This window comes from Aulonocara stuartgranti (assembly GCF_965226115.1).
Source record: "Aulonocara stuartgranti genome assembly, chromosome: 1".
NCBI lineage: Eukaryota > Metazoa > Chordata > Actinopteri > Cichliformes > Cichlidae > Aulonocara > Aulonocara stuartgranti.
The window spans coordinates 27394005-27681135 of NC_138939.1; the positions used below are offsets into that span (position 1 = coordinate 27394005).

At 40.7% G+C, this 287131-nt stretch overlaps 18 protein-coding genes and 1 long non-coding RNA gene across 34 annotated transcripts; 5 read left to right on the plus strand and 14 right to left on the minus strand.

Moving 5' to 3' along the window:
* Window positions 1-232: 232 nt before the first annotated feature.
* Window positions 233-19525, minus strand: LOC309709345 (uncharacterized protein). Its single transcript, XM_082537920.1, has 24 exons — window positions 19026-19525; window positions 17859-18114; window positions 16937-17120; window positions 16711-16855; window positions 16544-16606; window positions 16324-16447; window positions 15761-15903; window positions 15518-15580; window positions 15299-15422; window positions 15045-15187; window positions 14811-14873; window positions 14593-14716; window positions 14344-14486; window positions 14077-14208; window positions 8059-8166; window positions 5596-5836; window positions 3251-3434; window positions 2992-3136; window positions 2848-2910; window positions 2631-2751; window positions 2372-2514; window positions 2055-2198; window positions 1784-1936; window positions 233-1685 (listed from the first exon to the last, which is right to left on the minus strand). The coding sequence occupies exons 1-24, from the start codon at window positions 19066-19068 to the stop codon at window positions 1327-1329; spliced, it is 3411 nt and encodes a 1136-aa protein (XP_082394046.1). The 5' UTR covers window positions 19069-19525; the 3' UTR covers window positions 233-1326.
* A 13230-nt stretch (window positions 19526-32755) lies between these two features.
* LOC309711967 (interleukin-1 receptor accessory protein-like) lies at window positions 32756-42919 on the minus strand. The gene is made up of 10 exons (XM_082542545.1): window positions 41520-42919; window positions 38936-39191; window positions 37005-37188; window positions 36746-36890; window positions 36602-36664; window positions 36382-36505; window positions 36123-36265; window positions 35879-36025; window positions 35607-35759; window positions 32756-35496 (listed from the first exon to the last, which is right to left on the minus strand). Exons 1-10 carry the CDS (start codon window positions 41575-41577, stop codon window positions 35177-35179), a joined length of 1593 nt encoding a protein of 530 aa, XP_082398671.1. The 5' UTR covers window positions 41578-42919; the 3' UTR covers window positions 32756-35176.
* Window positions 42920-57844: 14925 nt separating this feature from the next.
* LOC309711973 (coiled-coil domain-containing protein 81-like) lies at window positions 57845-79813 on the plus strand (the record flags this gene model as incomplete). Its single annotated transcript, XM_082542561.1, has 14 exons — window positions 57845-57905; window positions 60737-60809; window positions 60895-60969; window positions 61051-61222; window positions 61939-62056; window positions 62663-62765; window positions 68397-68543; window positions 75587-75664; window positions 75906-76075; window positions 76165-76243; window positions 77535-77645; window positions 77785-77891; window positions 78002-78127; window positions 79675-79813. The coding sequence occupies exons 3-14, from the start codon at window positions 60901-60903 to the stop codon at window positions 79811-79813; spliced, it is 1419 nt and encodes a 472-aa protein (XP_082398687.1). The 5' UTR covers window positions 57845-57905; window positions 60737-60809; window positions 60895-60900.
* On the minus strand, window positions 59701-60721 carry LOC309709414 (uncharacterized protein; the record flags this gene model as incomplete). Its single annotated transcript, XM_082538032.1, has 2 exons — window positions 60408-60721; window positions 59701-60092 (listed from the first exon to the last, which is right to left on the minus strand). The coding sequence occupies exons 1-2, from the start codon at window positions 60661-60663 to the stop codon at window positions 59701-59703; spliced, it is 648 nt and encodes a 215-aa protein (XP_082394158.1). The 5' UTR covers window positions 60664-60721.
* A 2551-nt stretch (window positions 79814-82364) lies between the features above and the next one.
* LOC309707667 (uncharacterized protein) lies at window positions 82365-86416 on the minus strand. The gene is made up of 3 exons (XM_082535121.1): window positions 84971-86416; window positions 84544-84826; window positions 82365-84416 (listed from the first exon to the last, which is right to left on the minus strand). The coding sequence occupies exons 1-3, from the start codon at window positions 85570-85572 to the stop codon at window positions 83745-83747; spliced, it is 1557 nt and encodes a 518-aa protein (XP_082391247.1). The 5' UTR covers window positions 85573-86416; the 3' UTR covers window positions 82365-83744.
* Window positions 86417-109674: 23258 nt separating this feature from the next.
* On the plus strand, window positions 109675-112914 carry LOC309707299 (serine protease 23-like). Its single transcript, XM_082534569.1, has 2 exons — window positions 109675-110248; window positions 110952-112914. The coding sequence occupies exons 1-2, from the start codon at window positions 110220-110222 to the stop codon at window positions 112147-112149; spliced, it is 1227 nt and encodes a 408-aa protein (XP_082390695.1). The 5' UTR covers window positions 109675-110219; the 3' UTR covers window positions 112150-112914.
* Window positions 112915-113249: 335 nt separating this feature from the next.
* Window positions 113250-129435, minus strand: tmem39a (transmembrane protein 39A). Its single transcript, XM_082534548.1, has 9 exons — window positions 129131-129435; window positions 123648-123861; window positions 121675-121897; window positions 121356-121439; window positions 121073-121227; window positions 120059-120416; window positions 119769-119956; window positions 119550-119670; window positions 113250-115996 (listed from the first exon to the last, which is right to left on the minus strand). Exons 2-9 carry the CDS (start codon window positions 123758-123760, stop codon window positions 115757-115759), a joined length of 1482 nt encoding a protein of 493 aa, XP_082390674.1. The 5' UTR covers window positions 123761-123861; window positions 129131-129435; the 3' UTR covers window positions 113250-115756.
* Window positions 129436-131388: 1953 nt separating this feature from the next.
* On the minus strand, window positions 131389-137797 carry ildr1a (immunoglobulin-like domain containing receptor 1a). Its single transcript, XM_082542648.1, has 9 exons — window positions 137554-137797; window positions 136754-136924; window positions 136141-136290; window positions 135656-135775; window positions 135358-135504; window positions 134898-135020; window positions 134603-134784; window positions 133082-133708; window positions 131389-132937 (listed from the first exon to the last, which is right to left on the minus strand). Exons 1-9 carry the CDS (start codon window positions 137597-137599, stop codon window positions 132899-132901), a joined length of 1605 nt encoding a protein of 534 aa, XP_082398774.1. The 5' UTR covers window positions 137600-137797; the 3' UTR covers window positions 131389-132898.
* A 1782-nt stretch (window positions 137798-139579) lies between these two features.
* LOC309714970 (cilia- and flagella-associated protein 73-like) lies at window positions 139580-143386 on the minus strand (the record flags this gene model as incomplete). The annotated part of the gene is made up of 7 exons (XM_082547740.1): window positions 142743-143386; window positions 142531-142636; window positions 140916-141008; window positions 140647-140838; window positions 140057-140278; window positions 139796-139954; window positions 139580-139699 (listed from the first exon to the last, which is right to left on the minus strand). The coding sequence occupies exons 1-7, from the start codon at window positions 142778-142780 to the stop codon at window positions 139580-139582; spliced, it is 930 nt and encodes a 309-aa protein (XP_082403866.1). The 5' UTR covers window positions 142781-143386.
* Window positions 143387-144533: 1147 nt separating this feature from the next.
* LOC309712043 (uncharacterized protein) lies at window positions 144534-165719 on the minus strand. Of its 3 annotated transcripts, XM_082542626.1 has the most exons (10): window positions 165522-165719; window positions 162032-162418; window positions 157319-157438; window positions 152794-152850; window positions 150724-150870; window positions 150442-150609; window positions 150085-150213; window positions 149382-149727; window positions 148581-149304; window positions 144534-147209 (listed from the first exon to the last, which is right to left on the minus strand). In XM_082542626.1, the coding sequence occupies exons 1-10, from the start codon at window positions 165565-165567 to the stop codon at window positions 147174-147176; spliced, it is 2160 nt and encodes a 719-aa protein (XP_082398752.1). In that variant the 5' UTR covers window positions 165568-165719; the 3' UTR covers window positions 144534-147173. The 3 variants fall into 3 exon arrangements, with proteins under 3 accessions (XP_082398752.1, XP_082398754.1, XP_082398753.1); XM_082542628.1 differs by lacking the exon at window positions 150085-150213; XM_082542627.1 differs by lacking the exon at window positions 152794-152850 and having other exon boundaries at window positions 165522-165718.
* A 4798-nt stretch (window positions 165720-170517) lies between these two features.
* LOC309709511 (cell surface A33 antigen-like) lies at window positions 170518-171955 on the minus strand (the record flags this gene model as incomplete). The annotated part of the gene is made up of 5 exons (XM_082538131.1): window positions 170518-170624; window positions 170721-170837; window positions 171103-171267; window positions 171461-171677; window positions 171776-171955. 5 exons carry the CDS (start codon window positions 171953-171955, stop codon window positions 170518-170520), a joined length of 786 nt encoding a protein of 261 aa, XP_082394257.1.
* A 4288-nt stretch (window positions 171956-176243) lies between these two features.
* LOC309711909 (cell surface A33 antigen-like) lies at window positions 176244-182479 on the minus strand. Its single transcript, XM_082542459.1, has 7 exons — window positions 182341-182479; window positions 181697-181869; window positions 181382-181598; window positions 181025-181189; window positions 178037-178153; window positions 177754-177886; window positions 176244-177279 (listed from the first exon to the last, which is right to left on the minus strand). Exons 1-7 carry the CDS (start codon window positions 182378-182380, stop codon window positions 176883-176885), a joined length of 1242 nt encoding a protein of 413 aa, XP_082398585.1. The 5' UTR covers window positions 182381-182479; the 3' UTR covers window positions 176244-176882.
* Window positions 182480-209092: 26613 nt separating this feature from the next.
* On the plus strand, window positions 209093-212491 carry grpr (gastrin-releasing peptide receptor; the record flags this gene model as incomplete). Its single annotated transcript, XM_082541299.1, has 4 exons — window positions 209093-209463; window positions 210453-210804; window positions 211118-211231; window positions 211942-212491. The coding sequence occupies 4 exons, from the start codon at window positions 209093-209095 to the stop codon at window positions 212209-212211; spliced, it is 1107 nt and encodes a 368-aa protein (XP_082397425.1). The 3' UTR covers window positions 212212-212491.
* Window positions 212492-225167: 12676 nt separating this feature from the next.
* On the minus strand, window positions 225168-233322 carry vegfd (vascular endothelial growth factor D). The gene is made up of 8 exons (XM_082538898.1): window positions 232366-233322; window positions 229243-229447; window positions 229043-229163; window positions 227653-227722; window positions 227393-227520; window positions 227192-227304; window positions 226166-226331; window positions 225168-225437 (listed from the first exon to the last, which is right to left on the minus strand). Exons 1-8 carry the CDS (start codon window positions 232477-232479, stop codon window positions 225419-225421), a joined length of 936 nt encoding a protein of 311 aa, XP_082395024.1. The 5' UTR covers window positions 232480-233322; the 3' UTR covers window positions 225168-225418.
* Window positions 233323-233769: 447 nt separating this feature from the next.
* pir (pirin) lies at window positions 233770-248655 on the minus strand. 7 transcript variants are annotated; one of them, XM_082528144.1, is made up of 11 exons: window positions 248369-248655; window positions 247218-247336; window positions 247042-247134; window positions 245480-245560; window positions 239847-240053; window positions 238288-238372; window positions 237511-237555; window positions 236051-236133; window positions 235544-235610; window positions 235260-235410; window positions 233770-235110 (listed from the first exon to the last, which is right to left on the minus strand). In XM_082528144.1, the coding sequence occupies exons 1-10, from the start codon at window positions 248487-248489 to the stop codon at window positions 235292-235294; spliced, it is 1020 nt and encodes a 339-aa protein (XP_082384270.1). In that variant the 5' UTR covers window positions 248490-248655; the 3' UTR covers window positions 233770-235110; window positions 235260-235291. The 7 variants fall into 7 exon arrangements, with proteins under 7 accessions (XP_082384270.1, XP_082384274.1, XP_082384275.1 ...); XM_082528148.1 differs by having other exon boundaries at window positions 247218-247314; window positions 248369-248456; XM_082528149.1 differs by lacking the exon at window positions 248369-248655 and adding an exon at window positions 248258-248345 and having other exon boundaries at window positions 247218-247314.
* Window positions 248656-250127: 1472 nt separating this feature from the next.
* LOC309710424 (uncharacterized protein) lies at window positions 250128-255464 on the minus strand. Its single transcript, XM_082539858.1, has 10 exons — window positions 255398-255464; window positions 254854-255064; window positions 254048-254232; window positions 253749-253964; window positions 252180-252594; window positions 251815-251936; window positions 251480-251719; window positions 251083-251244; window positions 250805-250894; window positions 250128-250716 (listed from the first exon to the last, which is right to left on the minus strand). Exons 1-10 carry the CDS (start codon window positions 255413-255415, stop codon window positions 250546-250548), a joined length of 1830 nt encoding a protein of 609 aa, XP_082395984.1. The 5' UTR covers window positions 255416-255464; the 3' UTR covers window positions 250128-250545.
* Window positions 255465-259586: 4122 nt separating this feature from the next.
* LOC309711751 (uncharacterized protein) lies at window positions 259587-265209 on the plus strand. Its single transcript, XM_082542210.1, has 7 exons — window positions 259587-259675; window positions 259806-259924; window positions 260872-260968; window positions 261230-261572; window positions 262053-262178; window positions 262346-262485; window positions 264110-265209. The coding sequence occupies exons 1-7, from the start codon at window positions 259664-259666 to the stop codon at window positions 264326-264328; spliced, it is 1056 nt and encodes a 351-aa protein (XP_082398336.1). The 5' UTR covers window positions 259587-259663; the 3' UTR covers window positions 264329-265209.
* Window positions 265210-265547: 338 nt separating this feature from the next.
* On the minus strand, window positions 265548-276833 carry ace2 (angiotensin I converting enzyme 2). The gene is made up of 18 exons (XM_082542323.1): window positions 276528-276833; window positions 276290-276448; window positions 276069-276162; window positions 275295-275438; window positions 274834-274949; window positions 274567-274672; window positions 273710-273807; window positions 273373-273545; window positions 270988-271214; window positions 270153-270297; window positions 268926-269024; window positions 268566-268688; window positions 268243-268415; window positions 267600-267658; window positions 267386-267483; window positions 267188-267304; window positions 266494-266688; window positions 265548-266035 (listed from the first exon to the last, which is right to left on the minus strand). Exons 1-18 carry the CDS (start codon window positions 276714-276716, stop codon window positions 265939-265941), a joined length of 2412 nt encoding a protein of 803 aa, XP_082398449.1. The 5' UTR covers window positions 276717-276833; the 3' UTR covers window positions 265548-265938.
* A 4064-nt stretch (window positions 276834-280897) lies between these two features.
* LOC309700357 lies at window positions 280898-286093 on the plus strand. Of its 8 annotated transcripts, none has more exons than XR_014274653.1 (7): window positions 280898-281396; window positions 281638-281806; window positions 282410-282591; window positions 282690-284834; window positions 285087-285195; window positions 285301-285422; window positions 285565-286093. It is a non-coding gene; the product is annotated as an uncharacterized lncRNA (long non-coding RNA). The 8 variants fall into 8 exon arrangements; XR_014274654.1 differs by having other exon boundaries at window positions 282718-284834; XR_014274655.1 differs by having other exon boundaries at window positions 283069-284834.
* Window positions 286094-287131: the final 1038 nt, after the last annotated feature.

Here is a 287131-nt window from a genome sequence, read left to right on the forward strand (position 1 = left end):
AGTGTGGTTAGCTCGTTAACGCATTAGTGCCATGCAGCCCCACGCACGGGGTGAGCCGTGCTAACTCGCTAACGGAAAATTGCTGCATTAATGCAGTTATGGCGTTAACCTCATTTTAACAAGATTAACGCTGACAGCACTATTGGAATTATACTGACTATACATACATTGTTATGTGACAGCTGTGTGCAGGCAGGAGAAGGACCCAAAGTGCAGACTCCGGAGACAGAAAGTAACTCAAAACAGCTTTAATGCTGAACTCAAAAAGGTAACAAAAACTAAGAATACAAAATACACCAACACAGCAAGATGACGGTAGATCGCAACAATGACAAACTGAAACACAGGGCTTAAATACATAGAGGGAGCAATCAGGGAATGGACAACAGGAGGGAAACACAGCTGCGGCAAATCAGAACTGACGAGACAAGGAAGCGTAAACTGAACTCACTGAGATAAGACAGAGACCTTCAAAGTAAAACAGGAAACACATAACACAGACTGAACAAAAGACACAGACTCACATGCAGGCACTACAACAGAGGGAACAGAGACGTGGGACCAGGGCAGACACAGACACTGACTGGACACGGGGATATAGCGGACAGGGGAGACAGCAACTAAGGTTTACACAGGGACAAACCATAAGACATAACTCTAACAAAAACCCAAAGACTAGAAATTATAAATAATATAATAAACTCAAAAACCCTGGGTCAACGACCCAGGCATCCTAACATACATAAGGTAGGATAAAAATACATTTATTTTAATTGTATTAATATATAAGATGAAATGTGCTTTGAACATATTTGGCCAAAAGGCACTATGTTTCAGTAAGTGCAAGCAGTATGTACAAGCGAGGAAGATAAAAACTGGACAAAGAGTAGGATGATATGGCATTGGTAATAATAAATGAGAAAAGTTCAAGTATGGTATGATGAAAACTAGGAGTTACATTCACTGAAACATTATGAAAACAGTACTTGGACTGAACTCATCAGGAGGAACAGCCTAAAGGCTGATTTAAAGATGCCTAATAACACAACAAGATGAAGCAATTTTACACATAAACTTCATACATTTAAATTCTCTGTAGCTTACTAAAACAGTTGCTGGTATTGTCATACTGTACAGAAGAAATGTTTGCAAAAACAGGAATAAAATTGATTAAATAGAATAAAATAACAATGCCGAATTAAAAAAAAACCCATAAATATTAATTTGTCTTAAACTCAAAATATAAGCTCTTGGTGACGTGTGTAAACTTACTCATATGTTAAGACCAGATAGAAGTTATTAATTCTGACTTGGCTAAACATTTTATCATGAAGTAATATCCTGGATTGTGTGTGGTAAAAGCTTTACTGTTGGCGCCTGCTGTGGTGCAGGAAGGTAATATCGTAGCTGCTTCCAGAAGGAGGAGGAAGTCAGCATGGAGCTTATGCCCTTCCAGGTGACGCAGTTCCCAGCCTTACTAAGAAGCTGTAAAGCCTCTGGAAAGGAATCCGATTTTGAAGCCATTGATGTCTCAGTGGTGATGAAAACCAAGCGAGTCTGCCGCTCCACTAGGGCTTCGTGGATCGCACTCAGCAGGCCAGATTCTGGATCAGGGTCTGGAGAGACGGGAACCAAAACTACCGCCCGGCTCTGCTCTACGCAGTCTAGCACAGCGTCTGCGATTGCTGCAAACAACCAGATTTCAGAATGCAAATCAATTCATGAATTTCTATCTTTATTTATGTAAGTAAATGTTCTGCAGAGGATCCTTCTCAATCCATACCTTTCCCTGGTAAGATGTCACGATCATAAAGACAGAGACTGTAACCAAATTTATCTTCCAAAACACTCTCCAGCCATCTTTTGTCGCTAGGATTTAATCCTCCAGCCGTGTCGCATTTGTAACACATTAAAAAGGCATCATAGCATTTTCCATCTGAGCAAAGGACAATAAACTCCGTCACTGTTGTTGCTTTGTCTGCAGCCCACACAAAAAGCACAAATGCTTAAACATGTGTTGTCAGGTAAAAAGAAACAAAAAGCATTTCTCTCACCTGAAATGCCACCAGACCACTTAAGAGTGTCTCTTAGGAAAAGAGTGATGTCAATCTTAAACTTCACATAGATAACTACAGTCACAAATGTCACCACAACAATGATGACAAAGCAGACACCAAGAGACGTGTACGAACGGGAAGCTGCAGGGAAATAATGGGGAGGTTAAAATGATCAAATATCAGCTACTTAACTCTTATTTAATTGTAATAACGTGAAAGATGCCTTTTCAATCTGTCCTAATCATGCTTATATATAATATAACTTATATTTTAAATTGTTTAAAAAAAATACTCAAATGTTCAGCTGGCCATACCTTTTTGTTTTAGAGTGATAGTGACTAAGCTTGTTTGGTATTGAGATTGCAGTTTACAGGTATAATTTTTTGACAGATCGTCCTCTGACACTTTTCTGAAGATTAGAGATGTTCTCATTCTGATTTCCTCTGTGCTGATGACCCTGAGAAGAGAAGGAAATGACTGAGGCAGATCTAAAAACAGAATTCATATCTGAGCTGATGTGACTACATATAACATCAGTGTGACCCACAGAGGACCTGTGTGTGAAATATTTACCGTGTATCATTATAGAAAACTGGTAGACTAGTGTCTGTATCCACAAATGAACTTCCACTTAACCAAAACAAGTCATCCATTTTTGACATAACTGCTTTACAATCAATCACCACTGTTGAACCTAGAAAAAGCAGAGTTAACACAGGTTGTTATAAACGATTAACATTTAAGCTTTAGCCAAGAGTGTGAAGGTGTATGAATATAGACAATAACTCACCTAAATCTACCTCAAATACCTGCTTGTCCTCTGGTGAAATTATCACTGCTTTCTTAGTTATTTCTGTGGAAATAAAAAAAACCTTTTGAAAAGCACGTATTAAAATCATTCAAAATAAATATCTGCAAAATGTGTTTTTCTTACTGCTTGGTTGGACATCAAGTTTCACCGTAGAGGTCATGTTATATATTTGACCATCATACAGGTAAGACCGGGTGCAGGTATAGTTGCCACTGTCCTCTTTTTTCACACTTGGGAAGTTACCGTCTTTTGGTGATGACCCGCCCTCCTACAACATATAAGCTCGATTTTTAAGTAGTCAGCTGTCAAATTTGGAAAAACATTAAAACCCTGTAACAGTACTTTACAGTTTGATCTCATTCACATAATCTGCTCTGTTTACCTTGTGCCATGTGATGCCGCTTCTGGTGATATTCAGGGTGTTAAAGGGAAAAAAAATTTCAGGGCAATACAACTTGCAGAGCTCCTCTGTGTAACATTCTTTAGAGATCTGGTTCATTTGCTCAGAGTCTCTGGACTGTGCTGTGTAAACTTTGAGGCTTATCCAGGACTGTTTGCTGGAATTCCTACCAAGGAAAGAAAACTGTAACATGAAGTTTTAACTTTCATTCTGAGCAACAAGCAAAACAAACAAACAAACAAAAAACAATTAATTTGAAAGTAAGAAAAGATTTAAAGGATAATTTTAAAAATGATGTTCATCTACTAAGTGTGGTATTTGTCCATCAGGATTTATTATTAGCTGAGAAAGTTTTGTGCTGCAAACAGTGAAATGAAACTAACATATCTGGCATTCTGTATAAAAATCCCTCTCAGCTTCGCCTTCAGTAATCCATTCCTTTAACGCTGGATTACTGAGAGGCTCTTCTCTGACCCACAGAAACCCGATGACCTGTGATACACTCGTGATTTTATGTATCTTTGTCTTATTTTATTTGATTTTATTTTACCTTATTTATTTTACTCACAACAAAACTCAGAAAACACAACCAATATTTTGAGTGAGAGCTACCATTTCAGGAAAATTGAATTTGATGACATGTCTCAACAAAATTGAGAGAGCCGATAAAAGGCTGAAAATGAATTGTTTCTAGTGTTACATCTGCAATTTTCAGAAGAATGTCCCTCCTAAAAATGCAGAGACGTATCATCGTCTACATAATATCATCAAACATTTCTAAGAATGTGAAGGAATCTCTGTGTGCCAGGGACAAGGACGAAAATCAAGATTGAAAATGAATTAACCATGGAACCGACTACATGGGCTCCACTAATGCAGGTTAAAGCAACACCGTGCAGAGAAGAACATAATCGAGAGCCGCCACAATCTTCTTTCACTCAAAGCTCTTTTTCAATGCACTGGGACAAAGTGAAAAACTGTTATTTGGTCAGATGAAACAAAAGTTGAAAGTGTTTTTGGCAGAATATGATTGCAACATCCTACCACCATTTCAGTTTTAACAAATGAATAAATGTTTTCTATGTTCTACTTTGAATAAAATATAGCTTTATCCCAGCTTTTTTGGAAATCCGGTTGTGCATTTTTCTGAGCTTTCTGAATTGGATCGTCACAGCTCTGGGGAAGAAGTTGTCTCTCAATCTGGTGGTGCATTTTATTATGCTGGTGTAGCTGCAGGACGAAAGACTGGTGCTGCTCCTCCAGGGGAGATGTACAGTCTCTTTGCTGCTGGATGAGTCAAAGCATGCAAAGAGACTGTTCAAGGTGTCGGGGAGAGCTGGATGATGACTGGCCTGTTGGTTACTGTGTTTACAGCCTGTTATGCTCCTGATGCATCTGCACATATATTGTGGGTTGCTATTTTTTTAAGATCTCTTCAATACGCTGTTTGTACCATAACTTTGCTTGCTGGATTTGTTTTTTTCAGTTCCTTCCCATCCCTGTTATAAGCCAGCCTGTTACCTGACCTGTAGGTAGCATCTCGAGCTTTGCAGATCAGAGGTTTTTAGGTTGGGATCAGCTGCACAGAGATTTGGTCTGACCTGCCTAAGTGTGGAACTGCCACTGCCTTGTATGCACCTGAGATGTTACAGTAAACCTGGAATACTATTGTCTCTTGTTTGGAAGTTTATCAATTTGGAAGTTTGGAAACACTGCTTTTAGTTCCACATAGTTGAAATCACGAGCCACAATCACAGCCGCCTTCGGAGTTGCATTCATGTGCCTGTTGATCAGGCAGTACAGATCCTCCAGTGCTAATTTAGCATTAGCCCACCATTGAATATAGGCAGCTACGATCAGGATGGAGCAGAACTCCCTAACCTATTTGAATGGTCTGCATCTTACTGCCAGATGTTCTAGGTCAGGATAGCAGCATGTACCAAACAACCCACCTTCCATTTTCATGCTCTCTGGGTCTGCTCAGTGTGTATTTTGAGGCTAATCTACTTGCTGGAATTCCTGTCAGTGTTATCACAGAGATATTCAGAACCTAAAGCTAATTCCATCCTTTAAATACAGTCTGCACTTTGTAATTTCACATCCATGAACTTGCTGACACACAGCAGTAACAGAGGAAACACAGTTTCCTGAAATACTGCTACTGCTTTAAAAACTGTGAATGAGATATCTGCTGCAAACAAATCACTGCCGGAATGACTCATAGATTAAAAATGCACGTGCTTAAGAAAATACACTGAAATATGAAAGTTTAACATATGATAAGTAAGGTCAGTTATGTTATTACTGTAGGAGTGCTTGTATCTTACTTGAGAGAGCATGAGTAGTTTCCCTCATTTTTCTCAGAGGCACTGAGAATCACAAGGATTCCCTGTTGAACCATCACCCCCATCTGCCTGTGCTCAGCTGCAGGCGTGTTGTTGTGTAGATGCATCCCCTGCTTGGTGAAACTTCTCCAGAGTGTTTCATTATGATCACACTCCTTGAAGAACTCTGCCACAATTTCCCCTTCCTTGACACGTATTTCTTTGGGACTCTGGGGACAGACACCTGCAAAGTGAAATAATTTCAGCGTGTCATTGATTAAAATTATAACATGAACTAGCTCAAGGGCTGCTTGAACAAAATGTTTGAGTATATCAGACAGAAATCTGGCTGATTTAAAACTTTTTTTTAAAGTCCCGGGGAACATGTGCTTCCTGCCTATCGATAAAGCTTGCACGTAAACTCATTGCTCTGTCTCACTATCAGCCAACATATCAACAGACATTATGAACAAAATGAACAACATGATTTAGAGATTTAGTTTTGCTGTGCAGTTTATTGGCTATGCTTTAGTGAATCGTTTACAGTCTAGGTCAGGGGTCCCCCAACCTGTCCTGCAGGTTTTAGATCTCACTCTGGGTCTACACACCTGAATCAAATGATTAGTTCATTACCAGGCCTCTAGAGAACTGCAAGACATGTTGAGGAGATCATTTAGCCATTTGAATCAGCTGTGTTGGATCACGTACACATCTAAAACTGAAGGGCACCGGCCCTCGAGGGGCATCTGGTCTAGGTGTTGATCCTAGTCCTCTGCAGAGCCTGAACGATTGATGACATTTTTTACTCTGAGCAAAAACTGAGTAAATATTACTTTGAATGAGCCCAGTGTTCACACTCTAACATGTTCTACTAGAAAACATGTTTCAACGTGTTTTTTGTCATTATATAGCTTAACAGATTTTGTTGTAACTGTAATTGCAGCGATACCATAGAGAAGCATCAGTCACTCATATATATTAGTAAATGTTATCACTTTCATTTATAAAATGATATTAGTCACAAAGGCAAACCTTGACTTAAACCGCTGTTTTATGTATGTACGTGCATGCTCTTTTTTAGTGGTTACAGGGCACTACAACATAATCATGCTTGCTATGAGTCTGAAATTTGAAGATGAAAGTTGATCTATGCCAGATAAGAACCCTCCAACCATAACTGGCAGTGTCACGGAGAATGCAATGACACGTGCAATAAAATAGTCAAACATCTTGCAGCTGACGGAACTGAGCATGGAGCAAGAAAATAAAGTAATTAGCAAGCCAGTGATGCAAAACACATTCAAATGCTTATTTCTTAGATAGGGTGTGATACTGGTGTACTATACTCTGCTTCTTCTATCTGTTATATCGATATTAAGATTATTATTATTTAGATAAAATATATTTTGCATTTTCCCCTCTATGTCTATTTTTCTAAGCACAGTAATTAGGTTACTACTTAATGCTTAATAATGAAAACAACAGCTAAATGAAGAATAATGTGTTGTCACAGGGAAACATTGGAGTTTGTGGCTTAAGAAATACTTACATTTGCTTCTAAATCTTCCAGCTGCAAAGATAAACTGTCACACATTAAATTATCACAAATCAATGAATCAGTTATTCTAAAACCGATTATTTTGTAACATTTGAAAATATGCTTTTCCATAGGTATAGTTTTTGTTTTTTTTGGTTTTTTTGCACACAAATAACTAAGAAAGCAGTGATAATTTCACCAAAGAACAACCAGTTATTTGAGGTAGATTTAGGTGGGTTATTGTCTATATTCGTACACCTAAAGCTTAAATTTTAATGGGTATTCAGATCGGTGTAAACATTGCTTTTTAAGCTCAACAGTGGTGATTGATTGTGAAGCAGCTATGCTGTCAGACTTTGATCACTTTTTCTAGTTAAGAGGAAATTAATTTGTGGAGACAGATACCAGTCTGCCAGTTGTTTTTATAATGATACATAGTAAATATTTCACACACAGGTCCTCTTTGGGACTTTGGTCAAACTGATGTTATATGTGGCCACAATCAGCACAGGTCTGCTTCTAGATCTGTCTCAGTCCTTTCCTTCTCTTGTCAGGGACAGCACTGCAGAGGATCAAATTCAAGGACAACAACATCTCTAATCTTCAGAAGGTGTCAGAGGACGATCTGTCAAAAAGTTATATCTGTAAACTGTAATCTGACCTATAAACGAGTTTTGTAAATAAAACTAACCTTATTGGCTCATTATTTATGACTTTGTAATTAAAACTGTCGCAAGTTTATCAGGATTAGGTCAGACTGATATGAAAGCCATCTGTTAGTTTATTACAGTTAAGTAAGAGTAAGGCGCTGATATTTGATCGTTTTAGTTTCTCTGCTGTGTTACACGTAATTTCTATCTCATTACATAATTAGCATATTATATCCTTGTGTCCCGAGGGAATGACAATTAGCGATATTGGTCTCTTACCTGATAAAAATGTGATGAAGATCAACGACAGGATCATCGCGGTATCCTTCGGCAGAGCACTCCAAGCCCTCATTATCTGCGTCGAAAACAGCGGATGATGCAATTCTGCTGTACTCCAGATGTGAATTAACCAAACCAAAAATGCGCAATGATGAAAAGAAGGGAGGGAGGTAAAAAGAAACTGAAGGAAAAGCCCCAAGTTGCGGGTGCAACAGCCCCGCGAGCTTCACTGCTTTTATGATGTATGATATCTTTTCACCACAAGTGTTGCTGCGTCCCCTAAAGCCGTTTACACCAAACTACAAGAAACTGCAAGAACGCAAGTCTACCATGTGCCTTTTCCCATAGCCTTTATGTCATTGCGAAAGCTAGGACGATGTTTTTTTCACACCATTTCAGGTAGGTGGTAACCGCTGTGACATGAATCTCATGGTGTGAACCCCCCAACTGTTTCTTTCAACTAGCAGTTATGTGTTTATGTACTGTTCTCACACACGCACACTGGAAAAATAGCATAACTCTTTTCATCAGCACCGTGGACAACAATTGCAGTCACAGGTCAGTGGAGTGGACACATCTAAGCTTATGCTCTAACCGCACATCATCGTTTTCAACTAATCTGCCAAAGGCCCCAAAACACATTTAGTGACACAAAGAAAACTGTGATCTTTACAAGGAAAGAACAAAAGAGGAAAACCCGTTAACCACAGCTCCTCACAGACTGACTGTATGGGGTCACATTTACAAACAAGCATACTCATTTATTCAACGATCATTTCCAGTGTATTAGTTTCTAATGACACACATAGCATTTCCGTATGAGCGCATATTTTCAGCGCATTATTTAGCATTAGTCATGTTTAAATCCTTCGCAAAAACACAGAAAACTACTCACCTGCAACAGTTTCATCTTTCAGTCCTTGCGCTCAGCAAAGTCAACGACAGCACCACTCAGATCCAAAGCCCCGGTGGGTTCTTCTTCCCCATGTTAGCGCCACTTTATTGATTTTCTTCGCGATATATAATTTAAAACGATACACATGCCTAACAACACCCCCCAAAACAAAACAAAACAAAACAAAACAAAACAAAACAAAACAAAACAAAACAAAACAAAACAATTATTGCACAGTTTGCGGGCATGTTGCATAGATGGCAGGGAACAAGGTCAGGAAGTATATGCAATTTATTTCCCAGCATACCCCTCTGCAATCAAAAGTTTCACAACAGGTTCCTGTTATAACCAGTGGAGTTAAAATAACAGCTAAAAGTTTATAAAAAGGATTAGAATTTGGTTTATGACTTAGAACTATGACTTACACATATAATGGAGCTTTTATGTGTCCAATTATGAATATAACAATCCAATAGAGGAAGAGCCTCTTTGACAGTTTTTTGAGTGGGCCTCTCCCATTTCTTGCCCACTGGGTATTGCCCCAGATGTTCCATGTGATGTTACACCTTTCCATTTGGGGACATTTTAACAGAGCTGACTAAGTTCACTTAGACAAGGCACACTTGATGCAACAGTTTTACCAGACTTGCAGGTACACCCCATGAGGAATTTCCTTGATCGGCTCAAATTTCCAATGGTTACCCAGAGTTTTCTTTTATTTGAAATTCTGATTCTGAATAGTGCTGTAGAAAAAATCCTGTCATTGCAACTACATTACTCAGTGTATTTATACTTACAGGCTGGTGTGATTTGCTCTCAGGCAGAGGGAGAAGCAGAGAGCTGTTGGGAACTAGTCCATCCTGTTTAGCCTAGTGTACATCATCTGAACATGAGTTTGACTGTATTGTTTAATTACTCAGTTTTTTCACACTTTTAGTTTACTTACTAATTAGTCTAATTACCTGTAGAATTACCTGATAGTTTCCTCCCCTTATTAAAGGGTTTAGTAATCAACTTCAGTGTTTAATGTGACTTTTGTTTAATGCACTGTGTTGTGTGCCAGTGTTAAGTGGAGATGGAACAATATTCCTGATCTACAGAGACAAGATGAAGATCTGACTACCGACCGGCTGCCCAGGTAGAGATACTGTCATTCTTTGTGTTGGAGTACCATCTTAATGCTTGTTTAAAATATATATTTGCATTTTTTTGTACAGCAAAATGTGGATAATTCACCTTCTTAATGGGATTGTAATGTGTCTGAATCCAGTTACCTTGACCTTTAGTCCTTATTTTTATTGTAATGGGTCCCCCCCCCCCCCCCCCTTTTTTTTTTAGAAACCCCTGCCATAGCTAACCTTCATGTACCATAACACCGAATATAAAATAAAAATCCTTTCTTGCAACTCGGACTCCTGGATGTCAATGGTGCAATCCTGGGTTAAAATGGCTTATTGGTGTGTGGAGGGCAGATGGCTAGAATCCTTCAAGCTTATAGGAAGGCAACAACGGCTCAAATTACCTCCTGTTAACCAAGTTATGCAGAAGAGCATCTCTGTATCCACAACATGTTGAACCACACCAACTCCCACTTCTGAAGCATTTGAGTTTCCTTTTTTACTCTTACAGAGTATGTTTAACGGCACTGTTTTGTACTGTGTCTTTAATCGGTTGCAGGGAAGGTTGGAAATGACAGCATTTTTCTTGATGTTGTACATGAGACTAAATGCGATAATCAGCATATCTGAGAGGGTTTGTGTGGAAGAAATTAATGCCCATGAGCTTGAACAATTATAGCTATAAACAGATAAACAATCATTAGATTAATTTAAACACTGTCAATGTGAAGTCATCATTACACAAGAACAGCATTCTGCCCTTTATATGATCTTCTAAGGTTTATTTGCATTCATCCAGTGACTTAATGCCACCTTGTGGTCCCATTTGACTATTAAAAAAACGGGACGTTAGTGTGGTAAGTTTTGCAGATGATTTGCAAAAGTTGCATTGTTTGCGAAACAGAGTTCATTTCAATATAAATGCCCATTCTGCTAAGAGCCATGCAGTATGAAGCAAGGTTGCAGAATAAGAGATGATATTCTGCTGCGTGTAACTCACCAACAGAACAAGCGCACTATGCTAGTTGTAATCAGAAAATCACATACACATAGACAGGAATAAATAAATGATTGTTTATTTATTTTTAAATAAATAAATAGACCATACGTCAAAAACATTAAACGTAGGCCTGCAGTTGCAGTCTGGAAGAGAGAATCGTTATAAATGGAAACACACTTCAGCAACGACAGCAAACCATGCAACAATAATTTATCGTGTTCTGCAGCATTCTTACACACTTACATCCCTTACAGCCCCCTTACAGTTATTGTTTTCACTTTTGCTTTTGAACTTTGTGTTTTGCTTTATTGGAATTACCGCTTTCAGCCAAATAACAGTTTTCAGTTCCATTCAGCCCCGTATGTCTGCATTTTTGTCCTCCACACACATTCTGCAGCCTCATGACTTGTGGAGATTATGTTATGGTATGTTACCTGGTGCCATTGTCAGTGGAACCAGGTAACTAGTCTTTACTGATGATGTGACTGCTGATACAAAGTAGCAGGATGAGCTGTCCAGTGTGCATGTTTATACTCTCTGCACAGATTCATCCAAATCCTGAAAAATTACGGCCATTTGTTTTTCTTTTGATTCTCATATTAAAAGTGGTCTTTGATGCTCTCTAAATTTTGCATGTATAATAAGAAATGTTTAGATACTGTAAGTTGCTGGCAAGTAGTAAAATGTATTGATTGGCCAATATGTATGACACCTCCCCCCCCCAGATTACTGAATGTGTGTTTCATGCAGTGCAGTTGATACCAAGTAGTTGATGAAAGACAACACTGCAAGTGGGATTGAGTTTAGTAACAGAGCTGTCCCAGTTTACTGGTGGAAGTATTGGTATTTTTGGTATAATGGTATGGTGTTGCACACTGTTGTGGCAAATCCACTTAGCCCGAAAAATGGATCGGACATCAGTTATAGAAACGATAGTCTTTATATAGGACTTCAAAAAAAGGGTGTACAACACATAAAGTAACTGACATCAGAGCAACATATAATGGCTTCCTGAAAACTTTTCTTTTCCTAGCTAAACATGAGTAACTTCCATCTCTATGAAGTATCTAATGAAAATACGTATTAAATGCTCTTTTTGACAGAAAATTTAATCTATAATTAACAGCTCTCACTAAACATGTGGCTAGCAATTAAATCATTTACAAAATAATCAAAATGCTGTTATGAAACAATAAACTGCAATAAAGTTACAACACACACCCAGTCCCTCTCCGCAAGTCTTAGTTTGTCTCACCTGAAGTGAGCAGAGCAGGAGAGAGTCCAGATATCAACATCAATGAGATATGTTACATTGTACATGTTACATTGGCAGATGGTGAAGGGCATAAAGTTTGGTCACAGAGTTTATCATCTTTAATAACAAAAATGTATAAATACAAAGAAACACGAACATGAAATTAGACATCCAGTAAGATGCCACACAGAGATTATTTTTGGGGGGTTCCACATACAGAGGAGAGACATTTACTGTGACAATAATAAATGGATAAACAAATTGGCTGGGAATCAACACATCTTTATTCTCTACAAAATCTGATTTTATTGATTAATTTGTTACTCCTACTGCAGTTGTGCTCATCAGTAAAAACACACTAGGTAGGTCAGTGTATAGGTAAATCTTTCCATTATTAAAGAGTCACACCAGGACTTGTATAATGAACTCCATAAACCCAAGAACGAATATCAATGGATATTAGTGTTGCTGTAAAACCACCACTATTTTTTTCCCTTTTCTACAATTGCTTCTCCTGATGTATGTTGTATTTTGAGTCTTAAGGCACAGTGGTTGATGTCATCAGAGCCTGAAGACAACCATCACAGTTTTATGTTTTATAAAAAAGAAAATAATAAAAATACACCTACACAAATATAATAAGCTAAAGAAACATTTATATCATTCCTAAGACTCGATGATTGCTTTTTTTGCTTGTTTGTTTTACTTCTCCTTTAAATAACGATGTACCCGTAATAACATTCACTACAAAATAAAATAAAATAAAAAATCGATTATGATAAAAATCTTCGTTTCAAGCTTAATCCTTACTCTTAGATAAGGAAATTAATCATACCAGTGTCATAACCTAAGGAGTAGAAAGGCTAATAAAGTAAAATATGATATCAACTATTAAAAAATTACAAATGACTGCACATAAAGTAAGCTGAGTCAATATGTTTGATAAGCCGCCATAACATGAACATTATTAACAGTTGCAAAACTGACCAGTTATTTACCTCCAGGAGCGTTCGTGCATAATAATGCATGAAAATGACTTCAGAGCAACACAAGCTTCAACCTTTTTGCTCTTTACGATGCAATAAATTAAAGCAAGTAAGTCATGTTAAATACATGACAGAATTAGAGTTGAGCAACTTCCAGGGTTAATATACCACATTAAACATTTTCTGGAAACATTGTGACATTTTCCTTAGTAAAGGGAAATGCAGCTTTGAGGCTGTCACATGAGTGGATGTCTGCAGATGCATTGCACACATACTCACGCAATGTGTGAGTATGTGTGCTGTCCATAAACATTATATGAGCTGGTACAGGCCCATATATCACAAAGAGAGACATATGTTTAATTTTTTTTTGTTGCTAGGCGGATGCCTGGCACCTGGCAATGTTCAGGTGTCTAAAATAAACTCTGAATGTACCTCTACCTGTATACTCATATTAAATCTCTGGGTGCTCTCTGTGGGACGGGCAGGTAATGACGAAGCTTCTTTCAGAAGGAGGAGGAGTGCAACATGGAGCCATTTCAGGTGACACAACCTCGCAGAGCTGTAAGTCCCTGGTGATGAACCTGTACTCAAGGCCTCCTGCTGTTTCTGTTTAGAAGCGAGTCTTCAAACGATGCAGTTTCCCTGTCTTAGCATGACAAAGAAAAACAAACAATCACACTGAAGTTCACTTCAGTAAAATGCTATTGTTAAAATGACAAAAAAATATGAATCTGTAACACATGTTTAAAATAGTATCCCACCTGGGGCTCTGTGGTAGAAGCCAAGATTTTTTTGCAGCCAAAGAATGATGTTAAACATAGTATAAATAGCTACTGGTAATACCACCAACACAGCGAGAAAAATGCATAAACCCATGGCGAGATGTGAAACAGCTGTAGGGAGTAATGGAGAGTAATCAGAACATTAACAACACACTAAGACACTTTTATTTGGTCAGAATGACGGTGACACCCTTTATTGAAAAACAAACAAAAAATACCGATTATTCTGAGTTTACTGATTCATACCTTTTTGCTTTAGGGTGATGGTGACAAAGCTTGTTTGGTAGTCAGATTGCAGTTTACAGGTATAATTGTTTGACAGATCCTCCTCTGACACTTGTCTGAAGACTAGAGATGCTGTCATGTTGATTTCCTCTGTGCTGTTGACCCTGAAAATGAGATGAACATCATCGAGGCAGCTCTAAAAGCAGAATTCAAAGCTGTGACAGATACAAAACATATCAGTTATATAGAAACTGTGTGTGAAATATTTACCATGTATAATTATAGAAAACGGGCAGAGTGCTATTTGTCTCCACAAATGAATCGCCGCTTAACCAGAACAAGTCATCAATGTCTGAAGACGTGACTGCTTTACAATCAATCACCACTGTAGAGTCTAGAAAAGCAGAGTTTACACAGATTTTATAACTGATTAACATTAAAGCTTTAGCCAAGAGTGTGAAAGTATGTGGATGTAGACAATAACTCACCTAAATCTACCTCAAATTCTTGTTTGTTCTTTGGTAAAATGATCACTGGCGGTATAAACGGTTCTATTAAAGAAGAACAAACATTAAAAAAAATCTAAAACCTTTCAGAAAGAACAAATAAAGTGTTTGAAAATAAAATGTTACAAAATTTGTTTTTATTACCACTTGGCTGTACATCAAGTTTCATCTACATATTTATTCATAAAAAGACTCAAAGTGTTCAACTGGCCATACCGTTTTGCTTTAGGGTGATGGTGACAAAGCTTGTTTCATAGTCAGATTGCAGTTTACAGGTATAATTGTTTGACAGATCCTCCTCTGACACTTGTCTGAAGACTAGAGATGCTGTCATGCTGATTTCCTCTGTGCTGTTGACCCTGAAACGGAGATGAACAAGATGATTGAGGCAGCTCTAAAAGCAGAATTCATAGTTGTGACGGATACATAAAGCATACCAGTTACATATAATCTGTGTGTGAAATATTTACCATGTATAATTATAGAAAACGGGCAGAGTGCTATTTGTCTCCACAAATGAATCGCCGCTTAACCAGAACAAGTCATCAGTGTCCGAAGACGTTACTGCTTTACAATCAATCACCACTGTTGAATCTAGAAAAAGCAGAGTTAACACAGATTTTATTAATGATTAACATTAAAGCTTTAGACAAGAGTGTGAAGGTGTATGACTATAGACAATAACTCACCTAAATCTACATCAAATTCTTGGTTTTTCTTTGGTGAAATGATCATTGGTGGTATAAAAGTTTCTATTAAAAAAGAAACAAAAAAAAAAAAACCCGCCAAAATCTAAAACCTTTTGAAAAGCACACGTTAAAGTTTTTGAAAATAAAATGTCACTAAACTTGTTTTATTACCACTTGGCTAGACATAAAGTTTCATCGACATATTTATTTATAAAATGACTCAAAGTGTTCAACTGGCCATACCGTTTTGTTTTAGGGTGATGGTGACAAAGCTTGTTTCATAGTCAGATTGCAGTTTACAGGTATAATTTTTTGACAGATCCTCCTCTGACACTTGTCTGAAGACTAGAGATGCTGTCATGCTGATTTCCTCTGTGCTGTTGACCCTGAAACGGAGATGAACAACATGATTGAGGCAGCTCTAAAAGCAGAATTGATAGCTGTGACGTTTGTGTAAAGCATATCAGTTAATAATAATGGATTGGATTTATATAGCACTTTTCAAGGCACCCAAAGCGCTTTACAATACCACTATTCATTCACTCTCACATTCATACACTGGTGGAGGTAAGCTACAGTTGTAGCCACAGCTGCCCTGGGTCAGACTGACAGAAGCGAGGCTGCCATATCGCGCCATCGGTCCCTCTGGCCAACACCAGTAGGCGGTAGGGTAAAGTGTCTTGCCCAAGGACACAACGACCAGGACAGAGAGCCCGGGGATCGAACCGGCGACCTTCCGGTTACAGATGTGATTCCCAACCCACAGTCGCCCCTACAGTTACATAATATGTGTGTGAGATATTTACCATGTATAATTATAGAAAACGGGCAGAGTGCTATTTGTCTCCACAAATGAATCGCCGCTTAACCAGAACAAGTCATCAGTGTCCGAAGACGTTACTGCTTTACAATCAATCACCACTGTTGAATCTAGAAAAAGCAGAGTTAACACAGATTTTTATTAATGATTAACATTAAAGCTTTAGACAAGAGTGTGAAGGTGTATGACTATAGACAATAACTCACCTAAATCTACATCAAATTCTTGGCTGTTCTCTGGTGAAATTATCACTGCTTTCTTAGTTATTTCTGCACAAATTTTTAAAAAAAAAGAAAAGAAAAAAGGCTGATATTTTGAAAAACACATATTAAAGTCTTTGAAAATAAAAATTTACAGAATGTGTTTTGCTTACCGCTTGGTTGGACATCAAGTTTCACCATAGAGGTCATGTTATATATTTGACCATCATACAGGTAAGACCAGGTGCAGGTATAGATGCCACTGTCCTCTTTTTTCACACTCGAGAAGTAGCCGTCTTTTGGAGATGGCTCGCCCTCCTACAACATAGCACATATGTTGTATATGGAAAAACAGTAAAACACTGCTTTGATCTCATTCACATAATCTGCTCTGTTTACCTTGTGACATGTAGTGCTGTTTCTGGTGATATTCCAGGTATCAAAGAGAATATTTTCATCATGGCAATATAAAGTGCAGGACTTATCTGTGTAACATGTTTTAGAGTCCTGGATCATTTTTCCAGACTCTTTGGACTCCACTGTGTATACTCTGAGGTTGATCCAGGAACGCCTGCTGGAATTACTGTCGAGAAAATAAAAAATATATAAAGTGTTTCATTTCTTTCTCTTTTTGAATCCATCAGTTCAATGTTGGATTTGTGCGATTCTTTAGTAATCCTCGCCATGCTGGTCATGTCCAGTGAAAACATACACATCTTTGACTCTCCACCTGCTCTATTGTTGCCAGCTCCACAGTCTCCAAAGCAAGCATCATAGCAGGCCTCACTCCTATCTTGTAAAACCTTCCCCTTCACTCTTGCTGTTCTCCTTCTGTCACACATCACCTGACACTAGTCTCCACCCGCTCCACCCTTCCTGTGCTCTCTCCTTTCCCTCTCTTGTGCATTGTCTATAGCTCTGAATTGTTAACTCCAGTTATTTAAACTCATCCAAGTTCATGACCTCAACTCCCTGCATCTTTGCTTTGCAGATGTTAGCATTTACGACGACAACCTAGCATCCTCAGGTGTGCTTTTGGATTCTTCTAACCTCAGATGATTGTCACATAGATGTTTCACACCATAATGCAACCTGGTTCAGGACAAAGATAAAAATCGCTTTTCTGGTGCCGAAGGATGTTCAATAACAAGCTTTCAAAAATAACCACAAGATAAAAGTTGCTCTGGTATCCTGTAGTGTAGGAAATAGTACTTTATATCAGTGTGGGCACGACATCTATTCATAAATGAGGCCTGTGGCTTTGGTTGATGTCAGTCTTAGATAATTAAACCGTTAATGTGGGAATTGTATTAAATTTTACCGAAAAGAGCAGGAGTAATTCCCCTGATGGTTTACTGAAGCTCTGAGAATGACAAGGATTCTTCCATGAACCAGCACACCCATCTGCCTCTGCTCAGCTGATGTTGACATGTTGAAGAGTTTCATTTCATCCACGGTGTGACTGGTCCAGAACACCTCAGCATCTCCATCACTGTACCCTCTGTAAGAAGGGCACTGCAGTACCGCCATCTCACCTGACTTGACATGTACTTTCTGGAAACTCAGTGGGCACACACCTGTCAATGACATTAGTAATGACATGAAAAAAAGCACCGTTGTAGACTAAAAGGATCAAATTTGTCCGATTAATTTAACTCCAGCTTCGCAGTGCAGTCACTACCAGTATTCTACCTTTAGCATGAGCTGATGTCACAGATATCTTTAAATGCCACATAACCACAGAGTGCAGGCAGCACAGCTAACAAACACATCATAAAGCAGTTGCAGACTCATCCTTGTGAATGTACAACTAACCGTTATCCTGTGCACTTTTCTGTTTCACTGTTCTTCTTTTCATTTTTTTTGTTCATCACCAGAGGGATAAGCCCCTTTTGATGTCATATGAGCATCACTGTGATTTGGTGGAGAAACATAAGGAAGGTTCTTACTAGCAGGTAGACACAGGCTACAGCTTCATTGCAGCTTAGTTTTACATGGTAGAGCTTAGCTAGCCACAAACGAAGCCAAGTCATTTTATGCTAGATATATTTGAACTCGTCTCCCTCTAGTGGAAGCAGGAACATATTCATTATAGGTTTTGAAGGAATAAAGAAAGTCATTTTAATATCTGCCCTGTTTTTCTTTTTATTTAATTCTTTTTTGTGTTCAGTGAGTGTTATGTCTACTGCATTTTAGAGATATCTGTTGAACCAATCAGTTTAATCTTCAGTTCAGTATGTTGGTGTACAGTTCTGTACCACTGTCTTCCAAATGATTCCAGTGCTTATATTCAGGCAAAATTATTAATTGTCCTTTTAAAGCTAGGTGGTAAAGTACACAGTAAACTTTACCTGAGCTATTAAACCATCAAGTATGTGACCTCCTGTGCTGGAATTCTAGCTATATGACTGGCCTATTAAAGGAACAGATTTATATACCCTTTGCTTAAGTTCACTTCACCTATAAAATGTGAAGGTCTAAATCTTACCTGGCCAGAATAACAAAAGGACCAGAAGTATTTTTCCCTTCATATCGTCAGTCTGAGGAACACCTATGAAGACACATAGAGAAAGTGAAACTTTTCACTTCCCCAAGAAAGAAATAGTGACAAACATATCCACCCGAGGAAAAAAAAAACCATAATCACGAGTGAAAATGAGATCCTCGAGGGTAAAACTCAGGGGCGTGCACAAATAAGAGATCGCAGGCGCGAGAGTGCCTACTGTGAGCTTGGCACTGTCAGGTGTCTGCCTGGGAGCAGAATGCTTCGCGCGAATCAACTGAGCCGTGTGGAGGGCGAGGCCTAAAGGAAGAGGTCCTAATGTGGTTGGTCACTTTGGTGGCCATTTCAGGTCAGTTCCTTTAATCCTGTCACACCCCGGCTGCAACAAAAACCTGTTTTAAACCGTATTTGTGCACCTTTTATGAAAATACAATTTGCAGAATTCATTATCAACAGTTATTATTTGCGGTGTAGCAGTGGATATACCGACAATTGTCCCTATGGTGAATGATTTGTGTGTCTGTGCGCGTGCACGCGCGCGCGCGTGTGTGTTTTGTTCGAAACGTTAGACAGAGATATGATTCCACCCACATATCTCTTTGTTTGTAAGCACAGCTTGCCCGGATTGTGTGTTGTTTGTGTGTGTGTGTGTGTGTGTGTGTGTGTGTGTGTGTGAGAGAGAGAGAGAGTGAGAGAGAGAGTGAGAGAGAGAGAGAGAGAGAGAGCTTTACTTGGGACAAAGTGGCCATAAAGGGCTTTAGAACATGTGCAGCACCTAATATGTGTGAAGTGCAGAGTCCTGTAGGTAATTCTTTTTCTTTCTTTTTCTTTCTTTTTTTTTTTTGCAGTGTTTGTGATTTGATAAGCTTTAGAACTAAGACATCAGCTTTCATATCCTTTTACTTTCAGGATGTGAAAGTGACCTCTGCAGTAACATCCCTGCTTCTGCCAACTGGTTTTTGGTGGTTTTTTCCTTCGAAAACCAAAAGAATATGAAAATACCATCACAAGTAAGAGCAATAAATTCAGATAAGGATGCCTTTCAAATCATCTGTGATTAACAAATCACTAAAGATACAAAAAAAAAATTATGCTTAGATGGGAACACTTAGAAATAAGCTGGGTGGGAGATTGGGACAATAAGCAAACAAAAGCTACATCTCAGGGCTCAGTTACCTTGTGAAATATTAAAGTTCACGATAGCACAGTTAGAAAAGGACTGACTTGTTTGGCAGGCTTGCAAAGAGAAAGCCTGTTCTCTCTAAGAAGAGCATGGCAACATGGCTTAGATTTAGAAAAACTGCATCTGAACAAACCACAAGATGTCTGGAGCAATGTCCCTTGCACAGGCAGGACCATAGTAGAGATGCTTGGCGTAACCAAATGCAGCATATCAGGATAAACCTGGAATAGTTCTTTCATAGCTGAGCACTCAAAGAGCTTTATACAGCATTCCCCATTCACCTATTCTCAAAGAAGCACCTTTTCTGATACATATATATATATATATATATATATATATATATATATATATATATATATATATATATATATATACATATCTGTCGATCGATCGATCGATGGATATATAAAAATAAAACCACAAACACACACACATTTTTATGTAAAGTAGATAAAGGTGTTATATATATATATATATATATATATATATATATATATATATATATATATATATATATATATATATATATTATTAAACTCGGTAAAATGAATAAGTATTTGTCAGTCCAGGCAGGGTTAAACCGACAGTTTTCATTGTCAATTTTGCGCTTTTGGAGTGAGAAAGACATGCTGTTGTCGCATCATATATTACGATGATTGTTTAATATGTTTACATCACGGTGCATTGTGGGTTAAATATTGCTAGGCTACTAGGAGTGTTGCATTCACAGTCTACACTACGCTGTAGGAATTTTTAATTAAAAAAAAAAAATTAATTAATGAATTAATTTTTTGCGTTTTCTCTGTGTTTCTGCCAGGACCACAGGCAGGGCCAGTTGCTTCTGGGCCGCATTTGGCCCGCGGGCCGCCATTTGAATAGGCTTGCTGTACAGCATACACTATGCTGTTAAGTTTCTGTTTAGGAAAACTCATAAATCACATGACAGGGTGGGGCTAAGTTTCACAATGAGTTCACCCGAAACCTTGGCTTATTGTGACCTACACTCGTTCTCACATCTTGGCTTGTGTGATTAGGTAGAGGTTCATTAGGTGGACCTTTGTCCCTCTTGGTGGGTTACTCCCACAGAGCTTAAATCTGGGACTCTCCACCATTTCACTTTAGAACTGAAGAAGCTTCTCAGATGAGAGGTGAAAAGTCTTTAAACAACTTAAAGAAGTCCAGACGCTTTTCTTTCCAAGCTCCTTATACCATGTTTGTATATATTTTTGCATGCTTTTATTTTGAAAGGTTTTTTATGTCCTACCCCATCTTAATCAAAGAAATCATCACATGTGCTCACTCTTTGTAAAAGATGGGAGGTGATGGCAACATGTGCAGAAGTGGCACAAGAATGAAGACAGCAGAGCTTCAACAGGAGCAACAGGATTGACAGGTCAGACCAGATGGATGGGGACTTGTCCTGGAATTGTATGTGGAACTGGTGTCAGATGTGGTGGAGGACTTGGACCCAGTGGCTCGTGCTATGCTCACACTCCTGGCTCCACAAAATTACCAACACAGCTTAAAATGAGAGCACTTGATTTTTCCGAGCTGACTCCAATAATTACTTCTTCCAAACCATCAACATGTCTATTAAACCCCATCCCTACAAGACTGCTCAAAGAAGTCATAGCATTAATTAATGGTATAACTCTTTTTAAAAATTTGATCAATTTATCTCTGTTAACAGGCTCCTTACTACAGGCATTTAACCCTTTTAAGCCCAACATAGAACCACCAGACCTCATCTTTAGATTTTTACATGCTGTAGTGCCATTTTTTTTTTGAGTATTTCAAGATTCTATGCATCATTACAACTGTTATATCCTAAATCTTAATAATATGTATGCATTAAGTCCATAGTAACTAAATAAATTGCTAAAGAGTGCAATAAACTACAAAGAAATTGAAAATTGTTTTTAATTTTACACATTCTTCTACTCAAAATTGCAAATGCAAAAAAATGCACAGTGTCTTTAAATTTCATTTTTAAGATGCACTAATTTTTATTAACTGCACCAAAACATGAAAATGGATATTATTGTGCACAATTTGCAAAAACAGCATGTGCATCAAAATAAACTATTTCCAACAGTGCAATCAAACCTAAGCATCCCGGGAACAATACAGAAAGAGGCACAAAGTCAAACATGACTTTCATTAGCAAATGAAATGAAAGTCAAACATGACTTTCATTTCCTGGAGAGGAAAAAAAGACAAACAACAAAAAAAATACCTTTCCCATGAAAATGATGTCACTTCCTTTTTTCGCAGGTAATGACAGACATGTGATTGTTTGTGCTGACAACGTGATGTTGTTTATTCCAATGTAGGAAGTGCTATGAACAGCCCGATCAGATTGACAGAGCATGTGTCTGGATCATAATGTTTTTATTGTTGCATGTGCTTTTTATGTGATTTTGTCAAAGCCATTAGTAGTTGGAAACTGCAGCTTGGGACAGGTTGAATTCATGATACAGTGGCTTGCAAAAGTATTCGGCCCCCTTGAACCTTCCCACATTTTGTCACATTACAGCCACAAACATGAATCAATTTTATTGGAATTTTATGTGAAAGACCAATACAGAGTGGTGTACACGTGAGAAGTGGAACGAACTAACTATCCATCCATCCATCTTCATCCGCTTTGTCCGGGGCCGGGTCGCGGGGGCAGCAGCCTAAGCAAAGAGGCCCAGACCTCCCTCTCCCCAGCCACCTCCTCCAGCTTATCCGGGGGAATACCAAGGCGTTCCCAGGCCAGCCGAGAGATATAATCTCTCCAGCGTGTCCTGGGTCTGCCCCGGGGCCTCCTCCCGGTGGGACATGCCTGGAACACCTCACCCAGGAGGCGCCCAGGGGGCATCCTTGTCAGATGCCCGAACCACCTCAGCTGGCTCCTTTCGATGTGGAGCAGCAGCTGCTCTACTCTGAGCCCCTCCCGGATGGCCGAACTTCTCACCCTATCTCTAAGGGAGAGGCCAGCCACCCTTCGGAGGAAGCTCATTTCTGCTGCTTGTATCCGCGATCTCGTTCTTTCGGTCACTACCCACAGCTCGTGGCCATAGGTGAGGGTAGGGACGTAGATCGACCGGTAAATTGAGAGCTTCGCTTTTACACTCAGCTCCCTCTTCATCACGACGGACCGGTGCAGCGTCCGCATTACTGCAGCTGCAGCCCCAATCCGTCTGTCGATCTCCGGCTCCCTTCTCCCATCACTCGCGAACAAGACCCCGAGATACTTGAACTCCTCCACTTGGGGCAGGAACTCATCCCCGACCCGGAGTGGGCACTCCACCCTTTTCCGGCTGAGAACCATGGCCTCAGATTTGGAGGTGCTGATCCTCATTCCCGCTGCTTCACACTCGGCTGCGAACCGTTCCAGTGCGAGCTGGAGGCCCTCACCCGATGAAGCCAACAGAACCACATCATCTGCAAAAATCAGAGATGAGATTCTGAGGCCACCAAAGCGAAAGCCCTCCGCCACTTGGCTGCGCCTAGAAATCCTGTCCATAAAAATTATGAACAGAACCGGAGACAAAGGGCAGCCCTGGCGGAGCCCATCACCCACCGGGAACGAGTCCGACTTATTGCCGGCAATGCGAACCAAGCTCTTGCAACGGTTGTATAGGGATCGAATGGCCCGTAGCAATGGGCCAGACACCCCATATTCCCGCAACACCTCCCACAGGACACCCCGAGGGACACGGTCGAATGCCTTCTCCAAGTCCACAAAACACATGTAGACTGGTTGGGCAAACTCCCATGCACCCTCAAGTATCCTGGAGAGGATAAAGAGCTGGTCCAGTGTTCCGCGACCAGGACGAAAACCGCATTGTTCCTCCTGTATCCGAGGTTCGACTAACGGACGAACTCTCCTTTCCAGCACCCTGGCATAGACTTTCCCAGGGAGGCTGAGGAGTGTGATCCCCCTGTAGTTGGAACACACCCTCCGGTCCCCTTTCTTAAAGATGGGGACCACCACCCCGGTCTGCCAGTCCACAGGTACTGCCCCTGATCTCCACGCAACATTGCAGAGGCGTGTCAACCAGGACAGCCCTACAACGTCCAGAGCCTTCAGGAACTCGGGGCAGACCTCATCAACACCAGGGGCTCTGCCACCAAGGAGTTGTTTAACTGCCTCAGTGACCTCGCCCCCGGAAATTGGCGGGTCATTCCCCTCATCCCCAGACTCTGCTTCCTCCTCGGAAGACGTGTCAGTGGGATTAAGGAGGTCCTCGAAGTATTCCTTCCACCGCCTGACAATTTTCTCAGTCGACGTCAGCAGCGCTCCGCCAGCACTATACACAGTGCAGGTAGAGCACCGCTTTCCCCTCCTGAGACGTCTGACGGTTTGCCAGAATCTCTTCGAGGCAGTCCGAAAGTCTTTTTCCATGGCCTCTCCGAACTCCTCCCACACCCGAGTTTTTGCTTCAGCCACTGCCCGAGCCACATTCTGCTTGGCCTGTCGATACCTGTCGGCTGCCTCCGGAGTCCCACAGGCTAACCAAGCCCGATAGGACTCCTTCTTCAGCCTGGTGGCTCCCTTCACCTCTGGTGTCCACCATTTGGTTCGGGGATTACCACCACGGCAGGCACCAACCACCTTGCGGCCGCAGCTCAATGCAGCAGCTTCGGCAATGGAGACGCTGAACATGGTCCATTCGGACTCAATGTCCCCAGTCTCCCTCGGAATGCTGTTGAAGCTCTGCCGGAGGTGTGCGTTGAAGATCTCGCGGACTGGGGCCTCTGCTAGACGTTCCCAGCACACCCTCACTACGTGTTTAGGTGCACCAGGTCTGTCCAGCGTCTTCCCCCGCCACCTGATCCAACTCACCACCAGGTGGTGATCAGTTGACAGCTCAGCCCCTCTCTTTACCCGAGTGTCCAGAACATATGGTCGCAGGTCTGCTGATACGATTACAAAATCGATCATCGACCTACGGCCTAGAGCGTCCTGGTGCCACGTGCACTTATGGACACTCTTATGTTCGAACAGGGTGTTCGTTATGGCCAAACTGTGATTAGCACAGAAGTCCAATAACAGAGCACCGCTCGGGTTCAGATCAGGGAGGCCGTTCCTCCCAATCATGCCCCTCCAGGTCTCGCTGTCGTTACCCACGTGAGCATTGAAGTCTCCCAGCAGGACAACAGAGTCTCCAGGTGGAGCACCCTCCAGCACCCCCCCCCCCCCCCCCCCCCCAGGGACTCTAAGAAGGCTGGGTACTCTGAACTGCCACTCGGCGCATAAGCGCAGATGACAGTCAGGACCCGTTCCCCGACCCTAAGGCGCAGGGAACAAACCCTCTCGTCCACCGGGAAAAACCCCAACGTACCGGCAGCAAGCCGAGGGGATATTAGGATACCCACCCCAGCCCGCCGCCTCTCACCAGGGGCAACTCCAGACTGAGACAGAGTCCAGCCCCTCTCCAGGAGACTGGTTCCAGAGCCCAAGCCATGCGTAGAGGTGAGCCCGACTATATCTAGCCGGTACCTCTCAACCTCACGCACTAACTCAGGCTCCTTCCCCACCAGAGAGGTGACATTCCATGTCCCTATTGCCAGTCTTGGCAGCCGGGGGTCAGTCCGCCAGGGCCTCCGCTCCTGGCCGCCACCCGGCACACAATGCACCCGACCCCTATGGCGCCTCCTGCGGGTGGTGGGCCTGCGGGAGGATGGGCCCATGTCTCCTCTTCGGGCTGTGCCCGGCCGGGCCCCATGGACTAAGGCCCGGCCACCAGACGCTCGCCCTCGGGCACCCTCCCCGGGCCTGGCTCCAGGGCGGGGCCCCGGTAACCCTATCCCGGGCAGGGTAAACTGTTCCCTCGGTGTCCTTTTCATAAGGGTCTTATGAATCGCTCTTTGTCTGGTCCCCGAACTAACTAACTATTTTTAAAGGCAGTTTATAAGGAGGTATCATAAGAAGGAACTGAGCGTGATTTACTAATATATAGAGTTCAATTCAAAGCTATTTGGTGATTGGACTCATATGGCTCAGCACAGTGAGACTGAATCCCAGCAGTGACAGGAATTAGGGCAGGAGACCCTGGAATCTAGATGCTGGTGGTGGTCAAGATAAAGATGGAGGCTTGGATGGAGCTCTGAGATCCTTGTATGAGATGGAGTTTGGGTAAAGGTGGGTTGCACAAAGAATGGAGGCTGACTGGCTAGAAGAAGGCTGTCAGAAAGAAGACCCAGGAAAGCAGACAGATGAGAGCTTCCTTAGTGAACTTACGAATTAGGTTGATTTTCATGTGCAGGTGAAGCCTGTTACCTCTTTATTCCACGGTGAATCAAGCAGATAAAAGATTTGGAGTTCAACTTTCATTTGTTTACTTTACCCTGGAATTCTGAGCATGAAGTCCAAAGATGTGTTAATGCTGGATACACTAGAATTGTGCATGAGACCACAAGAAATCAGTACATGAGCATGTGTTTTATGAGATAATAGTGGGATGTTCTTGCTTGTTTTGTTTTTGTCTTGGTTTGTTTTAGTTGGTTTTTTTTAGCAAAATGTGTGAGCATGCTTCTGAATTCATCGCGCTTCATTTTACTTCCACGGGCATATCAACTGTATGACAGGTCCCAGTGAAGATATTTTGGGGCTCATATTGTTCTGGAGCAAACACAGCAGTAGCATAATAAATAAAATCAATAGTATAATTTCAGCTTTTGATCAGCATCATGGACAACAACTGCAGTCAGAGGTGAGCAGAGAGGGGCAGTAATGCGTTACTGTAATCTGATTACTTTTTTCTGGTAACGAGTAAAGGGATTACTATTGCAAAAACGGTAATTAGATTACCGTTACTTTCCCGTAGGAACGCTGCGTTACTGCATTACTAAAACCATGATTTTTTTTGCGAGAATGTCTCATGACAGCGACATAAGACGTTGGTGACAACAGCTCTCTGCAGATCAACGGTGGATCATATATCGAGTGCGGGAGAGCGTATGAGCGTGCAGCGTTTAAAGCGTGGAAGTACTGACCTTATTTTGAGTTTGATTCCATAAAAAGTGACAAAAACATTAGTGTCCGTTGTGCGTGGGAAGAAAACTTCTTTTTACAGCGAACCCCCCCCCCCCCCCCCCCCCAAACTTCCAAGCGAGCACCAAGTGTGCTACAACGTAATGGGAAACTCAGAGAAACTTGCGGATTCTTCCACTGACCGATGCGGCACACCTGCACCAGGGTAAACCTCCGCCTACCCCACTCCTGCTTTACAGGTGAAAATAGAGCAAAAGGACCGCTAGTCTTTGACTTTATTTATTTTCTGCTGTGTTTTACTTGCATCTATTTGAAAGACTGAGTGTAAACACAAAAAATATTTATGTGCTAGAATGTGCAGAAAATAATTTTAAATGTTAAACAAATATCTTCCAGTCAGAGAATGTTGCATATAATTAAATTTTTGCTTGATGCATAAAGTTAAAAGATTAAAACTAATAAAACAAGTTAAAAAAAAGAGACTTTTCCATTTGATTACATTTTGTATGATGGATTATGTAGAAAAAGTAGAATTGGGCTGAAAGATCTATCGCTTTATCACCTCTTCAGGTTGTAAATCGTGTTTTTAAAAAGTAACTAAGTAACTAAGTAATTAATTACTTTTGAAAATAAGTAATCAGTAAAGTAACGGGATTACATTTTTGGAGACGTTATCAGTAATTAGTTACTGATTACTTTTTTCAAGTAACTTGACCAACACTGGAGGTGAGGTGAGTGGACACACATATCTAAGCTTATGCTCTAATCCCACATCATATTTTTTAACTAAACTACCAAAATACCCCAAAGAGATTTAGCTTTGCTGAAGTAACACAAAGACAACTGTGATCTCTACAAGCACAGAAAAAAAGAGAGAACAACAGGTCTTCGCAGACTGGATGAGGTCATCATGACAAATAATCACACTCATTTAAAGAATTGCTCGCTCAATGAGCTTTTCCAGTGGACCAGCTTCTAGATGTAGCACGCACTCACACATGTATTGCAACATATTATTTTTAACATAAATTGGTAGCAATGTTTCAGTCCTTCACATAGACACAAAGGCAAACAACTCACCCATCAGAACTTCGTCTTTCAAGCCTTGCTCACAGCAAAGTCAATGACAGCATTGCTCAGATCCAAAGTCCTGACAGCAAACTCATCCTCTCTCTGCTCTCCTTCCTCTTCTGAGAACCACTTTCATGATTTACTTTCTAACAATAAGACAACAAAACATGCCTAGTTGATGTTAACAGGTTTGCGGGATTTTTCTTAAATGAGAGAGAGACAATGGTCATGAAGGACAGATTCCAGACCTACAACATGGTTTCCACATCCAGATTTTTCCAAACAGGTGCTTGTTTAAATTCATTTCATTAGGGAAAAACTGATGGAACCTTGAATTAAACATAGTGTATCTTATGCTATTTATATTATCAAATATCCACTTTACAAAAGTAATGTGAATAAAATTCTCCAATGTTGTATGAAGCAGTGTTCCTTTGACTTCTTTTGTGTGAGTCAGCTCCTCTGTCTTCTGATGCAGACGCATTGCCTATGCTCACCCGGTTCCACATTACTAAGACCCATATTTTGTTGGGTGGTGAATTTGTAGATACATTGAGCCTCCACAGCCTCTAGGTGGCCCTCAAGCTCAGCCTCAGTATCTTTGGGGAGAATTAAAATGACTGGCGGCGCGCACGGGTGCAGTGGCTCTTAGCTCTCCAGTTTGGTGCTCGTTTTTACTTTTAATGTGGATATTTTTGAATGTTTGCAACGCCGCCATCTCTTACAGTCGCCAGAACCCAATTGACCTAGGTTTTAAATATAGTTTGTCTGTTTCTGGCGACTATCAGCGAACACACAACATCCTGGTGGAGATAGCGAGACCGCCAGGGTCACCGTGGATGGTCTGCCCGCCCAGCAAGCGTAGAAGGCGACGGAGGGAAAGAAAGCAGGAGAGGGGATGCCGGTCGGGCTCAGACGCTAGGCTACGCAAACATCCACACCGGCCAGCACTTCCGAGCCTTTTCCTATCGAACGCCAGATCCATCACCCACAAACTTGACGAATTGGAGCTACAGATAGCCAACACAAGCTTTGCACGTAACTGCAGCATTATTCTTATTACGGAGACGTGGCTTCACCCGCTGATTCCCGAAGCTGCAGTCGAGTTAGCAGGCCGCACGCTACACCGGCATGACAGAAACAGCAACTCAGGTAAAAGCAGAGGAGGGGGGCTATGTGTTTACGTGCATAACGAGTGGTGTTGTAACAGCAGGATCATTCACACACACTGTTCTCCTGATTTGGAGGTTCTGGCAGTCTCGTGCAGACCTTTTTACATCCCGAGGGAGTTTACAGTAGTTATTGTGATAGCTGTTTATATACCGCCGGATGCTAACGTTAGCACGGCTCTCAGCCTCTTGCTCAACACCATAAACAAACAACAGCTTGCCCACCCCGATGGGGTTTTTATTGTCGCCGGCGACTTTAACAAAGCGTGCCTAAAGACTGTGCTTCCTAAATTTATCCAGTTTGTGGACTTTGCTACGAGAGGAGAACACACTTTGGACCATGTCTATTCAAACATCAGGCATGCTTTCAGAGTGACACCCCTCCCCCACCTGGCTGGATCTGACCACCTCTGCATGTCCCTCACCCCCACCTACACCCCCCTGCTGAGAAAAACAAAGCCCCAGACAAAGACAATAAAAACCTGGCCTGAAGGAGCCCTTTCTCAACTGCAGGACTGCTTCTCAACAACTGTATGGGATTTATTCTCCAGCCACAACCTCCAGGAGTACACGGACACTGTACTCTCGTACATCAGGAACTGTGTTGACAATGTCACCGTCAACAAAAGGGTCAGGGTGTTTCCAAATCAAAAACCCTGGATGAATAGCGAAGTGCAATCCCTCCTAAAAAGCCGCAACACTGCCTTCAAGACAGGGGACAGGGCTGCGTATAGGGCGGCCAGGGCAGACCTGAGTAGAGGCATCAGGAAAGCTAAGGCTGCCTATAGGAGGAGGATTGAAGATCACTTTGCTGACAACGACCCCAGAAAAATGTGGCAGGGGATCAATCACATTACCAACTACAGAAGCAATAACCAGGCAACATCTAGGACTGATGCCTCACTGGCTGAGGATCTAAACCGTTTCTTCGCCCGCTTTGAGACGACCAAGCCCTCAGCTGCCACACCACTTCCACCCGCCCCCAGCACTGGCACACTAACACTTAGGGAGCACCAAGTGAGGTGTGTTCTAAGGTCAGTGAATCCCAGGAAGGCGGCAGGTCCTGATGGAATACATGGAAAGGTTCTCAGAGCATGTGCTGACGAACTGACCGGAGTCTTCACTAAAATCTTCAACCTTTCCTTGTCATCAAACACCGTCCCGCCCTGCCTCAAAACCTCCACCATCATCCCCATCGCCAAGAAGACAGCTGTGGCCAGCCCAAATGACTACAGGCCTGTTGCACTTACGCCTGTAGTGATGAAGTGCTTTGAGAGACTGGTCTGTCAGCACATCAGGGCCGGTCTGCCTCCCACTCTGGACCCCCACCAATTTGCCTACAGGACAAATCGTTCCACCGAGGACGCTATCACCATAGCACTCCACACTGCGCTGAGTCACCTGGAGCACCGAGGAAGCTATGTGAGAATGCTCTTTCTGGACTTCAGCTCAGCATTCAATCATATCATCCCGGAGATCCTGGTCCAGAAACTGTCTCACCTGGGACTCTCCACCCCCATCTGCCTCTGGATCAAGGACTTCCTGACAAATAGACCACAGTCTGTCAGACTCGGCCCCCACCGGTCCAGCACCATCACACTCAGCACCGGGTCTCCACAAGGATGTGTTTTGAGTCCCCTCCTGTTTACGCTCTACACATCCGACTGCTCCCCTACCCATCTCTCAAACACCATCATAAAGTTCGCGGATGACACCACAGTGGTTGGACTCATCTCAAGGGGGGATGAGTCGGACTACAGAGATGAGGTCAACAGACTGACTGAGTGGTGTTCAGTTAACAACCTCCAACTGAACACCACGAAAACTAAAGAACTTATCTTGGACTTCAGGAAGGGCAGAGCAGACCCGGCCCCACTTTACATTCACGGGAGCTGTGTGGAGAGGGTACACTCCATGAGGTTTCTGGGCGTGCAGATATCTGATGACCTCTCCTGGACTGCAAATACTACAGCGGTGGTTAAAAAGGCCCAGCAGCGTCTCCACTTTCTGAGAGTGCTCAGGAGGAACAACCTGGAGGAGAGGCTGCTGGTGACATTTTACAGAGCCACCATAGAGAGCATCCTAACGTACGGCATAACAACATGGTATGCAGGGTGCTCAGCTGCAGACAGGAAAGTACTGCAGAGGGTCATCAACACAGCCCAGAAGATCACTGGCTGCTCTCTGCCCAGCCTGGAGGTCACAGCAAACTCTCGGTACCTCAGCAGAGCTGGCAATATCATCAAGGACCACTCTCACCCCAGCAACCAACTGTTTGAACTATTACCGTCAGGCCGACGGTACAGGTCACATAAAACCAGGACAAACAGATTCAGGGATAGCTTCTTTCCCAGAGCTATCACCGTAGTAAATAAGCACAAAAACAATTGAACCTATTCCATACCGTCACTGTCATTATAGTAATGCTGCTATCCTGTATATATTGTACATACTATTGTTTGAGTACTTACGATTGTTTTTTTTGTACTTTTTATATTTTACATTTATATTTATTATTGAAACTTGCACCAAGGGAGTGGCACTCCAATTTCGTTGTACTCTGTACAATGACAATAAAGGCTATTCTATTCTACATTTAATTTAAGAATTAAATGAAGAACATGATCAATGATAAGTTGCAGCGACAGAAAAGCTGTGGCTTGTGTTTGTGGAGTAATCAATTCAAAATCGTGATCGAGGAGTGATGTCTACCGACAGGTAAAGTGGGATCATTGACAGGGTGACATCATGTCAGGAGGCAAATAATGGTAGCCCAAGCCACAGCCTGCCTTGAAGACATCAAAAAGGGCTTATCCATCTCAACCCTCAAGAAAGATGTGCACATCCTAAAATTATCAGCCACTAAAGTACAAGCTCTGCGATGTTTTTGACAGCAGGGTAGGTGAACCAACCATGGATAGGGTGTCACAGATAATGTCACACTCTCTAAGCCCTATATGTACCAAGAGGAGATGACCCTCTAGATTACTGGACCAACATGCCACCATATTCCCTCATCTATTCCAGCTAGCCAATCTTTCCACTTCAACCACATCAGTCTCCCAAGAGAGAATATCATTCAAAGCAGGAGATTTTGTGCAAAAGACAAAATTGTCTCAGTACTGTTGAACACGTTTTTCTTAATAAAAATAATTAAACATGCATAAAAACACACCCTATAAATATTGATTGATGTCTTTATGTGCAGAAGTACAACCTACAATTACTGACTGATTCAAACAAAATATCCTTCCATAAAAATAATACTATAAACCAACAGAAAAGGTGACAGACAAAAAGAAAAAGACACATGAAAACATTCACATTTATTCAGTGCAATAATTTAAAATCACATTTATTTGGCCACCAGATGTCGCTGTAGTAATGTGTTCCAAATTCTCCAAAAGATCAAATCTTTTTCCAAAACAGCTGTTCCAAATGATTTGATCTCTCAAACGCTTCATTTCTGCCATCGCAAACGCAAAGGTTTAATATGAAATACTGGGTCAAGTTACAAAGTCCAGAAAACCAGAGAATATGTAAATGAAAGCCTGGGAATCCCGTGTCTCCAGAAATCATTAAACATATGGATACAGAACCAGAAGGCTTAGAGAGACAACAACAAAGTACAAGCGGAGAATATGGAGTCCAATCAGTGAGGTCATTCATTATTCAGAAGAACAGCGTGCTTTAATCAAAACGTTGATTGGATAGGGGGAAACATATCAAGAAGTGCAGAAAATCATGGGCTGCTCAGCTAAAATGATCTCCAATGCTTTAAAATGGAAAGCCAAACCAGAGAGACTACCATTCGAATGGATTGAACAATAGCCAGCATGGCAAAGACTCAGCCAATAATCACATCCAGGGAGATCAGAGGCAGTCTGAAGTTACCTGTGAGTACTGTGACAATTAGAAGATGCTTGTGTGAGGCTAATCTATCAGGAAGAAGCCCCCGCAAATTCACGCTACTAAAAAAAAAAAAGACATGTGCTAAAGACGATACAATTTGTCAAAGAACATATCGACTGGCCTAAAGAGAAATGGAGAAACATTTTGTGGACTGATGAAAGTAAGATTGTTCTTTTTGGGTCCAAGGACCGCAGACAGTTTGTTAGATGACCTCCAAACACTGAATTCAAGCCACAGTACACTCTCAAGACGGTGAAGCATGGTAGTTCAAGCATCATGATATGGGGATGTTTCTCTTACTGTGGTGTCGGAACTATTTATCGCACACCAGGGATCATGGATCAATTTGCTTATATCAAAATAATTGATAAGGTCATGCTGCCAACAAAATGAAGCTTATGGAGTGGCCAGCCCAATCCCCACACCTTAATCTAATAGAAAACTTGTTGGGTGACATCAAAAATGCTGTTTCTGAGGCAAAACCAAGAAATTCAGAGGAATTGTGAAAGGTTGTCAAATCATCCTGGCTGGCATACGTGTTTATGATGATTTTGAGCTTTACTCACATTTTAAAACACACTGCTATTATTTTGAACATAACTGTATAATCAAACTAAAAACTTGAGGCACAAATAAGGAAAAAAAAGAACCAATACCAGATATCAGAAGATAACACAATAAACAAACCCATCAGCATAAGGAAATACAAAATAACACTATTAACAGAAAAGTACAATATTATACAGAACATGACAAAAAATATATATAAATAAATATATCAGTAGCAATAAAAGTGTCTGTATATAATGATACATTTGTGTGATAGTTATAAATAAATATTTCCTCTAATAGTTAAAATGTTATGCTTTTATCCAGACTAAATGAAGATCTGGATTAGTGAGATGCTGCTTCCTCTCCAGCTTGCAGTCTAAGGAGCTTGGAAAGAAAAGCGTCTGGACTTCTTAAAGTTGCTTGAAGACTTTTCACCTCTCAACCGAAAAGCTTCTTCAGTTCTAGGGTCAAATGATGGAGAGTCCCAGATTTAAGCTCTATGGGAGTAACCCACCAAGAGGGACATGGGCCCCCTATTGATCCTCTACCTAATCACATGAGCCAAGGTGTGAAAACGGGTGTGGGTAGCAATCATGCATGGTTTCGGGTGTACTCATAGTGAAACCTAGCCCTAACCCTATCATGCGATTTCCTGAGGTCAAAAGGCCCAGGATGTGAGTGGTCGTTAAGGCGTCTGGGAAGGGATCTCAAAACTGGGTTATAGATGGCAGACAGTTGGTGTTGTAAGCCACCGCCTCTGTTCATAGATTGTCATTGACAGTGGACATAGACGGCTTCCTTCACTCCTCTTTCAAACCATCTGTGCTCTCTGTCCTAAATGTGAACATTGGTGTCCTCGAAGGAGTGTCTTTGTCCTAGATGCAGATGGACTGCTGAGTCTTGTCCTGTGGAGGTGGCTCTTCTATGTTGTGCCATGCGTTTATGAAGTGGGTGTTTGGTCTCTCCAATGTAGGGGTCTGGGCATTCCTCGCTACACTGTACAGCATACACCACATTGTTAAGTTTGTGTTTAGGAGTTCTGTCTTTCGGATGAACCAGTTTTTGTGTGGCTGGGTCTGAAGTACACTGGGATGTTGTGTTAGTCTTTCTGATCCTCCCTAGTTTCTGTCTGATCGTCTTCTCTGTGCCTCTTTGCTGACTTGATGAAAGACCAAATAGGATAACCACATGTTTTAAGAGCTTCCTTTACATGTGTGTGTGTTCAGTGGAGGAAATACAGTCTTACATCCTAAATACTGTATAGTCATATTAAAGCTCTGGGTGCTCTCTGCGGGGCAGGTAGGTAATAACGTAGCAGCTTCCAGAAGGCAGAAGAGGGCAGCATCGAGCTTTTTCCCTTCCAGGTGACACAGTCTGCAGCTTTGCAGAGTTGTAAGGCCTCTAAAGATGAACTTGTGCTCAAGACTCCGGCTGTCTCAGTTTTAATCAAAACCACGTGAGTCTGCAACTTCTTGAGGGATGCTTGGATACTTTTCAGCAGGTCGACTCCTGAACCAGAATCTTCTGAGCAGGGGACCAGAACCACTGTCTGACTCTGCTTTATGCAGTCTAACACAGCCTCTCCTACAGGAGCAGACAAGCACAGATCAGAGTGTGTTGTTTTCCCCTTGATTGAATTTGTAAGGACAAAATTTAGAATAACAATTTTGTAAAAATATGAAAAATGTAAGCACCTCTCTCTGGTACAACATCAGGACTGTAGCGACAGAGACTATAACCAAGTCTGTACTTCATTTCACTCTCCAGCCTTTTTCTGTCATCTTCATTTAGTCCTGGATCTGTGCTACTCTTGTAATACATCAAGCAGGCGTTGTAGCTTTTTCCATCTAAATGGAAAAAAATAAAAATGTTGTTTTAAAAGTGGATAGAAAAAAGCAGATTTTGCCGCTCTGACAAAAATGTGAACACAGACAATGTTTGAATTAGCAAAATGTATGAAAACTACCTGGGATGGTTCGATGGCAGCCAAGAATTCGACGAAGGAAAAGCGTGATGTCGACTTTAAACTTTGCATAAATAATTGCTGTTAGTACCATCACCATCAGCACAAAGCCCACAATCCATAAAGCCACAAAGTAAGAGGAAGGAGCAGCTGTAGGGAGTGATGGGGATTTTCTAAATTAGCTCATCTAATAAATAAACACATTAAAGAGTATTATTAAGTACTCAAAATGTTCAGCTGGCCATACCTTTTTGTTTTAGAGTGATAGTGACTAAGCTTGTTTGGTAGGCAGATTGCAGTTTACAGGTATAATTTTTTGACAGATCGTCCTCTGACACTTTTCTGAAGATTAGAGATGTTCTCATTCTGATTTCCTCTGTGCTGATGACCCTGAGAAGAGAAGGAAATGACTGAGGCAGATCTAAAAACAGAATTCATATCTGAGCTGATGTGACTACATATAACATCAGTGTGACCCACAGAGGACCTGTGTGTGAAATATTTACCGTGTATCATTATAGAAAACTGGTAGACTAGTGTCTGTATCCACAAATGAACTTCCACTTAACCAAAACAAGTCATCCATTTTTGACATCATAACTGCTTTACAATCAATCACCACTGTTGAACCTAGAAAAAGCAGAGTTAACACAGGTTGTTATAAACGATTAACATTTAAGCTTTAGCCAAGAGTGTGAAGGTGTATGAATATAGACAATAACTCACCTAAATCTACCTCAAATACCTGCTTGTCCTCTGGTGAAATTATCACTGCTTTCTTAGTTATTTCTGTGGAAATAAAAAAAACCTTTTGAAAAGCACATATTAAAATCATTCAAAATAAATATCTGCAAAATGTGTTTTTCTTACTGCTTGGCTGGACATCAAGTTTCACCGTAGAGGTCATGTTATATATTTGACCATCATACAGGTAAGACCGGGTGCAGGTATAGTTGCCACTGTCCTCTTTTTTCACACTTGGGAAGTAACCGTCTTTTGGTGATGACCCGCCCTCCTACAACATATAAGCTCGATTTTTAAGTAGTCAGCTGTCAAATTTGGAAAAACATTAAAACCCTGTAACAGTACTTTACAGTTTGATCTCATTCACATAATCTGCTCTGTTTACCTTGTGCCATGTGACGCCGCTTCTGGTGATATTCAGGGTGTTAAAGGGAAAAAAAATTTCAGGGCAATACAACTTGCAGTACTCCTCTGTGTAACATTCTTTAGAGATCTGGTTCATTTGTTCAGAGTCTCTGGACTGAGCTGTGTTTACTTTGAGGCTTACCCAGGACTGTCTGCTGGAATTCCTACCAAGGAAAGAAAACAGTAACATGAAGTTTTAACTTTCATTCTGAGCAACAAGCAAAATGAAACAAAAAAATGGGAAAGTAAGAGAAGACTTAAAGGATTAGTTTTAAAATGGTGTTCATCTACTTAGCGGGCTATTTGTCCATCAGGATTTATTATTAGCTGAGAAAGTTTTGTGCTGCAAACAGTGAAATGAAACTAACATATCTGGCATTCTGTATAAAAATCCCTCTCAGCTTCGCCTTCAGTAATCCATTCCTTTAACGCTGGATTACTGAGAGGCTCTTCTCTGACCCACAGAAGATGAAACCTAATAACCTGTGATACACTCATGCTTCTTGTGTGCCTTTGTCTGATTTTATTTTACCTGATTTATTTATTTTACTCACAACAGAACTCAGAAAACAAATGTTTTGACTGAGACGTACCATTTCAGGAAAACACTCATTTTGAATTTGATGACATGTCTCAACAAAATTCAACAAAACACTTTTCAACCAATAAAAGGTTGAGAAGGAAGTGTTTGTGTTACACATGAAAATCATGATTTTAACTTTAGGCCTGCAGGCAGCACTGGTTTAAATTTAATTTATCATGAAAATCACAGCATGGGCTCAGGGACACTTGTGCCATCCACTAATGTAGGCTAATGCACCACCATGCAAAGAACAACGTAATCATCTTCTATGATTCACTGAGGCAAAGCGAAAAACTGTCCTGAGGTCAGGCGAAACAAAACTTGAAAGATTATTTGGCAACGTGTTACACAGCTTGTAATAATGGATGCTGAAAGGTATATACATGTTTTAAAGCCACATATACTCTATGACTATGTCTTTCGGAGAAGGCCTTGCATATTTCAGCAAGACAATGCTAAACTGCATACTGCTGTCATTACAACAGCATGGCTTTGAAGTAGAAGAGTCTGGGTGCTGAATTGGCCTGCCTGGTGTTTAGACCTTTCACCAATCAAAACACTGGACAAAAAAAATAGGGCAATGAAGAGTGACTGTTGAGAATGGGACAACATTCCTTTCCCAAATATCCAGCAGCTGCTCTACCCAGTTCCCCGATGTTCACAGACTGTTGTTCAAAGAAGAGGTGATGCTACACAGTGTTAAACATGGCCCTGTCCCACCTTTTAAAGCACTGTAAAGCACTTTGAATCACCTTGTTGTTGAATTGTGCTATACAAATAAACTTGCCTTGCCTTGCCTTTTGAGACATGCGGCTGCGGTCAAATTCAAAATTATTAATTGAAAATTATTAAGAATGATTACAATGATTGTTTTCTTAAAATTTAGTTAAAATGGTACATTAGTTGTTAAACCATCTAAGTTTATAAAAAATGAATGTTTTCTATGTTCTAGTTTGAATAAAATATGGCTTTGTTCCAGTTTTTCTGTACCTTAACAACAACCCGCCGTCCTCAGTTGTGTTTCAGGATTTGCTAACTTCAGATGGCGGGTTGTTATTTGCAAACACAGGATCCTCACATATATGTTACCAGCATTTAGGGAAACTGTCATACCATAATGCCAACAAGCAACCTGGTTTAGTACAAATATAAAAAGTGCTTTTCTGGTGCCGTGATGTTCAATAACAACCTTAAAATGTTATAATAAAATATAATACAAGTTAAACTTGCTCTGCTATCCTGTCGTATAGGAAATAGTACTTTATGTCAGTGTGTGGGCACGACTTTTGTTTGATGTCAGTCTTAGACAAGGAAACCATTCATTTTACCGAAAAGAGCAGGAGTAATTCCCCTGATGGTTTACTGAAGCTCTGAGAATAACAAGGATTCTTCCATGAACCAGCACACCCATCTGCCTCTGCTCAGCTGACGTTGACATGTTGAAGAGTTTCATTTCATCCACGGTGTGACTGGTCCAGAACACCTCAGCATCTCCATCACGGTACTCTCTGTAAGAAGGGCACTGCAGTACCGCCATCTCACCTGCCTCGACATTTACTTCCTGGAAACTCAGTGGGCACACACCTGTCAATGACATTCATAATGACATGTGAAAAAAAGCATTGCTTTAGTCTAAAATGATCATATTTGTCTGGTTAATGAAACTCGGGCTTCACAGTGCAGTCACTAGCAGTATTCTACTTTTACCCTGAACTAATGTCACCGATATCTTTAAATGCCACAGCATTACCACAAAGGGAGGGCAGTACAGCCCTGGTGCCCCTTAGCAGGCTTCCAGAAACTGGGTAATAAGAAAATTGGGGGGGGGGGGGGGGGGGGTTGGTGCAGGGGCTATAATAACTTGTTGCAGACAGAGGAATTAATGAGGGGCTCCCTAAAGAATCAGAATTAGAGAAATAAGTATGACGTTTAATGTAAAAATGTTGTAGATTCCCCTAATAATGTAAAAGATAATGTAAAGGGTTATTGTGTGTTGTCGTATTTTGAAGGTTCTGCTCTGTGAATTCTCTCCACGCTTCTTCCAGTTGGCGCCTGCTCTTGCTACCTAAAAGGAATTTGATGAATACTGCGCTCCTTCAGGCTGCCATTCTGGGGTTTTAAAAGGCTTATGAGGCGCATAACTGTCATAATCTGTGTGCAGGCAGACAGGAAAGGACCGAAATGCAGACTCAGACACGGAAATGAAACAAACTCAAAAGGGCAGCTTTATTGCTGGACACCAGAAAGAACTAAACTGGAATACAAAACAAAACAAATGTACACATGTACACTGATGGACACATATACAAGAACCATGAATGCTTTAGGCAGCTGTAGACTTACACTGTAAAAAAAAAAAAATTCCGTAGAAAAACGGAAAATGTCCTGGTAAATTTTTGCCAGTACATCGGCATCACGGGCATCGGCAAAATAAAATAAAAAATTGCTCGTACTCATGCTGCCCCGACATCAGCCAGCGCATATTGGGAATGGTACAGGCACCGATCGGTTTTCTATCACCCATTTCCTGGGAGTAAGGGCGCCCTCCGTATGCGAGGTGCACCTGCTGCTTGCGGCACAGGGAGGAGAGGGCGGGGCGGCGGGGGATTCACTGGTGGCTGGAGCGGCATCTAATAACCAACTCGCAAAATAAAACAAAACAACAAACACGAAAACACCAGACATTATAATACAGACTTATAATCTGCACCAATGCTTTATCGAAATTCTATACGCGAAAAGTGTGCGCCTGCTCGCTGCTGAAGTCAAAGTAAACTTTATTGTCATCTCTCTATATACATTCCAGTATATAGAGAGACGAGACGACGAGGCTCCTTTTACAGCAGTGCAAGTAAACAAACAATATATATAAGAGTAAGAAAATAAATATACACTTTAGGACTAGGGGTAAAGGGATCAATAACAACCAAACAACCAAACAGACCTGACCCAGCAACACTGCTGCTGGGTCAGGTCGTGATGTCACTGATAACATTGTTAAACACGGTGTTAGGAAGCAGAATTAATAAATAACAGACTAAACTTACTGGAAGTCAGATACGCATTTGAATAATAATGAAACCATAACACAAAGAGCAGTGCTTGGATAAAGTGGGGGCACTGCAGGGGCAATGTTTTGTAAGGGGAGGGTAAAGGGACTAAAATAATTTAATGACACATAATGAAAGAAATGAGAGGAACAAAGTAAAAACGAAACTGAGGATGAAAATGCCTTACATTGCCTGTATTTAGCTTTCTTTAAACTGCCTTAAAATAAAATCTCTGCACACCTGAAGAAACAACAGGTGCCTATGAGGGAAAAACACAACTTCCCCGAACTGTCTTGCTTGTCACCATTTTATTGAATCACATTTCATTCCAACAGACTTTCATCAGTTTTGTAAACTGTTTTGTTTGTAATTGATAAAAGTCAGTTGGAAGGAGATGTTCTGATTGAATTAATTTTTTTATAGATGTTAGCTTTGGAATGTCAGTCACTTATCTTCCACCAGTATTGCTTAAAAATAACTTTTTAATGTAATAATCTCATCACTTGTCAGCATCACATTTATATTACTCACAAGGCTCTAAGGAACCAGGCGAATGAGTATTGACACAAGCTCATGTGCCTAATATTGTGCGTGTATTTTTAGCAGCTTGGTATACTTTAACAACACTGCAAATTCATTTTTTGAATAAACATATTTTGGTCTTTTTGGGGTTTTTTTTTTTGTTTTTATTGTTCACGCTCAAAACACCGTTAACCACTCAGTTTAAACTCGACATTTCCAACAGTGTTTAATAATAAGTTTCACTGTAAATGTAAAAGAGCAATGTTTTTTTAGATTATGAACTGTAGATTTATGTTCTAAATAAAATAAAAATCACCCATAAAACATGAAGAGGTCTTACCTGGTGTCGATGTAAGGAAGACGAGAAAAAGAAGGAGAAGGCTTATTTTTCCGTTCATATCGTCTCACGTCAAAACTCAACACGAATCTTCTTAGGAGCTAAAGTGAAGAGAACTGAACTGGAATGTCTGACTGGTCGCTTATAATTTCAAATAAAGTTCGAAAAAAAAAAGCTTACCAACGTGTACGTAATAAGCTAATACTCCTGGGTGCTATACACTACAGTGTACGCTGTACACCTACTTACTGGTTTTGTCGCATCAGTCTGTGTCTCTGAGTTAACTTGTGCTTCTCCTACAGCTCCGGACCGCTAAAAATGCGCGTGCTCTTTGTGAGCTCGTTCCCGGCTCGTAACCAGCGCGTTCTGCCGTCAAGGGCGATCATTGGTTAAATGTGATCATGTGACTGATGCAAGCCAGATCCTTTTATTTAGCAAAACTGTGATTAATAGTTAAATATTATTGTTGAGGGGCACAGACAGGACTCCGCACGCACACACACATTAAAAAATAATAATAATAATTTGTTTTTTAAAAAGTTGCCTCAACAAGAGGGCACTTTGGGAACCCATCAGGAAAGGGGCGGGTGCTCAAGCCCCTCTAGCCCCCCCCCCCTGCACGTGCCTGTTTCCAGGTGCTGTACACAGTCAGTTCAGCATAACAGGAGTGTTCCAGTTATCTGGGGGGCAAATGAAGTTCAAAACTGCCAAGCTTTCTTTGGATTAACTTGCTAAACAAAACCTAAAATCCCAGTTCGTAGGCGTCTTATCAAGCTTATCCTTTAAGCTTGGCTCCCTGCTTTAGAGTGTGTAGGTGGCCTTAAGTTAAGTAAATATTTGCGGATCACAAAATTCATGAAACGTGAAACATGAACATGAAACGATCCGTGTGAGTTTCCGTCAAAGGCTGATGATGATAAAATGGTGATTAATCCCCCCTCCACACATACACACACAATCCCATAATAATAATAATAATAATAATAATAATAATAATAATGATGATAATAATATGCAACAGTCCTGCAAAAAATTGGAATAAATCGCACTGAACAGTAAGATGGTATTTATTGGTAATTATTTTTTTCTCAGTGGGTAAACTGAAAAATAAAACAACAAAAAAATGACATAAAATATTCCTTATCAGATTATAACAACTAATAACAACATTTACCTTAATTATACTATATCAAATATTTTCGAACCCAAAATTACTCACTATTGCCAAAACAAAAATAAAAAATAAAAAAATAAAAAGGGCAGGCCAAATTATAAAGAAAGTCAATTTACCAAGTCTTGAAAAATAAAACTGAACAAAATTGTACACGCACTGTACACTAGTGTGTGTACAGTTTCTTGTCAATTTTAAATACCATGTCCAGACATGGTTCTTTATTATTAGTGTTGTAAAGACTCACCTTTCAGCACAATCACTTCACCAGATGCATCTTGCTTCCATTAACTGAAGATTTAAGATGTTCTGGTCGTGAACGGCAACCCCCTGCCTACCTACAACAGTATGAAGTTCAGTATCCTGGAGCTAGAAGTGCTAGATGTGAGACAGGGTGTCAAACTGAACGCCAGCATATTGACACAGACACACATGGCCTGCAGGATCCTGACGGACAGGCAGATATCCAGACAGAGACTGTTACGGATTCAAATATTGGGGATGGATACAAGAGGAAAAACCAAAATAACAACACTGGTCCGGCAGGGTTGAGTCAAACGATGATTTTAATGATCACACGCGTGGGAGATGGACACCGTACGCAGACAGCATCAGATCTCAAAATGGTGGAGCATTGATCAAACTCTTATAGCCTCTAGTGGCCCCCACTTAGTCATAAAAGCCTAAACATTCACATTCTTTCTCTCACACAGCGCCCAAGCTACGACCTTGGCTCCCTGTTTATCTGCTCCTGCTGAGATAGGGCAGAAAACCTCTCCAGTATGTTCTGTTCTCTTCCAATCAGACAAATAAGGCAATGACTTTCTGCGAACAGCATTTCTTATAACTCAGCAGTATAATGCGTCATAAAACAATATCATTCATTCACAATAAATCAGGGCCCTGTTTCAGGAAGCCGGTTTAGAAAACTCAGAGTGAAAAACGATACGCAGGGTTGAGTAACCCCGAACTGTCCAACTCGGAATATTCGGTTTCAGAAAGGCTGATAACAATTAGTTCAATCAACGCGGAGTTGCGTCAACCCCAAGTGAAGCACGCGGACGAGGATACATAAAGCCCTGATAAGCGGAGCACAGATTAAGCGAGTCACCATGGAGACGGAGGGAAAGAAGGCACGGTCAATGTATTTCACAGCGCTTGAGGCCGAAATTCTGATGGCAGCATATGCCGATAACATGCAAATTCCGCGGAAAAAAGTAACACAGCCACAGCTGCAAAAGAAAGGGAGCATGCATGGCAAAACATAGCCGACAGAGTCAATGCGTGAGTGTTAATTTAAACATTGATCTAGGGATTTCCACCCATTTAACACGTTATTTTATCATATGTTATTTTATTTGTTATTTTATACATTTTATTTTGTGATGTGATGTGAGCGCAGGTGCAACCCAACAGGCCCCAAACGTGCCTGGCAGCAAGTAAAAATGAAATATAAAAATATAGTCCAAACAGGTAAGGTGTAATTGTATTATGAGCCATAGTGCTTGGTCTGTTTGTCCGATGTAAATCAATTGCAGTTAGAGGCTACATTAATTTTCTTTCTGTAAGCACTTACTCTGTATGCTCAAATGTGACCCCGTTATAGCCAACAGAAAAAAAGCGGAGGCCCGAAAAACAGGTGGGGGTCCTCCACCACCACCACTCACAGAGGCTGAGCAGTTGGCCCTCAGCCAAAACAGTGGGCGCCCTGTGGCCGAAGGCATCTCTGTGGGGACATCCTCTGAGTCAATAACCCCGCAAGACACAAGTGCCTACATAGGGGGTAAATTCAAAATAATACATGATGTGCATACATCCTTTCTTCACAGTCACCTTTGCAGTGCTGCTCATTCATTTGATAAACTCTTCACCATAATGAATTTGTTTGTAGTGAAGTTATTTTCCTACTGATTTTGCCTTCCCTCAGTCTTGGTTGTCTTTGAGAGCATAATGACAATGAAGTGTAAGCTGAGTGCTATATGTTTGTTAATTGCCATTTGGTCCCTTGTAAGTTATAAGTGACCTGTGTAAACCTCATATTCTATCAGTTGATGGTGATGGTGTACTGCATCTGGTGCAGCCTCCTGTTGAGCCAGACCAACATGCAGTTGTGAGTAATACTCCACAGATTATATGAGTTTACAGTAGAACAGCAATGTTGTTTATTTCTTTACTACAGGAAAATAATGAAGAAACATTGACAGCTGTTACAGAGGAGGAAGCAACAGAGACACTTTATGAGGTTTACATCTTTCAATACTTTGTGTACAGGAAATACAGGCGACCAATAAAGCCAGTTGAACAGAAAATCTGTTTATTCGTCTTTCAACATGTTGAGGTGATGGGTCAAAAGAAATGATTGTGACATATGGTGTCTCTGACTGCGCTTCCATCTTGTATGTCCGTGGGAGGGTCAGGATGTTCATGGTTTGGATCACTGCTGATGTTTGGTTCAGAAGGACAGTGTTCTCCTCTAATTGTGGCAATGTTGTGAAGAATCACACATGCCACAATAATGTCACATGCCCTTTCTGGGGTGACCCTGAGTCTTTGCAGGCACTGGAACCGGGCCTTAAGCATTCCGATAGTCATTTCAATTCTGGCTCTTGTCCTGCAATGAGCCAGATTATATCGCTGCTGTGGGCCCGGTTCAGGGTCAGGGTAAGGGGTAAGCAAATAGGGTAAACATGGATACCCCCTATCACCAAGCAAGTAGCCAGTGAACTCTCCTAAGACAGAAGGATACACTTCAGTTCAAATGTCCCTGTAGCAATTGGTCTTTATATATTTTAAAGTATTTTCAACTCACCATGTCCAAATTTGCTCAGTGTACATTCACGGAATATTTGTGAGTCATGGACAGAGCCTGGCCACTTGGCTTCCACATTTGTGATAATGTTGGCAGCATCACATATGATCTTCACAGTGCAGAGAACACAAATTAGCATCCATTACTATAATGAATAATTTGTTAGTTTGAAATGCTACAGGGAACTATGTACCTGTACATTAATGCTGTGGAAAGACTTCCTGTTCACATAGTCTCCTTCATTTACTGAAGGAGCAATGATTGGAATGTGAGTGCCATCTATACAGCCAATCACGCCTGGGAACCGTGAGAATAAATGTAAAATTTAAGTAGTAGTTCAAGTATCACCACATCATATATTAAGTTTTGGTCATCCTGATACCTGCAATTTTGTGGCATCCCTCTTTGATAAATCTTGTGGGTCTATGACCGGGGAACACCACAAACGAGTGCAGGAGACGTTTCAGTGCAACTGTAACATTCCTGACTGCCCAACAGACGGTAGCCTTGGAAACGTGCTCAGCGTCACCAATATTATACAGAAAGCTCCCGTTTGCAAAAAACCGAAGTGCAATACAAATAATATGTACAGAACTGAGAGGATGTCCACGATGTGTCACATGCGTAATATATGGCCTGAGAATGTTATCCAAATAACTTATAGATTGTGCTGAAGAACGGTAACGTTCACACAGAAAATCATCAGGAAATGATAAAATGTCCAAACGCGCTCTGATCACTCTCTCCCGGCGGAGAGCTCTGCGGAGAATTTGGGCTTCACGATCTACTGGCTCTTCAAGGACGGGGCACGCCATGTCCGACACTTCCTACTGTCAGGTTTCTGACAAAGGGGCGGAGACAGTCAGGGTTAGTTGTAGTAAACCTGCTAGGGGGCAGGTTAGCTTCACGGAGTGTGTCGTCATAGTGACTCACTGAGGCTTCATCTGAACTCGCTTTGTGAAACCGAAAACCCAGAGTTTTCGTTAACTCAGGGTATACTTACTCAGTTTTTCCACTAAACCGGCTTCCTGAAACAGGGCCCAGCAGTCTAATGTAATGCAAATCCGTTTAACAAATGTAATAGTTATCACCTTCTTCTATGTCATGATCCTGGGTCCTTTTGACCCAGCGTTTTGTGTTTTCTCTTCTTGTGATTTTGGTTCTGTTCTTCCTCTGTTTAGTGTTTATTCTGTTCTGCCCGTGTGTTCCTGTATCTAGTCCGCGTTTCTTAGTTGTGTCCTTTCATGTGTAAGTTCCTGTTTTATTGTGAAGGTCTGCGTCTTATGTGAGTGTTTTCACTTGCCTCCCTAGTCTCGTCACGTTAATCACTCCCAGCTGTGTTCCCCACCTGTGTATAATCTCCCTGTGTTCTCTGAGTGTATTTAAGTTGTGTCTTCTGTCATAGTAGTGGCTGGTTCGTCTGTGTTGTTTCCCCTCGTCTCCCCGTATGTATTTCCTCGGACCTCCCTGTATCTTCGTTTCTGGTTTGTGTTGTTAGTTTCCCCAGTTTAGGTTTCCGGTTTCATGTTCACCCACCATTGCTGTTTGTACCCACTCCTGTAAATAAATACTCACCTGCACCAGAGCTGCCGCCTTTTGGGTCCTTTCTCCAACTCCACACGGCTTGCCCCGGCAAACCGTGACATTCTAATTCAGGAGAATAATGCAAACTAAAACTACATAATAATTCACAATCTTTAATTAGGGGTCTAACATGGCATAAAATAATATTATAATCCCACAAGACACACCCTGCTCCTTTACCCACCAATCAAGATGAGGTGATGAGGAACTCCTGATTACGATGAGGAAGATTAGGCAATTCATGATTCATTTATCTCCTCCCCGTTCTTGCAGTTCCTCCAGATCTTTAATTTGCACTGTCTCATCTGATGAAATCAAATCCTCCATTCCTCAAACGCATCTGCAACATGAGCAGTTCCCAGTGATTGATTCAGCAACCTGTAAATCACCCTCTCAGCTCCCACAGATCAGTCGTCATTCTGGTACAGTTCCTGCTGCCAGCCCTCCTTCATAGAATTCATCAATATTAGATGCTGCAGTTCCTTCAAGTGGTTTGCCTAGACCAGTTTTTCCTACACAAGATGACACTCCCTTTAACTTCCCAGCCACACCGCTGCAGGATCCTTACCAGATCCCCTGTGTTCAACCTGCTGTTCCATTAGATGAACCTTTCATTTGCATTCCAGAATAAAAGCAGCACCCGCCTTTAAAGCAGCAACCAGCTACATCTATGGTTTGCATGCACAGAAACCTTCAGTACCCATTACTGCTAGTTCTAGTCACCCTGTTACTACCAGAACACATGTATATAAGCTTGAGGGTCCTTCTTTCCCAGACCTTACCAGAGAAGATGAAATGCAATACAGTATGTTACGGATGGCTCTTACCAACCTTCTTGACCCTCACGAGACAGAGCACTTCAAATATCATGTCCTTCTCGATCATCTGAAAGTACACCAAGCTAAACGATTAGCTCTTGCCTTTTCCTATGCTCCTGACCCATATACTCAAGCCATCAAAGCCCTCGATGAGCATTACGGGCAACCCAGACAATTAGCATTGAAAGAACTACGGAATACACTAGAGCTTCCTCCTATCAGAGCAGGCGATGGTCGGACTCTGGATAACTTCGCTCTTCGTGTACAAGCTCTAGTTGGTTTGCTTAGCACCATGGGTGATCAAGGACAGAACTACATTGTGGGTCCCATGTTGATCGCCTGCTTGAAAAGCTGCCTGCAGAGCATTCTAGTCGCTTTAAACGGCATGTTTATAGGAAACAAGGAGAAATGACATATACCTTACCTTTGTTCTCATCCTGGTTGCAAATGGAGTGCAGGTGTCAACCAAGAAAGGACCGTGCTGTTTCATCCTTCAACCAGCCATGTGCCCGTAAGTATTCATCTCCACTCACAACAATTCTACATCAAATACATCTGATGATCCGGTACAGCCAGCACAGCCCATCATAACGACTAAGGCAACATGCGCATATTGCTGCTCACCTGAACACCACATCAGCAAGTATCCTGAGTTTATTCACAAAACAAAGGACGAGAGAATAAACTGGATAAAGAGGAACAAATGGTGTTGGGGTTGTGCTAGGACTCATCAGGCTGCAAAGTGTGATCTGAGAAAAGACTTTGCCACCTGCATGGGACGACATCTACAGAGCCTGTGTGACGTAAATCAGAGACCTAGAACTGAAGTTAATCCTGTAGTGAGGACATTGTCAATGTACCATGCTTCTGACATCAGCTGCGCAGCATCTCCACCTAACTGGGAAAGCTGAAAACATATCACTCAGAACTGTCTGTCAAGAAGTTGAAAGCATTCAAGGTTCTTTAAGTTTCAAGATCTCGCCCATTTCACACCCAGAGAAAACTTTCACAATTAATAATGCCTTCGCTAAAAGTCAGTTAGCACTTTCAGACCACACCTACCCTATATTCTCGCTCCAAAGGAAATACAAGCAGTCCAAGGTATCCCATTACCATCTGTTAATAAAGTAGCTCCACTACTGCTTATAGGCTCTGATCATACTCACCTTATCATTTCTACTACTCCAGTGAGACATGGTCCATATGGATCTCCTGCAGCGGTCAAAACCCACTCAGGATGGACACTCCAAGGTCTGATCACAGACTTCCATCCCCAGAGTAGTTACGCGCATGTCCAGTGTGTGTTCACATCTTTCAGTTTCAGTTCAGGTTCAGGAAAACCGCTCCAGCACATCCTCATGTCCGCTGATGGCTCTAGTGAGTTTGTTCAGCCACCTCCTACTTTACCATCACCAGTTCCACCGCCTGTGGCTGCCATGCCACCAGACGTCAGGGCACCACCTGGTCCTGCCTCACCTGGTCCTGTCTCTGCCAAACCCAGTGCCTGCATGTACTAACCATATGGTAAATGGCCTGCATTTATATAGCGCCTTTCTAGTCCCTAAGGACCCCAAAGCGCTTCACACTACATTCAGTCATTCACCCATTCACACACACATTCACACACTGGCGATGGCAAGCTACATTGTAGCCACAGCTGCCCTGGGGCGCACTGACAGAGGCGAGGCTGCCGGACACTGGCACCACCGGGCCCTCTGACCACCACCAGAATATCAGAATATCACTTGTGCTTATTTAAAAAAGTCCTTCTATGCAAAACTGAGTTATAGTCGTCACTTTGTAAGAGACGGTCTGACCTGACCACTATTCAACATGAAAAAAAACATAGCATCCAGTTTTAAATGGGGAGATGACGCATGGGGATTTCAGTCTTGTTTTCTGCAGAAGTACTACTTGCGTGTGGGGAAAAAATGACTTGTGATTCCATGTGTTACACACATTCATTATTCACTAGTCAACACTGAAATTAATCTGGATTGGCCATCAAAAACATTATTCAAATACAGCTTGTGGTTCATTTTGAATAGCATGTCCAGACATGGTTCTTTATTATTAGCCTATTATAAGCTGAAATTTTAAAGTTAGTAGATTATTAAGATAGTTTACTAGCTTAGTTCAAATAAATACCTGACTCTGTAGTGGCTGCACCACCTGACTATTGCCTGCTTTTTAAACTGTGTTCAACAGCTTTATCTTCTGCACATTCATGAAGCTCGACCTGATGCTCAAGTTTCGGACATTTGGAAACCTGACTCGAGCATCCTTGCAGGGGTGCTTTGCTGGAGGCCAGGACATGCTTGTCTTGATCTGTTGGAGTTGCAGTCAGGCAGGAACAATTTGGCAAACTTCACCTTCTGAGTGTCTTTCCCAGAAATGACTGACTCATCTGGCGGTAGTTTATGTTAATACTACAAAGTGACCAATTCATCTTAACCTAATGTTTGTGCTTGTATTTAGAAATGGACTACATTTGGGCAAAAGTATCCTCCTACATTCAACACCAGATGACTTTAAGGAAGTTAAATCCATCTGTCTGTCTCTCTGTGTGTCTGTCTGTTTGTTCAGTTGATTGATCTGTTGTAAAAGGGGTCCAGCTGGTAGAACTGTGGACCTTTAGCATCTCTCAGTAGAACTTGGATTTGGGAAACAAATTCAAAGTGATCCAATGTGATCCCAACGTCCTTCTGGCTGGGAAACTGCTCCAGTCTTGGGGTTTAAAAGAGACCACACCTCTGGCTGCAGGTAAGCCCAACGAGAAAAAACTTTGCAGTTAAATTTTAAAGAAGTGGTTACATCTCTTAAATCATCATTTACTGACTTTGGGTTGCCAGATTGTGGATTATCTTATTGAACAGGGCTGCAGTGCATCTGGACTAAAAAATAATGTGCAAACTTGGCACATAACCTGTTATTATGATACCATCATCGATCAGTGTATAGACAGAGTGAACTTGCACTTTATATGGGTGCATAGACTGGCATAATCCATTATTTAGATATATATTCATATATTTTACATAACTCAAACTTGAACCTCTCTTTATACTGTTGATCATGTATCTTGCATTGTTATCACAGCACACTGTAAGTGTTCTTTTATTTCTTTTTTTCACAAATATGTACTATGCTTGGTTTGTATTTGAAGCTATTAGCAGTGCTCCAGTGAGCTTTGCTTAGGACAGTGATTTAAAACAGACAAAGGAGGATTACGCATCCGCAGCTTTTAATGTGACAGATTAATATAATATGTTTCCTCTGCTCTTTCTGCTAATCCCTCCTATATCTTTTGGTGCTCATAACGGCTATCCTTTTTGAGATATTAAGCTTTTTATGCCATTTTTTGGCCCATTTTGATGTATGAACCACATTACAAATGTGATCACTCAGTGAGATGAACAATCATTCTCAGAGCGTGAGGCCCAGGTTCGAATCTCGCCCATGACAACATGTTTTCCGCAAATACTTCAAGCTGACGGAACCTCAGGTTGTGCAGCCTGGTCAATATTTCTGCCAATTTATTAAAATTCTGCAATGTTTAATTATTTTAGCAAATTTTCTAATATCCATTTCAGCTTTTTCATCTGTTTTCAGCAGAAAGTTCAGCCTTTTCACCTCTTTCCAGCACAAACTGAACATTTATTCTCTCATCATATCTCTCTTTGGGATGAGAGCTAGTTTGGCTCAGTGAGATGAGCAGCCGCCGTGAGACACGGTGGTGCAGGTTTGAATCCTACCTGTGGCTGTCACACATCTTCTCCATTTGCTCTCACTGTGCTTTATTGACACTGTTCAGTGTACCTTTTCAAATGCAGCAGTTTTCAGCAAACACTACGTTTTTTCAGAAGATATTTCTCCTTCTGCTGTTTTCAGATTCCAATACACGGCATTCACACTGCATTTTCACAGGAAATGCAACTTTTTCTAGTTCTTGTTGCTTCCGTACGTTTTTTGGCCCTTAACTGGCCCCACAGTTTTTATGCGATTTTTGCCATTCAAACTTTAAAAAAATCTGCCCTTTCTGCTTATGCTGGCTATATCTCTTGGTGCTCATAACTTCTATACTTTTTGAGATATTACATTTTTTATGCAATTTCTTTTGCCCATTGAAATGAATTGAGCACATTATCAGTGTGGCCACTGATTTTGCGTGTCAGGGTTAGTTGTGTTTTAACTCAGTGAGATGAGCAGCTGCTCTCATAGAAAGCTGTAGTCTGCGTCTGTGAATACCCGTGTGTACACCTGTGTGCATACCTGTGTGGATCAGCATGCTTGCATTCCAAAGGTTTCTCCATGTAACGATCTGCTAGGGAGTGTGGGGAGCCACAGCCCCGTCCTCCAGGGTATGAAGCAGGTATGGAGGAGATCAAAACTCCAGACATCCAGAGGCCCCCAGAACACAAGAGACCAAGGAAGACCAACAGAGGGGCAGCCGCGCCACTGTCCCAGTAAGAGCTGAGGAGAGTCCCAGATGAGGGCTCACTCAGCAGCAGATGTTTGCAGATGACACTACAGTGCTCGGACTTATATCCAACAATGATGAGACAAACTATAGGACAGAGGTGCAACAACTAGAGTCATGGTGCCACGACAATAACTTGGTCTTAAACACCAAAAAGACCAAGGAGATCATTGTAGATTTCCGGAAGAGGGGTCATAACAACCATCTGCCTCTCTTCATTGGCAGTGAGGCGGTGGAGAGGGTGAGCAGTTTTAAATTCTTGGGGGTAACTGTGACCGAGGACCTGTCCTGGGGCAACCATATCACCTCAGTTGTACGGAAGGCCCAACAGCGCCTCTACTACCTGAGGAGACTGCGGAGCACACACATTCCCAGATCTCTGATGTTGAACTTCTACAACTGTGCCATCAGCAGCGTTCTGACGTATGGATTTCTAGTGTGGTTCCCCAGCTGCACCAAGGCCGATCAGCAAGCACTCCAGCGGGTGGTGAAAGAAGCTGGCAGAATTATTGGAACAAGTCTGCCAGAGATCAGTAATATCTTCCCCACTCGCTGTCTGAGGAGGGTGCACAGTATCCTGCGGGACCAACATCACCCTGCGCGCCACCTTTTCCATCTGCTGCCCTCAGGGAGAAGGTACAGGTCTATACAGGCCAGAACATCCAGACTGGCCAACAGCCTGTATCCACAGGCTGTGAGGCTCCTGAACTCTCTGCCCCCCTCTCACGGACAATAACCATATCCAACTTCTTAATAGCAATGAACTGGTCTGCATTGGTGCATCATATCTTTATTCTCTTCCCCCTCCTGCCCCCCCCCCTCTTTCTTAAATAGATAACTATCATATCTGATATCATATCTCACAGTACAATAATATTGAATGGGTTGCATTGTTGTATTTTGTCATGTTTCTCAGGTCTTTGTCTGAATTTCTACGAACATTATTGCTAAGGATTGTCTTATTGCATTGAAGTCACACTGGGTTAAATATGTACACTTGGGTTTTAAGGGGTATTTATTATTTTCTTCTTTTTTTTTGGGTTGTATGGAAGCCCCAAACGCAATTTCATTGTTCTTGACAATAACAATAAATAAATAAATACTAAATAAATACTAAAATAAATACAGCCGCGGAGCAGAAGCCAGGGGGAGTTGCAGTGACGCGCCCGTGAGCTCCGCCGGCAGCCAGCTGTGCCTGAGTGACCGAGCCCCAGGCCGAGAGGCCGGGGGCACCCCACCTCCGAAGTGGCCCGAGCGAGCCCCAGGCTCCAGGCCCCGATAAGCGGCCGCCAAGGAGTGAGCCGGTGTGTACCCGGACGCCCACCCCCAGACACAAAGAACCACCAACGCACCGACACCTGAGGGAGTCTGCCACTGGCAGGGGAAGTGGTGGTGGGTGGAGATAGGCCTCCAAACCTTGGAGGGCCTGAGATGTCCCCAGAGAGGTGGCGTCTGATACCCAACCTGACATATAGACACAGACATACAGGCACACACAGACACAAACATCCATTCCCACCCTCATGCTCTCATATGCACTTACTCCACACTCAACCAACGTGGAGACAGACATAAAGAGACGCTGTACACCCGATCACACTCCCCAAGCGTACTCTACAAACCGGGTCTAGGTACCCTTGCCCCTGGAGGGGGTATCTGCACCCAGACCCAGGTGATGTTACCCTTTTCCCTGCGGTGGGGAGAGGCAGACCGCCCCGACTCCGCAGCAGCAGGGAGGCCCCACACTCCAGACCGCAGTCGGACGGCCAACTCCTCCTCCCAGCCCCCCCGCTCCAGCAGGCCGCAGAGAACGGGGGTGAGAGAAGACTCCAGACCTCCCTCCACCCGCTCATTGTAGTGTTGATGCATGTGTGTTCTAAGGTGCAATTAAAACCCAGGAGGGCATGGAGCTACCTGCCAGAGAGCAGCAGGTAAGCGCATAGTCCCTCCTGCTAGCCCTCAATGTCTACGTGTATTCAAAATTGAGAGGTGGGCAACGACGTCAGGGGTGAGGTGTACACCCTGATGGTAATTTGGACTCCGTGTATCGTGCCCACCCCCAAGATCCTATATGTATGTGTAATGAGAGTGTGAGTAATGTGAATGTCTAAGTTGTGGGATAAAATTGAGGCAGAGGCAGCCAGAAGGGGACAGAGGGGGGGGTAGCCTCCTCTGCACCCTGGTGACCTACCCCTACTCCAAGGCCCTGCATGTGTGGGTGGTTGTGGTGGAGCGGGAGGAGGGAGGCAGCTGGAGATGGGGAGGGAAGGAAGGGAGGGCCAAGTGACCCCTCCCTGGGGCCAGCTCCCCCGCTGACCCCAGTAGGCACTCCCATACTCCGCGACCCACCAGGGAAAGGGGGCCCAGGCCCATCCAGACCGGGGCCCAGCGCAGCAGCGCCCCCCGGCCCCACAGAGCCCGGGACAGTCCACCCAACCCCACCACAGAGAAAACTGCACCCACCCCACCATCCACTCATCTTCCAGACTACATGAGACAATAGACGCCCAGGCTGAGATCTTCCTCCACCTCTCCTGTATCTCCCCCTCCTGCAGAGAGTTCCTGGGGAGAGGAAAGCTCCTGCTAGGTGTGACAATCTCCCCCACCAGTTGAAGAGCCCCCCAGGTGGCTCGACGCACCGGCGGCACCCTGCGCCAGGGATGGGCCCCCATGCACCCACCCGCCCACAACCCCAGCAACACACAAACCAGGACCCAAGGCCCCGAGGCCCAGCCAGGGCCCCAGCCCAGAGACGGAGCGCCCCCAGAACCTCACGCCCATCCCGGACCCACCCAGGGGCAGACAGGCTACCAGGTCAGTAACCCACGTCCGTCAGCACAGACCCTCCCCTAGCCCCGCTGCACGCAGCCACGAGGAAACAGTCACCCGAGAGCCAAAAGAGCCCCCAACCGGACATGACCGCTACCCCGGGTTGAGCTCCCCAAGGAAGATGCCTCCGGGGAACCCCCCGACGCCCTAAGCCTGTCCCTACCCCCACACCAATCACAACAGTGAAGGCGGGACCAAACTATGACCCCCCACCCCCACTAGGTGATGGAGCTGATCAAAGGAGCCCAGAGCAATTGATCTGATGTGGTGGCAGAGGCTGTATCAAGACTAATGTAATCTAATAGATAATTTCTATATTGGTTAGAATTAAGATTGTTTTTATTTTTCCAGTTCATGAGGACAGTTTTCTTGGCTATGCATAGGGCAGTGAAAACCATATGGGCTATATTCTTTTCTGAAGTGACATTATCTAAGCTGCCCAACAAACACACTAAGGGGGAAGTTGGAATGTTACATTTCAGACACTTTGATAAGTCTTCACATATCTCGCGCCAAAACTTTTGCACTGGTGGACAGAACCAAAGAGCGTGAATGTAATTGTCTGGTGTATTGCCTTGACAGTGTGAGCAGTTGTTGGAAGATGTAAAGCCCATCTTGAACATCCGATGACCTGTATAGTGCACTCTATGTAGTATTTTGTATTGTATTAATTGCAGACTGGGATTTTTAATCAATTTAAAGGTTTTTAAGCATACCTGAGACCAGAAGTTTTGGTCTAAACTGACTGATAAATCTGCTTCCCACTTTGCAATAGGAAGGGATATTGATTCATCTAATTTAGAAAGTGTTCTGTATATTTTAGATAATAATTTGGGTGATTTAAGAGTAAGGAAATGTGCCGCACTTGGTGGTGTTTGTAATTCAACTTGACTGAGGTTACATTTCTTTTTTACTAAGGATTTAATTTGTTGATATTCTAAAAATCTTTTCTTGTTGATCCCATATTGTGCAACTAGTCTGTCAAATGGAATAAATTCTGTTCCCTCTAATATATGTTCTAAGTATTTAATTCCTTTACAACTCCATTCTGGGAAATTAATCATATTATTGTTTTGTAATATGTCAGGGTTATTCCAGATAGGTGTACGTTTGCATGGGATTAATGAACACTCCGTTATTTTTAGAAACTCCCACCATGCTGTCAGAGAAAAGCTGATGTTGATACTTTTAAAGCATTCATGTCTTTTGATGTTTGAGCTAATAAATGGTAGGTCTGAAATCTCTAGATCCTTGCATAGTGCCTGTTCAACATCTAGCCAGGGCTCATCTAAGAAGGTATGTTTTGACCATTCTGAGATGAACTGAAGCCTGTTGGCTAAGAAGTATTGGTGAAAATTAGGCAGATCTAATCCTCCTCTATCCTTGGTTCTTTGTAGCGTTTTTAAGCTGATACGCGGGGGTTTATCTTTCCAAAGGAATTTGGAAATATATGAATCCAGAGATCTGAACCAATCTTGTGATGGTTTGTTAGGGATCATCAAAAATAAGTAATTTATTTTTGGCAAGATCATCATTTTTATAGTGGCGACCCTTCCCATGAGTGATATGGGTAAAGATTTCCATCTAGTCAGATCGCCTTCTACTTTCTTTAGAAGTGGGATATGGTTTAATTTAGTTAAGTCTGAAAGCTTAGGAGAAACATTAATACCTAAATATTTAATATTTCCGGATTGCAGTGGGGCAGAGGAAGAATTATGGAAGGAGCAGTTAATGGGGAGAACTGTAGATTTTGGCCAGTTAATTGAATAATCTGAAACTCTTGAAAACCAGTTTATTAGAGTAATTACCTCAGAGAGGTTGGTTTGTGTGTTTTGCAGAATAAGCAACACATCATCCGCATAGAGACTGATTTTATGTTCTATGTTCTTACATTTTATGCCCTTAATTGTTGTAGCCTGTCTAAATGCTGCTGCTAGAGGTTCGATAAAAATTGCAAAAAGTGAAGGGGAGAGTGGGCATCCCTGTCTGGTGCCCCTCAGGAGACAGAAGCTGGAGGATGTCTGGTCATTTGTTCTGATACGAGCTGTTGGGGAATTGTATAATATTCTTATCCAGTTTATGAAAGAGTTTCCAAAACCAAATTTGTGTAAAGTTGCGAATAAAAATTTCCAGTTAACTCTGTCAAATGCTTTTTCTGCATCTAGAGATAATGTTATGGTTTCGATGTTTTTATTGTATGAGTAGTCTATTAAATTAAGTAATCTACGAGTGTTTGTTGAGGAGTGCCGACCTTTTATGAAACCAGTTTGGTCAGGATGAATTAAGAGGGGGGTTATTTTCTCCAATCTCTTTGAGAGAGCTTTGCAGATTATTTTAAGGTCCACATTTAAAAGAGAAATTGGACGATAGCTTGAGGGAAATAAAGGGTCTTTGCCTGGTTTTAGCAGGAGACTAATGTTGGCAGAATTCATATTTGGTGGTAGTCTGCCATTTTCCTCGATTTCCTGCAACATGCCGTGGAATACTGGTGCCAGAATTGTCCAGAATTCTTTGTAGAATTCTGCAGGGAAGCCGTCTGGACCTGGAGCCTTATTATTGGGCATGCTTATCAGGGCTTCCTGGAGTTCACTTGGCGTCAGTGGCGAATCCAGTTCCATTGCTTGACTGTCTAGTAATTTTGGAAGAGTTACGTTGTCAAGAAACAGATCAATTTCATTTTTAGATGGGTTTATTTGTGGTGAGTATAAAGTTTCATAGAAATCCCTAAAAATGTTGTTTATTCTTCCAGGGTCATATATTGTGTTCCCCGATAAATCTTTAGCAGCACATATAGTTGGTTTTTCTTTATTTATTTTTAACTGGTTGGCTAGAAATCGACCTGATTTGTTACTGTGTTCAAAATTCTGCAAGCGTAGTCTTTGTATAAGGAATTGTGTTTTTTTATTAATAGTTTCATTTAATTCTAGTTTTGTCTTGCGTATTTTGTTCAATGTTTCCTGATCTTGGTCGCACGCGTAGGCTTCTTCTAGTGATTTGATGGTTTTTTCTAATTCCTGAATATTTTTGTTTTCTTCTTTCTTTTTGTGTGATGAGAAAGAAATTATTTTACCTCTCATCACAGCTTTCCCTGCTTCCCATAGAACAGAAGCAGATATTCCGGGAGTGTCATTAAAGTCTAAATATGAAGTCCATTCCTTTTTAAAATATTTAATAAAGTCTTCATCTTTAAGCAATGATATATTAGATCTCCAGTTTTTACTTGGCGTAGTATTATTCTTGTGCATTAGTGTTAAAGATACAGGAGCATGATCGCTGACAGCTATAGGATGAATCTCAGTGTCTGAAATGTCACTCAGCAGTGAGCTGCTGACCAGAAAATAATCCAGATGAGAGTAAGAGTGATGAACATGCGAGAAAAAAGTATATTCCTTACTGTTGGGGTGAAGGGAGCGCCATGCATCGCGAAGGCCAAAGTCGCTCATATACTGTTTGATTATATTTGTGGATTGCCAATTGCGCTGAGTTCCTGTTGTGTTGAGCCTATCCATTTTTCCATTTAGTCCATGGTTGAGGTCACCGCCAAGAATGAGTGTGCAATCGAGGTGTTCAGAGAGTGCACTAAAAAAACCGTGGAAGAATGAGGGTTCTTCCATATATACTTACAATACATAGTTTTTTGTTCAATATTGATAGTTTAATAATTAGAAATCTACCCTCTGGATCTATAACTGTATCGAGTACTGTAAAATTAACATTTTTATGTATTAAAATTGCTACTCCCCGTTGTCTAGAATTATAACAGGCTGCAAACACGTTAGGAAACTCAGGTGTTTTAAGTTCGTTTAAACCTGTGACAGGTCTGTGAGTTTCTTGTAATAAAACAACATCTGCCTGTAGTTTTTTAAGCTGGTTAAATATCTTTAACCTCTTTCCTCTGGTGCCAGCTCCATTTACATTCCATGTGACAAACCTCAGCATGCCCATAATTGTGTGTGTATGTCTAATGATGTACGCTGGGTGTTTCCTTTAGACAGGTGGAGAGAATGTGGAAACATCCCTTGTTTGTAAATAGAAAGAGAGAGAGAAAAAAAAAAAGTGTGGTGAGAGGCTCCATAAGTCTGACTATGTGTGTGAATATTCACTAATATGAACAAGCGTGGCTTGTGTTATGTGTCCTGCAAGTCTGTGCGTGCTGTGAGGCTGTTGTGAATGTGCTGCCGTTGAGCGGATGTGTTTGCGTGATCGTGGTGTGAAAATATGGAGAAATAGAGGGTGTTGTTTGTAGGTGAGTGGGGAAGTAGGTGATCACAGCAGTGAAAGACAAGAGAAAGAAAGAAACCACATGAACTGTGAGCAACAACAAAAAAAAAGAAAGAAACGAAACGGAAACATTCCAATTAAAGTAATGACGGAGGGTGACGGCGTTATATCTGCTATGACATCATATTGATATTACTAGGTTAAACCCATGTTAAAGGAGAAAGTGTGAATGAATAAGAAAAGAGTGTAGCGGGTTCTTATCTGGAGTGCAGTCAATATAACCACGGTGTGGTGCCGAGGTCGCGGTAGAGCTGTCCGTCCACGTATAGCCGGTCTACGGCGATGACAGCACGGGAGCCTTTCTGGATGAAGCTACGTCGAACTGGGAACAGGACCTTGCGTCGTTCCAGGATCTCTTTGGGGAACTGGTCGTTCACGCTGAAGTCCGTTCCTTTCAGCTCTCTGCCGCGACTCTTCACCTGTTCCTTCTGTTTGAATTGACCGAATTTGGCCACAATAGGCCGTGGTCTCCCGGTCCGCGACCTCACGCCCCCCAAGCGATGTACTCTATCGAAGTCGATATTCTTTACGGTGTCCTCCGGCAGCTTCACGTGGGTTTTGATGAAGCTTTTCACCGTTGCCTCCGCGTCCTCTCCGGCAGATTCTGGAATACCAGAAAACACAAGATTATCTCTCATGCTACGGGCTTGTAGATCGATAACGGACTCTTTTATTTTTTTATTTTCAATGTTTAGCTGGGTCACGTTATCGGTGAGAGATTTGACCGACTCCCGTAGCGTGGTATTTTCAGCGGCAAGCGTTTCCACCTGCTGCTGGCTGAATTCCAGGGATTCTCTCAGAGATTTAAATTCCCGGTGTAAAATCTCCACCAGGGACAGCTTCGCATCGAAACTGGACAATCGCTTGTCGATTGACTCCAGGATGTCTGCGATGTCTTTGCCGGCAGGCAATGTTGTACCGGGGGAGTCTGCCGGGCGACATCTCTTCGATGACGGCGTCTCAATTTTGGCCGGGGAGGATGCACTCTGGGCCTTCTTCATTACTAAATCTTGAAAACAGCGGTCGATGTAATCTTGGAGAGCGTCTAAACTCTCCCCGTTGTCCTCCAGGGTGTTAGAGATGATAAAACAGATGTTGTTAGTTATATGACAATTGATTAGTATATTTGGTAATACTGAAGCTTGAAAAACCTTTGTTAAACTCTCTGCTACCATTTGCTTTTTTTCCGCCAATTCTCCGGCGTCTGACGTCACCTACAACATGGGTCGCTTACCTTACTCCATTCAGTTGAGAACCGTCTGAGGGATGCGTTAGGGAGACTCTGCTGCTGCTCTTCAAAGGTTCCTTTAAGAACAACAAGGTGGTTGTTCATAGTATTTCTTATTATGTGAAATCATTACAACTTTTTTTTCTTGAAAATTAACTAATCTCTCATCAATTTAAAGGTCCAGATGAAATTTAATAGAGCTTTTATTAATGCCATGGATGGAACCGGTATGTTGCCTTTAGCCATTAACAAGGTAAGCTAAAATGTTTGTTTTTCAGTTTTACAGTGTAAAATGAATGCATTATACATGTACTCTGGTATTTCTTCCCCGCAGAGACCTGGGAGCACTACTTCTTTACAGCCCAGTGAACTATCCAGGTTTGAAAACCATCATACTGCAAACCCTGTCACCCTGCAAGCTGTCCGCTGTCTTCAGCCAGGCAACAAAGCCAGAGATGAAAATGGATGGCGCTTGTCATCAGCTCCAGACCCAAGGAACGGAGGAGGTGCATGAGCCTTTTGCACAAGCCTAACAATTCTGTGCTGAGCTGGGATTTGACAGTGCACTGAATCAAATACAGGTTGTTCTAAACGGCTTAACAACAGAGAAAAAACAAAATTCTTTTCCCACAGTCAGGATGAGCTGGAGCTGCAGTAACTATAGAAGCAGAAATAGATTAAATGGTATTAAAAATAAATGGCATTGAGCATGCATATGATTGCTTTAGCTTTAGATGGAAAAATCCAAAATACTATCGGTAGCAAAATGTAGTGTCTTGTTTGTTAAATCTGTCAAACTGCCTGCAGGATTGTGATTTTATGGTGATATTATGCAGGAAAACAGGAAAAGATTATTACTTCTATATGTACCTATGTGTTTTATGACAGTTTGGTATTGAAAAATAAAAGAAAGAAGATATTATGCAGGAAAACTATTAGTCTGTGGTTATACTGACTTGTTTTCTTCTTTTCCAGTTTTAGAACAAGCTGAACTGAAGTGAAAGGGAAATTTATTTTGTTGGCTGATTTTCTTTAAGAACGCCAATGAGCATATTGTATATGTTACACTTGAAGATAAAGTGGTTGCACCCACAGCTTTTTCTGACACTATATAGAGCGACCTAAAATTTTCTACCAATGAACACGTCTTTGATAACAAGGAATAGATAGGTAACTGAACCCATGGCACTGAACCTGCTCACAGTGTTGTGTGTCTCTACAGAAATTCCCCAGTTTAGAGAACCTGATTCCCATCAGACATTGCATCCTGCAAAGGTGAAAACTGTCATTCTGAAGACTGAGAAACTACATCCAAAACCCCCTGTGGAGGGTAGAGACAGGTACCCTGTACACAGTGATGCAAAAACACAGACAGGCCCAGACACGCACACACTCTCTCTCTCTATCTCTTCACGGTGCGTGTCAGTTTACAGGTTGATGAGTACATGAGAGCTGAGCACTCAGTGTTGGTGTATGTTGGCACATATTGTCTCTGCCCTGGGGATGTATACTTGTCTATTAATGATGCACAGCTACCTTCCACGCACAAACCTGTAATCTGGCTAAATTGTAAAGGTGAAAGATTTATCATGATATACGATCCTAAATCCACCGGAAGGCAACTTTAAAACCTGTAATTTATAAATTGTAGATATGGTTAATTATGTGTCATTTTAAATGCACCACTGCTGTTTATTTTGATGTTATTTTATTTTTTTTACTTTTCCATCATCAAGTACTTCAATAATGTGCCTTGGCAGTAATGTGGATTGCAAACATATTAACCAGGATGAAAGCTTTCATAAAAAAGTTTACTATTTTAATTAGAAATTCCTTTTAACAAGGAACCCACAGTGGTTAATATCAAATGACAAAACCACATACTTACAAAGAATTCATTGTCGTCTGTGTGCAGTACACAGTAAAGTATATGGTTCTACTTTCAGGTCCGCCACCACCAAGTCACCCCATGAAGCCCTGCCTAAACTAAAAGAGCACTCTGTGAACTGCTCTAGGCAGGCAAGTATGTGCATGTGTAGCTGCTTTCATGTAAACATACACTTCAGCACTGTCTCAACTTGACAACACTAGTGCACTGTATAATTTTATCTTTCTGCTTCAGATGTTTTTCTTATCTTGGTAAGCCAATGGATATTATTCATCCTCTTTTCAGGCAGCATGCCCCTGGTAAATGTTGACTTAAAGTTACTTTTATTAAAGGGTTTGTTTGTTTTTTACTGGAAATGACACAGGCATCTCCCAAAAGATAATAAGACGATGTACAAGAGGCATCATTGTGAAAAAATATTTCTCAGCTTTTATTTACATTTGAGCAAAAAGTGTCATGTCCAGAATTATTCATTCCCTTCTCAATAATCAATAGAAATGCCTTTATTGGCTATTACATCAATCAAAGGCTTGGTCTGCACACTGAAATTTGGAAGCAAGACCACAAAGTTGTGAAAGTAAAGAAAACAAGAAAGAAGAATCAGAATCAGAATCAGAATGGGTTTATTGCCAGATGTTGAGGTTTACAACATTAGGAAATTGCTGCGGTGCTTCAGTGCAGACAATAAGAATTAAAGTGCTATGTAGAAAGAAAGATATGTGCATGAGATATACATGAGATATATACATGAGAATAAGAATTAAGAGTGCTACGTAGAAAGATATATATACATGAGTGCAGGTGGTGATCAGTGCCAAACATGGAATGATGCAGTGACACAGCGTAGGGTCATGTGTTAGTGGCGGGGACAATCATGTGGTTATTGTTCATGTGTCCAACAGCAGAGGGGAAGAAACTGTTCTTATGGCGAGAGGTTCTGGTGCGAATGGACCGGAGCCTCCTGCCTGAGGGGAGCAGGTCAAACAGACTGTGTCCAGGGTGAGAAGGGTCAGCTGAGATCCGGGCTGCACGCCGCAGTGTCCTGGAGGTGTACAGGTCCTGCAGAGATGGGAGTCTGCAGCCAATCACCTTCTCAGCAGAGCGCACAACACGCTGCAGTCTCTGTTTGTCCCTGATAGTGGCTCCAGCGTACCACACGGTGATGGAGGAGGTGAGGATGGACTCGATGATTGCAGTGTAGAATTGCATCATCGTCCGTGTTGGCAGGTTGAATTTCTTCAGCTGCCTCAGGAAGTACATCCTCTGCTGGGCTTTCTTGATGACGGAGGTGATGGTGGGCTCCCACTTCAGGTCCTGGGTGATGGTGGTACCCAGGAAGCGGAATGAGTCCACAGAGGTGATGGGGGTGTCAGTCAGGATGATGGGGGGGAGTGGGGCTGTGTGCTTCCTGAAGTCCACAATAATCTCCACTGTCTTCTGGGCATTCAGCACCAGGTTGTTGTGGCTGCACCAAGACACCAGACGTTCAACCTCCCTCCTGTAGGCAGACTCGTCCCCGTCCGAGATGAGCCCAATGACGGTGGTGTCGTCTGCGAACTTGATTAGCTTGACAGACTGGTGGGTGGAGGTGCAGCAGTTGGTGTACAGGGAGAAGAGCAGAGGAGAAAGAACACAGCCCTGAGGGGAGCCGGTGCTGATGGTCCGGGAGTCCGAGACATTCTTTCCCAGCCTCACATGCTGCTTCCTGTCCGTCAGGAAGTCAGTGATCCACCGGCAGATGGGATCAGGCACATTCATCTGGGAAAGCTTGCCTCGGAGATGGTCTGGAAGGATGGTGTTGAAGGCAGAGCTGAAGTCCACAAACAGGATCCTGGCGTAGGTTCCTGGGGAGTCCAGATGCTGCAGGATGAAGTGTAGGGCCATGTTGATGGCGGCGTCTACAGACCTGTTGGCTCTATATGCAAACTGCAGGGGGTCCAGGAGGGGGGCCGTGAGGGTCTTGAGATGGGAGAGAACTAGGCGCTCAAAAGACTTCATGACCACAGATGTCAGAGCCACGGGTCTGTAGTCATTTAGTCCAGTGATCCTAGGTTTCTTGGGGACAGGGATTATGGTAGAGGACTTGAAGCAGGCAGGCACATGACATGCCTGCAGTGAGGAGTTGAAGATGCCAGAAAACACTGGGGCCAGCTCGTTTGCACAGTGTCTGAGGGTGGCAGGAGACACACCGTCTGGGCCGGGAGCTTTCCGAGCATTCAGACTCCTAAACTGCTTCCTCACATCTGCTTCATGAATATGAAGAGTTGTGGTCGGAGGAGGTGGTGTGAAATCCTCTTTTGTGTGGGGTGAGGGGGCGGGTGTTGCAGGTGAACAGTTTGAAGGTGGTGATGGCTCTATGGAGGGGGGAGAGGTGGGGGAATTAGTGTCCAAAGTGCCTCTATTGTTGGGGTCGTTGAAGGTGTGAAGGCTGCTTGATGGCTCGTCAAAACGGCAGTAAAAGTCGTTAAGGGTGTTGGCTAAGAGCAAGTCATCAGTGGAGTGGGGGGTTTTAGGCTTGTAGTTTGTTATATTCCTAAAACCTTTCCACACAGAGGCCGAGTCATTCTCTGAGATCTGCTGCTGCATCTTCTCAGAGTGCTGATGTTTGGCAATGTCCACTTCTTTAGTGAACCTGTACTTGGCCTCTCTGTAGCAGTCCCTGTCTCCGCTTCTGAACGCCTTACTCTTTTCCAGCCACAGCTTTTTGAGTTTAGGAGTAAACCAGGGTTTGTCATTGTTATAACTCACCCTGGTGCGTGATGGCACAATGCTGTCCTCACAGAAGTGGATATAGGAGGTGACAGTGTCCGTAAACTCGTCCAAGCTGTTAGAAGCAGCCTTCATTGTGTCCCAGTCTGTAGACTCCAAACACGTGCGAAGCTCCTCCACAGCCTCGTTGCTCCACAGTTTTTTGGTCCTCACGACAGGTTTGGAGAGCTTCAGCCTCTGTCTGTACGCGGGGATTAGGTGGATCATGACGTGGTCAGAAAGTCCGAGTGAAGCGCGGGGCACCGCGCGATAGGCCCCGCTGATCGTACTGTAACAGTGGTCTAATGTTCTCTCCTCTCTGGTCGGGCATTTAATATGCTGCTTATATTTTGGAAGCTCATGGCTCAGATTGGCTTTGTTAAAGTCCCCAAGAGCAATGATGAGAGAGTCCGGGAATGTCCGCTCCGTGTGGAGAATCTGCTCCGCGAGTGCGCACTGAGCTGCCTGCGCATCTGCGTCTGGCGGGATGTAAACAGCGGCCAGGATGAATGAAGCAAACTCCCGCGGAGAATAAAACGGTTTGCAGTGAATAAAAAGATATTCCAGAGAGGGAGAGCAGTGCTGAGCAATCACTGTTACATCTGTGCACCAGCCACTATTGATGTAGAAGCAGACACCTCCACCTTTGGTTTTACCGGAGAGAGCGGCCTGCCGGTCCGCGCGCAGCAGATGAAAGCCCTCCAGCTTGAGCGCGCAGTCCGGGATGTCCTCACTGAGCCACGACTCCGTAAAACATAAGACACAGGAGGAGGCAAAGTCTTTGTTCATGCTTCTCATCAGGGCCAGTTCGTCTATCTTATTCCAGAGTGAGCGAACATTAGAAAGGAAGATCCCAGGAAGGGCCGTTCTCAGTCCGCGTTTCCTCAAACGCACGAGTACGCCGGCTCGCTTACCTCTCTTTCGACGTCTCACAGAACAGACGATGTAGGAACACTATGTACACGATGTAGACCTCATAATAAAATATTGTTAATAATAAATAAGGGTGGAAGGGCTATGGAGATTAAGGGATGGAGACTGCACATCTCTTGGTGTTTCCCTGGATAAGCTAGAGGAGGTGGCTGGGGAGAGGGAGATCTGGGCTGCTCTGCTAAGGCTGCTGCCTCTGTGACCCGGCCCCGGATAAAGCGGAAGAAGATGGATGGATTGCACATCTGCCGAAATATTGCACAGGAGGAGCAGAATATTGTACGGAAACAAAAGGAAACTCACAAATGCACACACACACACAAATAGTAATAATAATAAATAGCAAGTAGCATCAACAGAATAATTGTAAGAAACTCTCAGTTTGTATTTATGTTCCGGGAAGAAGCTGTTCTTTAGTCTGTTGGTTTTGCAACTAATGGATCTGAACCTTTTTCCAGAGGGCAGGGTGTTGAGTAGATGGTGGTTAGGATGGAGGCAGTCTTTTATGATTGCCCTTGCTATTGAGGAATATCTAGTGCTGGCATTGGAGTCCAGGGTGCAGTTTTTATCTTGCTGAAGTCCATGACCACTTCCTTGGTTTTCCTGGTGTTGAGAGTTAGGTTATTGTAGTCACACCACTCATTGGGTATGTGGTCATTTACTGTGATTAGGTCACCTGGTCCATTGGCTGAAAAATGACCCCCATTAGGTTCCCACCACCATGTTCGACAGTGGGGATGGTGTTCTTTGGGTTGAAGGCTTCTCTTTTTTATTTTTTACCCCAAATGAAGGAAACATCATCGTGACCAAACAATTCCGTTTTCGTTTCATCTGACCAGAAGTCTTCTTCTTTATCCAGATGAGCATTTGCAAAGGCCAAGCAAGTTTTTGTGTGCCTTATCTGGAGAAGTGGTGTCCTCCTTGGTCTGCATCCATGAAACCCAGCAGTGTGCAGTATCTGTTGGACTGTCTGCCTTGAGGAATTGCCACCAGCAGAGCCCAGATTCACCAGGATGGCCTTGGTGGTTATCCTTGGATTCTTTTTCACCTCTCTCACTATCCTCCTGGCCAGCACAGGTGTTACTTTTGGCTTCTGACCACATCCTCTAAGATTTTCCACAGTGCGGAACATCTTGTATTTTTTAATAATACTTTCCACTGTAACCACTGGAACTTGAAAACATGGCCTTGTAGCTCTTTCCTGACTTGTAAACAGCCACAATGTGCAGCCAGAGGTCATCACTGAGCTCCTTTCTCCTAGCCACGACTTTCCACCAGTGTTGGTCAAGTTACTTGAAAAAAGTAATCAGTAACTAATTACTGATTACTTCCCCCAAAAGGTAATCCTGTTACTTTGCTGATTACTTATTTTAAAGAGTAATTAATTACTTAGTTACTTTTTAAAAACACGATTTACAACCTGAATAGGTGATAAAGCGATAGATCTTTCAGTCCAATTCTACTTTTTCTGCATAATCCGTCATATAATATGTAATCAAATGGAAAAGTCTCTTTTTAAAACTTGTTTTATTAGTTTTAATCTTTTAACTTTAGGCATCAAGCAAAAATTAAATTATATGCAACATTCTCTGACTGGAAGATATTTGTTTAACATTTAAACCTATTTTCTGCACATTCCAGCACATAAAATAAAATATTTTATTGTGTTTACACTCAGTCTTTCAAATAAATGCAAGTGAAACACAGCGGAAAATAGATAAAATCAAAGACTCAACGGTTCTGTTGCTCTATTTTCACCTGTATAGCAGGAGCAGGGTAGGCGGAGGTTTACCCTGGTGCAGGTGATTTAGCTTCTTCACTTGTATTTCGAAATACTCGAAGGCGGGTATTTCGAAGTCGCAAAAGAATGACGTCACAAGAAGGTGATTGGTCACTTGCAATGTTGAACCTGGAACAACATTAATTATGATGATGTGGGAACAATGCTGACACGAGGAAATCAGATCGTCCTTACATGGTTACATTAGACTAGTCTTTCAAACAAGGCTCCAGTGTTTCCCTGGTTTCTGCTGGATGTGTAAATAAGGGTTTGCTAGCAAGCTTAGTGTACACTGTGCAGTATCAGTCACTTGCTTGATTCCTTATGACTATAGGAGCTGTGCTACCAGTGTATGCAGTGGACCCAAAGAAATGTCCCAGTGTATCTGAGGAGACAGCAGCAGGCAGATGAGAGAGCACTGGAGAAACTCCTATTTCTTAAACAACAAGAGAGGGATGAGCAGTACATGGAGGAAGAACAGGTGGGAGCACGTGTACACTTCAACTGCCATAAAGCAACATTTACATCCATTAACTTGATCTTTTCCCAGAGGTAAAACTTGACCAAAGACACTAGTGATCATCCTCTGAGAAACATTTAATTTCTCAGCAACACATGCAACGGTTCAGTAAGACAATATAATCTGCACTGAAGCGTCACCCAAATAATGGACGTAGCATCATCACGATGACTGAAAACATGGCGTTGGTTCGGTCAGGCCACAAAGTCTCAAGTCACAAAGCTCAGTCACACTGTCAATCATATGAGCACATAACCAGACTCGGCAGTACTGTCTTTATTCTGCTACACATACAATTAACAACACATGGGATCTAACTAATGCAAAACCAATACACTACCAGTACTGAATACAGCACTTATAGACATACATGAGTTGATCAGTGCAGTCCTTTATTTTAAGAGTGTCCCAGGTCATTTAAAGTTTTTAATATGCTTAAAGAAATAGATATTCTCTTTTCTATATTGTGACTTTTTTTTAAAGTTGTAGTTCACTTGAGAGTATCTTAGGAACCATTGTTTGTGGTCAAAAACAAAACCATGTCTCCATTCAAAAAATGGGATGTGAGAGCTGAAACTTGTCATGTTATGCCGCTGTTACATGTCACAACAAGTTAAAACGTCAGTCGTACCTTTGGAAAAAATTCACCAGAATTCTCTAACCACTTCTCATTCCTTTATATTTTGATAGGAAAATGGAAAATAGCTACAGTGGGGCAAAAAAGTATTTAGTCAGCCACCGATTGTGCAAGTTCCCCCACCTAAAATGATGACAGAGGTCAGTAATTTGCACCAGAGGTACACTTCAACTGTGAGAGACAGAATGTGAAAAAAAAAATCCATGAATCCACATGGTAGGATTTGTAAAGAATTTATTCATAAATCAGGGTGGAAAATAAGTATTTGGTCAATAACAAAAATACAACTCAATACTTTGTAACATAACCTTTGTTGGCAATAACAGAGGTCAAACGTTTACTATAGGTCTTTACCAGGTTTGCACACACAGTAGCTGGTATTTTGGCCCATTCCTCCATGGAGATCTTCTCGAGAGCAGTGATGTTTTGGGGCTGTCGCCGAGCAACACGGACTTTCAACTTCCGCCACAGATTTTCTATGGGGTTGAGGTCTGGAGACTGGCTAGGCCACTCCAGGACTTTCAAATGCTTCTTTTTATTTTTATTTTTTTTACTTTGATTTTTATTAGGTTATTTTATCATTGTGGACATACAGTAAAGAAAATAACAAACAGACATACATATAAACAAACATAGAGTCTGGAGTTTACATATCTTTCTCCATTTATCACATTGCAGAAAAAAAAAGAAAACCTATTATGTTATTTCATTTGTGTCACTTCTGAATGTTTTCCACTTCCTCCATAGTCTGTCGTATTTACCTCCCATCAGTCTAATGTTGAGTGTTATTTTTTCCATCTCTGAGATATCCTCTACAATACTGATCCAATCCCGCTGGGTGGGAGGATCTGGATGTAACCACTTCTTTGTAATTGCTTTTTTTGTTGCGGCCAGAATTATTTTGACTAAATACACGTCCTCTTTTTGTATGTATTCTTTTATGTTTCCTAGATACATCACTTGGCAAGTATTTGGGAATGTATAACTCAAAATATTATCCATATTCATTTTTAAGTCTTCCCAATACTTTTTAATTTTAATGCATTTCCAGAATACATGAGAATGATCCGCTTCCATTTCTCCACACAATCTCCAACAATTTTGTAAACTTGAGGTCAGTTTGCTTTTTATTTTGGGTGTAATGAAAAAACGTGTCAAATTTTTCCAACAAAATTCCCTCCACAACGGCGAATTAGTTGTACTGTGTTGCAATTCACACATATTGAGCCATTCTTTCTCTGTTATTTTTATGGTCAGTTCAACTTCCCATTTCTTTTTAATATAGAGTGTTGAATCTTGTCTATTTTCTTCTAATGACCTATAGAAGGTGGAAATAGTTTTAAATTGTTTATGTTCATAGCAATCTTTTACTTTTCCGACAACCCCCAGTGGTTTCCCAAGCCAGTCAGATTTTATTTGTTTTGCGTAGTAGTCCCTAACTTGCAAATATCTAAAGAAATCTCTATTTTCCAATTTGTATTTGTTTTTTAGTTGTTGGAAACTCATTAGTCCTCCGTTTTTCATAAGGGTACAAACTGCTGTAATCCCTTTTAGTTCCCACTGTTTGAATGTTTGGTCCAATTGTCCTGCCTTGAAATTTTTATCATGTCTAAACCATCTGAGTATAAATAATTGTTCTTTTAACTGACATTTTTCTATTACTGTGTGCCATATGTCTAATGTAAATTTCACAATTTGATTCATTCCACTTTTATTCTTTGTCATTAAATGTTTGTCAGAGATAAAAATCTGAATGTTGTTTCCCTCGATTTCTTTCTCAATTTCCTTCCATCTTGCCTCATATTCTGGTCTACACCAACCAGCAAGTGGTCTGAGTTGGGCTGCATAGAAGTATTCCCTTAGGTTCGGCAAGGCCATCCCTCCCTTGCGCTTCGGGAGTTGCAGTGTTGTTAGTCTTATTCTGGGCTTCTTCCCACCCCAAATAAACCTTGATATCATCTTGTCCCATATTTTGAATTTTTTTTGAGCTATAGGAAGTGGGAGTGACTGAAACATGTATAACAGTCTTGGGAGAACATTCATCTTTATTATTTGGATTCTTGAGTAGAAGTTTGTAGGTGTTGCCGACCACCGTTCTAGATCTTTTCTAATGTTGCCCTCCACCTGATTATAGTTTATGTCCGCCATATCTGATAATGATTTTGTCAAGGTTACGCCCAAATATTTCATGTTGTTCGAGTGCCAATTTAATTTGTATTCGTCTCTGATCTTTTGGGAGGGTATATAATTGAATGATAGAATTTGTGTTTTGGATACATTAATTTTATAGCCTGATAAGTATTCAAAGGTATGGAATAGTTGCATCAAAATTGGGAAGCACTTGTCAGGGTTTCGTAGAAAAATAATAACGTCATCAGCAAACAATCCAATAAGGTGTTTTTGTCCAGCAAGGGATACCCCCTCCAACTTTGAATGTTGTCGCACTGCTTGTGCTAGTGGCTCAACATATAAAGCAAAAAGAATTGGTGACAAGACACAGCCCTGTTTTGTACCTCTATATAGCCGAATTCTATCTGTCAGACTGCCATTCACCTTGATTCTAGCTGTAGGTTGATTATAGATTGTCCTTATACATTGTATTGAGCTGTCCTTAAACCCGAATTTTTCCAATACTCCAAATAGGAAGAGCCAGCTTACGCTATCAAATGCCTTTTCTTGATCTAAGCTAATTAACACAGTACTGATATTCGTTTTTTCTGCATTGTCAATAATGTGAAGGACTCTCCTTATATTGTCCTGTGCCTGACGTCCCTTGATGAATCCAGTTTGATCCACTTCTATCAGATCTGGTACAAATTTTTGGAGTCTTTTGCTAATGATCGAAGCGTACAATTTATAGTCGTTATTTAGGAGGGAAATGGGTCTATAATTCTTGCAGTATTCTTTGTTTTTTCCTTCTTTGGGTAAGATTGTTATAATAGCTTCTCCCCATGATGGTGGAGCTATTCCCTGATTCAGAGTCCAGTTGAAGCAAGATAGAAGAAGTGGCTTGAGTTCTTCTTTGAAAACTTTGTAAAATTCAGCCTGAAAGCCATCGCTTCCTGGGGCTTTATTTGTTTTTTGTTCGGCAATAACTGTATCTAGTTCCTTATCTGAAATCTGTGAAATCAGTAACTTGTTTTGGGTATCTCCTATGGAGGGCAGATCCAGCGGGTCAAGAAAATTTTTTATTGTCTCAAGGTCTGCGGCTGCCGGTTGTGAATACAGTCTCGTGTAATATTTTTTAAATTCATTTTCTATCTCATTAGGCATATAGTATAATTTGTTACTATCCAAATTTCTTACTTTATCAATAATCCTTGATCTCTGCTTTTTACGCAGTCTACTGGCAAGTATTTTAGTTGCTTTGGGCCCTGATTCGTAATAGGTTTGTTGCATATACCTAGCCTTTTTTTCTACTTCTTCTTTTAGTAATTCATCAATTTGGTTTCTGATGTCTGATATTTCTTCTAGAATTTCAGGATTTTTAAGTAGTTTATGTTCCCTCTCCAGATGTTTAAGTTTTTCTATCAAATTTTTATATAGGGCCAGTCGCGCTTTTTTTGTGTGCTGCTGTTAGGGCTATGAGTTTTCCCCTTAAGACTGCCTTTAATGCATCCCAAAGTATAGTTGGGCTCACATCTCCGGTATCATTGTCTTCTATATACATTTTTATATCTTCTTTAATTTTCTTAACATGTTCATCCCTATTTAAAATACCCAAATTAAGTCTCCATGCTGTATGTATTTTCCTATTATCGAGACTGATTTCTAGACTAATCAAACTATTTGAAAACTAGTTTGATTAGTTTTCAAATGCTTCTTACGGAGCCACTCCTTTGTTGCCCGGGCGGTGTGTTTGGGATCATTGTCATGTTGGAAGACCCAGCCTCGTTTCATCTTCAAAGTTCTCACTGATGGAAGGAGGTTTTGACTCAAAATCTCACGATACATGGCCCCATTCATTCTGTCCTTAACACGGATCAGTCGTCCTGTCCCCTTGGCAGAAAAACAGCCCCATAGCATGATGTTTCCACCCCCATGCTTCACAGTAGGTATGGTGTTCTTGGGATGCAACTCAGTATTCTTCTTCCTCCAAACACGACGAGTTGAGTTTATACCAAAAAGTTCTACTTTGGTTTCATCTGACCACATGACATTCTCCCAATCCTCTGCTGTATCATCCATGTGCTCTCTGGCAAACTTCAGACGGGCCTGGACATGCACTGGCTTCAGCAGCGGAACACGTCTGGCACTGCGGGATTTGATTCCCTGCCGTTGAAGTGTGTTACTGATGGTGACCTTTGTTACTTTGGTCCCAGCTCTCTGCAGGTCATTCACCAGGTCCCCCCGTGTGGTTCTGGGATCTTTGCTCACCGTTCTCATGATCATTTTGACCCCACGGGATGAGATCTTGCGTGGAGCCCCAGATCGAGGGAGATTATCAGTGGTCTTGTATGTCTTCCATTTTCTGATGATTGCTCCCACAGTTGATTTTTTCACACCAAGCTGCTTGCCTATTGTAGATTCACTCTTCCCAGTCTGGTGCAGGTCTACAATACTTTTCCTGGTGTCCTTCGAAAGCTCTTTGGTCTTGGCCATGGCGGAGTTTGGAGTCTGACTGTTTGAGGCTGTGGACAGGTGTCTTTTATACAGATGATGAGTTCAAACAGGTGCCATTCATACAGGTAACGAGTGGGGGACAGAAAAGCTTCTTACAGAAGACGTTACAGGTCTGTGAGAGCCAGAGATTTTCCTTGTTTGAGTTGACCAAATACTTATTTTCCACCCTGATTTACGAATAAATTCTTTACAAATCCTACCATGTGGATTCATGGATTTTTTTTTTCACATTCTGTCTCTCACAGTTGAAGTGTACCTCTGGTGCAAATTACTGACCTCTGTCATCATTTTAAGTGGGGGAACTTGCACAATCGGTGGCTGACTAAATACTTTTTTGCCCCACTGTACATTATGCAAGTATGTGCACATGACACTGCATTTGTGTAATCATGAACTTTAGCACTATCTCACCTTGACTGTTCTAGATACACTTCTGCTTCTGCTTTGGTGTTTTTTCCTGTTAGTAACCTTATTGTTTTCATCCACTTTCACTACTCACATGACATCGTTTTCAGGCAGTAGATTTTATTATTTTAAAAATACTACCTGTTTAGACAGAGACAATTAATTTGTAATAATAATAACACATAGTTGGATATTATCATTTCTAAGAGGATATTCCCTCAAAAGTTACCAAGAATAAACAGAGTGAAAAGAGAGCTGCACTGGACCAGTTTATCACTATGCAACTCTGGTTCTGTTTGATGTGTAAATAATGGATTGTTACTATGCCTGATTCATTGACACATGCACAAACAAACATGAAAATACAGTACATAAGGCAAAAACAGAGTTTATACAAATCTAACAAGCTTAAAAGTCAATATTTGATCAATTGACCACATTTATTCTCTATTCCCCACAGCTTGAACTCTCGTAAACAAGCTTTGTTGTCATTTCTGTAAGAAGTCTCTAGTCTTCCTGAAGAACACTCAACATTCTCCTTTGGATCTTGGCTGGCTTTTGTTCTCGTCTCTGTCAAGATGATCCCACACTGTTTCTGATCAATGACAGCCATACTGAGATGAAATGTTGAGGACATGTTGAACCGTCAGTAACTGCAGCTGTTTTTGCTGCTGTTAGCTGTTGCTTACTGGTGTTAATGAAACCTTCTTTGAAGTGAACGTAACTTTATTGAACTGTGACACATGACGTAAACTGTTATGCAAGAATTTAGTTATACTGTTTATGAGAGGGAACTCTTGATATATGACTGACAGCGGTTGCTTGTCTCTATGTGTGTTGGTGTGATCCCCATGAAGGACTAGCCAGCTGTGCAGCTAGCATACTGTTAGCTTATAACCAGCCTTTTCATTGCCCAAGCACTATTTTATGCCTGTTTTCTTTGGTATTTTCATAGATTAATGCTTGAACGATTCAAAGGTCAGTGATAAGGGACTCAGCAAATGACAAAACATTGCTCTGATAATGGTTAGGCACAAGGGCTGACTAAAAATGAGTGAAAAAGCAGACAATTACATACTCAGAAATAATGGAGAACTGTTGTTTAAGAACAACAAATAAGAAAAATTAAGAAGAATCACACACACACACACACACACACACACACAACATATCACAATGTTGCTAACGATATATTTAGGAATCCAAAAAGTCATCTTAAGTTAATTTGGTGAGTTTGATATGCTTTGCTTATAATGTTTTTATTATTATTCTGTTTTGTTGTTTTTCTTTTCATTATGGACTTTCTGATAAGGCTTTTTTGTTTTGCTTTTTCTGGAAGGTGAAACTGAAAGAACAGGTGGCTTCATTCAACCTGCAAATGTCAGAGAAGGAGCTGACTCAGCTTCCTGTGAATTCTGTAAGATAAATGAAAACTGTGATTATTCCCACACTCCCATAACCATTTACATCACAGTTTTGGTGATTCGCAGTTACTGTTCAAGTTTCATGTGAAATGACTCAGTGAACAGTGACTAGCGATTTTAACCAGATGACGTCATGACTCATTTATAAAATGTAATTTATTTCGATCATGTAAGCAATATCCATCAAGCAAAGCACAGTATTAAAATTTAGACCACACTCTGGGTTTTCTGTAGAATTCCTTCATCTTCCTGGCTCGGCCACTCACGCCTCCCAGGATTATCCAGCAGCATCGTTACATGAACGAGCTTCAGATTCAAATAGACAGACGACAGAAATTCAAGGCTCAAGAAGAACAGGAACGTCGTGTCACGGAGTGTTTAGACCAGCTACATCTGATTAAGGGGTGTGTAAAGGTGCCACAAGCCAGATGTTTCAAATAATCATATGTTGTGATCACAAATACATCATGTAATGTTTACCTGTGTGATTTAGAGTAGCTTTGCAGCAAGCCCAGCAACTCCAACGTAAACGGGAAAAGGCTAAGCAATACAAGAGTGCTCTGGACACCCAGGCAAGTCAAAGTTACTTTCAAACTTGACACAAAGGCACAAATTCTTGCTAAGAATTGTGTTCAGTCGCCAGTGTTGGGAAGGTTACTTTTAAAATGTATTCCATTACAGATTACAGAATACATGCCCCAAAATGTATTCTGTAACATATTCCGTTACGTTACTCGATGAGAGTAACGTATTCTGAATACTTTGAATTACTTAATATATGCTGTTTACAACTACGTGAATGTACTATTGCTGTGATTTATTACTGTTACTGACGGTCCGCGGCTCCGAACTGTAGTAAAGGGACCTCTGGCTAATACGTCGGGTTCGTGTCGGGCTTGTAGCTGAAAACTAGCTTTACTTTGTTGTCTGGGTCAACTTTGTTAGCCAGAGACAGAGAGAGGCGTTGAAAGGCTGCTCCAACGGAACTTATTGTTTCGGAGGAAAACACGAACACGGTGTACAGTCGAGTCTTAACAGCTTACTTACAGCTGGGCTCGTCAGACACTCTTCTTGGCTGAAGTGGTTATTATTATATTTACATGCTTCCAGCTCCCGTTTCTGCTCAATGACAGCTCGTACTTTTCCTTTTTCTCCCTCCCTCGCTCACAAACACATAACGGGTATGGCAGTCCATTCTCCCTGCAGCACGGACTACACTGCCCATGAGGCTACGTTCTTTAGAGCTATACCTGTAGCATTCTCCCTATTAGCTTAGCACAACAACAACAAGGTGCTCTCTCACCCAGGAAACACGCAGAGAGAGCGTCACCCTGTAACCATGGCAACCGTAACGCTGCCGCCTGGAACAACAGAACAGCTGTCAAACAAAACCCAAACAGTCCTGACCCGCAACAATATGAAACAGGAAAGTACCGCCGTGTAATCCATTTATTTCAACAAAGTAACTGTATTCTAAATACCACCTTTTTAAACGGTAACTGTAACGGAATACAGTTACTCATATTTTGTATTTTAAATACGTAACGGCGGTACATGTATTCCGTTACTCCCCAATACTGTCAGTCGCATAGTCTTGGTAGCGAATTTGGAATGAATTCAGCGCAAGCAATTATCGGTATGAAACTAATGTACCATATTAAAAAAATTTTCCATAGTCCATAAACGGTTACAAAAAAAAGTTACAAAAACTCACGGGTGAGGCTTTGGACCTCTAAACACAGCACGCAAAACTTATAGGGAGAATGTAGGGAAACTGTCCAGAAAAGTAGTTTTCACGTTTTTGTCATGTGACCATCTGCATTCAGTCTAAAATCTAAAATCAAACTGTTAATTTGCCCTTAGATGTCTGAAAAGAAGCGCGCAGAACCTCCAGATTACCACCCTGACAGCTCCACGTTCAGCCGCCGTGAGACAGCAGCGTGCAAAGCAGAAAGCCGCGAAAGGGCGCAGAAGGTCACCATCCCTCCATAACAGTTTAACATTTCACTGTTAGCCTTATCATACTGCAACAACATTAGTCATACTTGCTCTGTGCGTATTCGGTCCATTGTTGTATTAAAACTGCGATGTGTGATGCGTTTCACACTGACAGATCTTCCAGGTAAATTTTAGTGCTGCCACCAAGAGAACGAAAGAACTGCACAACCAACAGGCACAGCTGGAGAAGGAAAAGGAGATGTTGAGACGCAATAAAATGGAGTAAGTAAAGGCAAATAAAAGAAATGGACCAAAAAGAACATGTAAGGAAAAAGAAGACATAATAACTGTGAAACGTACTTTCTTCTTCTCGTGGTTTCGTTTCTGTCCAGGCTAATGCACGATCGTATCAAACGCTTTGAGAAGATGCAGGACATCAGCAAGTCACTAGAGCAAGACTGGAGTCGCAGTGTGAAGCACAAATACCAGCAAGAGGAAGACGAGAGGCGCTTTCGGAGGTGTGCGGGGGCAGGATCACACTAACTTTTATAGTTAGTAAAATACAGCATCTCTTTGATCCATGATGTAATTACTGACACTGATCTTCTAAGAGCCTCTGGACCTCTAATGAATCAGAGTCCAAAATTTACTCTTTTTTTAGCCCTATTTTTGAGTCTTACTGCCTCCTGGGGGACATATTTGCCTCTTTAGCTGCTTGATGCTCCTCTTTGTTTGCCAGATAGTCATTAAATCTATGTCTGTTGTCTATTTCTTCCAGTCTTTTATATCTTTTTCACTAAATACACAAATATATTAAAGTTGATGTCTGATGCATGATACACATATGAGAAAGAAAGTGCACCTTCTTTCAATTCTAAGGTTTTATGTATCAGCACATAATACATTTGGTCCTGCAGGTTATGAAATTACTTCAGTATATTCAGATGAACAGCACATATCCTCCTAAAACCAAGAAATTCATTCTCGGGTGACAGAAGCCTGAGACCTCTATACGTGATGGCACCCAGAGTCGATTATGGCTCCCTGCTCCCCTGCCATTGATTTAAATAAATAATATTTATGCTGGTGGCCAAAATATTTCATAAAACTGTTATTAGGCAATCAGGTTTTTGGAAATGTTAGAGCTCAAAAACTGCAGGAAGGTTCGTATCTGAAGGCAGGTTAAAATCTGAAAGCTTTCCTCAATGTATCTGTGTACATGGCATGACTCAGATACCCTAGTATCCAGACATACTGGGTCATTTTCATAGCAAGTTCAATAAATTAAGCTTCTTCAAGATTAGGCAATCGGTCAAAGTAACAAATGATGGAAAATATTAATCACTTTGTGAATCTTCAGAATTTGTGAAGTGGAGTCAAATATATTCTGGTAAGGGATGAGGCAGAGAATTACATTATAGCACGAATCGAGTAAAAGTTAGGATTTTTTGTATTGAGGGGGAACTGTGGAGTTGGGTGCTACTCCTCTGTTATTTACTACAAGCACAAACTTTCACATCAGTTCTGAAAGATCGTACGGTTACGGTGTAACCTTGGTTCTCTTAGTGAGAGACTATCTCTCCACCGTGAGGCCACTCGGAGACGCGTTCCGATCAAACAATCACCGGTGTCACGTCTGCACAGCTGTTTTATACGTATGCTGTGGGGCGTAGCCGGGCGTGCCGGAGTGTCTTAAAGAAATATCCACGCGCCACGACCAAGGGGGGTCGTACCCTGTACATATGGAATACGTAAGGTGTGGAGAGATAGTCTCGACATGCTAGAGAACTCTAAATCAAATAATCATTCCACATGCAAATCACAAATCTCTACAATAGAAAAAAATAGATGTCACATATTCTCCTTTACATTTCTTTTCACACTTTGAGCTTTAACTGTTTCTCCTTTAATTATGTTGCACCCAGACTGGAAAATAAATTCTGGAAAATGGTAGCGAATGGACACATGCACTAGTTTCTCTGATCTTTTTTCCCTCACAGTCTCAACTTGAACATGTCCATCATTCAAAATACAGCTCATAATAATTCTGTCTCCCTGTGGTTAGGTCTGCTGGTCTCCTCCTGGTTGATAAGCTTGCAGAGTACAGGCGATGTAGCCAGTGTAAGAGGAGAACCACCAACTATGGAGAGACCAACATCTGGAAAGACTCTCATTACCTGTCTGGTACACAGTTCATGATCTGAGGACATGAATGTGAATAAACAACCAAACCTCAACTTATTGTGTGATGATTACCTAAACAAAAATTACAAGGTTATGTACATTGGTGTGAAAAAGTGATCGCCCCTTCCTGATTTCCTATTTTTGTATGTTTGTCACACTTAAATGTTTCAGATCATCAAAGAGATTTAAATATTAGACAAACATAACACAAGTAAACACAAAAGGTGATTTGACTAGGCCACTCCAACATCTTTATTTAGTTTTTCCTAAGAAATTCAGAGATGGACTTGCTGGTGTGTTTGGGATCATTGTCCTGCTGCACAACCCAAGTGTGCTTCAGCTTGAGGTTACGAAGAGATGGTCAGACATTTTGGTAGAAAGCCAGAATTCCTGCTTCCATTTGCCACAGCAGGTCTTCCAGGTCCTGAGGCAGCAGATCAACCCCAGACAACCAAACTGCCACCACCATATTTTACCAGATCATTTCATTTTTATCATCCATCCATCTTCTTCCGCTTATCCGGGGCTGGGTTTTGGGGGCAGCAGCCCAAGCAGAGAAGCCCAGACCTCCATCTCCCCAGCCACCTCCTCCAGCTTGTCTGGGGAAACATCAAGGCGTTCCCAGGCCAGCCGAGAGATATTATCTCTCCAGTGTGTCCTGGCTCTGCTCCGGTGCCTCCTCCCAGCATGTCCCTGGCATATTTTATCAGATCATTTTATTTTTATCACGTCATCATATTTATACGTTGTTCCTTTTCTAAAATGCTGTGTTAGTTTTATGCCAGATGTAACAGGACTCCAACCTTCCTTTTCATGATCTGAAACATGTAAGAGGGACAAATACGAAAAACACTAGGAAATCAGGAAGAGGGCAAACACTTTTTTTAAACCACTGCATATATGATACTTTAATGGTGTGATGTTCAGGGTGCTGTTGTTTTTCTAAATTATTTTTGCTACCCATTTTTGCATGTTAGAAAACTCTCCTCTAACCATAATCTCTTCATTTCTCTGATATGTTACACATGATGACTGTCCTGTACCACTGTTTCTTGAATAGACACAGATAAATGCAGCTACATGTCTCTCTCTTCTTTGCTGGCTGGTAGATTTTTATGAAAATAGTCTGTGTTTGGGCAATAATCGTCTTATGAAGAAGGCACAAGCAGTTAGGTCCATAAGTGGACAATGACAGCATTTAAAATCCACCACACTGGACTTTAAATCCATGAATCCATGAATCAGGATGTGATAGAAGTGCAGACTTTCTGCTTTAATTTAAGGGGTTTAACAAAACTTTTGCATTAGTAGGAATTATTATTATTCCCTCATTTTCATAGGCTCAAACATAACTCAACAACCTACCATAACTACACAAACTAACTACAGTACAAGGACTGTTTTAATACTGGAATGTAAATCCTTTGTTTTCAGTAACTCCCTGAAGTCACTGACTGCAAATAAAAATTACCTGTTTGTACCACATTCTAAAGCTGTGGGACAGGATGTTCATTTTTATTCTCCCTCATGTGCTTCGATACTTCCATGTAATAAACACAAGTATTCCATAAAAAGTGCTTGTGGTAAACTTGATTGTTGCTTTTTTTGTATTCTTAAAAGATTTATGATCACATGGAAAGCATTTTATACTGGGTTAGTCACTTTTACTTCAAATGGAACTTATATTCCTGATATTCTGTTTATTTCTGTTAACATTGCTGTTTTTTTGTTGCTGTTTTTTTTATATGAGCATTGGGCCTGAGTTGACAGTAGCAGCGATTCAGACTGAAAACAGCAGGAAAAGAAAGAAAGGAAAAGAAAAAAAACGTGGGACATTTCAGGTGTTTGTTTTAAGCTTCACCAGACCCAAGACATCGCACGGAAGTTTGCATTACTCACAGACAAGATTTTACAACTTAAAGGTCAAGCTGTCAACTATTATCTTTAGCGACATCAATCACAAGGTTTAAGAAAAGAAAATGATACACGTTATCCTGCTTTGTTTGTGCCAGAGCGGAAAATCCCAACTGAATTTACAGCTGCTTTGTTTTTGTTTTTTTATTTGACCTTAACTGTGACCGTTATTCACTGCTGAGGGTGAGCTGCTTGTACATGTACTGAACATGTCTAGTGTTTGCATGCATGCAGCCAGTTTCCTTTTTAAATGTTAGATCATTTTGAATACAGCTGAAATGCAGCGACACCTACCGAATTTTCCTACAATACCTTATAACCACGGACAACTGCTCGGGACTCCAGGCCAGTGGAGGGCCTCCAAGAGCCGACAAACTTCAAGGTGCAGCAGTAAAAAGGTGCAGTTTGCAGCGACAGCAGGAGAGACCTGGCCTGCCCCACCTCACTTGTTTCACTCACTTTAAAAGTGAAAGGCATGATTTTGTTCAGCTCTACTTTCAATGGCACGCAGTCTTTGCATATGGAGGTCATAATAGAAACACTTCCTCAGTATTTTCAGAGTAAGAAAATGTTTACATTTCATATTTGGTTTGTTCATGTTAAAATATTTATAACGTGACTTCTGTTACAGCTCACAGGCTTGAGCAGACGATTCAATTCAATTCAATTCAATTTTATTTATATAGCGCCAAATCACAACAAAAGTCGCCTCAAGGCGCTTCATAGATACAGAGAAAAACCCAAACAATCATATGACCCCCTATGAGCAAGCACTTTGGCAACAGTGGGAAGGAAAAACTCCCTTTTAACAGGAAGAAACCTCCGGCAGAACCAGGTTCGGGGGGGGGGGGGGCATCTGCTGCGACCGGTTGGGGTGAGAGAAGGAAGACAGGATAAAAGACATGCTGTGGAAGAGAGACAGAGGTTAATAACAGATATGATTCAATGCAGAGAGGTCTATTAACACATAGTGAGTGAGAAAGGTGGCTGGAAAGGAAAAACTCAATGCATCATGGGAATCCCCCGGCAGCCTACGTCTATTGCAGCATAACTAAGGGAGGATTCAGGGTCACGTGGTCCAGCCCTAACTATATGCTTTAGCAAAAAGGAAAGTTTTAAGCTTAATCTTAAAAGTAGAGATAGTGTCTGTCTCCTGAATCCAAACTGGAAGCTGGTTCCACAGAAGAGGGGCCTGAAAACTGAAGGCTCTCCCTCCCATTCTACTTTTAAATACTCTAGGAACAACAAGTAGGCCTGCAGAGCGAGAGCGAAGTGCTCTAATAGGGTGATATGGTACTACAAGGTCATTAAGATAAGATGGGGCCTGATTATTTAAGACCTTGTATGTGAGGAGCAGGACTTTGAATTCAATTCTGGATTTAACAGGAAGCCAATGAAGGGAAGCCAAAACAGGAGAAATATGCTCTCTCTTTCTAGTCCCTGTCAGGACTCTTGCTGCAGCATTTTGGATTAGCTGAAGGCTTTTCAGTGAGTTTTTTGGACATCCTGATAATAATGAATTACAGTAGTCCAGCCTGGAAGTAATAAATGCATGAACTAGTTTTTCAGCGTCACTCTGAGACAGGATATTTCTAATTTTAGAGATGTTGCGCAAACGGAAGAACACAGTCTTACATATTTGTTTACAGTTTTTCTCGATTGCTAAAACACATTTCTTGAAACTACGCCTCATATCCTCACAACAGTAAACACAAATCCATAACCTCTCACTCAATTCCCCAAACATCCTATTTCCAGGTCAAAATGAAGCTCTACACCCAAAACTATTCACTCCTGCTGAAAAACCAAACTTTGCCCTCAGACATCAAACACAAGCCCTCAAAAACACACACACTACAACAGAGTTTTGCACACTGGTACAATTAATTCAAAACAATAGTTCCAAAACAATTAGGTTGCTTATGGTTCTCCCCTTCAAAACCCTTGTCACATGATAAACACAAAAGACGCAACCAATGTATGTACAGTGGCACATTGTCATTCATGTACTATACAGTACAACACACACCAGAAACATTATCCCACCTCAGCATCTTGTCTTTGGTCTGGGTCAGGCCAGAGAATCTCATCCACATCACAGGCTATATTGGCCCCAGCCAGGCAGCGGGGGTAAAATCCTCTTGCATGCCTGATCCACCCCTGGCATGCATCTACTGATATGTCTAGGCAGGCCTCTTCCATGGCCTGAAGGAGGTGAACACGGACATAAGGTTCTCGGTCATACACTTTCCACCGCCATGCCGAAAATAACTCCTCTATCGGGTTTAGAAAGGGAGAGTTTGCAGGCAGAAAGATAATAGAAAACCTTGGGTTATTGGTAAACCAGTCACGAACCAGAGCAGCGCGATGGAAGCTGACGTTATCCCACACAACAACGTAGTGAGGCTGCTCTGGCTGTGCTGGTTCCCTGTAGTCCAGCTGGAACATATGTTGTCTTAAACCATCAAGAAAAGCAAGGAGAAGCATAGTGTTATAGGGTCCCAGTACGGCATGGCGGTGGAGTACCCCTCGTTGGCTGATGGCTGCGCACATAGTGACATTCCCCCCACGCTGACCAGGGACATTTACAATAGCCTGATGGCCAATTATGTTCCTCCCCCTTTTCCTTCTTTTGGTCAGGTTAAAACCTGCCTCATCCACAAAGATTATTTCATGGGGAACAGGCCGTCCTTCAATCTCAAAGATTCTCTGCAAAACACATAACACAGTAGAGTCAATCAGTACCCTGAACCACAGTTCAAGAGTGCTGAAATGGCAGCATAAACTGCCATGCTGTGATGGTACACAATACTTTATACAGTATCAAAACTCATACCTGAACATATTCCACACGTTGGTTCTTCACTCTGTCAGAGTTTCGTTCGAAAGGGACTCGGTATGCCTGTTTCATCCGGAATTGATTCTTTCGGAGGATGCGGTCAATTGTGGAGAGGCTGATGGCATTTATGCCTCGAAAAAGATGATCATCCTCAATCACTCTCCTTTGAATCTCTTGCAGGCGGATTACATTATTTGCAATTACCATGTTTACAAGTTCCCTCTCTTGCTCCTCCGACAAAAGCCTTAACCTGCCTCCACCAGGTGGTCGTCTCTGTGTCCTACAAAAATAGAAGCACTCATTACTGTAACTGTCACACATTCATTTTACAGGAAAATAATGGAAACATACTGAAACTCAAGACACATAAGTTCAGTAACTTACAAGTTACTGTACAAAGCAGTCTTACTGCAAGTACACCTACCTGTTTTCCTCCCTGAAGGTTCTGATGATGGAGGCAACAGTGAAGCGACTCAAATTTGGTTGTACTCGTTGCCCAGCCTCCCTCATAGTCATCCCATGGACAAGGACATGGTCAACTAAAGTGGCTCGAATTTCATCCGAGACTGACTGTCTTCGTGCCCTTGCTCTTCCCCTTCCTTGTCGCCGTCGTTCTCCACCTCCACCTCCTTCACCACGTCCTCCTCCTCCTCCACCTCTCCCTCCTCCTCCACCACCTTCCTGTTGTCCTAGACCACCTCCTCCTCCTCTTCCACCACGTCCTCCTCTTTCACCATGTCCTCTTCCTCCACCACGTCCTCCTCCTTCACCACGTCCTCCTCTTTCACCATGTCCTCTTCCTCCACCACGTCCTCCTCCTTCACCACCTTCCTGTTGTCCTAGACCACCTCCTCCTCCTCTTCCACCACGTCCTCCTCTTTCACCATGTCCTCTTCCTCCACCATGTCCTCCTCCTTCACCACGTCCTCCTCTTTCACCATGTCCTCTTCCTCCACCACGTCCTCCTCCTTCACCACGTCCTCTTTCTCCACCACGTCCTCTTCCTTTGCATCTCTTTGGATCCATTGTTTCAAACCTGAATGAGCTGACTTTGGCCCTTTTATCTATCCATCGCAGGTTCTGATTGGTGTGTGCTAAATTTTGACTCCTAGTGTTTCCACCTGGTTAATTGTGTGCTAATTGAGCTCAAGCTATGCTGACTTAAGTTAACATTATTGCATGCTAGTGCTTTCTAAATGACTACATGGTGTAAGCACTGTAAAATGTAGGGATTTGTGTGTAGAGTTTTGCAGTAACAGTTCACCAAATTTGAGTCATGTGTCAAAGCAGGGAATAGTGTTTATAGTTCAGGGAAATGGGTGTGCTTTTTGACCAATAGCATTACGGTTTTGAAATTTTAGTTTAGAGGCCTGGTTATAGTGTTTAGGCAATCGAGAAAAACTGTAATAACAAGTATGATTCAGTGCAGAGAAGTCTGTTAACACGTATTGAGTGAGAAGGGTGACTGAAGAAATACTCAGTGCATCATGGGAGTCCTCTAGCAGCCTACGCTTATTACAGAATAACTAAGGGAGGATTCAGGGTCACTTGATCCACCCCTAAATATATGCTTCACGTGCATCACTCTGAGACATGACATTTCTAATTTTAGAGACATTGTGCAAATGGAAGATGAGCACTCCTACATATTTGATTAATATGTGCACTGAAGTCATAAATGACTCAAGGAACCCTCACAGTGTTACTGGAGGACAATGCAATGCTATCCAGTATGTGGTTAGATACCAAATTTCTAGGATTTTTAGGGCCAAGTACAATAACCTGAGTTTTATCTGAATTTAGAAGCAGAAAATTAGAGATCATCCAGGTCTTTATGTCTTTAGACCTGGATGACCTCTAATTTTCTGGGTCAAAGTGTTATCTGGGTTTAGCAGGTGCACACATCCTGAAGGGTTCCTGTAAGCTTGCAGCATAGGAAAAAAAAAAAGTAAAGCCCAATATAATCCTATTTTGAAAAACATGTTTACAATGTTCATGAGGGCTTCTGGAACTACAAACAAGTAAATTACTACTCCTATTATGGTGTATTATTAATGTTCAAATCATGGCTGTATCTTTGTAAAACATTTAAAATGTGTTTGTTTGTTTGTTTTTTATTTGTGTGAAATATGAGATACTGATCCACCACACAGAGGAAAATAAAATGTCTTCTCAGATTCCCCAAAACAGCAAGCAGGAACAGGAAATCTTTCTTTTGAAACCAGTGGAACTATTTACTCATCTGCACTGCTGACCTGGGTGACAGCGTAGCAACCTTCCCCTCATTTGATAAACGGTCATTCTCAAAGAGAAAAAGAAAGCCTGTGATTCCACAACAGTTCTTTCCATGATCCCGATTTCAACCCGGACTTGTGTGCTGGACTTGTGCGCTGGACTTTTCCATATGGAAATCTTTCATTGCCGTCTTTTGTGGAGGGCACTGCCTCATGGGACATTTTTCCTCCCCTTTGTCAGAACACAGCAGGAGAGCAAGTGACGACATACTTAATGCACTTTTCCTCCCACCATCGTCACAATTGATGGCGGGTGGAAGGGGTTATGTGAGGCTGAGCAGTTTTGTTCTGCACAAGCACAAATATGTAAGCAACATAACTGGTTCAAATGTGATCACAGTGCCTGTGGAACAAATCTGTGAAATGTCTGAAATTATAGAAACACAAAACATATGAAGACCCTCTACTCTCTGTTCTCCCAGCTGTGTTTCTGTGCATGCGTGCGCATGTGTTTGTGTATTTTGCCATTTCCAGATTCCAAGGGATAGTAGATCAAATGGCTAATGGACAGTCATTATAGTTTTACTGGCATGCATGTAGTAGTTGGGTTTCTGACAGCAAGTGTCCAGCTCCACTTCATATCCAGAAGTTCCCACCCTGCCTGCAAACCACATTTATCACAAGTACAATTTCCACAAAGCAAGCAAATCGTGAGTGGAGGGAACTGCTGTGTCACTGAGTGACAGCCCGAGCAATAATGGATAGAATCAGTGTTTGCAGGGGGAAACCGTGTGAAACATTGTTATTAAACACTACAAATTGTCTCAAGATCATTTGTGACGAGATTTTTGTCAGCATTGTTGATGTCCGGTGTTCACAAATTGAGTTTAGCATTTACCTCAGTAAAGACTGATGCTCTGTGCTTGCTATGTGGATAAATACTCAAAAGATCTAACATTCATTTCAAATGTTATCAAGCAATTTGTCATGTTAATCTGACAGTAGAGCTTTTATCTGTATAGTCCAGAATGTGCACAATTAGTGTTGTTATTGATGAGGCTGACCCAGATATAAAGTATAACTCATCTAAGATTCATCTGGCCCACTCGAGTGGGTAATATAAGATGATGGGAGAAGAAAACTGTAATCAGCATCAAAAGTGAGCTCTGTTATTAATTAGAGTCGTTTGCAGGACATCTGAGAACCAAAAACTGGAGTCCAGAAAAACCACACCTGCTCCCTCAGCCTCTGAACAGCACGTCCTACATGTTAACATGTGAGAATGCTCACACTCAAAGGCGCACGCAGTCTCCATCTTCATATCTCACGCAAACAATGAACTCACAAAGTCTCACACACACACACAGTGAGGGCATCACATGTCACACGCTCTGCACCGCAAGAAATGGTGTTTCCTGAGAAAAATAGAATGTGCTGTTCTGATGAAGCCTCCTCCTTTCCTGTTCCCCTCGTAACTGTAACACACACCCTAATGTTTCACACTTAACCTCAGTCTTGTTGCCTAAGAGCTGCTGTGGCAAAACTTGGGACAAAAACAACCTCAAATTTTGGGCTTTCAGTTTTCATTCCCTTCCTCACTTCCTTTGCTTCCAACCTCAGAGTTCCCCAAATTTATCTGCATTTCGCTGCTTCTCTGACCAGCTAAGAGTGCAGGCGCCTTGAGGTTTTTCTCCTCCTCTTGTTTCCTTTTTTCTCCTTTTCTTCCTTTGCTTTTAAACTTTGATTAATGATCTCTTCTGAGACTTCAATTCGCCAACCAGCACTTCACCTTCCCTTCATGAATGTCCTCATGTTGGCCTGTGTATTACCTGAGGTTCCCTAACCCCAACCCTAACACACCATAATACAACACACGTTTTATGTTTTAAGCACAAAGACAGTGAGGAGCAAAGAGAGGAGGGGACAAACGAGGAGCCCATCTTGGCAACAAACCAGGATCAGCATGGATGTGCCAAAGCATGTGTGCATGTTGTGGTTTGTGGTACAAAGTGCCCTGAGAACTAATTTCTCAAGCTAACAGTTGTTTTACAGCGTTCAAAAGCTTGGGCAGAAAGCTCCACTTAGACTAATAATTTGTCATCAGAGGATGAATTAGCTGCAAGGCTTTGCAGAGGCTTTGCAGACAGCATGTTGTGCTGCGTTTTTACTCACTGAAAGACGCACTTCAAACTCTATTAAGTGTGACCTTGCATTCTCACACATCCATGTTAAATCTGCTTGTTGCTCAGAATTCAGCTGTTCCTCATGCCTGTTTATGGTCAAGCTATGCTAAGAGGGTCGCTCAAAACACAGCCAGAGGGCATGGGAACAAGTAGAGAGAGTAACTGAGTGTGCAGACACAGAAAGAGGGAGGAACAGAGGATACTTGATTTACATATGTATAAAATTAAATAAGAAGCCCCCCCACCCCCTTACTAACAAATTTGACAGTAATTTTGTGTTCTGACATAAGTTCAGAACACAGGCCAAGCTTCGGCCGCTCGCTCTCCCCATAGCTGGACTGGCCATCAGGCATACCGGGCATTTGCCCGGTGGGCCGCTGGCGATTTTTTGTTTTTATGGGCCGATGGATTTTTATTTTATTTTTTTTTTAGGAAGGGTATATATAATGAAAGGTGTTGGATTGGCCAATTGGTCATGATCGACTCTGGGCTGGACCAATTACAGCCGAGGAGGCTGGATGCACCCTCCCCCTTGTTTAACAATCACGTGATTTTCGCGCATTGCATGCCGGGAACTCGTGGCAAAACAATCCAAGTACCGCATCAAATGCAAACATTTGCAGCACCGCAAAACGTTCATTCTCCGGTTCCAATACCTTCTTTTTTTTTCTTTGCCGCACAAAAAAGGAATGTACAAAACAAAAGGAGAACAATGCCGGTCCGTACAAAGACAGACTCGACGAAAAGACAAAGAAAAGATACGAGGAAAAAATCAAAGGAGTGAAAGAGTGGACAAAAGACGTCAGCGTGCTGCCCAACTTTCACCACGCTCAGATTTATAATTATACGCTTCTTGGAGTGAGTGCACACACTCATGAAGTTTAGTAACTTCAGGTCACTGCAACAAGCCCAGGTACAGTTTACCGACGGATGGGTACAGGACCTTGAAATGCACCGTGTAGAACGAAAGACTATTGTACATATCATAAGTTTACCAGTCTCACAAATCATCTTCATAAATACACATTCATTAACAGTTTATTAATATAACCTTTGAGCTCAACGGTAATTAATTAGTAGTGGAAATAATTTCTGGTAGTGTAACAGTGTTTATGTGGTATTATTCCACTTGTCACAAATATCAGTGTAATGGGGAAACAGCGCCCCCCCCCTCTCGGTGTGGCTGGCTGCAGTAATCGCTGCCAGTCTGCCGTAGCCATACGAGAGGTGAGTTGTATTGTTCCGCACACAATATAGCTAAGTAGTACAGACACATAAAACATGTTTGATTATCTGACGAGCACCGAGTGTAATAAGTGCTTAGTGGACACATGTCCAACACCAGTTTTATGTACTTTTCATTTGTTTATTAATGTGTGAAACTGTATGCTAAAGCGGAATGCTAATGAGATGTTCTGCCGTAGTGTGCTGTGCGGAGTGGTGTGTGGCGAGCCTGTGCACTGATAATACACTGTTGTTTCCATTCAGGAAATAAAGTGGCAACGATCGATCAGAGACTCCTTGTCTTTTTAAAAACACTACACAACGCAGAGTCGAGGAGTCTGTTTGGGCCGAACTGTTGCAGCGGGATGAAGCAGAAACCGGTTACAGTAGCATTACAGAAATGTAGCAGTGACAATAATATTGTATGTTGTAATCGCCAGTGTTGGGAAGGTTAATTTTAAAATGTATTCCGTTACAGAATACAGAATACATGCCCCAAAATGTATTCTGTAACGTATTCCGTTACGTTACTCAATGAGAGTAACGTATTCTGAATACTTTGGATTACTTAATATATTATCGTGCTTTTTACAACAACGTGAATGTACTATTGCTGTGTGATTTATTACTATTACTGAAGGTCCGCGACTCCGAACTGTAGTAAAGGGACCTCTGACTAATACGGCGGGGTCCCTGTCGGCTCGTAGCCGAAAAATAGCTTTACTTTGTTGTGTGGGTCAATTTTTCTTGCGAGAGACAGAGAGAGGCGTTGAAAGACTGCTCCAACGGAACTTATTGTTTTCGGAGGAAAACACGAACACGGTGTACAGTCGAGTCTTAATAGCTTACTTACAACTGGGCTCGTCAGGCACTCTTCTTGGCTGCAGTGGTTATTATTATATTTACATGTTTCCAGCTCCCGTTTTTCCTCGACGACAACTCGTACCTTTCCACTCGCCTTTTTCTCCCTCCTCGCGCTCACAGACACATAACGTGTATGGCAGTGCATTCTCCCTGCAACACGGACTATACTGCCCATGAGGCTACATTCTTTAGAGCTATGCTTGTAGCATTATGCCTGTTAGCTTAGCACAACAACAACAACGAAAAGGCGCTCTCTCACCCAGGAAACACACAGTCGCAGAGAGAGAGAGAGAGAGCGTCGCCCTGTAACCATGGCAACCATAACGCTGCCGCCTGGAACAACAGCACGTAGCTGTCAAACAAAACCCAAACAGTCCTGACCCGCGACAAAATGAAACAGGAAAGTACCGCAGTGTAATCCATTTATTTCAACAAAGTAACTGTATTCTGAATACCACCTTTTTAAACGGTAACTGTAACGGAATACAGTTACTCATATTTTGTATTCTAAATACGTAACGGCGGTACATGTATTCCGTTACTCCCCAACACTGGTAATCGCAATGGACAATTAGTGATACAAAACAACTGTTTTATCCTGTGAATAAAAGTGTATGTTTTTGTCAATGTACCATGGTTATAACAGAAGCGAAACGCAATATTGTGTCAGGACAATTCACTATTTATGCACAATAAACAAAGGAGCATAGCGCGACAATTTCTGTTCAGCGCCAGACTTGCTTGTAACCTATATCACCAATTATGTTAAGAAAAATGACGTATTAACTACTACAAAACTCTGACCTTTGTGGGAATGCTTGGAGCAGACTAACATGTGAGCTGGAGTGTTCTGAGATGTTATATTTGGTATATCCAGACCATCCGTCGGCTCTTACTTCGGAAACATGGCTTAAAAAATTTCACTTCAACGACGTAATCCGATAAAAAAAAAAACGATCTCTTTACCCGTCGGCTTCCCGTGGCTGTCATGCGACCGGTTATTGCAGTTAATAATACAACAGCTTCTTGCCATTTTTTTGGGTTTCTTTTTATCGCTGTGTAACTGAGTTCAATTGAAAGCCTGCGTGCGCTAGTACCTCTTGCCACAAGTTCCCAGAATCCTTTGCGGTTTTATCCCTGAATGACGTCACATTTTCAATCTTTATCCTGGTGGGCCGGTCTCTAGTCAAAATGCCCGGGCCGATTTTTTGTCCCAGTCCAGCCTTGGCTCTCCCGCCGCTCCGCTCCTCGCTCGCCCGCCAGCCGTTTTACTCACCGGACCTTCAACCTCGCCATGGCACAGCGGCTCCGCCTACCACCTCGGCTCAATGGAGGCTCCCGTGCCAGAGGCTCGGCTGTGTACCCCGCCTGCTGCCTCTTCCCGGAGAAAGCGGCGCACACGGCGAGCGAGAGGGGAACACGAAGGCGAGGGCGAGAGAGAACATGAAAGAGCAGGAGAGAGAAGCATAACAGGCTGGGGGAACATGGGCAAACATGACAGACAGGGGAGGCATGGAATAAATGCGAGGAGAGGAACATTCCTAAATGGGGAAAACCCCACGTAAATAAACAGAGACACACAGAGAGGAACACAGAGGGCAAAGACACAAGGGGAGCCTAAATTTACAAGAAACCAACATAGAATAAACTCAGGACTAGTAAATGAACCTTAAATAATAAACCATAATACAAAATGACATCAAAATACCAGAAACTCAGACGGCTGCGTAAAAATAACCCATAACCATGACAGATACATTACTTTGATAAATGTAAGCACATTCACACCTTGTGTTAAGTGACCTGGCACATCGCTGAGCACATGAAGACAAAATGAATATCAACCCATCATAAAAAAAAAAACCCTATAAGTGAAGAAATTGGGTAGTCCACTAAAAAATGTGATTCTTTTCTACTGGGATGACTGGTTGCAATGTGACAGAATTTTCCAGTAGCTATTCCTCACATGTTTCCTGAAAAAAGGGACTCTGTAATATTAGATCTGATAAATAATGTCCTAACCCCTCCTTCTTGCATACACAAACACTTCATGGTACTGCATGCGGGTACTGCATGTCATCACCTGTTAATCTGCTGCAGTTCGTGTCCTCATGTCTCTCTGCACTTGCTCTGTATTCTTCAATAACCAGGCGTCTCCTGACATTTAGATGTAAACGCTCCCAGTGAGCTGCAGTTACAGGCAGTGTCTGACACAATAATCCTTAATGCATCACTTCAGCAGAAAAGAAGCCTTCAGAGAATTCAGTGTAATTCTCTATGTGTGGTTGTTTTAAAATAATGTGTGCCTCATTATCTAAGATACAGAGATATAGTACTGGAAGAGTACTTATCCTTCCTCCATTACACCGCAAGAGGGAGCATCTCCTAAAATGAGCAGCTGTAGTGGGAGTAAACCTGCCAGGCCACTCACTCTAGCAGTGTGCCTAGCAAAAGCCTAGTGACTGTGTACAAGTGTGTAATGGTTACTATGTCTATATATTTGCAGGTAAGCAGATAAAAAATAGTAAATAAGTTGACTTTGCCCTAAGGATAGTCCACAGGTTTGCAGACAATGTGGGAAAGTTGGCTGTTAATCCTCGTTGTGTATGTTTATTGTGTATTTAGCGGTTAGCGGTGTAGATTAGCCTTGAAGCTAGCAATTAGCAGCTAGAGCTAATTGACTAGGCTGCTTGCAGACCTCATGAGGCTGTATTTATACACGTACCTGTCTGTAGTTACTGTCAATTAAGACTGAGAATCACAGTATCTTTATGTTTATGTTCTATGTCATTTATGCAACTGTAAGGAGTATTGGTTGTTTTGTATTGTAAAGAGGCCAGGCCTCTCACCATAATGCAGTTAGCCTGGCAAAAGCCTAGAGACTATGTACAAACGTGTAACAATGTACTATGTTTATATATTTGCAGTATATACAGTAAAAGTGGACTCACAGAAAATTAAAACAAAAACTACAGAATTTGAACAACTAACAAAAATAAAATAAAATAGAAGAAATAGTCATAGTTGCCTCTCCAAGGTGAGCGTTTATTTACAAAGTGGAAAACAGGAAATGAGGCACAAGAAACCACTAAAAACCTAAACTGGGAACAGTAATGAGGAGACCTGAAATAATAAAAAAGCGGAATGTAGAGCAGAGAGATGCAGGATGAATGAAGAGTACATCATGAAACGCAGACGAACCGACAAGGAGCAGGGGTAGACGCACACTATAAATACACACACACACAAGGCAATCAGGAAATAACACGCAGGAGGAAAACACAGCTGAAACTAATGAGCAAGACGAGACACAGACATTCAATGTAAAATAGGAAATTCACAGACTGTTTTACCAGCACAGAGACACGAACAGAGCACTGGAGGAGGATATAGGTAGGAATAACAGAACATTAAACACAAAACGTCATGTCGTTAGACCCAGGACCATGACAATCGGATCTTTCAAATACATGGTTTTGTGTGATGAAGGAGTAAGCATACACTAGCAGTTTACAATAATGACAGTGGATGAAGTAAGACACTTATTGTAATAAGCTGCAACAGCTTCCTCCACTGTGGACTCATTGGCCTCCTATCATATCAGAGACATTGTTTCACTGCCAGCTCAGAAATGAAACAGACTGAGTAATATTGACTTTACTGTGAAATTTCACTCTGTGTGTGCGTGTGTCCAGTGTTACAACACTTGAACTACAGCTTGATAGATTACAGTGAAAAACAAGAGAACTGCAATCAGTTTCATAAATATTACAGGAAGGGATCCCAGGAGGAGCTGCTGGAGGTCACGTAAATTCTACTGAGACAAACTGAAACACGTCCATCCATCTTAATCAAAAACGTCTTGTTCAGATCCTCTGTTTAAAACTGGATTAGTTTTACAAGCTAGTTATTTTTACGAAGTTCTTTTTTAACAGAATGAAGATGTCAAAATACAGATGACATGACAGGTAACGATCGCGTGAATAAGTAAAGTTAGGACCATAAAATAGGGCTGCAGTCACCCATTTCCTAATAACTCTGGGAAAATTACACTTAGTTCGTTCTGACTCATTTTGATATGCGGAAATATTTCACAGCTATCGCACACAATGGACGGAATAAAATGGGCCGGATGGAGTGAACCGGCTGTAGGAACTAACAGAGTAACACTGGAACAATATTCCCATTGTCATAAAAACAAGGAAAACCCCTTTGTTGGCGGAATGACGCAGAGGACTCCCTCCTGCTGTGAGTGCACGGAAGCTCTCATTAACCCAAAATGCACCGCTCTTCCTGCTGGTTAGCAATTGTGACCTGGGTAACAGCTCACTATGGAAACTCTTCTTATTTTTGCGGAGACAAATGAGCGAGGTTTAATGATGGCTGCAGAAACAAAGACTGAAGTGCAGTGAGGTAACTGACCTGTTCCTCTAACAAATTCTAAAAAAAGCTGCAGTAAAAAAAAGAAAATCTGTAAAAACAGACATAATGTGCCTACTTGTAATGCGCAGGAACATAACAGGAAGCTTTCTGCTGGACAAAAATGAGTGTACTGATGGGTATAGCAGGTTTCTGCAACACAGTAGAAAACAGCTGTCGTTAAAAACGCATCGCACTTCTGCTGTTTACCAAGTACAAAGCATGAAATATAAGAATTTAAGCTCATCATGGACTACACTTATATAACCGTTTCTACTCTTAAGGACCAGACACTTCATGTAGCATGCATCCAGTATTTCTTTTTCCTGTTTTGTTGTTGTTGTTTTTATTTTTTTTTTTATTTGCTCTTTAAGTGGTTTATTTACAATAAAACATTTTTAAAAATAAATGAATAACAAAACAGTCAAATGATGCTTATTACAACTCAACAAACCCTGTAAGAGAAGGCTTTCTTTCCACACTCTTGTAAGAGGCTGTAGAGTGTTTGTGGGAGTGGTGGTAGTTTTCTAGCCCTCAGGCCCAATATTGTTCTGGGGCCTCTCGCACTAAACTTGCACGCCTGCTTTTGGGTCACTCCAGGGAAACAGTGACTCAATGATGACCTCAGACCCTCAGAGTCAGTTATTTTTTATACATTAGCTTAACGTATTTATTACTTGACCATCATGGGTCCAAGTTAAAGGCCCTAAAAGTACAGTTAATACATTTAACTCACACTCAAGTGTCATTAAAACCACATTTTTTTCTGTAACAGTGTTTGAGCATCAGTGTTGTCAGGTGTGCTAGGTTTTAATGCCAAAGCTTACCTATATTTTTATACGAGGATCATAACCTTGCAAGTGGAGAAACTAGATTAGTGTTTAGTCTAAGGAGCCTGGAAAGAAAAGCGTCTGGACTTCTTTAAGTTGCTTGAGATTAGTGTTTACGTGCTTCATATAATAGTTTGGACACATCACATCAATTAACAACTTTAGGCACTAAATATATTTTTTTTAAATCTGCCATCTAAGCATGCAGAAGGGGCCTGAATTACAGAGGGTCTCAGGACAAATCAGTTTGCAATTTGTTGCTTCATTGCTTGTTCAGCTTGTGACAATTTTCTTTTGGCAAAAATGTAAACTTTTAAGGGATCTGTTTGTTGATTTTGGCCCATGTCCTTGGTTAACTAGCTTTCATAGCATAAAGCCAAAATATTGCACTCCTTCAAATATACTAAAGCTGTTGTAAAAAGTAATAATAATCTGCTCATTCTGAGGAGGTCAGATGGGAGCTCTTCTCAGATTTGATTGATTTCATAAAGAATGAGCTTTGTGAGGCTGCAGGGAGAAGAAAATTCAACTAATAATTTGGACCAGAGTTTAACAACTCCATCATTTGCTTATAAAAAATCACCTGTGAGATTTTCAACAAAAGACTTGCACCCAGAGAACTGCCACCTACTGAAAAGCAGCAGTTGAATTACACCACCTTGGTTGAGGTACTAACCTTAAAGCACTCAGCTGTAAGGCCTTTTAGAGCTGGTAATATGACAGCTGACTGCCTTTCTTCTAACTTCAGTTTTTTCGGGAAAACAAAGGTCAAGAGAAAGCAGCAATAATTCAATTCAGTTTTATTTATATAGCGACAAATGACAATAATAGTCACATCAAGGTAAAGCAAGCATTCAGGGTCACCTGCTCAGCTCTAACTGTACGCTTTGCGTCAAGTCTAAAAGCCCACTTAAACATGAACACATCCTTGTACACAGTCAGTTTACCAAAAGAGCAGAAGAGTTTACAGGTCAAGGATCTGGAACTGACTGAGAAGTCACTAACCCCATCATCAGCATTCCTAAGGCCTCCCACATGGAAGCACAGAGAGGACAACTGGGTCTGGAGCAGAGAAATAGAGATTATTTCATCATCAAAAGTGCAAAAGGAGCCGATCGCAGTCTCCTGAATGTTTTCTATGGTCAGCAGTGACTTTACTTGGGAGGCTGACTGAAATAATAACTTGTGTTATGTGCTCACATTATGTCTCATGGCTGGAGGAGTTTACCCTCTGACCTTCAGCACTCATTTAATCAGAAATAAAGAGTAGTGACCTGAGGGAAACAAGGTTTTAGAATAACAGGAAAGCTAATGCTGAAAATGTTATTGTTCTGATGGTATTTGGGTTATCTGAGTCACACTGTAAAAGGTTTATGTGACTTACATGAACGGTTCCTGCAGCTCTGCAGGGATTAACAGCACCTCCTGCACAGCAGATCCTCATTTTGCATTGTACCTCATTCTCTACCACTTGTTGCTCTTTAAAAAGGTCCACGTGCTCACACATGTGCAGATTTAGGTGCTCTGAGAATGAGACACTTTCTGGTTAAAAGCCTTGGAAAGTATTTTGAGTTCCAAGAAGGATTTGATTCACAGGCATTCCTGATATGCGGGGGTCCATATGGTTTACATGCTGCCACTTTTCCTCAGTATGGGATTTCTCTCTCAGGGATGGGTGGATACTCAGTGTGACTCAGAAGATCTGATCACCACTAAATAATATTTTGTGCCAGAGAGCCAACAAAAAACATAAATACATTTTAAAGCGATGAACAGTCACATTAAGGTTGGCCAGTTGTCCACTTGCTATTAGGAAGTGGAAGTGGAAGGGGTGTCAATAGCCTGACGCTCCAGCATCTCAGCAGTGTACTCACTTCCATCTGGACCTCTACTCCACCACAGAATGGGGTATTATATGTGGTGCACCACTGCACTCATCCATCCAACCATTTTTTAACTGCTTTTCAAAATGAAGCATGATGCATAAATTCAGTGAGGAAGATCTGTAGTCGCACATCTGTTTGCTTCCAATGTGTTTGTGGCAAATCTAAGCTTTACAAATCCTGCTCAAATCGCTGTCACCGCTGGGTTCTCTTTTCCTGTGCTGGGCCATCAGAGTCTAACTGCCAGAGTTTTGGTTCCTGTATTGGCTTCTTGCTTACTCTGGTTATTAGTTTTAGTTCCCTATAATGGGGAAGGGGCCCCACCAGGGGTTTTAATCATCCTACTCTGAGGTACCCCTGAGCAAGGTACCATCCCTACACACTGCTCCCCAGGCGCCCAAAGGCTGCCCACTGCTTCACTGAGAGAATGGGTTAAATGGAGAGAGGAATTTCCCCACGGGAATCAATAAAGTATACATTATTATTGATATTACATGTTTTCTGTTTCTGCTGTGGTGGTATTTTTATATTTTCTCTTGCTTCTAGTGTTTTTCTAGTTACTTCTTCAGTTTTGTGTCAGTGTTGATGATGTGTCGCTCCCCAAGAGCAGACTCCTCTTGGGGAGAGTCGAATCTTCAGCCACTCTTGCTCAGCCCTGCAGAAACGTTCTGCTGCATTCCAGATACCTCTGAACTCGGAAGTGACGTCACTACAGAGTTAGCATGAGATCCTAGTCAGACTCGGATCCATACCATGGATAATCTCAAACATGGCAATGTGTTCATTGTACTCAAATGACCTCCACAGTCACCAGATCTTATTCCAATACAGCAGCTGTGGGATGTGGTGGAACAGAGGATTTGCATTAGGCTCCATTTTATCTTAAAGATCTCAAAGTACCATATCAACCAAGTGGAGCACTTTGCTCTTAAGCTGCTGGCTTGCTTGTGGTTTGGGAGACAGAGATGCTCTCTGGTTTTAATATTAGGCTTAAAACTTTCCTTTATGATAAAACTTATAGGGCTGAATCAGGAGACCCTGAATCCTCCTTTAGTTGTGCTGCAATAAGCCTAGGCTACTTTAGGCTTTCCACAATGAAGTGTTTCTTGTTTACTCACCTTTTTCACTCAGTTAATCCAGGTTGTATTTGACTGAACCTTGATTAATACTGACAGGTATATGACTGAGTCACGATGAAAAATCTTTTCATATGAGTTTTTCTAAACACATCTGTAACCTCGCACCGCAGCTCCTTAGGTGTCCTCCTAAAACTGCATCCTTCATGATTTAGTTGGAATCAAGTATATTGCATAAAACATGACGGTATGAAATAATTAACTTGGAAATGAACTAGTCCAAAGCGGGAAACTATCGCAACAAAATCCAACTTTTGCCCTCACATTTGTATTTCCTAGAAAGCTTACAGAGATTTTACAGATAGCAAGATGACAAGGCTGGAAAGGAGAAAGAGCATGAAACCTCAGCAAAGAAGGGAGATCAAAGCAATCTCAGGAGAGGGCAATATATTTAGAAAAATAAAACATTGAGCGGCTCCTTCTCGTGATTCCTTCGGCATCTGTGCTGTCAGATGACGAGTGATTAAACTGCACCCATGACCAGCGTTCCTGTTTCCGAAGGGTAAATACCACCGATCTTTTGCATTATGTGGATATAATGGATGTTTTGATCAAGTTACCCTGTGATCTGATTACAAGCATTGGCCTTGTGAGCGAAAATGACTTCAGAGGAAAGGAGAGTTCAACATAGACTTTACCTACCACATGAACCAAATTAAGTTTGCAAGGACATCAAATCATATCAAACACAAAACTGAAGAACCAGAAACAAAACCACAACTCCTGAAGGATGTCATACATGGTTTGAAATACCTATCACAAGGATATGAGTCATTTTCCTAAAGCTAGAATATCACATGCCTTGCTAGATAACTGTGCTCATCCATAGTGACGGTGCAAAACTGAATGTGTCCCTTTAAAAGCTGTTATTGGGGGAAAAAAAAGAATCCCTTGCATCACATTTCTGGCACGTCACATTTCCCAGTTAGTATTCTGTTTAGCTTATAGGCTGAAAGCACGGTGAGGTGAGCCACACTCAAAATCCTGTGGAGGATGATCACTGCCCTCTATGGTCAAATCTCAAGAAACAACGAGTTTGCTGTGTTCAGAAATGTCCTCTGTTGCATTGAATGTGGAAACAGGGCATGACCCACTCCCATAAAATCTCAAATTCTGCATTCTTAAATTCTGACTTGCAATTTTTATTATATGTATTATTTACAACAAAGTAACTCAAAGAGAAATTTTTAAAAGCTTATCAAAAAAAGATATAAATTACAGTTTTCACATTATTTAAAGGAGTACTGTGGAGTACTAAAGGAGTACTGCGTACTGTGCTGTAGAGAAGTCGGCTGAAGTAAGCATGCTATCTGTAGACAGACCCTTGAGAGAACATGAGAAAATGAAGACACGCCCATGTTGCAGTAATACACAGCTGTACTTCAGAACTGCGCAGTGTTAAGGTGTGGTTACAGGTACAAATATCTGTAGGAGAGGCAGTAAGCACTGATTTTCAGCCCGGTGTTAAGAAACTCTTTAAAAAGTTTAGTGTGAAAATAAAGGTTTACATTTTGACTGCTAACAGCTGTTTGGAAGCACAGCTTTGATGGGAGGATACCTGAGAGAGATGACACAAAGGAAGCCAGGCTTTCTGTGTGTTAGTTGCCTCTATGAAACTGAAAAAAACAGTCAGTTTTAACAGGTATGACATCGGTGTCACACCGGCTCTGCTTTAGGTTCTATGTGTGCTCACATAAAAAGTTGTCTATGCAGATCATCAGTCATCCAGGTTATAGTAGTCTAAGAAAGAAAGCCACTGGACTGCTCTAAGTTTCATAAAGACTCATCCATGAGGCTTCTTCAGTTCTAAACTAAAGAAGCCTCATGGATGAGACGGGGAACTTCACTAAAATTAAAAAAGTCCAGCTCTGATTCATGACTTTTGCACAAAGTGATGCCATTATGAGTGCCTCTTCTCCAATCGGAGACTTATCTGATGATGATGATAAAAAGTTGACAAAAATCTATAAGTAAAAAGAAGTAAAATGCAACATGGCTGCAAATGAGATGATTAATGCTGCAGAGAATCATAGCTCTTGGAATTTAATGTACAGAGCACTAAAATAAATCTTTATAAAAATTAGTTAATCGTTTTATTGCTGTGCTGCTGTTCATTTCTAAGGTGAACAGAAGACATTTAAATATAAAATGCTACTATGTGCCACAGCCTGATAAAAGAGATGGAGAAATCACTTCAGCTTGTAATAATGAATTTGACTGATTAAACAGCTATTCGTGTATGCTCTGTGTTCTAGTAGCTGCAGTTCCAGCAGTGTAAAAGAAAACAACATTCACATAGAAAATGTATCCCCCAACAGACACGCTATGTGGATTACACTTAAAACATGCTTCAATTAAAAAAAAGTGAAATCTTTCCATTTCCAGATGATTATAAATGAAAACTGTGATTATAACTGGCTCCTGACCAGAGGGGTGCGCTGTGAAGTCAGACTGATGAGTTTGCAAGCTTAAAGTCAGAGTTTTCTGTGTCATGCAAATGGCTTTTTCTTACCTGGTTAAATCATTGTGGTAATGATAACCTGTGTTCAGTATAAGTTACTGATATAAGAACCTGTTTCTGGTCACGATCAAAATATTTTCCTAGTTTTAGTTTAAAATCATGTGGAAGCACCACATTTTCACTGATTATTTAATTCACAGCATGCTTAAAATGCAATATAGATTCTATAGTGGTGGAATACGTTCTAGGCTTCATGGACAATTTGTTAAGGCATAGCTGAATAAACCACTGCATTGTCACTGGCATACCTGTTCAGTCAATCATTTATAATCCATTCCACTTTAATCTGATCCAAAGAAAAACCCAAAACAATTTCATGTCTCCTGTTTTTTGCCACATGGAGCAAAAATGTTTCATGTTTAAAATGTAGCCAGTTTAAAGTTTCAGAGCTCTGATGTGCAGCTGCATCTTCGAAATAAACATGAGCACAGAGAGTGTCCTCAGCAATCAAATTAATTTGAATTAACTGAAACTACTCTGTGCCATGTTAATGTTCATTTCTGCTGCACCGATCACTTGTCTTATCTGTAAAAATTATAGATTTTGCAGCTATATTTTTTATTGTCTGATAACATCTCTGGCTGGAGTTGGTGGCGCTCATAGGAATCATTTTATGTGGAAGAAGAGTCACATGATCCATAAAATACCCATATTCTTGTGAGCACACAGAGATCCTGAAAACCTAGTTTAACAGAGAAAGATACCCGTTAGCCACACTTGAGGTTTTAGGTTTTCTTGAGCCAGCTTGTCCAAAGAAAGCCTGAGTGTGTTGAACTTCGTTTCTTATTTTACCCCTCAGGCTATGTATTCAGTATAAGTCACAGTGATTCAGCCAGGTAAAAAGGGAGCCATTAATTTCACTTTGTAGCACATCTCTCCAGATTATTTGTAGTTTGTGCTCTGCATTCTGCACAATTATTTGTTATGTTGTTGGTGGAAGTTATGCACCAACTCACTCTTTTTTTAAATGTATGCACCTATAGCACTTTATAAATGTATCCTTTTCTTGATTTCACAATAATAACATCTCATCTATCTTCACAAAATCTGAATTATGCATAATGTACTATTACAGCATGATTGTGTTGTCTAGCAATCAACTAGCAGTAGATTCAAATTCCCATTTTTTGCACTAAAAAACATCTTTTTATTGTTTTCAGTGTGATTAAATCTTTTTGCCGAAGCAAAAATAGACCAAACAATACACCCACATGGTCACTAGTTATATTTACTATATATGTTTTGAAGTGAGAAATAATAGCACCAGCACTTTTCCACTATAGTATCACTTCATCACCGTGTTTTATGAACAAATTTAATTTTTAACTTAACCTATTATGTTCATCCTTACTTTTTCTCATATATGTCCTGTTACAGTGGTGGATGCATCATGATTATATACAGGGAGTGCGGAATTATTAGGCAAATGAGTATTTTGTCCACATCATCCTCTTCATGCATGTTGTCTTACTCCAAGCTGTATAGGCTCGAAAGCCTACTACCAATTAAGCATATTAGGTGATGTGCATCTCTGTAATGAGAAGGGGTGTGGTCTAATGACATCAACACCCTATATCAGGTGTGCATAATTATTAGGCAACTTCCTTTCCTTTGGCAAAATGGGTCAAAAGAAGGACTTGACAGGCTCAGAAAAGTCAAAAATAGTGAGATATCTTGCAGAGGGATGCAGCAGTCTCAAAATTGCAAAGCTTCTGAAGCGTGATCATCGAACAATCAAGCGTTTCATTCAAAATAGTCAACAGGGTCACAAGAAGCGTGTGGAAAAACCAAGGCACAAAATAACTGCCCATGAACTGAGAAAAGTCAAGCGTGCAGCTGCCAAGATGCCACTTGCCACCAGTTTGGCCATATTTCAGAGCTGCAACATCACTGGAGTGCCCAAAAGCACAAGGTGTGCAATACTCAGAGACATGGCCAAGGTAAGAAAGGCTGAAAGACGACCACCACTGAACAAGACACACAAGCTGAAACGTCAAGACTGGGCCAAGAAATATCTCAAGACTGATTTTTCTAAGGTTTTATGGACTGATGAAATGAGAGTGAGTCTTGATGGGCCAGATGGATGGGCCCGTGGCTGGATTGGTAAAGGGCAGAGAGCTCCAGTCCGACTCAGACGCCAGCAAGGTGGAGGTGGAGTACTGGTTTGGGCTGGTATCATCAAAGATGAGCTTGTGGGGCCTTTTCGGGTTGAGGATGGAGTCAAGCTCAACTCCCAGTCCTACTGCCAGTTTCTGGAAGACACCTTCTTCAAGCAGTGGTACAGGAAGAAGTCTGCATCCTTCAAGAAAAACATGATTTTCATGCAGGACAATGCTCCATCACACGCGTCCAAGTACTCCACAGCGTGGCTGGCAAGAAAGGGTATAAAAGAAGAAAAACTAATGACATGGCCTCCTTGTTCACCTGATCTGAACCCCATTGAGAACCTGTGGTCCATCATCAAATGTGAGATTTACAAGGAGGGAAAACAGTACACCTCTCTGAACAGTGTCTGGGAGGCTGTGGTTGCTGCTGCACGCAATGTTGATGGTGAACAGATCAAAACACTGACAGGATCCATGGATGGCAGGCTTTTGAGTGTCCTTGCAAAGAAAGGTGGCTATATTGGTCGCTGATTTGTTTTTGTTTTGTTTTTGAATGTCAGAAATGTATATTTGTGAATGTGGAGATGTTATATTGGTTTCACTGGTAAAAATAAATAATTGAAATGGGTATATATTTGTTTTTTGTTAAGTTGCCTAATAATTATGCACAGTAATAGTCACCTGCAGACACAGATATCCCCCTAAAATAGCTAAAACTAAAAACAAACTAAAAACTACTTCCAAAAACATTCAGCTTTGATATTAATGAGTTTTTTGGGTTCATTGAGAACATGGTTGTTGTTCAATAATAAAATTATTCCTCAAAAATACAACTTGCCTAATAATTCTGCACTCCCTGTATGAACCAGTGATCACGATGAGCAATACTTTCAAACTGCTTTTTTTCCTATTATTGGCTCTATGTGATGTCACTGAGAGCAGATATCCTTAATTTTGTCACCTTAGGAACACAGCAGCTCCACACTCTGTACTGTGGAAAGCTTTTGTTTGTGAGGGGTAACCAATCAGAAGAAAGCTGGCTTAAAGAGAGTGGGACAGGAACTGGAATGGATGAACTGGGGAGCTGCACTAAAGCTCAGTATACAGCAAGTAAGACTGTGACTGGGAAACATATAAAACTATTATTGCAATGTCCAAGAAAAGGGGATATAGGGCCCCTTTAAATTACTTACAGGCAGGATCCCATCAACCCAGCTGTTTCTACACAGTTGATTTCCCAGTGTCGACATTAAAGTGCATGAGAGCGAGTTCACTAGTTTATATAGTTTGCTTTCAGTATGTGGAATGTTCACCATGATTTCAGGGCCAGCAGGCTGCGACCACTTTAGGAATAAAGTTGCTCTATTGGCACTGCTTTTCAAACACAATAATTGTGGTTTTTCTGAAAGCAAAGACTCCAAACAGGAAATCAGAAGTCTTCATCAGAAAATAACTGGAATGCACTTGGTGTGAACAGTGGAGATGTCTATTAGCTGCAGCTGAGCAAGCCAGTTTTTATCATCTTTTATAAGAAGGAATTATAAATTATGTTTCATGCCAACAGTCACATTATCTCCTTTTTGGCTTTGCCTTGAGTTTTATATGTGTCTTAAACTCACCCCCAAGATTTCACAGCGAATAATTTCTCAAAGAACCTCTGTGGTTATCTCACTTTGCCAAACAGCTGTTCCATGGCCACGAGGGATGAGTGAGAGAAGAGGTCCAGGAAGGGAGAGATTATTCAAACTCGAGAGGCTCGGAGTGGGAAAATACAAAGAGCGTACAGAGCAAACAGAAAGAGACACGAGGACATGAAGGGACAGAATTCAGACTTGCGAGTCTGTCCACACTTGCTTGATTGTGTCTGTCAGAAGCGAGAGGACAGTGGGAGGAATAAAACAATTAATATGAACAGTACTCTGGGGAATGTTCGTTTCCTTGACAACAGCAGGCACAGCCAAACAAACGGGCCCTTTCATAACCATTCAAAACAAACAGAAACTTTATTAGCAACCTTGCATTAGTTTTTTTTTTTTTTAAAAAGAGGCGTCCCTTTCTGTCATCCTGGAGACGGAATTCATACATTTTGCCAAATTGAATTCAGCTCCCGTGCTCCTCATTTCAAGTCATTTAATGTGGATTTGCACAGTTTTGAAAATGTAGTCTTGAAAGTGTGAGAAACAAGCCGAGCCTAGAAAGGCTATGGAGCTGATTAGAGGTAAGTGGGAGGAGGATGAGATCCCGCTGTTCCAGACAGTGTTCCACAGAGAGACGGAGAGAGGGAGGGAGACCTACAGCAGGGTGAGAAACCAAAATGAAAAACCTGAACCCTTGATCCATACAGTGAGGGGATTCTGTGTGTCCGTAATGCATTTCCCTGACTTGGCCTGGATCTGGTCTGGAGTGATAGCCTTTTCTGTCTTAATGAGAAGAATCCGCATCCATAGTGCACTATGGGTCAAGTATGATAATGTGATTCTATGCCACAGTCACCAGATCTCAGACCACTGAAACTCCTACAGGGGAGGTTTGCACTGGTGTGTTAGACCGTGCTTTCATCACCAAAGGAGGAATGCTGTTTTTAGAGTTTCAGAGAGTTGGAAGATCGATGCCAACACTCTCTGAAGCTGGTCTAATACCACATAGTTGCCCAACAGCCTTTCTAAGACCCCCTTTTGGATTTTTTTTCCCCCTTGAACTTGTTGCCTCGTTTGTATGTGTGTGCCTTTTCTTTGCATATTTGTGTTGTTGGATGGGCGCGGTTATTGTTACTCAGAGAAGTTTTATGATGAGCCAGCCAGTACGCCCTGTTTCTTGGCAAAGGTGATGCGCTTTAATCAGCTGCAGGATATCTTCAACAATGGCTCAGCATTTTCTTTCCTTTCTTGCATTGGGTAAGAAGTGAACACAAACTGCAAAGCAAACACACAACTACAGTCAACAGCTGAACATATGGTAGCACGTGGTATAAGGTAAACCCTCAAAGTATAACCTGCTTTATTCTCACTTTTTAAAAACTCATTCAGACACAGTTTGCAAATCAAAGACATTCTGTATTCAATAAGCCCTGAAACTGTCGAGTTGAAACATAAACTCAAGGGAAAAGTATTTATTGAGGTCATAGATCAAGTGAGCAGCTTTTTTTTTTTTTTTACCACAGGCTTCAATACAATCTGCCTTCTTTACTTTTCATTATAAACCTCCTAATTCAGACCAAGAGGAAGAAGAAAAAGAGGATGAGTTTATATGGAAAATAAAAGGTGAGGTTCTGAGGTCTTTTTTTGTTGTTCACATTTTTTTTTTGCCCCTGTGGCTCCAGAAACAGAAACTAACCTCACTCTCATGACTAACACAAATGAGTTCTGACTGATTTTAATTACAAAGTTTATCTGTGAAGGCTCTGCACAACAGACAGGGATGGGTGGAGGTTGGTTAGAGAAGCACTAATCCCACCATTTACCCTCTAGTTATGTTCTTTCTTTCTCCAAGTCTTTCTGGTGGCTCTCACTCCAAATGAAGTCATAACATGTACTAACAGCTTGCACATTCAGCATGGGTGGTTTAAATGTCAAGCAGGCTTCCAACATTTGCATCAGGAGCAGTTTCTTCCCACTAGATTCATTCCTCTGAGTCATCAGTGACAATGGAAGGAGGCTTATAAACATACAGTAAATGTAAGCTTTTCACGGAGAAAAAAAAGAATAAAAAAATCACAGCTGCAAGATGTGAAACGTGACTTTTATTGTGAAATAAACACCTTTCCCCGAAGCTGGCTGTTGCCAAAAGTCACGAGATTGATCGCCGCAGTTCAACATGTCGGAGAGTTTGTTTAGGCAAAACACTGATGTATGCGTGTTACATAGTTATCTAATGAGGCTTTTGACAAGTGTTTGTGGATGTACTTGAGTTTGATACAGGAAAGAAGAGAGGAGAAGGAATCTGGTCGTGTTGTCCTAGCTAAACAATGGATGTGGGTCAGTGTTTGTGTGAGTCTGTTGAGGTATGCGCAGTATCTCAGTTTTTTCTCTCAAACACCAACAAACATACACTCTTCAGTTTCCTCTGTCATAGTCCTCTCTGCAAGTTTTCCATCTCTCTGTCTCTTTATGACATGCGACTTGGTTCAGGTGGGCCAAGTTTAATGTTTTCATTAGTAGTATTTGATGAGTATTAGCACAAATATAAGTTCTACTTCTTCTACAAAGTGGATAAGTTTGCATAATTGCTTAATTGGGGGGGGGGGGGGGGGGTTGCCCCTGTACATCACCCAGATTGCTTTTAAACCAAACAATCAATGTGTTTTTATTGAAAGTGCAGGCTTTCAGTTTTGATTTTAAGAGATTTCACAAATCTTTTGCATTGAGTGTTTAAAAATTAAAGCCATTTTTATACATTTATACTTTTTTAGAGGTTCAATTAATGAGCTAATGTAACATCATTTAAAATGTGGGATTTTTTGATAGTTGGATGAAAGTAATTTTCAGTCAATAAGAGAAGAATATCATTTCTTCCCCTTAAGAAACTCTTGGGTTGCTTTTGTGGTATATATTTGGTTCATTATCCATTTTCACTGTGATCAGGTTTTCATCATGTGGCTGAATCAGAGCAGAGATTAAACAACTGCATCACACAATTCAATCTGCTGGTTGAAGCAGCGGCCACATCATCATTAACCACTGACTCACGTCCACTGGCAGCTGTGAAATTACCTCCACATGTTTGACAGGTAATGTGATAGTTTCATCTTGGTTTCATCTGTGGGGAAGTTTATTTTTCTTTTCCAGAACTGCACTGGCTCTTTTAGACGCTTTCTGGTAAACTCTAAATGGTTTTGCACATTTCCACTCATAAAGGCATCTCTTCACCTTCACAATCACACCTTCCTCCCACAGAGTGCTCTTGGCTTTGTTAGATGTTTTGAAGTTGCTTTTCTTAGCCAAGGAAGTAATTCTATCATGATGCACTTCAGATGTCTTCTGTGTCTTTTCAGGCATTTTTGGTGTTGCTGAGCTGGTCAGTGCATTCCTTCTTTTTAACAATGCACCAGATTGTTGATCCAGCCACTCCTAAAGTTTCTGCTATCTTACAGATTTATTTTGGCCTCACTCATCACTTTGGAGCTCAAATTTAAAATGACAGCGAAAAGCTCTAAATTCAGTACTTTGAATCAACGTCTGCATCAAAACAAAAAAAAAGAAACGGTGTCTTTGTTCAGCAAATTATAAACCTAAGTGTAGTGAGTTTGCCTGTGGCCAGATTTTACCGACGTGATAGAATTGCAACCATGCACATGACTTTACATTTAGATATCAGACATTACTCTGTAGGCACCACGATAGATGTTGCACGACAGATGGTCTCAACACCAAAAGCAAAAAAATATAAGTGAATGAGGGGAATAGATAGATTCATTTTTAATAAAATGTGTAATAAAGTGTAATAAAAAAATCTTTAGTGTGATTAAAGTTCAAACTCTTGAGGTGATCTCAACTGCACACCTGCTGAAGTAGGCAAAACTCTACAGTCTCTTTAGCAGACCATCTTCAGCAGCAGTTTGCATTTTGAGATCTTTATCATTTCAACAGCATTGCACTTATTTGCCAGATAGTTTTCCTCATAAGCAGTTATTGATCAGAAACATTTTAATTGCTAATTCTTTGCATCTTGTTTTAAAGGGTCCACGATTTTCTCTTTCGGAGCACGTGCGTGTTTCATGTTGGTGGGTTTCTTTCTGAAAATGTCATTGTGTCACAGACTGTCTGTCTTTTTCTCTGTTTGATCATCGCTGCCAGAAATTCTACAGAATAAAATCGAACTATTGATTATATTGAATCCAGATGCAGAAACGGCGTGTGATACAAAAATACAGCACACACGCTTTTTTGGATTTGATTATACGCGCAGCAGAAAGTTCGTAACGGTAACCAGCACCTGTGATAGAAAAAGTCACGTGACCGGGTGGTTACACTCCATCCGCATCGGATGTGACTGCTTGACTCCAGACAGGCAGGCAGGAGACCTGCCCCTCCTCCTATAGCATCAGCAGCAGCGATGATTCAACGCGTCCGCTGTCGACTCCTTTTTGGATTCACGGCTCAGCAGCTGAGGTCTGCAGTCCCTGAGTGAAGAGCTGAGAGAAGAGCTGGTTTGCTTTCGCAGCAGGAGTTCTTCACCGCTTCACAGCTTCCATCGAGGGCGCAGTCTGCTCTAGTTTGAGGCGTTTTGCCCCTCTGTCGGTGTTCAGCCAACAGCTCACCTGCAGAGACTCCTGACAATGCCTCGCTCCCGGGCGGAGCTCCCCCGGTAAGCAACCTCTATGGCAGGTTTCACCCAGTTTATAGGAGGGTAGGGGGGCTGGGTGTGAACCGTGAAAAATCTCCTTAGGGCGAGGTTGTAAAATAACGAAATAAACCTGTAAAGAAGAATTACCGCCGGCAATTAGAAAACCAGTGCTGAAAATAGATATTTAGCCTTCTGATTTTATGAGTTAAAAAAATAAGATTTTTTTTAATCCAAGAGTCAGATATGGAATTTTTTTTTCTATTACCGTTCCTGACAGCAGTGTATCAAGTAGTTGATCTGACGGGGGGCAGAGAAAAGTCTGAGCGTGTTTAAAATACAAAATTAAGGCTTTTGTCACCCTAACCTATTTACAAGTAACAGAGCTTGTATTTAGTGCAGTAACACTGTTATTGTTATTCCACCACTCTGGCAGGCTTAAGCCAATCCCTCAGGCCACTTTGGGAATTTTCCATCCGAGCATAGTACGCCTGATCTTTGCCCTTGTTCGTGGTATCGGCTGCATTTTTTAAAGTGGAAGATTGTGGCTGCCAGATTTCAGTGAAGTTAAAAATTCTTCAAGTTGAAAAAAAAGAAACTCTCCCGGCTGTAGTGAAATGCATTCTAGATGTTGTTTTTTAGTTATGTTTGCTGAGGGGTCCGAACGTCCGGTCACTGATCTTTTCAGTGCTGCTGTTCACTCACCTCTCCTGCCTCTTCTCCGCAGGTTGACCGGCCTCCTCGTTCTCCTTTTTCTTCTACCTGTTTTCCCGTTTTCCTCATCATCCTCCTCCTCCTCCTCTCACCCTCAGTGGGTCCTCCAGCGTATCCCTGTGGTCATCCCCCAGCACACGGAGGCTCGGCCGGCCCCTCATTTTCTGTCTCAGGCCCGCTTGGACGTCACCTCAACCTGTGACCCCGAATGCCACAAGAAGGCCCCTCATCCAAGCTACTGGGACCTGCGGAGTCTCCTGGCATATGAGACTCTCCACTCTAATGGTCGGCTCACTGAGACTGCCATTAGGATCTATGGCTACAACCCCAACTCTAACACGACCCCAGCCTACTTAACTGGGTCCTCAGGCAAGGCTGAGAGGTCACATGTCAGAAGAAAGCGCCAGATCTTTGGCCACGATGGGCGATTTAGCATTGCTGGGCAGGACTTCTTGCTTAAATATCCATTCTCAGTGGCTGTCAAACTGTCCACTGGGTGTTCTGGTACACTGGTGGGAGACCGTCATGTTCTCACAGCTGCTCATTGTGTTCACGATGGTAAAAACTATGTGAAAGGAGCTCAGAGGCTCCGGGTTGGCTTTTTAAAACCTAAGCAACGAGACACACAACAGTCTTCCTTCCACCTTCTCTCCAACTTCACCAACCATGTTGAAGGAGGTCCGAGTCCCTACGCACCACCTACCAGTGACATAATGAAGTTCCAGTGGATCAGAGCCAAGCGCACCCATGTTCCCAAAGGCTGGATAAAAGGGAATGCTAATGACATAGGAATGGACTATGACTATGCTTTGCTTGAACTCAAGAAACCCCACAAACGGCGCCACATGAAGCTGGGAGTCAGCCCCCCCGCTCAGGGACTGCCTGGTCGCCGAGTCCACTTCTCAGGATTCGATAACGACCGGCCAGGACAGCTGGTGTATCGGTTCTGTCGTGCCGGCGAGGAGACTTCAGACCTGTTGTACCAGCACTGCGACGCTCAACCCGGGGCTAGCGGCTCGGGAGTCTACGCGCGGATGTGGGCTGGTCGACGCTGGGAGCGGAAGGTGATAGGTGTGTTTTCCGGGCATCAGTGGGTGGAGCGACAAGGTGCGTCCCAGGAATTTAATGTAGCAGTGAGAATCACGCCTCTGAAATATGCTCAGATCTGCTACTGGATAAAAGGAAACTTCATGGACTGTAGGGAGGGGTGAAAACAAAAACATGAGGACCACACAAGGGGTGTAAAACCACAGCCACAAATCCCTTTGGCATAACAGGAGCCACACTTTTCAACCCCACTGCCCACAGCACTGATATGTTAACATAAATATGCCAATATCTACACGCAGACGAGACTCAGATCCAGTAATGACATGACAAATGGGCCACTTTAATTTGTGCCTTTGCTTAGTTTTTGATATCAAGAAAGTATTTTTCTCCCTTTTAGAACATTTATCAGGATAACCAAGTTTTATTTGGACTCATTTAATCTGAAACATGGACTGATGGGGTGGGACCAGAGAAACTGTTTATCTAGACACTGCAGCATTTTAACTGAGCTAATACTAAAGATTGCACTGTTTTCTCTACTGAAATTTATATTTGTGAATGAATGTACAAGTCAGCTACCAAAGTTGCCAACTGTTTCCTTCCAAACCTCTCAGTGGAAACAGTAGTTATCTACAAGCATAGCATGCTTTATTTACAGTGGGAGGCGGGGTGGAAGCGTTTTGCAGGTGTTGATATTTCAGGACTTTTGCAAGTCTGCAGATTACTTGGTAAATGAAGCAGTTTGTGGAGTGTTGTTTATTGCCAAGCGCCATCTGCTGGCCACATAAGAACACTGCAGGTGTCCACATGAACATGATGGCATCCCAAGTTAGTTTAGGCCTACATAAGCACTTTTTACTTATTTGTGACGTTTCTGAAGAAACCAGAAATCTGTCAGATTTAATGAAATATATGCTTTGAAATAAGGCAAGTGTCTTCTATTTTTTTCCCAGTCTGCTCACAAGACAAATTAAAACAAACACAACGTTGGTTCGACAAGTTTTTATTTCCAATTTCAAAAAAAAAAAAAAAAAAAAAATCAGAAATGCTGTGGGGAACCTGAACACTGTAAAAAGCCGAAATATGAGGACCAGCTCCTTTGACTTCTCCAGCACTGACATACTCAACGGGTTCATCACTGACTCTGAATGTGGAAACGTGGATATGTCATGTTTTTTTAAAACCATTTGAAGTAAATGAGCAACAAGTTGACTAAAATCGAGAGGGTAGAGCAGTAATAAATTTAGAATCTATTCATATCTCAATTCTTCAGCTTTTATTCAAAGCAGACTCTCCACAGAAGCGGGAGTTAGAGTTAAATTGTGTCATTTCAGAATTGCCCTGGGCAAATTAAAAGATGAGAGCCATTCAAAACTCATTTCAGCAATGGCGCTCAACTGAAGGCAACAGCACGGAGAAAGAAAGAAAAAAAATAAAAAAATACCGATTCACATCAACAGCACAATTCAGCTGCAAGACTTTGCTACATTCAAGTGTAAAGTGACCACAAAGTATAAGCACCAAAGAAAGGAGAGACGTTTGCAGACAAACTAGAACATGTATGACATGTGAATTAGAGGATCTGTCAAACCTGTGTGCTCCACATGTACACTGGTTCATCTCAAAGGTAGCAATGTGGGGAAAAAAAATCCACTTTGTCAAACTAAAGTTTAATACTGCCTGAAGTTACGCACTGGCTGCAGACGGACGCTGGTGATGGAGAGGTGGAGGAACATAAAGGCAAAACTACTGACGGGTAAGGTGATGATCGCAAAGTGTAGCTACACAGAAAGGCAACAACAATGCAACAAGGCAACCTGTTTGTAACACCATTCCGGTAACTGAGAATACATGAAGTGGCTGTCTTTCCACACCCTGCGATTACGCATTCAGTCCCCACTGAAGTGTCACTATTAAACACCCTCTGCGTTCAAACCTAAATGAGAGCATGGTGACAGTGACTTATTTGCAGTGGGTCAAGGGTGAGGATGAAGGATGTTCCAGTCCACAACAGACACAGACCTGATGTGATACAGTCCTATATCCCATCATACTTGAAACATTCAAGTGACTGGGTGAACATTAAGTAACATGGTGTATTGTAGCCAGATTTCAGTGTGTGAAAGTGTGCTCAGGCATCACCCTCTCACAGCAGCAGCCTTTCTCACTTTAAATACTGTACTTGGACTTTCATGAGTGCGCAGTGAGTTTAACGATGCCAGACAAAAGATTTTGTCTGACGCTTGTGAGGTTGTTGCGAGACTGGTGCTGTTACTCCACCCTCCAGTTAGCCAGTGATACGAAGCAAGCAGATACTAACTGTGAAAACGTGGTTAGAAGCTGAATGAGAAGAACACGGCATTGTCTGCGGAGGCCGCGGATTGGAGTACCAACTGTGTTTTTCTTCCAGACTGCTCTCGAGTCAGTTTGCATGAACAGTTTATTGGACTTTGAGTAAAAAAATAACAGACTGAGACTTTGCTTAAAGGAATACTTACTCTTAGGAAATGTTCTCATCCTTTTACATTTAGATAATAAGATTCATATCACACTCTTGCCTCGATAGTAGCTTCAGCTGACTTTTTAGCGTAGGTTTAAGTATTTATACAGTGGAACAGCCAATCCTGCACAAACCAAAAATCACTAAAATTACCTACAATGACCCCCTAAAGTTCATTAATATGAACATGTTTCACATGTACCGACTGGACAGATTTATTTTTACCCTTTGACTTTTGTTTCAATTAAATAAATAAATATAAAAAAAATAAAAAAAAGGTTTCACACACAGGGAATCAGATTCTGCCATTATGTTAAAGCCATCTCAGAGATATAAACAAAAAGAGTCCTTTAGGGTCACTACAGAGGTTGCAGCAGTGGAAACAGTGATATATCTAACACGGACGCCTGTACAGGAGCCCTTGGTGTTTAAATTTAAACACACTAGGAACCTTTAAGTGTTGCTTTTCTTTAGAGAGCTAACTTTGCAAAGGGACATTTAACCCAAATCATGAAAAATGGCCAATCCCCAAGTAAATAAAAACAAAAGGGGGAGGACAAAACACAAGCAGTCTACTAATGTGCATCTTTGTGATGGCAGAGACTTGTAGCAGAACAGCAGGATTTGACTCCCAGGTATGAAAAGGTACGGTAAACATTTGTCAGACTAGCCATTTTTCTTGCATTTGCTAATGTTAACAGATTGAGTGTCTAACTTTGATCAAAAGACAATAAGCACATTTCCCAAAAATCCCAAATTATTCCTTTTAGAGACAAAGAGCTGCACCAATACTGAAATGAAGGAATCGTGCTGATGCCCCCAGAAACGACTGGTTCCAGATTTAAGACTGAAGCAGAATAAAGGACAATCAGGACCCAAGCATGAAACCTCCCTCTGCTCTGAATCGAACGCCTGTTTTAACAGACTGTCAAAGGCAAAGTCTGCGCCGTCATTGGCCGCCTGCACTTAAAATATCTTTGGTGAAAAGTCACTTCCTGGCATTCCCTGACTTCCCTGTCACCTAGCAACAACATAACACAACATGCTAATGACATGAGCGTGGTAATGCCCGGTGTAACTCGAAATAGTATACAAAATAAAAATATTCTTTTAAATAGGTCTATATATAAACACTGCATTAAAAATTGAACCGTATCAAAACACAATTATGAGTCCCTTAATCTCCAAGCGCCTTCCACTTCCATCAGGCCTCCATCTGTCTCGCCTCCGCGTCCAGAGTTTGTAGGAGAGGTCTCGCCGTGTAGTCTTTACTGTGACTTGAGCCCCAAACTGTTGGAGGACAGAGGGTAGGAATAGGCTTTGCCCAGCACGATGCGGTCTCGGAGTAGTTTGAAGAGGACATAGTAGTTGCAGAAGAGAATAAGGCCCAGAGACAATGTGTGGTTCCAGCGCTCAGAGCGCAGCAGAGAGTATAACTGGTACAAAACCACGCTGGACTCGATCCAGATCAGCAGGTTCAAGATCCGCAGCGGCTTGTGGAACAGGAACTGGAAGCCAAACAGACACAAAGAACGGGGGGAAAAAATGACAGAGTGTCATAGATTAAAAAAATAAAATAAAATAAAAAATTCAATATGTGCAGTGGTTAGCGCTGCTGCCTCACAGCAAGAAAGTTCTGGAAACCTGCTGATGGACTGGAGCCTTTCTGGTTGGAGTTCCCCTGTTAACACCGTGCCTGCACAGGTTTCCTCCCACACTCCAAAGACAGGAAGGTTAACTGTTAAATTTAAACTGGCTGCTTATGTGAATGTGAGAGAGTGTGGGTTTCTGTCAAAGTGCCCAGGATTGGCTATAGCTTTGTGGGGTGGGAAAGCAAAAACAAAACAAAACAAAAAAAGACTGAATAGAGTACACATGTATGGACACTTAGCAGGTTAGTGTGGCAGACAACTTGACCTGCTGTGGACTGTGGGAGACAGCCAGGACACTCAGAGGGGGCGGCGGTAAATAAATACACAGAAATGTTGGGCACAACCAGCCGCCGAGCAGCTTCCTAATCACTTCACCGATGTGTGAATCCAGCTGTTTCAGGGAATCCCATTAAAGATCACATCTTACTGCATGTTTTTCTTCTCCAATATCTGTTTAAAGACAATATCTGTGGTTGAGCAGCCACACAAATTTTGCCGCTGTGCTTGACCACAGGCTGATGATTTTTTGAAGCTCGGCTTCAGAGTCAGCGAGAAGTAAAGATGCTAGCTCAACTCTATCACTGAGTGAGAAGTGCCAGACATCAGCGCTTCTGTACCGGCAGTCTGAACACAGTGCATTAGCCTCTGAGGAAACTCGTACTTTACTCACTTTATTCACTTGTTGCAGTAGTTTGTGTTTAGACATGGGCCACGTGGAGCTCTGTTCTAAACATCTGGGGTGCAGACTCAGTGAAGAGCTACATGATGGACGCAGCAGTGATGTCAAATCTTGTTTTTGCTGACAGGTAAGAGCCCAAACCATCATTAGTGTTACTGTGGACCCTTCTGTCTGAACCATTCAAACAGCTTGATTTTCAAACCCCAGCCCAAACATTCATACCAGGGCTCGGTAACCTGCGGCTCTTTAGTCCTTATACTGCGGCTCCGCGTGGTTTGGGAAAATAAATTAGAAGTATTTAGCTGAAGTGTATTTTATTTATGTTAGTTCTTTTTTAACTTAAGTTCTAAATTCGAAGATTATTGTGATATTGAAATAAAATAATAAAATTACATTCTATTATTTTTTCATCGCTCAAAATAAGCGTCACACTCGCGGAAGCCGGTGTACCCGCCAAAACGGCATGCATTTTTCGAGACTTTCAACCCCAGGTAGGCCAATTATGGATCTTCGGATCCACATTATGTCAGCAGCTGTTCTCCACCGTGGACTATGTTAAAAACAAACACCGCTCGCGCCTCACAGATGACAGCTTACAGTCCTGCGTAAAGATGAAAGCCCCGATTTGCAGACACTGTGCACAGAGGTTCGGGACCAGAAGTCAGGGCACACCCGACGATGTTTGCATGAACATGCTTTTCAGCATCTCTTTATTGACCACTTTTCACACACGGTTGCTGACGCTTACAGCCGGCTGTAGCTTTTCAGCTCACAGCCCGACACACACCAACACAACAGCACAGATGTAAAGACGGCGAGGCATGATTGCGGGTGCCACTCCGGTGCTTCCGCCTCCCCTGCAGCGGCGCTGCAGACCACGCCCTGCTACACACATTAACCAGGTAAAATACATATTTAATCAGAATTTTGCAAATATCTATTTTTCATTTTTTTAGCAGCATGGTGCATTTTTTGCCAATTATTTTTTAAAAGTCAGGTCAAGCCTCGAAAAGCCCAAAGACGATATATCTGTTGTGAGCCACCACCCTTATATATAAGGGTGGTGGCTCACAACAGATATATCGTCTTTGCTGGATCATTTTAGTTCAGTTTTCCTTTTGTTATATTTCTGTAAAAGTTCAAAATGTGTTAATTACATAAATAGGATGTAATTTTCTCTGAAGCACTTCATGGATTTCATAAGCAACACACTTTAGTTGTTCACACAAAGCATAAAGGTAAAAAAACAATATATACGGTGTTATCTTCATTTTAGATGTCAAAAAGTATTTGCGGCTCCCAGTGTTTTCTTTTGCGTGGAAACCGGGTCCAAATGGCTCTTTGGGTGTTAAAGGTTGCTGACCCCTGATTCATACCATGATCCCAACACGCTATATGGGCCTCTTATATAACATCTTATGATTTTCTCCAAAGCAGTGATTTGTATTTTCTGGAACAGTGGGACGACTTCAAAGAGGAGAGATTGCTGCTTTCCGGTTTTCCCGTCCTGTTTTGTCCTTGAATCCAGTATTTTGTGTTAATGATCTTTTTTTTTTTTCCAACTAAGTGCAAAAGTCTGTTAAAACCCCCAAAAATAAAAATACATGTAATACCGTCTCTATTGTTTGTTTTATGCAACTTAAAATGTGGCACAAGTCATTTCTACCTGATGGATTGACTAAAAGAGTTTGTCATTATAATTTATTCAGGTCTACTGTATTAAACAAACAGTTTTTAGAATATCGCTCTTAAATTCAGGACAATTGTGAGAACACGGCATCTCCTCAGGAGAAATTGTTGGTTTCAACAGCAAAAACAAACACAATTCTAATTTCGTCCACTCGGCAGAAACAAGTAGTAAAAATCTCATTTTAATTGGTAAAGCTCTAATGTCCCGTTTCAATAAAGGCAGCATGAGGTTGTGCTTAGTTTATGAGTACTCTTATTTCCAAACACATCATCACTGCCCACACAAAAACACAAAGCCCAATCAGCTGATCAGAATTAAGGTCCGTTCACGCTCACACAAATACACAGAAAATAGCTCCAACACGGTAATTTACCTTGGCAACGTGTAAATAAAGTGCTTGAATTCACTGGAGCTGAAAACGTTATACATACCAGTTTCTCCTAAAAGACATTGACCGAGTTAACACTAGACTAACCTGCTGAATGTTGATCATAATCACAGATCAAACAGAAGACTGCAAAAATTAATCACCAAGCAAACAATAACTGAAAAATTAGAGTTGAACCAATTTCAGATCTTCTCTTTGATCTATAACATGAAGTTTTGTACAAGAAATCAACACAAGTCAAAGTTTTTGTGAGGAAAGCGCCACCTCTTGGTGACACTCTGCAACTGAATTTTCATAATCAAACGTAAACACGCCTGAGTTGGAGGGAGGAGGTTTCCCAGGAATCATGAATAGGCTTGGGTGTGTCTGTACCTAAACCTGCCTTCAGTGGCGATAAGCTAGTACTCTTCTAATGCTTGCAAGTAATCAAATACTGCTGCAAGAGGGACACTGCTGAACAGCACAGAGCAGTGACTACATAATAAGGAAGGCAGTTCCACCACAGCTGATGTTTTTTGTTTGTTTTTTCCTCATTTCTGAACACATTTGAAAAACATTTTATTAGAGATCAGAAGGGAATAAGGACCAAAACTATAAACTGAAAAATGGTGAACATCAGTGTAGTTAATATGGGAAATTCACAGGTACTCACATAAAATCTTGCATGGGAAACATCAGAGGGGAGAGCCACATTATAGGGACCGACCGCCTTATACAGACTTCGACTATGTCGTACTAACACCCCCTGAGGCCAAATGGTGCTTTCTGACCACCTGCAAAACATTAACACCACAGTTATACATAACCTATTAAATAGACATTTCTAAACTTGTCTAAGTACACCAGAGTGTGCGCACACTGGGCCACTCACATGTGTTGAGGTGCGTTACTGTATGAGCCGTGCTCCAGCTTCTGCCAGCGGCCGAGGTGAGCCGCCGAGCGATGAAGCAGGTCGCAGTAACTGGGGGGCAGCAGCTGGCTCATCAGCATCACGAATGCATTGATCCACACCATGATGAGATGCTCACATGACCACCGCATGTCATAGTACTGGGTGCTCTGTAGGAGTAAGAAGAACGAGTAAGAAACCAGAAGCAACCCTACGCAACGCGAAAGGTCGGGAATTTATGACAGAGAAAGAGACGCAAGTGAAACACCCACCTCAACGAAGCAGAGGGGCAGAAAGGCTACGTAGTAAGCGCTGAAGAGCGAGTTGAAAAGCACTTCCTTGATTCGCCGGTTGAAGTCGCTCTTCAGCTCCTCCACCTCTGCTCGAATCAGCTCTGGTGTGTGAGAGTGTGTGGGTGGCGGGCAGGTGTGTGTGGGCGTGTGTGGGGGGCTGGAAAACTGCTCTCTGAGGTTCTCTCGTAATAGGAAGAGGAAGTCGCGTGGTCGGAAGAAGGGGGTTTCTGTTAGGTCGGTCTGCTGGTGGTCAGCTGTGTAATCACAATCGGCTGGTGCCACCTGGCTTTTCCCTCCCTCTTGATGGAAACAGCAGAGTGGGACATAAACACCGAATCTGGGGATGAAAAATAAATAAATGACACAAAAGCATTTTTTTTACCTTCAGATGAGGATGAGATGGTAAATACAATGTCTACATAAACTTACAGCTATCTGAACCACTTCCTTTAAAAATATCTGGTTAATGGCTAGAAAATGTATAGTAGCCAAATTATTCCTTTTCCAATGCTTTTAAGTTTAGGATTTTTTCCCACTGCTGCAGCCATAAACCGTGTATGCGAGCAAGGTTTTTACTTTTACACAGTCCAATCAGAAAAATGTCTTTTAGAATTTGATGCCAAAGCAAGCAGGAAAAAAAGACAATTTAAGTCCTGCTGACAGAGGTTCATTTGACAGTTGTGGCAACCATTTGTGGGAAGCACTTCAGATAAAGCGCTTATCAGATCACCACACAACCTGTGCACATTTTTTACAATACTTCATTCAGGAGCTGCACAGCCCAGTTTCTGTTATTTCTTATAAAGCTACTGACTCTTATTCCAAATATAAAAATTATCCCCATTTTTTACAATTTGCATGCATTGCGCCTCTGATAGCAGACTTTGACTGCTTCACTCCAGATAATTCAAAACACTTAGAAATACTTTGCTTTGAGACAAATTATTCAGTGGTAGACTGGCCTTTAGAGAGTGAAGTGGACCAAACACTCACGGATATCCCAGGAAGAGGAGGTTAAGAACAGAGTTTTCCTTGTAGAGGTTGACCAGCGTCCAGCACAGCACCCAGCCGCACAGGGTCAGCAGGCTGAGTCGAGCTGCGATTAGAAGCACGTAGCGCAGCAGAGACCCCCCGCTGCACTGAGACACCTGGGCGAGACAGAAGCAGAACAACACGCCGTTATGAGAGAGAGCACGGCAGCCACACTGACATCATGAGGGATCAGGTCCCTACAGTGTGCTTGCTGACTGCTTACAGAGATCGAATCTGTGTTTACCTCAGAAACAATTGTCCAAACGAGCCTCCTGGCCAGCATTACTGTGATGAAGATAGCCAGGTGGTAGTCCATTAAATGAAAGTTCTGTTGTGGGAAGATAAAAAGATAGGGGTTTGTTTCTCCACAGAGAAATTGTTGCTTATTAAATTAAACCTCTTAATAAGAAAGTCGCATGTTATGAGTTGGGGAAAGACAGCAACATATTGATGCAGTTTTACTTACAGTTTTAAAACTGTGATAACAGAAAACTGAAATGATGACCTATTTTTTAGGACTACTGAGGGAACTGGTGGGAAAAGAGTGTGTTATGTGTTCTTACGAGTGAGGTAGAGGCAGCAGGGTGGCTGTATGGGTACCACCACACTGTCCTGTAGATGTTTATGTACTGGACAAACAAGGCCACCAGCAAATAGAGAAAAAGCAGGAACTCAAACAGCAGACTGCTGTCCAATGGCAGCTCGGGGATCCTCGAGTGACGCACTGGCTCCGGAGTAATGAGGGCTGAGATGGGTGGAGCAGATAGACCCAGCGTGTTACTGCTCCTGGAGGGAAAAAGAGAAAAAAGAAAGCACGCAACACAAGGAGAGAGAGAGAAATATAAATACTCAAACACATCTGGGTGTGTGATTAAAAATGTGACACCTACTGCAAGGTGTGTATGCAAACAAAGTGGGATGTGGAGACTAGTCTACAACACCCTGGCAACAAGTGGTTGTTTTTTTTGGCTGCAGCCAGGTGAACTCATTCCTTGTAACCTCCTTGTGATCACCAACTAGTCGGGGGTAGGGATGGGTATCGAAAACCGGTTCTTGTTGAGAACCGGTTCCCACTGTTTCAATTCCTTGGAATTGTTTGCCATTTTTGCAAACGATTCCCTTATCGATTCCAGTCGCCCCGAATGACGTCACCCGTTGCGGAGCGTCATTTACCTGGCAGGAAACACGGCGCCTAAGCGGCTCAAACGCTCAAAAGTTTGGTTATACTTTACGAGAACGGGTGACAACAGGACAACTTGCAATACTTCAAAAGTAGAGATTTCATTTAAGGGAGGAAACACGACGAATATGCAAAAGCATTTGCTCACAAAACACACGACAACTTTAAATGAATGTCGTGTTTTTAATTCCGCTCCGGACTCGTGAATCTCAACCCAGCAGCAGCGGTAACGTTTGCACGTCCTCTCCCGTTAATGCGGCAGGTAAATAATCAACTAACAGTGCATATTATGTTAGCGCGATCTGCCTTATTACAAAACCTGCCATTACTGTGCATTTAGGTGACCATGATGAGAGACACAGACAGAGTCTGGCTGGCTCAGATGCTGGCAGTTGTCGCTGCAGTCTACCGGTAGCGTCTCCTTTCAGGCCAGGATAGATGAATGTCACCGAGCAGTGACTAAGTTTGTGATAAAACGCTTGCACCCATTTGCCACAGTAGATGCCCCGATTTTTGGTAAGTGAATGTGTTTAATCGTAGGCAGGGACATTACTGGATATTCTTGTATAATTGCTACAAATAATTTATGTTATACTTTGTTATTGCTACAGAAGAATATTTATTTTATTATTTTACATTTACAATTTTTTTTCCTGGGGACCCTGTGACACCCCATTGAAGAGCAGTAGGCTGTGGATCTCTTAAGATCTCACTGTTGGGTTTGTAAGGCCATGTTACTCCTAATTTTCTATCTTGTTCAAAGATACAAAGTTCTAGGCTAATCGACCTTAGTGTTCTCCTTTTTAAAAAGAATCGATAAAGAATCGAATCGTTAAACAGAATCATAAATGGAATCGGAATCGTGAAAATCTTATCAATACCCATCCCTAGTCGGGGGGCAACAATCCAAGATCCTATAAGTTGATCGTTGGTTTGTCTACATTACAACAAATGTTTTGCTCAAAGCACAATAATAGCAAACATACAAAAATAACAGTTGCAGTGAATTTCTGAATCGAAATTTGACCTTCAAAATTATTCTTTAGTGGTCTTGTAAAGAAGCTGTCAGTGGCCAATGTTCATGTGCATCACAGGTTAAAAGAGTGTGATGATTCATAGTAAATGTCTCATTTAGATGAAAATGATTCAGAAATCTTGATGACACATGAATCATGTATCATCAAGATTTCTGACTTTCACCTCACACAGAAAGTTGACATAATACAAGAAAAAAGAAGTTCTATATTGTGGCTCAGAATTTCTCAATCAGTCCATTCCTGCTTTAAATGCATTAATGAATCAAAACCTCTTTATTACTGCATCTTGACAGCACTGAGAGGCTCTCTGTGTACATACCTGTTCCTGAGGCCTGTACCATTCCCGACGTTTCCTCCGACCAGAGTCTGCAGGGACGGCAGAGCGGAGCGACTTAGCTGCTGTCTGCTGGGACCCCTGCGACCCCCTGGCATGGTCGCCTATTACTGTGGCAACCAAGGGCAGAGCCCACCAACCAAAAGCCACTGGGACTTCCCCCTTCCTCCTCAGTGAGCCACCATGTACTGCCAGGCCACTGTGAACCAAACCAGAAAAGAAGACAACGTTTCATAAGACAAGACAGATTATGAAAAACCCGCAGCACACCATTCAAACTGAACTGACAAAAACCCAAAGCCCTCTACTCAGCGAGAACGGAGCTTTGTCATTTTTTTTGTTAAATCGTTTTAATTGTATGTAACTGTTTTCAGAATGAAAGGCAACTTCAACAAGAGTTTACAAGCTTGTCAAAGCTGCTGTGTTTGATACAACTAGCACACTACTATGTAATGTCAATCACATTTGAACTATACTTGAAATAATCTGTTAAAACCTAAGAGGGATAATAAACAAGGTTGTCTTCATTCACATATAAAACACTTACAGGTCCTCTGAGCCATCTTATCTACAATAAGCAGAATTTCGTTGGAATGTTGTGAGGACAGTTTCTAGCTGCTCTTTTAACTCACAACCTTATTTCAATGACAGAAATGGAACAGACAAATTATCTGACACACTTTCGATTACAACACAGTGAAAGTTCCACCACAAACTATAGCCACTCAAATGAGCTCACAATTTTTTTATTGAATGATAAAAAAAACCCCAAAAAAACCCAAACAGTAAAACAGAGGTTAAGACTTACAGGGAGTGCAGAATTATTAGGCAAGTTGTATTTTTGAGGAATAATGTTATTATTGAACAACAACCATGTTCTCAATGAACCCAAAAAACTCATTAACAGCAAAGCTGAATGTTTTTGGAAGTATTTTTTAGTTTGTTTTTAGTTTTAGCTATTTTAGGGGGATATCTGTGTGTGCAGGTGACTATTACTGTGCATAATTATTAGGCAACTTAACAAAAAACAAATATATACCCATTTCAATTATTTATTTTTACCAGTGAAACCAATATAACATCTCCACATTCACAAATATACATCTCTGACATTCAAAAACAAAACAAAAACAAATCAGCGACCAATATAGCCACCTTTCTTTGCAAGGACACTCAAAAGCCTGCCATCCATGGATTCTGTCAGTGTTTTGATCTGTTCACCATCAACATTGCGTGCAGCAGCAACCACAGCCTCCCAGACACTGTTCAGAGAGGTGTACTGTTTTCCCTCCTTGTAAATCTCACATTTGATGATGGACCACAGGTTCTCAATGGGGTTCAGATCAGGTGAACAAGGTGGCCATGTCATTAGTTTTTCTTCTTTTATACCCTTTCTTGCCAGCCACGCTGTGGAGTACTTGGACGCGTGTGATGGAGCATTGTCCTGCATGAAAATCATGTTTTTCTTGAAGGATGCAGACTTCTTCCTGTACCACTGCTTGAAGAAGGTGTCTTCCAGAAACTGGCAGTAGGACTGGGAGTTGAGCTTGACTCCATCCTCAACCCGAAAAGGCCCCACAAGCTCATCTTTGATGATACTAGCCCAAACCAGTACTCCACCTCCACCTTGCTGGCGTCTGAGTCGGACTGGAGCTCTCTGCCCTTTACCAATCCAGCCACGGGCCCATCCATCTGGCCCATCAAGACTCACTCTCATTTCATCAGTCCATAAAACCTTAGAAAAACCAGTCTTGAGATATTTCTTGGCCCAGTCTTGACGTTTCAGCTTGTGTGTCTTGTTCAGTGGTGGTCGTCTTTCAGCCTTTCTTACCTTGGCCATGTCTCTGAGTATTGCACACCTTGTGCTTTTGGGCACTCCAGTGATGTTGCAGCTCTGAAATATGGCCAAACTGGTGGCAAGTGGCATCTTGGCAGCTGCACGCTTGACTTTTCTCAGTTCATGGGCAGTTTCTCGATTCGAATTTTGAGATGCTGCCCATTTCATCTCCAGTCTATGTAAAAGCGGCTATAGAAATAGACACAGAGATCCCCTTTATCTTTTCAGAGGCTACACTCTCCTGTCAAACTCCCTGTTAAGCAAGGCAAAAAGACCCGTCATTGCTCTCTGACTGCACAGACAAGAAAACCTGAACGTAAGCAGTTGGGCATGCTTACGCTGATTTTGGGAAACAAATGCCCAGAGGCGTTTACAGAGGGATTTTTAAGTGTCTTCATGCCAAAGAATTCAAATGCTAACACACCTCTGAGGGTGTGTGCAAATGTGTTTAGTGAGACTGATATACACAGAAAATGACAACCTGCCAGACAAAACCTGCTCTCTGCTCCTTTAGAGAACACAAACAAATGTCCCCGTGCTTACTCATATCTGGCCTAATTCACAGACTGTTACTGATTACACCTGAGCTTTTTCTATCAAGGTGCCCAATGAGCTGTGGTAATAGGTCAGCTAGCTGATGCTCTGCAGCACACATTTATAAAACAGAAGTCCACAGATACACAGCTTATTTTAAATTTAAAGTTTAAACGGTTCCATATTTAAAGGATTAAAATCTGAAGTGGGAGCACGCAAGAGTCACTTTTTGTTTTGTTTGTCTGTTTTGGGTTTTTTTAAAGTGCATGTGTGCGCGAGTGTGTGTGTTTTAAAAACAATTTCGCAACCGTTTTCCACAAATCTCCAAGATCTCTGAAGTCATGTCAACCAAAGAGTTGTAGCCTTACAGATATTCAGTTTATGGCACATTTAAAACAGTAAACAGGTCACATACAAAAAGTTGTAACTGGTTCATTTTTATAAATATTAAATAAATATTTGAATTATGTTCCACATAAACCTTTCACAATAAAGCTCAAGATCCTGTTGAGACTTTTCAAAATAAACTGAATCACGTGAAAGAGCAGATTATTTACAGATGAGAATTAAAAAAGAGCCGCCAGGTGCTAAAAAATAAACCTTAGACTCAAACGTTAGAACAGGCTTTTCCCCGCAGCACGCCGTGTAATAAATACAAAGAAAACGGTGGCCGTTACAACTTATGTCTAAAAATGTATAGTTTCATGCATCGGTTAAAACACTCGACTCCGGGTAAAGGACGCGCAGCTGGAAACACTTCACGCAAGTCGAGCTGCCCGAGATTCACAGAATTTACAGAAAATGTTACATTTTTGTGATTTTTATTGTTATCGGGACGATAGAATTCTTATATCGGGATATGAGATTTCGGTCATATCGCATATCATACTTTTCAGACTCACCTATTCTTAATGGAGACGTTCACACTAACCAACAGTAGCAATTTATATGTAGTAAAGTGCAATAACATCACGTATATTCTATAAAAGAAAAGGGGAATTCAATGTAAGACACTTTTAACAGCTTAATAATTTAAATAATTTGTAGTCAGTTCCAGATTTTTAAGAATTTGCTGCCGTTTTATCTCGTGATTACTAGTCACTTTATTAGGTACACCTTACTAGCACTGGGTTGGACACTCCTTTGCCTTCACAACTGACATAATTCTTCATGGCACAGATTGAACAAGGTGCATGAGAGATTCAGATTTTGATCCATACTGACATGCCAGCATCACATAGCTGCTGCAGATTTGTCTGCTGAACATCCATAACGCAAATCTTCCTTTCTACTACGTTCCAAAGATGCTCAACTGGACTGAGATTTGGAGACTGTGGAGATCATTTGTGCACAGTGAACTCAATGTGATCAGAAGATGGCCAAACTGTGATCATAAAGGCATACACAAGTTCAGCAACAATACTCAGCTGGTTCTAAAAGGCCCGAAGTACAGCAAGCAAATACCCTACACACCATTACACATCAGTTTCCTGTTTTCAGTTGACAGAAACAGCACCTAGTGTGGTATTCTGCCACCATAGCCCATCTGCTTCAAAGTTGGAGGTGTTCAGAGATGCTCTTCTGCACATCTTGGTTGGAGCAAGCTATTTTTTTTAAGTTACTGTTGCCTTCCTATAAGCTCAGAGCAGTTTGGCCATTCTCCACTCTTGGCATCTTTCACAAGAAAACTGCCACTCACTAGAAAGTTTCTATTCTTCTGACCATTTTCTGTAAACCATAGAGATGGTTATGAGGGAAAATCCCAGTAGATTAGCAGTTTCTCCATTGCTCAGACCAAACTGTCTGGCACAACCATGCTACTTTCATCATCATCTTTGTTCCTCATTCTGATGGTTTGAACTTCAGCAGGTCGTCTCGATCATATCTACACAACTAAATGCAGAGTTACCACCCTGTGATGGACTGCTTAGATTTTTTGATTAAATATCTGAGCGATTAGATATTTCTGTCGACAAGGAGTTGAACAGGTGTTCCTAATGAAGCGGCCAGTGAGAGCATTCATATGATTCTGAGGGTTTCAGCGTTTTGTTTTTCCTTCTTCTGTCAAAGGTATGGTGGCATTTATGAGTAGAAAACAGGCTGGGTATATGTGTGAGCCTGTTCACTCATCATTATAGATATACCGTAAAACATGAAACGCATACTAAAAACTAAAATAATGATAACCTACAATAAAAAGAGACACTTGAGACTTTCCCCCCATTATTTTCTTGTTTGCTTGTTGCAGGGCTGCAAACAACAGAACATACAAACCTCCAGGAAGTGTAGCTACAACTCAAATCCTTGTCACTCTCATTATATAGATTCTTATGATTACCCAGTGACTTAAAACACACACACACACACACACACACACACACACACACACACACACACACACACACACCAAGAACGTAGTTTCTCATCAACCAGTGACAGACTTCTAAACGAAAATTAAACCAGAGCCAGATAAGCAGCAGCCTCTATGTATACCAACATTTCCTTTATGCTGATGGAGCTTGTGAAACATGATGGAAAAGATAAAACAGCTTGCTCACAGGCCACTGTGCGGCATCAATATCGAGCACTGGAGCTGACTGTACAAACAGGAAACCGACGTTAACTCACGCACACGCGACTCAAACAGAGCGCAGGGACGCAAGATGACAACTCGAAAAAAAAGAAGCCAAAAGTGAAAACGGGAACTGAGGCGTACAGAAATGAACTACAATGAAGGGATTGCAGGATGGTGTTTAGCAATTTTGTGGAAGTGCAACGTGTTTCTTACTTTAAGCGCGACTCCTTATAATTGTGAAATGCTTTTGTTGCACTCTGCACAACATTTTGTGAGACGGTGTTTTGGGTTTTTATTTTTTTGTTCTTCTTGGGGGGTGGGGGGGGGTGTTAGACTTGCTAAGACGTGCACTGAAAGCTGCTCGTCTGGATCATGACATCAGGCGGCGTTGTCATTTTTTAAGACTGCGGAAACTTGGGAGCGCACTTTAAAAAGAGCGCTAAAACGGACACAGGCAATAGCTTTTAGCTCGGTGGCAAACGTGGACAGTTTAAAAGCTGTGTAAAAGCCGTCGTTACTCACAAAACATCGACAACATGCGGGCGGCTGAGCTGGACGAGGATGCATCAGTCAGTTGTGCGGCGAGTCCGGGCAGTACCGAGCATTTCTCCGCCTTTCAGCTTCAATTCCCTGGACTGAGCTGCTGTGGCGACGGGCTACAGCGGCGAGGGCGACACCGGGGGGGTCGCCTTTTCTCAGGGTGAGAGCACTAAACGCCACAAAAAGTTAGCCCTGGGCTGGAAGAGCAACAGTGTAAATGCGTTGCACAGAGACCGACGTGGCAAACCCGCACCGCCTCTGCGCGTGTCGTCATCAGCGCGCGACTAAAGCAAGCTGCACAGTCGCAGTTTGATTAAAAAAAAAAAAACTTACCAAAAAAGCTGATCTGGAGTCAGTGCATCGTTTTTTCATCTTTTATTCTTAGTGATCATCTCAATGCTGCACTTCACTCATGTACTGTACTATCAGAACATTTTGCATGCACACGATTTTACTGCCCATACTGTTGTTTGTAGTGACAAACTATTCAGCTGTCTCTCCTACTGCCCTACAATGGTAAAATACATAAATAACAATCATAATAAATTATGGAATTGCGATTGAAGATAAAATTTCAAAAGAGAAAAAGAAAGAAAAAAAAATCGAGATTAAATATATCTTTCTAAGAATGTAATTCATATTCACCATAATGAAAGTAATTTAAGTGACTTTGAACAATACGTCTTTTTGCTGGCACCACATTAATTATGCAAAAAACATTAAAAAGTATGTGTGTGCAATTTCTTTAGCGCAGTATTTCAGAAACTGTTTATCTACTGGGATTTGCCCACACAAACATCTCAAGGGTTTACAGAGAGTGGTTTCAAAAAAGAGAAAATATCCAGTGACCAGCAGTTCTCTGGGTGAAAATGCCTTGTTGATGTCAGAGGAGAATGGCCAGACTGCTTTGAGGAGACAACAATGGTTGAAAGAGCCAGTTGTTCCAACCAAGGTATGCAGAAGAGCATCTCTGCATCACCAGGTGTGGTCTTCTGCCTGTACACAGCAGTAGAAGATCACACCTGGTACCACCCCTGTCAGCTAAGAACAGGTAATTGAGGCTACAGTTCACTAAGGCTCACCAAAACTGGACAAGAGAAGATTGTAAAATTGTTGCCTGGTCTGAAGTTTTTGTTTTGTTTTGAATTTCTGCAGAGACAACTAAATGTTAGGAGAATTTAGCATAAACAACATGAAACATAAATCCATTCTGCTTTGCATCAGTGCTTCAGGCTAATAATGGTCTAGTGGTGTAGGATATTTTCTTGGCACACTTTGGACCTCTTGGACTCAGCATTGTTTAAATACTACAGCTTGCCTGAGTATTGTTTGTGACCATGTTCGTTCTTTTATGACCCCACAATGCCAATCTTCTAATGGCTGTTTGCAGCAGGACAACGTGTCATGTCACAAAGTTCAAATCATCTGAAATTAGTTTACTGAACATGAAAATGAGTTATCTGTACTCCTTCACAGTCAAAAGATCTCAATCCAGTAGAGCACCTGTTGGAGGGGGTAGAACAAAAGAGTCTCATCTTAGATGAGCAGCTAACAAAGCTGCAGCAACTGTGTGATCCTGTCATGTCAGTATGGAGCAAACTCTCAGAGGAATGTTTCTAGCTCCTTTCTGAATATATGCTATGAAGATTTAAGTCAGCTCTGAAGTCACAAGGGGATTCAACCCATTACTAGCCAGACGTAACTGGTAAATTGGCTGGTAAGTGTACAACAAGAGCATCAAGTGATAAACAGTATTTGAGAAACCACTGTGTGGCTGCATTAGGGCATGCTGCTGAAACAGTGATAATGATAGTGCATTCAGAAGTGCTGTTTGTGTTTGCCTCATTAACAGAAGCAGGTATAATTAGCGTCTGGTTTCTCAGTTCAGCTCCATCATGTGCACTTTCAACAAAGACAGTGTAAACCGGAAGAAGAAAAAAAACAAAACAAAACCTCATGCACTTTTAAATCTGAGAAAAATACATATTATTTTACATTTAACTTTGCTACTGTCCTTTTTGCCAAATAACCTAATTAGCTGTTCTTCCAGTTGTTTCTTTTTAGTGCGAGTTACTTTCAGTTTTTTGTTGCCCCTGTCCCAGCACTTCTGAGATGAACTGCTGCCATCAAATTGACAATGAGCTCATGTTTTCCATGAAATGGTGAAGTGTCCTAGTTTAAACATTTCACATTTTCTGTGTTCTGTTTTGAATAAAATAAAAACTTTTGAGATTTCCAAATTCTTACATTCTCATTTTTATTTACATTTTACACAGGTTCCCAATTTTTGGGAAGTAGGTTTGTACAATGACTTTACAGAAAACAGTTTCATTTAAAAAAAAATTAAAAAAATAAAAGCACCATAACAGAAAAAGAAAAAAAACCCAGCTGAAAATGACATTAAGACAAAAAAAAAAAAATCTACATTAAAGCGCAAAAACAACTGACTTGCTTTGCCAGTATGTGAAAAGCCACCAAACAAAAACAAAACAAACAACAACAAAAAAACCCCACCCCAAAACTATAATTCTCCTGCAACACCTTGACCTTTACATAAACTGTCCTGCCATCAGCTTTAATTTGCATCATATTTAGGCTTTATTTTACAGTTCTACTGTGAATCGTTTTGGGGTTTGGGGTGTATAGTCGATGTCTGATAATTTATAGTTTTTGGATACATACTTTGATATTGCTTTTGCATTTTAGGCTATATTTAGATATGCAAATAGTTCAGAATATTAAAAACTATGGCTGTCAAGAAAACAGTGGCAGTGTGATAAGATATGGCAACCTACTTTGATGATTTCTCTCTACATGTGGAATATCGCAAAGATTATCGACACAACATGTGCGACTATCAAGTTGCTCAAAGGTCAAACAGGAAGAAGAGCAACTCACAGGTACGTTGTACCCCAGATGTCAAAGACTTATTGAAGTACTATGACAAAGTAACTGTACAGTTTTTTAAAAAGAGAAAAAAATAGCTTGTAATAACAGTGAATGAATCAAAAAGGTCCGTCACTCCACTGAGTGTATGACTAATTTACTCCTAGTATCAACGAGATACAAGTTATGTACACATGCATTTTCTAACCATAGCCAAGTAATGTATGCATTTTCTTTTAAAATATAGCAAATACAAAAGACACTAAAGACATTATGGAGATGTGAAAGCAATATTTTGTGATTTAACAAAAGCATAAAATGTAATCATATTGATGTGGTTTAAACTATAAATTATAATGTAACAAAAACAAAAATGCTTACTCACCCTGAGAGACTTTTCTTTTGCACCTTGTAGCGTTTGTTTCATGACTTTATCCCTTATAAGAATTAACTACCAAATAAATAGAGCTTCAGCACAAAAAAACAAAAAACGCAACAAGCTTTTAGTCCAAATTTCCTTCTGAATAATTTCTTTAGACTAACAAACCAGCCGAGGGGAGTATTACCACAATTTCTTCAGAGTTACAATCATCATTTGATTTAATTTAATTTAAAAGGTTTCCCTTCTCTCATGAGCCATTTGACCTCTATCCACCTGTATGAGGGGAAAACATGACGAATATCTGGATTTTTCAATCTCAGAGTTTATGTCCTTCATCAGATGTACAAAGAGTTAGTCGTTTCACAGATTAAAAAATATATATATATATGGGCATATAAAGGGTTTACCCAGAGCCAGACAACAGGCTAATGAGTTGGCTTGCTCTCTGAAACAGAGGTCAGTGTGTTTCGCAGATGGAGGGCTCAGATGACGATGCTGTTGCCACTGCGAGACGCCTTGTCCTGAGAGAGACATACTAACTTTAGATTCACTGCACTAGCAAACAGAGGTTTTATTTATAATAGTGACTGCATGTTTGAGAAATGTGTGATACAAGTGCATTGGTGTACTTGCAAGTTTGCAAACTAAAGCAAAGTATTCCTTACAGAGTAATAATCATTTCTTCGTGCTCCTGGTTTCTGTCCCGGCTCGTACTCTGTGTAACTGGGAGGTTTATCGGACCAGCCTCCACCTCCTCTCCTTGCACCTCCCACCGCCCCTCTTCTGCTGCTTCCCTCATCTGAGCTCCAGGACCCTCTCCTCGAGTGTCGTGCTGCTGGGGGAGAGTAATTCCCTCTGGACCTGCTGTCAAACAAGTCATCCCTGGAACGGGATCGAGGGCGGTCCATGCCTTCTCGTGCCCGGCTGCGACCCCGCCCATCCAGTGACTCCTCGCTGTAGCTCCGGGGAATACCTCTAGATCTGGTAGGTGACGGGTAACGTCTGCCCGCTCCCCCTTGCTCGTCGCGACGAGTGTAGCCACTGCGGCTGCTCTCGCTGGAACTCGGTGGCCGGGTCTTGGGCGCAGGAGGTGGAACTCTACCTAACTGCGACTCCCTTATTGGCGGAAGCGTAATGACACGACGCTCTGCTGGGCCATCGTTGAGGGCAGAGATCATGCTGGGGGGGCCTGGTGAAAATGGGACATTGACGGGCATGTGGCGGGAAGGAGGCGCATAGTGCTGGGCAGGAGGTGCATAGTGCTGGGTGTGAGGTGGGGGGGGTGGCTGAGACTGAAAGAAGAGAGAGATAAGAAGAAATAAATATAACTAAAACTTAAAAACAAAACGAAAACTGTGCCCAGGTTCAATGCTACAAATAGAGTATATACTGTTATGGTAATTGCATCATTAAAATAAATTAAAAAAATATATATCAGACACTTATCGTCAATATGATAAGCCTCAGAAATGAAGTGAACCACTACAGGGAACTTCAGGTTTAGAAAAGCAGAAAATGTTTGCTTCCTGAGGAAACTAAAATTGCGAGGCTGAAGACACCAAGTCAGTTGTGACCTTCTAAAGTGTAATATTTAATTTTCTAACACAATGCTGTGATTAACGTGTTTGTGTCAAGTCTGGATGTCTCTAACTATATGCATTCTTGACATAAAAAGTGAAAGACGTGTTTAAAACTAAGCAAAAAGCTCTCTCTTCACTGTGGGTTTGATGAGCCCGTCTGAAACGGTCACACTTTAATTCTCTGATGACATCAGTCAGACATAAGTCATAAAAAGTCGTCGCAACTGACTTGTGTTAGCTAAAAAAAAAAAAACGATACAGAAAGCAAAAGTATTCAAACAAGTGCAACGCCCATGACGTAGTAGGCCATGAAGCATAGGAGCCATTACAATTCACAGATTGTTGCCTGTAAACCAGGGGTGGGCAATTCCAGGCCCCGAGGGCCGGTGTCCTGCAGGTTTTAGATCTCACCTTGGGTCAACACACCTGAATCACATGATTAGTTTGTTACCAGGCCTCCGGAGAACTGCAGGAGCTAGTTTAGCCATTTAAATCAGCTGTGTTGGTTCAAGGACAACTCCAGGCCCTCGAGGGCCTGGAGTTGTCCACCCCTGCTGTAAACCAACAAATGTGTTTTTGTTTACATTAAAAGTCGTGGGAACATACCTGTAGAAGAGGACTGGTCATTTCCAACCCCCTCACTTGGTTCTCCAGGTAGTCGAGCATGTGATTGTTATTGGCTGGCGTGCGGTTACCTTGGACACTGGGAGGGGGCATGCTGTAAGCTGAAGACTGAGGAGGAGGGAGAGGCATAGTCTTTAAAGGGATGCTGCTTCCTGCAACAGACCCTGAAGACAAAAAAGAAAAGAAAAAAAAGCATTTAGAAAATTTAAGGAAACAGCAAATTATAACCTATTTAAGTCTGACACTTTAATATGTGCAGATTAATGTGTGCATGTACCAGCGTAGAGCATTGGGTTCATCTGGCTGGGGGCGGAGCTCAGTGGTGCATATATTGGTTGTCCTCCTAACCAAGGATTCATGGCCTTCTGAGCCTGCTTCACCATACGATGCTGCATCACAGCTAAAACGTGAGAACAACAATTTCTAGTATGTACAGATTCAGTGAGGCTATCTCAAAGTATATGGGCTTTTTATTTGCAGCATGATAAGGTCACATGTTTGATTTCACTAAGGCTATTAGCAATAGGTACTTTCAAACACAAATGAAGGCCTGCAGAAAGGATCTGTTAATGACCAAACTGAGTGGAGCAATGGAAACAGCAATCAAACATTCACTAGATATACAGGCAATGAAATATTCTTCCTTCCTTCATGCTTGGTTTTTTTCCTCCTCAACTCCCAAACTGCCTTATTCCTTGACTTCTGTTGTTGAAGCGCCCTTAAATGAAAGCTTTTACCTTTCTCAGGACAGCAGCACCTTTGTGGGCAGCAGGGACAGCGGACATAGCAGCAGCATATCTGAGGGCAGCACTGGCAGCAGCAGATGCATAAGAGCAGGATGAGAAGGAGGGCACCGATGATGATGAGCAACGCAGTCAACCAGTCTGTAGGAAGACGAAGAAAAAGGGAGACGCTCTGTGTTCTGTGTCTTAAGAAGCAGACTAGGTTTTTGCGTATGTTACAGCATTAATAACATTAACAGAAGCTGCAGCTTCTGCTGTGTTTAATCTTATGCATTCATATTTTCTTTCTTACTGTAGACAATGAGTTTGACTTCTTTGGAAGTGATCCCACTGGTGTCTCCAGGAGCATTAACATTGCAGATATACACCCCGTTGTCCCACCACATCACCTCATTGATCACCAGATCTGCCTCTGTCCAGACAATGCAAACATACATGATTAAATTCAACTTCCTCTGTTGTGCCCTAATTTCAGAAGCTCAAAGAACTGGACAGCATTCGTCAATTCACTTCCATCTCTACAAATTAAAAGGCCATCAGGATAACATACTATTAATCCTTTATTTCTGCAAAAATGATCACATAATGAAAATGAAGGAAGAACAACCAAAAAAAAAAGTTCAGTTATTTGAACAAAACTACCAATTCATATTGTACCAAGCATCTATTTAAAAGATTTATACAGGTGCTTCAGCTTAAAAAACAAAAAACAAAACCCCCAAAAAAACAAAAAAAACAAAACAAATCACATTTAGGCTCATCTTGGGGTGAACTCACGGTTTTGGACGGAAATCTTCCGTTCCTGGTACTCTGTTCCCAGTATAGGCTGGTTGCTTCCTGTTTTCTGGACCACAGTGCGTATTGTCCGGTCACGGTCTGGACAGTCATTTGATGGATCTTGTCCTAACTGTAGTTGAGCCTGGTATGCTGCAAAACCAGATGTAAAAGCTTGATAGTGCAAAGACTGACAACTGGCCAAAACATGTTACTGGCTGTTTGGGATAAAACTGGTGGTTCACAAAAGACAAGATCATCAGGTACAACCCACAAATGATCATAGATGAAATTATTATTCTTATTGAAATTGTTCATTGCAGCCTTGGGAATAGCAAAAACGAAATGTGTGCAGTAGGAAGCACCACACCAAGTGAGGTGAGAGTAAAAAAAATAAAATAAAGAACTGATTGAAAAAAAACAAACAAACAAAAAAACCCCCCCAAGAATTAGATCAAATTAATGCAGAGGGCAGAAATGCACAGAAATGTATATGCATTTAAATCTACATCTACATAGATTTCCATCTTTGTCACCGTTGCCGAAAGTTTTTTGGCACTTTAATCCCACTCTGTGGCGGCACCCCCCACCCCTCAGGTGACAGTTGCTTTTGTACCTGTGGAGTAATACTGCAGTACAGGGTCCATGCAGAAAGACTTGAAAGTCCATGTGAGAATAACGTTTTGGGGGTTTGCAGAGGTGGAGTAGTCGCAGCGGAGGACCACTTTGGCAAACATAAGCGTGCTGTACTGCGTGTAGGGAACGATCACCTGAACGCATACTGACACTGCAGAAAGACAACAGACAGAGAGTTAACCACATATAGTATTATACAATGATCCATTAGGTTACATTATTTATCAGCAAAAGTCCAGGAAGAAGAATAGAGGAAAGGAGACAATGAGTGAGAGCTACTATGAGCCAAGGAGTTAATGTCAAAGTAGCAGGACCAGAAAAACAGGTGGCACAGACAAAGACACAGGAAGTGGCCTACTGTGAAACTACCAAACAAACACTGAAAAGGTGGAATGAAACCCGATGAGTTCATCTAAGTGTGCGCATAGCGCAGTGACTCTTTCCAGAGTGGAAATAAAGAAAATCGTTGGCTTAACTTTAAAGAGTGACTCAATGGTCAGGGTCCCAAGTATCTCTAAAGTGACCCAAATATTAATAATCTCCGACAGACAAATGTTTAAATCGGTTATAAAGACGAGTAACACATAATTTGCTTAACCAACTATGAAACAAGACGGTCATGTTTGATTGCTTCATGTAAACACCTGTGTCATGTGACCGATACTTAACTGATGTTCATTTTTGTAAGTGTTTTTTTTTTTAACATTTTCTTGATAAACTGGTTTAGTACACTTGTTTTTACACAAACATGAAGCTAACATGTAAAAAAAAAAAAATTACCTTTCAGAAGCGACAGCAGTATGACAGCGACAGGAAGTCTCTCCATGATTACCAAAGGGTACAAACCCCCTCACCCCAAAACCTTCGGCTCCAAATACAAACAGAGGCAACACTCCCAAGATTAAAAAAAATAAAAAAAATAACCACAAAAAACTCCACAAAACACGAGTTTCTAGCTTCACTTTGGCCTAACCAAAACTGCTCATTGTTTCCGCCTACGAGTGCCACTGAAGATTAGCCAATGTTTGTAGCTGATCCCTGAGACTGAGCTCATCTATGGCTCCACCCCGAAACAGGTGAGCTTTCCTGTGGCGTAGGCAGGTATAAAGCAGGAAAATGCCACGATCATTTGCAAGCGCATAAACAGATACTACCTGTAACATCTCACTGGTCTTATCTGATTTTCTCTGGCTGTAGGAGTATTTTGTTTGTATGACACTGTGACAAATGTGTTCTGAACTCTAGATTCAATCTTTTGACTGGGCTGGAGAGAAACCATCCCTGGATTAGGAAAAAATATGTTCAGCTTATTCCTGTTAAGCAAATATTTGCTCTTCCAGGTGTTAGGAAATGTTTTTCGAAATCCCTTCAAAACAGCTGTGTGACTCATGAATGAATAATACAGGGGAGGGAAAAACTGAAGCTGGGCTTTGCTCTTCATGCCTTTGTTTCCTAGACTAATCAAAGTCTTCTAGTCTTTCATAAAAACCTCAACAATAATAATCTGTGTTTTAGTGAAAACAAATTACACTCATATAACCACACACAGATCCAACCTCTTTGGTAAGTTCATATTCAAGTATACTTACCAACTGCGCTTGTGTAAAACTATTGTAGCTTAACTGTTCTGAATGATCAGCATCATAATTTCTTCTATTCCAACTTCCAAGTGGAAACAGGTCTAATTAACCAAGTAAGTGAAACTGGAACAATTCACTGGGTTCATGAGTTGTGCACTGACATGTTTATTAGTAGGTGTCAGGGATTAAACAAGTGTCATTATTTCCAAGTTACAAGTTAACTAATGATTTGCACTGGCTCCCTGTCAAATACCATGTTGAATTTAAAATGTTGCTGCTTACCTTTAAAATCATAAACAATATAGCGCCTAGCTATCTCATTGAACTCGGTAGACCCTAAGATCATCAGCCCAATTACTCTTGGTACAGCCTAGATCTCGGCTTAAGACCAGAGGTGACCGTGCATTTGCCCTGGTTGCTTCTAATTTGTGGAACAACCTTCCCATTGCTATTTGTGCGTCCGACTCCATCCAAACATTTAAATCATGACTAAAAACTCCCTTATTTAACCTTGCTTTTCCAGTTAGTTAATACTCCTATACCATCTTCATTTATGTGCTTACCATTATATATATCTCTTCACTTGATATCCATGTGTGTCTATTGATTATGATGTGATATTTACTCTTTATTTAACTTTTATTCTTGCCCAATTAGTGCCATTGACCCGCTAGCATACTCGGTACATTGCTAATGGTCTTTAATTATTCATGTTTTAATCTGCTGTACTATTGTGAAGCACTTTGGTGTACCCTTGGTCTTTAAGTGTGCTATATAAATAAAGTTGTTGTTATTAATTTATTGGATTAAGATCACATAAGAAGCTAAATGACTGTCGTACTGACCAATTAACTCATTATGTGTGTAGCCTACTACAAGTGTTTGTTGTGCGTTTGTAGTTAGATGGAAAGTTGCTCAGTTCTGGCACAGGCCTGCTAGTTTTATGTGCCCCCTTATTACTTTAATCCTGACAGTACATAAATATACAGTAAACACAAAGCAGCTGCTGATTGCAGTTCATGTTCGTCAGTGTTTGCTGAATTCATTTCTGAAGTTGAGTCAGCGAATTACATTTTAAAGCCGTAAGCACTTACACATTACAGTACTTATTTCAACTTCAGTTAATTCATTCAAATCATAAACACACAAATAGACTTTAGATAAAAAATAGTAATAACAATATTTAAACAGATCCAGTGTACAAATAATTTCATAAGACAGTCTGTTCATATTTCTTTATTTGTGGGTTTTTTGCTTTTCTGTTTTCCCTGATCATTGTTACGCCTTTGTGAGTGAGGCTGATATTGTTGCACTATGTCCGTCTGGTCCTCGAAGAACTGCTTGACCTAAGGAAAAGACAGTGGGGGGGGTGTGTGTTACAATCTTCATTTTAATGTTTCACTGTCAGCTGCTCACCGTCTCTGCTCTGTGAAGGTACACACCTGCTCCAGCTGTTTCTCAGTGTCATTCACATCCACACCTTCCTCTCCTCCTACCTGGCCACCAGTCATTTCATACAGATTTAAAATTGCCATCTTAATCTGTCCCAGCTTCAGTGTTTTCCTGGCAGCCGTTTCCTGTATGTTATTCCATTTCTTCTCCTGCATGAACACAGGACAACCAGAGTTCATTCAGAAGACGCCAACATCTAAGGCCGTCTTAGCACTGAAGCTGGGATTTTGATCCAGGATTATGTGTCATACCCATATTAGACCTTCAGAGTGAGTTTTCTCCAGCTTGGTCTGGAGCTGAGACAGCTGGTTGTTCCTCTGCAGCAACAGCAGGTTGTGCTGTTGCTCCAGTGTCAGCAGTGCTTTTCTCTGCTCGTCAGCCTGCTCCTGTGCCTTACTCTCCCTCTCAGAGAGCTGGCATCTGAAGTGGAGGAGACTCTCTAAATGATCCGTGAGCGCCGCCACACCTTTAAACTGCAACACAATTACTCTCTCATTAAGGATGTAGCCCGAAAAGCAAATTACCATCTATTTCAAACGTGCCAGAGTTTGCCTGCGATCTGAAACAAATCCACTGCTATCATCAGCAATCGTTACCCCAAATCCCAAAAAAGATGGGACGGACTGTAAAATGCAAATACAAACTGAATGCCGTGATTTGCAAATCCCATAAATCCATATCCATCACATTCAAATTGAGCTGATATTTTTTATGAGACAGTCAAATATCTCACTTTATCCATATATGTTAAAAACAGGCATTAAAGCATCAGATGATGTATTGAATTGAGAATAATATTTGTCACATTTATTGTAATACTTGTATTCAAAAGCTACAGTACCTTAGTTATTTTGAGCAGCTGCTCCAAGAGATCTCTGTACACAGAGTGTCTCTTCACCTGATGCTCGAGCTCCTGTTTCTCCTCAGTCAGTTTGGCCAACTGCTCCTTCAGCCTCTCTATCTCCGCCTCTTTTTGAAGCACCCTTTGTCTCTCCTGCTCTGCTTTCTCGATTGCTCGATTAGCTTCTTCATCCTAGAAGCAGATTGAGGGCCTTACTTTTTTGTTCCTCCCATAACATTTATAGCATGTAACGTGATCTCCTGTCATACCTTGTGATACATGTCAAAGCTTAAATGCAGGTCTTGCATTTCCTTTATCTTCTTGTGCAACTCCTCTTCACGCTGTTGCAAACTCTCCAACACCTACATAAACCCACATAATAGGGTTAAAAAAAAAAATTATGCCAAAATTTGTATGAGACTTTTGCTACAAGAAGACAAGTATGTCGCAGTTCTGGGCTGTAATGAAAGTACAGTTTAGAGATACTTATATTTTACTTGCAAATCTGAATTCTTATGCTGTCCTACTCTTCTTCTTCCCTCTGAAATTATGAGCATGGGTAGCAAAATTAAGATATTTGTATACAAAACATATCAAGTGCTTATAAAATTAGTTACTGTACATTAAGTTGCACTGTTTAAAACAATTAAGATAAACATTTGATCATTACAGTAAAACATAAACTTAACGATCTCCATCTGTCCAGTTAGGAAGCATAAACCAATGTGAATCAATTTCACCTGCTTTAGCCCAAATGAAAGTGACAACAGGTACACTGGAGAGGCACAAATAAGACATGTCTCCAAAAAGGGAATGGTTTTGCAGGTGGTGACCACAGACCTCTGTTCTTGTCAGGAAACACCAAAACTGGCACTGATTCACACTGAGCATATTTTACACACGTTAAAGAGTCTGGAGACACTATGGCAAATATTATGCTGCCTGCAACATCAACCAGCATGACTGGTTTGGCAGTGGGTGCATGATAGTGTGAAGATGCATTCATACTATTTGTGAATTTCAATCCAGTTGGTCCCCCTAAACGAGGTGGGTCCCTCATGCCTCCCTCATGGAGTCTGATTCTGATAGTTTGTTCAGAAACATGCACAAGTAGCATACTGGAGGTCATTTTGAAGGGCTTTAGCAGTGCTCCTCCTGTTCCTACTTAAAAGTGCAGATGCTGGTGCCCAGCTGGGTTGATGCCCTTCTACAGCCCTCTGGCATAGCCAATCTCCTATTATCTCTACTACTAAGACTGTGCTGGGAGGCAATAGGCTTCTTTTTTTCTTTGGGGGGGGGGGGGGGGGGGGCACATACAGCTCCTCCAGTGGGCTGAAGAAGGAACCATCTCATGCAACCACTACTGACAAGGACACTAGCAAAAACTAAATGTACAGAAAAATCTCTCAGGAATAAAGAGAGAGCAATGGCCTGTGACCACCACCTGCAAGCTGCATAGACGTTTAAATTCATTAGTGTTGTACTGCAATGAATGATCCCTTAATTCTTTTAAAGATTATGGCATTTATATGAATAGTTCCTGATATATCATATAACATAGTCATACACTTTTACAGCAAATAGATTTTATTTATTATTTAGATTTTATTGTTAACAACACTGAATGATGGGACAGCCCTGCCACTGCCTTTAAGTGGCAGATAACTGGCTGTTTAGATAATTGTTTAGGAATTAATAGATGCTCCCAATAAAGTGCTCTTAATTCTTTGATGAAACTTAAATACATTTGTTCGTTTTTAAGATTAGAAATACTTAAACATTCAGTAGTTACAGTGCGTTGGTAAAGTTCACGCTACCCTTCAGACTGATCGTTCAGCTATCGCGAGAAGTGACTGCCTCGCGTCTCGAGAAATAATTCCGCACCTGTTTGCTTTCCTCGTACTTAGCTTTGAGCTCTTCCTGCTCTCGCTGTAATACTTGTAGCTCTACGAGGACATAGCTACTGTCGCGTCCCGCTGCTGTCCACATCCTGTTCACACACAAGCAGCGGCAGAAAGTTAGCAGCACTGACCGCTCAGATTGATGTTGGCTGGGCTTCACTCGCTCGGACGGGAAGAAGCAGCACACAAACTCACCGTGAAGCCGACTCCTCAGGCGTTAGCTGCGAGAACATGACTTTATGTGTTGTCTTTTCAAATTTCAGCCAGAGTAAACCGTACGGTCTCCAAGTTTTACTCTCCTTCCTGCAGAAGACTCACGACTCTGTAGCGTTTCTATGGTAACAGTTCTGGGAACCTGTAAAGGCGCAGGTCTCCGCGGCAGCGGCTAAAGTTGGTGCTGCAGCCGAGACCCGTAGAAAACTGCACCATTTTTGTGCATTTCATTTTATATCATACAAATGGAAACCTGCAATCATTTACATTGAATACTTAAACATTTGTAATTAAATTGTTGACTAAATAACAGAAATGCTATTGATTAAACAGGTAGATTTCTAGGTGTTTACCACTTGTTTAACCTACATCTGCAGTTTAATCAGAATTAACTGACAGTAACCAAACAGTCCACTGATTGCCATAAGATTTTTGACCAGAAACAGTTGGTAGCTAATTACTTCCATCCACACCAAACCTTTAAGATCCATCTATGGCGTATGTTGATGTCATATTCCTTTGCAGCCATGCTTCATTACAGATGAGAGTTGCTCAACAGCATTCCTGACATTTCACAGGCTGTGAGTGGTCACTGAACCCTCCCATCACAAGCATGCAGTGAAGGAGCTCACATAAACTCACAGAATAATAGCTCAAAAAGTGAATTATTTCCTTCCTATTAATATCTTAAGTAATTACAAATTGTATCCAAATCTTTCACTTGGGTAAAAGTGCAACAGTAATGTAAACGTGCTACACGGCCACTTTTAAGTAAGTCTTTTTCTTTTTAAGTCTTTATCAGAAAGAATTAGACATGAAGGGGAACATTTCATTCTTTGGCCCAGAGTAGTTCTACTGTTCAGTTCTTATTTATTTATTTGTACTGAACCTTTATGCAGCAATCACAGTGTTATGGGAACATTATGGTTCAGTGGTGGCAGTCTGTGGGCAGAAAGTCAAACTGCATCAAAAATATGTGGTACAACCAGTCAGTGGGCTAATCTTGCTTGTGCTGTTGTTGGTCCATCAGCCACCCATGGTGAAGAATGAAGTTATACAACAAGTGAAAAGTGTCTACAGCAGCCGCTGCTTGTACCCTTCATGTTCTATTTTTTTGGTCTTTGATGGTCTTTTTGTGCTTCATCTAGATTGAGCGATGTGCAGCTGGGATTTTGGAGGCCTCAACAGGAACATATCTGCAGTGGTTGAAAGCCCCTCTCTGTAGGCAAATACTAATGAAAACGGACACAAGTGTAATAGTGCAAACTAAGCATAATTCTACCTGTCTTGGATCTCCAAGGCTGCCCCTCCTTAAAAGCCACCTTTGTTTTGACTGGCTGCTCCTCACCTGCTAAACCTTCCCTTTGGAGGTGTGGCCAGATAACAGAAATCGCAACACACTGACGTCGGCTTGGCACGCAAACAAAAATAAACCCAAAAAAAGAAAGAAAAAGCTTCCAATTAAAGTATTTCTTATGCAGGATTATAGATTTGATGATGTGTTGATTAGTATGGAAACAAATAAATGGCTATTATTGGTTTGTTTACACAGACATGTTTTTAGATGGACAACATTTTATAATCTCAACGTTCTGGTTAAGGTTTAAAATATTTATCCACAAAAGTAAGTAGAAACTACAATTACACAGTAAAGGCAGTAAGGTCTGCATACCGACGCAACAGAAATACTAAGCAGCATGATAGAGAAACACCCTCATTCCACTGATGTCTCTGCAGTTTAAAACAAATAATCTGAACTTTCAATAAACCCTGGAGTTTTATTTCTGCGGACTTTATTTTGCTGCGTAGTCAAACACTGCTGGCCTTAATGTTTGCCACCCTGCAACTAGGCACTTTAGCAACCTATTGTCTGCAATTATAACAAATGTGGTATGTCGGCGACAAACAGGGACAATATCTGCGGCTTAGCTGGAAGACCCGATATGTGAGCGTCGAGCCAGCTGTGTAGTCAAGACTACAAGTCTGTGATTAAAACAATGAACAAAGATATGAGTCATACGCAATCACACATTGTCTCCTTAACAGAAAAATAAAGAGTCATCTCTCTCGCTCCTGCTAACTCCCGCACACAGAGTTGTCTGTACCAAACACAAGAGAAAACAAAGGGAGAATTTTTCCACCAACCATTAAAAAAACAATTACACAGATGTCACCAACATGGGAGCCATGAATTACTGGACAGTGTAATATTAGAACAAAATATTTGATATGACCGTTCCATAAAGCACGCTTAGTGTGTGGCTGCTGATAACACTGAGTTGGTTTAAGTGCTCACTCAACATTGATAAGCAATGGCTGAATTATGGTGAAATACAAACTTCATCTTATGTACGCACTTGAGTGCTTACACACACAAGATCATTTACAAATTTTAAACACAAACACACCACGTGCACAAAGAGTTCCATACAAAAGTGTAGTACAAAAATCGTTCAAAGGCAAATTGCAGTTCAATACCTTTAAATGTTTACAGACAATACAAAATGTAACTTTTAGTTATAAATTGTAACATGTTTTTATTAGAGGAGGGAAAGCTCCACAAAGTAATGTTACTGTCGCATAATAATCTTGACCTATGATTAAATCTCTAAAACTAATATGGGGGGAATTTCCAATGGGATTCATATAGTGGAAAAAAAAGTTGTTGTCGTTTTTCTTTGCGAGGGGAGGGGATCATTAACGATTCCCTAATTTTTCACTAATTTCATACAGTTTCAGTTTGTCATGTACTGTTGTATATTAAAATATTTTGATGGGAATCATGTTTTAGCATGTATCATGTAAATATATACCCGTCATTAGTGATAATGTTACAAAACTGCACTGGGGTTAACTGCATCACCGCTGCTAATGCTACAGCAAATGTGGGTCATATTTGGGTCAGAGGTCAGTATAGGTTAGTCCACACCTTCATCACTTTAGTGTTGCGTCAGTGCAGCTTTATCAGTTATGACTGATTTTCAAAACCATTTCTTATTTCTCACCGTCAAAATATACTTTTGCTGTTTGGGAACAGATTATTAGGCCTCTTCTGGTGCTTCTACTTCTTTTCAGGGTGTTTCGTTCACACAGTGATGAAAAATCATTGTCTTTTTAATACAGTTTTTTTATCCAGACTTAACAGGTATTTTAAAATGTTTAAAATGCATAGATTTCTGTCATATTAGGTCATTTACAGATTATATGCAGACAGCTTAATGCTCACATTTGTAACCATCTACAAGAGGCCCATTCTGAGGTATCCTGTTGCTATAAACTTTTAATAATAGACATACGAAACTAAATCAATTCAGACGTTTCTAGCTGATACATGTTGCTACGTGGAATTAAACCTTATATTACAAACCTCATTTGTATAAGTGACTATATCAGTCGAAGTTACCACAAGTTACCATTCATTTGGAATTTATGTCAGATATTCTTCTCGTGTAGCTCTGCTTTGTTCCTCTCTAACTTCTGAGAACCTCCACTATGTCCACCATCTAATCACTAACTGTGCCTCTAAGTGATTTGGTGCTGAACAGTGTGTTTATCTCAGCTCTGATGAGAGGGAAGCTAAAGCGTTTAAAGAATTTGTTAGTCAGCATCACTTCTGCATTCGATCTACTACGGGGCAACTTGTTGACAGTCTTTAATTGTTTGTGTTGTTTCAGATTGCTGCTGCACATTGTCAGCACTGTCTTATTTCTCCTATTTTCATCCTTATTTTAAGTAGAAAAAGCTTTACCTCCTTTGGTCATTTTAGTTGTATTCAGATGATGGATCCACAATAGCTGTTGAGCTCTGACACATAAACACTGTCGTTTCATTAATGTCCACTGTCCCATAAAATAAATAAGCGTAAACATTTGGTAATACTGATTACTGCTGCAGAAGCTTTCTGACTAAGGTGCCTTAGTCCCTGAATATACTACAGAATGACACAGCGGTCCTTTACAACAACCGTGCTGTCATACCGTTGTCATGCTACAGCAGTTCTTTTTCATTCACGTAACTCATCAGATGGAAATGAATGCATGCATTGTGCTGAAAGTGTAACGTAAATCTCTCTGCTTCAGAGCCTTTTCTGACAGGAACAAGGGGAGACCAACAGCACACTGCTCGCAGGAACGGTCCAGGTCATACTCCCTGCACGCATTAGCTCAGTCTTAGTCCACATAACACACAGCCAGTGACTTCACCATGACATCACAAGCAGCTGAGTAACAATCTCGGGTGCCTCTGCTGTCCTTGTCTTCACTCATCAGTACTGATTCAGCTCTCCCACAGTCTGCTGTCCTTGACGTTATCTTTATGAATCCAAGTTTGTCATCTTTTATCAGCTGACAAGCAGTTCCTGTAGTGCATCAAGGCTGCACAACGCTTTCAGTCTGTACTGAAGACTGAAGTCCATCAGACGATAAGGGAGTCTCGGCTGAGGAGAGTGCTCTGATGAGGACAAAAAAAAAGTGTAAATGATCAAAGCAACAACATAGCATATCTTATTGAACAATGTGAGGCAGTAAAGAGAGAGTGGACATTAGCCAAACGTGGTTATTATGGTGAAGTGGAACCTGGGACAAAGTGCCTTCAACTCTTTTGTGAGATCACTTGAAGATTCGTTTCAAGACCTTACTTGAGGTCAAAACACTGACTCTTCTTAATCGATGTGTTTTGTAGAAGACGTCTTTGACACAATATAACATTTTGACCCAGGTTTGTGAGTAAGGAGACAACCAGTTATTATTGTTATAGTGGAGTTGGAGATAGAACAGAATCTTCTACCTAGTTTTCATTCTGGTAGCATCTGAACCTGACCTGCCAAAGGTACAACAACAACACTTACTACAGGCCTACAAACCTTTTTTCAACTCTTTCCCAGCCAGTTCCCTGAAGAAGACATTTTAATATGAGGTATTTTCAATTATAAAATACATTAGCTTTTGTGTATAATTCAACTAGAGCTTTCTTCAAGTTCAGGTCGCACGGAAACTTTGAGGCCTAAAAAGTTGCAAGTCCACATTAGCAATTTCTGCATATTTTAGATACTGTTGGCTTTATTTGAGGTGCAGAAATCGACCAGCCAGGGACCGGAGTCAGACAGTGTGTCTCATTTCAAGACTTTCTGCAAATGCAACAGGCGCACAGCAGGGTGAACAAATAGTTGGTAGCATACTCCCAGCCATATGCTATGAGCAGCCAAACTTTGCTAGCATGGGGTTGTGGCTATTAGCGAGTTCTTCATTGTGAGCAAAGACACAAAGTTTCCCAAAGTAAACCGTGGGGACAACCACCACGAAAACGTTTGTAACAACAAACCGAATGAGACACCCTCACTTTTACCAAGCTGAAAATGTTAAAGATGCTAACCAAAGATAAGCAGCTAAAGCTATAGCTATAGAATGAAGCTCTGCTTAGCTCTGCCCACTTTTTCTAGAAACTGAAAAGAACTTTAACCTAATCCGTAAAACCAGAATGATCAATTATTTCTTTATTTATAGAATGAAGTGGCTGCTGTGTTCGACTGCCCTTGTTAACGTGACACTTTGTCCTCAAACTATTGTACAGGATCTCTAAGCTCATGAGTTCCTCAACAGTTTTATGGGCTCCTAGCCAAGTGCACGTTATTGGAAACACCCTCAAACAATGGGGAAATACAGCACTGGGTGTTTAGTGATTTGAAGCTAGCCTAGTGTTATCATTTTTCTAGTCTGTATTCATTAATTACACACCAGTACCAAGAAAATATATTGAATATATACTCTATACTTTAAATCCTTAAATTTGCATACAATCCCAGTAATTCACGATGTTACTCACCACTTTCCTGGACTTGTTTCTGGGATCTTCTCTGTGACTCGCTAAGGAATGAACGGACGGCTGAGGGGAGTGAGTGTTTCCTGGTGACGACCTGTCAGTTCTTACTCGCTCTGTCTCCGTGTGAGGAGGCAGCAAATCTGCGTCGGGCCTGTTACTAGGTGAGCGACTGCAGTGCCGACTGGATTCCCCGCTGCTCTTTTTCAGGCTGCTCTTCGAGGGTGTGTCTGAATCTTCATCACCCCGGGCCCCAGTCCTCCCCTGGGTAACCCCTCGTAACTTAGCTTTACGCTCCAGCAGGCTGTTGAGGAAGGTAGCATCATAGTCCTTCTCTTGAGAAGAAGTTGAAGGTGGACCTGCTGTGGGAGGAGGTGGGACAGTGCGCTCCCTATCTGACGTGTCCCTCCTCTTTTTGGGTGAAGGTAGTGGGCTGATGTCATGTCTGTTTTTCTTGATCCGCCTGGGTTGCTCTTCGCGGTCGCTGATGTCCTCAACCTCATTTTCATTACTGTGATAATGCTGAGGTGGGGCAACTCGGTGAGAAGGGTATCGGCTGTACTCCAGATGCTCCATCTCATACTCTCGCTGTTCTTCGTCCCTCCTCTCTGCCCCTCTGCCTCCTCTCTGCTTGTAACAAGCAGCAAACTCCTCCAGCTCGTCCAGTGAGCCGGTTCGCCCTGCAGTTCGGTATGTTTTTCTTTGAAGATGTTCAGAGCGAGGGTTCCACCTGTAAAATACGACATGAGTTAAGTGTACGCCTGTATCTCTGCATAAGGCATTCTGTGTATTCAGACAGTCCTCCACCTGTTGTGGTTTTCCTCATTGTTGTGGTTTTGTTGCCGCTGATTCCGTCCGGGCCTGCGCGACTGAGACGAAGATGGAGGGTCATCGCTGTATCGGCGCGGAGGAAGAGGCTCGTCCCGTACGTGGCGAGGCTCTGGGTCAGGGTCATCATGATAATGGTGGGGAGATGGGGGATTATCGCGGTAACTCTGTGGCTCCGGACTGCGGTTTTCACGGTAGCGCTGAGGTTCAGGCTGAGTGTCGTGATCGGGGATGGCTGGCAGAGCGTTCTTCTGGATGTTGCGATATGTTTGGCGGAAGCCACTTTCTCCCTCATGGAGGGAGCTCAGTTCAGACAGGGCACAGGCTAGATAGAACAAAATTAATGAATTAATCAAATAAGTAACACCTGCCAAAAAATGAATTAAAAGCGCCCTTCTCCCAGAACAAGACCCTGCAGATGAAGAACATCAAGGTTTTAAAGAAGCTGCCTTAAGTGTGAAGTGAGAGTCATTAAAAAAAATACACTTTCAGGGAAGTAGGCATGCAAAACGGCAACTAGATAACATCCAGACTAGAGGAAATTCAGAAGGCAGATTTGCTGAGTGCAGGGAGTCATGCCAAGAGAAGACAAAAACAAATAAAAGACACTACCAAAGCTGCAGACAGCATCAGAACACTTTAGTAGTACAGTAAAGCCACAGAGCAGGTTTATGAGGCTTACACTGGTGGCTGGTGGACCTGGCAGGGTTGAAGTGAGCCAGCTGCTTCTCTACATACTGCAGCACCCTGAGAGAATCCTGATCCTGAGGTGAAGGCACGCGGTAGGGAACCCCTACAGCGTGCACGGGCACTGCAGATACACACTCGAGTCATCAGAAAGGGAACTTGGATGTGTGTTTTATTAGTTTGAGGACCATACTGGTGTTTTTCTACTTTACCATAAACTGAACAAATAACAAATAGTTTATCACAGGGACATTCGGGCTGACTACATTTCTTTTAACCTTTTTTTTCTAGCTCAAATGACAAAAAATATAGTTAACACATGGCAATCAGGTAATCACGAGTAAGTCCCCACCTGCTGTGAGTAGGGTCCCATCTGAGCCGGGGACTGAAGATATCTTGTCCACCAGAGAGGGAGGAGCAATTGGGACCATGGTCGGGACACCAGAGACGAAATACGGTGGGTAGGGAGGTGTCTGAGGTGAGGAGGTGGTTGTCTTTATACCTTTTCCTGCCTCATACACTTAAAGAAAAAAAGAAGAAGAAGGGAAAAAAAAGCAAAATATAATCTTGTTCAGACATGCGTCAGTTCTCCGAGCACAAACCTGTGCATTTCTGAGTGTGTGTTCATACTCACAGTGTCTGGGGCAGCAGCACGTGTCGGGGCAGCACCAGCAGCTGACGTAGCAGCAGCAGGAGTGAGGGCAACACTGACACCAACAAACTCCAATCAAGAGCAGGAATAACACACTGCCAAGTGCCACTGCCACCACAAACACCCACTCTGCAAGCACACACAGCACAAAATCCTGCACATAAATAAATACGTATGTCCTACTCAGCACACTGATACAGGATCAGGTTCATTTGATCATTCTGGAGCCATACTGTATTCTGAGAATGCCACGTGAAAAATAATGAGTAAAAACAAAACACAAAAAACCTTTAAAAATGAAAAAGTAGTGTAAAACAGTTCAAGCAGCCTGCTCATAAACACAATGGCCGTAAAATGTAACGCTGAGAGAAACTGAAGGCTAAAAATGTTATTATCAGCAGCAACCTTTATTCTTCATCCGTGTTTATATAATCTCTAAAGCAGGGGTGTCAAAAAAGGTAGGGACTAAAATTGGCTCAGCACAGGCTCCAATCCAGCCCCAGTGCATGGCTTTGGTAAATGTGAAAGAGAGCATACATATTGGACTTTCAACTGTTTTCTTAGCTCAGCTTTGGCTACATTCATACTTCACCAAAGTAACTAAGTAACAGAAAAACAATTAAATGACAGAAAGGGTTTTGTTTTTTTAGTATCTACTTACTTTGTATCTAGAAATGGCAGGGGAGGTTTGTTCGGTAAGACAAAAACATTTGTTGTGAATTAACAGAACTCTGTTTTATAATTACAGGACAGTCTGACCAGTGAGCTACCAGAAGATTCAGAACTTTTATTTTATTTAACACTTTTATTCATCACAACTGCAGGCCAAGGAGTCATGCTAACAGATTTATTTTAATCACTAAAGCAGCATTTCTCTATAAGGTAAAACACTGACATCTATGACTTTGTGTGTAGCCTGATTTAATTCTACCATTTTTTAATGTGATGTATTTCCTGTCAAAGCAGGAAAAAGGAAAAGTGAACTGGAGCGCACTGGGACATCACAAAGGAACAAAAGGCTGGAAAGCTGCAAGTTTATGTCCCCTCGTAGATTTCGTAGATTTTCTTGCACTTATTAACCTTGTCGGGTTGTTTTTGGATAGGAAAATGGGAACAAATGACATCTTAGTTGGAATATGAGTTACAGGAAAAAGGAATGATTGTACAAACTGTTATTAAATACCACAGCTTTGGAGAGAAGGATAAAGTGAGTACAAGAGATAACCTACATGTATCTGTCTGGGGGGAAGGCAAAGGAAAGGGAAGGCGAGCGCAGATAAGGAAGTCTTTAACAATATAAAACTAAAGATGTTTTCTCTCATACAAACAAACTAAAGGACACCAGAAGAAAACACACACTCATGTGCAGGAAACCTGTTTTTGCTACAGGAAGGAAAAGGACAGTTTACTGAACGCTTGGCTGCTACCACCAAATTGCTTGTTATGTGATATCGTTTGGAACCGTAATGACTCCTTAACACACGCACAGATACACACACGCACACTGTGGGAGTCATCGTGGACAGCAAGTCATGCTGGGAGTTGCTTCCATACAATCTGCACATTTATACATTTATACAAAAGAATCCGATGCATCATAAAGCCCTCCTCTCCTTTAGATTACTGTGTTTTTGACTGGATATTATCCGAATGGTGTGGGAATACTTGCTGACCACAACCACAAATAACTTTAATGACCATAATAGCTGTTTTCCAGAGCAGCTCATCTTAGTGGGAGCAACGACCAGCTCATTACTTGATGGGTGTGGATGAGTCTCTGAGTTAAAAGAAGGTGAATCACCAGCACTTGCTGCATTATTAGATGTTGTGGGTGAAGAACAGGTTAGACCATTGACTGTAGAAAACAGTCACTGGGTTAGACAGTGTTACAGGCAATATTAGCACAGGAACCACTGAACATGGTGTAAAAAGTGATCTTTTTTTATTCTTAAACTCATCTACATAGTTCCTATATTCATAGTCTGAGCAGTCAGCAGTGTTAGTATGAATGAAAGAAAGCAGGTGCAGGGGGGGAATGCACTAAGCCCCTACCTGGCATTATCTTCAAATCAAAGTCTGGCAGGAGGTCTTCAGGAACACCTGAGAAACCTGGAGAGAGAGCACAGTGGACGAGAGGAGATTGGGAAAGAGAGAGGAGAAGCAATGGAGTTGATATAAACTGAAATGACTGATTCAAAGAAAGTTATTGCAGTAGCGGCATGCATGCATTAAAAGTGATTTAAGAGAAAGACAGAGCAAAATACGAAGAAGGAATGAAAATAGACAGATAAACAGCATGCATGAGAGGACATTGTGGTTTTTCACTGGAACAGGGGTGTCAAACATAAGGCCTAGGGGTCTGAATTGGTCTGGCAGAGACAACAATCCAGTCCACAAGACAACTTTCGAAAATAGGAAGGAAGATCCAAATCTTTTACTTTAAACTGTATTTTTAATGTTTTACAGCCTCTATTAGTGATATAAACTTTCCCCACGGCTTTTCATATCACACCAAAGTAGCAAAGATAAACAATTAAATGACAGAAAAGAGCTACCAGAGCTTTAACTTTGTTACACATCACCAGCATTTATTGTTACGGTGAAAAGCTGAGATTTACTATTAAAATGACATGTCTTTTTCTTAGATCTCAGGGATTAAATATGTAGTTAAACATCTTTACACTGACAGAAATGGAAGTTTTACTGATCTGACACACTTAAGATCAAAGTGGGCTGTATGTGGCCCTCGGCGTACAGTTTATGGTCCCTGCTCTAGAAACATTTCAAATCAACTGATTAGAAGATTGATTGTCTGACTGCTGAAAAAAAACGAAAACAGACTGGAGTTTGAACGAGTCTCATCACTATAGCTGCCAAGTCAATGAGACTTTGTTTTTATAGAAGCCGACAAAAGTTACTAGAGAAAGGTCAAGTGTATCACGTAGCTTTTAGCTTCAAGAACTATAAATATCTTCATTCATAGTGTTGAAAGATGCACCTGAAATATTGAAGTATTTCCTGAAATGCCAAACTACTCCAACTATTCAGGTCAACCAAATGGTGAAGATTGGCTGTTGAGGTCGCTGCTACAGCAAAAAACACTAAAAATGTCATCTAAAATCTGAACTCCAGATGGCTCTTCTTTTACTGATTCCTATTTATACAGTTACTTTTCTTATGCTGTGTTTGTAACATTTTGGAAACAATTTACCTATTAAGCAAAAGTTTTCTTCCAAGAACTTAATAATTACATTAATCCCAGGCCAGCTTTATTAGCACTGTTTATTGGGGTGAAATAAAGACATACGTTAGATGCCTAACTGCACAATTTTACTCTTTATTTAATTTAATGTTTTCCACTAAAATGGCAGTGTGCTTGGTGATGCATGTTAAGGCTGATGTGTTGTCGATAATATTACATATAGAGTTTGTGCCTTTTGTCTTCCTCCCCTCACCCCCAACCAGTCACAGCAGATGGCTGCCTACCCTGAGCCTGGTCCCACTGGCGTTTTCTTCCTGTTAAAAGGGTTTTTTTTCTTCCCACTGTCGCCAAGTACTTGCTCATAAGGGGTCATTTGAGGTGGGTTTCTCTTCAATTTATTGTAGGGATCTTACAATGTAAAGCACCTTGACATGTCTATTGCTGTGATTTGGTGCTATACAAATAAAATTGAATTGCACTGAATCGATTTTAGATCATTTTAATCTGTCTAACCCTAAGTTTAGGGTTAGACAGATTAAAGTAAATGGTAAATGGCCTGCATTTGTATAGCGCTTTAGTCAGTCCCTAAGGACCCCAAAGCGCTTTACACTACATTCAGTCACTCAAAGTCATATCAAGATAAAAAATAAATACTAGTTTACTAGTTGTTTTTTAAATTTCTCAAATGTTCCTTAACACATTTTTAAAGAAGAAGTCAAACAAATGTCTGAATACAACATGTTACATGAGAGGAACTGTGTCACGAGCTGGTGCAGAAATGTGTGTGAATGTGTTTGGTTTGGGTGCGCAAGTGAAAAAGCCAGCATATGAGTGTGTGATACAAACAAGCACTGGTATTTTGCTGCTGAGTGTGTCATTCTGGCAAAGAGAGGAAAGGAGTGGTAAGTATAAAAAGACAGTTTGGAAAGGGTGCAAGCTGGACTACTTTGGCCTGATTCTAGCTGACAGTGCACATACCTTATTTAATATCTTTCTAGTAGGCTATACATGTTCTTTGCTGGATTTGAAAACAGAAAAAACCTATTAAGGTTATTGCATTTAAAAACGATGTCGACATTTATATCGCTTTACTTCAGACCGCTGCAATTTTTGTTTTTATCTGCTGCTGTCTTCTGTGATTCTCATGCTGTTGAAGCATAGCACTTGTCCAGCTTCTACTAAATCCTGAATTTGCCCGAAGACTGGTGATAAACCAAGGTTTTCTTTCAGATATGCAGGGATTGCATACTTGACCCTACATGCGATCCTGATAGGTGCCGTTTAACAAAGCCATATATACATCTCCTTCAGAGATTAAATGTATGGGGAAAATGAGACTATATGTTGGGGCTGTTTTCACACACTAAAACCAGACAATATTGAGCCCTTCCTTCCTGTAGGCTTATAGTCAGGGTTAAATCAAACTTGTCTGAACAGTTTCAAGAGATCAGTCTATCACACTAACCATGTATCTAGAATTTTCCATTAATATGTATAAACTAGATACAATAAAATAATTCAAATCTTTGCATTTTAGGCCATTAAATATGTATCAATAAGTATTAGGCCCAGATTAAGAAAAATAAATATATTACTGATCATCTTTTCAATGTCCTCATACTGATCATCACACTGTGTTTATGAGGTAAAAGAGAAATTCTTTCCTTCCTTTTACTGAAACCAATTCTGAAGTACGATTTCACTAACTCAGCGGGTATAGCAACCGCAGCAGTTTGTCTTGAAACAACAACTGTAATCTTCACATCTCGACTTTTTTCTCAAAGTAGATTTTCCTTCTTTTTTTTTTCTAATGTGACCTAATACTCCATCGTAAATGTGCACTGTGAATTTCTTAGATGCTATTTTTGTAAATATCCAAATAGACTGTATATCTACCTTTCCTAACCCTCTCAGTTGCCTTTTATAGTCTATGGACTGATTTCTTTTTTAAGGATGGAGGCCGGACTTTGTGCAAAAATCCAACCATGTGACACTTATACTTTATACCGAGTGTCTCACCTCGTTCCTTCTCTGCTGCTCTTAAGCTGATAGCAGTTTTAAAATAGAGTTCACTAATCAGTGAAGTGGTTGATTCAAAGTACAACACAAATTCTTTAGAAAAAATGACAAAAGTAGTACTGGCATGGCTTTAGATAGTGGATTGCCAGCAACAACGTTAGTGAGCAAGCCGGCTGCGGGTATCAGAGAATTTATCTGTGTTAGCGGGTAAGCCAACACTAGTCAGAAAAGCCTGTATTATCCAATGAAACTTGTCTGGTCAAAATTTATCTGAAGGGGGAAAACTACAAATATCAACACAATATGTTACTTCAGATGTTAGCTAATGTTAGCTAACACGTCCTTGCCCAGTGATAACACCTGGAACTGAAAAATGAAACCAATATCAAAGTCCCAAAAGAGACCACATGAGAAACGTGGACTAGCAGAGCTTGACCAAAAGAGGGAAGTCTAGCTGACCCAGAAAAGCAGCAGAAAATTGTTGAATTATTTTCTCTCTGTGCATTTTGTATCAGAACCATATTGTTTCTGACTGTAAATTTAAAACCAGACTGTTCGGCTACAGGATTGAGCTCTCAAAGGCCCACATTAGCATCACCCTCATCTATTGTCTATCACTGTGCTCTGCCGACCCTCCTCCACATCATTAAATCTTCCCTGTCTTCTTTGCTGTGAACCCATTTGCTCAAAAGACAAAAGATGCCTTCAGCCATTCACTGTGGCCTCAACTGTTGTTATGGAGACACAAGAAGCGCTTCACATGCCATATTAGCTACACTAAAACCAGAAAATATAGCATTTAAGCACCATGGTGGATTTAGGGTCTATCACATCAGGGTGAAAACTCACAGTTATGGAACCTGTAACACAACTATGGAGTGGAATTCACTCTATTAAGAGGAAACTGTAAAAGCTTACTGCTGATTACCTCTGTGTATGTGTGAGTGTGTGTGAGAGAGACTGTGTCCTTTTGTGCATACACATAAGTCTTTGAGTGGCAGCCTAACAAAAGTTCAGCCTGAGTGTTTTAAGGCACCAAGAGCTACATAGCCTCTCAACAGTTTCTCTGGTAACATGTAAGTGAACAAAGACAAGTACACTGTTACTGTAACACAACACCTTACTGATACATTCAAAATACACACGTGTGCAGACACACAGTGACGCTGAAGGACTTAGTTTAAGTCTAACATTGTACAAATTTCTGTGAAATCAATGACTTTTAACACAGTGTTTCAGTTGATTTACAAGCTACATATATTTGCAGGTTACATCAATAATTATGACACTTCTTAGTTTTGACTGCAAGTTCTTATCTTTCATTTAAAAATTCCATGTAAATTACAAGCAACTCACCAAGAACCAAAAGCTCCACAGACGCTTCGTTCTGTCCCTCCAGATCATCAGATATGACCACTTTGCAGATGTATACTCCACTGTCTCCCCACTGGACCTCTCCTATCCTCAGGTCAGCCTCTGAATTGGGGGAGTTGAAAGAAAAACGAGTGTCTTACAATTTTTGGCACTCTGGAATCAAAAATAATAATAATAATAATAATTAAAAAAAAGCATGACTTTCAAAAGCACGTGAATGATGCATGGTTGGAATTATTACCCTGAATAAATCTTCCCTGTTTGTTTGCATTTCTACAAAGTTCAAAGACTCAGATACAAAGTACTACACACATTACACTGCCAAACATCTCATTGAATACCACAAGCATTAATTAGGCTAACTGCCATTGTGGAAAAGCTTTCAATAAGATCTCAGAGCCTGGCAGCAGGTTTGTTTCTATTCAGCCACTTAATGGTCTCTTAGTGAAGTGGCCACTGATGTTGGGCAATAAGGCCGGTCTCACAGTCTGCGTAGCAAAGTAGTTCAGGGATATGTGTAGGCTAGTTAGGTTTTTCAGTATATTGTCTGTGAGCTCAGGATAATGTATGAAGTTATTTGTTTTTATGTTTCCATGACTGTGAAAGGATTCAGAAAAATGTCATTTAGCATATTTGAAAATCCCTGACACATTAAAAGAGCAAAATACAGTTAGGATTTAAAGGTCCAAGCTAATCGTCTACACTCACTAGCCACGTTATTTTGTAGAACTGTTAAACTTCTTGTTACAAAACTAAGAAATCAGCCAATAACACGGCAGCAGCTCAGTGCATTTAGGTATGAAGACAACTCAGTGGGAAAGAAAGGTGATTTAATGTTTCGATGCATGTTCAATCATCCAGGTAAGGAAATCCCAAAAAGTGGATTCTGTTCATTTGGACGTAGCGTATTCAGTTGAACGGTAAGATTGGAAAAAGATTGCTTATTGTCAATTTCTCTACCACATTCAGATGGTAGCAATCACAATTTGGCATAAACAACACTGCTGCATGGCTGCATCCTGCATTGCATCAACAGTAGAATAGAATAGAATAGAATTCAACTTTATTGTCATTGTACATGTCACAGGTGCAAGGCAACGAAATGCAGTTTGCATCCATCCAGAAGCTTTAGCCATACTATAGATATATCACAAATATATATTAGCAATAATATAGGTATACAGATATCTATAATACTGTATATATAGATATATTACAGTACAGGTTGGTGGTAATGGTATAATGATATGGGGATGTTTTCTTGGCACACTTTGGGCCCCTCAGTACCACCCAAGCATTATTTAAACCCCACAGCCAACATGAGTATTGCTGCTGACCATTTATGACTACAATGTACCCATCTTCTGATGGCTGTTTCCCACAGGATGATGTACCTGTACCAGGATGTCAACAAGCTCAAATATATAATAAGTGGTTTCTTAAACATGACAATGGCCTCCACAGTCACCAGATCTCAATTCAGTGGAATGGGAGATGTTTCTAGAAACCTGCTGAATCTATGCCACAAAGAATTAAGGCAAAGTGGGTCCAACCCAGCACAGCAAGGTGTACCTAATAAAAAAAACAGTGATTGTATGTTACATATAGAAATCTAGTGATAAAAGGAACATGTCATTGTCCATTGTCACAGTTGAGGAAGCTTAGCTAGAACACCAAATAAGAGGGTGGGTTTGGTGTAAGATGTAATATGATGGTGATATGATGTAAAGAGGGAGAGCCATGTGCATAAACATGACTAGCTTGCAGACTTTGCTCCATTTGGCTCAGGAGTCAAAATAAAAGACAATGTTGGTCCAATGATTCTATTGTGAGGAGGTTGACATATAAATACAGACAGGAAATGGGTTGTATAATTCACTTCCTTTTCCTGCTAACTGAGGAAGGGGAGGAGAGACAAGCTGCCACCAGTCTGGAATACAATCTACTTTTACTACTTAATACTACTTTTTTTCATTTAAAACTACATCTCCTTTTCTTTTCTTTTAATTCTTGCTGTCTTCAGAGTATGTTATAATTTCCTTTAGACTGTGTGCGCCAAATGTACACAGAGCCAAATGTACGCCATTTAGTTAGCAGAACACCCCCTACCCAGTCCATGCTGGCACAGACTCCAACCTCCCTGGGACCCTGAATAGGATTACATGGGAATGGATGACTGGGCGTCTCCAAAGGCAACAAGGTTGAAATTTTTCACTTTTTTTGCCCATTTACAACACTGACCTGTTTCGTTATAGGAGGTGGAGTGGGGACAGAAAGAGGCAAGAAGAGAAGAAGAGAACTCAAAGAGCCTTACACTGAGAGAAGTGACTGTTGGTAGGGTGGGATGTCCAGTGATCAAGAGAGTGAAACTAAAAGCGGGACATTGAGGTACATCAGAGGGAGGAGTCAGAGGTCAGAGTGAATAAGTGAACAGCGTGAAAACCATTTCTTTTGTCTGTAGCCCTGGCTCGTGAAGAGAAGGCCAGTTCTTCAAGAAGCTTCATAAATCTGAGGCTGGCACACAAGACTACCTCTCTGTATTCAACAAGAACACACACATACAGGCACACACAACTACACACAATCCTGTATACACGGCGTTCAGATATTTATATATGTATTTTACATCTCTGCTGATCTCTGAAAAGATGGTTTTGAAAAAGTATTCACACTCAGAACAACTGAAAGTGTTAAAAAGTATGCCGATTTTAGCAACAGGTTAATAGACTCCACATGTTGCAGCATCTGACTTGTTCCTTTTGGATATTTAGGTATTAAGGAATCTGGGAGAAAGGTGAGCCTGTGCCCAAGCTGTGGGTTTTATGAACCTTGCCAGGCTTGGCAAAACAAGAAAGAAGAACATAAGACTGAATCAATGCACTGAGGGAAATCTGTGATGCTGAAAATATCGTTCTGACATTATTTTACCTTTGCAGCCCTTGCCAATTCCAAGCAAGCGTGCTGTAATTCCTTTTATAATGCTGGTGAGCTCAATTTCAGCCTGTTATGCCACAAAAAAGTGCTGCTGTATGACCTGAATGTACAGTGGGGCAAAAAAGTATTTAGTCAGCCACCGATTGTGCAAGTTCCCCCACTTAAAATGATGACAGAGGTCAGTAATTTGCACCAGAGGTACACTTCAACTGTGAGAGACAGAATGTGAAAAAAAAATCCATGAATTCACATGGTAGGATTTGTAAAGAATTTATTCGTAAATTAGGGTGGAAAATAAGTATTTGGTCACCTCAAACAAGGAAAATCTCTGGCTCTCACAGACCTGTAACGTCTTTTGTAAGAAGCTTTTCTGTCCCCCACTCGTTACCTGTATGAATGGCACCTGTTTGAACTCATCATCTGTATAAAAGACACCTGTCCACAGCCTCAAACAGTCAGACTCCAAACTCTGCCATGGCCAAGACCAAAGAGCTTTCGAAGGACACCAGGAAAAGTATTGTAGACCTGCACCAGACTGGGAAGAGTGAATCTACAATAGGCAAGCAGCTTGGTGTGAAAAAATCAACTGTGGGAGCAATCATCAGAAAATGGAAGACATACAAGACCACTGATAATCTCCCTCGATCTGGGGCTCCACGCAAGATCTCATCCCGTGGGGTCAAAATGATCATGAGAACGGTGAGCAAAGATCCCAGGACCACACGGGGGGACCTGGTGAATGACCTGCAGAGAGCTGGGACCAAAGTAACAAAGGTCACCATCAGTAACACACTACAACGGCAGGGAATCAAATCCCGCAGTGCCAGACGTGTTCCGCTGCTGAAGCCAGTGCATGTCCAGGCCCGTCTGAAGTTTGCCAGAGAGCACATGGATGATACAGCAGAGGATTGGGAGAATGTCATGTGGTCAGATGAAACCAAAGTAGAACTTTTTGGTATAAACTCAACTCGTCGTGTTTGGAGGACGAAGAATACTGAGTTGCATCCCAAGAACACCATACCTACTGTGAAGCATGGGGGTGGAAACATCATGCTATGGGGCTGTTTTTCTGCCAAGGGGACAGGACGACTGATCCGTGTTAAGGACAGAATGAATGGGGCCATGTATCGTGAGATTTTGAGCCAAAACCTCCTTCCATCAGTGAGAACTTTGAAGATGAAACGAGGCTGGGTCTTCCAACATGACAATGATCCAAAACACACCGCCCGGGCAACAAAGGAGTGGCTCCGTAAGAAGCATTTGAAAGTCCTGGAGTGGCCTAGCCAGCCTCCAGACCTCAACCCCATAGAAAATCTGTGGCGGGAGTTGAAAGTCCGTGCTCCTCGGCGACAGCCCCAAAACATCACTGCTCTCGAGAGGATCTGCATGGAGGAATGGGCCAAAATACCAGCTACTGTGTGTGCAAACCTGGTAAAGACCTATAGTAAACGTTTGACCTCTGTTATTGCCAACAAAGGTTATGTTACAAAGTATTGAGTTGTATTTTTGTTATTGACCAAATACTTATTTTCCACCCTGATTTACAAATAAATTCTTTACAAATCCTACCATGTGGATTCATGGATTTGTTTTTCACATTCTGTCTCTCACAGTTGAAGTGTTCCTCTGGTGCAAATTACTGACCTCTGTCATCATTTTAGGTGGGGGAACTTGCACAATCGGTGGCTGACTAAATACTTTTTTGCCCCACTGTATCTTAGAAAATAAAACACAACCATAGGTAGTGCCACAGACGCTTACTGTTAATGATGGAGATGTCTCTGTTCTTGTAGTACTCTGACAATGTGACTGAGGAACCAGAGATGGAAGCCACAGTTCGGACGGTCCGACTGTTGTCAGAGCAGTCGAGGTAGCTGGCTGTCATCCCCTTCTCGTACCCTCTGCTGATTCCTCCCGTTCCGCTTGTCAGCCCTCCTCCACCCAGACCTCCGCCCAAGTTGTCGGGAAAGTTAAATGAATCCCTGGTGCGGTCGCGACAGTACGACTTGTAGACCCACTGCACCACGGCGGTTTGGTAGGACACGGTGGTGTACTGGCACGGCAGAACCACTGACTGGAACAGCACAGCATACTTCTTCTCGTCTCTCACAAACACTTGGACGCCGGAGCTGGATGGAGGGAAGACACCTGTGGGAGAAGATGATGAAGGCTTAGTAAAGTGTGAGAGATGTTCTTCAAAACAATCCATTGACAGCTCTCTGCAGAGCAGCTCCCGGTTTGGATTCAGAAGGAAGACGCTCCCTCTGCTTTTAAGATTAGACTGAAACCTTTCCTTTGTGGTTAAGCTTACAGTTAGGCTGTAATGCGGGAATTCACGTGAGACCACTAAGCACTTCTTCTTCACTCACCTCGTTTCACTCCCCCAGTGTGCTACTACAATGTTGTTACATTTTGTCCAATTTACTCTGTCAGCCATGGCAAATGGAACCCTGAGCCTGGGTCTGCTAGAGGATTCTTCTGTTAAAAGATAGTTTTTCCTCCTCACTATTTTAGGAATACCACTGCAGACAGCAACACAATGATTCAGATACTGAATAGAGCCCTGAAGAGACACCTGCTCCTGTTTGCAGAGTTTAAAAATATCTGAAAAACATGCTACCAGAGGATGGTGAATGACGTCATCTAGATATACCAGCAGACTTAAAAGAATTCCCAAGAATTCTTTCCTCCTTTAGCTGTAATGAAATGAAGCAGCGTGTGTGTTGGTTTGAGTTGCTTCAGCTCAGTGAAATCTGACTCTGAGCTGGCCTGATGTTGCTGTGGGGCATCTGAAGCTGTGCTACTCAGGGTCACATGATGAAGGTGGGCCTGGGATCGACAGTCCACTAACAACATTACACAGGAGAGGTAGTCATGTGAAATAAAACACACACACACGCCCAAGAACATATGTGCGCATTTGTGTATATGTGTCAAGCCAAGCTGTGGGAGGACTGGAACAGCGAAGAAGGGCAGAGGTAGGAATGAAGAGGGAGGGGACTTGGCTTAATCAAGACCCGGCCCTTTTATTTTCATTCTGTTACTGAGAATGAAGCACGCCCACTCCTGAGGGAGAGAGCTGAGTGAATTTATCCAAAATGCAACAAGCTACAGCAAGGGCAAGCACGGTGTTGTGTTTACTAGCAGTGTAACAACTGCAACAGAAACACTACACAAATGTTCATATTATACCAGAGTTCCAACATACCCACATATATCTTTTGAAGCTCAATTAAAGCATACCACCCTTGTGAAAGCTGTTGTGTGTAAAGATCGCTCAGTTTGGAAGAGAATACAACAGAATAATCTATTAGTACTGCGCAAAGTTTTAGGCAGGTGTGAAAAAATGCTGTAAACAAAGAATGCTTTCAGAAATATACATTTTTGTTCATTGGCCCCAAATGTATTCTGCAGCAGGACAACGACCTCAAACATTCAGCCAAAGTCATTAAGAACTATCTTCAGCGTCAAGAAGAACAAGAAGTGCTGGAAATGATGGTATGGCCCCTTCAGAGCCCTGATCTCAACACCATTGAGTGTGTCTGGGATTACATGAAGAGACAGAAGGATGTCTCTTCGTGTATCTGCATCCACAGAAGATCTGTGGTTAGTCCAAAATGTTTGGAGCAACCTACCAGCCAAGTTCCTTCAAAAACTGTGTGCAAGTGTACGTAGAACTGATGCTGTTTTATAGGCAAAGGGAGGTCACACCAAATATTGATTTGATTTATCTACTGTGGTTTTGGAGAACTTTGAGATTTCTAATGTTAAACAATGGCTTAGTACAATTTATTTACATTATTTTCATTACTTTACATTATTTAGTACAACAGGAACAATTAGTCAGCTGACTGATATGGACTTTTTTGGATTCAGAAGTTCAGCATGCTGCAAAATGCTTGGGGACCACTTGGTTAGCTGATCAACCAAAAATCAAATGACACATTATTTACATGTATTTACCATTAATTCAATTATGCGAAAGATATTCTGGTTTATCAGATTTAAAATGATTATTTTCTTTGTTTTAAATACCTGTACACTGAATATTTGAAGTTGTCCTCTAATTTATTTTTATTATTAGTATCATCAGCTCATATTTTCAGGTAAAAGTCTTAGGTTTTTAAATAAATGAAGCAATGAATTGACTCAAACTAAAGTCTGCTGAAACATAAATTCCTCAGGTGGGAACCTCACTCTGATTTCTAACAACTGGAGCCCAAAAACAAACAAACCCACAAGTCAGCTCTTTCCGGGATCACAGACTGTGGGGTCATCCTGGCTTTATTAAGTTTTCAGAGCCTTTCTTGTTCCAGATGAGAAAATAAAAGTCAGAGGAGGGGCTCTGTGTTTTGGATATTAGTACTGAGGAGATGGGAGTGGCTAGCAAATGTTTTGTCCTGCTGTCGGTCAAACGTGTTGCCTTCATGTGAAAAGAATAGGATGAAAACATGTGGCACTTAAAAATCTGTAAATCTGCTTCTTAAATGATTTGCCATTACTCTTTCAGAGCTGTTCTCCAGTCATAGTCAATAATGTTGGTACCCCTAATTAATATAATTAATATATATGTCGGTTTGATTAAAGATAGCACTTTAAAAAAACAACTTTAAAGCACATAACATGTACTTATAGCTGGCAGCTCCAGTGTGTCTATATAGCACTATAAATTTCATAAACATGTTACATAAACTGTAACAAAGAATGTAGGTGTTTTATGGAATATTCCACACACTCCTGATTACAGTCACTTTGCATGGATCAGGACATAAATAAAAATGATGAACTGCAGTTTTCTAGTTTTACTTGTCATTTGTAAACATTTTTACTTGTTGTTTGTTTTTTTAAGTATTGTAGGGATTTCTCTGTCTCTAATTTAGACCCAGTAAACGTGTCTGATGTTAGACCTCCTAATCCACAGCCTCCTTTAAAGCTTCTGGTCGGATCATTCACACATGACTGAAGCCCACAAACAGTCGACTGCAGCTCAGCTAGCTCAGCGGACCTACAAGCATTAAAACCCAAGTTAAAGGTTAACTGATGTGACTATTAACGTGAGGGGAAATGTTTGCATCTAAATGCTTAATTCTCCCCCCACTACATAGAGTCATTATCCCACAAAGTAGGCAGGGCACCTTACTTATCCACAAAGACTACGTTACCGTTACTCCAATCTCAGTTAAACAGCCTGTTGCAGCGCTGTACACGCACGGGAATCACATTGGAATTTTTTAATGCTCCTCTTTCTTACCTGCCAGAAAAACAGTAACAATCCAGCACTCATGGGAGGACAACATATTCCAAATCTTGGAGTTGAATTTCGTAACTGTTTTCTGACCAGTGCCGTCTTCTCTTCGCCTCCTTCTTGCCCCTGATCCGTATCCAGGCTCCAGTTAACTGGCACTTAACGGGACGGCGTCTCCACAAAAGCGGAACCTCCGGCAAGTTTATCAAAATAAGACGACTTCCGGAAACTGCTTTCGAAAAATAAAAACCCAGTTAAGCCAACATTTTTCGGTAGTGTATTTATTTTAGTTTACTCAGGGTGTCATGGAGAGCATTCTATATGACTATATAAATACAAATTTACATTACATTAAATAAATGATAACTTTAGACAAGATTTTCAGTTCATTATACATTTATTCACCGACTGCAGACGAAGTTCCAAACTCCACTCAGTATTTAGGTTATGTAAAAATAATAATAAATATTCAAAATATTCAGTAGTAACCACCTTTTTCAAAATATATTATTCTGGTGTTGTATTGTAATCACTCAATATTTTTCATATCTAATATCCTGTAACAGTTTTATATTGTGACATTTTGAAGTAAAACGTGTTGAGATAAAAAAAAAAAAAAAAAGCAGATCACCTCCATGGCTTCTCAGATGTTACTGAGGGAAGATTTTCACCACTGACCGATTGTAATTTTATTCTGAAGTTCAAATGTTGCCATATTCACTATCAGCTGTGCAGCTTTACACAGGCTCCCAGTTCCTTCCAGCGTCTGCAACAATGGATGGCGGCAGTGAAGTCTTAACCACGGTGAGTAAAATAAAATTAAAGTTGCTGTTGAAAATATGTCACCCTTTCCCACCCTTAGTTAAAAGCTCAGTAATCACTTTAATGATAACAACGGAAGTGCAGGTTATTTTGGTTATCAGCTGATGAACACAGCTTTTTGGGAGGTTCTACGTTGCCATCTAGTGTTTAGAAATCAAAGGTATTGTTTTATTCATTAATGTATTCATTCTACTACAGCGCTCCATGTGTGTTTCTCTCGGCCATGATTCCTTAATCAACCCCCTTTCACCCTTCAAACTCCCCAACTTTGTTATCGCTGATATATTTTAATTATTGTTAGCACTACATAGGGAGATAAACTACTTAGCTGGTTTATATTGTACTTTTAAATCCCTTAATTAATTAACAGATTAATTAAAATGAATTAAAAACAAGAAATTCATTAACGCCTCCCTTGGTACAGGTGTGTCCTGTCATGTTTTAAGTAGGCTGTATTTCTCTTCTTAAAAACACAGCCTGGACCCAACTGTTCTGGCTAATTACAGGCCAGTTTCGAAACCCCCCTTTCTCTCAAAAGTTCTGGAGAAAGTGATCGATTTACAGTTGCAGGCACCTTGATCTTAATCAAGATTGATTAATCACCTTCTTGCATCTTCAAAAAATAAAAATAAAATAACTGAGCCTTACAATGGAGTATGGTTGCAACTTGTTTACTGAACCGTCTTGTCAGTACATGTTCAGAACATCAGTGTCCATTTTTACTGCCTCCTACACGCTCTTCTCCCACTTTCTTACAACATAAATGTAACACAGAACTTCTACTGCCTCTCCTGGCATTACCATTGTAACGACACACTCTTTCTCTCTGTTTCTTTCAGATGAATAACAGGAACTTAGGATGTAGGTATCTATGAATAATAACTATTATGCATACTCATATATTTATATAACCAACTAATTTCTTGCGATACCACACACCTTGATCTCTGAAAAGCTTCAGTCTGGTTTTAAATCACTACACAGCACTGAGACAGCACTTTTAAGGGTTTTCAATTATTTTCTCTTAACTCTGGATTCTGGCAGCTCTGCTGCCCTCTTGTTGTTGGACCTGACAGCAGCCTCTGTCATGGTCGACCATGATATGCTGCTATCATGGCTGGAGTATGCTAGGCTAAAAGGGTCTGCTCTCCAGGGGTTTCGGCCCTACTTATCTGGAAGGACTTTTTATGACAGCATGGGCCTCCACAGCTCCAAAATAACCCCTCTTAATCATGGTCCTGCCCTGTTTGCACTGTATATGTTGCCTCTGGGCTCTATTTTTTTATGGTACAACCTTTCATTTCACTGTTTTGCAGATGACTTGCAGATCTATCTGACTTTAAAAGCAGGGACAGACCCACTTTAGCTGTCATTACGTTGCCTTGATGACTTTAAACATTGGATGGCTTTACATTTTTTTAAATGAATTAAAAACAAAACAGAAGTTGTCATTTTTGGCAACATTGTTAATAAACACAGTGACAGTGCCCTGGGCCCCTTATCTTCCTACTGTAAGTCAAATGTAAAAAACCTCAGTGCGTACCTCGAAGGTTCCTTTAAACTGTGTAGGCAGCTGAACGTAGTAATCCAATCCAGCTTTTTTCATGTGAGATAGCTAGCCAAGGTTAAGCCATACCTTCCAGCAAATGTCTTTGAACATGTTATTCATCTTTTTATTACTTGCAGACTGGACTACTGCAATTCTCTATATTTTTGGTTTGAACCAGGCTTCTATCTATCGTCTCCAGTTGGTCCAAAATGCAACTGTTTATCTGCTAGCTGGTACAAAACAGAAGGAGCATATTATCCCAGTTTTGGCCTGTCTACACTGGCTGCCTGTTTCTTACGGGATCCTATTTAAAAATTTTCATTTTGTTTTTAAATCACTAAACAGTCTGAGCTCCTTTTTATTTACGCTCCAGATAGAACCACGAGGTTCTGGTTAAAACTAACCTTATCTATTCCACAGACTAAACTTAAATCTCGTGGCGACAGAGCCTTCTCTGTGGCAAGTCCCAGATTCTGGAATAGTCTGCCTCTTAATATTAGATCTGCACAAATGCTCGAACATTTTAAATTGTTACTAAAGACACATTTTTATGGTGTGCCTTTTAGCACACATCAACCTAAATATTTCGGTATTAACAACCTTAGTTTTTGTTGCTGTTTTAATACTTGTTTCTTGACTTGTTGTATTTTTTCTTTTATATTTTACTACAACATTGTTGTGCATTTTATTTGTTAAGCACATCACTCCATGTGCTCACAGTGGGACGTCTTCATGTCAAACACAGGATCACCAGCAGATTGTGCTACAAGTGCACCAGGCATAGGTCACTGCTCTGTCACCAAGGGAAAGTTAGCTTACTGTATTTATAAGTGATCAGTAGATGCTGAAGTGCATGCTTATCTTTTATGAGTCCGTATATAGTTTTATATAAGATACAGCCATGTGTTTGTATTCATGTGTGATTAGAAATGTATTTCAGTTCAGTTTCACTTTTATTTGTCATATGCAAGTTAGGGTCAACACTGCAATGAAGACAGTCACTCAGCAGTATAGTGCAGTAAAAAGAAAAGTAAAAGAGCAAAATATTTATAAAATATAGTACAACCCCCCCCCCCCAAAAAAAACTAAACTAAAAAACATACAGTAACAGTAACATACAGATTAAGCATAACTGCAAAACAGGATTTTGATGCCTTAGTGCTGACCATAATCAGATTCTTAAATCAATGCGATTGCACAAATTTACATGGACTTACAGATAATGTGCAAATGTGTGTTAGAAAAGCATAATTAGAAACCCAGGAGCTCTGGACAGACAGGAGGAAAAAGAGGAGACACTATCAGGGACTTCAATAGCCATTGGCTGCTGCAACATGTCTATCCAGCAGTTACACAGCTGCAGATGTGAAGACCTGCATATAGAAGGTGGGTACCGCTAACAGTCACTTCTTACAGTGCAAAGTACTATAACAAGAGTGTGATACTCCAGAGTAAAAATGTCACACAGGAGATCTCAATCACTTGATTTTACATTTTAAAGCCATATTAGTCCCACACTGTGGTATTAAAGCAGTAAACAAGTAAGTAAAAGAATAAATGTAAATAAAAAAGCTAGTTCAGCATCAGCAAGTAGACCAGCTTCTCATCAGCATGCAAACACACCGATTTGAAATGCATAAGTCTAGGTGAGGTCCATCTGTCAATCGATCCATCTTCCTTTTGAACAGCCACCCTCACACTTTCCAATTCTTTAAATTTATTTCATAAAAAACGAAAACCACACAGATGTTGCAAACACTTCACTGGAAAGCATAATGCAATTGCAGTCAGACAGTTGTTTTACTACTATACACTGCTTCCCCAACTTGTGCATAAATAATTCAGGGGATAAATTGTTAGTGAGAGTACTTTGGCTGACAGTAATAACCATTTTGTGTATCTGGTCACTCTCCTGATGCTCTTGGGATTAAGTAATCGGAAAACGAAATCCATGCAGTTAGCAGCAGCTAACCGCGACTGAGTCCTGAAATTCATACAGTCAAAGAAAAGTGGAAGTTCTAATTTTTGTTTCCCTAATACTGTGGTTTTTAAAAAATACAGAAACAGAAAGCACTTGATAGAAAACTGAAGGTAGTCAACGTTTCTGCCTTTACGCAATCGAGCAATGACTCACATCAGAATGTGACCAACCCAGAGTGAACGGCAGCGAAGTCACAGTTGTACACAGTTCACAAATAAACCTAATGCATGTACAGAAAGATCACACAGAAAGAATTAAATAGGCTAGTGGTAAAATTGTGTGATAGTAATAAATTCCTTAATTACAAGAAAAGAACAAACCTCATATATAGAGAAATGACACAGTGTTGGTCGCATTGTCCTCTTTCTGTACAGCTTGGAAAAGAAATATTCATCAAATATGTGTGTAGACTCTGGTCTGGTTGCAGTAAAGGCATCATAAGACAAATACGTGACTTTTTAAAAAATATATATATTTTTTGGGGGTGGGGGTAAGAAAGAACAGGGGGGAGAAATGCACCGAATGTCCCTGCTCCTCTGAAAAGGATCCTGAAGTGTCTTCTTTCTCCCAGTCATCTCATAAAAAATGATTTAATAAATGCTTGAATCTTCCAGAACGAGGAACATTACCCGACGGTGTAATTCTCATTGCTATTTATTTTGGCAAAAGAAGAAGATGATGATGATGATAATGAGAAAGATCAGGTAAGCAAGAACTCTGCCTATTATTCCTCCAGTGGTAATAGCATTCACGGATGCTGCAAGACAGACAAGTTAACAGGGGGAACAACAGGGGTATGTATCATAATAATTTTCTGTAGAATTTTCTCTATGAAAAAAAATGTTTCTCTTACGTGGCATGAGCGAGAGGGTGAGGTTGCAGGTAGCAGCGCGGAGCTGGTTCTGTGAGGTGCAGATGTAGAATCCTGATGTATCTTTGGAGATATTGTACAGTGACAGGATGCCATCCTCTGAAACACAAAAAATGTGGTTTGATATACAACAAATTTGATACAATAAATTAATACAGGCTGTGATAGAGAAGAGTGACATTGCACATCTGACTGCTCACTTTCTTTCACTTTCATCATGTTTAATATGTTTTGATATTAAATACCAAACAGTGGCTGTGAAACAAAAGTAAAGCTCACTTTTACACCAAGCGTAGCGTCGCTCTGATCATGTCCACATTTGTTCTTGTTAGCAAAGATTTTAAAGGATCAAAGTGTCACTTACTGTCAGTGATTTGGGGGTCTTGAGGAACAGGCTGATTATGCTCACAATAACGTTTCCAGCTATAAGTGGGCATTGGAGATCCTCCTGCAGATGCACAGGTTAAGGTGATATCCTGGCCGTACTGTGCTGTTCTCTGGATCTTACAGACGGGCGTAGAGGGAGCCACTAAAAAAAAGAGAAATATAAATATAGTGTGATTTCTCTTTGACTGAATTGCTATAAAACTCCTAAGTAGTAATGGATAAAAAGGCAAGTCACACCCTGCGCAGGGCTGACATGTAGCAGATAGACTTTCCAGTTAACTTAACAGTCATATCTCTGAACAGTAGGGGGAAGCCCACAACATGTGATATATTACCTAGAACCACCAAGCGTGCGGAGGCAGCTTGGTTGCCGTCTTCGTCATCTGGGATCTGCACATGACACTCAAACTCTTTGTTGTCAGCTAGTGAGATGGAGGAAAGCTTTAGGTTAGCCTTTCCATTCAGGACATCCACGTCCAGGGACACCCGACCTTTATAGGGGGGTGTGATGCTAGTTTTCTTTATAGGATAGTAGTAAGTGATGATCGGGGTCTGTTAGAAAATTACAGGATTAGAAGAGTAATAAAAACACAAAGACATGTTCTTATGATTTTTGATCACAAATACAAAGATTAAAGGTAGATACCAACATCTTTGACATTTGCTTCCAGAGCCAAAGCCGTCCATGTGATGACAACTGCTTCGGCAGTGTTTATGTTAATTGCAGATTTAAAGGAGCAGGGCAGTGTGATGTTGTCACCTCTGGCAAACTCATACTGACTTTGGGGCATGGTAACGTCAATGGCACCGACACCTGTCAGCACTGTCATGGACATAAAAACAAAATCAAAGAGATCAGTATTATTCATGAATAAAATAAAATAAAAATTCAGAATGACTTCTGAAGTCTTGATTCTGAAGTCTTGATTCAGCTCAAGACGCTGTAGATTCCCGTCAGTAACACTTTCGGTCCGCTAGTAAAACGTAGTTCTATTAATCTGCGCTTGAACCGGAACCGGATGTAAGTTCCAAAAAACTGAATTTTGGAACTGAAATTGAATGGTGAGAAGTGAAACTGAAATTATTCGAGAGCTGAATTTTTAAAGGATAAAATGCAGTTTCAAAGCAAATCAATTCATTTTCATAATATAAAATTCAATTTCAATTTAGTGATGATCATTTTCAAACCATAAATTCAATTTCAAATTAGACTAATTCAAATTCAGTTTTCAAAAGCATTTATTCAAGTTACAATTCAGATTCAATCTGAGCAATTCAAATTCAAATTGAACTTATTCAAATTCAGTTTCTGGTGGCACAGATTTCTGCCCATAAATACCAAACACCTTAACTATTTTGACCAACAGGCTGACACTGGTGTTAATCTACAGCCTGATGTGGCAGTTAAAGAAGTTAGAACTACAGGGGAGGTGATGTCAACTAATGTAGAAGAAACACCCACAACATCTGAAAAGGTCAAATACTGTAAGAGCACTTTGGATATGGTAAATGGCCTGTATTTATATAGCGCTTTTCCTAGTCCCTAAGGACCCCAAAGCGCTTTACATATCCAGTCATCCACCCATTCACACACACATTCACACACTGGTGATGGCAAGCTACATTGTGTACATATGTGTGCCTCTGCTGTTGCACAGCTCAGGGCAGCTGGATTACGCCAATCTACTGTGAACAGTTTTGTCTCCTCAATGGAGGAAGTGTTTTTTGAGATTCATCCTCAGGCTAAAGATGCAGCCTTAAAGAGCGTACCTTTACAGGACACCACAAGTAAAAATAAATATAAATATAATAGTAATAAAATAAAGCATTGGGAGTACTTTAGCCTTGAAAGATTAGCTTTAGGACCAGGAAAGATGGTGACACTTGGAGAGCTGGAAGAAGGTCCAGAAATTGCTTGGAGCTGTGTTGTCTACCAGTTTGTTTTCAGCTAAGTGGATAATAACACATGGTGCAGAGTACCGCCCTGACTTTATCATCTGTACAGATGTAGTGTCTGAGATTCCGTTTTTTTGTAAGATCAAAAGTATTGTTGTGAAAGATGGCATTGTATTGCTCTGTGGAAAACTGATGGAAACCCTGTGTTTTCATGACCATCATCATACATTTAGGAACAGACTGCATCCCAATATGGTGCTGAAGGTGTTGAAGATAAATGAGCTGTGTTGCTTCTTCAAATCAAGTATGGCATTTCAGATTCCTCCCTGTATGTCGTTCCATATTGCCGTTTTATGCCAAACTAAATTCATTGTTTTAAAGTGTTTTATACACTGCATGAGATGTTTTTATATTTTGAGCCTGACATGAAAATAAAGCTGTTAAATGTATTATCTAGTTGTGGTTTTTGCTTACTTGTTTTATATGTAAAAGCATTATTAAAAACCAGGTTTTCGTGCTGCAAAACAGTGAATTGTGTGTAAAGTAGACTTGTAGTCAAGACCGCCTAATCCAAGACCAAGACAAGACCAAGACCAGAGGGTATCGAGACCAAGACAAGACCAAGACCAAGTTGAGACGAGACCAAGACCGAGACAAAAAAAAGTCTTTAAACTGCAGCCAGATGCTATTCTATATACATATGCAGGACACCTTAAACTAGTTTTTTAATTAAGCAGCAAGGCAGAACAAAGTCGGGCCTGTATCAAGACACAGAAACATATTTTTAACTTTAAGAGTAAAGAGAGAAACTATCTGTATTTCTTAATTGCAAATGGCACCAAATTGTATTCAAAATTGAGCCACACTTATGGAGCTCGACAATTCTTTTCCTGGTGTTTTGGTTGACATCTCTTGATTTTTCCCATGTCAAAGAAACAGGCTCTGTGTTTTGCCTTATATGCATCCACAGCTGTGCCACCAATTTACTCACATGGACTCTACTAACCTATCAGAAGCTTCTTCAGCTCAGAATGGAATCGTCTGTAGTTTTCTTATTAATTAACAATAAACTTAGTGTATATGTAGTCCTAAATTTGATGAAAGTGATTAAAATAGACAGCTCCCTCTTTTTATTCTGACATTTAACTAATTCAAAAGATATTTCAACATTTATTTATCTAAAACAAAAGTTTACTCTAAATTCATGTTTAACGGTAAAAAAAAGTTTTTATGTTTTCTCCATAAAGTGTATGTAAATATCTGGTTTCAACTGTGAATATACTGCTGTGTATTGAAATTTCTCGTTTTGCATAGATATACTGAACAACATCCAAAGCATAATATATAAAATAACATCTACCTGAGTTTTTTCTTTGAAAGAAGCTCCTTATGTCCATTGTTGTGTTCATCGGTACACAACTGAAACCGATTTAGAGAGTTTGTTTAGCCGTGGAGGGTAACAACTGAAAATATGAAATGTAAGCTAAGACTCTCTAAAAAATCAGCATTGCTGTTCGGCTTTTTATTTATCCATTTGTTGATTCACTCGAAGAGCAAGTAACGCAACCAAGTGATCAGTTTGATATCAATCATATTTACATTATTAGTTCAGTACGAATGATTTGCTTTGGTACCTGGTCAAACTTAAGCTCTCCTCTGTCTGCAGCAAACTCGCAGGCAGCAGCTTCTCCCCCCTCGCTCACATGGGTGCTGCGCTCAGTCGCCTAGTGCCTGAGCTCGGATCATACCAAAATTAGGGGGAATTTACGACGGTGCGCTCTGTGCTTCGTGTGTTGTTTTTGTTTTATACAGTTGTCAGTCAGGCCTCTAACTAACAAATTACACTCCAAAAGACCCCATGCTTCTGAAAAGATGACCCGGGCTTAAGCCCAGTAAGCCACCCCCCGCTCCGCTGATGGTTGACTCCAAATCTCCCGAACACTATGTCGATTTGAGAACGCAGGACCGAAACAGCGAGACCAAGACCGAGACCAAGACAAGACCAAGACCACGTAAAAGTGGTCTCGAGACATCCAACTCTAGTGTAAAGGTAACACTACAGGAAGAGTTTTAGTAACACTACTTGGTGTAAAATTAATTACAAATTTTACTCTATGAGAGCTAATTTTTCACTAGAGATTAGTGTATGAATAACACAGTATAGAGTAACATCAACTCCCATCAGAGTTCTTTGAACCCCCAGTGTTAATTTCAAATAACTCAATTCAGTGTTAAAAATCAGTGGGATTTTACTCAAAGAGTTAATTTATCACTATGATAGAGTAAATAATATGACACTACCACTACTAGTAGTGTTAAGTTGATTTAACACTATGCGGTGTTACTCAGTGTTAAATATTTACTCTATTTAGAGTTAAATTTACTCTAAAGTTTTAACACTCTAGAAAGAGTTGATTTAACACCAATTCCGAATGGGACCAAATAGACTCGGAAGCAGTGTTAAATTTAACTCTTTAAGTGTTAGTTTGACACTGCAAATTTTACTGTGTACTTCAAGCGTGCAGACCCTGAATTGGGACACAGCCATAGACTGCCACTCAGCCATACTTGTTTTACACCGCTGCCTTATGAATACTCCACCTTTTATGTTTCTGTGTCCTGCTTTCTAAGTTATCATCTTATGTTTTCTCCCAATCCTTGCCACTGTATTTGATCCGGGCTGTGACACTGTCTTAACTATGTGTTGAAAAGCACCATTTATATATGCTATTAAAAGAGTCATCAAACAATCAAAAACTATAAACTTCTGTAAAATGTAACGCACTAAAAATTCAACCTACAAAAGCAATGTGGCCACGTCATTGGAAAACCTGCTCAGCAATGCAGTTTCCTAATCAACTGATTATGTAATGACCACACAGACATATTAAGAGGTTTAGTTGTTGAGAGCAAATATGGAACTGAACATAAAGCAACAGAGCTCTGGTGTCACATGCCGAAAACTAAGCCCAGTCAACTTCATCTTTTTTAAGAGCATTTTTCACACAACAGGTTTAAAAAGATTTTGATGATTCTCATTTATAGTCATAACATTGCCAATGCAAAATATGTACCAAACAGCATGTAATTATACAGCATAACAAAAAGAATGTTTGAATTTGATAAAAAGTAGAAGTTCCACATTTTGTGATTTTATTTTATTTTTTTAAAGATACAGAAACTGAAAGCACTCAATAGAAAATTAAAAGTAAATGTTTGGAGTCTCTACAACTGTATACAAAAACATTTGAGTAATTGCTAATAACTCTTTGGGTTGGAAAAAGAAAACTACCCCCAGCGATGCTAATAAAGAAGTTACATTAAATTGTATTGTGAACAGCAAGAGAGACAAAATGTATTTGATTAACTGAAAACTTAAGCAACAATAACACTTTTGACAGCATGTTTTGCCTGTGTTTGTGTGTCAAGCCATGACACATCAGTATATTACCAGACCATTCAAACTCCCACAATTCACAGGAAACATGACGCATGCACGGAAATATTACAGACAAAAACTTAAAACATGTCACACAGTAGAAATAAATTCTTTATTTACACATAAAACTGGCAGTACACAGAGAGACAAGCGTTTCACTGTTCCCTGACTGTACGACACACAAAAAGTAACATAGGACAAATATATCAGATATATAAAATCTGAAAAATTACTTTAAAAGACCTAAAAATCTAAGACATAAAACTATTCCTCCCAAACAAATTATTACATATTATTCTTTCAGCTCTAATTTTGCAGTTTCCTGGCGATCCATTATGTAACAGCTAGGCCACCATTTGATAATCTGGTTGTATGTAAGAAAAAAACAACGACAACAGAAACTGGTTTACAGGTTGGAGGCTTTAGTCATGGTAGTCCCTCCTTGTGGGCTTACTGTTGGGCACCGGTGGTCTATCACGGTCCCGATCATCGTAGCGGTTGTCATCACGACGACGGTCTTGGTAGCGGCGATCATCATCGTAGCGCTCACGACGGTCGTCGTAGTCGCTGCGGCGGTCGTCGTAGTCGCGGCGGCGGTCATCGTAGTCGCTGCGGCGGTCGTCGTAGTCGCGGCGGCGGTCGTCGTAGTCGCGGCGGCGACCGTCGTAGTCGCGGCGATCCGGATCACTTCTTTCCTCATTGCGTTCAGTCCTCTTTACACTGGAGTCCTCATAACTGTCCTTCCCCTGGACTTCAACACGTCGACCCTCACCGTTTCTATCCGGCTCCTTGTCGTGGTACTCCTCCCCCTCATGAACTCTAGAAAGTGGAAACAACACCCGCACACAATCAGTGCAGTCAAAAGCATCCAATGAACAGATAATACTCACTCACAGAAAAAATAGAATAAAAATCACAAAAGTTCTGTGAATGTGCTTGCCTAACGAACGGAAGTTGTTTTTTTCTGACGCTCAGATGAAGAAATCATATGGACGTTGAATTCAAAATTCATATGGCACAGTGCAAAAAAAAAATCATCATTAATTTACTATGAAGTTAATTTAAAAACACAACGGGAGTTTTTTGTCCCTTGCATGCTCAGGAATAATGGCAACTTCCTTTGATTACAGCCATACGAATAGGTCCCTTTACACCACAGACATGGTATGTGCAAATTTTGTTTTTTATTCATGAAAAAAGATTGTATTCTTAAAATCCCACAAAATATTCAGTTCTGTCAGCATGAGTGCCTCTGTGTTGATTGCTTGTATTAATAAGAGGATGGAACCTTACCCCATTTCATATTCCTCATCTTTGTTCTTCTTCCTGCAACAGCAGCAACAGATGATGATGATGAGGATGAGTAGAACCAAGCCACCGACAACTCCACCAATTAGTGCTGGAGTGGAAGCAATGTTCATGGATGCTGCAGGGTTGAAGACAGACATGTTAGGAGGGGGAACAACACCAAGGTGTGCGTCATAATTTGAGTAAAGATTTATTTACTTAAAAAAGACAAATAACAAGAACAACAACAAAAAAGAAAAGCCTTTTCTCTATTAAATGTTTCTCTTACGTGGCATGACCGCAAGGGTGAGGTTGCAGGTAGCAAAGCGGATCTTGTTCCGTGAAGTGCAGATGTAGTATCCTGATGTATCTTTGGAGATATTATAGAGAGAAAGGATGCCGTCCTCTGAAACACAAAGAATTAGTCACATATACTGAAGGTACATATAACCGCTCCATGCTTCTTCTTTTTTTTTTTAAATTTCATATGCAGAAAAAATTAAATCCTGAGTTTTCTGAATAGTATGTTCAACTAGAAAGCGAAAATTTCTGAAGAAATTTTAAGTGTGCCTATGCCGCCGCTAATCGGTGTAGTTTGCCATTCAAACGGCTACAGAGAGCAAAACTCAGCAGAGCAGCCATTCTCCACCATGAACTATGGTTAAACCAAACACCGCTCGCGCCTCACAGATGACAGCTTACAGTTTTGTGTAAAGATGGGGTGACTTCTTACAGCCCCGATTTGCAGACGCTGTGCGCAGAGGTTCATAAGCAGACCCGACAATGTTTGCATGAACACGCTTTGAAGCATTACGTTATGGACCACTTTTCACACATAGTTGCTGTACCCACACAGCCGGCTGTAGCTTTTCATCTTACAGCCCGACACATACCCAAAAAAACAAAAACAAAACAAACAAAAAAAACGGAAGAGAGAGCACAGACTTTACGCCTGAGAGGCGTGATTGCAGATGCCGCTGAGGTGGGTCCACCTCCCCTGCAGCTGCACTGCAGACCACGCCCTGCCACACACATCAAACACGTAAAATAAATATTTATGCACTTTTGCATTCACTTTTTGTTTTTTGTTATTTTTACACAGCGTTCTGAATAAATCCAGCTTTGTGTCTTCTTCCATTCTACCTGAAGTACGGGACAAACTGCGTTCCTTTTCAGCTCAATACGAAACGTGTAATATTTTCTCTGAATGCGGGACGATTCCGTTTGCACGGGGCGGTTGGCAACCCAATAACTAACCTTATGAATACAATAAAGTTCACCATCAGTAACACAGCACCCACCCAGCTGTACGACTTATTGGTCATGTCCAAATTCATGGGCTGCATCCTCCTGAGGCCACATTTGTAGACCGATTACGTCACAGCAACGCGCCGAAGGCTGTTCAAATTCGTAGACTGCTCCGAATGCAGCCGACAAATGCGTCCTCCTTTTCCCCGAATTTGAAGGATGGGTCGGGTGTGTCCTTCGTGGCCCACCATATCCCAGAACTCATAGCGCGGCCCAGCCAAATCAGAATCAGAAAGGGTTTTATTGCCAAATGTTGGGCAGGTTTACAACATAAGGAAATTGCTGCGGTGCTTCAGTGCAGACATACTGTCATAAATTATGCTTAAATAGACATGAAAATAAGAATAAGAATTAAAAGTTAAAAATTAAAAGTGCTAAATAGATAGGTATATACATGATATATACACATGAGTGCAGGTGGTGATCAGTGCCAAACATGGAATGATGCAGTCAACACAGCGTAGGGTCATGTGTTAGGGGTGGGAACAGTCATAAGGTTATTGTTCATGTGTCCAACAGCAGAGGGGAAGAAACTGTTCTTATGGCGAGAGGTTCTGGTGCAAATGGACCGGAGCCTCCTGCCTCCAGTTTCAAACTCCAGTTTCCAGCAATGGCGGCCGCTACTAAGTTTTAAAATTACTCTTACTAATATTTCTGGGTCACAAAATAAACTTTTAACATATTTTCAGGCGAGAAAGTAGCTGTGTAAACATCAAATATCTGCTCGGTTTATCAAGATATCGCATATTTGCCAAAGTGCTTCGATGTTTTCGGAGACGTCTGCTACCAACCAGCTCGACAGCTAGCCGGGAGCTCGAGGGTTACTGATGCGGCCGAGAACGGCACAACTCCCGGCACATCATTTTCAGATCATCGCGGACTTTCGCTACTCAGGTTAAATGTAATATATAATTCACTTAGACAACCTACAAATGTTATTGTTGGGCTTTTTTCAGTGTTTTGTTTGTTCGTGAGTAAATCGGTTTGGCTGAGATTAAAGCTATTAGATTAGATAAAATAAAACTTTATTAATCCCCCTCCTCCTTGGTTTTTACACAGCTGACTAAACGTCAAACAGAACGCGCAACCTTAAGAATTCCAATGGTTCCTGAAAGCACCGACGCTGTGCGCGCCGTTGATATTGTCATCATTATGGTAATCCAAATACAGGGACATACCAGAGTGAGCCAACACACCACAAATTAAGTTTCACTTACATTTGAAGTTAAGTTTCACTTTGCTTCCCATTCATTTCAATGGGCAAAAACTTGCATTAAAATATTCATATTTAAAAAACTATAGAAGTAATAAACACCAAAAGTCATAGCAACTCATTCCAGCTCAAAACTGTGGGGCGAGTTACGGTCCAAAAATTTCAGGTGGAAAAAGGAAAATAATAATAATAATAATAATAATAATAATAAATCCGAGCAATAGTAATAAGTGTGCCTTTTGGCATAGGCACACTTAATAATCAATAATTGCAGGGTGTGACATCAGATGTGCAGTTTGTCTGCTAGTATCATTGTGTAACTGCCTTTCCTCTCTGTCACTTCCTAAAAACAAAAATAGTCCCTAGCAAGTCTTGCTTTATAAATGAGACCAGACTGCGGCAGAGAGTAAATATTTATGAAACAATTCTGAAACTGTGGTGGCTTGTGCTGCTATTGCAAAAAGAAAGAAAGAAAACTTAAAAAGTTACAATGAATGAAAATATTCAAATGTTCTACTATGAAACACAGCTGCCACTGTTGTTGTAGTTCAAGTAAAAGTCCTGATTTGGGAGCATCAAACAGCACCATGTGGTTCAATATTAAACCCCTAGCAGTGGCTATGTGACACAAGGTAAGGCCACTTGCACCGTTAAGTGTGGAGCATCACTATGATAGCCACAGTGGTTCTTGCAATGATTAGTAAAACTTTATGTACTCATGTGACATTAATTTTCCAGGATCAATGTGTCGCTTACTGTCAGTGGTTTTGGGGGGTTGAGGAACAGGCTGATTTTGCACGTTACGACGTTCCCAGCTATAGGTAGGTGGTGGAGATCCTTCTGCTGACAAACAGCTTAGGGTGATATCCTGGCCGTACTGTGCTGTTCCCTGGATCTTACAGACGGGCGTAGAGGGAGCCACTAAAAAAAGAGAAATATAAATATAGTGTGATTTCTCTTTGACTGAATTGCTATAAAACTCCTAAGTAGTAATGGATAAAAAGGCAAGTCACACCCTGCGCAGGGCTGACATGTAGCAGATAGACTTTCCAGTTAATTTAACAGTCATATCTCTGAACAGTAGGGGGAAGCCCACAACATGTGATATATTACCTAGAACCACCAAGCGTGCGGAGGCAGCTTGGTTGCCGTCTTCGTCATCTGGGATCTGCACATGACACTCAAAATCTTTGTTGTCAGCTAGTGAGATGGAGGAAAGCTTTAGGTTAGCCTTTCCATTCAGGACATCCACGTCCAGGGACACCCGACCTTTATAGGGGGGTGTGATGCCAGTTTTCTTTATAGGATAGTAGTAAGTGAGGATCGTAGCCTGTTAGAAAATTACAGGATTAGAAGAGTAATAAAAACACAAAGACATGTTCTTATGATTTTTGATCACAAATACAAAGATTAAAGGTAGATACCAACATCTTTGACATTTGGTTCCAGAGCCAAAGCCGTCCATGTGATGACAACTGCTTCGGCAGTGTTTATGTTAATTGCAGATTTAAAGGAGCAGGGCAGTGTGATGTTGTCACCTCTGGCAAACTCATACTGACTTTGGGGCATGGTAACGTCAATGGCACCGACACCTGTCAGCACTGTCATGGACATAAAAACAAAATCAAAGAGATCAGTATTATTCACTTGCAGTTATAAACACAGTAAGTTCTGATATTTAACCATTTGTATTCTTTGGGTCCAACCCACTCCCCTGCTGACTGTAGGAAATTGTCTTGAGCATTTGTGTTTAAAAAAAAAAAACATAGGATATGTTACAACTACTTCCTGAGTGTCAGCTCAACTTTGGAGCCAGTTTCATATGCAAATGAGAAACGAAAAAGACAGAGAAAGAGATATATTCTGTGTGGTTTCCGAATCCCATTTCTACTTTATTTGCTCGCACTGAAATATAGTACTTTAAAAAACATTCAGCAATAATAATGGTGACTCCGGGCTTCTTGGGCCCGCTCCTCTTTTTTAATACGCGACCCTGACGGTGCACAAACAGGTGTGGCAGGTCGGTGAGGCCCAGAGGAAAGAAATGTTTATTAAAAGAAAAACATACTCACCCATACACAGAATCGTCCAGTACAAAATCCTCTTCTCCATGGCAAACACTTAGTGTTCAAACTAACCCCCACCGACGGCTCAGTATCTACTTATTTCCTTTATAAGAAAAATGAGAAACCAACACACACGCATCGAAACCCGACAGCCCTGTAAAGAATGATCCGCCAGCTGCCCAACCTTGACTGGTAGCGCTCCCTGCCAATCGCGTCGCCTTTGGAGGTTCAGGTGACGTTTCTGTTCCGCCCACCTAACGAGTTTTAGCTTGTCCTTTGCTCCAGCATACCTGCCTTTTCGGGGATACTTCATTAATTAGATTCGGCTTTTCAGGATTTGAGTTTATTCCCACCACAGGTCTCATTTTAAAATTAAACATGCCAAATTTTGACATTTGGACCTCGAAATCTTTAGTTCATCTTGTGGAGAGCACAAAAAATGAAAAGAATCACATTTTACTTAAGTATTTAAGTATCGCTTTTATTTATCTTGGTTTCTTTTGGAACATTCGGTTTTATTTTATAAGAATGAGAAGAACGAGGTACGTTTAAAACGACAGAGAATAGCAAACACAAGACAGTCTGACTAGGCGGGGTGGGTGTGTGTTCCCAAGGAAAAAGCCACCATCAACACCACCAGTGGTTGTTTCCTTGTCAGACTGGTTTGACGAGGTACTATCACCTAAACACACACGCAAAGGCGCAACGCAGAAACTGAAGCAAAGGGTGTTGTCATCTTAAAATGTCCAATTTTGAGATATTAATGCCCATACGGTAAAAAAAAACAAAAAAAACAAAACATTTTTCCTGGCCAAAATATATTTCAAATATATGGTAAATATATGTTGTATTTGTGATGGTCAAAAAAATATTTTTGAATTTGAAAATATATATTTTTCAAACCAAAATGCATTTCAAAAGATATTTCAGAGTGAAGAAAATACATTTCCAACCTTACAGAAGAATGTATATCAAAGTATCCTTTATTTAAAATGTATTTAGTGCAATAATGATAATAATAATAATAATAATAAAAGTAACAACATGTTTTATGTACATCTGCAAAAAACAGTTGGATTCAAACAAAACAGAGTCAAAGGTTTAGCAAAAATTAAGCTGTTTATTCATTTGCTTACAGTATTTCATATTACACCATAATGTAGCGTTCATTGACTTTGAAATTATCTGTCAGTGATACAGTAAACAAGATACAACAACTGCTATGTACACTTTAGTTTTTGACAATATATACAATATAGTACTTAAAGGAACACACTCCATTTTTTTTGAAATAGGCTCATTCTCCATCTCCCTCAGAGTTAAAAATGCAACGTCTTCTTTCTAGATCTGTACGATAATAAGGCTCTGGAGCGTGATCTTACTGGATGGGGTGTAGCCATGATTTTTCATTGAGGCGCCATATTAGCAGGCCAAACAAATGCTTGCTGTGTGGTCGGTTGTAATGTTAGATTGCACTACCGGCAAAGGAATAAGATTGAAAATGGGCTCTCTTTTCATCGTTTCCTCACCTGGAAGCATCATGAGGGAGCTTATGGATGTTACCAAAAGAAGCCTGGGTAGCAGCTGTGAGACGAGCTGATATTCAGTTCTCTACCATCCACAGATATCTGTTGGTGTGCTGCTGTTTCCTAAGGAGGTATAGCCATTGGTGGCACCTCCTGAGAATCTCCTCCGTGTTGGCAGAGAATTTCAGGAGGTTGTCAAAGATAGTTCCCAGGTATTTGTACTCCTCACTGGATTCCTGTGGATGGTGGTGATGACTGAAGCAGCCAGATCCCTCTGCCTACTGGAGAAGGTCACCACCATCTCTTTGGTTTTGCTCATGTTCAGTTGGAGCTGTCACACCACTCTACAAACTCCTGAAGAGTGGGCCCGTGGTGTTGTGAGGGGCCTGACAGCAGTGACAGGAGAACTCTGTCGTCAGCATATTTCACCAGGTGACAGTTGGGCTGTGTGGATCTGCAGTCATCCATGTAGAGGATGAAGAGCAGGGGGGAGAGCACACAGCCCTGGGGGGAGCCAGTGGAGGTGGAACGGAGACCGGAAAGAGAGTTGTTGACCAAAACTTTCTGAGTCCTGTTGGTCAAAAAGTCCAATATCCACAGGATTAGCTGATCATCCAGGTGAAATCAGGTGGAAAGTTTAGTGGCCAGGATATGAGGCTGCAGAGTGTTGAACGCTGATGAGAAATTAGCAAACAGAAGTCTGGCAGAGGAGTCAGGGAGTTGGATGACTTTTTGTCAGCCTGGCTACAGTGCTGAAGAGAAACCTGGGGTTTTTCTTGTTTTCTTCAATCAGTGATGAACAGTAAGATATTCTGGCTTTGCGGAGGGCTTTCTCACAAAGCAGCAAAATGTTTCTCCAGGCTAAATTATGATCTTCTAAATTTGTGACATGCCATTTCCAGCTTACGAGTTATCTGCTTTAGGCTGCGTGTTTGAGAATTATACCACAGAGTCAGGTACTTCTGATTTGAGGCCTTATTTTTCACAGGAGCTACAGTATCCAGTGTCATATGTGGTGAAGAGGCTAAATCAATTCACCTATATATTGTGTATTGTGCCTTAATTAAGTGTTCCCTGGTGTTTCCCAGTTGCAGTGTGTGTTACTATCAGTAAGTTTGGTAGTTCATGAAATAGAAGAGCTTCTGTTCCTGTAATATTGAATGTTGTTTTAAAAGGTGTCCAAAACAGAAAATAAAGTATTTCAAAAGACAAGGAGTATATCACAATGAATATATAATTTGAATTTATACAACTTAATTAATTCCAGTGTTAGCAGTTAAATGTTATGTATTTAGTACCAAATCACAACAGCAGTCGCCTAAAGACACTTTATGTTGCTGGGTAAAAACACAACAATAATACAAAGAAAACCCCAACAATTTAATTACCCCATATGAGCTAACAATTAGTGAGAGTGGGAAGGAAAAACTCCATTTGAAGAGGTAGAAACATCTGGCAGAAACAGGCTCAAGGAGAGACAGCCATCTACTGTGACTGGCTGAGGTTGATGAAAAGGAGACAGGACAACATATACACTGTGCAAGAGAGCAAGAGATACATACTAACTAATGATTAAATGCAGAGAGATGTATAAACACAGAACGAGCAAAGAAGGAAATAATTCATACATCATGGGAAGCCCGCAAGAGCCTAGGCTTATTGCAGCACAAATAAGGGAAGATTCAGGGTCACCTGATCCACTATAACTATTTGTCAAAACTGAGGGTTTTAAGGCTAATCTCAAAAGCTGAGATGGGTGTTTGTCTTCTGAATTAATATTGTGAGCTGCATCTGTAACGGAGCGGAAAGGCTGATTTTATTTCCAAGGTGGTTTGTGTTTTTTTAAAAGGAAGGAAACCTTCCTTAAAGCGGGCAGAGCAGTGGAGCCGCCAAGGGAAAGCACACGATAAAAAAAAAAAAAAAAAAAAACTGTAGAATTAAAAATAATTTATTATATTTAAATAGTTAAAAATGTAAGATGAATTAAAACAACCTTGGCCAAGGGATAACACAATAAAAATCAATAAAACACAACATTAAAAGTCCAGTGGGATCCACCACGGCATAAAAGTCCCAGGGAGTTAAGAAATCCAGCGAAGTAAAAGGGAAACCCAGCGGAGTCCTCTCCTTCCTTTCCGCATTCGCGTCTTGATATGCTAGAGAAAGGGAGGAGCGGCAGTCACTATTCTTCCGGCAGTTTTTATTCAATAAAAGGGGATAAGTCGAAGACTTACCCCGGGTGGGCAGAGCTCTCAACTCCGCCCGCCGCTTCTTTAAAACTGCAAAGCCACACAGCCGTCCCGTGCCTTCCGCTGGTGCTGTCTCCGCTCTCCCCGCTGGTACTGTCACTCTCTGCGCTGGTGCCCTGTGCGCTGGTCCTCTGCGCGCTGGTGTTCTGTCCTCCCTAACGCCCAGCTCCACCAGCCCCTTCGGCTTGCAGGCGCTGCCGCCTGCCACCACTTACTCCTGGCCGTCTCTCTAGCCTCTCGGTCGAACTACTTCCTGTGGTCTGTCAGGCCCTCTTATTGGCCTCTCTGGGATCTCTCGCAGGTGTGATCAGTTTATTATCAGGTAGGGGCGGAGTCTTTCCAGGACAAGTCACCAAATAAATACCATTAAAACATGCAGTAAAACTCATAAAAATAAGCCAGTGTACAATCTTAAAATATTAAAAAGGTAAAACACAGCAAAACATGCATAGTAGAAAAACTTAGATAACTTGTCCTTTTCCACCCTGTGACACATCCACAGAAGAGAGGCCTGAGAGATGAAGACTCTGATTCCCGTTCAACCTTAAAATTCTGTAGGAACCACATACACCTAATATTCTAAAATTAAAATCTGGATTTCAAAGCAAGTCAGTGAAGACAAGCAAATATGGCTGAAATATGCTGTCTCTTTATAGTCCCTGTCATGACTTTCTCAGCAGCCCTTTTGATCCATTAATATTAAACAATTATTGATGCAGCAGATTGAGATGAAACTTAGCCCAGAGGTACAGTAGGTGTCCCAGAGGAGGGATGTGTTGAAAGTTGGATCTCAACTATTCAGGATGATCTTTAATGAATTTTTGAAAATGTCATAATTCTATTGACTGTATTGCATTGAATACAAGTTTCCTGTAATTTCATAGGAATATTACAGTGAATCTGGATGAAACTTGGCCCAGAGGCACAGTAGGTGTCCCAGAGTAAGAATGTGTTGAAAGTTGGACCTCAACTATTCAGGATGATTTTTAATGAATTTTTGAATATGCGACCAGACTTTGGGCTGTCCCAAAGCAGTGTATGCGTGCATGTCTGAGTTCGCGCGCGTGAATATGTGAGTGCGCGTGCGCGTGTACTTGTGCGCGGGTCTATGCTTTCGATCGGGAAAGAAGGAGAAAAGGTGCTGCCGTAAATGCCGGTGTAGAAGCGCAAGAAAATTAATGCGACTGAAAAGAGGCGGATGGCTTGACTGCGGCTCACAACTGACAGCTCACTTGACCGCGGTGACAACAGGGGATGAACTTGCTACGTTGTCTTTTGTCTTCCCCATACCACCAGACGGTTGCAGCTAGGGTTGCCAACTCCCTGAAAAATAAATAAGGGACACCTCGACCCAGTTGTCTTCACCCTTCCCAGTGTGGTGAATTTTCTAGCTCTTTTTTTGTGTGTGAAATTATTTTTTTAACCATTTGACTTGAAGTTGATTTAAGTAGATGCATATTCTATTCTTTGTGATATGAACACATGTAAAACAAATGATCATTTAGCCATTTATTTTTAGCTCAAAATGACAACATTAACACAATAAAACAGGTCTCTTTCTTAAACAGAAGCCTGTCATGCTTAACTTTTGAGAATATAAGTAAAGCTTTCTTTAAAAGAACTCTATCCTGCTTAACTTAAAATTGCCAACTCCCTGAAAAATAAATAAGGGACACCTCGACCCAGTTGTCTTCACCCTTCCCAGTGTGGTGAATTTTCTAGCTCTTTTTTTGTGTGTGAAAAAGAGCTAGAAATAGAAATAGAAAATAATAGAAAGAAAAACATTCTTGTAACAGTGCACATTTAGTGCATTTAGTACAATTGGCTTCAGTTGAGGTATTATTTCAGCTTTTCTAATCAGCTGCTCCTGTTTGTAAACCCGCTTGTTCCCATGATTACGCATCATAACTCATCATCATTATTCATCTATGTATTACTTTTATGTATTAGTCATCAATTTGTTGTAATCATCTATCCTTGCAGTTGTTTATTACACAAAATAAGTTATATTATCACACTTCTGGCCACATAGCGCTGATATTCACTGCACATGCCCATATTAACTTTTTCCAGCCAGGTGTTTTCCTTTTCCCATTCTTCCCTTTCTCTGAGGGGAACAAACATTGCTGCTCTAATGCTGGGCTTACACTGTGCGGTTTTAGGCCCATTTTGAGCCGATTTTTGAGTCGTGCGACCGTTTTGGTGATCGGACCGATTTTGGCCTTCATCGTGCGTCGTGTAGTATACGTGGGGTAGCGAGAAGTGATTAACACCTCACGACCAGCTCCCGATCATCAATCGCTCGTGAGGGTGTCACCACAGGCGCTCACACTGCTCAGCGCAAACACTAAACGCCGTGAAAAAGATGGAGCAGCACGGCTGTGCAGCGTGTGATCTGGACAAAAGCGACGGAGGCACAACTTGTAGAACTTTGGAAAGCTCATCCGAGCCTTTTCGATGTGGCATCACAAAATTATCACGACCACAACAACCGTGAAAATAGTTGGATTTACATTGCTGCTCAATCACAGCTGCCTGATCATGTTTTTCATTAGCAATTTAGCAAAGTTGATGGTGGTGGTGTGTCTGTGTGAGTGAAAGACAGAGGGAGAGCGAGCGACAGATTTTCTGTTATAACCTTCATTTTATGGAGGCACAGTGTGAGCTCTCAGGTCGCATCAGAGCATCGGGCGGTATAGTGTGAGACCTGCATCGTGACCTATCAACTTCTAACCCCTGCGAGTCAATCGTGCAGTTTGAGCAGGAGCTGAATAACGCGACTGAAAAAATCGCACAGTGTCTGCCCAGCTTTAGGTGTACTGTCGTCCGAGACTTGCACCGCAGTGTCGGCGTTTGTTTCCCTGTTGGCCATGCTTCTTGTTGTGGTCATCTGTTGTCTTCCGGTATTTTCTCTGTAAGCGACCTTCCCTCGACCAATGAGATAAGCGGTAATCTGAATTGTTATACTCGAATTGTCATAAGTGTGCTGTCAGCTCATTGGTCACAAAGCAGGAGAGGGGCTGGGAATTATGTTTTCAAACAAAGCGTTAATTCCATTAACATTTATAGACTACTTTTGATTCTCACTGTATTACGGGACAAAGTGCATCCCTTATTAGCTCAATACGGGACGTGTACTTTTGTTTCTAAATACGGGACGATTCCGTATTTTAAGGGACGGTTGGCAACCCTAGTTGCAGAAGATGCCTGAGCCCGGAACTTCCAGCGGTTTTCCTTTCTGCTGTCACTAAGTGCTTACTCACAAGGAATCATCTGACCTGATCTCTATATTATAGGGTCTTTACATTGCAACATAAAGCATCTCGAGGTGACTGTTTTTGTATTTTGGTGCTATATAAAGAAAATTGAATTGAACTGAATTGACTTTGATAACTACAAATGCATAGTAGTCGAAAAAGGAGGTGTTTGCCACTGAGTGTAATGTAGCAAAACCAAACCTGAAGGAGCTCAAGAGGTAACTGGGAAAGAAAATATTGAGGGTCCAGACTAAGGGTGAAACCTGCAGGCTGTGGAAATAAAGGGGTGGAGAAGGCCTCAGATGAACATTCAGATAGAACCCCCCACCCCACCCCAAAACAAACAAACAAACAAGCAAACAAACAAAAAACCCAAAGAACAAAACAAAAAACACTCCCTACAGCAAGCAAGCACTCTGGGAAGGAATTAAGGAGCCAGATAGGGGTGCAAAACATTATAGGCAAGGTGTTCAACGACTTAAGTAAATCAGAGTGTAGAAAAGAAAGGTTCTTGCACATTAGTGATGGGGTCATTTTCTTCACTCTTAAAATATTGGTGTTCTTTATTTACTATCCCATTAAACTCAGTGTCAGTGCTCACATGTCTGCAGGCCAATCACATATACAGTGGGGCAAAAAAGTATTTAGTCAGCCACCGATTGTGCAAGTTCCCCCACCTAAAATGATGACAGAGGTCAGTAATTTGCACCAGAGGTACACTTCAACTGTGAGAGACAGAATTGTCATGTTGGAAGACCCAGCCTCGTTTCATCTTCAAAGCTCTCACTGATGGAAGGAGGTTTTGGCTCAAAATCTCACGATACATGGCCCCATTCATTCTGTCCTTAACACGGATCAGTCGTCCTGTCCCCTTGGCAGAAAAACAGCCCCATAGCATGATGTTTCCACCCCCATGCTTCACAGTAGGTATGGTGTTCTTGTGATGCAACTCAGTATTCTTCTTCCTCCAAACACGACGAGTTGAGTTTATACCAAAAAGTTCTACTTTGGTTTCATCTGACCACATGACATTCTCCCAATCCTCTGCTGTATCATCCATGTGCTCTCTGGCAAACTTCAGACGGGCCTGGACATGCACTGGCTTCAGCAGCGGAACACGTCTGGCACTGCGGGATTTGATTCCCTGCCGTTGTAGTGTGTTACTGATGGTGACCTTTGTTACTTTGGTCCCAGCTCTCTGCAGGTCATTCACCAGGTCCCCCCGTGTGGTTCTGGGATCTTTGCTCACCGTTCTCATGATCATTTTTACCCCACGGGATGAGATCTTGCGTGGAGCCCCAGATCGAGGGAGATTATCAGTGGTCTTGTATGTCTTCCATTTTCTGATGATTGCTCCCACAGTTGATTTTTCCACACCAAGCTGCTTGCCTATTGTAGATTCACTCTTCCCAGTCTGGTGCAGGTCTACAATACTTTTCCTGGTGTCCTTCGAAAGCTCTTTGGTCTTGGCCATGGCGGAGTTTGGAGTCTGACTGTTTGAGGCTGTGGACAGGTGTCTTTTATACAGATGATGAGTTCAAACAGGTGCCATTCATACAGGTAACGAGTGGGGGACAGAAAAGCTTCTTACAGAAGACGTTACAGGTCTGTGAGAGCCAGAGATTTTCCATGTTTGAGGTGACCAAATACTTATTTTCCACCCTAATTTACGAATAAATTCTTTACAAATCCTACCATGTGGATTCATGAATTTTTTTTTCACATTCTGTCTCTCACAGTTGAAGTGTACCTCAGGTGCAAATTACTGACCTCTGTCATCATTTTAAGTGGGGGAACTTGCACAATCGGTGGCTGACTAAATACTTTTTTGCCCCACTGTATTACAGAATTAAAACTCAGCATTTTGATTTGACATTTTATTTCTTTCACAGTATCATTTCTGAGATTTTCTAAGTCGTATTTAAAAATGTTCACGGTATTTGTTATTCCTTCCCTGGTACTTGGTGACTTCTTGCCTTTCACTTGTGCTTGACTTTTTTTTTTTTTTGCTGCCCGACCATCTACTATCCTAAAAATTGCAATTAAGAGTCGGTAAATAAAAACAAGCCTCAGTCAGCAACACTGCACAGAAAACCTGCACAGCTGATAAATACAGAGAATCTAAACACGACTGAGGAAGTAGAGCAGATAAAAGTGTATGCCTATGTTTAACTGATGTGTAACACATAGTGTGAGAATACTTTCATTATTATCGTCTGCATGTGGTAAAACCAAAGGCACCGTTGCCACTTCCTCTTGATGATGAGTGTCTTTTTTTAACCTTGGTAGGGAGCAACAACAGTTAGGTCAGCACATTAAAAAAGACAAACATTTTTCTCACACTGCTCAGCAAAATACATATTTTTAACTTTCAAAAAGACTGGGAATGTCAGATTGAATTTCTGTAAATATTGTAGAATTATTTCCTGAAGTTTTCATAAAGTTGGCATTTTATGCTGTATCACATAACAGGCAAGGAGGTGTGGTAAAGAGCAGTGTGTATTTTCACTACACTGAATGTCTGCAAAAGCATCACCACATTGTATACTTGCTACTCTATTCCCCAAACTTTTCCCTTCTCTGGCTTCACACACATGTAAACTTGAGTGACTTCCCATTCTTAATTTGTAGGGTTTCATTACAGAAATTCAATCTGCACATTTCACGAGTCACAGAAAACCTAACTGGCATACAACGACATGGGTGACTTAACAAAACCTTCAAACCGACAACACTGACTGTACCCGGATTCAGTGTTTCATCTTCATAACCACACAGTGAGTGACAGCGCATAAAGAAGCTGATACAGAAACACTCACGGCATTCCCAGTCTTTTTAAAAGTTTTTTAAATTTCATCTGGGAATGTCATGAGTGTAAGAGTTATTTTGCTGTTTGTCTGTTTTAATGTGCTGAGACCTGACTGTTGTTGCTCCCTAGCAAAGTAAAAAAAAAGACAAAGACACTCCTCATCAAGAGGAAGTGGCAACAGTATCTGTGTTTTTACCACATGCAGATGATAATCATGAAAGTATTCTCACACGATGTTTTACAAATCAGTTAAATATGGACATACACTTTTATCTCACACAGTTTCACCTACAGTTTCACCAGTAGTCAGCCTGAAAATCCAGAGCCACACCATTGTGTCTCCTTCTTTCTCCACATAACACTCCACATAGCCACCTATCACTTTCACTCATGACTAGGTTCAGAGGCAAATGAGAAGACTCTACTCATGTAAGTCTGCTGGATCAGATAGGCTGAGTCCCTGCGTCCTCGAGGCCTGTGCCCCCCAGCTTTGTGGAGTCTTTCATAAACTGTTCATGCTGAGTCTGTGTCTCCAGAGGGTCCCAGTGCTGTGGAAGACATCATGCCTTGTCCCTGTACCAAAGATGCCACGTCTCAGTGGCCCCCAGGATTCCCGGTCATCACGAAGACTCTGTAAAGACTCATCCTGGACCAGCTCTGACCCATAGTCAGACCACATCAGGATCCCCTTCAGTTTGCTTATCAGCAACAGCTCAACATGGCAAAGACTAACAAATTGATTGTGGACTTTAGGAAGACCAGGAAAACCTTGACCCCTGTTTCAATCCAGGAGGTTTAATGTGGAAACTGTGGAGGACTATAAATACCTTGGAGTACACATAGACAATAAACTGGACTGGGTTAAAACCACCACTGCACATTACAGGAGGAGCCAGAGTCGTCTCTATTTTCTGAGGCGGCTGAGGTCCTTTAACATCTGTTGGGCAATGCTCAGGATTTTCTATGAGTCTGTTGTGGCCAGTGCTATCCTCTATGCTGTTGCATGCTGGGGCAGCAGGTTGAGGGTCGCAGATGCCAACAGGCTAAATAAATTGATCTGCAAGGCCACTAATGTTGGGGGGATGGAGCTGGACTCCCTTAGAGTCGTGTCGGAGGGGCAGATGTTGTCCAAGATAAAGACAATGTTAGATAACACCTCCCACTCACTCCATGACATGCTGGCTAGCCACAGGAGCACATTTAGTGAGAGACTGAGATTCCCAAAAAGCACCACTGAACAACACAGGAAATCATTCCTGCCTGTGGCCATCTCCCCATATAACTCATCCATCTAATACATTGTAAACACTGCAATAGATACACCCTTTTTCACACTCTCTTTTCTACTCAGTAATATTCCTGTCAATATTCTCGATATTTATTTATAATCACCTCTGTCAGTCCTTGATATTTATTATTGAGTGATTTGTATACATTGTGCTATTTCTTAACTTTGTAAATCTGTAACGTATTGTATCGGATGATTCATATGATGTCGGTCCACACTTTGCAGCTATAACAGCTTCAATTCTTCTGGGAAGTTGTTCCACAAGGTTTAGAAGTGTTTATGGGAATTTTTGACCATTCTTCCTGAACTGGACATGTGTGTGCTTAATAAACTGGCAAATTACAGCAGGATTTTCCTATCCTTGGTCAGAAGGCACAGGTGACTTATATGATGAAAGAGAGGGTCCACAGCAATGATAATTAGGGTTCCTTTAATCCAAAACATCTCCAGAAGTGAACTCACACGGACAGAACCACACACATACATATATGTAGGGGAGACCGGGGATAGTTGTAACATTTTTGACATTTCTGTCTGTAAATTGGAGCTCGTTGAAGGTAGTGGATTCAAAATGTAATGCAAAGTATTTACATGTCTCTGTTATTAAATAGTGCAGCTATTTTCTCTGCAGCACAATTACCCATTGCATGGTATGGTCTCAAACACGAAGAGTGAAATGTTACAATTAACCCCATAGTCTGGGTTAGTTGTAACATATCCTGGGGTAAAATGTAACACAATGAAATAAGGGTACTAACAAAATATTAACATGTAATCTTTGTTTATTCAACACATGAATGCACTTAGAGCCATTTATGTAGCTGTGTGTGTGTGACAGAATGCAGAAATCTAGCTTTTGAACATATTCCAACCCCCCAAAAAAGACAAATTATGGAATTTTCTGCAACTGAATATTTCATTAATTTTGGTTGGTCTTCCTTGAGTTTGGCCTCATTGGCTCAGTGGGCATTATAACCTACAACTCTTGCACCAATTTTAAACATAACAATGAAGCTGAAAAAATGTAGTTGTTCACCAGCATCGCAATTCCATTACTTTTTATCATGGCTTACCTTGGTGTGGTTTGCAAAGTGCTTCAGAAAGATGAGGAAATCTGTTTCTTGCACCCATCCTGATTTAGTTCCACTACCAGTACTTCCTACTGGTCCATCTCTGACACAGTGGTCTGCATAATGTATGTGTGGGAACACAAACAGTGGAGGAATTGTGTTGCCAATGGCATTAACCGCATATACAAAAGCGACCAGTGAACCTCTCTCTGCTGATGTCGTTGCCCCAACTTGTTTAATATAAGTTAAAGTAATACTGTGGTAAGTTGTAATATCTGCATTATTGTTACAACTAACCCAGACTGTTGCTGTTACAACTGACCCAGACTCCTATAGCCATGAACTAGCTAACATTACAGCCAATGGCTAAAACATTAGCACTAAAGACCTACACAGAATATATCCCCATAGACATACAAATAACATAATTTAAGTTTGATGAGTTTAACTGCAAAGCAGATAATGCTATTAGAAATTGAAATAAAGTAGAAAAACTTACTTTTTGGCATACAAATTACTTTTTTTCATGTTAAATTGTCTGTGTTTGACGAAATGTGCTGATTTTTCACATGTGATAGCAGAACTGAATTGGGCATGCACAGGATGAGTCACATCATTTGAAACTTAGCCCTGATTGGAGAAATTGGAAGTGTTACAACTGACCCACGTTACAACTATCCCCGGTCTCCCCTATGTGTGTGGTTCTGTAAAATAACAGAAATTACAATTAGCAAACATTTAAAGTCAACCAAACTGGTCTAAATAATACAGAAAGGGTTGAACAGAAAGTCTAATTCGAAAATGACTAAACCCCACCCCCTGGTGGACACAAATGGGCTGCTGCACAGGGATAGAGTCCATCTTTACTTTGGGCAGGTCAGTTCACAAGGGTAGCGCCATTTTGGTCAAATCAGCGTGAATATACAGTGTCTCGTGGCTACACAAACCGCTGGAAAACTCTATAAAAGCATCACACAATGTACATAGGCAAGTATATGATACGTTACAACCACAGAACAAACAAATACAAGGCACTTACTTATCATTCACACTCACGCACACACACACGACACATGTTCAGTACAACAGCCCAGCTCCACCAGCGCTATCACGGTGAACCAGCGTAAACACAAACAAAGGATGGGAGGAATGTACCATCTTAGCAGTGGTTAGAGGGGGTCCGTGGAACAGTCTATATACGCAAATCACAGGGGTTTTATACACTTCCAGAAGCACATTTGTGAGGTTAGACACAGTTGTTACACTGAAAGGCCTGACTTGGAGTCTCCACTCTAATTCATCAGGACTCTGTGACCAATCACGTTCTTCCACACCAATTTCACTCATCTATGTCTTTATGGACCTTGCTTTGTGCACTGGTGCAAGGCACTGATGTAAGGCTGTGATGCAGCTGCTCGGCCATGGAAACCCTTTCCTTGGAGCTCTCCGTGCACTGTTCTTGAGCCAATCTGAAGGCCAGTTTGGAGATCGGATTCTGCTGGTTGACGAACTCTGTGATTTTACATGGTCTTTTGGAATATTTAGCAGTGAGAAAATTTCACAACTGTATCTGTTGCACAGGTTACGTCTATACCGTTCCAGAGTTCACTGTGCTCCTGAGAGTAACCTACTCTTTCAGAAATGTTTGTAGAAGCGTCATGCCTACATGCTTCATTTTATACACGTGTGGGCATGGCAGTGACATGCAGAGATGGGCAGTAACGCGTTACTTGTAACACGTTACTGTAATCTGATTACTTTTCCAGGTAACGAGTAAAGTAAGGGATTACTATTGCAAAAACGGTAATTAGATTACAGTTACTTTCTCGTAGGAACCCTGCGTTACTAAAACCGTGATTTTTTTGCGAGAATGTCTCATGACAGTGACGTAAGCGAGTGCGACGTTCGTGACAACAGCTGTGTGCAGATCAACAGTGGATAATATATGGAGTGCGGGAGAGAGTATGAGCGTGCAGCGTTTAAAGTGTGGAAGTACTGACCTTACTTTGAGTTTGATTCCATAAAAAGTGACAAAAACATTAGCGTCCGTTGTGCGTGGGAAGAAAACATCTTTTTACAGCGAAAAACCCCCCCCACCCCCTAAACTTCCAAGCAAGCACCGAGTGCGCTACGACGTAATGGGAAATTCACAGAGAAACTCGCGGATTCTTCCACTGACCGCTGCCGCACACCTGCACCAGGGTAAACCTCCGCCTACCCTGCTCCTGCTTTACAGGTGAAAATAGAGCGACAGGACCGCTAGTCTTTGATGTTATTTATTTTCTGCTGTGTTTCACTTGCATCTATTTGAAAGACTGAGTGTAAACACAAAAAAAATATTTTATTTTATGTGCTGGAATGTGCAGAAAATGAGTTTAAATGATAAACAAATTTCTTCCAGTAAGAGAATGTTGCATATAATTAAATTTTTGCATGATGCATAAAGTTAAAAGATTAAAACTAATAAAACAAGTTTTAAAAAGAGACTTTTCCATTTGATTACATTTTGTATGATGGATTGTAGAAAAAGTAGAATTAGGCTGAAAGATCTATCGCTTTATCACCTCTTCAGGTTGTAAATCGTGTTTTTAAAAAGTAACTAAGTAACTAAGTAATTAATTACTTTTGAAAATAAGTAATAAGTAAAGTAACGGGATTACTTTTTGGGGGAAGTAATCGGTTCATTAGTTACTGATTACTTTTTTCAAGTAACTTGACCAACACTGGTGACATGAGCACCTGAATTCAATGATTTGGATGGGTGCGTGAATACTTTTGGCAATGTTGTGTATTTGCATGACATTTGAGATTTAATAAGTAACATTTTCCTTATAAAATGCTTGGCACAAGAACAGAGGTTTTATAAAGGATAAAAAAAATAGTGAAAATATGAGCTTTTGTTTGCATGAAGTCTGCTTTTTGCACTTGTGCATACGTGTATATGTGTGTTTTTGAAATTTGGCTAGTGCATGCCCTCAGCTCCTTCTCCTAATATCCATTTTTCTTGTTTTCTTGACTTTTTTTTCTCACCTCCACATAATGGCTTCAGACCTCGCTGACATCATTTGCTATGTGAGACAATTACAGCATATTGCAGGAATGAGATTAGAAATGTTCATTATCCATGACACATCCAACCTTGCTGGTGTTTTGGTTGCTTTTTTGGGGGGGGTGGGGGGTGGTGTTAGTGTTTTTACCTGTGAAATCTGTGTAGAACAAATGTTACTGTGGATCAACCATAATTGGTCTCTCACAGCTAAACTTTCTGGCTGACTGCTTGCATCCATTGGCTCTTTTTTCTCCCTGATGTCCGTGAACTTCCTTTATGGTGTGGCAGCTCAGAGTTCATTGAGACATCACTTTCTGCAGGAACCTGCTGGGAAACTGGCAGATTTGAGGCCTCAGGGAAAATCATCTGGTTAGTCGATGAGTGCACAAGATCTCATGTACTTCACAGGAGCATAACGTGGCTCACTCTGATTGTTGTATCTCAACAACTTCTGGACCACACTGGTCATGGTTTAAAATAACTGACTGAAATTTTCTGCAGGTTTAAAAGACATTAGACCGCAGTCTGCAGTGACAAAGGTAATCACCCACACAGCCACTCGGTAGTGCAGATTTAATGACTTTATTAATTATTAATTTTGCATTGCAACATTTGGCACAGTATATGCATTCCTATCACCCTCTGAATGAACCTTAGAAATGTTCCTTATCCATTATGTTTCTGCTATCATCTGCTCTTCACTTACCACTGGAACTGTTCCTGCTTCCCTCAAAATTGCCGCCATCACCCCAATATTGAAAAAAAAACTGGTCTAGATCCTGATAATTCTGAGAATTTTTGGCCTATTTCCAATCTACCATTCCTTTCAAAAATTCTTGAGAAAATAGTTGCCACACAACTCCACTCACATTTAACTAATAATAATCTGTATGAAAAGTTCCAGTCTGGTTTTCGCCCCTCCCATAGCACCGAAACAGCACTTATAAAAATAACCAAAGATCTTCTTATGGCAGCTGACTCCGGTTTACTTTCCATTCTTATTCTCCTCGATCTGAGTGCTGCTTTCGACACTATTTCTCACTCTATACTTCTCAGTAGGCTAGCCTCTATCGGTCTCTCCCATACTCCACTAGCCTGGTTTAAATCATATCTGTCTGATCGCACTCAGTTCATTCAACTCAATCCTTTACTTCTCAGCCCTTCCCTCTGACCACTGGTGTGCCCCAGGGATCTGTCCTGGGGCCCCTTCTTTTCATTATCTACCTTCTACCGCTTGGACATATTTTCCGTCCATCCATCCATCTTCATCCGCTTTATCCGGGGCCGGGTCGCGGGGGCAGCAGCCTAAGCAAAGAGGCCCAGACCTCCCTCTCCCCAGCCACCTCCTCCAGCTTATCCGGGGGAATACCAAGGCGTTCCCAGGCCAGCCAAGAGATATAATCTCTCCAGCGTGTCCTGGGTCTGCCCCGGGGCCTCCTCCCGGTGGGACATGCCTGGAACACCTCACCCAGGAGGCGCCCAGGGGGCATCCTTGTCAGATGCCCGAACCACCTCAGCTGGCTCCTTTCGATGTGGAGCAGCAGCTGCTCTACTCTGAGCCCCTCCCGGATGGCGGAACTTCTCACCCTATCTCTAAGGGAGAGGCCAGCCACCCTTCGGAGGAAGCTCATTTCCGCCGCTTGTATCCGCGATCTCGTTCTTTCGGTCACTACCCACAGCTCGTGGCCATAGGTGAGGGTAGGGACGTAGATCAACCGGTAAATTGAGAGCTTTGCTTTTACACTCAGCTCCCTCTTCACCACGACGGACCGGTGCAGCGTCCGCATTACTGCAGCTGCAGCCCCAATCCGTCTGTCGATCTCCGGCTCCCTTCTCCCATCACTCGCGAACAAGACCCCGAGATACTTGAACTCCACCACTTGGGGCAGGAACTCATCCCCGACCCGGAGTGGGCACTCCACCCTTTTCCGGCTGAGAACCATGGCCTCAGATTTGGAGGTGCTGATCCTCATTCCCGCTGCTTCACACTCGGCTGCGAACCGTTCCAGTGCGAGCTGGAGGCCCTCACCCGATGAAGCCAACAGAACCACATCATCTGCAAAAATCAGAGATGAGATTCTGAGGCCACCAAAGTGAAAGCCCTCCGCCACTTGGCTGCGCCTAGAAATTCTGTCCGTAAAAATTATGAACAGAACCGGAGACAAAGGGCAGCCCTGGCGGAGCCCATCACCCACTGGGAACGAGTCCGACTTATTGCCGGCAATGCGAACCAAGCTCTTGCAACGGTTGTATAGGGATCGAATGGCCCGTAGCAATGGGCCAGACACCCCATATTCCCGCAACACCTCCCACAGGACACCCCGAGGGACACGGTCGAATGCCTTCTCCAAGTCCACAAAACACATGTAGACTGGTTGGGCAAACTCCCATGCACCCTCAAGTATCCTGGAGAGGATAAAGAGCTGGTCCAGTGTTCCGCGACCAGGACGAAAACCGCATTGTTCCTCCTGTATCCGAGGTTCGACTAACGGACGAACTCTCCTTTCCAGCACCCTGGCATAGACTTTCCCAGGGAGGCTGAGGAGTGTGATCCCCCTGTAGTTGGAACACACCCTCCGGTCCCCCTTCATAAAGATGGGGACCACCACCCCGGTCTGCCAGTCCACAGGTACTGCCCCTGATCTCCACGCAACATTGCAGAGGCGTGTCAACCAGGACAGCCCTACAACGTCCAGAGCCTTCAGGAACTCGGGGCGGACCTCATCAACACCAGGGGCTCTGCCACCAAGGAGTTGTTTAACTGCCTCAGTGACCTCGCCCCTGGAAATTGGCGGGTCATTCCCCTCATCCCCAGACTCTGCTTCCTCCTCGGAAGACGTGTCAGTGGGATTAAGGAGGTCCTCGAAGTATTCCTTCCACCGCCTGACAATTTTCTCAGTCGACGTCAGCAGCGCTCCGCCAGCACTATACACAGTGCAGGTAGAGCACCGCTTTCCCCTCCTGAGACGTCTGACGGTTTGCCAGAATCTCTTCGAGGCAGTCCGAAAGTCTTTTTCCATGGCCTCTCCGAACTCCTCCCACACCCGAGTTTTTGCTTCAGCCACTGCCCGAGCCGCATTCCGCTTGGCCTGTTGATACCTGTCGGCTTCCTCCGGAGTCCCACAGGCTAACCAAGCCCGATAGGACTCCTTCTTCAGCCTGGTGGCTCCCTTCACCTCTGGTGTCCACCATTTGGTTCGGGGATTACCACCACGGCAGGCACCAACCACCTTGCGGCCGCAGCTCAATGCAGCAGCTTCGGCAATGGAGACGCTGAACATGGTCCATTCGGACTCAATGTCCCCAGTCTCCCTCGGAATGCTGTTGAAGCTCTGCCGGAGGTGTGCGTTGAAGATCTCGCGGACTGGGGCCTCTGCTAGACGTTCCCAGCACACCCTCACTACGCGTTTAGGTGCACCAGGTCTGTCCAGCGTCCTCCCCCGCCACCTGATCCAACTCACCACCAGGTGGTGATCAGTTGACAGCTCAGCCCCTCTCTTTACCCGAGTGTCCAGAACATATGGTCGCAGGTCTGCTGATACGATTACAAAATCGATCATCGACCTACGGCCTAGAGCGTCCTGGTGCCACGTGCACTTATGGACACTCTTATGTTCGAATAGGGTGTTCATTATGGCCAAACTGTGATTAGCACAGAAGTCCAATAACAAAGCACCACTCGGGTTCAGATCAGGGAGGCCGTTCCTCCCAATCACGCCCCTCCAGGTCTCGCTGTCGTTACCCACGTGAGCATTGAAGTCTCCCAGCAGGACAACAGAGCACCCTCCAGCACCCCCCCCCCCCCCCCCCCCCCCGGGACTCTAAGAAGGCTGGGTACTCTGAACTGCCACTCGGCGCATAAGCGCAGATGACAGTCAGGACCCGTTACCCGACCCTAAGGCGCAGGGAACAAACCCTCTCGTCCACCGGGCAAGCCGAGGGGATATTAGGATACCCACCCCAGCCCGCCGCCTCTCACCAGGGGCAACTCCAGACTGAGACAGAGTCCAGCCCCTCTCCAGGAGACTGGTTCCAGAGCCCAAGCCATGCGTAGAGGTGAGCCCGACTATATCTAGCCGGTACCTCTCAACCTCACGCACTAACTCAGGCTCCTTCCCCACCAGAGAGGTAACATTCCATGTCCCTATTGCCAGTCTTGGCAGCCGGGGGTCAGTCCGCCAGGGCCTCCGCTCCTGGCCGCCACCCGGCACACAATGCACCCGACCCCTATGGCGCCTCCTGCGGGTGGTGGGCCTGCGGGAGGATGGGCCCATGTCTCCTCTTCGGGCTGTGCCCGGCCGGGGCCCCATGGACTAAGGCCCGGCCACCAGACGCTCGCCCTCGGGCACCCTCCCCGGGCCTGGCTCCAGGGCGGGGCCCCGGTAACCCTATCCCGGGCAGGGCAAACTGTTCCCTCGGTGTCCTTTTCATAAGGGTCTTATGAATCGCTCTTTGTCTGGTCCCTCACCCAGGGCCAGTTTGCCATGGGAGACCCTACCAGGGGGCAAAAGCCCCCAGACAACATAGCCCCTGGGATCCCTGGGACACACAAACCCCTCCACCACGATAAGGTAGCGATTCAAGGAGGGGCATATTTTCCGTAAATACAATATCCATTTTCACTGTTATGCCGATGACACCCAGCTTTATCTGCCCACTAAACCTGATTCTGCTCTTCCCCCATCCTCCCTTACCCTCTGTTTAGCTGAACTAAATTCATGGGTCTAATTTTCTAAAACTCAATAGTAATAAATCCGAGCTCCTCTTGGTAGGCACTAAATCAACATTATCCGGAACCAACAGTTTCTCTATTACTATCGATAACTCACCAGTCTTCATTTCTTCCTCTGTGAAAAGTTTGGGTGTCATCCTCGACAGTACTCTATCTTTCAATTCACACAATAATGTTACTCGGTGTGCATATTTTCAATTGCTCAACATTAATCGTCTCTGTCCTTTTCTCACCCCACATTATGCCACTGCCATTCTTGTCCATAGCCTTGTTACTTCCCGGATTGACTATTGTAATTCACTTCTTTTTGGTCTTACTCAAAAATCCATCCACAAGCTCCAACGCATCCAGAACTCTGCTACCCGTATCATCACCAGGACCCCTTCCGTCCACCACATCACTCCTGCCTTGCAGCAGCTTAATTGGCTCCCTGTCAAATATCGCATCAATTTCAAAATACTCTTGTACACATTTAAGGCTATTCATCATCTCTCTCCTCCATATCTCTCTGATCTGGTTAAGATCACTGCCCCATCTTGTTGTCTCAGATCTTCTTCTTCCCTTTCACTCTCCGTCCCTTCCCCTCGTCTTGCAACCAAGGGGAGCAGGGCTTTCAGCTGCTCCTGATTTAAGAAATATCTCTTCCTTCTCACTCTTTACAGGGAGTGCAGAATTATTAGGCAAGTTGTATTTTTGAGGAATAATTTTATTATTGAACAACAACCATGTTCTCAATGAACCCAAAAAACTCATTAATATCAAAGCTGAATGTTTTTGGAAGTAGTTTTCAGTTTGTTTTTAGTTTGTTTTTAGTTTTATCTATTTTAGGGGGATATCTGTGTGTGCAGGTGACTATTACTGTGCATGATTATTAGGCAACTTAACAAAAAACAAATATATACCCATTTCAATTATTGATTTTTACCAGTGAAACCAATATAACATCTCCACATTCACAAATATACATTTCTGACATTCAAAAACAAAACAAAAACAAATCAGCGACCAATATAGCCACCTTTCTTTGCAAGGACACTCAAAAGCCTGCCATCCATGGATTCTGTCAGTGTTTTGATCTGTTCACCATCAACATTGCGTGCAGCAGCAACCACAGCCTCCCAGACACTGTTCAGAGAGGTGTACTGTTTTCCCTCCTTGTAAATCTCACATTTGATGATGGACCACAGGTTCTCAATGGGGTTCAGATCAGGTGAACAAGGAGGCCATGTCATTGGTTTTTCTTCTTTTATACCCTTTCTTGCTAGCCACGCTATGGAGTACTTGGACGTGTGTGATGGAGCATTGTCCTGCATGAAAATCATGTTTTTCTTGAAGGATGCAGACTTCTTCCTGTACCACTGCTTGAAGAAGGTGTCTTCCAGAAACTGGCAGTAGGACTGGGAGTTGAGCTTGACTCCATCCTCAACCCGAAAAGGCCCCACAAGCTCATCTTTGATGATACCAGCCCAAACCAGTACTCCACCTCCACCTTGCTGGCGTCTGAGTCGGACTGGAGCTCTCTGCCCTTTACCAATCCAGCCACGGGCCCATCCATCTGGCCCATCAAGACTCACTCTCATTTCATCAGTCCATAAAACCTTAGAAAAACCAGTCTTGAGATATTTCTTGGCCCAGTCTTGACGTTTCAGCTTGTGTGTCTTGTTCAGTGGTGGTCGTCTTTCAGCCTTTCTTACCTTGGCCATGTCTCTGAGTATTGCACACCTTGTGCTTTTGGGCACTCCAGTGATGTTGCAGCTCTGAAATATGGCCAAACTGGTGGCAAGTGGCATCTTGGCAGCTGCACGCTTGACTTTTCTCAGTTCATGGGCAGTTATTTTGCGCCTTGGTTTTTCCACACGCTTCTTGTGACCCTGTTGACTATTTTGAATGAAACGCTTGATTGTTCGATCACGCTTCAGAAGCTTTGCAATTTTGAGACTGCAGCATTCCTCTGCAAGATATCTCACTATTTTTGACTTTTTTGAGCCTGTCAAGTCCTTCTTTTGACCCATTTTGCCAAAGGAAAGGAAGTTGCCTAATAATTATGCACACCTGATATAGGGTGTTGATGTCATTAGACCACACCCCTTCTCATTACAGAGATGCACATCACCTAATATGCTTAATTGGTAGTAGGCTTTCGAGCCTATACAGCTTGGAGTAAGACAACATGCATGGAGAGGATGATGTGGACAAAATACTCATTTGCCTAATAATTCTGCACTCCCTGTAAGTCCAAACTCAAAACCCACTTCTACAAAATAGCTTATCCCACATAACCTCTCCACTCTGCTATTTTATTTGTTTATGTCTTATGCTTTTATGATTCTGTAAACTGCTTGCTTTTATGTTGCTTTTATGTTGCTTTTATTCTACTATGTAGAGTGACCTTGAGTGTTTTGAAAGGCGCTTTTAAATAAAATGTATTATTATGTTGTCATGTAGCGCCACCTTCTGACTGAAATTAAAATTTATGACTAATATCCCACAGGGTCATTCCATCTTAAATCAACACCGGTCTTCTGTCTGAATGTATACAGCTGCATTTTATGAAAATGCAGAAATAAAACACGTGGATTACTTTTAAATCAAGAAAATGCCATATTTTCATCCAACTTCTATGCACATCACAAGTAACGCCATCCATCCATTCGCTTCCACTTCCACTTACAACCGCCACACCACCATGCTGACCAAGTAGCACCAGAAAAACAAAAACATCAGTAGATAGTGTAATCCGAATAGAACAAAACTCTGGAGCGTCCAGATGGTCCGATTATATCTGTGTATTGTGATCCATCATAGATCACAATACACGCATGCAGTTTGAAATACACAAGTGCAAATAGTTTTGCTACATTAATAGTCCCATATACTGTAGGCCAAAAGCACAGCATTTGAAGAACCTCCTCACTTTGTGTTTTTAGTGACTGTTATTAATGTAGCCTTCCATTTGGTGTCGCATTACTATCAAGACATACACAATAAGGTGGAACTGCAAATCAGGCAACACTTAAAAACTTGCACAATATTTTCAAAATAAACTCAGCAAATGACTACATGTGTTCAGTAGAAGATATATGGAGATGAAACAGAGAAGAGATAGAAGAGATAAATTAATTTCTGTAATTCTGACTGATTTTCAAGATTTCCACTTATATGAAAACAACAAGACCAAATGTTTAATTTTTATATAGTGCCCTCTTGAAATGGATGAATCTTGTAATGTAAGAGTACCTTCCATATAAAGCATCAGTATCTGTATGTGTCATCACTCAATGAGGGGTTTTGATTTCAGTCTGATAGATAGACACAGACTTCATAAATCCCACACTGGGGAAATTCATTTCCCAAGTAAATAAGAAAAACATTTTGTAAATACTATACAGATACTATACACACTGTTGTGGTTTTAAAGGTTTTTGTCCGTCAGTTAGATTTCCCATGACTCTTGTGAAACCTGTAGACCAAATTTCTGTAAATCCTGCAGAATTATGTGCAGTTTCATAAAGTTCAGCACAGCGTTTCATGCTGTATCACATAACTGGCAGGCAGCTGTGGTAAAAGGTTATTGAACTGTCTACCTCCACTGTAAAATTACACACAGTAAATGTCTGTAAGAGCATCACAATATTGCTTCCTTGATATTTACATGACATTTAAGGCTTTGTGTAACCTTTTCCTCGTGAAATGATTAATGATTTTACAAGGTCAGAGTCATTTTTATAAAGAGTGAAAAGTAATCAAACCGTTTTGGGTTGCATAAATGTGTTTTCTGTTGTGAAGTGTAAATGTCTCTGTGCTTTCAAATTTGGACCAGATCATCCTTTCAGCTCCAGGTTTTCTCTCCAGGTTCTAATCCCCCTTTGTCCTTGTTCTCTTGACTTTATCTCGCCTGCACATAATGGCTTAAGACCTCACTACCATCATTTGCTATTACAGTTGAACCATATTAACTTACACTTCTCGACACACACACACACACACACACACACACACACACACACACACACACACACACAAGATTAGATATGTTCTTTATCAGTGACACATCGGATGCTGGCTGGGTTCTTTGTTATTGTTCTGTGAAATCGGTGTTGAATAAATGTTTCAGTGGATCAGCAGTAATCAGTCTCTCACAGACCATTTTTTCTACTTGAGTGTGTGCCTTGGTTTTTCTCTCTGATGCCCGTGAAGTTCCATTATGTTGTGGCAGCTGAGAGTCCATTGAGATATCACTTTCTACAGAAACCTGCTGGGTAATTGTCAGATTTAAGGCCTCCAGGAGATCAGGAAAAATCACCCAAGCAGCTAATCTGTGAGCACACGGCATCTGCTTAAAGAAGCAGAAGAAAGCCTGCCTAATAGAGTTCAGGCTACAATGAAGGATAGTGGTGGTCATACCATACATTGACTTTCAAGCTTGTTAGAACTGTACAAACTCTATTTTTGCCTTATTTCTATGTATGTATGCATATGATTCAACTGATTTTCAGTCCCTCCCTTAAGGTTCTGATTTCCAAGCTCCTTAGATTACCATGACCTGAATGACTGAGAGATTTCTGATGAGGCTTCCGTGAACAGTGGATGAATCAACTGAACAGCCTGATGCAGCTCGATGCTGGATTTTCTTTTTTTAGACCTGCCACCTTTCTCCTCCACTTGTCCAGTTTCTTCATTCTTTTTAAGCACAGACTGCACACCATGTCAAGTTGTCAGATTTTTCAGCCGATCTTTTGTTGGTACCAAAATACATTTTTATGCCTGTCAAACAGTTTGGCTGTATGACATTTCTCCCTCTCTCCCGATCTATATGCACACAGTGGTGGGAAAATGTGTTTGCCCACTTCCTGATTTCCTTTTTTTCTATATTTGTCACACTTAAATGTTTCTGATTATCAAGAAACATGTAAATATTAGACAAAGATAACACAAGTAAACACAATATGCAGTTTCTAAATGAAAATGTTTAGGGAGAAAAAAAATCCAAACCTAAATATCCCTGTGTGAAAAAATGATTTCCCCATAAACCTAATAAATGGTTGAGCCACCTTTGGCAGCAAGACCTGCAATCAAGTGTTTGCAATATCTGGCAGTGTTCTGGCAGTGTTTTATAGTGCTGTGGAGGAATTTTGGCCCACTCATCTTTATAGAATTGTTGTAATTCAGCCACATTGGAGGGTTTTCAAGCATGAGCCACCTTTTTAAGGCGGTGCTAAAGCATCTTAATCTGATTCAGTGCAGGACTTTAGCTAGGCCACTCCAACATCTTCATTTTGTTTTTCTTAAGCTATTCAGAGGTGGCCTTGCTGGTGTGTTTGGGATCATTGTCCCTCTGCAGAACCCAAGTGCGCTTCAGCTTGAGGTCAAAAACCTCTTGGATGAGTAGTTGATGGAGCAATTTTGGTTGGCCATCCAGTCATGGGAAGGTCCACCGCTGTTCCAGGTTTTCTCCATGTGTGGATAATGGCCCTCACTGTGGTTCGCTGGAGTCCCAGCTTTAGAAATGGCTTTATAACCTTTTCAAGAGGGAAAGATCTGAGTTACTTTGTTTCTCACTTGTTCCTGACAAGTGTCTGGCTTTTGAGGATCTTTTGGTCAACTCTACTTTCCAGGCAGGTCCTATTTAATGTTTTCTTGTTTGAACAGGTGTGGCAGTTATCAGGCCTGGGTGTGGCTAAAGAAATTAAACTCAGCTTTCCAAAGATGTGATACACAAAAGTTAATTCATGTCGTAATAAGGGAGGAGGTGGGGTGTGGGTGGGATAGCATTTTGGTTGATCTGATATCCTCCTGTTGGTGTTGTTCCCAGATCATCATACTAAATGTTGTTCCAGGATCAACATTGCAAGTGACCAATCAGAATGTTGTGACGTCATACTTTTGCGACTTCGGGGAAAACCGGCGTAAAACAAAAAACTGTACTTAAACTGCGTGAAACCGCCTCTGTCCGCCGATCAACGGACCCTGACCCTAACCCTAACCGTAACCCTTTAATAAACAGTAAGCAGAATTGATATTGTCCTTGCAACATTGGAATTTCATAAATGCACGAATGGCAAAGGAATAACGTCACAACAATGTGATTGGTCACTTGCAACGTTGAACCTGGAACAACATTTTCATGATGGTCTGGGAACAACACCAATTTTGTGTCTACTTGTGTTTTCTTTGTTAATATCAAAATGTAATTGAAGATCATTTTAGTGTGACAAACATACAAAAACATTTTCTATCTATCTATCTATCTATCTATCTATCTATCTATCTATCTATCTATCTATCTATCTATCTATCTATCTATCTATCTATAGTGTAAAAACAGACTTAATATGACCTTTGTTTACATGTTTTCTACAGTACATACCCTCCGTGCTTCATAAAGTAAATACATAGACAAGACTATTTTAGTGATACTTAAAGTTATACAATTATAAAACGTCTTTCTAGTTTGATCCACCTTTAGAGAAAAATGTAACTGTGAAATAATAGATTTTTTTTTTTTTTGCTTCTTTTGTGTGTTTCATTTTCAGGCTTTCTCTCTAAAATCAAATACCACTGACACACTTATTGATTGCTCTTTATTGGTGCACTTTGAGTTCCGCTAAGCGCACCGGGTGGCCGCTTGAGACCTGCACACGTCATCAAAATATCACGATAACTTCTCCAGTTGTTTTATTTTTTGGAAACCCTGAAAGGACGTGTTGTCATATCTCAGAGTTTAAACATTTATCCCAAATTATCTCTGGAACAGTCCGTTGGCTTGACGGTGGGGGAGATGGAGCATCAGCATACAAACGCGTCGCGCAGCCTCATTTCTCCTCCAACCCCGGCGCAGACGATGTTGTACACCGGTGTAGCCATCGCTTCTGTTTACGGTGTAATCATTGTGTTGGGGCTAATCGGCAACATCACACTCATCAAGACGTTTTGCTCTGCCAAATCCGTCCGAAATGTGCCGAATCTCTTCATGTCGAGTCTTGCGCTCGGGGATGTTTTACTGCTGGTGACCTGCGCTCCGGTGGATGCCAGCCGCTACCTGTCAGAGGAGTGGCTGTTCGGCAGACTGGGCTGTAAAGTCATCCCCTTCATCCAGCTCACCTCGGTTGGGGTTTCTGTGTTCACTCTCACAGCCCTGTCCGCTGACAGGTAGGTTTTTACCAGTGTAACTCATCATAACTAAGGATAACTTAAAGCAGCATCCATAAAGAAGTTAAACGACTGTATGTCTTCTATTGAAACCACAGGACGTAAAAACTTAATGTCTAAGTAGATATTTACCTGTGTATCGATCCTCGGAAAATTACGCATGACAGAGCTTCTGCTCTGGTCTGTTGCCACGTGTAAGGCTATAAATGCAATCAATAGCTACACAATCATAATTATTTGTTATAAATGTATTAGTTAGAATTAGGAAACTATTGCTATTATATATAACAGTCACTGGTACAGCTTCGTAAAGCAATTAAAAGATGTTCTAAGTTTCGGCTTTTGGTGAAAAACATAAATGCTGCACCTATAATGTTCCTGTGCATCCTGTGCTTCAAGAGTTTGTTATCTGAATAGCCTATAATGCAATCCTAAACCTGATAGAGGAAAAAAATACCTTAAACATATCTTTGACAAGAAACACGATTGTTTACATGTTTGAATGTAAGTATGCGAGGACAATCAATTCATTTTGCTGCACATTTCCTAGACCTCTTTTCTCCACTCCTCTCTAAATAAACAATGTTAAAGGATTTTACATAGAAAGTTTGTTCACAAAAAGCTGCTGACCTCTGAGTTTTCCCAGCTCCAGACTGTTAATGGGACAGGAACACACCTTTGAAAACAACAGAAGCTGTAGATTCCAAACTGGTCTGAGTCAGTCACTATTAAGGAACACTGGTCAATAAGATGGAAATAACGTGAAACGTACTTTGATGGAAACAGGCAATGGGAGATCCTCTATGGGACAAAACCCTGTTTTAGATGCAAGGATGTGGTAGGTTTAATTAATGTCTACTTTTAGATTTCACTTAGAAAGCACTGACTGCCTTGCATGCCTCTACAGAACACACAAGGTCTCTTTGTCTCCTTGTCTAACTGCACGTGCATGTGTGTGTGTTTAATTTACCTCTGTCTGTGTCTTTTAGGTACAGGGCCATTGTAAGACCCTTGGATGTTCAAACATCAACCTCCACTACCAGCATTGTCCTGCAAGCATTGCTTATCTGGGTCTTGTCCCTGATCCTGGCAATACCTGAGGCTGTGTTCTCTGACCTCCACACCTTCAACATCACCTCCACTAATGAGAGTTTTGTTACCTGTGCTCCTTATCCCCATGGAGTTGAACTGCACCCTCAGATTCACTCCATGGCCTCTTTCCTCATTTTCTACATAATACCACTGCTGGTCATATCTGTGTACTACAGTTTCATCGCTCAGAGCCTGATGAGGAGCACCTGCAACCTGCCAGTGGAGGGAAATGTGCATGCAAGACGACAGGCTAGTGTTAAATTTGTTACTTGGCAAGCTATAGATCAGTTTAGGTTATTCTTATGACATGAATCCCCACTAGAAATTTACTGTCAACTTAAAAATGATCGTTGCTTGTCTCTTGTCTTTATTATGCTACCAAGGAAACAAAAACAGTCAAAACAAAAAATTAGGGGAATAATTCTCCATACTGGAAAAAAATGTATTTCCACCATGTTTGTAGTCTTTTAAAATGTACCATATATTTCCCCTGTAAATGTTTGTTATGGTCCTCAAAATCTGAATTAATCTAAACATTTTGTTTTTTGTATGTGAACAGCAGATTGAATCAAGAAAACGCTTGGCCAAGACAGTGCTGGTGTTTGTTGGTCTGTTTGCACTATGCTGGCTACCCAGTCACGTTATATACTTATACCGCTCCTATCACTACTCCCAGGTAGGAAAATATTATTATTATTATTTTTTTATCAGAATCAGAATACTTTATTGATCCCTAGGAGAAATATTGTTGGTTACAGTGCTCCAGTACAAACAGTAACAAAAATAGACAATACAAGAAGTAAGAAATAAATAAATAAATAAATATCTATCTATCTATCTATCTATCTATCTATCTATCTATCTATCTATCTATCTATCTATCTATCTATCTATCTATCTATCTATCTATCTATCTATCTATCTATCTATCTATCTATCTATCTATCTATCTATCTATCTAGCAAAACGAGTGTAGCTATTGCAGTATTTGCACTGTTACAACTCATCCATCTAACACACTGTGTGTTAGGTGGATGAGTTGTAACAGTGCAAATCAGTTTATTTGTTTCTGTCTTATTGTGTATTGTAAGTGGAACATATCTCAACTTTTAAAAAAATCTATTCTGCACAAAGTTATCTGATATATCCATTGATTTATTAATTTTGGTTCCATCCCTGATCTGAAAATGCCGTCAGCGCTTTTTGATTTCAAATATGCTATTTAAATAGAAATTGTTGTTTTGGGGTGTATGAGAAATCTGTTCCTGTTGGCTCACATAAAGTAGATCTTTTTAAAAAGAGTCAAGTCAGATGAATTTAAGTTTTTAAAAAAAATATTTTTAGATACCTCAAATCGAATCTTTTAATCTCTTTCTCGCCTGCCAGGTGGACACCTCGTTGCTTCATTTCGTCTGCAGCGTTGTAGCTCGTATCCTGGCCTTCACCAACTCCTGCCTGAACCCCTTTGCCCTCTATCTGCTGAGCAAGTCCTTCAAGAAGCAGTTCAACCAGCACCTGTGCTGTTGCTGTCGCATCATCATCAAACACTCACAGAGCCCGATACATTACAGTACACGTGTGACTTCTGTCCGCAGCTCAAATCACTCTATGACTGTCATTAATGGTAGGCAGCTCGGACAGGAGGACTGTGTGTGAGCGTGAAAGTGAACTGCATCATGCATGTAGCATATGTTTGTGTGGTTTTCTTGTGGTTTCAGTTCTCCACATGATACAATAAGCCCAAAGAGTGATGTCTTCTCGAAAAACATTACACATCTACACAGTCAATTCAATCAATCTTTTGTTGATGTCCTTGAATCTTTTGCGGTGTGTAATATTTGTCTTTGTTAACTGTTAACTGTCACAAAAAACACAACAGAAATAGAAAAAAACACAAGGAAAGTGTTTCTGGGGAGACAATAAACCGACGGACCAGTTGCAGGAACCCAAAACATGGTAGGTGTGTTTTATCATGATTCATATAATACTGATGACGGATTTTTAGGCTAATAGTTAGGCTAACACACTTACCTCTCATATTTTCTTTCCTCACAAAACTGATAAATCCTTCACTTCTTTTAAGTGTCTCCCAGTGCAATTCTTAGCATATTTTGGTTCCTGCAACTGGTCTGTTGGGTTATTGTCTCCCCAGAAACACTTCCCTTGTGCTTTTGGAAATCTGTTTTTTCCTATTTCCGTTGTGTTTTGTGTGCTTTTGCAGCGTTTTTCTTATTGCTGGTGTTTTCATAAGTTGCAGTCCGTTTGGCCTCTCAGGGCCACCGTAGGATAATCATTTTCCTTAAATAAGAAATTTACACAATATATTAATGTTTTCTATAACTGTTATAGGAAGCGAACAGTTATTCAGTGCAACTCATTTTTAATTTTACAGGGCCAATTCACAACAGTACAACATCTCAAAGCGGTTTGCATTGCTGGGTAACGACCCTGCAATACTAGAAGGAAAACCCCAACAATCAGTTTAGCTCCTGTGAGCAAACACTTGGTGACAGTGGAAATGAAAAACTGAAAAGGAGAATACGTGGGCAAATTTAGCTTAAAGACACCAGAATTCAACAAAAGCAAATCTTGATCTAATAATTCAACAGTGTCCTGTTCTTTTAATGACAAAGAAACGGTCCCTAGTGAAAATGTGACCTTTTCATTTCCTACAGACTTAGTGGACTTGCTTTTTTATATAGAGGAGAGGAACAAAAGAGTTTTTTCCTCTCTCTCTTATTTCCCTTGTCTCATGTTGCTGTGTCATCAGCAACATGACTGATTAGTTGGCCAATCATTTTAATTAATATGATGAATTAGAAACAACACCAGCACTGTGTAATTGGATATATCTGGTACTTTTGTCTTCTGCCTTATTTCCCAAAGGAAACAAGAAGGTGAGAAAAACCTCAAGCCTGGATAAATGTTCTGCTTCTTGAGAAATATCTCAAGCTTTAATTCCCAAAGGGAATGAAGCAGACCATTTATCCAGGCTTGAGTCTGGTAGTAGAAGTATACTAGCTTGTGACTCCCCGAGGTTGTTTGCGTCTCCTCCTGGTTTGAACCAGGGATCTTTTGTGTGTTAGCTACCGTACATGTTTTAACCACTGTACCACAAACAGGAAAACAGCTATTGAAACGTTGACACATTCAACAGTATTGTATGCATTTGCTATTATTTTGTTTTTAAAAATAAGCTTATCCTATGTAATCCGTATGCAGCCCCACTGATTTATATGTAAAACTTTGACCAAAACCAAATACAGCTGTGATGCTCACCCTCAGAAATGTATTTTGAATATTAACTGCCTCAGTTGGCATCGTGAGTAGTAAACAGTGAATGTAAATCCACACCTGTGGTATTTGGCAGCACAAGCCACAGCGATATTTTTGTTATGTAATTTTGCATTTAAATGCATTTCTTGGGCAAGTTAAATTTCGAAAACTTCATATAATTTGTCAGACTATCATGTATTGATCACTTTTCTCTTACAACAGGATAAAACTCATTCAAAACCAGAGCCCTTAGTCCTGTTGACCCTGTATATGCTACATATTTTCTACGCCAGCAGGCTCACTGGCCATGATTATTCTGTACTGTCACATAACTAGATTTACCATCAGCATGTCACATCCCAATGTCCTAATTTGGTGTTTCACAGTGGGAGAAGATGTTGCCTGTAGTTGTAATACTTGTGTGCATAATTCAGTTTGGGTAGTGTTTGTTTAGTTGTGGTTTGAGCACTTTGCCAAATTTCTGTCCTGCATGGTCTTAACCCCCTACTTAACATGTCATCTGTACAGACAGGCTCATTCGATGAAGAGTCTCAAATGTAAATAGGTTATTAACTTTAACAGTTAAATAAAGTCAGATACAGACCAAATCCGGACACACACTTTCATTTACGATCTGGAGGCTCCCCTAAAAAGCTCTCGGGTTATTTGTCGTATGTTAAATGTTCTGCCAAATGGTGAGATGTCTTCCCAGCATCTCCTCCTGTTCCTCTGTTGCTGTTTGACTTGCTGCTTCTGTAAGCAGTGAAATTATCAATAAATTCCAGCGTGTCTGTTCCATTTGCAGCTGTATACAATGTGTCCAAAGTGTAAATAGACCACCATGTTTGGCAGATAAGGAGGCATGGTCTGGGCCATGAGCTGTTCCTGTTCCTGTTTTTTTCCCTGCGGTTTTTACTCTGTTAGCTTTGTTTCTGTTGATTGTTCATCTGGAAATGTACATCTAAATCCTGCAGAACAGCCTGCATCTTAATGAGCTGTGCAGTCTTACAAGGGGTTTTCTTCACCATCAAATGATTTCTGTTCATTTTTTAGTTACCGCTGCGCTCTGGTTAAGTTTAAGTAATGCAATTCAATTAGCTTGGTACAAATTTTAACTGTAATTCAACCACTGGCTCTCACTCCTGTTCTCACTGAATGTAGAAAAACTGGGTTTACAAGCTTAAAAAAAATCTAACTGCAGTTAAATTTTCACATGGTTTTTTCAAGCCTGAAAATATGAATCTTGGTGTTTTAGTGTGCATGGCTCTCCCAAGATGCTGACCACATCGAGACATGCTTTAATAAACAGTTTATAATAGTTTAGTGAAAAGTTTATTTTGGCAAATTAACCACCTCTGAAAGCTCTTTTCGTCATCTGCACGGTCACGTCTGTCCTCCTCATACATGCCTGTGCAAAAGTATGTCTCTTTGCCTTATATTTTGCTCTCAAAGACTCACACTTTTAAAAATTGATCCCGAGCAATCGTTCTCTAGGCTTTCGGAAAGTCTTTCGAAGTTTTGGCTGATTTTTCACTCATTTTAATTCTCGTCCTTGTATATGACCGAAGGTTTTGTTGTTTGTTTCTTAAGCCACTTAACACCGACCTATGAATTATTCAAGCATAAAAAGGCATCAAAGTGCTATTATCTGAAGACTTGGCATATCCCATCATAGCTTGTATGGAACGCCAGGACTGCCATAATGAATTAATTAAATACGCCATTAAATAATTAATTAAATGTGGCAATAATTAATTAAAATTGGAATTAATTAATTAAATAAATAGTTATGACACATGTAATTAATTAATTATTGACACATTTAATTAATTATTTATGTATTTCACATTTTAATTAATTATTGACACATTTAATTAATTAATTATTGACACATTTAATTAATTATTTATGTATTTCACATTTTAATTAATTATTGACACATTTCATTAATTATTGACACATTTAATTAATTATTTAATGATATATTTATTTATTTCATTTTGGCAGTCTTGACGCCTATGGAACGCCAGGACTGCCATAATGAATTAATTAAATACACCATTAAATAATTAATTAAATGTGGCAATAATTAATTAAAATTGGAATTAATTAATTAAATAAATAGTTATGATATATGTAATTAATTAATTATTGACACATTTAATTAATTATTTATGTATTTCACGTTTTAATTAATTATTAACACATTTAATTAATTAATTATTGACATATTTAATTAATTATTTATGTATTTCACATTTTAATTAATTATTGACACATTTAATTAATTATTGACACATTTAATTAATTATTGACACATTTAATTAATTATTTAATGATATATTTATTTATTTCATTTTGGCAGTCTTGGCGCCTGGCTCTCATCATGAAATAATTTTATCTGTCAGCCTCACCCATCAAACTCAGGGGGCGGGGTTAACGCTGATCGAGTCAAAACCATTGCTTTGGCCTGGTGGCCATTGTTTCTAGCACACAACAACCGGCATGTGGAAGCTAACAGAACTGAGCTTTGAAAAACCCTGTTTGTGTGTTACCAAATACCGTTTTAATATTTTTTTAGCCGAGAATGTAGTGGTTTAATCTTCATGTGTCTGGTCGGTTTGTCAAGATACAGCCTCTTTGCAAAAGTGTTTCGATGATTTCGGAGATGTCGTCCCAGTCTCACGGCAAAGCGTGGGATAGACCCGCTCGCCTCGCAAGCAATCCCACCGACAAAGCGCAGGCCCCGGTACACAGCTGTAGTAACCCCCGCTGACTTCTTTTACTGAGGTTATATTTATCGGTGTTTTATTTCCTGATGTTCTTATGTGTCCTACGTGTTTCAGTCGCCAATTCTGAATTATAACTAACATTAAAAACATGTTTAAGGAGGAGAGAGAGCAAATAAATCTGTTTAACATCTGATCTTTGGGTTTTTGTTCAGTAATCAGCGTGACCTGTGTATAAACACATAAAAGAGATAACATTGGTGTTTCCGTCATGTAGTAACTGCTGGCTTTAACTGTACAAAGGTTGTTCGACACTATGAAACACATACAGACTTCATGATGTCCGGCTAATATTTTTATTGTGAATATTAATCATGCTGACCTCGCTCTGTACACCACGCAGCGAGGTCAGCATATCCACGATATCCTCAGCTCCATGAGTTAACACAAAGTTTCCCAGCTGACTATCTAACTGCCAACTATTCCAGAGACGTGAAAATATACAGCATAAAGAAAAGTGTAAGAGACTCAGCAGCAGATTAGAATAACAGTTTGTGGCGTGAATAAGACACGGCGGGACCACGGAGCAACGTTCAGAGTCATCTTTATTTACATCTCACCACACCACAACACCCCCAAACCCCTCAGTCCCCGTGTTTTTAACTAGGCGGGCGTGATTAAGGATGCCGTGCAGGTGCGTCCGCCCTCCCTGCACGGCACCGCAGACCACGCCCCACCACACAGTTATACATTTAATAAATCACCAAATGAATCCAAGAAACGAGCAAACCTGTTCCGACAATTTGAATTTGTATTCCCTCAGCTGCAGACTCGCTGCTGTTTAAATGTTTGAAAAGGAAGATTAGATATAAAAAACGTCAAACATAGACTCAGTCTGCCTTCACATTTGATATGAGGCCAGCACGTATAGTGGCCTCAGCAGGCTATTACTGAAATACACGTGCTATATCATAAACTATGATATAAACAGGGAGGTCCTATTAACATGTTTAGTTTTAAAGGACACCTTCCTGCCTTTAGTCTCATTCATGAGCAGTATTCGTTTTCTTCTAACATCCAGAAGTCTGCACGATGTGTTTCATAGTTTGTAACAAGCCTTTGACAGGTAAACATAACATGACCGAAAAGCAAAAAAAAAAAAAAAAAAAAAAAGAGAGAGAGAGAGAGAGAGAGAGTGTTGACATAAGAAGAGAAAATGCTCTCGATTATGGAGACAGGCAAATGGTTCATTTATGTTTGATGTGTGTTTATTCCTCCCTAAATATCGTCGGTGAAGTTTGCCATGCACGTCAGATTTTCCTGCGCATTTTTATACCTCTGCCAACAGAGAGAAAAAAAATCACATTCTAACAGACAGCTGGTGCTTAGAATACAGTTGAATAACTATTAAAAAACAGATGATATTTAGATGATAGTTCAGTCTAACACATGTGCCAGTGGTTCATTAAACGTCTGTGAAACTATGCAGTTATGAAACGTAACTTTAACCTCAGCCAAACCGATTTGCTCAGTTGTAAATAAAACAGCGAAGTAAACGTGACCCGACAGACAGAACCTGAGTGAATGAAGTCCAGCGTTTAACCACTGAGAGCTAAAACTCAGCTGAGGTTTGAAAGCTGTGTGCCGGTGATTGGACATCAGCCGCTGATGAAGCTGTTCGCCTATAAAGTGCTCTGTAAGGAAACAAGCTCCAGCAGCTCTGCGCTCGGGGAAAATACTATATTTACTTATCTTGTGCAGTTAAACTGTGACTATCACCAGGTAACGTAGGCGTGTTTCTTGAATTATCAGCAGGTGTTAAACAGCTGACAGATGAGGAGGAGGATGCATGCAGGTAAACTGAGGGTCTGCTGAGCTGATCGCTGGTTTCGTGAGAAAAATGTCAGCTCGTTCTTTATGTTACAGAAGCACAGAGACACAAGACCAGGCGGAAAGAGACGATCGTTCGGTGAAAATGAGAATCTGCGAATGCAACATGTGGAACACGGAGAGTGGAATATGTAAACAAACCGGTTAACGTAACCCCCTCGGTGCGCTCTGCATGCTAACTGTTAGCAGAGCTAGTGAAATCTCTGAAAACATCTGAGCACTTTTGCAAACATGTTCTATGTTGACAACCTGACCAGACATACGGCGCGACATTCGCGGCTAAAACACTGTTAAAAGTGTAGCTGGTGACAGAAAAACGGCCTGTGATTTGATCTGCATTCTGGGATAACTGGCTGCCCCAAGTCTACACAAGCAATCGATTATCTAGGATCGACCTGTTTTGACTTACTTTGCACGGCAACCAATCAAATGTTAGAGAAGCTGCATGGGCAGCGTTAACCCCGCCCCCTGAGTTTGATGGGTGAGGCTGACAGATAAAATTATTTCATGACGAGAGCCAGGCGTCAGGACTGCCAAAATGAAATAAATAAATATATCATTAAATAATTAATTAAATGTGTCAATAATTAATTAAATGTGTCAATAATTAATTAAAATGTGAAATACATAAATAATTAATTAAATGTGTCAATAATTAATTAATTAAATGTGTCAATAATTAATTAAAATGTGAAATACATAAATAATTAATTAAATGTGTCAATAATTAATTAATTACATGTGTCATAACTATTTATTTAATTAATTAATTCCAATTTTAATTAATTATTGACACATTTAATTAATTATTTAATGGTGTATTTAATTAATTCATTATGGCAGTCCTGGCGTTCCATATCAGGACTGCCAAAATGAAATAAATAAATATATCATTAAATAATTAATTAAATGTGTCAATAATTAATTAAATGTGTCAATAATTAATTAAAATGTGTCAATAATTAATTAATTACATGTGTCATAACTATTTATTTAATTAATTAATTCCAATTTTAATTAATTATTGACACATTTAATTAATTATTTAATGGTGTATTTAATTAATTCATTATGGCAGTCCTGGCGTTCCATATCAGGACTGCCAAAATGAAATAAATAAATATATCATTAAATAATTAATTAAATGTGTCAATAATTAATTAAATGTGTCAATAATTAATTAAATGTGTCAATAATTAATTAAAATGTGAAATACATAAATAATTAATTAAATGTGTCAATAATTAATTAATTACATGTGTCAATAATTAATTAAAATGTGAAATACATAAATAATTAATTAAATGTGTCAATAATTAATTAATTACATGTGTCATAACTATTTATTTAATTAATTAATTCCAATTTTAATTAATTATTGCCACATTTAATTAATTATTTAATGGTGTATTTAATTAATTCATTATGGCAGTCCTGGCGTTCCATAAGCTTGCAGCATGTTCATAAAAACTTTAAGGAAATAGGCAAATGGAGGGGAAAAGAAGAATGGTAAGGCCTGAAAAACTATCTGCAGCAGATGAACAGTATCTGAAAGTCATGTCCTTAAGAAATAGGAAAAGACAAAGGAGAGATGCATCTGCTTATTCATCTACTCTTTACTGAAGTCTCATCACAGTATCAGTGGTAACAGGTCTGATGTAGTGTTTGCGCACTACTACTGTGATCTAGTGACAACTCATTCTCAAGCTAACTTATATTTTTTCTTTTCATTTTTCCATCTTCCTCTTCTTCTTTTGTTTTAAGAGTGTCGATTTATGAACAGAGCCTGAAGAACACTTTGAGTTCTCCTGAACTCGTCACACTTTTCACTCAGCTTCAAGGTCTGCGTTTGTGTAGGTGTGACATCCGTTTACTGAAATCTGTATCGATCTATGTGGCTGGCCACCTTGTTATAGTTAAGTGTTAGAAGACAAGCATTTGACATGTGAAAACTGTCAAATGTCATCATGTTTCCTTTTTGTCTGACTTGATGTCAGTATCCTTTAACATGAACTGTGTCTGATGAACTCACTCCTTTAGTCCTCCTGTAACAAAAGAGTGACACATTTTCAAATTCCATGTACATTTTTACCTGATAGTTGACTGATCGATCAGTGACACAAATCCAGTAACCAATCTTTAAAATGTGACTTAACTTTTAAAATATCACAATGTCTACTGCTCACCTCTGTACTGTATCGGACCCAGTAAATTAATGAAAAGGTTAAAGAAATGAAGAAATACTGTGAAGCTCCGACTCTCTGAAAGAAAGATCATTCATGCAGAAGCAAAAACCTTTCTCTGTTCAACAATGTGCTACACTGTAACAAAATTACAGATTATTTCCACTTAATGCACCATATCTTGAATCTTTTAAACAACAGCGCTTTATTTAGTCATTTTCACTTTGTTCACCTCAGGGAGTCAATGATGTAGCACCAATCCCTTCTTTTGGCCGGTGATGTGAGTCTTATATATGGCTGAACACCTTGAGCTTCAGGTAAGATAAGAGATTGAATAAACTGACATCCCTAAAATGAATAAATTGATCTAACTTAGTCACCTTAGGCAAATTGTACTTAGTTTTTCAAATAGATTTTGCAGTGCACCTGTTTCTGACCAGCTAACTCGTTTTTTTCTCCTTAGACCCTAAATGTAGTTTTTTTTTTTTTAAATAAATTTTATTTGAGTTTAAAAGTTAATTTTAGGTATAATTGAAATGAGTATGTTTAAAGAATACTGTAGTTCAGCATTGCTACAATGAATACTTACACATTCAATCTTTTACATAAGTGGTTGTTGTGCCCAAAATGTTGGACAGGATTGGAATAACAGAAGATAGAAGTTTGAATTAGTTCAAGAAATCTGCTCAAATTTCAGATAAAATAATGCATAATAATGTCACACAAAATATTCACATCATTTTAGTCAAAATGAAATCATCACTGTCATTTTTTCAGTGTTGTAGCTTTAAGTTCTTCATGATATGAAATTTCTACACTTCTCTCATAGCCATTTAATATTTTCGAGAAGTAAGAATTAATGGATTTTAATAGATTCAGTTAGCAGAAAATTGGTGAATTAATGCTTGCTTGTAAAAGTGCAAAAATAGCTGTTTCCAATTATGTTTCTCTGCAATTCAAACAGATGAGTGAGGAAAAAGTCATCGCTCAAATTCTGCAGCAAGGGGGAGACAAAACTCTGTGTAGCTGAACTGACCTTTATGAATTTGTTTCCCTGAACTGTGAGACGCGATGACATTCAAACATCGTGGCATTTTGACTCTTTGTGATGAGTGCAAAATCAATTCTGATGCTGCCTAAAACATGTAGGAGACAAAACTGGTGTGCACGACTGAAAATCAATACATCCGCTGAACAACAACAGTAACACATAAATAACCACATTTACAAATGAGAAGTTGTGTTTGTTTTCTGTCTGATTAATTTAAACACTGTTAGAGATGATGGAGGTTATCTGGATGCACATATATAGGACGTCAGATAACAGACAGTATGTCAAATATCACACAAATGGAGATGTTTATTTATATGACAGTCATCAACAATGGAAAAATGGATGTCACGGGTAAATTTCTACAAGGTTATCTAAATTAAAGACACAAATACAATACACAATTATTATTATTTTTTGCAGTTAAATTCACTTTCCCCAAACCAGCATTCAGTAGATGCAGCAGTTTCAGTCTCGAGTGAGGACAGGCCTCTAACACATAGCACATGAGCAATCACCTCATTCTTTGCAAAATTGATTAAGCTGTCAGTTTGCATTGGGGTTGTGAATGAACAACCTTTTTTCAAGTGCAGTTATTGAGCTGTTGTCTCAGCAGCTGCTCAAGGACACAAAAAAGCTGTTTTGAAGTGAAGTTCTTGTTCTTGCTTCGTTAGAAAACAAGCTTCAGGTTTCCTGGAGACAGCATTGGGTTTTCTTTCCAGAAACGCCCTTTAATACATTCATTTTATCCTCTAAGTCAGTGTATCCCAACTACTGTGCCCTGGAACATAGGTGCGCCGTGGAAGATTATCTGGATCCACCTGGTTAGTACTCTAAGCAATCAGCGTAACGGGTAGAACAATTACATTCTTTTCCACTAGAGGGCAGTACAACTACCTGCTTTAATTAAATGGGTTGCCAGCTTCCAGTAAAAAAGAAGAAGATAAAGAAGAAATTACATAATAGTCATACTGTGTTACAAAACCTATTAGCAATAGATAAACATTTGAAAAGAAAGAGTAGTCAGTCTGAGCTGTGCTGTGTGATTTTTCTTATGTGAAATATGTGCTGTGGCTCCAAATGGTCTTACTGCTCTAAGCAGTGGCACAGCATGTCAGCAGGGTAAGAGTGCCTTGGCAGTCTCTACTTATAAGCAAAGATTCCAAGGCTTGCTTTTGAATCAATCTTCCACTGATATGCAGATTCTGATTATGTCATGTTTCATCCGTGCAAATGCTTCCGATGTACGCTGTAGAGCAGGGGTGTCAAACTCAAATACACAGTGGGCCAAAATTCAAAACTGGAACAAAACTGGGCTAACAGTTTTGTTCCAGTAATATTTATTGAAAAACTTCTCCAGATATAAGAATGAATCTTTTCTTATGGACTCAAATAAGTTTTGCTGGAAAACTGAATATGGAACAAGCAAAGCTTAATACTAAACAATATATAGTAGGCCAGCTGCGGGCCAAATTTGGCCCGCGGGCCAGAGTTTGACACCTATGCTGTAGAGTAATTTAACATGTTCGCCAGGTACCAAGAAGAACCAGGACCAGGAAGTCTTCATTCAGTGGGTATTATCATGTTAAATTCTCCTGCTTGGGACATTTTTATGCTGAAGTCAAATATTTTGTTCATCACTTCATGCAGCTTATTGAAATCTCCATAGCTGACAATGCAAGAGTACTCTTTCCAGTAGAAAAGGGGATATCTTATCTTTAAAATCAGTATGACTCACTTACCTCCTTAAAACATGCCGCATCTTTCACAGTTAATCGCACTAATTAAAGAATAAATTCACCATCAATGGCTCTGTGCACCAAAGTGTTCCTTGAATTTTCTCTATCTGATGGGATTAAATACAATGTAATATGAGCAGCAGATCATAAAACCTCAAAAGATCTGCAAACAGCCAAACAGGGCACAGCACTGCTTAAATGAAATGACTACTGGATTACACGCTATTGCTCTGTGCTTGACAGAATCTGCAGATTTTAATAAGGTGGGAAACACCTGCTTTTTATCAGGGCTGGGTGAAGCACAGCTCCCAGTTTTAGCACTAGCAGGTGTCTTTGAATCTGTACGTCTGCTGCCACTGACGTTCCTGGGAATATTGCTTTCTTTTTTTCAGTTGCAGTTTTCTTTTTTAAGCCTGACCTTTGTGTTTATATTCAACTACTGCTCAGAAGCTTGTCTTTCTTATGAATGTGCATTTTGCTGTTGGTGGCAGGTCCATATACATCCAGCATTCTGCTTTGATGTCTTGAATTTAATCGATATATTTACACGAGTTATTGGCAAATGAATAGCATCAAGGACTTGAACTCATGGAGCAGCAGACTTGGCTGTCAGAGGAGTATAACCAAGGGCTCATTCAAAAATGCATTTGCAAAAACATAAACTCCTGATATAATCCTCACTGTATGATGTCAAACTGGCAAGCTATGTTATAGCAGTGGTTCCCAAACCTTTTTTGCTAGGCCCCCCACGTCCTCCAACCACACACACCCATATTTTGTTTTCAAACTCCATTGCAGTTTATTCCACACCTCAAACCTTTTGTAAACAATTAAAAAAATAAAAGTTAACTGCAATAGAGTACAGGTTGCAATTAAATAAACCACTACCTTTTTTGAAAAAGCAGAAAAACAAACATCTTTAATTATTTTACGTATAGTTGTTTTTGTTTTGTTTTGACTGTGTAAGAATATTCAACATTGTTATCAATATATTTTTCAAAAAATGTCTCTCTGTGCAAAATGGGTTTAAAAACAACTGTGGGATACTGTTTGTCTGTGATTTGAACCGAGCGAACAAATATTGGCAGGATCAGTGTTTTGCCAAGGTGGATCCGGTTTACTCCACCTCCATTACAGACAATTAGACGTGGAAGTAGTGATGCTTTTGGGAACCACTGTGTTATAGCAGTTAAGAGAAGGGCTTTTGAACTCACAGGCCAAACATATTCATGTGCGTTTAAGTTTGAAACTTCTTGGGTCATCATGCAGGGGCCCTGCATTTCATTAATTACAGGGTTCAGCAGTCACAATTTACATTTCCCACACTATATGACAAATGCTTTCTGTTTTATTTTACAGATTAATACATGGCTATGCTGACATTAAAACAAAAAATTAACACAAAATATTTTTTTAATTAATTATTTTTGACTGAATATTTAAAAATATTTAAAAACATGAACTAAAGTCAAAGGAACAAGATAGTCGGGATTTAAACATGCATCTGAAATAACAACCCTTGACTCAGTGGGTGTTGCTGACTGTATGACTGCATTTTTTAAGAGTGACATGTTTAAAAAACATTTCAAATAGATATCTAAGACAAGCTGAGGTTGTCTTATTTCGCTGGGGCAACTTGTAATTCCTGGTTATATCAGTCTTTATTTTCAATAGGGAAAATTAACCAGTACCTAAAAGGAACAAAACACTTTTTAGTTACTTATGAAACAGTCCAAACATTAAGTTCAAATTATAAAAATAGTCTTTTAATATAAACTATTCAGTGCATAAAACAAATGTACAAATCTTCAATTTTACACATTGATTAAAACAAAATTAAGCATGTTAAACATCAATTAACATGGTCATGTGAGCTAATATAATTAGTTAAAGTGATCTGCATAAATAGGACTGTAAATAAATTATAAGTCTTTTTTCTCTGCCTCCAAACATCCTTGGAGGGAAGGTCGTTGTAGTTTATTCCACAGTGGACGTCTACTTGGGCCATCTGCATCTGTGAAGACAAGAGGAGTCGTTTAGTTCACGCCTCCTTCACCCTGCATGAACCTGCACTCAGCAGGAGTGGATGTTGACATTCATCCTGCATAAATAGCTGCTAGGAATAACATTTTACTTTATACAGCATCTCTCTTGTGTTTTAGTCATCTTCATCTCAAAATTTCTGTATTTTCTGTTTGGAGACTGGCTTGTTATATGTGTAATGATACTTTCCATTGCAGATTAGTATATCTGAAAAACCCATCATTAGTCAGACAAGCCTTGGAGACATGTGCCATTTGCTGTGGCACATCATTTCAGCTCAAACAAACTCTCACCCATCTTTGCCCATACTGGGCTAATCACTGTGGCAGTGATAAAGATGGCTGCTGCCGATGTGAATCTGCTCGCTTGCTGGAAAATGGGGGGATACTTTTTGCTGAACAGAAGCATTTTGGTTAGCGGTAAGTACATTCGCCCTCAAGGTTTTCTGTAAGCAATTCCCAATAAGATCTAATCAAACGGGCCATTTTAAACCAAACCATAATCATTCCCCAAACCAATTATTTTTATTGCCTGAACCCAAGGAAACTGTGACTGAAATGTAAAATTATTATCCAATGAAGCTTTCTGGGAGGCTAAATTCTCCCATGAGTGCCTGTTGATAACTTCCCTTATAGATAAAACCTGAACAGAGATGTCCCAGACTAATTTGCATACTGTTAAGGTCCCTCCCTGGTCTACCTGCATGATGCCTCGTCAAAGCGTTGATGCTTGTGGGCACAGATAGAGGAGTTCACTTGACAGCGATGGGAGGTTCTTGACTGGAGTGTTGGCTCAGTTCTAGGAAGACAGTCACAGCGTTCCACGTCTATCTCACAATCTGGCATCCACGAACTGAGCGGAAGCTCTAAGAAAGACAAAATAATGAGGTAATTTTAGAGCACAAGCAAAGTACGACACAATTAGCTGAATCACTGTATTGTCACAGGGTTATACTTTGATAATCACCTTGCTGAAAAATGAATTTACAACTTTGATTTAAAAAACTGGAATTATGTGTAAAATGTAAATAAAATCTTAATAATAAATAACCCAGATTTTACTCACAAAAGAGCACAGAAAATATATCAAATATTTAAACTGAGTTTAAAAATGAGTTATTTTAAGAAAATATTAGCTAATCCATCCGGATTGTTATCAGTGCTCATTTCAAAAGCCTCCATCTCTGCTGGTGTATCTGTGCATTAGTGCCTCAGGAATTGTCAGTTTGCACATCTGAAATGTACTTTTAAGATCCACATATGCTCCCATTGACATCATTCCTCTCCCAAATATCCATCAGCTGAACTCATCACTTTAATGACCTTTGCAGATTGTTGTTAAAAGAAGAGTGGACGCTAAACAGACATGGTTGCATTCCCATTTTTTTGTGATGTGCTACTGCATCAATTTCAAAATAATTTAAACTTTTTATGTATTTATGTATTTTATGTATGTTTAAAAGTTGTTCTCAGTTTAAACATTTGATAGGTTGTCTGTGCTGTGAAAATATGGGTTTGGAAAATTTGCAAATCATCACATTCTGCCTTTATTTGCATTTTACAGTGTCCCAAGTTTTTTAGATTCGATGTTGAAGTACTAGTTCACACAAACAGAGAATTAGACCTTGTAAGGTGGGATCTCATGCCAGTCCCGTCTGTTGCTCACAGCCACACATTTGATCCTAACAATGGAACTATTTGAAACGACAGGAACATGTTTGCATACCCGGTGTACTGGAAGGGTAAGGTATGCATCTTTCAGACGAACAGTCCCAAATGAATCCACTGGCACACAGTCTCTTGGAGTCCTCTGCCTGTGACAGCTGGCCCAAAGCACAGCTGCAAACAAACAAAATCACTTGAAAAAGAGGAAAACAAAAGATCAAACAGATTCAGCTGAGAGACACGAGTGGGGTTTGAGACTCACCCATTGCCCCTGTGAGGTTGAGCGTTCCGTCGTATTATTGCAGGCTCCAAACACTTGCACTCTGTATGGTTCGCAACTTTTACTAGCACAGGTTCTGGTACAAACTTGAATGGGATTACACTGAGGACCTAATAATATAAAAATACACACACATAATCACAAATATGCAGGTTTCACTGACTGACTGATGACAAATCGTGGTGTAATTAAAGGATAACTGAAAAGAAAATCTCTTAGTCTTCTGAGATGTGATCACTTACAGTTTTATTGACATATTCAGTAGTTGTGTTTCTGCAGGTGACACCCTCTTGATTGCAGCAGCCACTACATCTGTCAGCAGCAGCAAAACAAGTAAAGTGAAATGTATGCACCTCCAAGTACGCGGACTGAGCACCTATCATTTTTCTTGTTTGAAGATAGTTCTTCATGTCTAAATGATCATAAAATATAACAGGTATGGAGGACCAAAACTGCCAAAATGAAATGGATGTGCTAGTAAATGCATCAGAACATCAGCAATGTTCTTGGAGAAACAACTGTTGGTGTCCATCAGTCTGGGAAAGTTTATACAGCCATTTCCAAACAATCTGACGTCTGCCATTCTACAGCTAGAAAGATTATTCGCAAGTGGAAAACATTCAAGATTGTTGCCAATCCTTCCAGGAGTGGATGTCTCAGGACACTGAGTCCGAGGTCAGTTACTGTAAGGCACGGAGGCATTTTTGCATTTAAAAAGGTGGTATTCAGAATACAGTTAATTGTTGAAATAAATGGATTACATGGCGGTCTTTTCCTGTTTCATAAGGCTATGCTGTTGAGGTAGGTTAGCAGGGCATAGCCTTATGAATTGTTTTTCCTCCAAAACAATAAGTTCAGTTAGAGCAGTCTTTCAACGCCTCTCTCTCTGTCTCTTGCTAGCAAAGCTGACCCAGATAACAAAGTAAAGCTAGTTGTCAGCTACGAGCCCGACACAGTACCCAACGTATTAGCCAGAGGTGCCTTTACTATGGTTCGGAGCCGCGGACCTGTTTTATATACGCGCCAAATAGTTTTCTATACGAGATCGCTGCAAACAGTGCAGGCTTACCTAATGTCCACCTACTGTTACTCATTTTATATTAAGATTTAAAAATGTAGTTGGTATTGTTAAGGCGAATAACCTTCAGTAATAGTAATAAATCACACAGCAAGAGTACATTCATGTAGTTGTAAAATACTAATATAATGATAATATATTAAGTAATCCAAAGTATTCAGAATACTTTACTCTCATTAAGTAACGTACCAGAATACGTTACAAAATACATTTTGGGCCATGTATTCTGTAATCTGTAGTGGAATACATTTTAAAAGTAACTTTCCCAACACTGTCTCTGTATAGAGATTTGAATGTGAAGCGATCTGTCCAACATCTAAAAGTTGGATCAAAAAGGGTTATGCAACAGGACAATGATCGCAAGCACAACTCTATAACAGAAAGGATGAAAAAGAAAAGTGTTGCAGTCAAAGACCAGGCCTTAACCTGATTGAAATGCTATGATGAGAACTACACAAGTCCTGTGAAAACCTTTCAGTTTTTTCAGTGTATACGGTGATGATCCCTTTTGTTATTGGTGTCATTTCTGGATTCATGCTCCATCTTAAACAAACCTGTGGACAGACACACAAGGTGGCTTGAAGAACACTGAGTGGTCGGTGCCCAGCTCCTTAGCCACGTCAACACAGGTTTCCCTGGGCATGCACTGTGTACGCTGCCACTCTTCGTCTATGGCTTAATAGGAAAAATGCAATGTTTCAATGCAAATAAAACATAAAGCCTTGCACATTACACGAAATATGTAGATATCAACCTGTAAGAATCTCCAAGCTGTAGGATTCAGCAGCAAAGCGCGTGGAACGGTGTGACCCCACTGAGAGAGGAGAAGTGAGGGTCTCTGGCTGCTGTAGTCTAAGTCGACACTTCCACAGTTTCCAGTCAGGAAAGTCTGCGAGTCGTAGCAGCTCATCCAGGCTCGAGGACGACCGCACCTTCCTTTCCCACTGTTGGATTACTTGCTGCAATGACAGACATTCTATTTGAGATCTTTGGTTGTTTTGGGATGGAGGTTTTAAATCGATCCAATACTGGGCATTTATATAGCTTAAATAGGTACACTAGATCTATTAGGAGGAGCGCACAAGTATGATTAGAGCCACCTCAGTGATAAATGGAATTTCTTATTCAGCAAGTTTAATTAAGACACCATGCTTTAAAAGATAAAATACAGGTAGCTCCTTAATTTTGTTTTTATTTATTTATTTATTTAATTTTTCTCATTTTTGCCTCACTAGCGCCACAAATGTGTTTGAAGTGCAGACCTGGAGCATCAGTTTAAGGGGTTTGACAAAAGTTTTGGAGTAACTGCTTGAGGCTTACAACCATTTTTAGAGGCTCAAAACGAAAGTACTAGAATTTAAGGATTGAGTTTAATACTTGGATGAAAATCCTTTGCAGTCAATGAATGCTTTAAGACTGGACCCTGTGAACATCATCATGTGCTGCATTAGGTCTTTACTGAAGCCACCTTCAGTTTCTCCCTGTTTTGGGGTCTTTCTGCCTTCAGTTTTGACTTTCCTAACTGCCAACCAGATGGTTGACTAGGCCACTGAAGAAAATCCAATTTTCCCATTATCCTTAGTTAATCTTGGTTTCATCTGTCTAAAGAATTTTGTTTCTACCAGAACTGATCAGGCTCTTGTAGATGTTTTAAGGCAAATTGTGTATTTAATGTTCTTGAATGTGACCAGTGGTTTGCATCACATTGTATTCACACTGCAGTTACATTTATGAGTCTATTGATTGTGGACTTTTTTCCTATTCAAGTAACTTCAAGGTAAACTTCAAGGTTAACCTTGGGTTTTTTGTACTACAAAGGTAGCTCAGTGTTAGACACCATGGTAATTTATGCTGCAAATCTAGATTAGAGATCAACAGGTATGGATTATTCAGTCACCAGATACTGATTCGGTTTTTCAGAGAATGCTGATACTACAGCTGATCTCTGTGCATGAATAGTAGGAGGGTCTACAGTAATTCATTAGTGTCAAATGTCTGTGTTTCCCTGGTGATCGGTAAGAAACATATATTAGATGAAAGTTACCAACTTGGTTTTTTCCCTCTGTTTGCAAACAATTTTACAACAACTAATGTTGTTCTACTAGAAGAAATCTATTATCTTAAACAGAGCACCTATTTGCAACCTACTTGCTGAATTTATACGAAATGCATATGTAGACTAAGCCGACATTTGAATTTTATTTTTATAATTTATTCTGTACTCCAACACTAAGCCTGCCGCGGAAAAAAAATTGATCTGTCTTTCAATTTCATTTAATGAAATACTTTCTTTTAATCCACTAGACAAAGTCAGTCAATTATTCAGTTATGTTTTAGCCTCTTAAAATTGGGAACTATTCATAAAAATGTCTGTTAATTAGGAACGTTTTGTAAAATTCCTTGAATTAAAGGTGACAGTCTGCACATCTTGATTCTTTGATGTAAAATCCCCTGTAGTGGTATACGGGTGCAAAACTGCAACAAAAATGAATCTTTGCCAATAAATTATAGGAGTAACTTAATTCTTTTCACTTCATGTTTGGCAAAGTTTCATACTTTCAACTTCCGACATCTTGACAGTCACATGGGGGTATAAGCAACTTTTAGTGAACAATGAAGGATTTCCTGGGAAAATCCCATATGCTGATCATTAGCATGTTAGCCGTTTCACCGTTAGCATTCTACAAAAACACTGCCTATCCTGTATGCACATCCTTCGAGAGCTGCTAGTGTGGCGTCAGACGCACTGGGTTAAAAAACAACCAAATGGAGCATAAAACTAAATTCAGTAACAGCTGCCACAGAATACTTGCTTGTTACATTTCCCTGCCTCTGAAGACTGCTTAAAGTTTCCTAACTGTGCTTCCTGTAAGCGGTTTCCTTGTTAACCATTTAAGCCCATGTTGGCCAACATGCATATGCCAGACTTACATGAACACTTTTTTTGTTTGGAACTCCATAAACAGCTGTGACTCAAAACCAAAACGCTGTACGTCATGCCACCGCAGAAGTGATGATGTTGACAGAATAAATTGAAAATACAATGAATAAGACATGTGAGTAACCTTTTATCAAACACAACCAAGTTTTTTTCTCACTCCTCGTAAATCCTGTAAAGGATTACAATTTTTAGCGCTCTGTTGTTGTGTTGACATGCTAAAATAGAGTAAAACACTAAAGAGCAGAGGATGTGAACTACCCAAGCAGGAGAAAGGAGAGAGTTGAGTTAAAATTTTGGAATTCCCCAGTCCCATTTTTTGTGGGGTGTAAGTCAAAGCGTGACACCAGATGGTAGGTCTATAACAGGGGTGGCGGCACGGCAGGATGGATGGTCACGGGCTCCACAGTGCTCGGTTTATTTCCTCTGGACGGCTATATGGATCGAAACCCTCTGATGGGATCAGAGTGTTACAAAAGAGGAGGGTGGGGCAGGTTTGCTTCTACTTAAATGTGAAAGACGTCAACAAAAAAACGGGAAGGGACAGAGAAGGAAGATGGGAACCTAAAAGAGGCTGAATTTTTTGGTGTGGAAATGACTAGTGATGAAGGAAATTATGTAAAAAAAAGAAAGAGTTAAATTATTTTAAAAAAATCCCTCAAATGTAACTACCATGTTAGCTGCACATTTACAATTGTGGTTTCAGCTGCAAATAAACATGTTCACATGTGAATTTAATGGGATCGCAGTAACTGTGGCAGTATAAGTTTGTAAGGCAAAAACAAGGACGAAAGAAGGAAAGAAGCAGCAAAAAAAAAAAATGAAATGGCTCACTTCAATCAGCTGAAGTTACAGATCAACTTGCACTTTTTCTCACAGACGTTTTACATGTTTTCATAGTTTAGACAGAACATAAACGTACAAACGAGCCGCACTCACCCTGTTTGCTTCCTCCCTGTGTGCGCTGTGGCCCACATGTATCCAGCTGAGCTCCACCACTAGAGTCACCAAGCAAGAAATTCTCCACAGAGTCCGTTTCATCTTCATCATCATCCTTTGACGTTCTTTCTGAGGAAGCAATATGATCTTGGTTCCTTATGCTGCTGGCAGAGAGCACTTAGAGCTGGCTGCCTCTCTGACTCGGTTTCCCAGACCAGCTGAGTCCTTCAGACCACACACAAACACAAAGTCCTCTCAGACCAGGTATGTCCAAAACAAACTCTTGGTCTTACAGACAAAAACTAGTGTGCGTGAGCCAGGCGTAACCTGTCACGGCCACCCAGACACCCTCAAGCCAAATGGAGAAAGGGGGTGTTTAAAACAAGCACCTCTTCCTGTTGAAGCTTTAATAAGAAGTTGAGACGTCCAGTTAAGTGCTGAGGCTATTACAAGTTAAACCTTGCAAATTGCCTCAGACAAAAAGAAAATGAAGGTTATCCTGAAGACTTCTTATCAACACACTCTGTTTTAGATTCAAGGCCGATGATATGCTTAAAGGCCTGTGGCTGGATAAACTAAACAAAAACCTCTGTGTTCAGACTTCTAGGTTCCTTGTAACTGCTATGTTACAGTATCCGTATTGAAAATTCTCCACTATCTGTCTTCATTTCTTCCTGCTGTGGTGTTTCGATGCCTCTTGAGTTCCAGGAGGCTTGAATGCCTGTCTTTCCTTCACTGCTGCCGGTCTTGCAGCCTCAAAGTGCAGCTTTTTATGTTCCTCGTGTTCCCGTTTTCCCTTTTTTAATGTCCGTCTGTCAAGTGATCAAGTCCCCTGCCTGTTAAATCCCCCTACCAATGTCCTTTCTTCTGAAGCTGCCAAACCACACACAGCCAAAGAGCAACACCATGTGTTTTAAATGTGATCCAGACCGCTATAACATGTAAGGGGAAACAAGATGCCGGCACCACCCCTGTCTCACAGACACCACACCCACACACCCCTCCAAGCCCATTTGTCTTTGAATGTAATCCACTAGCAACATGTGTGCTGTGAGGACATATAAATAAAATCAATTATTTGTATGACTATGGATTGCTTTGAAGACTTTCATGTGGTTTATTAGGTTTTAACTGGGCACAAACCAGTACATTTAAAGAATCTCACTTTACTTTTGTTAAATTATTCCCTTATAAAAGCAGTGATCCTAAGACAAGAGCACATGCTAAGCGTCCCCCAAATTATCATGTTATATTATGCTAAAACTTTTATTTGTGATGTTGAGAGAGATGAGAAGGCAGAGCAAACTGGGAATTGAAATTGTGTTTAGATGTTTGTGGAAAATGAACCTCAGACGCTGGCTGAGAAGAGACAGCAAGAAGGGGAGAGAAGTAGGAGCACAAGGCTTGCAATAATGTACATTTTATTTAACATAGAAACTTTTATTGTGGTTAAATTTGGACAGAAATGCTGACAAACCAGTAAAATAACACGGATGATTCTTATAGTGGTCATTGATCAAACCTTAAATCTTTCACTTTCATTTCCGGCACCAAAGAAAGCACGAGTACATCTGAGAAGAGCATTTACACATGGCATCTAGTCTATTAATCTGCTATGACTATGCAGAAGTCACCACTCATGTCTTTATATTTTGCCAGGAAAATGGGAAATAGGTGCAACAATTTACTGAAACATATTTATACATACATGGAAATACAGTATAAGGCAAATCTAACAAGTTTGAAGGTCAATTTGTGCTTTAAAGCTTTCCAAAGATGGATCAAATGAAAGGTCAGATACATCTCTAAGCTCCTGTGTCAGGTTTTTCTCCTATTTCTTAGAACATTGACTTTCTGATACCACTCATTTCCTGTAGATAATTTGCCCAGTTTCTGCAGTTTGTTTCAAGGACACACTGCACATCATGCTGATACCTCTTCGGAAATCACCTTGCTGGTACATAATTACTAATTTCTGTCTGTCAAACTATGTTTTCTTTGGCATTTTTCAGAGATTCAGCTACAAAAATGGGAATAAATTGTGTGTTTTTGTGAGAGGCTGCTAGTAACAAAGTGCCAATTTAAAATAGGTTCTTTGTTAAGTTGCCTGTTATGTGTAACAACAACACTGGCTTATCTCTTGAATGATTAATTGGTCAGTATTAAATGGCTTTACAAAAAATAAAACAGTCAAGGAAGTCTGGAGAATTGTTGGTTCAGACTTTGGAAGCAAAATATAAAGAAATGAGGTGTGGCTCAAGACTTTTGCACAGTGCTGTAACTCTCACATAAATGATAATGATTGCCCCCCGATTGAAACAGCTCCACAGGTTGTTTGTGCAAACAGCAACCCTTTGAAACACTTGACAGTGACCTGTAGTGGCCATAATAACTCTGGGAGTGTTATAGAGTTACTCTCAGTTGAGTGAGGAGGTCAGGGTAGTCTATCCATTTCCTGTTTCAAACTGATAGCCAGTGTCTCTTCTTACCATGGCCACTGCATTACTGTAACCTTAACTTCATGTTAAATGATTCAAACCCTGCTACTTTGTACCAAAACACAACGAAGTTCTTACAAGCATATTTCCTGCTGTGGTCATTTCATGTAACAAGTTTAATTTAATCACACATAAATCAAAGATTAATAAATAAAAACAAGTTCTCAAAAACTAAACTTTTCCCATCTTTATATGATTATCCCAAACTAAAACCACCTTATGTTTTTTCTGTAGTAACAAATGTTTTCTGTGCATTGGAGTCACACTGGGTTAAATATGTACACTTGGGTTTTAAGGGGTATTTATTATTTTCTTCTTTTTTTTGGGTTGTATGGAAGCCCCAAACGCAATTTCATTGTTCTTGACAATGACAATAAATAAATAAATACTAAATACTAAAATACTAAAAGAGTGTCAGGATATGGTGGTCAAACAGAATCCCTGATCTTGGATCTCCAGTTTGGAGCCCTCTCAAAGCCATTTCTGCCATTCTGGTAGTCTCTGAAAGCTTCTCTGATCTCGTCCTCTGTGGTCATGACAAATGGACCTGAACAGCAGACACAACACGAGTGTTACATCACAGCTGTGTTACATCAACTATACCCTAAAAACACAAAGCATCTTTTTTTGTCTGTCAGTGACTTTGTGCCGGCATGGAGGAAAGGACACCAATGACTAACCGTGTTGTACCACAGGCTCGTTGATTGGTTGTCCAGCGATCAGCACAAAATGGGAAACCTCGGAGCCCTAAGGAAAAAAACACAAGAAGAAATGAAGTAATATTTGTTTGAATTTAAAGTGGACAGACTAACGTTTTTCACAATTCAAAGTCAGTAGCTCCCCGCTTAGAGATAGGGACTAAAGACATGTTCACCATTTGGTAAATGGACTGGTGCTTTAATAGCACTTTTACTACAAGTCTCATTTACAAGGCACTTTATTCTAAAGCTTTAAGTGCTTTCTACCAATCACACTGCATGAGGAAAGATCTAGGGTTCAGCACCTTGCATCTTGACAGTTCACACTAAAAACACCTCACAAAGGCAGAAAAATCACCACTAGAGCTTCTTCGCAAGCTCCTTTGACTACGATGACCTGGATGACTGAGAACCTTCACAGACACCACTAGATGACATGGGGGTGGAAAATTCCCATAGCATACTACTGGTGAAAGACATTTTTCTAACCTTGTTTTCAAATTTGACACAGTCTCCATCCCCAAACACCACAGTGTGATGAGGCTCCACCTGCTGCTGCTCCTCATCTGGGCCTTGAAAAGAAAGGGAAGTCCAATATTCCAGGCATGATATTTGTGAGCGAGTAAAAGCAAAGCACAAGTTCAGCTGCGTGATATTTGTATCTTTTACCGTGCTGCAAAACAATTCAATGTGATGATCTCACGTTTTATACTGACATCAGTTTATATATTTTTGCTTTGAGTAAAGGTATTCATACTTGTTTTAAGATGCCTTAAATGATCTCAAACATATTATAAGTTTGACATATTGATAATGATAATAATAATATTTGTTAAATTCTTCATTTATATTTCTAAATGTGACAGTTTCCCAGCATTTTGCCACATTAATCCCATTTTTTCTTATGACGAATGAAACTGAGTACACATTTCATCCATAGAATTGTACTTCGCCATAAATCATGTACAGAGCAACACAAAATACAAATATAAGTGATTAAGTTTGTGGCTTGTGAGTCGAAATAAGCATCATTAGCAACAAAGAGTAAATTTGCCACCTCCATGTTTCAGCCATTTACACTTTCAACCTGCTTGAGCAGTTTGTTCGCAACACCAACACTAAATGCTGAGAAACACAGCCAATCCCACTTGTGTTGGATTCATTCATCAAAGCCAGCTGGTGCTGATTTGGGAGGACTGCCTGTAGAGTTAGAGACTTTAAAATCAAATAACTTCTTTAATCTTAGAACTCATTTTCATCCTCTCGTGTCATCAAACATCTGCTCGAAATTACAGCCAGTCTGAGAGACCCTGCAGTGTAACAATGGAGCAACTGAATCATAATGAAGGATATTAAAAGGGAAATTCTGACAGAACACAACAGGTTTCAACAAACTAACAAAGCCTCTGAAAATGAGTTCATTCTCTGAGAGAGTTTGTTCGCATGTGAGGGGAATTCCCTGATCACACCATGCTGTTCAATAAGCATGAAACAATATAGTTCACAGACCAAACAGGAATACTGATGCAGCATAAGAAGCCAAGCAGTGAGATGGTGGTATTTTACACACAGGTGCACTATTATATTTCCAGAGATGCTGGATCACCTGCAGTGATCTAGTCTAAAGAGATCATAGCTGAGTGACAGTCGATATCCATCAAGCTGAAAGGAAGATGCAGCTGGACTGAGATCACACACATTTTTGTAACGTTGATAAGGCCCCAGGACGAGCGAGGAGGGAAACCAGTGCACAAATCCAAACAGAGCACTACCCTCGAAAGGCTGTCTGCCTGCCAGCAAGCTCACACAAAAATGACCAGATCAACTTTCAGAAGAATTCAGGTGGAGCACAACCAATCTCCTTACATTAATCTGAGCTGTTAAACAATAAGAAACAATAAAATAGGTATTAGGAAAGTAATAATTAGTCAAATAAAGAAGAAACTTACCAACATGAGTGGATCCTGATAGTGTGTAGATGAACGTGGTCCAACCTGTCAAGCACAGAAACATCATATCTTAAGTACAGGCGTAATAACAAAATAGGTCAATTGTTTTAAAAGACAATTCACCTCCACCTGAATTTATTGTGTTTTTGGACATTTGTAGGCATCGGAAAAAAGGTTGTTGACACTGACATAAATTTAATTTAATTCACAACTTCTCAGTTTTAACATTTGACAGGTCATTTATGTTTTAATGAAATAAAGCCTTATAATTATTTGCAGATGCATTTTGCTATTTACATTTTGTGCTGTGATCTAGGATTTGTATTTATTTATTTATTTATTGGAAAAAGGAACATATGAAAATTTGAAGATTATAGAATACCAAGTCTCAAAGTGGTATCATGGATAGAAACAAGAGGCTTTATTAACCATGGATTCAACCTAATTTTTATTCTAAAAAGTCTTATTTTAAAAGCCAAACATTTGTTTGGAGTTTGTTTTACTGTTGCTTTAGAAAAAAGTAGTTTGAAACACTTCTTATATCCAGAAGCATTAGTCATTGTTCTGTCTCTTTTACAAATATGCCAATATTCAACACAGCCTGTGGAGAACACAGTCCCCTCCTGGCAACAACACTGGAGAACCAATAGTTCAGTAACAGACGGCGTCATTCCCAGAGTGACCACAAGATGTTTATGTAAGCATCATCAAAGACATGATTAAGAATTTTATTATTATCAACTCATGTTAGAGAAACTAGTTTCTAATTTTTCCTACCTTGAGGGACAGGCTGCACATGCGTGGCCTCTGCCTGCAATTTGAAGTCCAGGTATAACGTCGGAGTTCTCGTGTAGATCTTGGACTAAACAAAAGAAAAAGGAAACAGAAAAAGAAAACAAGAGAGAGCAAGACAGCAACAAGGAGAGTTACACAGTTATTCTTTTGTTTGAAGATATAAAATATTTGAGTATATTTGAGTAATTGTTAAACAGTTATTATATTTGCGAGTATTGCACCGGTACGTGTTACATAGGTGCCTGGTGGAGTGCGATGTGGAGTCAGCTATGGTAAATTAAGACTAGTCTTAGTCTTAATTTACCATAGCTGACTAGTGCTTTGACATAAATGCATTAAGATAAGGAAAAAGTCTCCTTCAAATGTGAATGTCATCACATTCATGTAGTACTTTGTTTATTTATGTCTTACTTTGAGGGACTCAGTAACAGTCATAGGCTACATTTTTTCCACTTTGGTCTCTTTATTTTTGTTCCAGATGTGTATTGTGACATGGTTGCTGTCCCAAGAAGGCTGTACTGTAAACAGCAATTAAAAGTGTATTGTGAAAACATTTACAAAGTGTGGGAATAAAACTGGGCACAATTAAATTTAAACTAACTTGCCGGTTTAAAAAAATAGATACGATGGCAGGAGACCAAAGTGATGAGCTTAACCAATAAATGTAATGTTGGTGTCATTTGAGGCTTTTAATGCTTTCTTTGAACTGTTCTTTTTACACAGCACACATCAGAGGATTTAATGTTACCAGCAGTAACCTTGTTCATCACACACACACACACACACACACACACACACACACACACACACACGTATATCACAAGCAGCAAACTGTTTCCAAGTCCTTTTACTATGGCCTTGGGAACTTTGATCATTTCTCACTATACAATCCCTCACTGTACAAGTGTGTAATATATTGTATTATTTAATTTCGTTTGTTTAGTTACTTTTCTTACTGTCGTGAGGAACACTGACAACATAATGTCTTCTGGTATTAATAAAACATTCTGATTGTCGGTATATTAGAGTCCACATACATGGATGAACACAAACACATACTTCAAACAACTAGTTGGATCAATTTCCTTCACTTTCAGTCTTACATTTAACCTAAAATGTGTCAATAGTGCCCACTTCCTTAAACAACCTCCACATCAACTTCCACCGATGTTCACAAAAGTATTAGAACAAGCACAAAGGCAAACCACAACTAACTAACAAGTCAACCCTCACAGCGCCGAACAATCTGCTTCTTATTTGTAGTTTCCTCTTTTCAGACACTCACTCTGGTCAAACAGTGCAGTAACAGGCTCCTTCCCCTATCCTAGATGCACACACACACCCACATACTGTTTGTAGGCTTTTCCTTTTTGCCTCAAGCATCCAGCAAATGAGCAATCATCATGAGATCAGCAGCTAACAGGAAACTAAACACCATGCCCAGTTTTAGGGTGGTAGTCTGATAGACTTGGTAGGACAAAGGTTTTAGTGACATCAGATCCCTGCAGATGAATTACAAAAACAAACACACATGCACACACCTTTGCTCCTAAAGCTTCTCCAGATATCACAGTGACTGCAACTCCTCCCTGGCTGGGTTTGGGGATATCTGAGCCTTTAAGCTCCTGGTACGCAGGTTCCACCATCTTTTCTTGCCTTGACAGGTTAACCCACAACTGTAAGCCCACTACCGGCTCCTCTGACATGGGCATCTCAGCATGGACCACCCCCCGTCCTGCAGTCATCCACTGGTGGACAAGGAGAAATAATTCACATGTACAAAAGACACACTCACAAATGATGTGCAAGCATGTGTATGATAGGACTAATGAAAAGAATTACAGTTTATTATTGTCTGTTTGAATTTTGTGTTTGGATTAGAGGTGGGCTGGATACTATTTGCATTTCAATGGTTTGGTGTAGGGCCTAACACGTGTGGATGGTGGTGATCAGCGACTGATTCATCACTTTGGAAAAAACAGCTTTGAAAAGCTGACAGTGGATGTTGAAATTTTGTACAGACATAAATCTCCCTGAGAGGATGTGTTGAAACCTTGGTGATCCCCTCATTTTTGGTCTGGTGTCACCAGTATGCCAATGTGTGTTTTTTAGATAGAAGAGTGTGTATGTACACAAATAATGAAATATAACTTAAACTAAGTGCAACTATATTTATTGGGTTCTTCTAGGCGGGTGTCCTGTAATACTGTTTGACAGCCACCTAAACAAAAAAAAAACCCCAAAAAAACACCCACACAGCACAGCCCAGAAGGAACTAGAACCACTGATAGACTTTGAAAAAAATTGCAAATTTAGATTGGGAGTCTCTCCTCATCTCCTTTAGAAATTTGAGCTCACAACCTTGTTTAACTATATCTGCCCACTTAACATTTATCTAAGAGTGTTCATCATGCAGGTTTTTATTTATCAGTTACTTGATGTAAACTGGAAAATTAAAAATGTATAAATGTAGCAGAAAATTAGTACAAACCCTTAGGAAATCCCAGAGAATAAAATTTGAAAATTAATAATAATAATATCTGTTATCATTAAATAGGTATGAAATATCTGTAACTTAGAACAAAGCTTCTGGTTTGGATTTAAAAAATGAGTCACCATCTAAAATCATTACGACGCTCCATCGTATCTGAACTTAACCCAAGAACATTCTCAAACATTTTCTTTGCTGATCGCTTCTTCACCTCTTCCTCTAATGAAAACCTGCTTTCATCTACATAGTCTAGATTTTCAGTTAGGACAGGCAGGCGTCTGTTTGAGCATCTGCAGCTCCCACAAGAGCCAACTGAGGGTGCACGGGGTGGGTTAGAACAAATCCAGCTGAACGGACTAAACCTCTGCTGCACACTGAAGCTGAGTCAGTGGGCTGTGTTTGTGTGAATATTGCTTTACTACTTTAAAACAGAGGAAACATCCCAGAGGCCACAATATCCAATTAGTGTGAGTGCACAACATTGTAATGCATATGTAATGAGTTTTGTGAGGATTCATATGCTCTCATAAACTTAAGTCTTGTTCTACTGTTGAAGCCTTACTGCATAGGTGTCAAACTCTGGCCCGCGGGCCAAATTTGGCCCGCAGCCTAATTACATTTGGCCCGCGAAGCCATACCAAATTACTATTAGAGCTGGCCTACTGGTATTATACAGCTAATATATATATTGTTTAGTATTAAGCTTTGCTTGTTCCATATTCAGTTTTCCAGCAAAACTTATTTGAGTCCATAAGAAAAGAGTCATTCTTATATCTGGAGGAAGTTTTTTTTTCAATAAATATTATTGTTAGCCCGCGACTTTGTTCCAGTTTTGAATTTTGGCCCACTGTGTATTTGAGTTTGACACCCCTGCCTTACTGAATCCAAATATGAGGCTATAGTCAATAGAGGCTTAGCGCAAACACTGGATATACTGGGAAACAGCTGTGCTTGGTTCAAAATCCACATATCAGTGCCAACTGGCAGCCTCTGGGACTGGAAAATTAAGCCACTGTGGGAGTGAAAAAAAAAAAGAACAGCTACCTGAATGACCACTTGAGGCTGTCTTGAAGAGTGAATGAATCCATAAAATCTCCAGATTTATAAGGGCTATATCCAAGTTTGGTTTTGGTCTCTAAAACTAATTTCCCTTTTTATGACAACTATAGAGTGTTGATTTGTTAGCACTCTTGTTTAAATTGTGATAAAAATATTGAACTTACCAAATGGAGTCAGCTAAAGTCTTAGTTGTCTCTCAAAACTTCGGCATTGCTAATTCAAATGGCTGAAATATACCACGTTTGGCATTGGTGGAACATTTTAGTTGAATCATCGGAATTTTAGTATTTTCTTTGACTGTTGCACTAAGTAGTTGGTATGTACGGTGGCTGGGAAGTGCAAAGCGCAAGAAATTAAAAATCCGTAACAAATTAAAAATCCACAACAAATTAAAAATCCGCAACAAATTAAAAAACGGCAACAAATTAAAAAACGGCAACAAATTAAAAAACCGCAACAAATTAAAAAACTGCAACAAATTAAAAATCCACAACAAATTAAAAATCCACAACAAATTAAAAAAAACGCAACAAATTAAAAATCCGCAACAAATTAAAAAACCACAACAAATTAAAAATCCTTGACGGAAAGGGATTGTCTGAAATACCGGAAGTGACACAACGATTAGCCTAATAGGGCTTTTGGAGAGTGATGTCACGAGAGGGGGTGTGGCCAGGATTTTTGGTTGAGGCGCCATGTTTCTGGGCCGAACAAAGCGCTAGTGAAAGAGGAGCGAAAGTACACGGATAACCCCAGCTATGGTTCGTACTTGCTGTGCGGTCGGTTGTAAAGTTAGATCGCACGACCGGCAAGGGAATAAGGTTGAAAATGGTTTATCTTTTCATTCTTTCCCCACCTGGAAGCAACATGAGGCAGCTCATGTATCGGATGTTACCAAAAGAAGGCGTCTAGTCTGGATAGCAGCTGTGAGATGAGCTGATATCCAGTTCTCTTCCATCTCCAAATATCTGTTGGTGTGCTCCAGACATTTTCATTCCGGTAAGTTATGGATATGTTCATATCACTCTTTATCCAGTCTTTTAAGTCTGACATCACTAGCCGTGTCTTGGTCAAACTCCGCTGCAGGTCCATAAATCACACGATCACTGTGGCATCACTGAGTGTTGAAAAACTGTCTAAAGTCTTTCATCTGTAATAAAATGATCAGCGTTCTGCTCTACCATGTGTAACAATTGAGTTTATCACCCAGGCATCCATGAAAACGAAATTAGCAGGAAGTTAGCTCGCTAGATTCCATCTAAATACAATATAGCATGTCCTAACTGAGGGATTTTGGAAACAAATTCTATACAGCACAAGACTTAAGAATATTTAACAGGAGCAAGTTTCATTTTTCCCTGGTTTTACTACCACACTGTTCACCAAAACGGCAGCAAACCTTTACTGTCTTATCCAGAAGGGTCACCTCTTCACCCTCACATGGAAGAAGTAATCTGATTGGCATGGTGGTATGTTTGAAGCAGGTCCCTTGTGTAGCGCTGGAACCCAGTCACGATGTTTCATCTATTTCATTGGCTGGTTTGCTGCAATAATGCCAAATTAGCAAGTCTATAAATAGAACGTAGTTCTGCAAAATCACTCATTAGGATGTTTTTTTTTTCTAATTTGCTATGACCTCAGAGTGCATCGAAAAGAAAACTAATAGGCTATCTGGTCTTTAAGTGACGGTGTGACAAATCCTGCTTCCAGGCCTAAAGTAGTCTGCGTTTAATATGGGTTTTGTGTTGTTAACATGTTTAAAGTTTTGTATTGTCTTCTATTTAATCTCAAAAAACTCCTAAAAACAGTAAGTGATCACTGTTGGCCTCCCTCTGCTTCTATCACCACTAATCATTTGAAAGCTCAGTTTTTAAAACCTTACGATGTAGCTACAGCCCAGCCCATGCAGCAGTATATGAATGACTAATCCTATTCATCCTTGTGGATGGATTATCTCAGTTGTTCTCCTGGCTGAAGTTTGGTCCGTTTACAGCATCCTGCCATGAGATTACATTTGTTCCTGACCACCGAGAATCCTCACGATAACTTTTATCAAGTGGAAAAAGTTAGAGTGTTTATATATTGCTCACATAGCTGTGTCGCTAGCCGTCACGTAGCACATCATTATACGCCAGCTAGCCAAACTTCAGTAACCCTACAAACGTCACTGCTGTTTAGTTTTCTGTCTTCATTTATGTTGGAAGTGATAACAGAGCTGTACGTTTGAATTTGTTTCCAAAATCCCTCAGTTAGGACATGCTATATTGTATTTAGATGGAATCTAGCGAGCTAACTTCCAGCTAATTTCGTTTTCATGGATGCCTGGATGATAAACTCAATTGTTACACATGGTAGAGCAGAACGCTGATCATTTTATTACAGATGAAAGACTTTAGATAGTTTTTCAACACTCCGTGATGCCACAGTGATCGTGTGATTTATGGACCTGCAGCGGAGTTTGACCAAGACACGGCTAGTGATGTCAGACTTAAAAGACCGGATAAAGAGTGATATGAACATATCCATAACTTACCGGAATGAAAATGTCTGGAGCACACCAACAGATATTTGGAGATGGAAGAGAACTGGATATCAGCTCGTCTCACAGCTGCTATCCAGACTAGACGCCTTCTTTTGGTAACATCCGATACATGAGCTGCCTCATGTTGCTTCCAGGTGGGGAAAGAATGAAAAGATAAACCATTTTCAACCTTATTCCCTTGCCGGTCGTGCGATCTAACTTTACAACCGACCGCACAGCAAGTACGAACCATAGCTGGGGTTATCCGTGTACTTTCGCTCCTCTTTCACTAGCGCTTTGTTCGGCCCAGAAACATGGCGCCTCAACCAAAAATCCTGGCCACACCCCCTCTCGCGACATCACTCTCCAAAAGCCCTATTAGGCTAATCGTTGTGTCACTTCCGGTATTTCAGACAATCCCTTTCCGTCAAGGATTTTTAATTTGTTGCGTTTTTTTAATTTGTTGCGTTTTTTTAATTTGTTGTGAATTTTTAATTTGTTGTGGATTTTTAATTTGTTGCGGTTTTTTAATTTGTTGCGTTTTTTTTAAATTTTTTGTGGATTTTTAATTTGTTGCGGATTTTTAATTTGTTGCGTTTTTTTTAATTTGTTGTGGATTTTTAATTTGTTGTGGATTTTTATTTGTTGTGGATTTTTAATTTGTTGCCGTTTTTTAAATTTGTTGTGGATTTTTAATTTGTTGTGGTTTTTTAATTTGTTGCGGATTTTTTATTTGTTGCCGTTTTTTAATTTGTTGCGCTTTGCACTTCCCAGCCACCGTAGGTATGTCATATATGGAGGTACCTTGCTAGCCAAGCTTAGCTGGTAACTTATGAACTCTGGCTAACTTTCTAGTCGAAGTCAGTTACAAAAACGCGGCATAAAAATTAAAGGGTGACATCATGATGGCTCTTTCCATCTTTTATGTACAGTGTATGATTTGTTGAACAAGGTCTGAGTTTTTAGCTCAGAGGGAATACTCCTGCCAGTGCAGAACTCCTTATTTGAAACTTTGACCTTGTTTAATATGAGCATCCACCACTTTAACAGTATACTGTATACATATGAAAAATCATTAGAGGTCCCCTTGTAGAAAGCCATACTTGCAGATCTCCAGATTTCAGTCGTCCTGAATGGCCGCAAAAGTCTTCATGCGCTATGCTCCCCTCTAAAAGATATGTTACCTGAAAGACACATATAAACAGCATAATCACCCATTATCAGTATTTAGTCACAGTTAAAATTGAAAAAAGGCATGATTAGAGTTTTTCCCTTTTATGGCACCTTTACTAAACAGGTTTTGGCAAAATCCTTTATAAAACATAAAAAAATTTTTCATTAACTCTACCATTGTTTTATTTGCTTCATTAACACAAAAAGGCTTGTTTTCACTTATTTTTAAGCAGGAACTTTTAAAAATATGGACTTTTTTTCAGAGTGGTCAGAGTAGACAGGAAGAGAAGTACTGACAGTAAGGTCAAAAGCTCAAAGGTGAACATCTGTGTAAGAGAGGAACGCTTGGGCTCCCGCAGTGAACTGCATGCGATCTGTCTCCACAGCTGTGTGATTTCAAAAGTCATGTAAGTGTGTACAAACACACCTGCTGAAAGGCATGCTGGGAGTGAAGCCTAGTCCTGTCCACCCACACCAGGAGATTTAAGTCGCATCTGCCAAATCAAATAAAGTTGGGGGAAGTCCGGCAATCTAAGGACAACGTCTGGGTTTTCAAGACTATGAAGACACAAGTCAAGCCTGCCACACTTCATTGATTCATAGCTATGGTAGCAGCTTTGCTGATGTTTTGTGTAAATTGTGATATCCATTCTAGAAAGAGCTTTGGCTACTTCATATTTAATTTGTGTGATCCATAAAACGATTAATGAGTAAAATGCAAAAGGTGAAGACAACATCACCTTTTAGAAAATAATTTGCTTTAAAAAAAATCACATTTAGACCTTCAAGCTTCTAAATGTGGATCACAAATTCAGTAAAAAAATATGCACAAATATTTGGCATTTATTTTAAAATAACCTCTCCCACAAAAGTAAAGTTGCTCCACTAATAGCTGGGGCATTTGGTCATTTCAAAATAGGGGATTTTTTTTTTCTTCATTTGATTCTTTGCACGTTTCCTTGCAAAGCATTCTGGGTAAAAGGTGAGTTTATGCAAACTTTACAGTGGCATGAAATATTAGTGTTTTTTCTACCTTGGACTTTATCTATGTTTTAAAAAGGTCAATCAACCTGAAATAATGTTTGTATAAATGAAGGTGGTACATTTATCTCCTGGGCCTTGTCCTAATGTCACCATCTAGTGACAAAAGGAGGAATTTCACCTGCTGGTGATGTACTAGTTAAACTGTGTGACAACGTTTAGTTGAAAGGTTGACAACTGCAGTACTTTCACGTTGTACATTCATACGCTGCTTTGCAACCTGTTGCAGATTTTGATTTTAAAAATGCAAATTTTAAATCTTTTCTTTTTTTGTCTATTAAGTGTTGTAAAACACTGAAAGAATTCTCATAATTTTCTAAAGGAAAAATACAAAACTGATTGCTCCCCCCCCCAAACAGAAAGACCAAACGCAGGAAGGAAGAGCAGCAAATTCCCAAACTTGAGAATCTGGAACTTGTAAATCTTTGGTCACACACTCACACAGCCTCACCGTCTCAAATCCTCTGTGAGGATGGTCTGGAAATCCCGCTGGCTTGCTCACTCTAAACTCATCCAGCATCAAAAAAGGATCCAGGTTCCTCAGCTGGAAATAAAATATGCAGCATATGTTTGAGGAGTGCTGTTGAGTGCATTTTCAGCAAGCAGCATGACAGCTGAAGAGCGTACCTCCTTTCTCCCAATGCTCCTGCGGACCCGAGCGCCGAGCCCCTCTTCCTGTTCCACACTCAGAACTGTCTTTTGCACTCTCCTCACATTCATCGTTCTGGGGAAGATTTCGGTAGTCACTACAACGTATACAACATATACATAAACATTCAAAACAATGATATAAAACAATACATAACATACCTCAGCATTCACTAAAAAAAGGATAATAATAAGAAGAAAATCTTTATTTTACCCGTGACATGCCTTTTTTATTTGTTGATTTGCTACTTGTAATAACTTTTGTGAATAATTTTCATTTTATATCTATTACTCAGATTTCAACTCTCCATCTTTATTAAAGCACTTCCTTACTCTTAAAATGCACCAGTGTAAGTTTCAGTTCGCCTTTCTTTTCTAAAAAAAAATATCTGTATTTATTGACTGTAGTGTCTCAAATGACTTAGAAGTCTCAAAGTAAAAAAACGTTTTTAATAGATTATTAATTATTTCATCCTTTAGAAAAAACCTCAACTCTGCTGTAGGCGACTATTCTGAAATAAAATACTGTAAAATAGCAAGATATGACAAAATAGCCCCTATTTCATTCCCCGATTTTTAAACACTTGATTGGGCGAACTGGAGGATCTCAGCTGATCTGGCGCCACTGCGAAAAGCTCATAGAGTCTGACGGCAGTGATCAGCTGATCGGTCAGCTGATCATCAGTTCTCGCTGTCGGCTCGGTCCTGTAACTTTCGCTGTATTCATTTGATACTTCTTCAGACCTTGTTAGGCCTACGCCGTCTCTTTTCGCTCCCGGCTCTGTTGTGTGATCACTTCCTGAAACGATGTCCGTTGATGATTTGAAGCCGATTTGCAGGCTGGTCTGGTGATCACGTGACCAGCAGTCCCTTGTTTTCTGTTCAGTGAACAACTTTAACAACACTGCGTCATTTTCTAGGAAATAAAGGCGCACCGTACTGCATTACCTGCCATGAAAACCCCTTTCGGCAATGTTTAAATGCGACTGGAGAATGACGTTTACAGAAAAAAAGCATACCACGGTAAAGAACAAGCCCGTTCTCACTCTGTGTAGAAGCACTAGCCGTCTACTTCTTTTTAGAGGCTATATCCAGCTCATACAAGCTTGTTAGCTTGTAGTTACACTCACCTGCCGGACAGGAGCGAGTTTTTTTCTGGAACTTCACCTGCTCAGATTGCAGCCTACTATAACAAGCCAGGGGCGGAAGCGGGTGTATGTTTGTGTTTTGGGCGGAGGGATGACTAATCATTTTTCAGCCTTATGATTAAATGCCGCAACGGTTGTGTCCCTAGGCGCAGGTATTTGCCCACTGCGGGCACACGGGGCGCGGTTTTCAACCTCTTTAAACCGTTTCTATCGCCCCCTGCCATCTGGCTGCAGTATAGGTCACAAGCCACAATCATTGCTTCAAACCTGCTCTCCTGCAGTCCTCAAAAATCCCAACAGCAGGTGGTTGAGCAGTTTCGTGAAATATACTGAAGTATCGACTCCTCCCATAGCAGATATTTATGTTCAAGAATCGATTCTCATATTAACATATCAATATTTTAGTAATCTGGGCAAATTTGGATTTTATCAGTAACATGAACAAAATAGAAAGTAATTAGGAATGGTAGGAACTACTTCTTCCCCCCCCCTGTCGTCGTGATACGCAAAATACGGCTGTATAAATGGAGCCGTATAAATTTATACAGACTCACGCGTGTTCGCTTATTTAGTTAGTCTTAAGTGGAGTCGTGTAAACAGCCAATATACAGTCTGTGACATGTGCGGCAACACCACAAACCTTATCAAACACAAAAAAGTAAATTATAATACAGAATATGATGATAAATTTATGATGGACAGGCGCTGCTAGCGCGAGACAGACATCGCTCGCGCTCGCTTTGTTGCAGGCAGGCACGAGTACAGAGGGAGAACGTGGAGCTGTTGGCGGACGTGTAGCAGGTGACGATTTGTCACCTAGTGTAAAATGTTACGCTTTGGGAGTGAGAACGGGTTGGCTCTGCCACCTGGGCTACAGCCAGGGAGCATTTTGAGTTGGTTTTTGGTCAGTTGGGTGGGTTTGCCAGCTTTCAGTTCTTGTTTGTTTTTGTTTTGTGTGTTTATTTTTTTATCTTAAAATGTGAAAAACTTAAAATGTCAGAAATCTGCTTTTCATAATATAAATATCCTTATATAACTTAAGAAACACTTCCATTTGACTTAAATTTAATATTAAAAAAATATGCATTTTTAAAATAATCTTAAAATGTTATTCTACAAAATGCGCAACAATTTAATTTTTTTTAAAATCGTTTTAGCTGTCTGTGGGACCCAGGAAGACGGTATACCTGTATATCTACACTTTCTGCACTCCAGCGTCTTCTGTTCCATGTGAGAGGATTTTCTCTGAGGCAGGAGAAACTATCTCCAAGAAAAGAAACTCGGCCATCACACAGTGGAACAAATCCTCGTCTTAAATAAAAACCAAACGGGATGACCTTAAATGCATCCATCCATCCATCCATTCGCTTCCGCTTATCCTTTTCAGGGTCGCGGGGGGCGCTGGAGCCTATCCCAGCTGTCATAGGGCGAATGCATCACGTTTTTAATTTGCAAGTTCATAAGCATTTTCTCTTTCCGGTTCACAATCAATTCTACCCTCAGGTCAAAAAGTATGGATAAGAAAATTGGCCTAATTTAATATTATTTATAAATACACCTGTCCAGCTGTCCTGTGATTAATTGCATAAGTACATGGAGGCAGGACCTCAGAGCAGAAGCATAATGTGTTGAACATTATTATGTATATTATATATATTTTTTCCACTTACTGTATTTATCAACATCAAGAAGTCACAAGTAAAGAAAGACCACACCGTGGGGCATGATTAGACAAGGAAAGTTTGTTGATCAAAATTTATTAAACAAATAAACAACAATTTTTTCACTCAGTGCTGGTGAAATTTTTTAGGTCTTCCACTTGACGTTTTTGTTCCATGATCCTCAGGATCATTTAAGAAATTCCAAATGACTATCTTACTGCGCCCCATCTCAGTAGTGATGGCGTGCTGCGAGAGACCCTGTTTATGCAGTTCAACATCAGGACTGTATGTCTGACAGCCCATAAATAAAGTACCCATAAAAATCAATGTTTTATTAAAACCACATTTGTTGAAGTTCCCAAACTTGATCATATATTCAGTCATCCACATTTATTATTCTCCAAGTACACCTTGACCAAGATAAACAGGAAGAGATGACTTCTATTTTTGAGCAATGGCTAGCAGCTATTTTTGACTTTCTCAGGCTAAGTGGTCATTTTACAGCCAAAACAGACCTCGCATCTGTTGAATGTATTCTTCAGTTTTTGGTTTTTGTCCACTTAGTTCAACAGCCTGCCCACCCTTCTGCTGATGACGGCCTATAATGTCCTTGGCAATCCTCATGCTGGCAGCCTGTCCTCCAGCGAGGTTTACTGCATGAGGTCCAACCTATGTGAGAAATTGGGGGGAAAGGCACGGCCAGCCTGTAATATAACTAAAAAAAAACATCACTACAAATACAATTTGTAAAACTTACCTGAAGAGCTGCGTACTGCCCCATCAGGTAGAGTGGGCATTCTTCTGTCCACTGTAAGCTTTCCGTTATGCACGGCCATCCGTCTATCACCTAAAGAACACAAAACACATGTCATCAATAATTTATTTTTATATCCAGAGACTGATTGCAGAAAAAAACTACATGAAAACATAAAAAAATTCCTCATCATCCAAGTAATTTCCAAAACCTTTGTGCATGTACAATACACTTCTGTGTTGTACATGCACAAACACTACACATTTCTCTACATAACACACCTGAATTGGGAATTCCTTCATCACTTCAGAAAGTAATGGGTCCTGTTTCACATCAAGTTTGCAGCCAGTGGCAATCCAAATCTTATCTCCAGTCCAGTGCTCCCCGGTGGTGAGGGAAAGGCTCCAGACCTGGTTTCTGTAGCACCAGCTGGCTTCACTCACCTAGACGGTGTGAGATTCTTTATCTCCCTGTTCATTATAGGCCTTATTTGACATACAATGCACACAATGCAGTTATCACACTGTCAAGCCAGTGAGGTAACTGCATTGTGCAACTCCAACATGGGTGACTTGTCCACATTAGGATGCTGGAAAGGTAGTAGAACTCGGAAGTTTGTCATTACTTGGTGGGTCATATCTCATTTTACTCTTGGGACCTTCTACACTGAATACAAACCTGACAGTACGTCTTCACATCCACCTGTCCGTTCACTATGAATGGCTGCAGATGGATGTAGGCCTCCGGGGTGACGGCCCCTCCCTTCCTTGCCTGATGAATCATTGCAAGGCGTTTGTGGAGACTCCTCTCATTGTAGAACTGCCGTAGGTAGGCTTGGCCATCCATCTTGATGCCGTGCTCCACATGAGAGTAACGACCCACCAAACTCTCAACATCACCCACGTCAAACTGTTTCAGCTGTGGAAGAAAACAACACGAGCTAAAATGTGTACTCGAGTTGGACAGAATTATTATTAATTTTTGGTTCATGTGCCGTTTTACAGTCTCTAAACCTGGAGGTGTTTTCTCATAACCCATGTCACATGGCTGGCACCTTGTTGCAGTGCAACTGAGATGACGTGAGCGCTGGTCAGACCTCCACCAATGACCATTACTCTCTGGCCGGGCTCACAGACTACATACAATGACAGAAACACACAAGCACACAGTATTTGCACAGGGAGGAGCAGGTGTGAGGATAGGTGCCAAATGGCCAACGAAGTCTGCAGAAGCAAAGACATTTATCAGAAAGCAAAGGTTATAACATTCTAGGAAACGTGCAAACAACTCACAAAGCGGAGTTTTACTTTATGATACTGGGTCACTAAAGCTTTAATGTTTATGTAATCAAATTATTTCTAAAAGAAATCTCACATACCTTGAGGAGCGAAAGTATCTTTGTCTCTCACACAATTTGTTTCTCGAGGTTTTTGCTTAGAATTCGGCAGATGATGCATGAGATGAACTGTATGCAGTAAACGCTCCTCTGGGTAGCTTTCACCAATGCTTTTCACCCACGATGGGATGTTTGCCATCTGGGCACGGGTTGGACCTGTTGCCATGACGACCTGGTAGGCTCTTAGGATGGTGCCATCTTCAAGTTGGACTTGAAAATATTTAGCTGTCTTCCCCGCCTCATTTCTCTTTGCATCAGACACCTTGAAGACGTCACTCTGATTTTCCTCCTCCTGTTTCAAGTTCTCGTCTTTCATCTCTGTCTCGTCTTCCTTCACAGGGGTGATGTGCTCCACTGTTCCCTTCAGCAGCACTTTGTCCAACTTGTATCTCTCCACCTGTGTTTTAACTGAAATAGCTAAGGAAACAGCAATTCTCAAATTTTGGTGCTCATGCTGCTTAAATTTGGTAGGATAAGTGGTAGCAATTAGCAATTTATTGTTGCCGTTGGTGTTTTGGTGAGTTTCTCGAAGCAGCAGAAGATGTCATCCAACATTAGTTACATTATTGCAAAGTTTTTTTTAATAGTGAACTAAACTCAAACCTAAAAGTAGGTGTGAAAAAAATATTTGAGTTGACCAAAATAAAAGATAAAAACTACAACTGTTAAAAACAAATTTAACATTGAAACTAACTAAACTAATTTTGTGAAGTTGTAAAACCAACTAAAATAAAATATGGAGGATATAAAATTAGTTGGATTATTTCTTAAATTATAAGAATAAGGTTTGATGAGTCTTTGATGGATGTCTATAAGACCACGAGTCAATTGTTTTCAAATATTGATGTTCTTATTGTATTAGCTTCAAGTCAAGTCAAGTTGGCTTTATTGTCATTTCAACCATATACAGTTTAACAGTACACAGTGAGACGAAACAATGTTCCTCCAGGAACCAAGGTGCTACATGCAACATAAATTTACAACATAAATTAACAGAAAACACTAAACTAGCTAACTAAGAGGCCTAGTTAGCTGGCTAGCAGAGACAAGACAGACTGACCTAACATAAATTACAACATAAATTAACAAAAAAAAAAAAAGCTTGCTGGTTTTCTTACATTCTTAAATGTTGCCTCTGGCATATGTCCTCCATACATTAAAAATTAAAAAGACTTAACTATGAAGCTAATAAAAACTAAACTAAAACTAGACATCTTCAAAATAATAAAAGCTGACAAGAAATCCCACTGTTTGAACAAGCTGAATCTAAAAACAAAATAAAATCCTAAAGCACAGCTCTGTTCCAAACTTTGATGCTCCCCCAACAGCAACAGGTAGAGAAGAAATCACATTGTCTAAAAGAAATGTCTCATTTTAGGATTCAAAGTTTCAAAGTTTATATTCTGTTTTGCATGCAAACTTCTCTTATTCAGTAACACAAATGTGGTGTTAAAAGAGCAGCAATCAAAGCTTACAAAGTGTACCAATCAATGCAGTGTAACTTCAAACAAGACAAGCACACATGCTATTTACACGCACAGCTGCTCTCACCTGCTCCTTGAAGAAATCCACACTTAGTTTTGTTCCTGGCAGACTGAAGGACAAACTCTTCTTTAGCCCAGAGCTGATGTTTAGACGTTTCCTCTCTTTCTTGCCGAGCCTCATGTCGTTAAAGAACGCATTTTCATCCAGAATATAAACCTGCTCTGGGAGGCTATGAAGCTCTGCCGAGCGCTCGCACCTTAAAGCAAATTCCTGCAGCGCTTTCTGTCAGGACAAATATTCACACGTTAACACCGTTCTTATTCGTACCTCATTTCCACAGTAGGGGAAGTCGATTGTGCTTCTACCTTATTAAGAGGGTCTGTGTGCACCAGCGAGTGTGAGCGCAGATGAGGGATGTTCAGAGCTGTGAACTGGCTCTCCCACAGAGCAGTCCACTCTCCATAGGTGTCCACCACTCTGAGACTGAGTGGGGAACAAACTGTCCTCTCCGATGTGGTTAACTTTGCATGTTGCACCTCCATCGCCTGGCCTGCAGAATATTTAATTTGTCAACAAAGAGAACAGAGAGAACTGTTCATTCTTATTTACAGCATCAGTGGATATCAAAATAAGTGCGTCTTCAGTCTCATTATCATGTTCACATAAAACTCAGTTATGTCTGAAAAATTGGCGAATTACAAAAGCCGGCTTTTTTTTTTAAACAGTCAATTTAAAAACTATCCAGAAAAAGTCTAAATGACTAAAAAAAATCAAAATTATCTGGTTCAGTTTGTGTGGATACTTGAATTTTATTTTTTTGTAATAAGATACTTTCGATTTTTATCACTTGTAGTTTAGTTAACAAAATATTACAAAACTATGAAAAACTCCCAGTTTCTCATCACTCATGTTCTTCAATCTACTTGTTTTGTCTGACCAACAGCCCAATAATATTCTCTGCTTTTTAAAATAAAGTGCAAACCCTTTATAAACAGATCTACATTACGTCTGGTATTTCTGCTTAAAACGGTTCAAACAATCTGTCTTCAGTTCATTTTGCCTGGACGGTTTGGTTAATTGCCTGAAAATGTTTCCCTGTGAACACTCAGATTCTCAGTAACAATCCTAACATCTTCCCAGTTTTGAGAAAGTAAAGATAAGCACACCATACCATCTGTTACCCTCTTCTTCCTCTTCATCTTGCTAGTATTGGGCTTGTTGCTGGATGTTTCTGTGCTTGGCTGAGACTTGGTGGTGGAGGTGGAGAACAGCGAGTCATGTCTAACATCTGGTTTTGGGTCCCAGTCATTGCTACATAGCAAGCTAGCCAGGGTTAGGGCATGAGGGCCACTTCCTATTATTAACACATCGTGTATCACCATCTGAAACACACATACAGTAATGATGTCAAACAGTACAACTCTTATATTGCTGATTTTATTAAAGACAACACCGAGAAAGTTGGTATGAGTTTCTGAAAAGCAATTTAGGAAACTTCAAACAACACAGTTTGTCAAAGTTCACTCGTACATGCAAATACAGACTTAAGCTGTCTTGTTTTCTTGCCAAGATTTAAGCAGATAAAATGCTACATACTTATCAATACTGTAAGAGTCTTTAAAACTCTCCCAGGTAGAGTTTTAAAAAACTTCTCAGGAGGCAGACACACACTTTCATGCACAATTTCTCATTGTATGTTTAGTATGTCACAGTACCTGTTTGGATTTATTCATCAGCTTATTTTGGCTTCTGAGATGGTGAAAAACTGGCCAGTACACTGGATTGAGGGTCCACCGTGTGCCGCTGTTACCAATGTTGCAACAGTGGAGTGGGCTTCTCATGTAATTCAATCCACCTGAACATCTACGGATTTAGCTGGATGTCAGTGGCTCCACAGGGCACGCTGGAAATAACTGCAGAATGTGTGGTTGCTTGTTTGTGTGTGCGCCCTTGTATAAATTTAGTAACAACTCATCATAGCAGCAAAGCATCAAAGTCCCTGCATAACAGATATGTTTGCAGTCATACAGTTATGTGAAAAAGAAAGTTTTTACAGGCTTCTAGCTGTGGACAGCGCTGATATTCTCTGGAGGCTTTAAAACAGGTGTGTCAAACATAAGGCCCAGGGGCCAGAATTGTCCCAACAAAGACTAATAATAAGTGAAGGAGGGTATACATTTTCATGAGTTTTACAGACTGTCTTATTGATGAAGACCTCCCCCAAGGCTATTTATACAGCACTAAAGTAATTAAGTAACAGATAAATAACTAAATGAGAAAAAAATTCTTTTTTCACTGCCTAAGGAAATTTGTTTGTGTGGGTTTTTTTTTTTGTTTTCTTTGGAGAAAAACAATAAATGAAGACAAAAAGAAGGACATTTTCTGTGAATTAACAAAACATTCTGTTTCATAATTACAGGACAGTCTGCACAATGAGCCGCCATGACCTTCTTGTCACAAACTGTCTCACTGACCATTATTTTTGTTGAATTACTAGGTTTGGGTCCAGGTGACCTTCATCTTTACAATAAAGCAATGTTCACACAGTCGCTTACAGACAGTAATATATATTTACTCCCATCCGCACAATGAAATCAACCAGTTAGAAAATACTAACTCACTCCTGGTGGCCGATTGGCGGGACCTGGTGCCTGTGGCCCGGCTGGGCCCCTTCCGGGGGGTGGGGTGCCCTCAAGCCTCAGGCCTCTGGGCCTGAGGCCTGGTCCTCTCTGGCACAGATGGCTGCCGGAAGAGCCCGCGGGCACGTCACAGCAACCCCCTCTGGCCTCTGCTCCGCGGCTGCTGGGTGACCTCTCGTTTGGGGCTCTCCTCAGCTCTTCCCAGGAGGGTGGCACAGTTGCCCCTGTGGTGGTCCTCCTTGGGTCCTCGTACTCTGGGGCCTCTGGATGTCTGGGGCCTGGATCTCCTCAATACCTGCTTCATGCCCTGGGGCACGGGGCTATGGCTCCCCACACTCCCTAGCAGATCGTTACATGGAGAAACCTTTTGAATAGAAGTCAAAGGAGCTTGCAAAGAAAAGCGTCTGGACTTCTTTAAGTTGTTTGAAGACGTTTCACCTCTCATCCGAGAAGCTTCTTCAGTTCTGAATAGAAGCGTGCTGATCCACACAGGTGTGCACACGGGTGTTCACAGACACAAACTACACCTTTCTTGGGTGCTACCTCAAAGCACATTGTGCGCTGTTGATCTTGTGTACTGCACAATAACATTTAGTATTTAGTATCTACTGTTATCTACTGTTAGCTAGTTTATTGTGATGGTGTTGTATTTATTATGTTACTCTTTTTGGTTTGTTTTCTCTTCTGTTTTTTCTTATACAGGTGATCCAGGTGTTGTATTTGTTTTTTCTTTTTTTTCTTCCCCCCTTTCTCACCGTCTCTTCTCCCCTCTATTTTTCTTTCTCTCCCTCTCTTTCTTTCATTCTTTCTCCCTGTCCTATCCCCCAGTCATGTCTGTCCCGTCTGTAACAACCGAAAATCAAAGCAAATAAATACATAATTATAATTAAATACATAATTAAATGGACCAATATGGCAAGGCCATGATGATCCAATTGGTAAAGTAAATTCGCTTGGCATCTTTCTTGGCCTTCAGACAACAATTCTGATGGCTAAAGATCCAAAAGGGACAGGCAAATCAAATAAATAAATAAAAATAAAAATAAAAAAATGCCCAAAAAAAAGAAAAAAAGAGAGAAAAGAAAACTAACTCTTACAGACACATCACACATGTGTGACTGGATAATTAGATTCAAAAACAACATTGGTTTTGTTATTGGGTCTCTAGAAGGCAAAAGGAAAGACAAGCAAACTGCCATTTATCAATAACATCAAGATCCAAAGAGGGATAAAAAAAAAATCTATTAAATATTCTAAAACCATCATTTAAAATGAGTTCATATCAATTGTTAATACTTTCTTTCATCCATTTGGTGATGATGTGCAGTGTTAAAAGAATGAAAAACAGCTTTATGATTTATTCAAATAATAAATCAAACAATGATCCACATAAACAGGCTCTTGTGGAAAATTTCAAAATTACTTTAAATAGGAGTTCAGCATTCAATGCTGTAAAGTAAATATCCAGAAACCCTCTCTTCTCTTCTCTAATAAATCATGGTGTCCTCCACTAGGTGGTGCTGAGGACAAAAATTGTGAGGACACTGAGCTTGTTCTCACTCCCGAGGCGGAACATCCCAACGTTTTTGTTGCGACACTATATCACGTTTCATGTCATTAAAGTGGGCTAAAACACTGTAATTCAACACAAATAATGATAAGCAATACACTGTGTGGAGGTCAAATTATAAATATGTATATACATTATAAGCTCAGAGATTTGTGCTGACTTCTTTTTTTTTATAATAAGATAGTAATTAAATGTGTATTAAAATGACAACCCTGCTTTAAATCCATCTCTCTCAGTTGGGTAGCCATGGCTGCTGGTAGCATGGAGGCATCACAAAAATCACCTTCTTAAAATAAACTTAAGAAAAATTGTTTTTCTGAACTCATGATAGGTTGACCTTTTTTGAGCAAGAATATGAAATATGTACTGTACAGCAAGGGGTGCATCCAGAATTTTTTCATAGGGGTGGCCTTATAGGGGCCACTAAAAATATGGGGGGGGCACACCAAAAACTGAATTTCCAGTTTTAATATGCTGTCATCAAATATAGGTTACTTGAAAAACATGCCCTATATGAGACTGAAGAAGTTACTTGGATGAGTGACATAATGTTTCTCCCACTGAAAAAAGTCCAGATGAACAGAATCCACTTTTTGGGAGTTGTATGCCTGGTTAATTTCCCGCTATTAAAGTTGATGTGACATAAAATAGGTACATATGAAAATCAAAAAACATTTGGAAATCCATGTTAATCTGTTTTAATTGACTGGAAGTCCCAACCATCACTTTAATGATTGTCAGCAGAAGCAGCTTAAGATTCACTTTCTCAGAGTGGAGTTAACTTTAAGAGCAAACTTGTTCAGGAAAGAAAAATAAGCATTCGATCATGTTGCCTGTCTCTGTGTTGTCCCTGAGATGCACCAGCGATCTGTCCAGGGATTGGCACCAGCTTTTCTGCAACATTTTTACATTATTAGGACAGTTTTGCCAGGGGGTTGGCCAGGGCCCCCCGGCCCCCCGTTGGTAGCGTCTCTGTTTAAAGCAGTGAAATGTACAAATTAAGAAGTGGCATCTTTTTACTTTTTAAGCGTTAAATTAATAGTGAACGTTGTACTTACGGTTTTGAATGGAGGAATTTTACTTGCATTAGACGTTCACAATCTGGTACTGTGTTTTTTCTAATGTACCGGCAGACACGGGTAAAAATGAACTGATATTTAGTTACATTATATATTTCCATCATAACTGTCACAGGGGAAGAGATTTTTTTTTCCAACAGCTTACATGTGATCTGTGATACACTGTAAATCTGACTGTTGGGATTTATATTTGAAGCTTTTCAGGTTTTCATGCTAATTTTTTAATCCTTATTATTGGTGTTTTTAAGGAAGTTTAAACGCAGTGAAAGAAAAAAAGGGATGTTATATGAGTAATATTATATAGTAATACTATGTGATAATATTTTAGTCTCTATCAGTTTTGAAAAGGGGAAGTGTGTGGCTTATCAAAGCACTGTATTTGTTGCTATTGAAAAGATATTTTACAGTTAAATCATAACCTTCTTCTTCCACATGCTTCACAAGTTCTGCTTTCAAACAAACCATATACTGTGTCCACTTTTCATCAAAAATGTTCTAATCTTCTCTTACTTCCTTTTTTGACAGCAGTTCCCCATCCACGACAGTGTCAGTGTTTTCTCACTCACAGTTCCCCTTTTTGTTCTATAATAAGTTGAAGCACAGACACACTGGAAGACTTATAAACTGCCACTTTCACCGGAGTCTGTTTCAGTCAGTGGTATAACGCTATCTAGAGCGGACATTGGTGCCACCATGGACATGAAGGTAGGTGACAACGCTTAACTGTCCCCTAACAATAAGTACAACATGTAGTGAGATACACTTAAAAGATAATCCTGGCATGATTGTCTTTGTTGAGAAAAGTTAAAGTTTGTGTTCTTTTTGTACATTTTAGGATTCTCTGGTTAAGGGCGGTGTGCTGATTGCACACAAGATCCATGAGGGAAAGCATCAATATGTAGTGGAGAATGTGGTGAAGTACAAAATGGAGAATGAAGGAAAACTTTATGTCAGGTATAATTTGCTCTCTGTTTAGCGGATTCTTTCTCTTCAACTATTTTCCAGGTACTGCTATGAAAGAAGCTAAGACAGTTTTACTGTAGAGCCTCAAAAGTTGTAGTCATATAACGTTGCACAGACATCCAACTTCATGTTATGGATTTTTAAAAATTTTTTTTTTAGCAAGACCATGTTTTTGGTAAAAACATATAACTCTCTTAGTTTTTATTTATATTTACATTGAGGTTTTCTCTCCAGTTTACATGTTGAGCCTTCTATTTTTCACCCTCATTAAACATGAAGCAGTGATGAAAGATGTTTATTTATTGCAATAATTAATTCTTAAGGAATAAACTGAAATAAACTTGGTATAAAATGAACATATACCAGTCAAGTACATTGACATTCGACCAGATCCCATTAAATGGAACATTTTACATCGTAAAATGTAACAAAATTACAAAATTTAAATGTGATAAAATTACTTAAAGTCAGCATTTTGTGCAGAATTTCTTTTTCTTTTCTTTCTTTCTTTGAGCATGAGTTCAGTTTGGAGTATCTCAGTTTGTTGCATACCTAATTATGTAATCCTGTTTTTTCTCTTATTTTCACTGTTTTCAAATTCTACCACTTAATCGTTTCAACATGATGCCAGAAAAGTTTGAAACTGTGAAATATTATAGGTGAATTGAGCAAATGAACTAAGATGTATTATATAATTCTGTTGCCTTATTTTGTAATTTTATTCCAATTTTGGGTGGATTTTTTTTGTGTTCATCTCTAGCTCAGTGTACTCACGAGACCTTCTGTAGTGGAAAAAATAACCCCTTTAAAGAGTAAAACTAGTAAATTATTATTTATGAACACACTCTAACTCCTTTTATTACATCTGCCAAACACAAAAGGGCTCAGTAAAGCACATTGTACATTTATTTTATTTATTTACTGTTTATTTTTATCAGAAAAGGAGACAAGCTTCTGCAGATAAATGGCATGGACCTGAATGATCTTACACCTGAGGAGCTGGCAAAGATGATAGCTGAGGGGAGTCCAATGCTGGTGAGTTGACGACTTCTAGTTTAGAGATATTATTTCAGATACAGTCTTAGAAGATTAAAAATAAAATAAAAATAAAATAAACAATTCATTGTGTTTCACTTTATATATGTAAACATTATGAAATTGTGTAATGTGATTCAAATTTCTGTGCTTATGTTCTTCATAATCTTGGTAAATGCTACCTGCGAACATCTTTTTTCTGTGTTTATTTTGGTTTTGGGGGGTATTTTATATTATCCTGTTTCTCTTCGTTCTCTTCAGACAGTGTGCAAACCAGCCAAGGAAGAGGACCACACTGAGCAGACATCCCTGACTGAAGACACTTTACAACCAGTCTCTAAAGAGCCCACACTCATCAGCTTTAGCTGGGAGATGACAAGGGAGGATGACCCGGAGGGAACTGTAGTGGAGCCGCAGGAAAAAGAAAAGGAGACGGGGAATATTGAAGAGGATCTTTGCCAAGCGAAAACTGAGGAGAATGAGATGTTTGTTGTTGAGATGACAAAAACTAGCATCTCTCTGGTGAGAGGCAGGGGCTGTGATAAGACAGGATGTTCATTTAATGACATCATCATGGTGGCAGAATCCAGCACGGTGACGCTCGGTGAGTAAAAGCAGTTTTACTCTCCTGCCTTTTCTCCCAGCTTTTCTTCTTTTCCCATAATTAACTTTGCTAACAGCAATATTTACAGTATTTAATGCATTAAAGTGTTTGAATGTTGTGAGGCAACTGGGTATTTCTTTTGCTTCTGTATATTTGTGGTTATCTAAAGAGGAAGCTACTGAGAATGGTCGCATGTTTACACCCATGAACCAAAATGTGTTCTGGCAGCTGTTATGACCTTGACTAGGCAGTTTTTCTGCAGACCCCTATAGATAACTTATGTGTTGTACAACTGCCTTCAACTGGCAAAATTAAATCTCATAAAGGAAAAATGAAACCTGTGAAAGTCGAGATCGATGTAAAGAACACAAGACCACTGCTGTGAAATCACAGTTTGAAAACGGTCAGTGCAGTCACCTTTGTTTTTAAAAAGGGATATGACTTATAAACAGGGGCCCTTGTTCCCATTCTTACTTTCAGTTCCGAGAGGAGGCGGCAGTTTCCGGCAGGAAAAGTTGTCGAATGTTTTAATTGAAAATCTGGCCACTCGCCAATACCTCCGAGGTATCTGTTCTGAGAAGATCGTCTATGCTTCTCCAAATCCAGGTTTGTCTTTCGGAGCAGGACACATCAACGTGGCACTCGTGGTTTTCAGATGAGTTTTTACTGAAGCTGTCATCATTCACATTTACTCCAGTGTTAGGTAGAGTAAGAAAATACTCTGTTCTGATAGAGAAACTGCTCTCATTATTTTGGTTTCCTTTTGTGCTCAGAGAAAATTACTATCTACTACTACAAGTCAAGCGGTTTCAGAAGGGGTTCCAGTGGGATGCCAGTGGTGCTAAACCTCACCGATTCCAACTGCTTCCTCATGTGCTGCAAGCAAGCGGACAGGGTGTTCCTTAAAGTGGAGGTAATAAGTGTACGCTATTGATTTTGACTGAATCATGGCAGTGAAAAAAAAGGCTTGATAAACATTTGTTTCTCTGGACTCAGCCATCATTGTTCAGGGGATGAAAGCATTGCATGCCTGTTTCTGTCCTTTGTTCTATGTAGATACACTTCTCACTTTAAAAGATTTGCTTAGACAGAGTTATGTTACAAAAAGTATATAATAGCAGAATAATTAGCATCTCAAATTAGTAGTAATATCAAAAATTTAAATACACACAGATTAGGCATAACATTACGACCACCTGCCTAATATTGTGTTGGTCCCAAAATTAGCATTCCCCACTGAGGCATGGACTGTGGTATCAGGCACCAAGATGTTAGCAACAGATCCCTTTAGTTATGAGGTGAGACCTTCATGGGTCAGACTTTTTGTCCAGCACATCCTAGAGATGCTCAATTGGATTTAGATCTGGGGCAATTTGGAGACCAAGTCAATACCTCAAACTGAAGATATGCTCCTCAAACCATTCCTGATACACTTTTGCTTTGTGGAAGAGCATTTTAGCCTGTTGAAAGAGGCCACAGTCTTCAGAAAGTACCATTTCTATTAAAGGGTGTACATGGTCTGCAACAAAACTTAGGTATGTGGTACTTGTCAAAAATTACATCCACATGAATGGCAGGACCCAATGTTTCCCAGAAGAATATATATAAAAGCATCACACTGCCTCACTGGCGTGCCTTCTTCCCATAGAACATCCTGGTGTCAGGTGTTTCCAGGTACGTAATGTAAAACAAAACCAGACCATCATCTGTAGCTGCTCCACAGTCTAATTCTGATGCTCACATGCCCATTGCTGGTGTTTTCAGTGGTGAACAGCAGGGGCTGTGGCTATGCAGTCCCTTACACAACAAACTGCGATGCACTCTGCATTCTCACGCCTTTCTAGTTCTTTCACTTTGTTTAGGACCAGCATCGACTTTTTCAGCAGTCTGATGCATGTAGGGTCAGCTTTCGCTCCCTACGTTCATCAGTGAGCCTTGGCTGCCCATGAGCCTGTCACTGGGTCACTGGTGTTCCTTCTTTAGACCATGTTTGATACTGACCACTGCAGCCCAGGAACACAAGAGCTGCAGTTGTGGAGCTGTGCTGACCCACTCATCTAGCCATCACAATTTGGCCCTTGTCACACTCACTGAAATACTTACTGTTTCCCGTTTTTCCCGCTTTTAACCCATCAACTTTGAGGACAAAATGTTCACTTGCTGGTGAATATATCCCACCCACTAACAGGTGCCACAATGAAGAGATCATCTTCATCAGAATTGAAATCATTTGCAAAATAAAATAATTAGGAGATTGAGTTAGAGTTAAGTATTAGTCAAAGGAGCTTGCAAAGAAAAGCGTCTGGACTTCTTTAAGTTACTTGAAGACCTCTCATCCGAGAAGCTTCTTCAGTTCTAGTTAGTTAGAACTGAAGAAGCTTCTCGGATGAGAGGTGAAACGTCTTGTTGTCTCAGTTCGTTGTCTCAGTTCGACAATCGTTGTTGTCTCAGTTGTACTTCATTTCATTGTGACTTGAAGATGTTTATAAGGAAATTGCCATTTTCAAGCAAACTAATCCACGCTTTCATCCCTTTAGACATGTGAGAAGCAGAGGCTGAAGCAGATCTCCAAGAGCGATGAGAGTACCCTCTCCTTTGTGTTTTACATGAAGGGTGACTCAGCGAGACGACGGAGATTTGAGTCAGCATTGTATAGCGGTTGGTTCATCAACGTTTGCAACACAGACACAGTGGGCGTGGCAACCCTGGATGGACATACAGTGGATCAGTCCTTCCTCTTCATCATTCAAAAGTGACGGAGAGTCATTTTCCTCTGCATTTTCAGGACTCAGAAAAGTCAGTTACATTTTTAAAAAAAATTCTTGTAAATATTTCGTGTGACCTGGTTCAACAACACAAACCAACATCCATGTTTCAAATTCTGCTGCTGCAGAAATCCATAGTTCTCTAACTCTTTAAGGCTATGCCTTTACACAGCTGTCATTCCACATGTCCCTACCTGAGAGATGACGTGGAAAATGATCTCAGACACCAACTGTAGTGTTACGCTTTCATTTTTTACTTGCCTCAGTGACCTTACCCCAAGTGATGAATGGGTCATCCTTCTTGTACCCAGGCTCTGCTTCCTCTACAGAAGGTAAGTCTGTGGGATTGAGGAGATCCTCAAAGTATTCCTTCCGCCATCTGACTTACATCCTCAGTTGAAACTGGCAGCACCCGTACCACAAACCGCAAGTTTCTGAGTTGCCTGAAGATTTGCTAGAATCACTTTGAGGCTGACTGAAAGTCTTAATGCATGCTCTCACCAAACACATTCAAGTTTTTGCTTCAGAGCCACACTTCTTTTTTGAATTCATATTGTATAATCTATATGTTTGATACAACAATACTGTTTCCAATATATTATAAGACATTGTAAGGAAAAATGACACATTACATGAACGATAAATAATGGCCCAATGCATTAACACAACCAAACATATTTAGAATTCTTTTTTAATAACACATCTCAGATGTCCTGGAAATCACACCTTTAGGCTTTGATTGTATAATATCAACTCATGCAAATGTACTACTCTCCTTTTCGCTTAATGGTCACTCACTGCTTGCGAAAGAAATGTCTTCTTTTTTTGTACACATGCGCAGCTGACAAGTAAAAAAAAGTTCCATTGGTAAACTGTGTAGCAGAATTTTTTTAATGCAACATTCATGTTTTTATTTGATCATTTTTCTTTAGCATCTAGGTGTATAATGACAAGATTTGATACTTTAGGAAATCTCTCAGGTTTGATATGAAAACACAGTAAACTAGACTAAAACGAAATGTGTGCTGTGATTGAAGTGTGCATTTTGACACGTAGGTGGCATCATCATAAATGTGACTTGAATTTGCCTAACTTTTTCAATTATGAACTTTATTTTTAAAATGATACTTTAAACCGGTTATTATTATTATTATTATTATTATTATTATTATTATTATCATTATCATTATTATTATTATTATTATTATTACCAAAACAGTTAAATATACATAATTGCACAGGTAAGTAAAAAGGGTTTCAAAAAGGGAGGTAAGGCAGTGTGTTAAACTTGTTACTTATTGTATCACAAAATACTGTATAATAACACTTTAATGACACTCACATGGAAGTATACTATGTAAATGTCAATTAAGGATACTGTTCATTAACAGGGTTATTCACTGTTGCCAATTAACAACCTTCAGCATAATGCTTCACATTTAGCACTGTTAATGTTCTGTTATTGTTGATTGGAGGCCATTCAGCACTGATGAAAGAAGAAGAGAACTTTTAAAGCTTTACTTTCCCATTTCTGGGAAGGCTATGAGATCACTGGACACAAGTACTGATCTTCCCTCTGATCTACTACGACAGCGGTAGACTCAGAATCCAGTTTGCTCATTGTCACTGTCATCATAGGCTTTGTTGTTTTGTCCATCAGTGGATGACTCATAGGGGTTCTCCACACCAGGTTTTTTCCTATAAACACAGAAAACAATATTCCTTAACATTATGCACATAATTAATTTAATTGGAATATTTTTATTTTACTCATTTAGTCACCAAGTCTATGTGAAGTCAAGATATCATTTGTGAAAACGGGCAGACTAAAGCTCTGATGGTAAAAACATACAACTGCATAGACAGACTTGTAATATCTACATATAATTAAAACACACATACACAACTCATCCTGTTAAACCTGCAGCTCGAAGTCTTCTCTTCACAGTTGAAACTGAGACTTGCAGAACAGCTTTAAATTTTAACCCATTTTATGTTCCCTGAAAAAGGCCTTTTTGTATAATTCTGAAATGTACATTATTTTTCAGTTATCAAGCTATTCATTGGACTTGAATGACTTGAATTGCAGTAAATAACTGGAAAAATTGAGCAGTTCTAAAACTTTTAACCGGTAGTGTATATTTGGGTCTACTCACTTCCTGCGCTCCTTGACACCAGAGACGACAAGGTAGACGCCGGCTACCACCACAATGCCCATAACCACACCAAATACCACCAGCCACACCTGCACAGGTTGCTCAGTGGGTGAGGCCAGTGTTGGTAGGATACCGGCAAACTCCAGAGTATTATCACCTAACTTGAAGGCGTCGTTGATCCGGCCTCGAGCTAACCTGGAATAGATTTTAAATGACTTTACTATTGCTTTACAACTCATAAACAGGCACAGGCGACATGACTGCCAGGTTGGTTATTTCAGGTGTAGCAGGAGGCAGTTAAATTACAACTCTTATAATAAAAAATAAAAAAAATAATATGTTATAAATTTATGCTGTTGTTATAGCTGTGCCAAGACATTTTTAAAAATATTTTAAAGAGTTTACAATTCATTTCATAAGAAAAAGGTTTGAGCCATAGTATGGATGAAAAGTCAGATGATCACCAAAGACACCCGCGACTAATCCTGTAAAGACCATGGATGTGTGAATAAATGAGCAATTTGATGGCAATTTGTGCCATGTTACTGAAGTTCAACATTTCCATCCAGCTAAAAACTGCAACTAAAAAGATTTTAAATAAATGAATTAGCTTGGCTACTGCAGCTACCTTAGGATGCTGAGCTCAGTGCTTTTGGATATTCTGTATTTAGCCACTCACGCACTTGATCCTCACCTGATGGCTTCCTTCAGCTCATTCTTTGGGATGAATTCAGTGGGTGTATTTGGGTTTTTGGCGACAACGTAGAAAGAGATTCTGGGAGTCTCCTTATAGGTGATGACATTAGTTGTTCTGCATGTGCAAACAGAGAAAACTCAAACCAAACAATTTTTTTGTTTTGCTTAAAGCACAAAATATCGACCTCATACTGACGTGAAAGGAAGAGTCTTGTTCTTCTGGCTGTAGTACTGCCTCAAGGCATAAGCAATGTTGGCCCGGAACAGGTAAAGCTCATTGGCATTCCAGGGGTACTGAAACACATAAAAAAAGCAAAACAATGGGCATGACGTTAAACAGACAGTATTTAACTTCATAAGTGCAGAATTCCTGCAAAATTTCTAGCTCAATGACAATTTTTAGTACTCACAGCATCATCGCCCATTGCAGAATTTAAACTTAGTCTCACTTTAATTGAATATTCTGGATCTGTAATGGGAACAACAATCAGTTAAAGACATTTTAAAGATGTATACCTGTATGATAAATGTGCTCCAGCATATTACATTAACTAGCTTAAAGTCTAGAAATAAGGAAGAACAGATAGCTGTAGGGGTGAGGACCCAAAAGCTGACTTTTGATTTTAAGATTTTAAGAATCGATGAAAGCTTAAAGGCTAACAGGACCAGGAAAAGTGTGAGAAGTTAGGTGATAAATTAAGGACATATGGTTGGGAACAGAAGACTGTGACACTAATTAAAATGTTGTCTTATTTGAGTATAAAAAGCAAATTGTAAAAAAAAACCCCGGCATTTTGAAAGCTGTATTATGCTGGACGATGACAACTAGATTCAAGTAAATTACTGTCAGTTCTAAAGTTTGTGTACAAATAATTCAATGCACTTTACACGTGCAAGTACAGACTACAGAGAGTTTCCTTCCCACATCCAGTCTTTTATCAAGTAGTGGCATCAGGAAGAGCGGTATCAATCTCAAGAAACACTAAATACTATTACTCCAGATAGATGATTTTAGTGCTAATAACTTTCATTTTGGGTATCTTTTGTACTTACATCGATCTTCACTCCAGCCTACCACCCTGTTGCGTTTCTTGTTATCTGCCTGCAACCACTCATAAAGTTTATGGAAATAGTCCAGCAGAGGTTGGGCATCCATCTTTGTGTCACCAGATATTGCTTGCAAAGCCCTGGTCCAAGACTTAGACCTTCCAAGTTCTAACATATTCCTAGAAGAAAACAATGAGGATGATGATGATGATAAATTATTCCACCACTTTTAGATGTGAAGAACAAAAAAGTAATACAATGTGCTAGAGCAAAATTGAAATCCTGAAGAAATGAAGAATGAAGAATGAAGAAAGGGAAGTTGTATGCACCTTAGCTTGGTTCCTGCTTCGATAGAATTAGTGATGTCACATGCAGACAGGTCGCCTGTGTGACCGGCCGCATCACAGAGCGCTTTTTGGAACTGAAACTGGTAGATGGTTCGTGTGAAGTACCTGGATCGAAAGCAGTAACAAATGGACACACACACACACACACACACACACACACACACACACACACACACACACACACACACACACACACACACACACACACACACACACAGGTTCAGTTTAAAGTGAACTGGGAACTGCACCAAATGGTCATAACTGCTATAATTTAAGAATTAAGTCAATCCACAATCTGCAGTGTTACTGACACAAAATGCAGCTTTAGATTGGGATTGTTACCTGATGAATGAATAGTCTCCAGACACATGGAACAGAGCGGGTGGGTCACAGTAAGTCTCATCTCTTGGCACTGGCTCCATCACCCCAACCATCTCTCTCCTATTAAAACAACACAGAATCAATAATACAAGCTGTCAGGCCTGCAGTGAAGCAGCTGCTAAACTGCACAAAATGAAGACCTTCTTTTATTTCTCTAGTTTTCAAGTCACTTCCCTACAGTTATGCCTGCTTTGTAATAACATTTCTGTTGTGTTTTTGTTGTAATTTTGCCCAGCTGCCAGCAGAACCAATCCACAATGGATTTTAACTTGAACAATTAAGATGTGGTTGAAGTGCTGACTTTAATTCGAAGGATTAACTACGGTTTTGCATTTACAGTTTAGGAGTTAGAGACAAAGGCAGAGGCAAACTTTTACATTTAAGGACTGTTATTAAAACTTGGATTAAAAACTCCTTTGTTCTTGGTGGCTGCTTGAAGTCTAAAACCCATGGAAATCAAAAACCGTGTCTTCACTTAAAATGTTCTCACAGGTCTTTATTGCATCAATATTCAGTTGCTGCATTGCATTTAATAACTACAAAGAAGGCTCTGTTGTGTTGAGATTAGGTGACTGGTTTGCACCTTGTTGTAAACTCTTTGCATTTCCAGTAAAGAAGGCACATCTACGTTATAGACTTCCATAATGGTACAATGACCTTCTTGAGAGTGTTGTGATGTTGTGGAGGAAACATTTTTGCCATGATCTCCTTTAGTTGTCTTCTGTGCTCTTTTAAGCCTTTTGGTGTTATCGAGCTGGCCTGTGCATTAATTCTTTTTAATAACTTTGATTTGGTCACTCCTATTCTTTTTAACAGGTTTATGTTGGTTTATTCAGCATAATTTGGCCTACTTTACTTTAAGTCTTTGAACATCAAATTGAGATTCTAGTGAAAAGCAGACAAATTTAAATTCAACACTTCAAATGAACTCTAAATCTTTGGATTCATTTTTCATGAAATTGAATTCTTTCTTTTTTTTAAAATGGCTGTAATTCCTAAGTTTGCATGAACAGTTTGCATTAAGTGCAAGAAATTCTGCACCTCATTTGCATATTGTTTGATTTTAAAATCTCTATAGGGATTTTAAAATCAGATGCAAAAAAAATAGTTTAAAAAAAGTATGAACCTAACTGTAATCTGATGACATTGAAGTAAACTTTATACTAAATATTGCATAACTCTGCTCACTTCATCTGCCACCAGCGTTGCATCCATTCATCCTTGGTGATGTTCCCTGCAAACACCTGCCACCTCCATTCCTCCAGCATGTAGGTGAAAGGCAGGGTGGCCACAATAGTGAGTGCCTGTTTCAGCAGAAAGTTGATCTCTGTGTCTGTAAAGCATTAAACACAAAGACAGTTTATGATTCAGAGTGAGAACGTAATTACATTTTACAAATGCTTTATTTTTATGTTTATGGCCTCTTTATCAGAGACTGTAAATCGATGACAGTTTGAATACCAGTTAGCATAAGGCTGCAGGTCATCTTATCCTGATATCGCATGTAGTGCTTAAGTTATCTTAACCCTACATTTAATAATCCAGACACATTGCAAAATTAAATCTGCAATAAATTATTTTTTTTTTTGCTACGCAGAGGCAATAAAAACAAGGTCAACGTGTTCATAATATCTAAGTTCATGTTGACAACTTGGTTACTGGCCAACAGCTTATTATGCAACAAGGGGCAAGCATCAGGACAGAAAAATCAAGCCAGTGCCCAAATGCCAGAAACGGCAGTTCCTCAGGTTGTCCTTTGAGGTTGTCTGTAGAAGTGAGACACCAGCAATTGCGACTACCTGAGTTCTAATGTTGGGTATATATTGAATGCTCCTGTAAAATTGAGGGGACAGAAAACTAAAACAATGAGCTGAAAGAAGTTCAAATGCTGCATACAAAAACTGCAGAGTTAGGTGATTGCTCTCTGTAGCTTACTCGTTCACCTGTTTCTTGTTATTATAAATCTATTGGTTAAAGCAGCTTTAATGTTTTGAAGCACCAGTGCTGCCCGCAACGGCTGTACCTTGATCATAAACAAAGTCAGCAGGCAGGAGATTCAGGCTCTGTAGGTGTTTGGGTGTTGCAGCAGAGAGGGACATGATTTCTCCAACAGCCTCGTGGAAACCCTCATTGGCTCCGTCCCTCAGAAGGTAGGACAGGTTGCGGTAAGCCATCTGGTACTGGTTGTGTCCCATTTCATGGTGTGCTGTGAGGTAGTTGTCCATGTTAACCTGGGTGCACATCTTGATCCTGAAGATATCACGGGAGAAATGCTGATATCAGCAATTACATTGTGTGACAGAGACACTTCATACTACTGTGATCAGCGACCAGTAAGAGAGCAATAGTGAACTAAGTGAACTCCAATCACTAAAAGCAGAATAACTAATTAAAAAGAGGTAGAGGACTTCAGTTTTACACGCAAATTCTTTTCCTGTAATTTTAAACCAAACTGACACACGAGTAACTATAAAATTATTTTGCTTATTTTGCATTTTGAGAAACGTTATTCTAGGCAGTGTTGGGGAAATTATATGAATATTTTACAACCTAGACTTTGGTTATCTTTATCAGCAGAAAAGGATGATTCAGCGATTAAATAGCATCACAACATCAGTGTTCCAATAGGTTTATTTTTATGGCTATCATAATTCCCAGCTGCCAACTTGCTTTAACAAAAGTCGAACCTAGATAAATAGACAGATGGATAGATAAAGCAAAGGTTCTGAGCCACCTCTTGTTCTTCATGTCTTGCTAAGTTTTGCTAAGACAATGAGCATCAAATAACTGAAGTATGCAGGCTTGGAAATACAGTATAAATGGCAAACACAGAGTTTGTACAATTCGAAGGAGCTTGAAAGTCGACATCTTGTATATACACCTTTTTTCCTCTTGCCTAGGACAGCTTGAACTCTCTTAACAAGCTTTCTGTCATTTCTGTCAAGGACCCTTTGCCGCCTTTCTTTCTGGCACTGTTAGCAACTTAGGTGTTCTCTTTGCCAGCTCCTTTAAGTTTGACAAGCAAGTATCCACTATAGTTAAATCTAGTTTCTACCAATTGCGTCAAATCTCCAAGGCCAAGCACTACATACCACACAAGGACCTTGAGAAACAAATCCATGCTTTTGTGACCTCTAGATTAGACTACTGTAATTCCCTTTACTTTGGTCTCCACTCCACCCTTCTTCATAGCCTTCTGACAAGGTTTGCCTCTATCACTCCAGTCTTTGCTGACCTGCACTGGCTCCCTGTCAAATACCGAATTGAGTTTAAAATTCTGTTGCTTACCTTTAAAATCATAAACAATACTGCACCGTGCTACTTCACTGAACTCCTTCGTCCATATACCCCTAGGAGAGCCCTAAGATCATCAGGACAATTACTCTTAGTGCAGCCTAGATCCCGGCTAAAGACCAGAGGTGACCGTGCTTTTGCCCTGGCAGCCCCGAGCCTCTGGAACAATCTTCCTGCTGCTATTTGCGCTTCTAAAATCTCAGATTTAAATCTTGGCATTTAAATCTCAGTTAAAAACGTACTTGTTTGACCGAGCATTTTCAGTTAGCTGGTGCACTTCCCCTATATTTTACCCTTATGTTACTTATCTTCCTACTAATGTCCCACTGCATAAATACCCCCACCTTATATTTATGAATACCCTGTAATTTTATCTTCTAAACCATGCTCTAATGTTTTACTTCTTACTCTGTCTGTACCTTTGGGGTTTTTTGTACTCTGTTATAGCCTTTCATAGCTATAACTGTTATAGCCTATCTTTCATCTTATGTTTTAACCTTGTTGTGAAGCACTTTGGTGTACCTTTGGTTTTAAATGTGCTATATAAATAAAGTTGTATTGCATTGTATTTCTTTGTGAAGTCTTCAGGAATAGTTCTCCAGGCATCTTGGAGGACATTCAAAGCTCTTCTTTGGATGTTGGCTGTTTTTTGTTCTGTTCTCTAAGGTGATCTCACACTGCTTCAATAATGTTAAGGTCCGGGCTCTGGGGAGACCAACCCATCACTGATAGTGTTCCATTGCATGCTTTTCAATCAATAAAGATTGATCCGGTACACTTTTACTTTATCCGAAGTGTGTTTGGGATCATTGTTGTTGCCAACCAGACAAATACCACATCCCACTGTGGATCAAAATCAGAGTCTCACTGTATCTCTCTACCGATCTCCTCTTTATATTTTGACACTGATTTGAACCAGAAAATTCACATATGGATTCATCGCTGCGTGAGATCTGCTAACACTGAGTTTCAATTTTACAAGGTGCCTTAAGAAATGTAAGTTTTGTTCTTTGCTAAGTTGTTAGTTGTCTGTAGATACAAAACTGGTTAACTCATAAAGAAATGACAGGTGTCTTAAGACTGTTGCACAGTAGTGTAGCTGTGTATACTCTACCTAAAGTCCTTTCTGTTTCCCATGTCCCAGGCTGTGGGGTGACAGACCACATTGCGTCCATCATCGGGATGTACAAACATAGAGTCAGTCCAGAAGTTGTCAAACATCTTGTAAAGGCCCACAGACATGAAGAACTTCTCAGCTTCTTGGAAAAGCTGAAGCTCGGTCCAACCCTGAAATTTAAGATGACAGGTAGGGAATTTCTGAGTATACATATTTATTTTCCATCCATCCACTCTATCTACCATAGGACAAGACACAGGGTACACCCTGGACAGATAACCCCAAGTCACAGGGCTGTCTTTTTTTTTTATATAAATAAAAGGTTCTGCAATACCTTGTCCACCATAGACTGACTGACATCGATATCTGGTTTGTCAGGATAGGGCACTGTTAGAGAATAAAGGTTGGTCCAGAATCTTCCCCACATGTCACCTGAACAACCAACAAATAAGAAAATTATTTTTTCATAAATTTTCTCCTTCTACAGCAGACTGTAGCTTTTTATATGTGCACAATGCATGTGGGTGGATCAGTTATCTCCAGCTAAAAGCCACATGTACAATATAATACGTGTGTTGGCATTATTTTTCTGTAGCACAGAGAGGTAGTGATAATACATGAACAGCAGAGGGAGACACACTTTCAGTTCTGAAATTATGAGACCTTGCATGAACTATCTGCTCTGTCAACAACATTTTTGTTGTTACAGTTTACAGATTACAGTTATATGTTGTCAATTACTCTTTTCTTGTCGTCAGGTATCCCACAAGCCCCATGAACAAAGACTCTACACTTAAACCAAGGATCAAATAAGAAAATATTACAGAAAGTGCAGACATGAGGGAGCAATGATAATAGGGGGAATCAAATGTAATACCCCGCCCCCACACACACACTCAAACGTTTTCTTTAAAAGTTATTTGTAGCCTGATAATCAGAGAGGACAGGAAGTGAAGATCTTAATTTTCTGTATATGACGAAACAGATTTGAATCTTGACTCTTTCATGATAATGATAAGCTCCTGATGCCGCTCTCAAATTTGTTTCGCAACTGTGCTGAATTTATGCCAAAAACACCAACTCTGTAAAATTAAAGCATATAAAAAATGTAATTATGAGAGTAGTAGGTGGATATTTAATGTCAGTGTCTTTGGTTTCATTATTAGCTTTGAAACCAGAAACAAAACATACCCAGCAAGTGGGCTGGGAGAAATCCATCTGAATCAATATGCCCTGGATAGACCTCCATAAGCTTGGCTCTCACATAGGCATGCAGCTCCTTGTATAAAGGCAGGATCTGTGGGGGGGGGGAAACCCCAGTGTATTATTCTTGTTACAATTATTATAAATAATTTATGTTAATTACGTCACACAGTCAATAACCAACTGCACATTCTAACTGTCTTTAACACAGAGGCACTGAAGCGTGAAGCATGCGTCACACAGACATGGACGTACCTGTTTGTATATTACACGGACATCTTCCATTAACTCATCGCCTGTGTAATGGTACATGATGTCGTCCTCAAGAGTCTCATAGTTGTATCTCCAGTAAGCGCCATAGTCTTCAAAACCTGCACACAATAAGCGTTTGTGTCAGAGATCGAGAAAAAACACCAAATTAAATGCTTTTTTACATTTTTTGGTGTTTTTAGCATTGATGGTAATCACACTTATAAAGCATAATGTAAGATATGACACTACTAGTGTTACATGAGCGAGATGCTGCCAAAGCAAAATTAGACCTCAGTGGGGGAGGAGTGGTCATGATCGCTGAACACTATCAGCTCTTGTCTCACTATCTTCACTGAGAATCAGTTTATATCTCTACAGGTCCCTGATAAAGTTAGAGTCTGCATCAGGACACACCGCAATGAAGCTTGTCTGTTATTCATTATTTTTTCATATTAGTTCCTCACCATTTAGCTTGGCAGCTTCATTCTTCAGATCCACGTAGTCTTCGTAGAGAGGTCTCATCCTCTTTCCTACTTCTTTCCTCCAGCCCTCCCACACATGGAGACGTTCGTCATAGTTTCGACTAGTGGCCATTATTTCGTCCAGTCCTGTAAACAAGTAAAGACACAGAGCGGTGTCAGGGCAGGCTCACACTGAAGTGAGAAAACAGAAAAATGCCCATATTCTCCCCCCAAAAAACTAAACTAAACAAAAAGAAAAAAAAGTAAAGTTGGGTTTGTTCCTGTATCCATTCTGACACTGATCAAGAACAGGTGTGCGCCTTGGGCAAGTAGGCAGTCCATTACAGGCTTAAAAAAGACAGACAACCATCCACACTCACATTTACCCCTACGTCAAATTTAAAATCGCAAATGCATCTAACAGGGAATTCTATTGGATCACGGGAAGAAAGTCAAGAACCCGGATAAAAGCTGTGCAGGGCAAACAGAAAGGCCCTCACCAGGCCACAACATTCAAACCCAGAGCCTTCTGACTGTGAGGAGATAGCGATGAATTAGTGCTATTTTATTATTTTATGATGATTTCATTTACTAATCACACGTGGAGCTGCCCGCTGCTGCGGTCCCTTGTGACGAAAGTAGCTTTACTGCAACAAATACAAACTTTTGTCCCAAACAGACACATTTTCATCTTCTTAGTGAATAAACTGCTCTCCCTGTCTTTGACAGCAGCAGGCAGCCACTTCACTACAACAGGTCCTAATAAGGAGAGCTTACCTGGCTCCAAAGTCAGACAGTTAAGCGGGTTGTCAAGCATACACACTGTGGCTGTGCTGTAGATTGTACTCATCTCACTCATGACTTTATTCAGCTACAGGAAGATATGAAAGAATATACAGCGATAAAATGTTTCATTTGGTGTGGAAGACTACTATATCTGTGCAGTTTGTCCAAATGAAAATTTGCCAAAGTTGAATTTAATATTTAAATAGTCTTACATGTGCAGCTTTATCTGCGGACAAAGCACCAGAGCCTTTGTCTTGTAGGGAAATGAGCTGTAATTTGATTTCCAGGTCGTTGACCTGGTCGATGGGGTATTTCTGGGACTCTTCAGACATTCTGTTGTAAAACGTGCCCCAGATCGCTCCCTGTTCTGCCTGTGGAGAATAACTTCAGGTTTTATTACTCAGTAACAAAATAACCACATTTTAAAGTAAGTGTTTTCCAAGTGCTGACCTCTTTGTCTGCGTTCTCCTGTGTGATGTTGGTGTTGTAGGCCCATGATGCCAGCGAGTACTGGTACATAAGGTCACTCGCCTCCTTGTCAAACCTGTCCAGGAACTCCCTCGCCTGGCTCTCCACGTCTGACTGAGCAGAAACAGCACAGGACACGGCCAGGAGCGTTACAAGGATCCTCGGAGACATGCTGGCTGCTTCAGCTCCACGCAGACAAACTCTCACTGAGAGGGAAGGACTCTGTTATACAGTTTCATTAACCTTCTGTGCTGCCTTGGCCTTTGGACAGTAGAGCCATAACGGAGGGTGTATCTGAGTTTTCATTTACAGATACAATGTTTCAGAGAAGCAGCAAACATCAGTGGGCCGTCTTCACAAGAGGGGAAGTCTTAGTTTTGCTTTGATAATTATCAAGATCTTTTGTAAGCTGTACAATTAGTTACATGTGCACAAAATGTGCTGTTTTGATGGGGCCACTTCCTCAAAGGTTTTATATACTTTGGCTGGAAGTGAAAGGGTTGTTGTTATGAACAAGACATCAGTCTTATCTTAATTTTGTATACTTCATTTTGTTTTACTTCATTATTTATTATTACTTCACTTTATTACTTCTCCTTTTTGGCTTTTTTCTTGTGTCTTTAATAAGTTTATTAAGTTCATGTTGTTTATTTTACTTCCCATTTGGAAAAGAAATAGAAAAAACTTATAAAAGACTTGCATCAGCTTTAGCTTGCTTCATATATAAATCATATAAGGCTTATATGAATTACTCATGAAAGTGGCCACTTTCTCATTACTTTCATATATTGTTGTAGGAAGTATCCAAAACATACAAGTTTCATTTATATAATTTTTCAAGGGATCTTATATCTGCTTTCACTCTTGTATGCTTTTCATACAAGTTCAACACAAGAGAGATACAAACTTTATAAGATTTATATATATCTTTTCCGTATGGGATTCTTGTTGCTTTATGTGCTCTTTTAATCTCAGAACCCCAAAATGCAATCATTTTCTGAGGTAATTTTACATGTAAAGCAGAAAAACAGAACACAGTAGCTTTAGATGAGCCTGAAACCACTTTATCAGTTGGTGACGAATTTCCGAGCACTAGATAAAATTGCAAGTCATGCGCTGTTAGGTCTTAAATATAGATAAGTAATCAGCCATAAGGACAAAGTTTATGCCATATTTATGTTTATTACTAACTCCAAAGATTATTTAATACTTTCTGGCTTTCTCTGCTACAAACCAATCAATAATTGACTAAAACATCGGTAAAATAACAAGATAAAAGCCGTCTGAATTGTTACTGCATCGACAGCAGCAAATTCGACTTTCGAAAGACTTTCTGGTTGAGACTTGGGCTATTCTGAGGAAAGCTTGATTTTGAATGTTACATTTGTTATTTACTTCTGCTATTAAAGTGGCAGTTTCCAAATAAATGTTTCTTCCTTAGCAGTAATTTGAAACACTGGTGCAACAGTGCCCTCCTATGGAAACTAGCGGCATTACAGCACTTTCAGCACTTCTTTCCGTCTCGCGGTTAAAAAATATTTAGATCCTCATGAACCCTAAAAATCGGAGGCTTTATTGGTACTTCCTCCTGTCTACACTCGGAGGGAATCTATTCTATCAACAATTTAGACATAAAAATGTTTTGTTCCGTGTAAAAAGCACAGCCAGGACGATGTGAACCGTTTGTTTCATTGTTACGCCACCAAACCTTATTTATTTATTTAGGACACGCAGTCTGTGCAAGTACAAAATGGGAATTTGGGACAATAAAGCTACAAACCAATGCTGTGCAGGATGTAAAGATTTGCAGTTCCCTTTGACAATGTTTTCACACACACACACACACACACAAAGAAAAAAAACGATATTTATGTTTAAAACCAGGAACTTTTTTTAATGACGGGGAAAAAATACTTGTGGAAACCTGTAAATTTCTGTAACTGTATCTCGGGTAGCTGCAAAACCATCATGTGGACAAACCTGCCAAAGTTCTTGAACATGCTTTTTGTGCTAGTTCTCAACATTTTAGATATCTCCAGGAAAGCATTTCTCCGTGATGACACAAAAATTCAGACCACGGACTGTGCATAGGGTTTATGTTCGGACACAGTAAAACTACCCTATTCCAGGTGATAATCAAATCATAAGAAAGACTTGTTATGGTCAGATATCATCTGATCGAGTTATCAATTTTATGACAGAGTTAAGTGACTTCAACTGATAAACTAGCTGACTGCAGATGTGTGAGTTCACTCTCACACCAACACGTTCTCACTCCCAACTCGTCAAATGTGTGACGCATGGTCAGGCTCCCTCTGCTTCACTTATCGACGCTTACTAGTTAATAAAGTTTTCAGTAAAGTGTTTAATCGCAGCCACAGACTGACAGCAAATATCTCGATTAGCTTCAGCGCATCTGTAATAAATATGTGCAAGTTTCAGTGCTTCGTTTAAACTGTATGATACTTATACTGACCCAGGGTCAGTGTAAAATACAATCCTACCTGTGTGAACAAAGCCTGGCTCCTTAAATCCTGCATGACAAACCTCAGGATGCAGGTTATTATTACTCTTTCCTGCTGGCACACCTGTCACACCTGAGAGTCAGCTAGAAACTTACAGTGACGTGGACATCGTGCAAAGACTGCCAGACTCTGTAATACTGCAAATGATCAGTGACTCATGTTAACACTAAACTCTAAACGGTACCTCTGTGTCTCTGTGTGCTGAACATCTAGGATTGGGTCAGGCTGCATCAGCTGAAGCTGTTATTTGTATATATCAGTATTTTTTTATTCAGGTGTGGGGAAAATACGTAAGACTGCAGTGAAGCGATGCACCAGATTAATCCCTGGCCAAAGGTATCGTACTTAAATCAGACTACTGATCCAGCCACATCAGCCTTTTGTGAGGTCTGTTTAAAGTAGACTAAAAATGAACTGCAGGTTCCTGAGAGGTGGACTGTGAGCACAGAAACACATGTTCATACATACAGCTGCAGCAAACTTACATTAATTTTAAATAGATTTGTTACTCTGATGTCTGTCTCTGTGTTAGTCCTCTGACAGACTGGTGACCTGTCCAGGTGTGCTCTACCTATGACTACTGGGACAGGCTCTAGCCTCTGTAAAAGAAATTTTCTGTTATTCTCATTTAAAGTATTTAAGTGCTTATGCATATGCTTAGTTGTGACACTGTTATAGACTGTTCAGTGAAAGTTTCTAATGAACTTACTTCAGCGTCAGCAGTTTGAGAAAACAACTCCTTTTACAGGTGCTGATAAGGCCAAGGGCACAAAACAGCATGACCATTGATCTGTTAGGTTTCATAGCGAGACACGTGAAGTGTGGTAGGATCAGTTTGTAACTTCCTCCCTCTTCCTTGGAATGCATAAAGGAGTAGGAGCACAACTTCTGTGGCAGCGCTGACATGACTGAACTGTGATGTTTGATGTGTGTTGGCGCAGTAATAAATAGCTTGATCACAGCTCTTTCTGTGTTGCAGACTTTATTTTAAAAATTCCACGACACCCCCCACCCTCCCACTGTGAACATGAATTGAATATTCAGAAGACATTTGTTTAAATAGTTCTACAAATCTGAGCTGTTGGTGTGTCCTTGGATTGTGTGGTAATAATATTACAGGGAGTGCAGAATTATTAGGCAAATGAGTATTTTGTCCACATCATCCTCTTCATGCATGTTGTCTTACTCCAAGCTGTATAGGCTCGAGAGCCTACTACCAATTAAGCATATTAGGTGATGTGCATCTCTGTAATGAGAAGGGGTGTGGTCTAATGACATCAACAGCAAGGTGGAGGTGGAGTACTGGTTTGGGCTGGTATCATCAAAGATGAGCTTGTGGGGCCTTTTCGGGTTGAGGATGGAGTCAAGCTCAACTCCCAGTCCTACTGCCAGTTTCTGGAAGACACCTTCTTCAAGCAGTGGTACAGGAAGAAGTCTGCATCCTTCAAGAAAAACATGATTTTCATGCAGGACAATGCTCCATCACACGCGTCCAAGTACTCCACAGCATGGCTGGCAAGAAAGGGTATAAAAGAAGAAAAACTAATGACATGGCCTCCTTGTTCACCTGAACCCCATTGAGAACCTGTGGTCCATCATCAAATGTGAGATTTACAAGGAGGGAAAACAGTATGTCACACAGCGGAAATTTGTGTTTTTGTTTTATTAATCTGTGTGTTGGTACATAGTGTTTTTATTTGCATGATTTTATTGTGATATTTATATTGCATGTCTGTTTATTGATATTTATACTGCATGGTTTTATCCTCATATTTATATTTGTGTTAATGTTGTAGCATGTTCCTTTAACCCACTGTGGACTAAACAGACAATTGTAGGCACCTGTGAGGTGGGGGCGTTCCCCAAGGTTGGCCTATCAGCCGCCAGGTTGACCTGTTAAAGGGGATGGTGAGCGCAGAGACAAAAGAAGAAAGAAGCGACGCACGAAGGGTGAGCAGGAGAAAAAGGAACGCGTGCAAGCCCGCACGTGTGTGGAACGAACTGCTGCCTGACTGTGGGGCGCCCCGAGTCGTTCGGCGATCCAGTCCTAACGGCAGGAACGGCAACAGTGGGTGGCGATGGCCGCAATGCACAACAGGGCAGGGATGCCCTTCTGCCTGCATCTGACGGTGAGACGAGGGAGGCCGTGTTCAGGTGTGGAGTGGGGCGGGACTGTGCGGCGACGCGCTGTCCGGAGGAGACAGGTCTGCGATAGGAGCCTCCTCCCTGGTCTGTTGCTGGCGAGTTTCCCCATCCCGGAAGAGAAGTTCCTCTCCTGTCCTCGCCCATTTGTGGCTGGACTGTGGGATTATGGGACTGTGGGAGGGTAATTTTAGCATATGGAAAACATGTTTTAGTCTTGTTTTAATAGTGAATAGTTATTTCTGCCGGCAGGGTTTTTAGCGGGTTGCAAACACTATTTTTATTGTATACGGGGATTTTAGCTTGTATTTGTGACTGTGGCTGTGTTTTTGTATGGAAAATGAATGGTGTGTTTGAAGCCAGCTAAGTTCTGTGCCCTGAGCGCTGACCCACCCACTCCCCTTTTTCTGCTTGTATGTATACAGACGTGGTGGTGAAGATTTAGGTCCACCAGTCTTAGCGGCTACAAGTACACCTCTCTGAACAGTGTCTGGGAGGCTGTGGTTGCTGCTGCACGCAATGTTGATGGTGAACAGATCAAAACACTGACAGAATCCATGGATGGCAGGCTTTTGAGTGTCCTTGCAAAGAAAGGTGGCTATATTGGTCGCTGATTTGTTTTTGTTTTGTTTTTGAATGTCAGAAATATATATATTTGTGAATGTGGAGATGTTATATTGGTTTCACTGGTAAAAAGAAATAATTGAAATGGGTATATATTTGTTTTTTGTTCAGTTGCCTAATAATTATGCACAGTAATAGTCACCTGCACACACAGATATCCCCCTAAAATAGCTAAAACTAAAAACTACTTCCAAAAACATTCAGCTTTGATATTAATGAGTTTTTTGGGTTCATTGAGAACATGGTTGTTGTTCAATAATAAAATTATTCCTCAAAAATACAACTTGCCTAATAATTCTGCACTCCCTGTAGAGCTAGCAATCTTTCTTACTGAATCTCTACTATGAGTCATGTTACCTGAGATTAATTCTATGTTTACCTGTCAGCCTGGACAAATGTGCTGTGTGAAGGAAATTAAATTAAATCAGATCTGAACTGCGTACATTTAAGGAACCTGTTCATATTTAATTGAAATATGAACCAGTGATTTTTTTTGATTGCTGATTCCAAGAGAGTCTTTGTGGAAATCCTGTTTGGCTTTTTGTTATTTTAATTCTCTTTTCTGTTTTCCAGAACAGTTCTCCACAGTCGCTGTCCACATGGGTCAGTGGGACCAAGAAGCGCTCTGCTAATGTGTGGACTCTGACCAGCAACATCCAGCAAGACCCAGACAGCGTTTTCTATCTCCCAGCTGGAGTTTTTTGTTTGTCTGTGACTGGAGAGTCAGATTTTTGTTGAGCTTCACACTTGCAGAGGTAAGTCAGTTTGTAGAGATCCCTCCCACCCTGGCTTTTATGTCCTAGATTTCTTATCGGAAACAGTAATATTTCAGTGACTGCTGCTTATAGCACAGGTTAATACACGCTACTGATCCCTGATAGGAGAATCATCAGTTTTGGCAACAAAGAAGCCTGGTGGATGTTTTTTTTACAGTCTGATGATGGGACATCGTGCTCTGCATCTTCAAAGTTTGCCTCCTCGTTATTATTCATACCCAGTAATGTGAAGTATGCTTATATCTACCGTAGCTGCCTCCACCAGTGTGTGAATGTGAGAGTGAATGAATAGTGGCATTGTAAAGCGCTTTGGGTGCCTTGAAAAGCGCTATATAAATCCAATCCATTATTATCTACTATAACTGAACCAACCTGGTGCTCTTCATTTATGGAGGCTGTTGAGTCTGAATGTTGGATATTGTGTATCTCGTGTTCTCTGGGCTTTGTTGTCCTCAGTTTTTTTGCAGGATCAGAAAACAAAACCAGGAGGCGTGTAAATGTTTCTTCTCCATGATGTTTCTTCAAATGTTTCTTCTGGATGATGATAAGACTGTGACACGGGATGCCACCTTTGGTCTTGTGATGAAGCAAAGCTCAGGAAGAAGTCTGATTAAATGGTACCCACATGTTGAGAAGGATGTACAGGGGCACCTGCAGCCAAATCCAAGCTTCAGGTTAGTTGTAGTTGCAGAACGCTATAGGACTGAGACATCTGAGGCATCAAATGTTTGATTAAATGGATGAAAAAGAGAAGTTTCTTCCCTATAATTATCACTTCTTAAAATCTGTAGCAACTTCAAGTCTGTCAGCATGCTGAGCATGCTCAGAATGTGACAATATATTTTTGTTCAATATTTAATTTCTTTCAGTTGCAATTGTTAAATGGGAAAAAAAAATAAAAATTTATTCTTATACTTTAGCAAACTAACTTATCAAAAAAAATATACATGTATTTGTATTAGTTTTAATAAATTAATTTGACACCTGTATTGAAAATACCATATTGTGGCATTCTTATTACTAACCAAATCTGAAGCGCAAAGTAATATTATTTCTAAATTACATAACAGCATCCTGCGGTGTAAAAACGACAGCACTCTGTATATTAAAGCGAAGTGGGAAAAGGAGGGTAATTTGTCAATTACAGAGAAGTGTTGGGCTCACGCATGCAAGATACAGTGGGCTCCCACTGGGTCTAATGTTTGGTGTGAATTTTGCTGGAAAAGCATTGAGATTTTTCATTATCCTTGCTCAACAAAGATATTGAGGAATTGGTGATAAATGTTGAAGATGTGGGGGAGACGGAGCTAACCATTTCCACATCTTTTGGGACTGTAAAGTTATTCGCCAGTATTGGTCTCTAATCCAAAATCATTTACAAAATGTTTTTTCATTTGTTTTTCCTTCAACTTTTGAAACCATATTTTTGTGCAATGTACCAGTGGATAAACTGAATTCCAACGACAGAAGACTCCTGTATATCCTTCTGGCCACAAGAAAAAAGCCTCTTACGAGAAGATAGCTTAAGCCTGAACCACCAACGATAGAAGACTGGATACATTCTGTACAAGAGATCTATACGATGGAAAAAGTGTCATTTTCTCAAACTTCAGAGGGATACCTTCTATGGAATATGGTCTAAATGGACAGACTATGTTAAGCATATGAGGTGTGATTTTGTATATGATGTTACAACCCTGAGTACTACGTAAACCTACCTGCCCTGCTGCCTCCTAACCCTAGTTTGGTTTTGTTTTTGTTTGTTTTTTTCTTTTCTTTTTCTGTCTTCTTTATTTTTCAATTATAAGTTAAAATGTGACAGCAAAGAAAGTGTAAAAAGGCATACTATTATGTTCAACAGCTGTCCCAATAAAAGAGATAATAATAATAATAAAAAAGAAAATACCATATTGTATTCATACAGAAACAGTATGGTATCATTGTTTGTCTGCTCACTGATTGCTGAAACTAAGAGCTACTTTGATCTGTTTAGATCTAAAGTATCCAAAGTTGAATGTTTCTTCACCCCTGTGTGTGTGATATCTGATTTCCTACATGCTGGCAGAGCAGCAGTTTGTGCTCACAGATGGTGACAGTGTGGAGAGACGGTGGTGTTTCCTCAGAAGAACCAGCAGAGTCACAAAGGACACAAGTCCATCTCACCACCTTGACTTGCTGACTGATGTTCGTCTGCACTGCACAGAGGAAATCAACTGACCGAGGTTTGTCCAGTGACGTGTTATGAAATGTATATTTGTTTTATGCTTACAGTTGTGTTTTTCTTGACAGAGGCTCTGCAGAGGTTAGACAAAGCAGAGAAAACATGTGCTTTACATTTTACTGTGATTTATTGAGATATTTGTTGCCTGATGTTCAGCAGGAATGGAGAAATAGAATCAAAGGGAGATGTTTTTGCCGTTTTTGTAATGATGAAAGTAAATCTTCAATATTATTTATTTGCTTGGTTATATTAGGAGTGTTTCTGAGTGAGGGAGAGAGGAGTCATCATCCAGTTTAAGTGACGTAGATCAGTGGATACACTTGTCTCCCCTTTAATGGAGACGATCCAAGTCATCCTTAAATGTTAGTGCTTTCAAATACACAAACATTTTTAAAGGACAAAAATGAACATCCAACTTTGACTGTAATACAAAATAAATCTTTGCATGTGTGTTTTCAAACTCTCAGATGGGCAGGATATCAGTCTTGGACTGTCTAACCTGCCGGAACAGCACTGAATGATCACCACACATGAGCATGTTCCTGCAACATGCAGCATCTGATCCGTCATCTGTGTGCTTCTGCTTTTGGTAAGTAGAGTTGCCCAACTCCAGTAACTCTAAACACATGCCATCCATTTCTAACGGCCTGGTTACTTCCTGTCAGTTACTTTAGAAACCATGTGGTCACCTGACCTAACACTGTTTCTTCTCCTTCTCCTTAATGTTCAAGTGTCACATGTCAAACAGCTGGAGAGGAAACTACACCAGTGTACTGGGATGTTTCAGCAACACGTGCCAGATGCTGTTCCTTCATGGTGACATCACCAGAGACAGCCCCACCCACCTCAGGACCTCGCCATTGATCATGATGATTATAATGATGACAGCGAGCGGAACTAAGACTGTAAAAATCCACGACCAGAATTTTTCTTTCTAATTATTAATGAATACTGAGAGCCTCTTTCTGTGTTTTGTCTGTTTTTTGTTTTTAAAACCTCATTTGTTACTAACAAAGTTCACCAAACTCACACAGTTTACATTCTGTATGTTTCCATCTTTACCAGCCACACTCTAACTGCATTTAAGAAAATAATCCTTAGAAATCGTCGTTTTTCTCTTTTGCAATTGATAATTCAGTGAATAAACTGCTGTTTGAATTCTCTGTATGTTTGACCCTGTAGACTGTTTGATGGACTGCTTGTCTTCCTGTTTGTAACCGCCGCCTGTTTTTTAATAAAGATTTGGATTTCTGACTTCAACACAGCCTCTGGGTGTCCTCCCTTTGTGTCCTCTTCCTCTGTGAATGTGTTGCATGTGTCACAGATTCATTTTATTAACAGCTTTCCCACAGTGAGTTGCATCAGCATTCATTCACAGCACATTTCAGAAGGATTCAGATTAATACAGTGATCTTACAGTCAGAATTATCCTGACCGAGTGCCACTGTAAATGATCTTTCATCAGGTAAATTTTAAAGTTCAGTATTTCAAAGCAGGAGTTATGAAGAATCATACTGGCATTAGGACTAATAATATGTACTTACAAAGTCAAAGTTTTTTAATTATGCTAGAATATTGGAAGACAATCAACTTTTGGTGTTTTCCGCATATTAATTATTCTGAAATAGAGACGGTGACCCTAACTGTACAGAAGCACACTAAACAACTGACAATCTAACAGACATCATTGGCCTGAGCTGTCATGCACAGTGAGTCTGATCCTTTGCTGTGAGAGTCTGACAAGCATGTTTCTGGTCAGTTTGGAAGAAATAATATCACAATGTTGATCTTTCTTTCCAATATTCCTTCTCTTTTACAACATAAACTGTGATCAAAGCTACTTATGTTCACAGCATGTAATAATACTGATAGTCCAGGGCATTGTGGTCTGTTGAGCTAGGGTTAGGGTTAGCAATTCAGACATATGTAATCAATATTAAACGTCTCTGACGTGGGCCACTGTCCGCAGTGTTGGGAAATCCATACCAGGCTGGAACGAGTCAAGGTAGGTGAGCATCCACGAGAAGACACAGCAGATGCATCCTACTAATACTGACAGGACCAGGAGACTCCAGAAACCGAGCAACAAATGGCGAAATGAAAAGCCGAACAACAACAATGCTGTTTCTTTAGAGAGTCTTAGCTTACATGTGTGTTTATTTCATATTTTCAGTTGTTGCCCTCCACGGCTAAATAAACCGGTTTCAGTAATGCACTGATATACAAGAATGGACATAAGGGGCTTTCAAAGAAAAAACTCAGGTAGTATTTTATATATTATGCTTTGTATGTTGTTCA

Excerpts from the sequence above, each read along its gene's own strand:
- LOC309711909 (XM_082542459.1), bottom strand. The coding sequence starts at position 182,380 with ATGGAGAAGAGGATTTTGTACTGGACGATTCTGTGTATGG. Across the intron at positions 181,870-182,340 it reads CTGGACGATTCTGTGTATGG|TGCTGACAGGTGTCGGTGCC; the intron begins GTGAGTATGTTT and ends TGTCCATGACAG. Across the intron at positions 178,154-181,024 it reads ACCCCCCAAAACCACTGACA|AGGACGGCATCCTTTCTCTC; the intron begins GTAAGCGACACA and ends TTTGTGTTTCAG.
- tmem39a (XM_082534548.1), bottom strand. The coding sequence starts at position 123,760 with ATGCCAGGGGGTCGCAGGGGTCCCAGCAGACAGCAGCTAAGTCGCTCC. Across the intron at positions 121,898-123,647 it reads GGTACAGGCCTCAGGAACAG|GAGCAGTAACACGCTGGGTC; the intron begins GTATGTACACAG and ends TTTTCCCTCCAG. Across the intron at positions 119,671-119,768 it reads AGTAACGCACCTCAACACAT|GTGGTCAGAAAGCACCATTT; the intron begins GTGAGTGGCCCA and ends AATGTTTTGCAG.
- LOC309711751 (XM_082542210.1), top strand. Across the intron at positions 259,925-260,871 it reads GAAGGAAAACTTTATGTCAG|AAAAGGAGACAAGCTTCTGC; the intron begins GTATAATTTGCT and ends TATTTTTATCAG. Across the intron at positions 262,179-262,345 it reads CTATGCTTCTCCAAATCCAG|AGAAAATTACTATCTACTAC; the intron begins GTTTGTCTTTCG and ends TTTTGTGCTCAG.
- LOC309711967 (XM_082542545.1), bottom strand. The coding sequence starts at position 41,577 with ATGAACGGAAAAATAAGCCTTCTCCTTCTTTTTCTCGTCTTCCTTACA. Across the intron at positions 36,891-37,004 it reads GCGGCGTCACATGGCACAAG|GAGGGCGGGTCATCACCAAA; the intron begins GTAAACAGAGCA and ends TATATGTTGTAG. Across the intron at positions 36,266-36,381 it reads GTTTTCTATAATGATACACG|GGTCATCAGCACAGAGGAAA; the intron begins GTAAATATTTCA and ends TTCTCTTCTCAG.
- ace2 (XM_082542323.1), bottom strand. The coding sequence starts at position 276,716 with ATGTCTCCGAGGATCCTTGTAACGCTCCTGGCCGTGTCCTGTGCTGTT. Across the intron at positions 274,950-275,294 it reads TGAAGCTGCCAAGCTAAATG|GTTTTGAAGACTATGGCGCT; the intron begins GTGAGGAACTAA and ends TATTGTGTGCAG. Across the intron at positions 267,305-267,385 it reads AACAAGACTCTTCCTTTCAC|AACAACTAATGTCATCACCT; the intron begins GTCAGTATGAGG and ends TTGCACATGCAG.
- LOC309707667 (XM_082535121.1), bottom strand. The coding sequence starts at position 85,572 with ATGGATCCAAAGAGATGCAAAGGAAGAGGACGTGGTGGAGAAAGAGGA. Across the intron at positions 84,827-84,970 it reads ACCTTCAGGGAGGAAAACAG|GACACAGAGACGACCACCTG; the intron begins GTAGGTGTACTT and ends CTATTTTTGTAG. Across the intron at positions 84,417-84,543 it reads AACGTGTGGAATATGTTCAG|AGAATCTTTGAGATTGAAGG; the intron begins GTATGAGTTTTG and ends TGTGTTTTGCAG.
- LOC309710424 (XM_082539858.1), bottom strand. Across the intron at positions 254,233-254,853 it reads GAAGAAGAGGGTAACAGATG|GCCAGGCGATGGAGGTGCAA; the intron begins GTATGGTGTGCT and ends AATATTCTGCAG. Across the intron at positions 250,895-251,082 it reads TGAAGGAATTCCCAATTCAG|GTGATAGACGGATGGCCGTG; the intron begins GTGTGTTATGTA and ends TGTGTTCTTTAG.
- ildr1a (XM_082542648.1), bottom strand. The coding sequence starts at position 137,599 with ATGGAGAGACTTCCTGTCGCTGTCATACTGCTGTCGCTTCTGAAAG. Across the intron at positions 136,291-136,753 it reads ACTGCAGTATTACTCCACAG|CATACCAGGCTCAACTACAG; the intron begins GTACAAAAGCAA and ends CTGGTTTTGCAG. Across the intron at positions 133,709-134,602 it reads TGACCAGTCCTCTTCTACAG|TCTCAGCCACCCCCCCCACC; the intron begins GTATGTTCCCAC and ends CTCTTCTTTCAG.
- LOC309707299 (XM_082534569.1), top strand. The coding sequence starts at position 110,220 with ATGCCTCGCTCCCGGGCGGAGCTCCCCCG. Across the intron at positions 110,249-110,951 it reads TCCCGGGCGGAGCTCCCCCG|GTTGACCGGCCTCCTCGTTC; the intron begins GTAAGCAACCTC and ends TCTTCTCCGCAG.
- pir (XM_082528144.1), bottom strand. The coding sequence starts at position 248,489 with ATGATTAGTCATCCCTCCGCCCAAAACACAAACATACACCCGCTTCCG. Across the intron at positions 236,134-237,510 it reads ATCAGGATCCACTCATGTTG|GCCCAGATGAGGAGCAGCAG; the intron begins GTAAGTTTCTTC and ends TTTCTTTTCAAG. Across the intron at positions 235,411-235,543 it reads CGAGCCTGTGGTACAACACG|GTCCATTTGTCATGACCACA; the intron begins GTTAGTCATTGG and ends TCTGCTGTTCAG.
- LOC309712043 (XM_082542626.1), bottom strand. The coding sequence starts at position 165,567 with ATGTTGTCCTCCCATGAGTGCTGGATTGTTACTGTTTTTCTGGCAG. Across the intron at positions 162,419-165,521 it reads TGTTACTGTTTTTCTGGCAG|GTGTCTTCCCTCCATCCAGC; the intron begins GTAAGAAAGAGG and ends CTTCTCCCACAG. Across the intron at positions 150,871-152,793 it reads TGATTTGAAGATAATGCCAG|AGTGGGTGTTTGTGGTGGCA; the intron begins GTAGGGGCTTAG and ends GTGTGCTTGCAG.
- LOC309709345 (XM_082537920.1), bottom strand. The coding sequence starts at position 19,068 with ATGAAGGGAAAAATACTTCTGGTCCTTTTGTTATTCTGGCCAG. Across the intron at positions 5,837-8,058 it reads CTTCATCACATTTTTATCAG|GTGTCTGTCCCCAGAGTCCC; the intron begins GTAAGAGACCAA and ends TTCACTTTGCAG. Across the intron at positions 2,199-2,371 it reads TATCACTCTAAAACAAAAAG|CTTCCCGTTCGTACACGTCT; the intron begins GTATGGCCAGCT and ends ATTTCCCTGCAG.
- vegfd (XM_082538898.1), bottom strand. The coding sequence starts at position 232,479 with ATGATGATGAAGATGAAACGGACTCTGTGGAGAATTTCTTGCTTGGTG. Across the intron at positions 227,723-229,042 it reads CCTTGTGTGTCTGTCCACAG|ATGTAGTGGCTGCTGCAATC; the intron begins GTTTGTTTAAGA and ends TGCTGCTGACAG. Across the intron at positions 226,332-227,191 it reads TTACCCTTCCAGTACACCGG|AGCTTCCGCTCAGTTCGTGG; the intron begins GTATGCAAACAT and ends TGTCTTTCTTAG.